Source organism: Lynx rufus, unplaced genomic scaffold (assembly GCF_022079265.1).
Source record: "Lynx rufus isolate CCGP_SWC_20201006 ecotype Redwood Valley unplaced genomic scaffold, mLynRuf1.p SCAF_11, whole genome shotgun sequence".
NCBI classification, from domain to species: Eukaryota; Metazoa; Chordata; class Mammalia; order Carnivora; family Felidae; genus Lynx; species Lynx rufus.
In genome coordinates, this window is record NW_025814825.1 from 28833369 (window position 1) to 29063943 (window position 230575).

General features: G+C 38.4%; 4 protein-coding genes and 1 non-coding gene across 12 annotated transcripts; 2 read left to right on the forward strand and 3 right to left on the reverse strand.

Annotated features, from left to right (window-relative positions):
* Positions 1-32782: 32782 nt before the first annotated feature.
* On the reverse strand, positions 32783-164012 carry PARG (poly(ADP-ribose) glycohydrolase). Of its 2 annotated transcripts, XM_047073101.1 has the most exons (18): positions 163546-164012; positions 157184-157250; positions 155584-156567; positions 154112-154295; positions 147997-148119; positions 147797-147880; positions 142277-142351; positions 108835-108927; positions 105176-105333; positions 95781-95860; positions 91094-91154; positions 86981-87056; positions 80811-80958; positions 66014-66092; positions 62989-63097; positions 52867-52972; positions 37165-37293; positions 32783-36485 (listed from the first exon to the last, which is right to left on the reverse strand). In XM_047073101.1, exons 1-18 carry the CDS (start codon positions 163763-163765, stop codon positions 36331-36333), a joined length of 2931 nt encoding a protein of 976 aa, XP_046929057.1. In that variant the 5' UTR covers positions 163766-164012; the 3' UTR covers positions 32783-36330. The 2 variants fall into 2 exon arrangements, with proteins under 2 accessions (XP_046929057.1, XP_046929058.1); XM_047073102.1 differs by lacking the exon at positions 157184-157250 and having other exon boundaries at positions 163546-163620.
* Positions 164013-164113: 101 nt separating this feature from the next.
* LOC124506960 (mitochondrial import inner membrane translocase subunit Tim23) lies at positions 164114-191229 on the forward strand. Of its 2 annotated transcripts, none has more exons than XM_047073103.1 (7): positions 164114-164348; positions 166611-166669; positions 174218-174311; positions 175105-175189; positions 178027-178085; positions 179852-179962; positions 190761-191229. In XM_047073103.1, the coding sequence occupies exons 1-7, from the start codon at positions 164243-164245 to the stop codon at positions 190874-190876; spliced, it is 630 nt and encodes a 209-aa protein (XP_046929059.1). In that variant the 5' UTR covers positions 164114-164242; the 3' UTR covers positions 190877-191229. The 2 variants fall into 2 exon arrangements, with proteins under 2 accessions (XP_046929059.1, XP_046929060.1); XM_047073104.1 differs by lacking the exon at positions 164114-164348 and adding an exon at positions 165171-165189.
* On the forward strand, positions 177114-177317 carry LOC124507360 (small nucleolar RNA SNORA74). The gene has a single exon (XR_006961009.1). It is a non-coding gene; the product is annotated as a small nucleolar RNA SNORA74 (small nucleolar RNA).
* Positions 191230-192244: 1015 nt separating the features above from the next.
* NCOA4 (nuclear receptor coactivator 4) lies at positions 192245-217611 on the reverse strand. Of its 6 annotated transcripts, none has more exons than XM_047073110.1 (10): positions 217521-217611; positions 201913-202067; positions 200514-200654; positions 200251-200339; positions 199673-199781; positions 197814-197906; positions 197149-197295; positions 194758-195753; positions 194172-194312; positions 192245-193822 (listed from the first exon to the last, which is right to left on the reverse strand). In XM_047073110.1, the coding sequence occupies exons 2-10, from the start codon at positions 202051-202053 to the stop codon at positions 193817-193819; spliced, it is 1863 nt and encodes a 620-aa protein (XP_046929066.1). In that variant the 5' UTR covers positions 202054-202067; positions 217521-217611; the 3' UTR covers positions 192245-193816. The 6 variants fall into 6 exon arrangements, with proteins under 6 accessions (XP_046929066.1, XP_046929063.1, XP_046929062.1 ...); XM_047073107.1 differs by lacking the exon at positions 217521-217611 and adding an exon at positions 214209-214326; XM_047073106.1 differs by lacking the exon at positions 217521-217611 and adding an exon at positions 209198-209268.
* A 2326-nt stretch (positions 217612-219937) lies between these two features.
* On the reverse strand, positions 219938-225193 carry MSMB (microseminoprotein beta; the record flags this gene model as incomplete). Its single annotated transcript, XM_047072119.1, has 2 exons — positions 219938-220122; positions 225094-225193. Coding segments are annotated over 2 exons (285 nt in total), but the record flags the coding sequence as incomplete, so codon positions are not given.
* Positions 225194-230575: the final 5382 nt, after the last annotated feature.

Genomic DNA, 230575 nt, shown 5'->3' on the forward strand with positions numbered 1-230575 from the left:
CCCCAGTACCTCAGGATATAATCTTATTTGGAGATAAGGTCATTAAAGAGGTAATCAAGTTAAATTGAGGTCTTTAGGGTGGGCTCTAATCCAATACGACTGGTGTCCGTATAAGAAGAGAGCATTTGGACACAGACATCTTCACACACAGTTAACATCATGTGAAACAGAGGAATAAGGCAGCCAGCCATCTGCAAGACAAGGAGAGAGGCCTCAGAAGAAACCAACCCTGGTGACAACTTGATCTTGAATTTCTGGCTTCCAGAACTGTTAGAAAATAAATAAATTTATTTTCTTTATTTTAATGTTTATTTATATTTGAGGGAGAGAAAGAGACACAGGGCGCAAGCAGGGGAGGGGCAGAGAGAGAGACAGAATGTGAAGCAGGCTCCAGGCTCTGAGCTGTTAGCACAGAGCCCAAAGCAGGGTTCCAACTCACAAACCATGAGATCATGACCTGAGCCAAAGTCAGACGCTTAACAGACTGAGCCACCCAGGTGCCCCTAAATAAATGTATTTTAAATAAATCGTTTAAACCCTCAGTCTGCGGTACTTTGTTATGATGCCTGAGAAAAATAAATACAGTGCTGTTGTTGGAGGCCCCCACTCCTTGATTTAAGAACCACTCAGAACTCCAGGGTTTTCCCTCAATTCCAGCTTCTCCTGGGGCAGGGCTCCTCCTATATCCTCAGGCAGGATACGGATGGCTCATTTTATCCTCTCTGTTAGCTCCCTACTAAAGTCTGCCTACAGTTTATGTGTACATTTAGTTTGTTCTTTTCCTCTCCCATCTCTCTATATTATTATTTTGAAGAGACATATCAAAAGGACAGGTCATCAGCAAGAGGCCAGTGTTCCTGGGCAGATTTTATCCTCACTTTTAAAAATGTGTCTTTTACACAAAACAATTGACATAATACTTCACTTACTTAGGATAACTTTAGCATTTCCCATGTTATTAATTACTTATAAACGCAATCTTAATGGCTTTAAGTATATAATAATATACTTTTTAATATTTTATTTTAATAAAATACAGTACAATTTTCTTTTAATTTCAACATGAGCCGTTCTCTGTGGCCTCTGGCCAGACCTCACACTGTTTGCTTTGTTACCACTGTGATTACTGCTCCCACCAGAGTTGGATTAGATGTCATCTCAATTAATCTTTACATCGAAGAGATGAGGAAACTGCCATACACAGAGGTCCCTTGTAAACAACCCCATAGGTGGAGGCAGAGTGATGCTCTGTGTATCGATGAAGACATATCAGAGTAGAACTCTGAGACTTCCACTTCTAGTCCCAACACCCATTTAACGGACCTGGCAGCTGAGAACCCACTGAGGTTCTGATATTTGCACAGGATCACAGAACATAGCCAGGTGCAGACACCTGGCCTCCTGCTTCTTCATCCTGGCTCTTTTCACGAGCCAGTCTGCCTTTTCACAAGCTCCACACTCTCCCCTAAAGAGGGCACAACCCAGGAGGCACCAGGCTATCAAGGACTTCCCTGGACAAGCCTCGGCCCCAAAGGAGTCCAACCTCCCCCTTCAACAAACTCTCTCCTTTTAGTGCTTGGGGGTGGTGACCTATGCATGAAAGAAAGCTTCGATAACTCAGGTCCCAATAGCTCAGAAACAGTCGATCGGCCTTCAATTTCAAGATATGTTCAAATTAAGCTTAATTATGCATATGATTGTCTTAAAGCAAATTTATTAAAATCAGAGATATGGGTAGGGGACATTTTAAAACCTAAACTTCTTTTTTTGAGATACTTTTAGTTGTAAGGAATAATAATACAGAGATTCTGTGTACTCTTTACCCAGTTTCCCCCAGTGGTAACATCTTGCAAACTTATAATACGATATCACAACCAGGATACCGACGTTGATACAGTCCAGATACAATACATTTCCATAACAGGAGAATCCCTCCTATTGCCCTTAACTACGTCTGATGAGGTCACTATTTTTTTTTAATTTTATCCTTTCCAATGGGTATATAATGAGATTATGGTTTTATTCTGCATTTCCTCGATGGCTAATGAACATCTCTTCAGTGCTTTGTTTACCATCTGTATATCTTCTTCAGTGAAACATCTCCTGGTGTCTTTCTATCCCTTTTTCTAACTGGATGCTTTTTTTTCTAATTTGATCCTTTACTGTTGAGTTTTGAGCTCTTTATATGGTCTAGATACTAGTCATTGGTCAGCTCTGTGATTTGCAAATATTTCCCCCCAGTCTACAGCTCGTCTTTCTGTCCTCTTACCAGGGTCTTACCCTGAACAAAAGTTTTTCAATTCCGGTGGAATCCAATTTTTTAATTTTTAATTTTATGGTTCATATTTTTGTTTTCCAGTCTAATTTTTTTTTGCCTAGCCCTAGATCCTGAAGATTCTCTCCTTTTTTTTTCCAAAATTTTTCTATTTTTACATTTATATTTAAGCTCATTATGTATTTTGACTTAATTTTTGTATAAGGTGTGAGACTTAGGCTGAGACTCTTTTTTGTTTGTTTGTTGTTTGTTTGTTTGCTTATGGATGGGCGATTGCTCCAGCACAATTTGTTGAAAAGGCTATCCTTCTGATATAGGCTGGTCAGGTCTGAGAACCCAGAGAAGTTCCCACAGGACCAACCAAGAGGATCCTTGGCTTTGCACAAGGTAGAAATCAAGCACAAGCCAAGAGAAAGTGAGAGCAGAATTTACTGAATAGCATAAGTGAAAGAGTATAGCAGACCAAGTGTCTGGGGAGACTCAGAAAGGAAAGGAGAGAGAGTCTCATCTTTGCCTGGGTTCTGGGGGTTTTATTGAGGATGGTGTTTTGCTATATGTGACCTCTCAGGCATCCAGGAACTGCCAAAACATGGACAAGGACAAGTGCTCAGGTGTCCTCCACAAGTCATTTATGGGGTCTTGGCATCATGGTGTCTAGAGTCAGTGTTTTGGACATAACAACCTTGCCTGGCCACTCCTTTGATGTTATCTACTGTGCTAGAGGAACTGTGAAGAAATCATTAAGTCTTTGACGTTTACAAGGAGGACATACATTATGTGTACTATACGGCAGGTGTAAGGCAAGGGTTCAGGGCCTAGCAAAAAGAGAGGCAGGAAAAAGAGCATTCCTTCACAAGCTCCCTTCAAGTTTCCCTGTCTCACTTCCTCTGTTGAATTACTTCTAGACCTTTCTCAAAACTCAACTGGCCATATTTGTGTGGCTTTATCTCTGGGTCGAGTTTGACTGAGATATAATCCATATACCATACAACTCACCAATTTAAAATGGCGTTTAGTATATTCCCAGAGTTGTTTCACCACTCCAAAAAGAAACTTTTAACCACCTTAAGAAAAACAAGTTGTTCCAAAACATAAAGCATATTAAAAATTATCTGTGTGTGCTCCAAAGTGGAGAGCAGACCTTCTCTGATAAAGCTGTGATGTAACATTAGTCTGAGCACAAGACTGGAGTGGTCAGCTCCACAGAAAGACCCCAGAAGCATTTTGACTAGTTCCCCACAGTCATAGCTGCCTCCCACAGGTTTCAACTGCCCTCAGCATGGAGCCTTGGACTCTAACCTCCAGAGGACAGACCAGAGTCTCCATCCCGGAAAATGGAACCCCTGCTGCCAAGTGTCCGAATCAAGTCTCTGTCTCCAGCTGGTGCTTTATACTCTGCCCCACGACCGGGGTGGGGGAGGGGGCAGGCATGGAACTTCGATGACACTGGGCTCTCTGTTTGGAGCAGCAGGGTACTGAGGCAAGTTCAGTCTCCAACCCTCCACAGCAACTGAGGCCTCCCACCTTCCAGAGCAAGACCCCAGGAGAGGTCACATCCAGGCACTGGAATGAAGGAAACAACAATCCAGGCATTGCCCTGGCTCCAGGCTCTTGCACCTACCGCAGTGCCGTCACAGGCGGCTGCACCTCAGGCCCTTCTGCCCCAGCCCTCGGGGTCCGGTGGGCTTCTGCTCCTCCGTGTAGTCAGTTTTCAGCGAGCAAGGTGTCCCTCTGAGGAGGCCTGTTGCAGTGCCTTCCTTGGGAGTCCCGAGGCGGGGGGCCGGCAGCTGGGCTCCCAGCCAAATAGCTCGCCACCACCACCACCGGTGTCTTCCTTTCTTGCCACTCCGGGTGTCGACTCCGAATGGCAGGCATCCCGCTGGTGAACCACTGTTGTCCTGGACAAGCTCATGGACGCCGCCTGCGTGCAGGCCTCCGGTGGGCTAGGCGATATCAGTCCCCGGAGAGCTCAGGCAAGCTCTCATAGGTAGGGTCAGCAGGGGTAGTAAGAGGGCCTTTGGGCTGGAGCCCTGAACCAGGAGTAAGTCTGTGTACTGGGCGAACGCGGGCAGAAGCATAAGGGAGGAAAGCCCCAGGGAGGCTACCTTGTCTGGCTGTTTAAGGGATGAAGGGCCATTTCCTAGAGCGCAGGTTTTGGAGGAGGTAGAGAAAGGAAGAGACGCTGCAAGGGCGGGTTGGGGCCAGACATCCTTCCCCACTTGTGAGTTTAGGGACGCGATCCAGGGACACAGCCGCACGCGAGCTGAGCCGCGGGAACCTGGGTGGGAACCCCGCGCGGCCGCCAGCGCCCTCTCTGGGGCGGGTCTCGGGACGCCCCGGGCGATGACGCCCGGCAGTGCGCTCGGGTCTTGCACCCCCGCGGTGACCCAACTTCTAGACTGAAAGCACCTTTCCCCGCAGACGCGCGTCGCTCCACCGCAGCCAAGCGCGCCAGGCCGAGAACGCCGCCCCAGTAAGTCTCCGAGCCTGCGAAACGCAGTTACTGCGAGCGCTCCGCTCATCAGCCTGTGGTCGCGCCTGCCTGAGCCGGGCTGCCCGCCCCGCACTCGCCCTGAGGTGGAACAGGCAGCCCTGTGTAGAGGTGCGGGGCAGGAAGGCGCCAACCATTTGCTGAAATGGGCTCCTGGAAGGCAGCCCGGCCCACCTGTCGTGGACCTCCTCAGGGAGTCTCCCGGAAGATACAGTCCAGGCCCCGGGAAGACGCGGCCTGTGCTATAAGAAAGCCACAACTCTCTTAAGAGGGGCCCGAATTTCCTGCAAAATGGAGACAGACAGCTTGAAATCCCACACACCATATGAGCCCTTGGGTATGAGGTCCCTCCCAGGCAGGGTCAGACAGCCGGACCCCTACGCTTGCCCTCCTGGGGACTGGGGAAGAGGACAGATGTATCGGAGAAGGCTTCCGGGACTGGAAGGAAAGAATGTTGGAGTGAAAGGGAGGAGGAGTGTTGTAGGCAAAGGCGTGGAGGGCCAGCAAGGGTCGGGCAAGTCTGGGGAGGGGTGAGAGCAGGAGCGGCGGGGGGCTCTCTGTGGCAGAGCATCCAGTGCCCCAGGGCAGGACTTGCAGTTTGGATCGGAGGCATCACCCAGGCCCAACGAGGGGCCTCAGATGTTCTACCTGACATCTGAGTCAAAAGTATAGCATAGGGGATATCGTCAATAATATTCTAACAACGTGTAGTGACAGATGGTAGCTACACTTACCATGGTGAGCATGGAGTCATGTATAGAATTGTCCATTCACTGTGTTGTAGTCCTGCAACTAATATAACATGGTATGTTAACCACACTTCAGTAAAAGGAAAACAAAACACCAAACTCTGTGGAACCACTTCGGAGTTTAGGTAAGGGACGTGGTCAGATTTTATCTTAGAAATATCATTCTGCTGGGTGGTGGAGGACTGGTAGGAGACCAGGCAGAGGCAAAGAGGGAGGCCCCCAATGGAGGCCTGTGTGAACTGCCTGTGTACCATCAGGGCCTGAAGGGAGGGCCCCTAACACAGTAACACGGAGGTAGGACAGCCTGGTAGTGGTTCTGACGGAGAAAGAGCCACAGGTGCAGTCCAGGCCCCTGGGGGTGTGCCCAAGGCCCCATATGCCTCTCAGGGAGAGGATCGCCATGGTTTAGGAAGCCACGGTTCTTGCAGGGCTGGGCCTTACTATTATTATTTGACACCAACAGAATTGTGTTTCCTCACTACCTTGGAGAGCGAATAGGAGCTCAAGAGGAGAGGAGTCCCTGCATTCATGGTGGTTCTGGGGTGGTTTCAGGATATAGGTCATTCTCAGCAGGTTCAGTAAGAGCCCTCAGCTCTGGATATTCAAAGAAGCAGGACACAGATGTAAAGAAGAAAACAAAAGAAAAAACATCAAGGTGATTAACAAAGCAGACAGAAGGCAGACACTCTTAACCGAGTTGCTTTTTAGAGTCAAGATGTTTTAAAAATTGCGATGCTCATTATAGAAATGTTTAAAAGCAAAAAAAAATTATGAGAAAAAATATTCATATCCTCTCACTCAAACTCAAGCACGTAGTTGAGTTTCTCACTTAGTGTTTTCCTTCCTTTCTTACTTAGTTTTCAAACTTTTAACACAGCTGTTGTTACATTGTCTTCTCAACTCACAGAGTCCCTTTTCACTTAAGAATATCTCAAAAGCATTTCTCATTATGTAACAAACTTTCCTGGATCATCTTAAACATTGCCACATTGAACAAATCACCCTAATCCTGGCCTGCCAGGTTCAGCCTAATCCCTGACCCCCAAACTCCAACGAATCCACAAATTATGAATGCAAATGCCATTTTGCTTTACTTGCCTTTTACATTTCCGAAAGACAGAGAGACCAAGTGTGAGCGTGGGAAGGTCAGAGAGAGGGAGACACAGGATCTGAAGCAGGCTGCAGGCTCCAGGCTCCAGGCTCTGAGCTGTCAGCACAGAGCCTGGCACGGGTCTTGAACTCATGGACTGGACCATGAGATCATGACCTGAGCCAAAGTCGGACACTTAACCAACTGGGCCACCCATGCTCCCCATAAGATTTTTTTTTTTTAAGTAATATCTACACTTAACGTGGGGCTTAAGCCACAACCCAGTGATCAACAATTGAATGCTCCACCTGCTGAGCCAGCCAGGGGCCCCTGGCTTCCTCAGTCTTATTAACTCCCTTTCCCCCCCTGAAAAATATTTAGGTAACTCTAAGCACAGTGACAGTGACTTATAGCAGTATAATTAACTTCCTGTGGAAGCTAGGAGGAAGTGTAGGCCGAGGTTAGTTAATCAGATTGGGATAGTCTCCTATCTTGTATGAAGCATGTGAGCTACAGTGACAGCCTTAGGAAATAATCAATGCCATTTTAGGTTGGGTTCAGATTGAGGAAGAACTGGGCTATTGAAACATAGAGACCTTGCCTCATTATTTAAACTCCACCACCCAAAAAAGAGTTTGCAACATATCCTCAGTGGTTGACCCAGGAGAGAGAAGGAGATATTTGCCATTATTCACACTGTGAATTACAGCTAGAAAGAGGGTCTCTGCTGACCTTGAAGGAAACCGTAGGCCTTATGTTCCGAGCTCAGAGACCAAGGAACATGAGTGCTCAACATCTTCCAGGAATTGGGCTCCATTGTGGTCATGCCCTTGCTCTTCAGGTGAGGTTCTACAAGTCAGAGGCATGGGCAGCAATGGGAGCTTGTTAGCAGGCCCTGCCCCAGACCTACTGAATCAGGATCTGTATTTAAACGGCATCCCCAAGTGATATGCCCTTTAAATTTGGGAAGCACTACTCTCTGTAACAACAAGAACCCTTCAGTCTTTTTCTTTCAGAAAAGGTATGACTATATGTTCAGGAATTCCAATCTTTGGGAATATCTTTTCTTTTTCCTCTTTCCAGGAGGCAATTATTTTTCTCCCAAGTGTCACTGGGGAGCATTTTCCACTATGACTTTTATGGAAGATCCCACAGGAATATGAAATATAAGGGCCTTGCCTGTGTGTGACTCACAGATAGACTATATCTTCTCAGGAAGACATTGCATTGTATTTTTAGTGTATACATGTTTAAAGTTTTTGCTATTGTTAAGTAATTATAACCAGCTCTATTTCTTCTCTTTACCATTTTTCCATGGTCGTATCATGAACCAGGCTCCAACTCAGAGAAAGGGGCCAGGTTGTGGCTAGAGGTGCACAATCCTCTTGCTGAGGGCATGGCTGAAGAAACAAATCTCTGGGAGACTGATGAACTGTACTCTTAATTCCTTGGTGGTTAAGGAGATGCTGAACTCATCACCTCCAAACTGTTAGAAGCCCACTCCTTCACTACAATTAATTGCTTTATCATAGGAGAAAAACCCTGATACAAGGGATAACTGAGGACTTTTGGCACCAAATCATCTGGTCAAGTCACAATGTCTAGAGTGTACATTGTGTGATGAAATAACCCAGTGTGACGTATTGGGTGGGCCTAGGAGTAGGATAAAGGTGTGCAACAGTCTGTTAAGATACTACTTTTAGTCATTAAGATCTGAACACTCATGTTGCAAATGGGCAGCAGATGTACAATGGCTTTTGCTTCAATGAATTACAGTTTTGTTTTGTTTTGTTTTTGCTGTTCCTAAGAATATTGTAGCTTAGTTGCTTCTGAACACGAACACCAATTTATAAGATAACATAAGTCATGATGAAAGAGACCTGAAAAGGGAAAACAGGGTTTAATAAACTAGTCTCTGGGTCAGAGCATAATAACATCCTTCTTCAAAGAGCTGAGCTAAGCCTGCAGCCAGGCATTAGTCAGTGACTATCAAAGAGGTCTGCATGCAAAATGTGAATGCCAACTGAATGCAGGAAGGCTCTCCTTTTCCTGACAAGTAAGTTGTCACTTTCCTGAGACTGTACTGTGTGCCAGATCCTGTGCTGGGGACAGTGAACATAATATGCTCAAGAGGCTTACAGTCAGTGCAGTAGAAGCAGATAAATGAACAGGAAATTATGACCCGGCATAAGTCATGTCTGATGGCAAGTGCAGGGCCCGGAGCCAGAGATGAGAAAAGTTAACACTGGAGTTAAAGCTGGCATAATATCAGTCAAGAGAAAAAACAGCAGAAATCTTGAGTAAATAGTGATGCATCTGGAACCTGGAAAAGAAAAACAAAAAGAGCTTGTAGAGGCCAAAAGGGGCCCCAGAGTCCCCCAGACACAGGATGTGTATTGCAGGGAGCTGGCCTTTCCTGTCAGGTTCAGGAGCAAGGGCTTCCACATGCAAGAGAGGACTTATCGGGGGTCCTCATTTCTGGTCCTGGCTTGCATGCTCTTTCTGCCTGGTTTTCCTGGGCCTGATTTTTCTGGTCTATCTGAAGATGGGGTTAGACCAGATGATCTCTGCAAGTTTCTTTCAGGTGGGACATCCTATAGCTGCTACTATTTTAAAGTTATACAGAACTGCATCATCTCAAATGCTCACTGAGAGTCATCTCAATGTATATATTGTATTGCTTTATGACATAATTTAGTTTTGCTTGTTACAACTCATTGTATCTGTCAGACTACAAAGTGTACATGTTAAAAAAAAAAAAAGGGGCAAGCCAGAGACAAAAGGGAAAAGAGAATGGCTTGGGGATGTGAACTGGGTGGAAAAATGAGACCCTTTTCATTCCTGAGTGCTTAGCTTACAAAGGGAACCCCAGCCTGTCTTGGGATGGGATGGATGAGGGCCACTCATCCATCACAAACTTTATCCTTCTTCCACCATCCTCAGAGTACATGTAAAATGAGAATACTCGTTAGTTAACTGGAATCTAATGAGGATGAAATCCAAGCCCACCTTCATTGAATCTGAGCCACACTCACAAAACACATGAAGCATACAGAGTGAGACTGAGTGCTGGAATCCTGAAAACACTCAGCAAGAGAAGCTTCCAGGCCCTTTATCTTAATAAAAGCTGCAGGACCAGGTGGTTTGTATCTTTTCTTTAATTATCTGTTTCCTGAGTTAAAAAGTAATCAATAGCCTATGTCTGCCTTAAAAATAAAAATATCAAAAATAAAACACCTGAAATAAAGAAGAAAAAAAGACAGTAGCATTAAAGTCTATGAAATGGTTATAAGATGGAGAAGGGGAAGCTGATGTGAGCAAGTATGACAGAGGAGGAGTCATCATCACTCAACAAATACTTGGGGTTTTGCTGTTGGCTCTGTGATCAGTCAGTGCTGGGTACTCAGAAATGAAACAGTCAGTCACTGTTCTGCTAAAGCAGAAAGAGGAGGCAGAACAAAACCCAGTGCTAAGACTTGTATATGCTTACCACTCAAAGTGTTTCCATGGATCAGCAGCATCAGTGTCACCTGGGACAGTGTTAGAAACGCACAGTCCTAGCTTCGAGAAGAACGCTGGTGCAATTTTGATTGGGATTGCATTGAATGGGTAGATTGCTTTGGGAAGTATTGACATTTTAACAATATTTATTTTTCCAATCCATGAGCACGGAATGTTTTTCCATTTCTTTGTATCTTCTTCAATTTCCTTCATAAGTTTTCTATAGTTTTAAGCATACAGATCTTTTACATCTTTGGTTAAGTTTATTCCTAGGTGTTTTATGACTCTTGGTGCAGTTGTGAATGGGATCAGTTTCTTTACTTGTCTTTCTGCTGCTTCATTATTAGTGTATAAGAATGCAACCAATTTCTGTACATTAATTTTGTATCCTGCAACTTTGCTGAATTCATGTATCAGTTCTAGCAGACTTTTGGTAGAGTCTGTCGGGTTTTCCATGTACTTGACTTCATCTTTGCCAATTTTGATGCCTTTGATTTCCTTTTGTTGTCTGGTTGCTGATGCTAGGACTTCCAACACTATATTAAACAACAGTGGTGAGAGTGGACATCCTTGTCATGTTCCTGATCTCATGGGGAAAGCTTGAAAGAATGAAATATGGCCTTTTGTAGCAACGTGGGTGGAACTGGAGAGTGTTATGCTAAGTGAAATAAGTCATACAGAGAAACACAGATACCATATGTCTTCACTCTTATGTGGATCTTGAGAAACTTAACAGAAGTCCATGGGGGAGGGGAAAAAAAAAGAAGTTAGAGAGGGAGAGAGCCAAAGCATAAGAGACTCTTAAAAACTGAGAATAAACTGAGGGTTGCTGGGGAGTGGGAGGGAGGGAAGGGTGGATGATGGGCATTGAGGAGGGCACCTATTGGGAGGAACACTGGGTGTTGTATGGAAACCAATTTGATAATAAATTTCATATTAAAAAAAATAAATGCACAGTCTTGGGGCACCTGGGTGACTTGGTTCGTTAAGCACTGACTTTGGCTCAGGTCATGATCTCACAGTTTGTGGGCTCCAGCCCCATGTCGGGCTCTGTGATGACAGTTCAGAGCCTGCAGCCTGCTTAGGATTCTGTGTATCCCTCTCTCTCTGCTCCTCCCCTGCTCGTGCTCTGTTTCTGTCTCTCAAAAATAAATAAACATCAAAACAAACAAACAAACAAACAGGGCGCCTGGGTGGCTCAATTGGTTAGGCGTCCGACTTGGGCTCAGGTCATGATCTCACAGTTTGTGGGTTCGAGCTCCACATCGGTCTCTGTGCTGGCAGCTCAGAGCCTGGAGCCTGCTTTGGGTTCTGTGTCTCCCTCTCTCTCTCTCTGCCCCTCCCCGCTCTCACTCTGTCTCTCTCTCAAAAATAAATATTAAAAAACAATTTTTTTAATCAAAAAAAAAAAAAAGAAATGCATAGTCTTTGGCTCCAGAATCAGAATCTGCATTTTAATAGGAACACCAAAGTTTTAGAAGCAGTGCTCTATATCGTAAGGGGCTGTGGGTAACATGCAGTCAGGAGGAGAAGGGCTGACTCTGCCTGAGAGAGTCTAGAGAAGGCTTCCCCAAGAAAGTCAGTTTGGGGCTGGATCTGCAAAGATGAATAGGAACTTACTGGTTTGAAAAGAGAGGAAGGAAATTCCATTGAAAAAAAGGGGTACGATGAAAAGGTAGCTTACTAAGAGAGATGAAGCCAAATTGGAAACATAGGCTGGAATCTTATTTTAAATATATTTATCCACCATTTAAAGGAACTTATGGGTTCTTTTTTGTTTCCTAAGGATGGAAGTCACACACAGAGGGAGAACATTCTCTGGGCACTGTACTGATGTTTAATCAGTGGCAGGGTGTTCGATGCACATTAGAGGTACTGATGGCCTTGTTCACAGTGGAAATATATTTTCAGGGAGAAAAATCAGGACAGACTAGTGCCCTCCAGGTTTGCTGAGAGAGAATGGGTGTCCATGAATTTGAAGAGAAACAGAAAAGAAAATTTCCACCTAAGGGCTTTTCTTTCTGAAGGCAATAAAGGCAAGGAAACTATCAATTCCCCTAAATGGCATTAAACTGAAACACAGCGCCAAGGGACTGGAAATTAATTATTCTTAGAGGCAAAGTAGCAGCTGTTTAATCTTTTAAACAATCTCATGAAAACCCAAAGCAGATAGAGAATACTTGCCTCACTTTAGCTGAAACTTCATGCTAGCTCAGGACTCAAACTCCAGTGTTCTGATAAGGATGGTCAATCAATGGCCAGATCAATTGGATGTTGAATTGTTGCCCAGGATTCTAGCTCTAGATGTGATTACCATCCCTATGCAGGCCCAGGCTCTCTTCATCTTCCAACTGCCTGGATCCTTTCAGTGATGAGCCAGAGAAAGCCATTTGGCTTTTAAAAGTGGCAGAAGACATTTGTCCTACCATTATAATGATTATTGACTTCTTAACTGTCCTACGTGTGTGGAATGAGATAGTATATCAAATCTAGCATGGATAATTCAGACAGCTCCCACTTTTATTTTCTATATATATTTAGAGAGAGAGAGAGAGAGAGAGAGACAGCACAAGTAGAGGAGGGGCAGAGAAGCCAGACAGAGAGAGAGAGAGAGAGAGAGAGAGAGAGAGAGAGAGAGAATCCCAAGCAGCACAGAGCCAGCCATGTGGGGCACGAACCCATGAACTGTGAGATCATGACCTGAGCTAAAACCAACAGTTGGATGCTCAACTGACTGAGCCACCCAGGTGTCCCAGACAGCTCGCACTCTTAGAGGTAAACTTGTCCTGGCATTTGAAAGTGACTTATTGTAGCAAAAGTCCTTGGGTCATTGGGAATGTTAACTGGAGGCTAAAGTGTATGAAAAGTAAAAAGCAGAGCATTAGCAGGTAGCATTAGATCATGCTGCAATGTGTACAGGTGGCAAAAAAAAAAACAAAAAAAAAAAACAAAAAAAAAACACTGTGGGTCGGCGGGAGGCTTCTAGTATTAGCATCTATTAAATGCTGGCCGTAGAGGCATGCTTTACAGTGTTCACCTCTAATTCATTCCATAGCCCTGTAAGAGAGCTGTCATTAGCCCCCATTTGAAATGAGGAAGCTGCAGCTCAGTGGAGATGGTTATTAGGGCCCCATAGCCAGGATGTGCAGAGATGGGATTCATATCTAGGTCAGACTTATTGTTGACCATAGCTCACTACCACTGTGCGAACACTGCTCTGTCACTCAGAAGTCTCTAAGAGCCTGCATGTTTGCTGCAAGTTTGTCTCGCCTCCAGAAAATTCACCAGAACAGCAGAACAATAGACAAGAACCGCATGGGTAAAAGAGGTTATTGAACAGTGATTGTTAAATTATATAAAATTTCTAAAGTATAACAATGATTATTTTACTTTAAAAGCTTCACTTTACAAAAGGCTTCAGCATAGATTTTACATATCCAGCTTCTAAATGCACTTAGGATGATCTGTTTATAGATACTGAATTTGTAGTCTTTTCAGGACACAGTTGTCTTGTCTCTATTTTACAGACAAATGAATATTTCACATAAATGCAAATTTACTGATCCACTTGGTTCCTTCAGATACTAGTAATAGTAAATCAATAAGCATTTATCTATCACTTATTCAGCCAAAGATGCTGTACTAAATCCTGGAAGAGAAATAATCAGCCACCCAGTCCTGCACTAAAGAGGTCTCTGTCCAGCAGGGGAGATGAATCAAACAAATGCAGAATTAAGTCTAGGAGGTGTTTGTTTGTTTGTTTGTTTGTTTGTTTGTTTGTTTTGTGTTAGTGACAATAGGGGGGAAAATTAAAGAGAGAAAGGTTTCACCAGACTGAAAAGTATTCATGTGATACTCATTAGAGAGACTCAGAAATGAGTATTGGGATCAGGTTCCGGAGGCTTAGGGAAAACTGTGCAGAGCCAATTCTTGTCCCTGGGTTTAGAAGGGAGATAAGAGATAAGAGACTCTTAAATATAGAGAACAAATTGAGGGTTGCTGGAGGGGTTGTGGGTAGGGTGAAGGGCTAAATGGGCAAGGGGCATTAAAGAGGACATTGTTGGGATGAGCACAGGGCATTATATGTAGGGGATGAATCACTGATTCTACTCCTGAAATCATTATTGTACTATATGCTAACTAACTTGGATGTAAATTTAAAAAAAATAAAAAGCTAAAAAAAAAAAAGCCAGCAAACCAAGAGAAAAGAGCAAGAGTAGAAAGGAACAGAGAAGAACTGTAAAAACAACCATAAAACAAGTAATAAAATGGCTATAAGTACATACCTATAATAATTACTTTGAATATAAATAGACTAAATGCTCCAGTCAAAAGACATAGGGTGATGGAATGGATAAAAAAGCAAGACTCACCCAAATGCTGCCTACAAGAGACTCATTTCAGATCTAAAGACACATGGAAATTAAAAGTGAAGGAATGGAAAGGCATTTATCATGTAAATGGCAATGAAAAGAAAGCCAGGATAGCAATACTTATATTAGACAAAACAGACTTTAAAACAAAGCCTGTAACAAGAGACAAAGAAGGGCACTCCACAATCATAAAGGGAACAATCCAACAAAAATATATAACAATTGTAAATATTTGTGCATCCAACACAGAAGCACCCAAATACATAAAGCAGCTCATAATAAACATGAAGGAAGTAATCAGTAGTAATACAATAATAGTAAGGGACTTTAACACTCCACTTACACGAATGAATAGATCATCCAAACAGAAAATCAGAAAGGAAATGTGGGGGTGCCTAAGTGGTTTAGTCGGTTAAGCATCTGACTCTTGATTTCAGCTCAAGTCATGATCCCAGGGTTGTGGGATCGAGCCCTGTATTAGGCTCTGCCACTGACTGTGGAGCCTGCTTGGGATTCTCTCTCTCTCCCTGTCTCTCTCTCTGTCTCTCTCTCTTTCTCCCTCTCCCCTACTTGACATATGCTCTCTCTCTCTAAAATAAATGAATAAATGAATGAATGAATGAATGAATAAATAAATAAACATTGAAAAAAATTCCCTTCCTCTTCTGTCAATGTAGTTAAGTGCATTTTTCTTTCTTTTTTTTATTTTTTAAAAAATGTTTTATTTTGTTTTGAGAGAGCACAAGCGGGGGAAAGACAGAGAGGGAGACAGAGGATCCCAAATGGGCTCTGTGCTGACAGCAGCGAGCCTGATGTGGGGCTCAAACTCATGAACCACAAGATCATGACCTGAGCTGAAGTTGGACGCTCAACAGACTGAGCCACCCAGGGCCCCCAGTGTATTTTTCTTTTTCTTTTTTTTTTTTTAATGTTTATTTATTTTTGAGACGATGCGAGAGACAGAGTGAAGCGGCAGAGGGGCAGACACAGGGAGAACAAAATCTGAAGCAGGCTCCAGGCTCTGAGCTGTCAGCGCAGAGCCCGTCGCAGGGCTCGAACTCACGAATCGTGAGATCATGACCTGAGCCCAAGTCGAGCACTTAACTGACTGAGCCACCCAGGTGCCCCTGCATTTTTCTTAACAGATGGCTTGGGGAAAGACATATGTGTGAGGGGGAATTTCATACAAACTTTGACTTTTTGGCTCTTTTGTCTTCTAAGATCCTACATTTCCCTATCTTGTTTATTTTTTCTTTTCACCATCCAGGCTTCAAAAGTCATTCTTCCCCCTTTTTCTGGCATTTTTGTAAGGATGTTAGGACACACAGAAAAGTTTAAATAATTTTCCAGATAACACTCATATATTTATCACTTAGATTCTACAATTAACATATTATAATTTTTGCTTATTACATATTGGTGAAATTACCTATCCATCCATTAATCCATTTTATTTTTGATGAATTTCAAAGCAAATTGCCCACATGACTACATTTCCCCTTAAGTACTTTATTTACCTTGAGTATCATTAAATAGAGGTCAATATTTCTTTACAATTTTTAAACTTTTTTTTTTTTTTGACAGAAAGAGAGCACAAGCAGGGGAGGGGCAGAAGAAGAAGGAGAGAATCCCAAGCAGGCTCCATGACCAGCATGGAACCCAACCTAGGGCTCAAGCCCACGACCGTGAGATCATGACCTGAGCAGAAATCAAGAGTCAGGAGCTTAAGCTACTAGTAGAGCCAACCAGGCACCCCTCTTTACAATTTTTAATGTAAAATACACATTAAATGAAAAGCACAAGTATTTACTATACATTTGCTAAATTTTAATAATTGCATACATCTGTGTAACCTAAACTGCTATTGAGATATAGAACATCGCCATCACCCTAGACAGCTTTCTTATGCTCCTTCGCAGTAAATCCTCTACCCCTTACTCAACATTATTCTGATTTTTCCACCATGGACTAGTTTTGCCTGTTTTAGAATTTCCTATAGTGAAACTATATGGTATATCCTCTTTTGTGTGGGTTTGTTTTACTCAGCATAATGCTTTTGAGATTCATCCCTGTTCTTTTTATCAGTAATTCATTCCTTTTTATTTCTGGGTAGTGTTCTATTGTATGAATATGGCAGAGATTGTGTATTCTTCTGCTCATGAGCTTTTGGATTGTTTCCAATTTGAGGCTATTAGGTAAAAGCTGCTATGAATACTCTTGTGCAGGTATTTTTACATACATGTGCTTATTTCTATTGGGTAAATGTGAGGAGTGGAATTGATGAATCATAGGGTGAGGTCTCTTGAGTTTTATAAGAAACTGGAACATCTTTATCCAAAGTAGTTGTATAATTTTACACTCCCACCAATGGTGAAGGATTCTACTGATCTGAAGGCTTGCCAATATTTAATGTTGTCAGTCTTTTAAATTTTAACCATTTGCACACCTTCTTTGGTGAAATTCAAAACTTTGCCCAATTTTATTGTTATTCCTTTCTGTTGAGTTGTCAGAAATCACATATTTTGATACCATTCCTTTGTCAGATATAAGTCTGCAAATATTCATTCCTAGTCTGTGGCTTACGTATTCATTTTTTATGTGTCTTTTGAAGAGCATAAACTTTCAATTTTGGTAGTCTAATTAATCAACTTTATCTCTTATGCTTAATATTTCCTTGACTGACCTAGGAAATTTTTGCCTACATGCATATCATGAGGATATTCTAAGTTTCCCCCTTTTAAAAAAATGTTTAATTATTTTTGAGAGAGAGAGAGAGGCAGAATGAGAGTGGGGAAGGGCAGAGAGGGAGACAGAATCCAAAGCAGGCTCCAGGCTCTGAGCTGTCAGCACGGAGCCCCATGTGGGGCTAAGGCTCATGAACCGTGAGATCATGATTTGAGCTAAGTCAGACATTCAACTGACTGAACCACCCAAGCGCCCTGTAAGTTTCCCTTCAAAAAAGCTTCATGGTTTGGGGACCCCTGACTGGCTCAGTCAGTAAAGCATGCGATTCTTGATCTCTGGGTTGTGAGTTCAAGCCTCATGTTTTATGTAGAGATTACTTAAAAATAAAATCTTTAAAATCTATATATAAATAAATAAAAATAAAAGCTTCATAGTTTTAACTTCTATGTTTAGGTCTATGATCCATCTCAAATTAAATACTATATATGCTGTGAGATAGGGGTTAATGTTTATTTTTTTTCCATGTGAGTATCCAGTTATTCCAGTGATGTTTGTTGAAAATTTTCCTTTTCCCGTTGGAATTTTCAGGCAACTTTCTTGAATCTCAAATTATAATATAAACTAAGGGTATATTTCTGGCTCTCTATTCTGTTCCAATCATCTATTTCATTATCTTTATTATAGTGTCAAACTCTCTTGATCCCTGTAATGTTATAATAACTTTTGAGATTGAGTAGTTAATTCCTCCAACTTTATTTTTCTTCAATTTTGCTTTGTATATTCTATGTTTTTTTTCATTTCCATATACAATTTAGAATCAGTTTGTTTGTTAATTTCTATAATATGTCTGGGGGATTTTCTTTTTTTCTTTTATTAGGGGAGTCTGGGGGATTTTCATTAGGATTATATGAGGAGAGAGAGACAGAGGGAGAAAGAATATGTGTAAATCAATTTGAGGAGACTAGATATCAACATCAACAATATTGAACCTTCCAACCCAGGAGTATTGTGTATCTCTCTGCTTATTTAGATCTCCTTTAATTTCTCTCAGTAAAGATTTGTGGTTTTTAGTGTATAGGTCTTGCACATCTTTAGTTAATTTATTTCCAAGTAGCTTGTGTTTTTGTTGCTGTTGTTGTAATTTTAAAAATTTCATTGCCAATTATTAGCTGTTGGTATATAAAAACACAATTTATTTTTAAAAATATTAACCTTACATACTATGACAGCAAAATTCATTTATTTGTTTTGTTAGTTTTTCTGTAGATTCCTTAAGATTTTCTCCGTAGGGACGCCTGGGTGGCTCAGTCAGTTAAACATCGGCTACAGCTCAGGTCATGATCTCTAGGTTCAAGGGTTAGAGCCCTGCATCGGGCTCTGTGCTGATAGCTCAGAGCCTGGAGCCTGCTTCAGATTCTGTGTCTCCCTCTCTCTCTGCCCCTCCCTGCTCATGCTCTTTCTCAAAAATAAATAAACATTAAAAAAAAAAGATTTTCTCTGTAAATGATCATGCCATTTGAAAACTGAGTTTTACTTTCTCCTTTCTGATCTTTATATCTTTCATTTCATTGTTTTGCCTTATTAGAATGGCTAGGACTTCCAATACAATGTCAAATAGAAGTAGTAGAAGTGAGCATCTTTGCCTTGTTCCTGATCTTAGGGGGAAATATTAAATATTTCATCATTAATATTAGTTGTCAATTATTCAGAGATGCCCTTGATCACTCTTATTTCCTCTATTTCTAATTTGCTGAGAGTTTTTGTCAGGGCAGAGTATTGCATTTCCTTTCTAAAACATAACCCTCCTCTCCTAGAAGCAACGCTTTTCAAAGCTGCCACCTAGAGTCCCATAAACTATAATGTCCTTTCCTTTTACAGTGCTCTGATCTGCTAGGACAGTTCTTCAGCATTTAACATTTTTAAATGGCCTCAATGACATGTAATTCACATACCATACAATTCACCCATTTAAACTGTACAATTCAGTGGTTGTTAGTGTATTCACAGATAAATGATCACCATAATTTTAGAACATTTTCATCACCTTAAGAAGAAACCCAGTATTCTTTACCTATCATTCTGTTTTTCTTCCATTCCCTGTCCTCAGCCCTAAGCAACAACTAATTGACTTTCTGTCTCTATAGATATTCCTATTCTGTATTTTCTCATGAATGGAATAGAATGTGGTCTTTTGTGACTTCTTTCATTTGGCATAATGCTTCCATATATCAGTATATAGCATATATCATTACTTCATTTTTTATGGCCAATATTTAACTGTATGGAATATACTACATTGTGTTAATCCATTCATTCACTGATGGATGATAGGTTGTTTGCACCTTTTGACTATTGTGAATAATGCTTCTATAAACATTCACATACAAGTTTGTGTGAACATGTGTTTTTACTTCTCTTAATCTATTCCCTTCTGTTTAATTGTTTGAGGCTGGACTATTTTTACATTCCCAGCAACAGAGTTTCAGGGTTCCAATTTCTCCACAACCTCATCAAACATTGTTATCTGACTTTTCAATTCTAGCCATCCCACTGGGTGCGAAGTGGTATCTCATTGTGGTTTTGATTTGCATTTTCTTGATGACTAATGATGTTGAGCATTGTCTCATGTGCTTGTTTGCCATTTTTGTACCTTCTTTGGAGAACTGTCTACTCAGATCCTTTGCCCATTTTTTAACTGGGTCATTTTTCTTGTTATTATTGTGTCATAAGTGTTATTTGTATAGTCTAGATAAAATTCCCATATCAGATGTGATTTGCAAACATTTTCTTGCATTCTCTAAGTTGTCTTTTCACTTTCTTGATAGTGTCTTTTGGAACTCAAAAGTTTTAAATTTTGATGAAGTCCAACCTACCTATTTTTTTCTTTTACTGTTTGTACTTTTGGTGTCATAGTTAAGAATGCCTTATCAAATCTGAGGTCATGAAGAACTTTTTAATTTTACTTTTTTATTGTGGTAAAATATACATAAATTTAGCATTTCAACCTTTTTTTAAGTGCACATTTCAGTGGCATTAAGTACCTTCACATTGTTGTGCAACCATCACCACTATCCATCCATAAAACTTTTTCATCATCCCAAACTGAAACTTAGTCTCCTTCTAAGTCCCTGGTAAACACTGCCTTCTGTCTCTATGCATTTGACTACTCTAGGTACCTCATGTAAGTAGAATCATACAATCTTTGTCTTTTTTTTTTTAATCTGGTTTATTTAACTTAGCATAACATCTTCAAGGACTATGTGATGTATACTGTAGCATACATCACAATTTCCTTATTTATTAAAGCTGGATAATATTCCATTGTATGCATACACATTTTGTTGATAAACTCATTTATTGGACATTTGGGTTATTTCCATCTTTTGGCTATTTTGAATAATGCTACAATGAACACTCTTGTACGAATATCTGTCAAGCACCTGCTTTCAACCCTTTTGTGTCTAAACACAGAAGTAGAATTGCTGGATCAAATGGCAAATCAATGCTTACTTTTTTGAGGAACTGCATGATCATTAGGATTTACTCCTATATTTTCTTCTGAGTTTTATAGTTTTTACTTCTATATTTGTCTTTGATCCACGTTGAGTGAATTTATATTCATGGTGTGAGGTAAGGTTCCAACTTTATTCTTTTGTATGTGACTATGCAGTTGTCCCATCCCCATTGTTTAAAAGCCTATCCGCCCACCCCCAACCCCAGAATGGTGTTGGCACCCTGGCAAAGAATCAGTTGACCATAGATGTGTGAGATTATGTCTGGATTCCCAATCCATTACACTGATGTATGTATCTGTCCTGGTGCTAATAAGTTTTAAAATTGGGCAGTGTCAGTCCTCCTACTTTATTCAGGATTTTTCAGAATTGTTTTGGCTATTATGATTCCTTCGAAATTCCATGTGAATTAGAATCATCTCATCAATTTCTATAAAGAAGTCAGCTGGGAGGGATTCTGTTAGTGATCACACTGAATCTGTAGGTCAGTTTGGGGAGGACTGCTATCTTAACAATATTAAGTCTTTTGATCCATTTATTTAGACCTTTAATTTCCTTCAACAATGCATTGTATTTTTTAAGTATAAGCTTTGCACTTCTTTTATTAAATTTATCCCTAATACTTTATTCTTTTTGATACTATTGTAAAAGGAAGTGATTTCTTAATTTCACTTTCAATTGATCCTTGCAAGTATATAAAAATATAATCCATTCTTGTATATTGATCTTTATCCTGCAAACTTGCTGAACTAATTTCTTTTTTTTTAAATGAAATTTATTGTCGAATTTGTTTCCATACAACACCCAGTGCTCATCCCAATAGGTGCCCTCCTCAATGCCCATCACCCACTTTCCCCTTCCCCCAACCCCCCGTCAACCCTCAGTTTGTTCTCAGTATTTAAGAGTCTCTTATGTTTGCCTCCTTCCCTCTCTGTAACTTTTCCCCCCATCCCCTCCCCCCTGCTCTTCTGTTGGAATTTCTCAGAACCCACATATGAGTGAAAACATATGATATCTGTGTTTCTCTGCCTGACTTATTTTACTTAGCATAACACTCTCCAGTTCCATCCACGTTGCTACAAATAGCCAGATTTCATTCTTTCTCATTGCCAAGTAGTATTCCATTGTATATATAAACCACACCTTCTTTATCCATTTATCAGTTGATGTACATTTAGGCTCTTTCCATAAATTGGCCATTGTTGAAAGTGCTGCTATAAACATTGGGGTATAAGTGCCCCTATGCATCAGCACTCCTATATCCCTTGGGTAAATTCCCAGCAGTGCTATTGCTGGGTCATAGGGTAGATCTATTTTTAATTTTTTGAGGAACCTCCACACTGTTTTCCAGAGCAGCTGCACCAGTTTGCATTCCCACCAGCAGTGCAAGAGGGTTCCTGTTTCTCCACATCCTCTCCAGCATCTATAGTCTCCTTATTTGTTCATTTTAGCCACTCTGACCGGCTGAGGTGGAATCTCAGCGTGGTTTTGATTTGTATTTCCCTGATGAGCAACGACGTTGAGCATCATGTGCCTGTTGGCCATCTGGATGTCTTCTTTAGAAAAGTGTCTCTTCATGTCTTCTGCACATTTCTTCACTGGATTATTTGTTTTTTGGGTGTGGAGTTTGGTGAGTTCTTTATAGATTTTGGATACTAGCCCTAGATCCGATGTCATTTGCAAATATCTTTTCCCATTCCATCAGGTGCCTTTTAGTTTTGTTGATTGTTTCCTTTGCAGTGCAGAAGCTTTTTATCTTGATGAGGTCCCAATAGTTCATTTTTGCTTTTAATTCTCTTGCCTTTGGAGATGTGTCAAGTAAGAAATTGCTACGGCTGAGGTCAGAGAGGTTTTTTCCTGCTTTCTCCTAATTTATTAGTTCTAAAAGGCCTTCAGTGGCTTCTTTAGGATTTTCAAAATACTACATCAAGTTATCTATGAATAGAAATAGTTTTATTTCTTTCTTTCCAATCTGAATGCCTATTATTTCTTATTTCAGTTGTTTAATTGCCTTGGACAGAACTTCCTGTACAATATTGAATAGAAGTGGTGACAGCATACATCCTTGTCTCATTCCTGATCTTAGGAGAAACTACCCAGTGTTTCAACATTAAGTATGCTGCTACTTGTGGGGGTTTTGTAGATGTTCTTTATTAAGTTGAAGAAATTCCCTTCTATGCTAGTTGAGTATTTTTAATCATAAAGGTGTTTGGATTTTGTCAAATGCCTTTTTCTGCATCTATTAAGATTATCATGTGATTTTTGTTTTTATTCTATTGAATGATGTATTACATTAGTTGATTTTCAATTTTAAGCCAACCCTGCATTACTGGGATAAACGCCATTGGCCAGGGTATACTTCATTTTATATGTTTGTTGGATTTGGTTTGCTGGTATGTTCTTGAGGATTTTTGACTCCATATTTATAAGAGATAATGGGCTGAAGGATTCTTGTCCTGTCTTTGTCTGATTTTAGCATTGGAGTAATACTTGCCTCAGAAGGATTTGGGAAGCACCAGTGCCTCTTCTAGTTTTGGAAGAGTTTGTGAAGAACTGGTATTGATTCTTTGAATGTTTGGTAGAACTCAACAATGAAGCAATCTAAGCCTTGGCTTATCTCTGTGGTTACTTTTATAAAATTATTTAATCTTTATTTGTTATAGATCTATTAAGATGGTCTATTTCTAGCTTGAGTCAGTTTCAGTAGTTTGTGTGCCAGCACACTCCAAAATACATTCCCCTTTCCATTATTTGTTGGCAAACAATTGCACATAGCATTCCTTTAAAGTCCTTTTTATATCTGTAAGATTGGTAGTAATGTCCCACTTTCATTTCTGATTCTAGTAATTTGAGTCTTATTTTTTTCCTTTGTCACACTAGTTAAAAGTTCACCAGTTATATTGATCTTTACAAAGGGCCAGATTTTTGTTTCAGATCTTTATTTTCTATTCTCTATTTTTTTCTGCTCTGATCTTTATTATTTCCTCCCTTCTACTTAACAGATTTAGTTTGTTCTGCGTTTTCCAGTGTTTTAAGGTTGAAGTTTAGATTATTGATTTCAGATATTCCCCCCTCCCCTCCTGGTAATGTAGGCACTTATAAATACAAATTTGTCTCTAAGCACTGTTTTAGCTGTATCTCATAAATTTTGGTATATTGTGCCTTGATTTTTACTCATTGCTAAGTATATTCTGATTTTCCATTTGATTTCTTCTTTGACCTATTGGGTATTTAGGACCACTAAATCATTTAGAATATATATATTTTTATGTTTCCATTGCTATTTCCATTCTTTGGATGATTACTTATGAAATTTTTAACATGCATATTAAACATTCATGTGTAACAATGTCTCACACCATCACTTCAAAAATATAAAAATGTCAGAACATTATTCCTGATCATTTTCCTCCAAAACTCTATGCTATTGCTATCCAATATTTTACTTTAGTCCTTTTTTAAAATGTGTATTTATTTATTTATTTATTTATTTACTTACTTACTTACATATTGAGAGAAAGAGAGAGAGAGAGAATCCCAAGCAGGCTCCACACTGTCAGTACAGAGCCCAACTTGGGGCTTGATCTCATTAGTTGTGAGACCATGACCCAAGCCAGAATCAAGAGTTGGGCGCTTAACCAACTGAGCCACCAGGGCCCCACTTTAGTCCTTGTTTTTAACATCACAAATTAGGCATTAATGTTGTTCTTGTTATACCAACCATTTTTTAAACTATACTTACATATACATTACTATTTTGTTCATTACTCTTCCTAAAGTATATCCTTTTAGAATTTGGTTTAGTAAGAGAATGATAAAAGTAAACTCTTAATTTTTGTTTTATCTCTAAATGTCTTTATTTTCATTCTTGAAAGATGGTCAGCTGGGTTAACAGTTACTCTTCTAGAATTTGTAGATATTATTTCATGAATTTTTATTCACTTAATATATTTTACTCATTATTATATAATTATAACTTGCAATGAATAAAAATCAATATACCAATAATTTTTGTAATTATTATATAATTAGGTTATATTGTAATAATATTCTTATTTCATTAGTTTTATTTCTTTGCAGAGTATCACTTCTTTCTGTCTTTCTGCTTTTAAGATCTGCTTTTAGTCTCTTTTATTATACAATTGCACTCTGATGTGTTTAGGTATTTCATCAGTCCTAGAAAATTCTTGTCGAATATTACCTTTGTTTCATTTTCCCTAATCTTTTCTGGGACTCTAATTACACTTGTTTGAGATCTCATTCTGTCCTCTACTTCTAATTGTTTTAAATTTAAAATGTTTTTCCACATAAAAAAATCTTCATTGTTTCCACCTGGTCCACAGTTTAGAACTGGGAAGTATATAAGCAACTGTTCTGGTGACAGGTGGAATCCCCAAGGCCAGGGACTGAGCAGTGCCCTTCGAAGGCCACTGAATTCAGGAGGTCTCTAATTATGCTTGAGAGTGAGTCTTTCAAAGAGGTACTACCCAAGCCTGTCCTATGGAGATTGTTCAGGCGGAAGCCCATCTTCTTGACAAGTTTCATGTCCTGATTTAGAAAGTGGTTCTTCAGGAAGTAACAGATAAGAGGGACTGTACTGGCAGAGCACAGAAGATGCAGATCTAGCAGTCCAGCTTTAGTTTCTTCTCTAGAACCATGCAGGCCTCCAAGGCATACAACGTGTACCTGGACTCATATTGAGATGACTCCTGCTATTCTCAAAGAAGGCATGTCACCACACTGGTTTTGCAAGGAGGCATTTGGTGGTTTTGTGTTTACACCTTTCCAACTCACAGATGACACACATTGTTTAAAGTCACACTGTTTTGATTAACATAATGGCCCAGAGAGAGTTAGGTGTTAGAGGTTTGCAAATGCAAGTCAGCCAGGTAGTGGATAGTGGTCCTGACCTCATTTCAATAATTCTGAAGTATCTGGTGCCTTTTTTGGATATAGGCACTAACCACAAAATACAGTGTTATCAGTGCTGTTAGCCACTTCTTTTGCCAGTACCACCCTGTTTTGATTACTGTATTTTATAGAAAGACTTGAAATCAGGTAATGTCAGTCTGCTGATATTGCTCTTCTTGTTCAATATTATGTTAGTTATTCTTGGTCTTTTGCCTTTCCATATAAACTTTAGTATCAGTTTGTCTGTATCCAAAAATAACTTGGCTTGGATTTTGATTGGGATTGTGTTTACTCTATAGATCAAGTTGTGCCTTCTTAAATATAGAGCCTTCCTTTCCATGAACATGGAATATCCCACCATTCATTTAGATTGTCTTTGACTTGTTTAACAGTTTTATAGTTTTCCTCAGATAGACTGTGTATATATTTTGTGAGACTTATACCTAAGTATTTTATTTTGGGGGTGCCAATGTAAATGGTATTGTTTTAATTTCACATTCCAATTGTTTATTCATGGTATACAGCAAAGCAATTGATGTTTGTATATTAACTTTCTATCCTGCAACCTTATAACAGTTTATTAGTTCCAGAAGGTTTTCTGTGTTTCTTTTTGTGGGGTCATTTGTTTTGTCATTTCTTTGGGATTTTCTACAGTCATGTCATTGGGGAAAATGTTTTATTTCTTCCTATGTCAGGGAAAAATAATATATCTATATATCTATACATCTAGATATATAGATATACACACATATACCTTTCACTGTCACATTGCATTAGCTAAAACTTCCAGTCTGATGTGGAATACAAATGGTGACAGGAGAGATCCTTGCCATGTTCCTGATCTTAGCAAGAAAGTTCCTCATTATTAAGTATGATATTTACTGTAGATTTTTGTTGTTGTTGTTGTATTTGAGTAAGTTTCCCTGTATTCTTGGTTTGCTGCGAATGTTCATCTGGAATGTGTCTTGGATTTTGTCAAATGCTTTTTCTGCATCTATTGCTATGAGCATATGACTTTTCTTCTTTAGCCTGTTGATGTGATAGATTTCATTAACTCAACCAGCCTTGCAAACTTGGGATAAATCCCACCTGGCCATAGTCTACTTGTATATGGTCTTTATTGCTGAATTGTATTTGCTAAAACTTTGAGGATTTTTGCGTCTATATTCATGAAGAATATTGGTCTGTAATTGTGTTTTTACTCTCTTTGTCTGGTTTTGGTATCACGGTAATAAATTGGGGGGTTTCCCTCCTCTTCTATTTTCAGGAAGATATCGTATAGGCATGGTGTTAATTCTTTCTTAAACAGTTGGTAGAATTCTCCAATGAAACCATTTGGATCTTAAGATTACTTTGTTAGATTTATAAAATTATAAATTCAATTCTCTTAATAGTTATATGGTCAAATAATATATTTTATATTGGATGAGTTCTAGTAGTTTCTATCTTTTGAGGAACTGCTTCATTTAAGCTAAGTTGCCAAATATATGTGTCAGTTATTTGCAGTATTCTATTATCCTTTTAATGTCTGCTGAGTCTGCAGTGATATCCCTTATTTCATTCTTCATATTAATAGTTTATTTCCCTATTTTTTCTTTCAGTTTTGTGAAAGGTTTGTCAATCTTTTGGATCATTTCAAAGAACCAGCTTTCTGTTTCATTTGAGTTTCTCTATTGATTTTTGATCTCTTACTTCATTCAATTCTACTCTTCATTAATTTTTGCATTCTGCTTGAGTTTATATTGTCTTCCCTTAATTTCTTGGAACTTAGATTGATTTGAGATCTTTCCCTTTTTCTAATGTATACATTCAGTCACTTGAATTTTCCTTTCTTAGTTGTGTCCCACAAATTTCTATACATTTTTATTTTCATTCAGTTCAACATATTTTTCTTTTTTAATTTCCCTTGAGAACTAAATCCATGGGCTATTTAGAAGTGTGTTACTTTCTAAGTGTTTGGAATTTTTTCTTTACGTTATTGATTTCTAGTTGATTCCATTGCATCAGGGGACGCATTTTATATGATTTCAATTCTTTTAAATCCCTTGAGGTTTGATTTTGGTCTAGGAATGTTCTTAGTATATATTCTATAGGTACTTGAAAAGATTGTGTATCTATAAGTGTCATTTAGATTTTGTTGACTAATGGGATAATGTAGTTGAGTTCTGTATCTTCGCTGATTTTCTACCAAATTGTTCTATAATTGTTGAGAAAGGAGTTTTGAAGTCATTAACTGTAATTGTAGTTTTGTCTATTTCCCTTCGTTTCTGTCACTTTTTTTCACATATTTTGTGCATAAATATTTAGTATTGCTGTCTTATGGGTGGATTGACACTTTTATCATTATGTAATATCCCTCTATGTCCCTAATACTCTTTCCTCTAAAGTCAACTTTGATATTAATATAGCTATGTCTGCTTTCTTTTGTTTGCAAGGTGTGTCTTGTATGCCATCCTTTAACTTTCAACCTACTTATTATATGTGAAGTGAGTTTCTTATAGAAACATCGTTCGTTTTTGGGGTCATATGGCTTTTTATCCACCCTGCCAATCTCATTTACATTTAATATCTTTATAGTTAATGTAACTATGATGTGTTAGTTTAAGTGTGCCATTATTTTTTATTTTCTGGCAGTTCTCTGTTTAACATTTTTGTTTTCTTTTCCTGCTTATTTGTAGGTTAATTGAGCATTTTTTAGAAGATTCCATTTTGATATATCTATAGTGTTTTTGAGTGTACTTCTTTCTATAGTCTTTTGAGTAGTTGCTGTGGTATTACATTATAAATATATATCTTATCCAAGTCTATTGATGTCAACATTTTACCAGATTGAGTGAACTATAAAAACCTTATCTCTATACTCCTTTATCTTCCCATTTATAATTGTCTTAATTATTCCCTGTACCTACATAAAAAACCACAATAGGTAGGTTTTATGTTTTACTTTAACAAATCTAACTTAGAAAACTGAAGTGTGTTGTATTTACCCATATTTTTATTCTCTATGTTCTCCCTGATGTTCCAAAATTCCTTCTTTTATTATTCCCTTTTTGTTTTAAAATTTCCTTTAGTCATTCTTTGAAGGCAGATCTGCTGGAAACAAATTCTTAGTTACTTTCATCTGAGAACATCTTGGTTTCTTCTTCGTTCCTAAAAGATATTTTTCCTGGATATACAATTCTGCATTGACAGTTTTCTTTCAGCACTTGATAAGTATTGTGCTACTTCCTTCTGGCCTTTGTTGTGCCTAATGAGAAATTTGTCATTTGGTTTGTGTATGTCTTACAGGCTATGTATGTGTCATTTTTTGCTGCTTTTGAGACATTTTCTTTTTCTTTGATTTTCAGACGTTTCATTATGATGTGTTTTGGTGGGGATTTTGGGGTTTTATCCTGTTTGGAGTTCACTGAGCTTCTTGGCTACCTTGCAAAATCTGGGATATTTTTAGAAATTATTTCTTCAAAAATTTTTTTATCACCCCCACCCTCTTCCTCTTCTCCTGATTTGGTTATGTGCTATATATGTCCCTTGGGCTCTATTTATTTTTTCAGCCTATTTTCTCTCTCTTGTTCAGACTGGCTAATTTCTATTGCTATATCATCAAATTCTCTGACTCTTTCCTCTATTTTCTCTATTCCGCTGTTGAACTCATCCATGGAGTGTTTTTTAAATTATTATTTTAATTTCAGTTATTTTATCTTTTGGTTCTAAAATTTCCACTTGGGGGGGGTGCCTGGGTGGCTCAGTCAGTTAAGCGGCTGACTAAAGCTCAGATCATGATCTCACTGTTTGTGAGTTTGAGCCCGGCGTTGGGATCTGTGCTGACAGCTCAGAGCCTGGAGCCTGCTTCAGATTCTGTCTCCCTCTCTCTCTCTGCCCCTCCCCTGCTCATGCTCTCTCAAAACTGAATAAATGTTAAGAATAAAAAAATAAAATCTCCACTTGATTTTTCTTGTATCTTCTCTTTGTTGTAACTTTTTCATTTATATCAAGAGTGTTTGTAATTGTTTGTTAGAGCATTTTTATGACAAGCTGAGATCTTTCTGGACCTTGGAATAATAAGTGATATTTCATTGAAAGTTGAGCACTTTGGATATTATGTTATGAGATTCTGGATCTCATTAAATCTTGTGTTTTAGCCCTTCCCCCCGATACCACTCCAGTTGGGAAGCAAGGCACTGCCTCAATACAGCCAGCTGAAGATGGAAGTTTGTGTTTTCCTCTCTATTTTGAGTGACATACAGAGAGAAGGGAGGCTCCTTGGCACTCCTGGGAAGAAGTTGGAGTTCAGGCTCCACCATAGGCTATGGTGACATAATTCTGGCTTGGAAAGGGAGCACCTTGTATCCTCACTTCCCCATGTATCCCCCACTGAATGCAGGAGGGTGGCTGGAAGTGTGTGAGTGGCCTCACAGTTCTGAGAAGTGATGAAAAGTCCTGACTCTGTTAGGCTTATTTGATCACTTAATGTGAAGGGGGAGGGCACCTAACAGCAAAGGGGAGTGGAGCCTCATTATTTCTAGGTGGAGGCAAAAGTCCAGTATCCTCATGTGTTCTCCACTCACACTGCACTGGGGAAAGAATCTCTTACAACCCACATGATTGAGGCACATTGTTAGAATCTGGAAAGGGTGGAAGTCTAGGCTCTACACATTACCATCGCTGGTACTGGCTCAGTTTTTTCTGTGGTGTTTGGCTAGAGTAGAGCAGTTATTACATAAAAGTTTTTTGTCTTGTTAGGTTGCCCCTTTCCTGGTCCTTTGGCTACAGAGAGCAGGCTTTTCTTGGGCCTTTCTTTACTTGCACTAAGAATTTCCAGGGAACTCACTACTGTATCGTTCCTTGGTTCCAAGGACTCCCTTAGCCAGTCTTGTCTTCTCTTCCACCTTTCAGTGTCCTCTTATGTTTGTTTTATGTATCACATTCAGGGTTTACAGCTGTACTTAGCAGAAAGAAAAGGGAAAAGTCTGTCTACTCCATATTTTGGAATAAGAAGTCCTTTCTCTATTATTAGTGTCAGGATACTGTGGTAATTAATGTCTTTTAGAAACATTGATTTACAGATGAAACAATGTCTGGGATTAACTTAAAAATAATTTGGGGGTGGGTAATGGGTAGAGAGATAAAGTAAATGAGATTAGCTATGAATTGGTAATTGTTGAAGATGGATGATGTATGTATGGAGATTCATTACTCTATTTTATTTTTGTATATGTCTGAAATTCTCCTTAAAAAGAAAACCATTTCCTGACCACCCAGTCTAAGTCATATTATAGGCTCTTATCTATGCTCTCCAATACAGTATAAATGTGATAAGAAGGACCAGTCTATCTTGGTCATAATTACAGCTCCAAAGCTTAAAAGTGGCATAGAGATGACATTCAAATTACCATGTTTCCTCAAATATAAGATGCCACAGATGATAAAATACCTTTATTTTATGTATTATTAAAAAAAACCACAAGTTAAATTATGACATAGCATCAATTTTTAAAAGTATTTGAATTTCAGATGCTACAGTGTGGGGGAAAAATGCTCATTTTCTAATTAACAAAATATGGCATTTGTAGAATAAAGACTCAGTGAGGTCAAGATAATGATGAAAATGCTTTGCAAGTATTCAAGATGAGGGTATATTTCTGAAGGTTTAATCAATTTTGTAGTGAATATATTTCTTCCCAAATATTGAAAATTTATGTCCTAGTTTATAGGTTATGGTTACAAACTTGAACAGAAAATCCAACATTCTGACATGATGGTCTCCACCCTTTCACCACCAAGGATCCCTTTTATTATTTTATCCCCAAGGTCACCATGTTTTGAAATATTTTGATATCAAGTAAAACTCATTTGCTAAGCTAATTTTCTTCATTTTTCATAGATTAAATGTGTAGTATTCAAACGGAGGTGATATAATCTCAGCTAAAATAAAAGAAACTTGACCTTTTACCTACCCTACATGGACTCACTACAGGGAAAAGTACATTTCCATTAGGAAATCTACCTTTTAGTTTCCAGTGCTACTTTCTCAGAATCCAAGAACTGGTGGAACTGAGATGGCAGGTGCTGGATGGCAGCTCCTATATTAAGTCAAGAGAGGATACTAAGGTAGCCAGCCCATCTTAATGTTACACTATAAGTTAGCCCATTTGTTTACACATTTCTCCGACACAGGAAACTGTGTAAAGGAGTTCAATGCTACAGTGCAGGGTCTATTCAAGTTTCTAAATTGACAGCACAAAAATTCAATTGTTTTTTCTAGGATGAACTGGAACAGAGTAGTGAGAAGAAAATACAATTTGTGGAGTTTTAGATCACTTCCCCTTTGTGTGTCAGCTTAGATCTGAGTGCAGAGGGCAAGTCATTCTCTTTGCACCCTGAGCAGAAACTTCAGTGGATACTCACAGAAGACACCTGTGTCTATGAATATGTGAATGGATGGAAGGACAGTGGTCCTCAGAACCTTGAAGACATCTTCCCAGACCCTGATTTGAGCTCTCTTAGAAGATGGGAATTAGGAAAAGGGAATGTACACCAGGAAACATTACCTTAGGAACCTGGAAGGGATGAAAAACTAACGCAGCCAGAATTCTCTTTACCTTTGGAAAGTTCCTCATGCCAGTGACTAACTCTACATTCTTAACACCTAATGTGGAATAACAAATCTATACGTAAAAATTTTCACCAAATGCCTAAGACACACTCTACAATTTTAAGAGACTCTTCTTTTTTTTAGTGTTTATTTTGGGGAAGACAGCCACAGAGTGAGTGAGTACAAGCGGGGGAGGGGCAGAAAGAGAGGGGAACAGAGGATCTAAAGCAAGCTCCACGCTGACAGTAGAGAGACAAATGTGGGACTCGAACTCACAAACTGTGAGATCATGACCTGAGCCAAGGTCATATACTCAACTGACTGAGCCACCCAGGTGCCCCCAATTTTAAGAGATTCTTAATAATAGAGAACAAACTGAGGGTTGATGGAGTGAGGTGGGAGGGGATGGGCTAGGTGGGTATTAAAGAGGGTATTTGTGATGAGCACTGGGTGTTGTATGGAAGTGATGAATCACTGAATTCTACTCCTAAAACCAATATTGCACTGTATGCGAAATAAAATTTAAATAAAAAAATAAAATAAGAGCATGCACATGAACATCTTAAATGTAGCATAATTATTTGAGAAAAAAGAGGTAGTAACAAGGGGGTCAGAATTTCTTTATTCTCATCCTACAAAAATCATGTAAACAATAGCACAGAGCTCTCCTTATTCCCAAGTTCAAAATCATCATTACATGGTAACCCTATATTTAAAATAAACAGTCAGGAAAAATAAAACCAGTTATCAGGCAAACACAGCAGTTTTGGATGTCTTGTATGGGAAACTTTCTCCTTTGGAGGTTCAGTAGATCTGTGTGGGAATCTGATGATGGGGGACAAAGGACACTCTGTCACAGGCACAGAGAACAGTGGTGGCTCAGTGGATTTTAGTAGTTTGTTCCAAAAAGTATTCATTCGGACCCCCTTCCAGCCCCCAAACAAGAACAGGATTATATATTTGAACTCAAGTGCCAGCAATGGCTGGTCTTTCCCTTACCTCCAAAAACAACGGATTGGAGCAGATCCACAAGCCTGAAAGAAGAAAGTACAGGACTTCTAAACCTTACTTATCATTAAAGCAGACATACTAGGATTCAGGTTTTCCTTACATCAGAAAAAAGCCATAAACATGCAGCCACACAGATTGGAAAAGACCAAAAAAACAAAACAAAACAAAAAAACAAAACAAAGAACAACCAAAAAAAAAAAAAAAACAGGCGAGAATCTATACAACCGCTTCTCTTCCTGTTGAAGTTTTTAAGAACGTAACCCAGCTAATTTTTGCTCCATCATATTCTTGCAGTGGGGCAGCTTAATCAGTATTTGGTTTCCAAAGCAATAAATATTGGTTAAACACCTGGCAAGGCAATCATGAAGCCTGGTTAGATCTCCTTTCAATCTCCCCTTTGAGTACCAATTTGGGTCTGCCTGCCCTTAATGTCACTTCAAACAGCAAGAAAAGAAATAATTCTCTCAGAGATATTTTAATGCACCCCACTGATAACGTCATTCATTATGAAGAATAACTTATAGTAGGAACTTGGTAGAGAACAACAGTGTCAGAGCCTTTGCTCGGTCAGGTCTCTGCCAGGGATGATAGAGTAAGTTTCCTTTCACAAAGAACTTCTGGAGGTTGAGATGATGGTATTCCCTAACCTCTGGGTATCTGTTAGTCCATTGGAAAAATGGGCTAAAATATGCAAAGCAACTAGCACAGTATGTTATTACATACAGTAATACATACAGGAGGTGGTCCATAAATGTTTCCTGGTCAACTATAAAGACTGAAATTTATTGAGTACCAACTATGTGCCAGACCCCACGAACACTTCTTTATATACACTATTCCCTAATAAGTGCTAATAGCCCATTTTCTAGATGAGTTAAATAAGGCTCAAATATTGTTTATTTAGAGAATTAGCAAGATACATGGCTAACACTGGAACCTAGTTTGTCTGATTTAAAATCTCAAATTTTTTCCATGACTCCGCATTGCTTCCTTAAACCGTTACTTCATTTCAGTGAGCTAGACAGAAAGCATAAAGCAAGTGAGCTATATTAACAACATAAGAATTCTAAACTAAAAATACCATTTCATGCCTCAATAGATGAAAGGGAAGGTAAACAACATGAAGGAAACAATAAGCCCCTAATGAAAGAGAATAAAAAGGTGCAGTTAAATGTCTTAGAACAGACACACGTTAATTAGAAGTCTGATTTTTTTCCCTCTTTTTATAGAGGGCATTCCTCCTGCCTCAAAAAATGGACATTAGTTCTCTTTACGTTCCCTTTGATTAAACTGTCCCAATCCCCGAATGTACTGAGACAGAGTGGGCAGGTCTTCTTCTTTGAAGGCCCTCAAAAGAGTGAGGCACAGGTAGATGGCCAAGTCACTAAGCCCGTTCATCAATAAGAGTTGAGTCTTAGAGTCTATGTTCTGGAATATTAGGCTGGGTGGTCTTACCTGGATTTAATGATTTCTCTACCACATGAACCATCCTATACTGCTCCTGTATTGTTTTAAAGAACTGTTCACTTAGTCTTGGAGCTGGGTAAGAGGAAAATGATATGGAGACAGAAAAAAGAAATGAAATATAACTATGAATGCTTAAACAAAGCTCAGAATGGGTTGGGAAGGAAAGAGAAGACTTTAGCATCAGTAGAAATAAAGCCAGACACCTTGGATTTGGGGAGATGTTTAAAAATCTTAGTACTATGGTAAAGAACTTCATTAATGACAAGTGGCTGCTGTCAGGTGCCAAATTCCGAATAAAAAGAGTTGCAGACATTGGCCACAGCCCCATATTTTCCTGCCAATACTGACACCAGGAGTTTGGACCATCCGCCAAAATTCCTTACTACTAGGATTGGACCTCCAATAGCGTTTTCTGACAGTTGACTATAAACTAGAACTTCAACAGTAATAGGTTAGAACTATTTTAGAAATATGAGTAAGTGCTTTGTGATTAAACTCTACTCTCAAAACAGAATCGACTTTTATTGAAACCTCTGAAAGACATTATTATTTGTTTGCCACCAGCTTTAAATGGATACAACTGTAAATAAATGATTTTAAACAGAGCCCCTGATAAAGCCTAAACCTAATCATTTCCTATAATTCCAGTTTTATTTGGGTGTTATGTGCTTGCAAACAGACACACTTAAAGAACATATATTTATATACATATAAAATATAGATGATATGGGAGTTTCTGACAAATGATTTGTTAATGAAAATTTATTAACTATGTAATCATTGAATACCAGAGAAACTTTAATATATACAAATCATGTGAGTTCTCAGTTCCTAAACTTTGGTTATATGAATATGCCTCAAGCACCAGAGAACAAACAATAATTCTAATTTGAAAAGAAAAAAAATCCCAAGAAACAAAAAAAGCCTTCAACTCCCTTTGTTCTTTTCTTTTTAAAACGCCATTTGGGGAAACTCTTTTATTCTACATTTCCTTCCATCTTGGTCAGTTTCCAAAAAACAGTATTAATAAAAATTGAACAGGGAAAAAAGTATAGACAAACCATTTTAGATAAAGGTGATGTCTTAAAAGAACTATATCTGGAAATTATTCTGTCTTAAATACAAAATCGTTTTGACCTAGGAGATTTACATTATGTAACATGTATAAAAAAATCCTCAACTCTTAATTTTCAAAATTCAAAAACTCAGGCAACACAATCTTAACAAGAGTTGGGGGTGAAAGGCTTACAGGGAGATCTTTAGCAAACCCAGTTAAAAAAGTTCTTGATTTTCAACTTCTTCCCTGGCATCTGCTAGCTGCAGAGGCAATGTGCATAATATATAGGCATCAAAAGAGACCTGATGGACTGAGCACAACCCTTCATGGGATTTCACAGGAAATCTGATGGGCAAAAGAAAGAAAAGCTGAAGAATGAAGACTGAAATAGAAAAAAATGGAAACAAAATATATCTAAGCATACGTAAGTTAGGATGGAGGGGGCTTACATGTACAAACTGACAACTGCATATGTGTGGAAGGGACTGCATCCTTGCCCACAAACTGGATTATATACACATTTATATTAAATTAAGTCAGTTCGTATATTACACCTGACAATTCAAACAGGATGTTTCTGGTGAGAGGTGGAAGGAGGTTCTATTTACTCAGTTCCTCAGGCCCCAGTCCTCTGTCCTGGCTGGCTGGTGGTCTCTGTACAGGACTCCACAGCATGGTATATGAATGGATAAAGCTTGATGTCTGGTCCGGGGGTCGAACAGTTTCTGCATTCTTCGTTGTAATACCGTAGCAAGAGCTTATACACTTCTCCTGGAAAGTAAAGGCCAGACCAAAACCCCCATTAAGGTACAAAGATGGATAAAACTACTAAAGAGCACTCTAGTTTTCTCTTAATCTAAAAAACATATGCTCATTTTTGGCTTTTGAAAATAGAGTATGAATTTCATATGCCTGGAAGGCTTTCCTGACATAAAAAGAACAACAACACATTAAGTACCTTAAAGAAACTACTTATTAGTTCATGATTACAACAGGCTACACATGGTATAGGTATATGTGGTATTCGGCCACTTATCATTTTGGGAGTTTGTGGCAACTTTACTTCTACACTCAGCTCCCAGGGTAGCAAGGCCTTTCAGGTCCAGCTGAAATACAGAAATGAGCATGCTGTTATGTCTGATAAATATGACTCAGAGTGAGACCTCTTAGACCTAGACTTACCTTCTTACAGTATCCCTCTTTTAGTTTTCTATATGCATAAAAGTAAAAATGGATACTAAGCACCAGTTTCTTGGCCTTATTTTAATAAGCTGACATACTCATTCAAGATTGCAGATGAAACTTTGCCAGAAAAGGATTCTGCAGACGTTGCCCATCTAAGACTTTGTCTGCCTTTCTCAAAGTCATACTTTTATTTTTTCTTATCCACTTATCCTGGATGGTGGACAATCTATCTAGACACCAAGTGTCAAGACTATCTCCTACTTACCAACGGTTAGTTTCCTTTCAGTAAGGAAAGTGTGCATGTTGTAAATGTCTCTCATCAATTCTGAGTCCCCAAAGGTGAAATAAACCACATCTCGCTCAGCTACAGCAGCTGCCATTATCTGTATTAAGGCTGTAGCAAAGAGAAAAAAACACAGCTATGTTATGACACTTTCCACCAAGACACATTTAGTTCTTTCAACCAGGTAAATTATAGCTAGTGTCCCATAGCTTTATCCTGAATTAAAGATTTATAAACCTAATATAATATACACATTATTAGAAATGGCAAATACAGATGGGTATAAATCATCTATCATGTGACTTTTCAGATATGCTGCTGAGAATATCATGAAGCCACAGGATTCCCACACAAGCACCTTTGTGGGGAAATAAATAAGGGAAGGTGCATCTAAGGCAGCACAATCAAGGCACTAAGTTGGTTGTATTTTTTTTTTCTTCTTATGTTAATCTGGAACTAAACTTTTTGTTTGCTGGCTTGATTTATTTTGTCTTATTACATAGTCACCAGTCTTTTGTATCAGATGAGTCTCTGTGAATTTTCCTGACCAATGCACTTGGGAGGTTCTAATGCTCTCATTAACCCTATAGCAAGCATTCTCAAAATGGGTGAGAGAGCACACCCTCATCCCTCCTGCACTCCCAATTACTACAGCAGAGAGGGAATGTTCCTGAAAACATTGAACAGTAACTCTAGTTACTGCTGGAATGGGACATTCATTGAGAACCACTGTCCCCAGGAATCAGAGTTATAAATCACTGAGCCTGAAATATATTCCTAAAAATTAATTTCCTTTATTACCTTAATCTCAATAGACAAAATTTATTTTATTTTTCATTTAAAAAATTTTGAAGACTTTACTAATTTTAATTCCAGTATATTTAACAGATAGCATACAATATAGTGATTCATCAGTTCCATATATTACTCACTGTTCATCAAGATAAGTGTACTCTTGGGGTACCTGGGTGACTCAGTTAAGCGTCCAACTCTCTTTTTAAAAATTTTTTTTAATGTTTATTTTAGAGAGAGAGAGAGAGAGAGAGAGCGAGCAGAGAGGAGAGGGAGACACAGAATCTGAAACAGGCTCCAGGCTCTGAGCTGTCAGCACAGCTGAGCCACCCAGGCACCCCTAATCATCCAACTCTTGATATTAACTCAGGTTGTAATCTTGTGGTTATGAAATCAAGCCCCGCACTGGGATCCACTCTGAACTTGGGAGTCTGCTCAGGACTCTCTCTCTCCCATTCCCTCTACCTGTCCCTGACTCGCACTTTCTCTCAAAAATAAATAAACTTTTGAAAAAAAAGAGGGGAGCCTAGGTGGCTCAGTCAGTTAAGTGTCCACCTCTTGATTTCGGCTCAGGTCATGATCTCGCGGTTTGTGAGACTGAGCCCCACATCAGGCTCTGCGCTGACAGCGGCATAGCCTGCTTGGGATTCTCTCTCTCTTAAAATAAATAAACTTAAAAAAAGAAAGATAACTGTACTCTTAATCCCCTTCACCTATTTCACCCAACCTCCTCCCATTACCCCTCTGATAACAATCAGTTTATCCTCTATAATTAAGAGTCTGTGTTTTGGTTTGTCCCTTTTTTCCTCTTTGTTTTATTTCTTAAATTCCACATAAGGGTGAAATTATATGATATCTGTCTTTCTTGACTGGCTTATTTTGCTTAGCATTATACTCTATAGATCCAACCATGTTGCTGCAAATGGCAACATTTCATTCTTTTTATTTAATGGCTGAATAATATTATAAATATATACATACATACATATACATATACATCTTCTTTACCTAGGATACTTGGGCTGTTTCCATAGTTTGGCTATTATAAATAATGCTGCAAAAAACATAGGGATGCATATATACCTTTGAATTAGTGCTTCTGTATTTTTTGGGTAAATAACCAGTACTGTAATCACTGGATCGTAAGGTAGTTCTATTTTTAATTTTTTGGGAACCTCCATACTGTCTTCCACAGTGCCCATACTAGTTTGCGTTCTCACCAACAGTGCATGAGGGTTCCTTTTCCTCCACATTTTCACCAACACTTGTTTGTTTTTTATTTTAGCTGTTCAGACAGATGTGAGGTGATATCTCACTGTGGTTTTTATTTGTGTTTCCCTGATGATGGGTAATGTTGAGCATCTTTTTATGTGTCTTTTGGCCATCTGAAGGTCTTTGGAGAAACGTCAATAGACAAAATGTATTTTAAATAACAGTAAAACTGAATATAGGTATAATAAATGCTTTTCACAAGTTACATATTTTTTCCTTCATAAAAGGGGAGATGGGAATCAAACTAAGACATTTTGGAAAACAACTTCTGTAGTTTTGATTTTTGAGAGTATGTTAAAATTCTTATATTCAAAAAAAAATTAAAACAATAGGAATGGGAATGGAAAGGAGCCTATAACTGTAAACAAACAAAAACAAATTAGCCTAATTTTATTTCAAAAGAATAACATAACTTCACTGAAGGGAAAAGAAAAAGGAAAGGATGGAAAAAAGAAATAACTAATCCAAGTAACTTATGAACATAATACATGACTAATATACTGTCAGTCTTGGGCAAGGAGAAAAGAATTACAAACAAATCCCAATTCTTTTTACTAGGTTTGCTTACCATAGTAGTTCAAGCAAAACAATTTTGAAACTAGTTTTGAATATATTACAGGATTGAGCAAATGAGTAAATGTGTTGATAGTGTTGGGAGCTGGGGTCCTTACCATGACAGAGGGGACACACAGACATGGAATATGGGAAGACAAAAGTAACTGTGGAGATGGATTGAAACAGAAGGCACTACTATGTACTCACAGACTTGTAAAATACATACATTTGTGTGTGTGTGTGTGTGTGTGTGTGTGCATTCTTAGCCTTGTCTGCTAAAATGCTTTAAAAGAAGACACCCCAGCAGCAATGAGCACATCTAGTGCCCAGATATTGATCTCTAATACCATTCCCCTTTAATTTTTTTAATATCTATTTTTGAGAGAGAGAGAGAGAGAGAGAGAGCGAGCACGCATGACTTGGGGGGGTGGATCAGAGACAGAGAGGAAGACACAGAATCTGACACAGACTCCACGTTCTGAGCTGTCAGCACAGAGCCCGATGCAGTGCTTGAAATTATGAACCACAAGATCATGACCTAAGCTGAAGTTGGATGCTTAACAGACTGAGCCAGCCAGGCACCCCTTTAAAAGAAGACAGCCCAGCAGCATTGAGCACATCTAGTGCCCAGATCTTTGTCTCCAATACCATTCCCCCTTTAAAGGAGCTGGATTCCTCAGGGAAATGCCTGATTCCATGGTTAGGACAGGATAGGTACAAGATAAGCCCAGGATATTTTGTTGTATCAGAAAGTAAAGAAAGTGATCAGGATACAGGAGTCAGTTTGAAGGAGTTCCCACCAGCCAAATCCGGACAAGCTAGGCACCAAAATATTAAGTATAGTAAATAAATTGCAAACCACTGAAAAAGTAGGAATTCTTGAGTCCACATATAATAAATAGATAATATATAATAAATAAATGGAGAAAAAGAATGAGGGGCTCTTGCTCACTGGAGAACGTCAAAGATTAAATGGTAAGCATGGAGGAAGTGATAGCACAGGATAATCCTCCTTTGCAACCATCATGGTAAAGATTGAATCAGGCAAAAATCAGTAAAGAATACCAAATCTAATGGAAATTTTGTCTTAAAGCGTCTTCCCACAAATTGCTTATTAGCTACAAGGGAGAGGAAAAAACTCAGTATCTGTACAGTGGAGAAATCAGACAACACCTTGACTGGGTAATCAAAAATAGCATCACCAATGGGGTCAGATGACCATCAGGTGCCTCTATCACCTATGCAGTGCTCTGACTGAGAATGTATAACCTCAACCTAATTATGAGGAAACAGCAAACTCTTTATTTTTTATTCTTAATTCTTTTATTCTTTAAATATGTCAATGTCATAAAAGACAAAGAAAGGCTGTAGAAATACTCCGAATTCAAAAAGAGGCTAAAAGACATGACAACTGAAGGCAATACCTGACCCTGGACCCTGTATTGGAGGGCAAGAAGGATATAAAGGGTTTTTACGAGGGCACCTGACAGAATTGGAACATAGATGACAGAGTAGATAAAAATATTCTATCAATGTTCATTTATGAGTTTAATAACTGTAATGTGTTTATATAAGAAAATATTTTATTCTTAGGAAACACACACTGAAGAATTTAGGAAAAGGAGCATAAAGTACATAAATAAGCGCAAATGGTTAAGAAAAATTATGCATGTGTTCATATATATAAACGTCCTTATATGTACACACACACACACACACACACACACACACAGGGGTATTTATTTTTCCTTTCGTAACTTTGTAAATATGAAACTATGTTCAAATAAAAAGTTTTAAGAATTATGTAAGAAGGAAAAATATATTTAAGTTGAACTAGTAAACTTGACATAGTTGAGTATTCCCAAATTTGGGAAAGAATCTAAGACTTTATAATACACGTGAGATTCTAAAACACCAAAGTATTTCCTAATTTCCAAACTAATATTTATTGAGTATCCACAACGTGAGGTACCATTACTAGGCCTCATTAATCTTGGAGTATTGAAAGTAATTAATCTCAAATAGAGATAAGTTTTAATTAAAACTACTCAACCAATTTATGCATATGTTAAAGCTTCGGTACACTCAATTTTAAAAGGTTCCTAATTAACCTAAACTACATATAAAAATGGAAAAATGAATTGTCATTTTCCTCTACCATGAAGTACCATGTCTTACCTTCTAGTTTGAATGAAAATTTGGCTTTAAGTATTTCCTATTTAAAAAAAGAGAGAGAGATCCAAAGAAAAACACTTCTAGTCTTATTTTCTCCTTATATACAGAAATACTAGATCACTGGTCATTTGACCCTTAAGAAAATGAAATATGAATAAAAAAACTTTCACAATTTATCTCCCTATAGAATTTATTTTAAAAATGCTGGAGCTAAGCTTGACAGAGCTACAAAAAAAAAGGCCAGATCATGGGGCGCCTGGGTGGCTCAGTCGGTTGAGCGTCCGACTTCGGCTCAGGTCATGGATCTCACAGCTCGTGAGTTTGAGCCCCGTGTCGGGCTCTATGCTGTCAGCTCAGAGCATGGAGCCTGCTTCAGATTCTGTGCCTCCCTCTCTCTCTGCCCCTAACCTACTCACATTCTGTCTCTGTCTCTCTCAAAAATAAATAAACATTAAAAAAAATTAAAAAAAAAAAAAGGCCAGATCTTAATAAGAGAAACCAATTCTCACCACATTTTTGGTTTCACATCCATTTCTATTTGGGTACACACTGCAATCTGAGCATGTGCCAGACAGTTTGGGACTACAGACTGGAGACCTGAGTTCAGTCCTTACCCATCTGCTAGCTATCTAGGATCTATGACTTTGGTCAACTCACTTAACTCCCTTGCCTGCATTTTTCCCAGCTATGCTATGAAGCAGTTAGATCAGACGATCCCTAAAGACTCTTTCAGAGTGTAGAATTCCATAATCCCTGCTATAATTTTTCTCCTTGCACTGGATATTAGACTATAAATACACAAGTGAAATTTTCAGAAATATAATCTTGACTCTATATATCAGTAATCACTAACAAAAGATAATTTTAAACAGAACTGTTTTCAGACCTTATTATGTACAACATCCTCAGGAACTTTGCAAATCTAAATAATTAAGTCTCATGATTTAGGTGAATTCTCTTGCATCACAAGTTAGATGAGAATAAATCACAAATCTAATAGGGTATGTGGACTGATTCCAAGTATGATATAAAAGCATCAAATTCTAACTTCAAGCACAACTAGGTGCCAAAATAATCACTTAAATTAACCTGCAGGGAGCTGGGTTTTAATTTTCTTTTTGGCATCAATGTTAAGCTATGAAGAAAATTCAAATAAATATAAATGACATCAAAAAGCAATTCATAAGGTCCTCTTGCAACAAATGAACCAAACCAAAAATGAGTAAAATGATGGATATGCATACCACAGGTGTGGTTTGAGGCCATCAGCATGTAATATTAGTAACAACTGCTACCACCAAGTTCTTAAACATGCTGAATGGTTCTAGAAGCTTTAAAAAGCACAAACTCAAGACTTACAAGAATTAACTCAGTTAATCCTTACAAAAACTGAATAAGGTAAATGTAAGTATTATGTCCATTTTGAAAATAAGGCAATATAGGTATCAAAAGGTTTAAGCAGTTTGTCTAGGGTCACAGACCAAAAAGCAGTGGATCTGAGGGTTGAACCCTGGCAGTCTTGACTCAGACGCACTCCCTCAACCACTACTCTGCAAACCTGTCATGCCAAGTCATTCTGCTCTACTCCAAGCAACATACCATGTGCCAGTCCGAAGAATTTCCTCATTTTGTTTACATTATTTAAATGCATGCTGGCAAATAAACCAAATAGTATAGATTTGAAAGTGTTGCTGATGCTTTTCTAATGAAACCCAAGGTGTTTTTTGTGCTCTCACACCCAGTTACGCTGAAAGCTCACGGCTTTTTGCTCACTCTTCTCAGCCAACTCTTATTCTGTAGTTGGGGTCTTGTTCTCTGGCTACTGTTTTTAATCAACATCACCGGCAACTTCCACCTCTCCCCCCAACCTGAATATTACTAAAGGCCCCATCGTTGATCCTTCCACCTGCTTTAAATGCACTCTCTCAGGGTGCCTGGGTGGCTCAGTCGGTTAAGCGTCCGACTTCAGCTCAGGTCACGATCTCGCGGTCCATGAGTTCGAGCCCTGCATCGGGCTCTGGGCTGATGGCTCAGAGCCTGGAGCCTGCTTCCGATTCTGTGTCTCCCTCTCTTTCTGCCCCTCCCCTGTTCATGCTCTGTCTCTCTCTGTCTCAAAAATAAATAAAAACATTAAAAAAAAAAATTAAAAAAAAATAAATGCACTCTCTCTTCAAGAATTCAACCATCTCTAGAATGGCAAATCCCAAATCCAGAACCAGATTCAGAATTTGTGGCCAATGAAGATTAAACAGCAAGAGTGCAGACACTGGGCTCTAGGGCATCAACCCTGGTTTGTATCCTAACATTGCTGCATGCTATCCTTGTGACATTGGGCTACTTACCTCTCTCTGCCTTGACTATTTCACCTATAAAGATAAAAATAGGGGCGCCTGGGTGGCGCAGTCGGTTAAGCGTCCGACTTCAGCCAGGTCACGATCTCACAGTCCGTGAGTTCGAGCCCCGCATCGGGCTCTGGGCTGATGGCTCAGAGCCTGGAGCCTGTTTCTGATTCTGTGTCTCCCTCTCTCTCTGCCCCTCGCCCGTTCATGCTCTGTCTCTCTCTGTCCCAAAAATAAATAAACATTGAAAAAAAAAAGTTTAAAAAAAAAAAAAAAGATAAAAATAAAGCTTACCTAATACATTGTTATGAGCTAATATATGTAAGGAAAGCACTTAGTATAACAATTTCTGGAACATAGAATGTTTGTAGACATTCTCAACTAACAACAACAACGATACAACAACAACAACATACTGGTTTTTGCGAAAGGCCAAATGTGAATTTTGATTCTGACTCCTACTAGGTCTCTCTTTGGGCTTTTTTACTAGCCTCTTTTTGAACCTTGGTTTCCTTATCTTAAAAATGTGGCTACAAATTGAAGGGTAACCATGCAAACTAAAGGAGAGAATGTAGTCTTTCTTAAACATGGCTGATCATCAGTATCTCCCAGACAGTTAAAATTTCCCAAAGCCATTTCCCAGATCCACTAACTAAGTGGCATCTCTGAGGTGCTGATGACAACCATTCCACTCACTCTAGACACCTTGAATGCATTATCATGTACAAGACCCCATTCTAGACACTGGGCCCACAGAAGAGGACAATGTAGAAGTGTTAAGAAAGGAATATTCTTATTCAAGTGTGTAAGAGCAAAAGGCTGAGAAAGAAATGGAGTGTGGTGTGTTCTGACAGAAGGAAGCAAGGTGATAAGAAGCCTGTGGTAAGAAAAACTGAACTGAACTGGCCCATATTTCTATTCTAACCTTCCATTTTTAAAAAAATTTTTTTTTTCAACGTTTATTTATTTTTGGGACAGAGAGATACAGAGCATGAACGGGGGAGGGGCAGAGAGAGAGGGAGACACAGAATCGGAAACAGGCTCCAGGCTCCGAGCCATCAGCCCAGAGCCTGACGCGGGGCTCGAACTCCAGGACCGCGAGATCGTGACCTGGCTGAAGTCGGACGCTTAACCGACTGCGCCACCCAGGCGCCCCAACCTTCCATTTTTTATTGATAGTCACCTCTTCCCCAGTTCTACAAACAGACCTCCCACAAACCCCAACCAGAGGGATAGGCTGGGTCAACGATAGCATGGTAGAAAATGATTTCTCAGAACTGTCCAGGTTCCTATCTTTTCTAGATCAATGATTTTTCTAGAGTTTAGCTATCTTGATTCCAAAATAGCAAAACAACCAGTAAACACATTATTTAAGTTTGGTGTCAATGGGATATAAGGTATGAAGGAAAATAAATTTACAAAAAGTTTCTATAATTTCAGAGAAATTTTCATTTAATATAAATATGCAATAAAAATCAACTGAGGGGCACCTGGGTGGCTTAGTCGGTTAGGCGTCTGACTTCGGCTCAGGTAATGATCTCACGGCTTATGGGTTTGAGCCCTGCATCAGGCTCTGTGCTGATAGCTCGGAGCCTGGAGCCTGCTTTGGATTCTGTGTCTCCCTCTCTCTCTCTGCCTCTCCCCGGCTTGTGTTCTCTCTCTCTCTCAATAATAAATAAACTTAAAAAAAAAAAATCAACTGAAAAACTTCTGAATCTCACTGGGCATGTGTCCAGTGTTTACTGACTTGCTGACTACAAGGATTTGGTTCAAGAGATAGGAAAGTGATCTAAGTTGGCCCAATTTTTAAATGGAGGAGTTCTCCTTTCCACTAGGGTCACTCAGTTGCAGTACTGTAAACCTGGAACTGTTTGGTCTCCAGCTCCTGCCATGGAGAGATAACCAATGGAAATAGAAGAGAATGAAGCTATCATCTTCAGAGAAGCAGGCATTGGAGAAACCAACACACAAGAGGAAGTGTCTGATCCTAGGATCCAGTAATCCCTGAGGCCAAATCTACCCAGTCTTTCTCTGCCATATCAGTAGACAGTGGCCATTCAGGCTTAAGTGATTAGGTAGATTAGCATATCTTAAAACTAAAGAATCCTAATACAGAACTTGGTTGCAGTGTTGGCAGTTGGGTATAGGTAGGACAGGAAGGAGGATCTTTGTGGAATAGTTAACACTAGAGTGCTGTCTTTTTTTTTTTTTTTAATGTTTATTTATTTTTGAGAGAGACGGAGACAGAATGCGAGTAGGGAAGGGGCAGAGAGAGAGGGAGACAGAGAATCCGAAGCAGGCTCCAGGCTCTGAGCTGTCAGCACACGGGGCTCAAACCCACAAGCTGTGAGATCATGACCTGAGCCGAAGTCAGACGCTCACCCAACTGAGCTACCCAGGTGCCCCAGTCTTTTTTTTTTTTTTTTCATTTTAAATATTTATTCATTTTTGTGAGATGCAGAGAGACAGCGCTACCAGGGGAGGGGCAGAGAGAGGGAGACACAGAATCTGAAGCAGGCTCCAGGCTCCAAGCTGTCAGCCCAGACCCTGATGCAGGGTTTGAACCCACGAACCTCGAGATCATGACCTGAGCCGAAGTCGGACACTTAACCGACTGAGCCACTCAAGCACCCCTAGAGTGCAGTCTTAAAGGAATACAGGGAATTAGGCAGATGCTAATAGGCAATTTCAGAAGAATGTGCAAAACCCTAGATTAAAGAAAGGCAAACAGGGTTGTTGAATAAATTTGTTAAAGAGAAATTCCTTGAGCATATTTTATTTGCAAATCACTTTTAGGTAGCTAAGGTAGGGAATAGGTATAGAAAAGAAAATACACAGGAGTACAACATCAAGATACCTTTAATTACAGTAAACTAGCAAAGGCATAATTTTCTCAAGTCAGGTAACACAGTATGGAGAGATATAAAAAATAAACATTGAAGGAAATGGAAGGAGGAATTGACAAAAATATAATAGAACTTTAGAGTACCACTCAATACCTTCACAAAGCAAGCAGACAAAATTAGAGGGATACAGGGTCTGAGCTAATAAGTATAGAATCTCATAGACATAGAATAAGTTCTACATCATTCAGAGACATCTTTTCATGTACCAATACAGCATCTACAACAACTGTTATGCCACCAAGAGTAGCTCCAAAAAAAAATTTTTTTTTTAATAATAGGTAAAAGAGGGGAGCCTGGGTGGCTCAGTTAGTTAAGCATCCAACTTCAGCTCAGGTTATGATCTCACAGTTCATGGGTTCGAGCCCCACGTCAGGCTCTGTGCTGACAGCTAGGGGCCGGGAGCCTGCTTTGGATTCTGTGTCTCCCTCTCTCTCTGCCCCTCCCCCAACTCATGCTCCGTCTCTCTCTCTCTCAAAAATAAATTTTTTTTAAAAAAAGAGGTAAAGAAACCATCTTATTTTTAAACCAACCATTTCAAAATGGTTTTAAATTATCTCCTAAAAATCTCATGGATATCTGGTGGTACCCTTAGAGCAGAAGCCCACTTCAGTCTCTAACTGAGATGGGATGAATAAAGCCACAAAAAGAAGCTACTTCTACCAATGAAAAAATGCCAAGTAACCTACAGAATCTTACACTCTTCCTGAGTCTACTAGAGAGCTGTGTTGTTGCAAGGCAATCGAAGTATGACAACCCCCTCCAAGAAGATACAAACTATGATCCTTGAAAGAGCACAGGAGACAGAGGTAAGCACCATACAAATGGGTAAGAATAAAACAGCTAAAACTTTAACATAAAATTTAAAAGCCAAGTGTAGACTGGGGGGTTACTTTGGAATAATCAGGAGCCCAAGAAATAGAGAGTTCACACTCACTCAAAAGCTCTTTTTCATAGGCTTCCACAGGGTGCTCAGAAAGATGAAGGGCCAGGAGGAGGACAGAGAGAGCCCACATGGTAGCACAGGCACACAGGAGATGAATGGCTGCTGGTGGGCGACAGGCACCAAACCCCTCCCTCTTCCCCATGTCCCTTCTTTTCTACCCTCTAGTTCTAGGGACATGGGCTGCTTTGGGGCAGAAAGTTGTTAGTAAATGTCTGTTGAATGAATGAATATATGAAAAATATTATCTTAACAGTTGTCAGCAGAATGTATAATGAAAACAGTTCAAAATCAAATTGTTGTAAATTGCAATCCTCCTGTATAGTTAGGCAGAAAGCATATTAACAAATATTTAGTCTTATTGCTAATAAAAGAAATAGAAGTTTAAGGATCTGCATATGCCCATGTTTGCTCTCCATGGTTTTTTTTAAAAACTATCCTTCCTTCCTTCTTTCTCTATTAAGGTAGGGATAAGCATCTGATGGTTCAAAGAGTCTTCCTGAAAGGTTTGGTAAGACCTAGGGACAGATAAAGATGGCCAGTCAAGAAAAAGTTAATATTGGCTGTGTCTTTATCTGCTCTCAAAGGGTTTTAGCTTTCCAACTTTTCCAACCTTGTATCATCTCTCAATACTCTCAAGTAGACCATAGCTTCTTGATTCCTTTCTATGCACCTGCTCTACCTCCCTAATACCAGGTCATTAGCAAACATCTCTTTATTGGTCCTCTCTTCTTTTGGAGATTCATCTAGGATTTAAATGCCCGCTTTGCCCATGTCTACTATGTGACTGATGACAAAGTGAGCTTATAAAAGAGAAGTTTATAATGTCTTGATGGCTGTTTTTCTTAACTGAGATATAACTGCCATATAAAATTATGTTTTTCAAATATACACTATGATGATTTGGTATTTGTACATATTAAGAAATGATTATCACAATAAGTATAGTTAACACCCATCACCACACAGTTACAAGATTATTTTTACTTGTGATGAGAACTTTCAACATCTACTCTTTAAGCAATTTTCCAATATGCAATACAGTTATTACTAATTATAGTCACAATGTTATACATTATATGCCCATGATTTATTCATTTTATAACTGGATGTTTGTACATTCTAATCCCTTTCACCCATTTCACCCACCCCCATACCCCACCTCTGGAAACCACCAATCTGTTCTCTGTATCTATGAGCTAGGTGTTTTGTTTTTGTTTTTAATATTCCACATAAAAGTGAGATATACACTATTTGCCTTTTTCTCTCTCACTTATTTCACTTAACATAAAAATGCCTTCAAGGTCTATCCATGTCGTCAGAAAATTTTTTACTAAGACTTTTTGTTACAGAAACAATATAAGCTTAAAACAGAAAGGTACAAATTAAAAAAAAATCTGTATCACTCACCTAGAGACAACCATAGCTAATCTTTGCACATAAACAGATGAACACAGAGAATCTCAAATTTGTGATATTTTATATTTATCATTTGATTTTCAGAATTGTTTATAATACATATACTATGTATTTCCCCCATTCGGCAGTATTCTAAAAACATACTTCCATGTCGGCAGTTGTATTTCTGCAATAGTTCTAATGTCTACATAATATTTCGTTACATAGATGTATCACAGTATCTTTCTTTTCAAAATCAGTTTCAGTAAACAATTCCCCACTAAAGGATAAATAACTACTTCTAATTTTTATGATTATTCAAGTGAATGAAGGAGAGGGAATTGTCAAAAGGTCACTGTTAAGTTTAAATCTCAATAATGGGGAAAATGAACTATATAATGAAACTCTTTGAATACTATGCTTGGTACTCACCAAGGGGAAACAAAACTGTAATCGGAGAAAAATATTTTTATGCCACAAAGAAAAGAAAGGAAAGGAAGACATTTATAAAGCTTCTCAAATTGTCCATCACAAATGACCAAAGCTTATGGCAGACCTGGTTTTTTGGATTGATGATACGAATCTACTCATTCATTTTACTTCACAGAAAAACAGCAAAATCATCTGCCATAAGATCAATAAGCCCAGAATGAAAAACAGGTTTCCTCAAATTGAGGATGATAAATAATTTCATAAAACCTAAAAATTCTTTCTTCTATAGATTTTCAAAACACTGAAAATAATAACATGCAGGTTTTGTTTCTGATTATGAAAAAAATGTGGGTGAAAGCCTTTAGAATGAAGGAAAAGATTTCTCTAAGCATGCCACAAATATGTAAACACATAAAAATTAAGTCCACGTGACAACAACCCAACAGGCTGAAATAAATGAAAAAATACCTGCAACATAATATAACAATTAATGATATTTCTTTTTTTTTAATTTTATTTTTAAGTAATCTCTACACCCAACATGGGGCTCGAACTCATGACCCCAAGGATCAAGAGTCCCATGCTCTTCTGACTGAACCAGCCAGATGCCCCATTATTTCCTAATATACAAAGAGTTATTACTATCCATTGAAAAGTCAAAACTATTTCCAAAGAGCTAAATGGGCAGAAGAGTGAAAAAAACAATTCACAAAGCAAATAAAAATGGCCAATAAACATATAAAAACTGTTGAACCTCAGAGAAATTTTAAAAATTGACAAAAATCCCTTGTTAGTGAGGATTCTTATGCAGGGAAGACAATAGAAATTGATATAAACTTTCAGAAGGATAACTTGCAACAAGTATCAAAATATAAAGTATATATGCCTTTGGGTTATTAATCTCACTTCTAGGAATTAATCCTAAGAAAATAATCATATATAACATATGTAATTATATACTGCAGTATTGCTTATAAGATTAAGAAAATAAACCAACTGTCTATAAAGGGAGAACCAGTGAAATAAATTATGGTAAGTAGAAATACATACAACAGAATACTATATAGCTATTAAAAATGTTGACAGTACATTTACATTTGTATGGTTTTCAAAAAGAAGAGGTCAGAGCATAGACTGGTGTTATGTTATTAATGTCAAATGGTTACACAGATTGTTAATAGGAATATCTGAAAAGATGATCGCCAAAAACGTTAACAATGAACTCTGATGATTTTTACACACTTCATAATATTTTTCTGGATTAAAAAAATAATAAATGTGACATTTTTACAAAAATAACATACTCATAAATAATGACAGACTCAACTATTTTATTCCCAGCGAGGTAGATTTTTATCTATATCTAGTTTGGCTATCAAGGCCAGTTGGCTGTTTTCTGTTTTATTTTATTACTTTATTAACTGTAGTATAACAAAGAATTTCAAAAACCTCGGAATTTCCTGAATGTCTTTGTTATGCTAAGGAGGACTCTGGGTGAGCCCCTACATAGCTACAGGATTGGGATTTTCAGCCACTGACTTCCAGCAAATGGAAGGAGAGTTGAAACTGAGTTCAATAATGGGGCCAATGATTTAATCAACAATACCTATATAATGAGGCCCCAATAAAAACTTTGGACATCGGGATGCCAGGGTCATGAGTTCAAGCCCCATGCTGAGGTGTGCAGCCTACTTAAAAAACAAACAAGCAAAAACACTTTGGACATCAAAGGTCAGTGGAGCTTCTCGTTGGCGAACACACTGATGTATGAGGAGAGAGATGTGCCCTGACACCACAGCGAGAAGGCATGGAAGCTCTGTATTCCCTCACAGATCTCACCCTATGTGTATCCTTTATAATAAAATGTAGTAGCACCTTCCTGAGCTCTATGAGTCATTCTAGTAAATTATCAAATCTGAAGGAGCTTGTGGGAACCTCCTAGATTGGTAGCCAGTTGGTCAGAGATGTAGGTGGCCTGGGGACACCCTGCCCCCAGACTTGCAGCTAGAGTCTGAAGTAGAGGTGGTCTTATGGAGGACTTTGCCCTTAACCTGTGGAATTTGCACTAACTCCAGGTAGTTCATGCCAGGATTGTATTGCAGCACACCTAGTTGACGACAGACCAGTTGGGTTGACACAGAACAGTATCCTTCTTAAGTAATGATACAATACGATTTTCTACGACTGATACTTTTGAGAGTAAAGTAAATGTCATAATTTGGTAAATGGCCAGTAGCTTTGATCAGATTTTGTGATTTTTCTACCATAAACAATAAAATGTAAGAAATGTTTATCCTTCTTGCGTACCCAAGTGGCTCCTTATCTATGTTCTTCATGCAGCTCTCCCAAGCTGTACTCCCACATATGTGCACCTCTACTAAAGCATTCACTACTATATTGCATTTTCTATGCTTCTCTCTCATATGCCAAATTGTGAATTCCAAAGCAGGGACTACATTTTATTCACCTTTGCATTCTCAGAGTCTACCACAGTGCCTACAACATAGCAGATGCCTCACAAGTTTGGTGAATGAGTGAGTCAACGAAATTGCTCTATCAAAATCACTTCTGTGAAGCAAAGTGCTTAACGGGTACTTTGGTTTGAAACTTCATAGTCATTCTGGACTCTTCCATCCCTCTATTCAACTAAATACTGGTCTGGTAGACTAAAGAGATCTTTACAGGGAAATAGCAAATAAAAATAAGTATTCCTCTAAATACAATAAGGAAAAAGAGGATGGTGTCAAATACTGTTTTTCTCTTCAATCTTTGTGGTCTCTTATTGTATAAAACAGAACATTAGAAATCCAAGTTTGAAGGACTTTTTCTCTGTAGTCAAAATGCTTATCATTCTTACAACAACTTATTTACTTACCTTTTAATCTAGCATCACCGCCAAAGGCACCACAGCCCCAGTTTCCTGTGGCTACTGCAGAAAGATTCTCTGAAGAAACTCCAGGACGGAGAAATCCACAGTAAGCCTGCAGGATGAAAGAAACATTACAATGTGTGAGTGACTAGACACTAACAGTATTTCTGACTGATGTACTAAGATCAGTGGCTGTTACCAAGCTTATGTTCTATTTTTTCTTTTTCTTTTCTTTTTTTTTTTTTTAGGGGCCAAACTAGAGGGAAAACAAGAAAATCCTGGGATTATAGAAGAGAGTAAGAAATGATCAATTCTAGTATTTATTTGTTTTCATGCTGGGCCAAAGCCCTTAAACCAATACAGACAAGTCTCAGTTTCTTTGTCTGATTCAAACAAATATAAATGAAAATATCAAAGGTATTTCAAGAACTGATGGGATCCCAATTACAAACTACCAGGAACTGAAGGGAGGAAAGACACTTAACATATAGCTTTATTTGAAGGCTTCTGAACACCATTTTTTCCATTAAGGTAAAGAGTTATCACCACTGTGCTTCCTTAACACTTGCTCTCTCAATTACTGGGACTTAAAGACTAGTGACTGTGTATGGGATTCCTATACCTGGTTATAAAATAATCTTTAAGGTCCCCTCTAGCTCCAAGATTCTCTGGTTTCACAGCTCTGCTTTAAGCTAGAATATTTTAACATTCGCTAGTCACTTTGAGAAAAGTATGATCTATCCTGAGGACACTGGCTAAGTCTTACTTAGAGGAACATTTAATTTTGTACATGAGAAGACTGCAGTTTAAGCCCCAAAGTTGTAGATTTCCATTTCTTTGCTGCCAGCCTAGTTGGTCTTTCTCAGTTTTCTGAAACTATCAGACTATATTAAGAGGTTTAATGTAATAGCAAAGCAAATCTCCCCTGGGTTCTCTCAAGTAGCAAACAAAGCCTAAAATATAGCTTATGTATAATAGTAAATAAAATAAAAAGAATGATCTGTGACAAATGTTCCTAGAGAAAAACCAAGGATAAAGAAAGATGCTTCCATGAAACCCACACATAGAAATATAGTAAATTGCTCTCTGAAGTTTCCACAAAGGTATAAAAATTTATTTTACACACTGTCTGGATAGATTAACAAGGCTATTCCTTCCACCCCCTCCTGGGCTGTAAATCCTGACAGATATTAATTATAAGTTGGTACCAGACCATTATTCAATGCTGTGGTACAGAGCTTACACTAGAACTCACAAATTACCTGTATAATCAGATGCATGGAGTTTCTGAAAATCTCTTTCAGATCAAAAATATCAAGAGCTCAGGTTTGTTTGGGTTTTTTTGCAGGTTCTTAAAAGACACAGAGTCTCTGCCTTTATGCCAAAGGGGGAGAAAAGACTCTGTCAGAATACACATAACTTTGCCGCTTGCTTCCCTCTCAAATGCTCCTCAACAGGCCTACATGAAGATGATGATTTCTTAGCCTCCTGTTAGTGCCGCCTCTCTTTTACACTGTCAGAATGGCTTTAGTCTCTTCCTATTGCCATCTCTACATATCTGGGCTGACTCCTCTTTAATGAGCAAACATACCTTGGTGAAACCAGAGCCTAACAACAGAGAATTTGAAATATTTATATTATTAGAAGAAAAGTCTAATGTAAAGTGCTAACCAATTGTGCTAAAAAAAAAACCCCAAAACTCCACAACTATCTTGAAAAATGGCCATACCAAAAACAAACTATAAAACTGAAATTAACCGGCATTTCGTGTTTTAAGCAAAACAAATCAAATAATACTTTAAAAAAGTTAATCAGAAATTAGAAGATATAAAACAATTCAGAGTAATTAGGTACAAAGAGTAACTATTTGAGGTGCGTGGGTGGCTCAACTAGTTGGTTGAGTGTCCGACTTTAGCTCAGGTCATGATCTTGTGGTTCATGGGTTCAAGCCCTGTGTAGGGCTCTACGCTGACACCGCAGAGTCTGGAGCCTGCTTTGGATTCTGTGTCTCCCTCTCTCTCTGCATCTCCCCTGTTCATGCTCTGTCTCTGTCTCTCAAAAATAAACATTAGGGCGCTTGGGTGGCTCAGTCGGTTAAGTGTTTGACTTCAGCTCAGGTCCTGATCTCACCTTTTGTGAGTTGGAGCCCAGCATCAGGCTCTGCACTGACAGTTCAGAGCCTGGAGCCTGCTTAAGATTCTGTGTCTCCCTCTCTCTCTGCCCCACCCCTGCTCACACACACACACACACACACACACACACACTCTCTCTCTCTCTCTCTCTCTCTCTCTCAAAAATAAACATTAAGAAAAACTTTTAAAAATAAACATTAAAAACTTAAAAAAAGAATAACTATTTATAGTGATTAAATGCAAAATTCTTTTATTCTGTTTAAACCAAGTATTTCCAAGGTCAGACATAAGAGAGAAGCAGCAAGCTCTTCTAAGTCTCCTTTAGAGGAACAACCCATACTTCTCCCTTCTGCAGTAAGGGGAAATATCCCTCAAATGCTAGAGACCAGAGCAGGGTCACTAATCACGGAATCATTTCCTTTTACAGCAGTAATGAGCCCCTACAGTAACAAATAAAGATCAGATAAGGATAGAGACCTCAAAAGAGTGGAGTTGCCAAGTTCTTACTTCAGAGGGAAAGGTACTAGGAGTTCTCAAGAGCTCCATGCTGGCAACAAATACATCCCTCCCCCCCACACTCACCGCCAGAGAACTTGAGGCAATTTATCAGAGCAGTAAGAATAAAAAGAAAGCCAGCTCAAACTCTATAGTCACATCCTGACCATAATCACTAATGACAGCTATTTATTTTTTATTAATAAACAACTTTAAAGAGAAAAAGAGGAAGCATTCATACCTTAGGACAATAAGTAGAGAATACCAAAGAACACTCATCTCAGAATGAGTTTTGATGGGAAGGGAAGAAGAGAAGGAAGACAAAGGTAATTCTAGTATCCTGAAGGATACAATGGGGAGCTTTGAGAAAAGCAAGAGGCAGGAAGAAAATACTGGTACCTAGAGGTAAAAACTAGAGCCCAGCCAGAAAGTGATGAGATAAATACAGAGATATAGGATGGAAGCAAAGAAAGTGAAAAATAAAACCAAGAAAACAGTTGTAAAAACCTACAGGCCCAGAACTGGACCTGGGAAATAGATGGTACTCAAGGGAATAGTCACAAAAATCCATGCACACACATGCATGAGCACACACACTCTTAAGTAAGAGCTCAGGCTTCAACATCAAGTTTAGCAGGCTCAAGTAGATAAAATTAAACTATGTCTTTCATTATAATGGAAATAGATTATACTGTTAGCTAGAGTAATAATTTACAATTATTATTCCCAAAGAGTCACTTATTTGGAGACAATCTACCACTAGTCTAACTTAAATTAATACACAGTTGGTACCACTGCTGATTTTCTGAGGTCTTATAATACTGTGATCTCTTAAAAACAAACATAATATAAAAAGATCCTTAAGAATCTTGTGGAAGAAAATAAAATATTATTAATCAAGAGACTTAAAATTGTCCTTAGAGGGGTGTCTGGCTGGCTCAGTCAGTACAGCATGAGACTCTTGATCTCAGGGTTGTGAGTTCAAACACCACGTTGGGCATGGAGCCTATTTAAAAAAAAAAATTATCCTTAGATTAAGTAATAATGATTTTGCAAAATTTTCATCTTTTGTAAATTTCTTTTGTTATTTGATTAAATAACAAAGAGGTTTATTACTACATTACGTGTAATGAGAAAAACTTGGGACTACCAAGTTATTCAAAAATAGTAGTTCAATAGTAGTACACCAATCCAACCAGTTTTATGGCCATTAAACAAATTATTATGATGATATTAGAAAATGCAAAAAATATTTACAATATAGAGTTGAATAGGTAAAATACAAAGTTATAGGCAACTTTTGAATACATTTTTATGAAACTATTCATGTAGAAGGACGTACAAAAATGAAAACAACTATTTGAAAGGTAGGATCACGAATGATTTTTTTCTCCACAAAATAATTGGGGGAACCTGGGTAGCTTGATCCTGGCTCAGGTCAACAGATAGAGTCCCCTGTGTTGGGCTCTGCACTGACAGCACAGAGCCTGCCTGGTATTTTCTCTCTCTCTTTCTCTCTCTCTCTGTCCCTCCCCAACTTGTGCACAAGCATGCATTCTCTCTCTCAAAATAAATAAATAAATGTTAATTGTAACATTACTAGATAGACTAAATAAAATGAAAGAATTATGCAGACCTTAGTTTCCTTATGTGTGAAATCAAAGATTGGATTAGGTTATCTATGATTACTCTGATTCTTTATATTAAGAGATTTAAGAAAAAACTCACTAAAAATGACACATTTGGGGCTAATATTTCTGAAAAGTAAAGTGACACATACAACTGACCCTTGGACAAGGTGGGTTTGAATTGCATGGTCCACTTCCATGCAGATTTTTTTGATAAGTACCCTAAAGTATTGCAAATGTATTTTTCTCTTCCTTATGATTTTCTAAATAACATTTTCTTTTCTCTAGCTTATTTTAAGAATACAGTATATAATACATAAAACATACAATCTACGTGTTAATTAACTCCTTATGCTGTCAGTAAGGCTTCCAGTCAATAGTAGGCTATTAATAGTTAAGTTTTGGGGGAGTCAAAAGTTATATGTAGATTTTCAGCTATACAGAGGATTGGCACCCCCAATTTCTGAGTTGTTCAAGAGTCAACTGTACTTAAGAAAATATTATTAATGATCAGATGTTGAACTCCTCCTCCAGTTTAACACTCTCTTAACTGGGCTATCTAGGCTACCCCAGATGTTGAACTTAGAAATACCAGCATCTAGGGGCACCTAGGTGGCTCAGTGAGTTGTGACCAACTTCAGCTCAGGTTATGATCTCAGGGCTCATGGATTCAAGCCTCATGTCTGGTTTTGCGCTGACAGCGTGGAGCCTTCAACGGATTCTCTGTTTCCCTCTCTCTCCCTGCCCCTCTCCCACTTGCTTCTCTCTTTCGCTCTCAAAAATAAATACACATTAAAAAAAAAAAAAAAAAGAAATACCAGCAGCCAGTATTGAATGGTTTTGTTAATTAAGCTCTGGTTTAATAACAACCTCTTTCCAAATTTGTTGATGGGTAATAACAAAAAAATCCATAAATGGTGGTGATTTCCTGTTGGGGTGGTCTGTTTGCTTCGTTCAATTTCTGATCCAGAAACCTCTACGAAATGTATTCATTACTTAATATTACTTGAATGAGTCTAACATGGCTAAATACAACTTTTCACAGATGATTTCTTTCTTCCCTTGCTGAGCTATATGCCACTTTTGCAAGCTAGAGTCATAAATCCTTCCAACTACAAAGATAATTTTCCTCTACAGTGTCACCCAGCTGATCCCTCACAGAATTAAACACTGCTTCACAGTATCAGTTAAATAAAAGACAACAGACTCTTCCTTTTAAAAACCAACTCTGCTTGCAGGTCACGATGTAGGTCCAATAGGACAGGTGGAGCCTAGACGGAGCAAACTGTTTCCAAAGGGAATAAAGCACTTTGTGGGATTGCCCTTTCAGTTCGACCTGATGACTAATGCCTAAAAGTAGCAAAAGAGCCCACAGAATTCAGAGATCCACATTGAATTCTGATGGTGAAAACTGGTCTTACGCTCTGTTGCTTCCTAGATAAAATGAGTTTTCTGTTCCTGCCCACTTTCTCTCTGGCATGAAAAAAAGTTGAACTGTACAAGTCACCTTTAGAGTAATTTAATACAGACTCTTCTGCTTTAAACCCAAGTTTATCAAACACAGCAAGGCGTAAATCACTTAATATTCTCTCCAAGTTGTGTTGTCAGTTTATGTAAAACTTTGCCGCCATACTAAAATTCATAACTCTATTTTTTTTTTTAATTTTTTTTTTCAACGTTTATTTATTTTTGGGACAGAGAGAGACAGAGCATGAACGGGGGAGGGGCAGAGAGAGAGGGAGACACAGAATCGGAAACAGGCTCCAGGCTCTGAGCCATCAGCCCAGAGCCCGACGCGGGGCTCGAACTCACGGACCGCGAGATCGTGACCTGGCTGAAGTCGGACGCTTAACCGACTGCGCCACCCAGGCGCCCCTCATAACTCTATTTTAATAGGTAAATGTAACCAATAAATGATGGAATGCTTTTATTTAGAAGACCCAAAGCTATTTGAATTAGTTCTCTAATTAACTTGCCAATGACATTTAACAAAATCATTTACTGCTTTCTTTTTTTCCAATGAAAGAATTAGAAAACTAATTCTCAGGGGCACCTGGGTGGCTCAGTCAGTTAAGTGTCTGACTCTCGATTTTGGCTTCGGTCATGATCTCACAGTTTTGTGAATTCGAGCCCAACTTTGGGCTCTGCACTGACAGTGTGGAGCCTGCCTGGGATTCTCCCTCTCTCTCTCTGCCCCTCCCCCACTGTGTGCGCACAGATCTCTTTCTCTCAAAATAAATAAACTTAAAAAAAAAAGAAAGAAAACTCAATCTTGGCTAAAAGAGAAAATGTTTTGGAATACAGCAGTGAATGAAAGAACACAGATTTATCAAGTGCCTTCCTGTGTGCCAGGCCCTCAACTAGGTGCTTGTTCAATGTTAGCCCATGTGCTAATGAGCTTACTCTACACCTGTGCTATTTTCTTGTCTTAGAGAATTTAATAAATAGGCTGGTGGGGGGAAAGCCTTCAAAGTTCCTTTAAAAAGTATATCAAACAATAAAGGATACGGAGAAAAGCAATCAACTAGAAGCTTGCTCGCTGTTTAGGATTGTGATTTTAAGAGAAGAAAGAGGTAACCAAGGACATATATGCTTGCAGGAGATTGTTAACGAAATGCAGAGAATATTCTCAGTGATTTAAGATGGAAATAGGTAAAAAGTCTGGAAAGAGACCTAGTTATAGTAATATCTATGTGAAAGGAGTTACATTTTTAAAAAGTGGTTTGAAGTCAGGGGAACCTGGATTCAAGTCCTAACTTCATCACTGCCCAGCTGTGTGACGTGAGGCAAGTTATTCAACTTCTTGAGGCTCCGTTTATGATCTCTAAACTGGAGACAAGAAGAGTATCTACGGGGCGCCTGGGTGGCTCAGTCGGTTAAGCGGCCAACTTCGGCTCAGGTCACGATCTCGCGATCCGTGAGTTCGAGCCCCGCGTAGGGCTCTGTGCTGACAGCTCAGAGCCTGGAGCCTGTTTCAGATTCTGTGTCTCCCTCTCTCTCTGACCCTCCCCTGTTCATGCTCTGTCTCTCTCTGTCTCAAAAATAAATAAACGTTAAAAAAAAAAAATTAAAAAAAAAAAAAAAAAGAAGAAGAGTATCTACACTTCCCTGGGTGGTTAGGATTAAATCAGACATCAAATTTAAAGTGCTAAGTAGAGTGCCTAGCATGTCATATGCAATCATTTAATGTTAGCTATTATTTTCACTATTGCTATTTGTATAATTAAAAATTTTTTCCACCACTATTTGACCGCAAAGAACCTTTTATGAACTATAAATTAGACTTACTTGCATACTGATATGAACAATGGCAGGTTGAAACAGAACTACATACTATCAATCCATCTACTTCATATGGTTTCATCTATTCCATACTTGAATGGAAAGTAGACTTAGAGGCTTTATCTGGCACATGAAGAATATTTAGGAAATATCTATAAATTTGTAACATTTTCAGTGATTTAAGATAATGTAATTATATCTAAAAAGTTTATCTTAAAAAACTGTGTTAGTAATTTCTAAGAAGTTCAATGACTCACCAACTAATGCATTTAACAAATATTTTTGAGAAGTTCTCATAAGCAAGGCAGTGCGCTTGGGACTGACTGATTTGAGTCAAATAAAACGTCTTCTGTTGCCAGGTTAAAGGCTCATTCTTTTTGTATGAAGTGAGTTTCCTAAGGACTCTACATTCTACAAATACTTATATCTAACTTAACCTATTCACATACACCAAGGTTTCATATCTTTAACTTTCTGCTGTCTTTGAGGAGAGGCAAAAAGGTTAGTGCTATATAAATAAGTAAATGTAGAGAATACCAATTGGCCATGGGTAATTAAAAAAGATTTATTTATGCCCAGGATTATTTTTTAAAACTATATTTGCAGATAATTTCTAAATGTGAACAATCTAGCTCCAACAGAAAAGTATTTGTGAGAACATAAATTTTTATCCATAAGAATATAAATTTTTATCCTTTAAATTTTTGTTAATGTATGATTATGGTTAAACACATTCCCTTTACACATATTTCTTTTCCAAACTACCTACTGCTTACATAAATGTCTTCTATTATCAGTGACCATGACCATCTGACAAATTCATATGTGTTTAATAAGGAAGGAATATCTGATGAAAATCTAAAGATAAATCTCATTCTACTTGACATGCTATATAATAAAAATATCATGTATTTGGAAACAGGAATTTGGAATAGTGAAAGGCTTACATTTAAAATGTGCTGAACATAATAAAAGATATTTTGTTCTAGAATCTCTGACTTTCAGAATCAGGTAAAGGAGAGAAATTATACCTGTTGATATACCAAACAACAGTCTTTCTGCATAGGTTTTCTGAGAAATTACTTTAAAAAAAAAAAAAGAAAAAATATATACACGTGATTATCAGTTACCTAAGTTTAACTTTGGAAGATAGTGCATTTACTTACTCTTCAAAAAAATTTTTTAAACATTTTTTTAAGTTTATTTATTTGAGAGAGAGAGAGAGAGAGAGAGAGCGAGAGAGCACATGCGCAAACGGGAGCAAGAAGGGGAGGACAAAGAGAGAGGGAGAGAGAGAAAATCCCAAGCAGGCCCTGCACTGCTAGTGCAGAGCCAGACTTGAGGGCTCGGTCCCACAAACCATGAGATCATGACCTGAGTGAAACCAAGAATTTGGCACTTAATGAACTGGGCCACCCAGTCACCCCTACTCTTCAAAATTTTTAAGAGATCCCTTTGAGAACTGTAAACATTAAAATAACCTAATAGATTATGTATGAGAAAACACTCAACAATTAGATTCTCAAGTAGATCAGAACACAAGATAATAAATGTCTTTACACTCAAAATATATACCAATTTTTAAGAGTAGTAAAAGCCGCTATGGATTATTTGGTTGTTTACTTTACTAACTATAAGAAGGGCAAGGTGTTTGAGCTAGGATAAGCAGAGTACCACAGAGAGGCCATTTCTGTGGTAAGACCAGGCAGAAACTGTGACGAGGACATACTTAATGCCAGAAGTGCCAGTCCCAGGGCACTCCCAATCCCCTTGCAATGGTACACTCAGTCTGCTGTCATAATCAAAAGTCTATGTAGGGACTGGCAATGCGTAGCCATGCAAAACCACAGATCTCATTATCTTAACAAACAATCTCATAACAATGTGAGTTAAACAATGGTTTTCAGAATTGGGTCAGTTTCCTTGGCTGTTAATTTGAGGATCTAAAATTATCAATTATTTTGGTAAAGCCCTAAATCTAGAGAACAGAATCAGTACTCTACTGTATAAGAGTTTATTTATATGGTTAACAGAAGTGAAAATCTGACTAATAGGTATGGCTCATTTTCATATTTCTGTAATACAATTAGACAAATGATTGTAGTAGACAGCACTGAACATCACAGAAAATCACAGATTCTATCATAAATATGCCAAATTATCTAATCAATAAACAGTTTACAAGTGAATCTTACCTATAATAAAACTTAACTTTTATGGCTTATCTGCATCAATCCTAACAGCATACCTTTGCAGAGACATCATTGAAAGGTGTGAAAAAAATTTTTAGCACTCATTCACTTCTATATGGTTTTAAAATAATAATGTTCCAAAGCAAGTAAAAGTACTTGATGAGCTAAATGCATGTGTGGGGCTCAATATCAAGCAACAGTCTATCTGGCATCAGTAATCAAGCAATTACGAAATGGAAAGTACATCTTGTACAAGCTGACAGACCCATTAAATCAGGAGAGCTGTGGGCAGACATACTGACACTGCAAGAATTACCAGAAAGCATTAATTTCAGCATTAATAAAATGGCAGTAAATAGATGACAGTTGCCAGATGAACTAAGAAATGAGGTTACTGGCCTTGTTAAGCTCGCGTCTGATTTTCTCAGGCACAAACTGGTCGAGGTAGCGTCTGAAGTGAAGGGCATCAATGGCGACGATTTCGGTGCCACGCCGCTGCCAGGCGTCCCTGGGGCAGGATGAAAGGGGCAAGATGACTAAGGAAAGACACTCACAAGATATAACCCTTGTGAGGCCGGGTTTCTGAGAATTTGGCAGGGTTAAAATATTAAAAATAAACCAACAAACCAGTAGCCATAGGTCTCAGCAAAACAGGAGGGCAGAAAACACCATTTTATTCTTAGATTTCAAGACATTCACATTATAGACTGTTAGGCATTAAACGGTAACATGAAAAATTATCAAGAGATGACAAACATGACCTATTGTAAACAGGTACATCATTTACAGTGAGTCTCAGAAGTTAAAGGATTTAGGGGCCACACAAAAGGAACTTAGCTCTTGGTTTTCCTCTAAGACTAACGAGACGTCATTTATATCTTGACTAACGCCAAAAAAAGAAAAAAAAAAAGGTCAAAAAGCTCATTCCTCCTTGGCTTTCAAAGACCTGCTCTTTGGGGCTTGGGTTTATAACATTGCCATGTATCACTATCATCCAAAACATAACCCCAAGAAATCAAGTGTTACAAAAAATGTGTACTGTGCACAACTGCAGACAGTGCAAAACTATTTTTAAAAAGACAAACACAGTAAAGCAGACAGTAACACATTGCCTGTGGAAATAAGGACTGGGTGAGATGATTTTGGAAACGTGAAATTCCAAATATTCCAATATTCTCTTTACAGACTTACATAAATTGACATGCCAAGCAACTTTTTCATGCTGAAGAATGGCAACAGAAACCTTCATGTTAGTCTGTAAGTAATTATCAGCAATTAAACATCCACATAATTGTTGCAACCAAATATTTTAATCAAAACAACGAGAGAGAGACCAGGGGTTGGATTTGAGATATCACGAAGAATAAGTTTGCAAGGGTAGGTGAGCAACTGCTGATTCTGAAACAATGGCTCTTTTTCATACATACACTCCCCCCCCACACACACACACTTACTTTCAGGCACCATTTCTTTCTTTTTTCTTCCTTTCTCCAAATTTTTATTTAAATTCCAGTTAGTTAATATACAATATAATACTAGTTTCAGGTGATTCATTAGTTACAAACATCACCCAGTGCTCATCAAAACAGCCCTCCTTAATCCCCATCACATATTTAACCCATCCCCCCACGCATTTCCCCTCCAGTAACCCTCAGTTTGTACTCTATAGTTAAGAGTCTGTTTCTTGGCTTGCCTCTCCCATCCCTCCCACCATGTTCATTTGTTTTGTTTCTTAAATTCCACATATGGGGGCGCCTGGGTGGCGCAGTTGGTTAAGCGTCCAACTTCAGCCAGGTCACGATCTCGCGGTCCGTGAGTTCGAGCCCCGTGTCAGGCTCTGGGCTGATGGCTCAGAGCCTGGAGCCTGTTTCCGATTCTGTGTCTCCCTCTCTCTCTGCCCCTCCCTCGTTCATGCTCTGTCTCTCTCTGTCCCAAAAATAAATAAACGTTGAAAAAAAAAATTTAAAAAAAAAAAAATAAATTCCACATATGAATAAAATCACATGGTATTTGTCTTTCTCTGATTGACTTATTTCACTTAGGATTACACATTCTAGTTCATTCGCGTTGTTGCAAATGGCAAGATTTCATTCTTTTTGATGGCTGAGTAATATTCCATTGTGTGTATATATGTATGCATGTATGAATGATGTATGTAGGTATGAATGTGTGTGTATATGTCAAATCTTCTTTATCCTATGATCCAGCAATTGCACTATTGAGTATTTACCCAAAGGATATAAAAATACTGATTCAAAGGGATAGATGCACCCCAATGTTTACAGCAGCATTATCAACAATAGCTAAATTATGGAAAGAGCCCAAATATCCATCAACTGATGAATGGATAAAGAAGGTGTGGTATATATATACACAATGGAATATTATCTAGGCACTATTTCTATAAAAGTTCACCCCTGGTAAACCAATTTTGTGAGGAAGCAAAAATGGCAAAGTATAAAAATATTTTTCAGTCAGAAATAAGGAGACAGGAACAGCAAAGTTTACTGCTGTTAACTGTTCTGTGGCATTAGGTAAGCTTTCTCAACATGTTTCCCCACCTACTTAATCTCACAGAAAAATTCAGGATAACTAAATAAGCCAGTTAAAGGCTTTAAGCTCTGGGGCGCCTGGGTGGCGCAGTCGGTTAAGCATCCGACTTCAGCCAGGTCACGATCTCGCGGTCTGTGAGTTCGAGCCCCGCGTCAGGCTCTGGGCTAATGGCTCAGAGCCTGGAGCCTGTTTCCGATTCTGTGTCTCCCTCTCTCTCTGCCCCTCCCCCGTTCATGCTCTGTCTCTCTCTGTCCCAAAAATAAATAAACGTTGAAAAAAAAAAAAAAATTAAAAAAAAAAATAAAGGCTTTAAGCTCTAATAAGAACTTATTCTAAATAAGTTTGGCCTTGGAAGTGAACCTCCACTGACTGCTTACAACCTGGAAGCTGAGAGGTAAAGAACAAGAGTCCTGGGGTGCCTGGGTGTCTCAGTCTGTTAAGCATAGGACTTCGGCTCAGGTCATGATCTCACGGTTTGTGGGTTCAAGCCCCGTATCAGGCTTTGCACTGACAGCTCATAGTCTGCAGCTTGCTTTGGATTCTGTATCTCCCTCTCTCTCTGGTCCCTCCCCTGCTTGTGAGCTCTCTCTCAAAAATAAAATAAACATCAAAATTAAAAAAAAAAAAAAAAAAGAACAAGAGTTCTGCCCTTCTTGTTCTTGGCTTAGACTTTTGGCTTTTATTTCTCTGTTCTTCCCTTTTGTATATGGAAATGGTAATACTATTTTAACTATTAATTAACCTGTAATACCGAACATAAAAAGGCAGTTACATTTCTGAAATAAGAGTAGATGGGAGACAGAATGTACTAGGTCAAGCCCACAATCCTTAGCTTTTGGTCAAGTGATACTAAAGTCAGAAATGAACTCACCTTTCACTCCCATCTTCGTGACTTCGGGCCCAACGATACGTTTCAGCATAGCCTGTGTATTCACTGTACTGCTCGGTACCTGAACCAAATAATCTGCCATTATTTTTTGGAAAGATTTTTCTTAAAAGCTGCATGTTCTAAAGGGTCTTGTTAGTAAACTTATTTCTCCTTTCTAGAAATACCTTATTGGCAAATGTCAACTGAAACAAAACCCAAAAAACCCCATTGGTCTTAATGACTTGCTATTATTTTCTGTAAGGAAGAAAATGACACCTATAAAAGCCACTGCAATGTTTATTGTACACAGATAAATGTCTCGATCAACAGAGAAAACAAAATATGCTCTGTCATATTAATCTCTTTCATGAGGGATGCCTGGGTGGCTCACTCGGTAAAGCATCTGGCTCTTGACGTCAGCTCAGGTTACGGTATCACAGTTTTAAGTTCAAGCCCCACATCGTGCTCTGTGCTGACAGCACAGAGTCTGCTTGGGATTCTCTATCCCTCTCTCTCTGCTCTTCCCCCACTTGTGTGCTCTGTTTCTCTCTCTCACAAAATAAACTTAAAAAAAATTTTACATAAAAAAATTTCTTTCGTGAGGAGTGCAGTGACTTTTATAAAAGTCCAATGTCTTCAATATTAGTAATCTGATGGTAATATTTAGTTTGTACTATTGAGAAAGCAATTTTACATAATGACATTCCCTGCTAAGAAAAGAGTCATTAAAATTAAATCTAGGACTTGCCTGTCAACATGCAAGTGACTTCAAAGGGCATTTTAAAACCAGTATATTGTGATATGAGAAAGGGAGGGGAAAAAAGCATAATTAAAATTCACCTGATGAGAATGTGCACCAAGGCTGCCACTTAACAGAGATTTCTACTTTTATTTTTAAAAGTTTTTATTTATTTAAGCATAATCTCTATATCCAATGTGGAACTCGAACTCATGACCCTGAGATCAAGTTACATTAAGCTCCTCCGACTGAGCCAGCCAGGCACTCCCAGAGATTTCTACTTCATCAGACCTGAATGTCAGGAGGTATGGTGCCAAAGTGTCCTATTATTTAACTAAATAAAATCATTCCAATTCCTACGATCAGCTCAGTAATCACTTAATTTTCAAGAATCAACAAAACAGTAAAACGAAAAGCTGAAAACCCTGAGCAAGACAATACTTTTCATAAAGAAAAAAGAAATTAACAAAAAATAAACAAGACAACACTGACAACTAATATTAGTGACATTTTTTTAGTCCAAGTGCCTTAATTTTGCCAGTAAATAAAATGCAAGCAGACTGACTTTTTCAATTTTTTTAAAATGCTTTTTATTTATTTTTGAGAAAGAGGGAGGGAGGGAGAGAGAGAGAGAGAGATCACCAGAGAGGCATAGGGAAGGAGAGGATACAGAATCTAAGGCCAGCTCTAGGCTCCAAGCTATCATCACAGAGCCCGATGTGGGGCTCAAACCCGTGAACAGCGAAATCATGACCTGAGCTGAAGTCAGACGCTCAACTGACTGAGTCACCCAGGTGCCCCCTGACTTTTACAGACAGCTAGAACACTATTTATTAACAAATGACTACTCATACAATAAAGGCCCAATACTGAAGATATCTGTGACAGACTTAATATTCAGGGAAAAAATATTATTAGAATATACAGTATTTCAGAAAAAAATATAGTTTATAAAAATAGAAAAGAAGGAGGGGGCATCTGGGTGGCTCAGATGGTTGAGCATATGATTCTTGATTTTGGCTCAGGTCATGATCTCACTGTTCATGAGACTGAACTCCGTGTCAGCTCTGTACTGATAGCGAGGAGCCGGCTTAGTATTCTCTTTCTATGCCCCTCCCCCACTCTCTCTGTTTCTCTCCCTCTAATAAAGATTTACAAAAAAAAAAAAAAAAAAAAGGAAATGGGGTGCCTGCCTGGCTCAATTGGAAGAGCACGTGACTATTGATCTTGGGGTTGTGAGTTCAAGCCCGACACCGGGTGCAGAAATTACTTAAATAAATAAATAAACTTAGCGGCGCCAGGGTGGCTCAGGCAGTTAAGTGTCCGACTCTTGATTTCAGCTGGTGTTACGGTCTCATGGTTCATGGGATCGAGCCCCGTGTTAGACTCTGCACTGAGAGTGCAGAGCCTGCTTTCGAGTCTGTGACTCCCTCTCTCTCTGCCCCTACCCTGCTCTCTCTCTGAAAATAAATAAACTTATAATAATAAAATAAACAAACTTAAAAAAATAGAAAACATGTTTAATAAAAATAAAAATAACTTAAAATCAAGTCAGGACATGCTAATTATGAACTGTCAATTCTTCATCCAAAAGAAAATTAATTTCATTTTGGGGGTCAGGTTAACTTCTAACAGGTTACTTAAACAACCTGAAGCTTTTATACACAAAGAGTAGTAAATGTTGCCATTAACACTGCAAATGGCCTCTACATTTAACTATTAATTTACAGACAGAGAACAGAGAAACATGTTAAATACCACCATGAAAATGTAATCAGCAACATTTAGACCATGGGAAACTCTATAGGACCAATAGTCTGGGCTGCTTACAAAACATTCATAAGGAAAGTAAAAGAGAGAGGAACCCATGAATTAAAAGAAGTAAATATGACAACACCAATCATAAGAAAGTGAGAGTAGTTATATTAATATTGGATAAATCAGACTTTATGTGAAGGAGTATTATGAAAGATAAAGAGGAATACTTCATAATGATAAAAGGGTCAATTCACCAGAAAGACATAACAATTATGCTTTTATTTTCAATTCACATTTGAAAAATTAATGGAATTCATCACATTAACAGATTAAAGAACCCCACATAATCATATCAAAAGTTGGAGAAAAAATAAAATTCAACACCCATCATGATTAATATTTTCAGCAAAACTAAGAATAAAAAAAAAAAAGGACTCCCTCAATCTGATTAAGGATCATTACATAAAAACTTACAACTACCTTCATACTCAGTGATAAAAACATTCCACCTAATTCAACACTGTAGTGAAGTCCTAGCGGCTACAATAAGGGAAATAAATAAATAAATAAATAAAATAAAAATAGAAAGAAAAGTCACAAAGAGAATAAAAAAAATAAGACTATCCCTATTTGCAAATGTTATGACTGTTCATGTAGCAAATCCTAAGGTATCACTAGGAAAAGAAAGAAAGAAAAGTTACGGAAAAGGAAGAAAAGCTCGTAAATAAATGCAGTAAGATCAAAGATAAGTCTATATACTAGCAACAAACAATGGGGAAATAAAACTTAAAAATTCATTAATCATAGCATCAAAAACCATAAAATACTTAGGAGTAAATGTAACAAAAGATGTAGAAAACACCACTGAGAAAAAGTAGAGAAGATTTAAATAAATGGTGACCATGTTCAGGGGCTTGAAGACTCAATATTGTATTTCTCAATACTGTAATTGCAAATTTTCCTCAATCCTGTTAATATCCTTAGCAGGCTTTTTTTTTTTTTTTAATAGTAATTGAGATGGTGATTCTAAAAGTTGAATGGAAATGCAAAGAACCTAAAATAATGAAAATACTTGTGAAAAAAGAACAGAATTGGAGGATTCAGCTACCTGAGTTTAAGATTTACTTAGTTGTGACCTAAGGAAAGACCAAGAGATAGATCAATGGAAGTAAATAGAATTCATAGATAAATCCACACTTGTATGGTCAGCTGACTTACAACAAAGGTGCTAAAACAATCCATTGGGAAAAGGATCATCCTTCTGACATGCTATTGCAATAATTAGATATTCATACAGAAAAATATCATAAACTTTAACTGCTACCTCACACTATGAACAAAAATCATTTTGAGATAAAATAACAGGCATCAACATAAAACCTAAAGTTATAAGACCTCTAGAAGAAAACACAGGAGAATGGCTTTAAGACGTTGGAGGTACATAAAAATTTCTTAAATAGGACAAAGAAAGCAGTAACCTTAATAAAAATTTTAAAAGACTAGATTAGGTCAATATTAAAACACTTTTAGGAAAATGCTTAGGCAAGACTGGAGGAAAAATATTTGGAAAACAACTATCTGACAAAAGACTTGTGTTCAGAATACTGAAGAACTCCTAGAAGTCAATAATAAAAATATACAAACAACCCAATCTAGAAAAATAAGCAAAAGACTTAAACATCACAGAAGAAGATACAAAATTGGCCAATGACTACATGAAATACTGGTGAACATCACTAGTCCTAAGGGGAATGCAAATCAAAACCCCAGTGAAATACCACTATGTACCTGACAGAACAGCTAAATCAAAAAGAATGACAAAACTAAATGTGGACAAGGATGTCAGCTTAACTCCACTTAACAGGTTTGCTTTTTGCAGTGGCAAGGCTTAGAAGTTATGAAATCACATTCTGTGTATTCTAGGTTTATGCAAATGAGAAAAGAGGAAGGCTAGAATTTACGCCATGATGTTGGATGACAATGAGAGGTACCCATAGGAATTCATGGTTGTTTGTTGGTATGTATATGCGTGTGTGTGGTTAAACCATATACCTCCTGGCTCTGATGATGAAGGCATGGAAGCAATGACTCTCTTCGTAGCAATAAGCAATAACCAATTCAACTCCTGATTTCTAAAAATTACTCTATATCCAGGACTCCTTGGAGAAATGGGCTGAATCTAGGGGCAGGGAATATACAAGATTGAGTTTAGAACATCTTTTTATGCCAAAAAAGAAGAAAGTGCATTAAAGAATGATTGGCGCATTGTCAAAAGAACACAATAGCCAACTGAAGGGGCTCTCACTGACCAAATCTGGAATAATTTAGCATCAAAACAGATGACAATAATGGATTATAACACATTGAATAAAGTAAGAATCCATGCATCTATAGAAATATTAATATACATAAATAAGAGAGAATGGAAAATCTCCCTACAGTAGAGCGCCAACTACTAAATGCAGAAGGAATGATGGAGTTAAGAAAATGGGTGCTAAAATTAGTGGCCAAATGTTTGATGAGGACAGGATATTTACACTTTCAAAGTATGTAAAATATATAACTACAAATTAATTAGAAAGGGAAAATACTAACTTGACAGTGGAGAACCTGGTACATCCTACCTCAACCAAGTCCTGACACTTAATATCACAGACACTGAAACAAAGTGGTATTACTATTCTCAAAAGATACATTAGAGCAGGACATATCATTTCAGTGGGATTCCAACTAAAATGAATAAACTGAATCTAGTTACAAAGAAACATTGCGCAAACCCAAAATAAGAGACAATCTACCAAGTAATTGGTTTATATACTTTAAAAATATCAAGGTGAACAAATACCAGGAAAGGCTGAGAAACTATCCTGGTTGAAAGGAGTCAAGATGTGATCCACTACCGGCGTAGACTGGGGGGAAAAAAAGCTACAAAGAATATAATTAGGTTAACTGACAAAATGAAAATGAAAATATTGAGTAGGAATTAACTCATAGTTCTTTATTAATGTTAAATTTCCCAATTTTTATAACTTTGCTGTGCTGATTTAACAGAATTTCCTAGTTATTAAGAAATATGCAACAAAGTATTTGGGGTAAAAGGGCACAAAGTTGGGGCACCTGGGTGCCTCAGTCAGTTAAGTGTCCGACTTTGGTTCAGGTCATGATCTCATGGTTCGTGAGTTCAAGCCCTGCGTTGGGCTCTGTGCTGATAGCTCAGAGCCTGCAGCCTGCTTCAGATTCTGTGTCTCCCTCTCTCTCTGTCCCCAACATCCCTGGTCACACTCGGTCTCTCTTTCAAAAATAAACATTTAAAAAAAATGGGGGGGGGGTCATAATGTCTCCAACATACTCTTGGACAGAGATGAGGAAAAGAAAATAGAGAAAGAATGATAAAGCAGATGGGGAGAGATGTAAACTGGTGAATCTGGGTGAACAATATATGCAAGTTCCTTATATTATTCTTGTAACTTCCCTGAGTCTGAAGTTTCTCATACACATATAAATATAAAAATATCTATACAATATAAATATCTAAAAAGCTATGAAAAATACTCCGTTTTCACAAATGATTAAAATTTCCCATAACAAAAACTTAAAAGATTTAAACTCAATACTAGAGTTTCTAGTCTATTACTTAGCATACTGCTTCTTAAAAATAATTTTTCAAAAATTTAAAATAATGTATACTTAATTCTTATAAATTCATCTAGAATTTTGGATAAGATACTCAGCTACAAATTAAGAAAATAAACTACAGAATTCATGTTTTTTGCTAAGCCTTCCTGGACACCATAAGTAGAGTTGGTGGTCCCTTATCTGTGCTCCACAGTACTCTGCACAGAACATCAGTAAGGAACTTAACATATTAAATTGCAATCTGAAAGTCAGTTTTATTTCTACACAGTAGCAATGAACAATCAGAAACTGACATTTTAAATATACATTTATACAGCAATAAAAAATATGAAATACTAAGGAATAAACCTGAGAAAATGTAAAAGTATACAGTGAAAAGTATACTACTCAGAGAAAGTAAAGATGACCCCAATAAACAGAGATATCTCATTCATGTGTCAAAGACTAAATATTGTTAAGATGTCAATTCTCCCCAAACTGATCTACAGATTCAAAGCAGTCTTGACTAAAAGTCCAGCAAGCTTTTTTGTAGATATTGATAAACTGATTCTAAAATTCACCAAAACAACTCTGAAGAAGAACAAACTTGGAGGGCTCACACTACCTGATTTCAAGAATTATTATAAAGCTACAGCAATCAAGACAGTATGAAAACAAAAAGAATAAATCAGTAAACTGAATTTCAAAATTAGAAACTTCCATTCCTTAAACATCATTATTAAGGTCATGAAAAGACACACCACATATATCTAACAAAAGACTTGTATCTGGGGGACCTGAATGGTTCAGTCGGTTAAGTGTCTGACTTCGGCTCAGGTCATGATCTGACAATTTGTGAGTTCCAGCCCCGCGTCGGGCTCTGTGCTGACAGCTCAGAGCCTGAAGCCTGCTTTGGAGTCTGTGTCTCCCTCTCTCTGCCCCTCCCCCACTCACACTCTGTCTCTCTGTCTCTCAAAAATAAACAAACATTAAAAAGAATTAAAAAATAAATTAAAAAATAAAAAGAGAAAGACTTGTATCCAAAACATATAAAGCATTTTCAAAAGTCAATATAAGAAAACAAACCCAATTAAAACATGGTGCAACAGTTTCATATATGTAGCCATATGTCAAAACTTCCCTAACTGTAAACTTTAAATATATAGTTTACTGTATGCCAATTATACCTCAATAAAGCTGTTGAAAATGTAATCTAACTCCCTCACTAGATTACCAGTTTCTCAAGGGCAGGATTATAAGTCATTAACATTTGTGTCTATATTAGCATTTTGTAACGCAAGTATATAAGATGCAGGGGTTGGCCCAGTTGGTGGAACATGCGACTCTTGATCTCAGGGTCGTGAGTTCAAGCCTCACATTGGATATGGGGCTTACTTAAAAAAAAGAAAGAAAGAAAGAAAGAAAGAAAGAAAGAAAGAGAAAGAAAGAAGAATATAGAAGCAATTAAGTACTTGCATAAACATAATAATTAACAAACAAAACCGGAAGAACATTATATTAACTGAGGTTAAAATAATAAGTCCAGAAAGACTTAATCAGAAAGTACTATGCAATTGACACATATAAAAATTTCACATTTACAAAGACAGGGTGGCATGGTAAAAGGAGCACCACACTGAGATTAGGAAACACGAGGGACCCAAAGTGAATCCTTAAGTAACCAAATTTCTCAGGGGACTTCCATTTCAGCATATGAATATCAAGCTTGTTAATAATTTTTGTTTTGTTTATGTCATAGAATTGCTTGGAAAGCCATAGGAGTTTAAAAGTCTTCAAAACCATAAAACAGTTAGTATTGGTGTCATCAAACTTAACTTTATAAAGAGGTAGAGAAACCAAAGACATGTGATTTCATTTATGTGAAGTTTAAAAGCAACCTGGTCTCCTGACCTGACTGGAAATAAAGACAGCTATGAATAGTTCTGTTCCTTTCTAATTTTTGTCCAGCAGTGGACAAGCTCCATTTCCTTATTTATAAAAAACAAAACAAAACTGCCTGCTCTGATCTCTTAACTACGAAAACAAACACCTGTTCTGTCTTTTCAAAAGAAAGTGGTTGAAAAATATAAAATACCAATTATTATATTTCTATTTTAGGTTAAGATGATTTTAGTCTTCCTTCCTAAAAGAAACAAAATTAGATTTATTTCCTTCAGGTATGGGAAATCAAAGATGCATATACAGATGCTTTTGCTCTAAGAAAATTAAATCCTGGTTTTTCTGAGTAGACATCCTTCAAAATTATATCAACTGTCTGTTCTGAAAAACAGATACCCTTGTTTTAAATTCAAATTTATTGATAAACTATGATGAAACACAAAGGTAAAAAGCGATAATAGCAAACAAGAGAAGACAACTGAATGACCTTTGTGGTAGCTCTCTGTGGGTATAGCCTATAAGACTTCGTGCTCACAGACAAATCTTCACTTAAGGAAAAACGAGAAGGAATCCATTAAAATATGCGCAAGAGTTCATGACAGACTAATGAGTTTTTAGATTTGGTAATACATGTTCTTATCTTCTCTTACAAATAATGAAAAATTTATGAAGAACTAAGGAAAAAATATTTGGAGACTGAAAAAATTCTATGTATCTATGGGTTGTGCTCTTGGAAAGAAGGTTTATATGAAAGCAAAGCCATCTATCCTGCTTTTCTTAGGAGCACTCATACAGTGGTGATTATGCAGGAGATAGAACATTCTTGACTTTCATTCCCATGATCAATAAAAATGAAGAGAAGCTAAACTCAAACTGAGTTTGGATCCTTCCCAGTGAGCTGGTATCATTTAGTTAGCAATGGGCTGTTTTTGTAGTGATGGGCCTTCAGTGTTGTTGTTCTATAAGAAGCATCAATACCATAAGCAGTGGTATCCACTTTTCTACTTTCTAGCAGATCTGCTGACATTCACAAAAGATGTTAAGAATCTGTGATATGTGGGGCAATTCTCTTCACTAGAGGGCAGGTTTTATTTTAAAGGTACTAACATTCTGTTCAGTAAGTTTTATGTATAGGCACCCACTTTAAGTGCTCACCATACAGAAACAACAAAACAAACTCCCAGAACCATGATAACACCCTTTGGTAGTAAAGTTATTTTGCTAGATGATGTAGAAGAACATGAAAAAGGGTAAAAAAGGAAAAGGTTGGGGCGGGGGGGAGACTGCAGTTTCTCTCCTTCTATCTATATTTACTGAAAAGTTTTACCCATGGCTGCCTCCAGGGAGGATCACAGCAAATAGAGGGATAACACTATCTGGATAAACACTATTTGCCTGTTTGCATGACCTGTTTCATATTCATTTCAAAGTCTGATACCAACCAGATACCCCACAATGATGATAAATTTAATTTATTTCTAATTTCTCAAACTCTTCTACAGATTCAGGCAGCATGGTCACAGCCATTAGCTCATTGAGCCTGGATGAATCATAGAAGCAATGGAATTGATCAGGCAGATAGATTGCAGTGCATGGTTAAGAGTCTCCTAAGAAGGAAGATGGCAGAAATCCAACATCAAATAGATGATGAAATGGCCATTTCCATTAAGAGAACATCACATCACAGATATTAATTAGAAGGCACTATAATAGAATTAAGTGGATGTGAGGGAAAATGCTGAGTTAAAAGTCACCCCGGATGTCCCTAGCCTGAAGTAATTATAGATGCGAAGGTGAGTCATGGATCTGCAATTTTCCATTCATTTTACAATAGCTGTAGGTAAGGTAGAGAACAGACATAACTCCATAGTGATGATCCTTTTTTAGACAGAGGACAAACTATCTTTAAAAAAAAAAAAAACAATTCTAGTATTTTCCTTTTACTATTCTCAGGAAAATTACATCTTTTATTTACAGCAACATTAATGATAGATAAGAGACTTACTACTTCCCAAGTAAAAAAGAAATGAAGCAAATGAAACAAATTAGCTTTGAGTTTAAATGCCCAGCATTCTACCAACTTTTTTATTTTAAGGATGGAAATTCATCTTTAAAACTAAGGAGAGATTCTGTTCTGAATCTTTGGTTCAAATACTCATTTAGCTGCTAAAAATTAAAAATCTTTTAAAGTATTATTTGACACACCCAAATGCTGGAGGCAGTCACATTCCAGACATTAAGAGCTCTCTAAAACATAATGAAACTAATATTTAAAGTATCTATTGGCTTTGGGGCGCCTGGCTGGCTCAGACAGTTAAGTGTCTGACTCTTAATTTTGGCTCAGGTCATGATCTCATGGTTCGTGAGATGAAGCCTTCCATCGGCCTCTGTGCTGATGATAAGGAGTCTGCTTGGGATTCTCTCTCCCTTTCTCTCTGCCTCTCCTCCACTTGCTCTCCTTCTCTCTCAAAATAAATATAACAACAACAACAAAATATCTATTGGCCCAACAATGGATTTAGACAGTTTAATTTTTTTGTTCTGCAATTCCTGTACTTTCTTTTCCCCTAATACATTTCAACTGCATCCTTCCTATCTGCACACATGATAAACAATAAATGCAGACAGAGGACCAATAAGTGAGTTGAGACAACACTGAATATAAAAGGTTTTTATCTTTACATTTCAGTATAATCTGGATCACAACCTCAGAATTCCAGATGAAATACTTCAGGTTATTAACTTCAAATAGTTGAGTTTTTATCCAAGAGGAAGTTTCTTTGCTGAGGCTCCATTCTTAATTTCCCATATAAACTTAAAAAATTAACAATTTACCTTACCTCACCAAAAAGCAGAATCACAAGGATATTATAAAAATAATAAGATATCCAAATACTGCACAATAACTTGTTAAAAGCCTTTTTCTTTTAACCAACAAAAACTTACAAAATATAAGGACACATCAGCAAAACTGATTAAGTAAAAACCTCTGAAAAATTCCTCCTCCATAAAAGCAATGAGAACACTGGCAAAAATTGTGAGAATCAACTTTTTATGAACTGTGGGAATAACCAAAGGCTTGTAGCAGTCTGAGGAGGGTTTATTAAAGAAAATTGGCTGAATCTTGGAAAAAACAATGAGTTTTATGATGTTTTAACTTTCCTTATTCTTATTCAACTCTTGCAAGCTCTAGAGTAGCCTTAAAATCCAACAGTCTGCTATAAACATTGGGGTACAAGTGCCCCTATGCATCAGCACTCCTGTATCCCTTGGGTAAATTCCCAGCAGTGTTATTGCTGGGTCATAGGGCAGATCTATTTTTAATTTTTTGAGGAACCTCCACACTGTTTTCCAGAGTGGCTGCACCAGTTTGCATTCCCACCAACAGTGCAAGAGGGTTCCTGTTTCTCCACATCCTCTCCAGCATCTATAGTCTCCTGATTTGTTCATTTTAGCCACTCTGACCAGCATGAAGTGGTATCTCAGTATGATTTTGATTTGTATTTCCCTGATGAGGAGTGACGCTGAGCATCTTTTCATGTATCTGTTGGTGTCGCACTCTCAACAATAGCCAAATTATGGAAACAGTCTAAATGTCCATCAACTGATGAATGGATAAAGAAATTGTGGTTTATATACACAATGGAGTACTACATGGCAATGAGAAAGAATGAAATATGGCCCTTTGTAGCAACGTGGATGGAACTGGAGAGCGTGATGCTAAGTGAAATAAGCCATACAGAGAAAGACAGCTACCATATGTTTTCACTCTTATGTGGATCCTGAGAAACTTAACAGGAACCCAGGGGGAGGGGAAGGAAAAAAAACAAAAAGAGAGGTTAGAGTGGGAGAGAGCCAAAGCATAAGAGACTCTTAAAAACCGAGAACAAACTGAGGGCTGATGGGGGGTGGGAGGGAGGGGAGGGTGAGTGATGGGTATTGAAGAGGGCATCTTTTGGGATAAGCACTGGGTGTGGTATGGAAACCAATTTGACAATAAATTTCATATTAAAAAAAAACCAAAACACCAACAGTCTATAATCACAGTGAAAACCACCTAAGGGTTCAGAAAAAGGTTGAAGCTCCTTCAAAGCCCCATTCTCAGAGAACTGTCATCATCTAACCTATCTGGTGGTTCCCTGGAAGACCTCATTCACAAAGCTGCCTTTATTTGACCTGACTTGGAATTTACCCAGTACAAAAAACCTAATCCCCACGGTTGTTAGTTGAAAACAATTACATGGAATTGTTTAGCAGTATGGCTGCCTGAGGCAGTAGGTATCAGTTAGGGCAAGTAATAGTCTTATCAAAAAGTTTCAAAAGAAAAGCTGAGGAATGAGATATCTGTAAGGGGCTTTAAAAAGTTCTCAGTATTCCCAGGAATCTAGAAGTCTATGTGTATGACCATGTCTGTGCACATGCTCAAGAAAGACCTGAGAAAGTCCTAAGCTCACTCCTCAGACCTTGAGGCTCTGTGCAAGCAGGAAGTGAAGTGTGAAGTACAAGCAGGAAGGAAGTGTCATTGGCCTGGTTGAGTGTTGAAGGTGAGCCCCAATGTCCACGTAGAGCCCTTCACTAAAGACTGAAAGACTTATTGGCTCTAAACATTTAAGCAATCTTTGTCCAATCATTAGCTAACCACTAACCTAACCCAGCAGAGACTAATGGTCACATATAAAAAAGAATACAGACTTTACAGAATTAGTTTAGAAAGGTTACGAAACAACAAGAGCAAACAGCAACAAAAACAAACTCTAGGCAAAGGGGAAAATCTGATTTTGAGAGTTGCTACATTATTCAAATGTGTGGTTTTCAACAAAAAATTGAGATATGCAAAGAAAAAGGAAAGTAGGCCCATACTCAGGGAAAAAAAGGGAGTAAACTATAACTGTACCCAAGGAGCCCAGATGTTAGACTTACTGAACAAAGACATTAGCTATTTTAAATATATTCAAAAAACTAAGGGAAATTATGTCTAAAGAACTAAATTAAAGTTTGCAAATAATGCCTCACAAATAGAGAATCTCAAAGAGAGAGAGAAAGAAATTATTAAAAAGAAAAAAAAAAAAGAACCAAATAGAAATTCTGGAGTTGAAAAGTATAGTAATCAGAATAAAAATTTCAGGGGCACCTGGGTGGCTCAGTTGGTTGAGCATCCTTGACTCTTGATTCGGCTCAGGTTATGATCCTATGGTTTGTGAGATCAAGCCCCATGTCTGGCTCTGTGCTGTCATCACAGATTGGGATGCTATCTCTCCCTCTCTCTCTGCCCCTTCCCCCCAACCTCAAAATAAATAAATAACCATAAGAAAAAAAAAAGTTATAAACATTTTTCACTGGAGGGACTCAAAGGCAGTGAAAGGAAGCACAAAAAAAGAATCTGTAAACTTGAATATAGGTCAATTGAGATTATCCTGTCTGAGGAACAAAGAATAGAGAATGAAGAAAAACGAACAGAGCTTCAGAGACCAATAAGACATCATCATGTATACCAACATATGCATAATGGGATTCTCAGAAGGAGAAGAAAAAAAGGGACAGAAAGAATATTTAAAGAAGTACTGGTCAAAAATTTACCAAATTTAAACATTCAAGCAGCTCAATGAACCCCAAATAGGATAAAATCAAAGAGATTCTAAACACGTCATAATCAAACTGTTCAAAGACAAAGAGAAAATCATGAAAGTAAAACATAAGGAACAAAATGTTGATACTCTCTTGAAGGTTGTCTACAAATATATCTGAGACAAAGAGAGTGGCTTCAAGAGTAGATCTCAGAGTCTTAGTTCAGACACGTATGTCTTTGGAGGTAAATTAGTTGAGTATAAATTTTATGTAACTCCTATGGAATAAACGGTTTTTCTCTCACTGTAATTTTTCAGAATAACAATCAACCAAATTCTCCAACCCAGTTAAATATTTAGTTTCCCACACTAATCTCAAAGCGGCAACAGATTCAAAAAGGATAAGAAATCTTCTTTTGCAGAAAGATAGAGGCATCAGCAGCTGATGACTGATTATGGCTTTTATGTGGGAATGTTCTTTTAGGTACCTGAATAAAAGACTTAATTTATGTATAGTGGCTGATTAAGAATTTGAGAGGTGGGAGTTAATCACTAATTTTTTGGTAGCTGATTCACAAGAAAGTACAGTGACATAGTTGTATCTCAAGCTAAAAAAACTTAAGAAAAAAATTTTAATTTCAATAATAGACCAAAAGTATAAATTTTACTATATTTCCCTCTCTCCTCCTTCCATATTAACTTAAATCAAGAAGAGGCATTTAGATCATCACACTTTTTCTCTCAGGATTAGAAATTAGGGTAAACATGAGGTTCCTGATTTATTACTATTCAATGAAAGCTCTCTGTTGTACTCTCTTTGAATACTGTAAGTATGCTTTTTAAATGTATATACATCTTCATATTGAAGTATAACAAAGCACTTTGGAAACATAATGGAAGAATAATAACAGAATACATGGTCAAAGACACCTCACTATCCTCTTTTTAAGGGCATAACATAAAATTTCAAACTGGAGGGTAGCTTTTACCCTTGTTCCTCAGATAAAGATGTCAAGAATGAAAAGGTGGGTATCAAGTGTCTTACTCAAGACTAGGAAAATAGAACTGTAACGATTTCCAAAAACCAAGAATAAATTAATCAATAAAAACATTGGGACTAAGGTCAATGCTAGAGAAAAGCTGTATCTGGGTGGCCTCTAGTCTTCATGATAGATACTCATAGGTGGGGAAAGCTACTTTATTGTACAGACTTCCCAAAACTAACCTGTAATGATAAGACATTCATTGTGATCCAGCACCTCAGTGAAGAGCCGTGAAACAATTAACTCGGGGTTAATTAAAAAGCGGATTTCTTCTTGCACAAGTCCTGCACCGGTTACACCACCTCCAACAAAACGGTTTGCAAAATCCACCTATTTGGAAAAATGTGGCATGTTAAATGATTATCTAAAATACCTACATATATGATAAAGAAGCACTTTCTCTCTTCCTTTCGTTTCCCATATAAATCAATCCCCAAATTAGTAATCTTCCAACGGAGAACAGACTGTGGTTGACTGCACTCTTTCCATCTCACTCCAGGTAACATCTTTGCATACTTCTTTAGATTCCAAAACCTTAGAAGGAACCTGGAAAATGGAGCTTTTAGACAAAAGCCTCAGTGTAATCATATAGACTCTTATTTACAAACCTTATATGTACTACAAGGGCCACAAATCAAAGGAAACTTTATCTGGAAAGGTTTCAAGATCATTTCCCTACCATTCACTACTCAATTTCCATTTATGGATTTCATATGACTCTAATATAATTATATCTTTCTTATATACTATGGCAATCAAACATTTGTCCTTAAAGAACTGAAAAATTTAGTAATTGCCCTTTTTTTTTTTTAAGTAATTGCCCTTTTTTGGATAACCTTTTTCTTCTGTGAAAGAATAAAGAGATAAAATTTCACCCTAAATTCAGTTGCAAAGCCCAAACTACATGAACATTACAAACTGTTTATTTTTACTATACCTAAGGAGAAAAAAAAAGAAAACAGGAAACCTAGTTTAACAACAAAGACTCATAAAATTGGCTATTGTTGATAATGCTGCTATAAACATTGGGGTGCACGTTTATGGAAAGAGCCCAAATGTCCATTGACTGATGGATAAAGAAGATGTTTCATGTATATATATACATACACACATACACACAAACACACACACACACACACACACACACACACACACACACACACACAATAGAATATTACTCAGCCATAAAATAGTATGAAATCTTGCCTTTTGCAATGATGAGAATGGAGTCAGAGAGTATTATGCTAAGTGAAATAAGTCAGTCAGAGAAAGACACATACCATATGATTTCACTCATATTTGGAGTTTAAGATACAAAATAAACAATCACAGGGGAGGGAGAAACAGAGGCAAACCAAGAAACAGACTCTTAACTATAGAGGGCAAACAGAGGGTTACCAGAGGGTAGATAGGCGGGGCGGGGGGGGGGGGGTGTTAAATAGGTGATGGGAATTAAGGAGTGCATCGTGGTGATGAGCACGGGTTGCTGTACCTAAGTGTTGAATCAAAAATTGTATAGCTGAAACTAATATCACTGTATGCTAACTAACTGGAATTAAAAAAAAAAGTTAAAAGAAAAACCCAAAGAGGGCACCTGGGTGGCTCAGCCGATTGAGCATCAGACTTCAGCTCAGGTCATGATCTCATGGTTCATGAGTTCGAGCCCTGTGTCAGGCTCTGTGCTGACAGCTTGGAGCCTGGAGTCTGCTTCGGATTCTGTCTGTCTGTCTGTCTCTCTCTCTCTCTCTGACCCTCCCCTGCTCACACTCTGACCCCTCTCTCAAAAATAAACATTAAAACAAAAAAAAAAAGATTCAACTAAATTAATATTTCCAATTTAGTTTAAAATTACTCATAAGCTTTCTGTGGAGTACTATAATGGGATCCCCAAGCTCCTATTAATAAAGATGAGTTACACAATGCTCTAGACAAAGCAAATTCTACCTGTCAGTATGATTTGTCTTAAACTTACTAAGCACTCCAGCATGTCCAACATTATGCAAAACTCTATGGGGCAGTATGTAAGAAATGGTTTCCAACTTTTAGATTACTCTATTTGAGGATTTAGATTACACACATACATAACACCTTGTGTACATACATAGCCACCCACACCCACAAAGATTTTAGTAAGGTAAGAGAGGCTTAAATACTGTACAGAGAAAACATACTCTCTTTCCTCTACTCCTACAGTACTACCACACTCACAACACTTCTGATGTCAGATGTATGGATTTCCACACATAGAGCAATTCTGAAACACCAGCTGGGTGTCCTACAATTCAATTCAGTTCTGACACCATCTACCAGGAGTTAGCATCAGATCCAACAGGCTAGTAACAATTCAGTCCCACAAGACTGCCCCACTTCAGACACCAACTGCAACTAGAAGTACAGTTGATCGGCTATAAATTGGGGTTCTCATAATCTGCTCTTGTGGTTTGATAAACTCACAGAACTCACGGTAACACTTACTTATGTTTACTCATTTATTAAAAAGGATATAATAATGGATAGAGATGAATAGACATATGAAGTGATAGGGCGTGGTATATGGTAAGAGGCATAGAGCTACCTCTCCCTCTCCCCATGTTCACCAACTTCCACATGTTCACCAACCTGGAAGCTCTTTGAATCCCATACTTTTGGGTAGTTTGGTGGAAGCTTCATCACTTAGGCATGATCAATCATTAGCACAGTCTCCAGTCCCTCTCCTTTTCCCAGAAGATGGGGAGTAGAGTAGAAAGTTTCAAGCTTCTAATCATGGCTTAGTCTTTTTGGTAACCAGCCCCCACCCTAAAGCTCTCCAGGAGCTCACCAAAAGTCACCTCATCAGAACAAAAGACACTCCCATCACCTAGGAAATTACAAGGGTTATAGGAGCTCTGTGCAAAGAATCAGGGGCAGACACCAATATAGATTTTTTTTCTATGATTTTACATATACTTTCAGACTACTGTCAAATGTAAGATTTCTTAAAACCTGTTTGTATTCTCAGGGCACCTGGGTGGCTCAGTCGGTTAAGCATCCGACTTTGGCTCAGGTCATGATCTGACAGTTTGTGAGTTCGGGCCCGGCACTGGGCTCTGTGCTGATAGCTCACAGCCTGGAGCCTGCTTCGGTTTCTGTGTGTCCCTTTCTCTCTGTCCCTCCTCCTCTCCTCTCTAAAATGAATAAACATTAAAAAAAATTTTTTTTAAGTTGCTTATGTCTCTAAAGCAATTGTAATATTAAACAATACTTTGAAGCCTATTCTACAAAAGAGTAAAACAAGAATATCAATTTTTTTATATATAAAAATATATGTGGAAAGACAGAAACTAATAGAAGGTAAAGCAGTCTTCTTTCGTTAGAAAAGAACTTAGAAAATACTGAAAAATATGACTGGACAAGATCTTGAAATGAGTTATCACAGAATCATATATAAGTTTATATTCAGACATACTAAATCAACACTAAAAAAAGAGTAACTCTGTAGCTTATATAGAAAAATAATTTTGATTCAACAAGTCCATTGATTAGAATTATTTACAATATATAAAGTCATTATGCATTGGGTGATTTATGACTTAAAATATTCAACAAATATTAACTGAATATTGTGCTGGGGACCATGAGATACAAAAATAAGTAAGACGTGGGCCCTGGCTTCACAGCATTTGTAATCTAGATGAGATCCCAGCACATAAGCAGAATGAAAAAATGTTTATTAAAGAACCTACTAGAATATATTTGATCCTTTCCAAATAATACAATTAACTAAAACTGGAGCATGGGAAGGAGAATAGGGGAGTTTACAAGAGGAGGTGATATTCAATTTAGATTTTGCTGACATTCAGGCAGAGGGAATAACTGCACAAACACATAGGAAAAACACAGAGCTGTAAGCAGCTCTATGAAGAGTGATAAGCATGTTCCTCACGCCTATCTGCGATGTAGAGTATGTGAAGGATTATGGTTGGTGATAAGGTATTCTTGGAATGATTATAAAAAGAAAAGTTACAACTGGACCTTACACAGGGTCCAGTTGTAACTTTAAACTGAGTCTAGAGTTTAAAGAATGAATTGGAAAGGTGTAAAATTAAAAGCAGAGAAGCTGGTTAGGTGACTACTAAATAGGTTTGACAAGAATTACTTAGGCCTCAAATAAGTCAGTGGGAAAGAAACTGAAGAAAAGAGAGGTCCAGCAAAAAATTAAAACAGACAGCACTTGAAAACCAAGAGACTAGCTAAGTAAGTATAATGGTATCGTGAATACAAATGAGAAACAAAGTTTGAGATCAGCTAAACTTAATTTTTACTGGAACAAGGTACATAACTAAAATAAAAAGGAAGTTCTATATAATTTATGTATAACTTGGTAATGATAAATGAAATACATTCAATGTGCATACTATTATTCATTCTTTGAATAAAAGGCTAACATTTATTACTTGAAAGGTATGCATAGAAATAAATACGTTATACTAAACTCAATATGCCCCTGAAGGCAGGGGTCTTTTAAAAAAATCAAACTTTCCACTACTTAAAAAAGTTCTTAATAGGCTTTCTATTACAGGTGAGAAACCTGTTCCAGAACATGAATACAAGCATATGAGTGCTTATTTTTAGCCATTTTCCAACTCACTTCACTTTAAAGCTATTTGTTCAGATTATTCAGTTTCTGAATTATAACTTGATGAAAAGAGAGAAATGATAACAATCCTTAGAGAGGTCTTGTTGCCATTCAGCATAATGTAACTTATATGCTACACAAGGAACTTTTTAAATTGCAATACAGTATTTCTCCGATCTCCTGGGGATACATAGCATGGGTAGGGAGAATAATTAATAGAAGTCTTTATGGTATTCTTTTAATCCACTGAGGTTTCACATTTCACCTATAATATATTCTAGAAAAGTGGGAAGAATCTCAACCTTGAATGTTGTTAAATAATTCCTTGTTGAATTGTATTGTGATGAAAGGTCAGCATTCCCACAGCGCTAACTAGCAGTAGCTTTGTTTATTTCATGTGTATTAAGACTCTCTCAGTCAATCTATTACTTTAATGTAGAAAAGAACATCATCAAAATGTAAATGTGGGGGAAAAGTAACATTCATTTGAAGTAAATTTTAAGCCTATTTCAAAATTATTATTTAACAAAAAAAGTAATGATTAAATACAAATTAAAAAAAATTTTTTTAAGTACCAGACAAATATTACTCCAGCTATCCTAAGTATTTCTATTTATAATCTCAAAAAAATCACTGGGAGATGGTGATTTAAAACAAAACATGGTTTGCCCCTTTGAAGATTTTAATTATAAATGTATCTCTTAAAAGGCCATTCTAAAAAGAATCTCAGTTTCATTAAGCACTTAGAGTATAAATATATAATAACTAGGCAAATGCAAATCAGTCTAGTAATTTTACAGTATACATTAAGTTATTCAAACAAGTTAGTCCACTCTCTAGAACCTGATTTAGATTCTGACCCAATATAAGCACCAAATAAGGATCTAAGAAGAAAAATCGGCAATTCCCAGTAGAAGTGAAATGATGTATAAGCATCTTTCAAAGAAAACTGACATTGTGATGCTCTTATAAATGGGATAAGAACACAAATCACCAACATTTTGCCTCAGATTAGTGATTTTTGAAAAAAGATCACTATCACTACAAAGCAAAAGGAAAACATGTGTTAAGTGTTACAACAATTTAAAGCTAGATACACATGGTGTTTTCTTTGTTAACTCCTTTTTCCAAAAATATATGTTTTTAAAGTGAAGGCAATGACACAGATAAATAACAAAGACTGAGAGATGGACAAAATAACCTGCTCTGAAATGGGGAAGAGATAGCAGGCATAGCTGGCTCACGTACCTAAAACTGTTACATATGGGAGAGACGACTTTCTTATCAATCAATTTTAGATGTCTGTGTCCTAAGACCTAAGCAAGGTTGGTGGCAGAAAAACATTTCAAGCTGGTCATCATTTGGGGGCAGAGCAACAGCCTTTAAAGAAAAAGAACAAAACTGCCTAGTGATGGCTTGTCAAGACCATACCCTGGGAACTTCCTCCACTGTCAATCTACAATCAATGTCTGAACTAAGAGGCCTGATGTTGTCCAGATCTTAAGATTTTCTGTCAAAGGCTTTTTAAAGAGGCACACGTAAGAAACAATACACTGGCAAATAACAGCTTTACCAAGGCTGTCAAGATGATCTGTTTGGTGTTTTTCTCCATTCTGCTATCATGCTTCTTTGCATTAATAAATCAGTTTAGGAGATGAACAAATAGGTTTTCAAATTTTCTTTGCTGTCACTCGATAAGAGAGAGTCCCAAACACACACACATTGTGATTCACCTACCTGTAGCATGCCTTGACCATTTCCTTCTATGGTACCTTCATAAGTGACATGCAATCGAGTCAGGAGTTTGTCACATCTATAATTTAAAAAGATAATCCTTTACTTTTAATGACAAATACTTCACTACAGAAAAATGTGGAAATATACATGAATATAAAAGACAAATTGAAACTGTTTTGAATCTTAAAAGCCAGAAACAGATGCCTGGTTAACATTTTTGATATAGACACTCCCAAACTTGTTCTTATTCAAATATTAAATACACATATTTAAATTAAAATGGGATAATATGCTGTTCTGAAACCCATTATTTCTCCTATAAAATATCAGTTTCTTTTCTTTAAGAGTTGAAAAACTTCTCAAAATATAAAAAAAAATTTAAGATCTATGAAATGTTATTATGCTACAGTTGGCAACCCAAAGAAAAATACAGAAAAATTTAGCAATAAATCATATGATGCTAAGATAGGGTCTATTTTCACTAGTTTGATAAACATGAGTGTGTGTGGCAGGGGTATCTTGATGAAAATACATGCCACAGAAATTCTGATCTATTGTATTTTTACATTAATAAAATTGATGGATGAACCTAGTACCTCTAAGTCACAATTATTTTCTTTCCCTTTTATAAGCCATGGTCACTGAGGTCATGCCACCCTAAAACGTGACACCATGGCCTAACAAATATTTTAAATTTGAGAAAATGGCAGAAACAGGAGGGTCACTCTGACCTCCCCTCCTCACAGTTCTTCCCTGTAATAAACCCCTCATGTGCAAGGTGCCCACCCTCTATCTGGAGGAAAGCAGCATCCTCATCTCCAAAGAAGAAGGGGTATCAAGAATCTAGCAAACAAGCCTTGCTAAGTTTCCCCCAGTTTACTACAATTACCTCATATTTCTTAATCTGTCATATTCCTTAGAGACGTTATCAAACCTAGTATAAAGTATGTGGGTCTGTTTCTTTGGGCTTTCATTTCCTTAAGAAGGCTCCTGCGACATGTACAATTTATATTAAATAAATTTGTGTGCTTTTCTCCTGTTAATCTGTCTTTGTCTGTTTAATTTTCAGACCCAGTCTGGGATCCTAACTGGGTTAAGAAGAAACTTTTTCCTCCCTTACTGTGTTTACCTGTCTTACATTATATTAAACAATCAATTCCATTTTATTAATAGTATTTGACGATGACATTTTTTGCTAATAGATTTTCCCCATTACTTACTTAATAAAGAATATAAGTTATAAAAGAATATAACAGATGAAATCCAAATCTCTAACTTACATAAGGGTGGCATTCATGCGGGGGGAATTACATATTTTTAAAAATAATTACACATTTTTAAAAACAATTTAACTGGGGGAGTGCTATTTACTTTCTGGGATTTACATTCTTCCTGATTTCAAGGAGTCCAAACACATTTCTGGGGAAGCTCCAGTCCAGAAGACTGAGAGCCTTAAACTCAGCAGGCAATTCAGTACAGATTCTAAGAGCTGCATTCGCATTAACTCATTTAATCCTGATAGCAACCCCATTACCATCTCCTTTTACAGATGGGAAAACAAGACACAGAAAACATTTAAGTAACCTGCCTAAGTCTCGTAAATGAAGCAAAACAAAGATTTGAACCCAGGTAACCTAACAGTGGTCCAAACTCTTAACCGGTATGCTACACCTTTAGAAAAATTACTTTCCAAATCTCTTGTAGAAAGTAGTGACACAAGTCTGATTTTTTTTTTTTAACTTCCTTCGTTTGTTTTTTGATCCTATTTTCCTAGACATTTTATGCTAAGGGAGACATCCATAAGGATACTACTGAAAATACAAAGAAGCACGATCCAGAAATCTCTAGTTTGTCAGCCAGGACTTCAAAACAAATCTCATCTGACATCAACTATTCTCCATGATGGAAGCTGTCAACATATAGTACAGCTCTCAATAAAATTATGAAATTGCTAGCCACTTTTTAAAAAAGCATCCTCCAACTTCCTGACAGGTGTCCCCTTTTGGCCCAAGCAAATCTTTCATACCACCGCACTAGGAATCAAAGACAGATGACTGTGACTCTCTGTGATTAAGTAAGCCCAGCTAAGGTAGTCACTGGTGACTGCTGGGTTAACTGTAACATGGCAGAAGCTTGGAAATTAGAAAAACCTCCAACTTCCTGGCTCTCATTTAGCCCCTTGCTGTTGGGAACACCAACAATCCTCATCTCTTCTTTATCCTCCCTCTTAAAGTGAATGCATGTTTCTGGTTCTGTGGAATCTGGGAGATTGATTAGTTACATTCTCCAACTCACTTACGAAGCAGCTAAAACAAAAAGAGATCAATGAAACAAAAACGTTAGAAAAGTTATCAAGTCAAATTGTGCCTATCAAAGTTAAGGGGAGTATCTTGATCTTACTCAGGGGCAAATTTATCTCACTGACACAGCAGCCTTGCCAATTGTGGTTGGCATTTTGACTTATCCCTTCTCTCCCAGATGGTAATGTACAAATGGGTGTCCTTTCCCCTTAGTGCCAAATGAATGTCAGATGAAGAGCTGAGATCTACAGCTGAATTAAAAACAAGCCCTCTGCATGATCTATAAAATCTACACCAAAGTGACATGAACAAAACGTCTGTATTCCTGTCAGATACTAACACAAAAGCTAAGAAAAGCAATGTGTACCCTGGCCTGGGCAGATAGCAGCAAATTGTTACTTTTAGTTGTAGACACCATATTTTAAGAGAGACCAATGGCCTGGAGTAGATCAAGAACAAATATAAAGGGTTTAGAATCCATATTATATGTGAAACAGAGAAAAGAGTAAGTTTAGTGTGTTACCTATGTGCACTGTTAGAGATGCGGGTGGGTCAAGAAAGCATTATGATGTTGAACATCAACAATGGGACACACTGAGGTGAAAGAGTGAATTTCCCAACACTGAAGCTGTCTGTCATCTGTCACAGGTAGAGCTGACTGATACTTTTAGTAGACAGCTAGACCAGATGATTTCTTGGGGGTCCCTTTCATCTCTAATATGCCAAGACTCCAAAATGCTGTACATGTTCTCTTCCTTTCTGGCTCAATTTTGTTTTTGTTTTTTGTCTTCAGGTTGTTTAAACTTTTACCCACTTCCCTCTATTAATAATCATCTCAGCCATGCAGTCAGCTCCTAATGTAAGTTTGTTTTTTTTCACCTCACAAATAAACATCTTTGATGGATAAAAAAACATCACAGGAAAGCCACTTAAGCAGATATGTTTTATCAAGTTAACTTCCTTAAAAGTAAGTCCCTTTCGTCACTAATTCCAAAGGAAATAATTAAAAGCTATGATAAAAATTATGGGAAAATGAAAATGAGAGGCACTGGTCAACACGAATGCATATGCAAAATATGCATTTAGTATGTTTGATCATGTTCTCATGTGCAATGGAAAAGGTGATCTATTCCTCTTTAGGTGATATAGGGACCTGCTCTAGACTAGGGAAAGTATTGACTAGTTCAGGGCCCCAAGGAACTTACAAATCTGAATGAACTCAGATTGATTATTATTCTTCTCAGTTATCTGTAGGTAAATAATAAGAAAAAAAGCCCCAGTAAATTAGCAACTTCCACAAAATCTGCATGTGAATAGCCAAACTTCAAAATTCTTGTCACTGAGACAAATTCTAAGTAATTACTATTTACATTTTAGTTTAATGAAAAAATTTTCCAACATCTTGTCCTCCAGAATGAAAAGCCATAAAATACATATATACTAACCAAAAGAGAAGGTAAGACTGAACATTATATATTGGTTGTTCTAGTTAATATTAGTGTCTTCACACACAAACTCCTTAATTCTAAATAAGATTTTGCTTCAGAAAACAAAAATAAAAACAAAAACAAAAACAAAAAAATCCACTAAGGCAAACAGTAGAAGTCAAAGGCTTGCAGGCCTTGATTCAGAAAGCATGGCCTTTCTACCAATGAGAGCTATCAATGGATCATTTATGATACGAAACTCCCCTAGCACTAGGGCAACTAAGAGGTTGGGAAACCATTTTTCCTGAGGTTGTGAAATAGAATCCTTGCATGGTAAAAGAGTCCTTCTAATTCTAGGATTCCCAGATTATTTTTATTACTATTACCTTTCCCACTCTGGAAAATCTTCAAGACTCTGTCTTGTAAATGTCACCAAGCCAGTAGGTTCTACAAAAGCAATAAAAGAAAAACACACCCAAAAGAAGTTTTGATTTTGAAAAGATTATATACATTCAGTAAAAGAATGGATCTAACAATGGTTGTAAAACTAATCGGAAAATACCAAGCTTAGTGTTAGAATACAACAGAAGATCGATTTAAAATATTATCCTTATAGTAGGAACTCTTGCTTATAAAATCCTTACTGAAAAACAAAACTACACAAACAACAGCACAACAGTTGATACTTACTGGTAAAGTTTTCTAAACTGAATATACTTGTGAAAAATCATTGGGAAAAAAAGGTGCATTAATGGGTGTAGCTTATACAATAAAGACAAAACTGAATTTTAATCTGTAGACTCCTTTTCAAAGAAAGGTCTTGATCCTACACCTGAAGATTGATGAATGTATACACATTTATGCATTTTATAATAAAATAAAATGCCTGTGATTAAAAAACAAATTGTTGGCATGCCCTTTGGAGTTGACATGGTTAAATCCAGGGTTTAGATGATATGCAATCGCTTTACTTACAAGGCACCTTAACTAGAAGGAGGAATTGCTATGTTCTAAGAGGTTAGAGAAAAGAAAGGCAACATAGTTGTCAAGGAGGGATAGATAGGAGGGGGATCAAAATGCAGTACATGTAAAGGAGTATGATCCTTTTCTGTTAAGTTTACTTTTTTTTTTTTTTAAACTAGTGGCAAAAACAACAAATAAATCAGCAGGCCAAAAGTAATTTGATTCAAATCGAAGAACAAACTAAAAAGGCCAGGCCACTTCTGTTTTCTTCTGTTAAAAAAAAAAGAAAGAAAGAAAGAAAGAAAAAAGCTCTTAAGCAAAGAGATATGTCAGGAACTATTAGTGATAATGGTGGTAGAGGCCCAATGAAAGTTTGACGATCATTTCATTCCTCTGTATGATTCCACATTTCTCTGCTCTCAGTCACAAGCAGTAACAACTCAAAAATCATATGGAGTAGTTACTGTAGAAAACAGAATTTTGTTAATATGGGTTATAAAATATTCTTAAGATTTCCTTAAGTAATTTCTCTAAGGCAAATGGATAGCATATTTAAAACTCATAAGTATGAGATCAAACAATTCAAACACCAGAGAAGCAATTCTATTTATAAGAAACTAATGTCAGTATTATCATTCAGCAAATTAGCAGATAAATAAGAATATTAAATGTCCTTCACATATTAAAATCCTTCATATATTAAATGTCCTTCAGATATATTAGGAGATCCCAAGAGAAATTCATAAATGAATATTGCTGGGAAAGCCAGAAAAAAGGTAGAACATGGTTCCTTGGATATAATTAATATCAGAAATACCTTGAGAGCATTCTTTTTACCTTTCTTCCATAAAAAGGTAACTTTTATGCTAGGTTACTTTGATTAATAAAATATTTCCCTTAATAAAATCACAATATATGCTGCATGTGAATCCTCAATTTTTAAATACTCCATCTATAAGATACTTTATCCAAAACTATATTGAAATTATTTCAGAAAGCCCTTGAAAATCTTGAAACCTCAAGATCTCCATTAAAATATAAAATATAGTGGCACCTGAGTGGCTCAGTCGGTTGAGCATCCGACTCTTGAGACCAGCTCAAGTTGTGACCTCGGAGTGGTGAGATCGAGCCCACATCAGGCTCTGTGCTGACTGTGGAACCTGCTTGGGATTCTGTCTTCTCTCCTTCTGCCCCTCCTGCACACACACACCCTCTCTCTCTCTCTCAAAATAAATAAATAAATAAACAAATAAATAAATAAATAAATAAATAAATAAATAAATAAAATATAGACATCTGACAACATTGAAAAGTTGGTCCTGATGGAATTACATTTTATCAATTCTAAAAGGCGCATGTTTTTCATGTACTAAACTTCTGAAACTGGGATACAGCTTTCATAATGGAACGTATCTAGCCTTTGCCACTGGTCTAGATTACAGTTGAATTTTTCCAGAGAAAATGTGCATCTGCTTCTTAGTCATCTGGGAGCAACACCAACCTGATCTAGATCTGAATTAAGTCCTCTGTTGCAGGCTTTTGTGGATCACACTGATAATATGACTTCAGACCCCAAACTTGAGACTTGTGGTTCAAATTCTCAGGGGAGATTTTTTTGTCCTTTCTCTAGCCAGTGCCAAGGTTGGCACTTGCAGTTCCTTTGTTGTCTCCTTTTTGCACAGCCAGGTACATTTCTCAACTATCTTTACACTGAAGGTACAGACCTTTGGTGTATCAGCTTTGTAAGAGAGGTCTCCTATGACTGCCCATCCTGAGTGTTTTTTCCTTCTTAGTGGTACATAACATGACACTTTTTACCATCTACGATATCCTAGATATGATGAAATACAGTACTTTAAATAGGTTTTTATAGTTTCTATTCGGTAGACTTCAGAACTTCTTTATAAGGTAATCATTAACTTGTAAACCTCTTTTATACCACTACTTCCTCCTTAAGCCTGTAGCTTTCCATCCTAAAAACTTGTAAGATGTTTCATTACATTTCTACAAAAGACTAAATTACCATGTACAATGAAAAAGCCAGAAAATAAAATGCCTAATTATAATTTATTTTTTCAGCCTAATTCCTAATATTTATGATGGTTTATAAATTTCTAGTTGAAAAAACAGAATTTTAGCTTTTTCCATCAAATAAATAAAATCCTAAAACTTAGGCAAGTTAGTGTCTAGAGAAGATATACATAATTTGACTCCAAGGACAGAAAAGTAAACTCTGAATTACTTAGGTATAATAATGGAATTCATTCTGTTTAGCACAGTAAATTTATAATAGCAAAAATATACTCATCTTTCCAAAAAATTATTACAAATTCTAATTTGGCTTTATGTCTCACAAACACAAATGAGCCCTTCATTTCCTTAATTATTTTATTCAGTATAATGAACAAAACTAAAAATAAGAAATAGATAACTCTCCAAAGAAGCATGATTTTTTTCCTTAAAAACCAAAATCCTGATAACTGATTTATTTCCAAAAATCTGAACAATGTTCAACAGCAATACCTTCAAAAAGAAAAAAATGCCGAGTATACTATAATGTGAGATTACATACTAAAGGAAGAATATGAGAATATTGACCTTAAAATGATTCAATGATGTGCTTTAAGGCAAACCAACAACTGAATGGCCGGAACTGAAAAGAACTCATTTCACTTGACCAGAGTTGACTTTCTCTACATAACAAAAGCAAACTTTGGGATGCTCTGGTTTCTCTTATAATCAACTTTTAGAAAAGGCCACCCACTGATAATAGCTAGCATTTATTATTAAGCATATAACTTCTCATTTAATATTTACAACTACCTTATGAGGTAATTATCATTATTCTTTGATTTTAGAGGTCAGGAAACTAAGGCTTAGAGGTGTTAAGAAATTTGTCTGGGTCACCCAGCTCCTAGGGTAAGAGTGCCAATACCAATCTATTATTAGCTGGTCGCTACCAGCACTGGTTATACATTTACCACTACTGCTTCAGGTGTCACAATTAGTATCTGGGAAAACAAGATTGTCAGGGTCCAACAGAAAAAGACAAACATGTAAACACTAAGTACAATATAAGAATTTTATAAGAATTCTACAGTGTGTAAAGGGGCCACAAAAGAGAGGGATGAGTAAGCAGGCAACAAATTGGCTGTCCTCTGCAAATAAACTAATTGTTAATAGTCAATGCTTCTTTAAATTTTTTTTTTTTCAACGTTTATTTATTTTTGGGACAGAGAGAGACAGAGCATGAACGGGGGAGGGGCAGAGAGAGAGGGAGACACAGAATCGGAAACAGGCTCCAGGCTCCGAGCCATCAGCCCAGAGCCTGACGCGGGGCTCGAACTCACGGACCGCGAGATCGTGACCTGGCTGAAGTCGGACGCTTAACCGACTGCGCCACCCAGGCGCCCCAGTCAATGCTTCTTTAAATAAAGAACACCTGGGGTGCCTGGGTGACTCAGTTGGTTGAGCATCTGGCTCTTGATTTCGGATCAGGTCATGATCTCATGGCCCTGGGATTGAGCCCCTCATCATTAGGCTCTGCAATGACAGCGCAGAGTCTGCTTGGGATTCTCTCTCTTCCTCTTTCTGCCCTTTCCCCACTTGGGCGTGCAAGCATACACTCACTCGCTCTCTCTCTCAAAATAAATAAACTTGGAAGGAAGGAAGGAAGGAAGGAAGGAAGGAAGGAAGGAAGGAAGGAAGGAGGAAGGAAGGAGAGAGGGAAGGAGGGAAGGAAGGAAAGAGGGAGGGAGGGAGGGAGGGAAGGAAGGAAGGAAGGAAGGAAGGAAGGACGGACGGACACTCGAAATATATTTTTTGGTCAATATATTTTCTTTTCAAAGTACTAATTTACTGTTTTTAATTCATGAAAACTTATTAAAGTATGTTCCACTGTTCTAATTTCAGAGTATATAAAAGTCACACATATTCATAGCACACATTTAATGTACATACATAGCATACACATAAAATCTGAATTATAATATTGAATTATTTGGTCTGGGCAGGAAGGTGTACTTTGAACACAAATGTTTCTGACCTGTCACTCAATCTGAACTGTCCCCATCAGTGATAAAAATTATATTAAGAATGAAAGAAATTTACTTTTCTCTGTGACTCTTCTAAAATAGCAGAAGAGTGTCTTAAGTTTCTCTGGTTTCCTTGATGAACGTCCTTCAAACAACCTGAAAGAGATCAAAAATAAAGAAAATAAAAAAGGGTGGTTTAAAATGCCTTAATGAAAATATAAATATAAATAAATAAATAAATACCTTAATGACCCACAAAACTACATCTACATTGCTACTAAGTAAAGGAAGGCAATTCTGTAATGACAGAAAACTGGAAAACTGGATTAGAACAGCATCTGGAAAAGACAAAAATCAACTAGAACTAGGCTTCTTAAAAGTTGTTTAAGTCAGATGGCACTCTCTAACAACCACATTTCTCCAATCTGTCCTTCTCCAGGGAGAAGGCACCATCTGGTCCCCCAAAGTCAATTAGGCCAGTGAGTAAATGCTTATTTTCCCAATGGCAAACACTAATAACTCACAATATTGCTAGGTAGTTAAATGACTGAACAAAAATGGTACCTGAAAAAAAATCCAAAGGATTGTATTCAGGGAGGGAGGGCAGTGGGTGGTGACAGTAATGACAAGCAGGCATGACAAAGTATTTGGCCTGACAATCTTTGGTAATTAAACAGATATACCCTTTGCATAGTGACCAAAACAGTGCCTACTCATCTAGTTTCCAGTAACCTGGACTTGCACTACTTAATTCAGTTTCCTTTGAAATGATGTGGCATTGTTAATGGTAACACATAATGCAATTTATCCTGAGGAAAGAAAAGCAGGGCTTTGGAAGCATATGACCTGAATAAGTAGTTCACTAAAGGATTTCAAACACAAAAGCATGCTTTTGGGCATAAGATCAAGCTTTCCAAAGGCATTTAAAAATTATAAAGCAATTCTGAGCTATAAATGATGAGTTATTATTTATCTGCCTCTAGTCATATACTCTGGCTTTACAACCAGAAACGCTTCAAGTAAAAGTTCACTTTAATAAGTGCCGAAACGGGTGAAATTTTTCATGATTAGGAAAGCAGGCTTATGTAACTATGCAGAGAGGGAAAAGTTAATTCCATGAGAAAATCCTATTGAGCAACTGAAATAAATTAGGAAAAGGGAAGGAAATGTAGATTTCAAATGATCCTGTTTTCAATGACCTGAAATTCTGTATTCAGGGTCAAATTTCTGAGAAAACAATTTATGTGAATATTTATTTCCTGCAAAGAATACTAACATCAGAAAAGTATTTTAACTAAATTTAAAAGTGAACTCAAAAAATAAAGTACAATAAAATTGAGCTGATTTTTAAAAATAGTTTAAGAGAGCCTATATGATCATTTTTACTCATTTGAAAGAACTTACTTTTCTAAAATGTTTATTACAAATACTCTTAAAATCCAGTTGCCTGCTGAAAGAAAGGATCTTTGAGAGAGCAGATTTCAGCTTGGTTTCTTATGCAATGTTGTCAACCAGGATAGAGTTTATTTAAATCAAAATGATAGTCAAAATGAAGAAGCCACTTGGCAGTTTAATTAAACATCCAGTATCAAATAAATGTGATTTACTAAATGAATATCTTGGGAACCATTGCAAAATCCCTTTCTAGGTTTACTACTTGGTAGAGGGAAACAGTATGAATACAAAGGCAGCCACCATCTATTCTTAGAGATGAACTGATGCACTATGTGATTCAATTAAAGTAAAAAAGTTCCAATTCCACAGAACTATTGTGTAGTAAGGAGAAAATAGCTGTTGTCCTTAAGAAATAATTCCCCCAAACATAAAAAAGGGTCCCTTGCTTCTATTTGTGGTCAGTTGTTTATAAAATTGCATAGAAGTTCACATATTTCATAACCACAATGACAAATTAATAACTCTAAGAGACTCTTGGGACTATAGATTTACTACCCTAGCAATACTGACTTTCCTGGAAGATTGTATGGCAGTCATTATCACCTACTACAAATGAGCACCACTGTTTATATTTTTTTTAATGTTTATTTATTTTTGAGAGAGAGACAGAGTATGAGCGGGGGAGGAGCAGAGAGGGAGGGAGACACAGAATCGGAAGCAGGGTCCAGGCTCCGAGCTGTCAGCACAGAGCCCGACGCGGGGCTCGAACTCACAAACCGTGAGATCATGACCTGAGCCGAAGTCGGATGCTTAACCGACTGAGCCACCCAGGCGCCCCTGCTTATTATTTTTTTTAATGTTTATTTATTTTGAGAGAGAGAGAGAGAGAGGGAGAGAGGGAGAGGGAGAGGGAGAGGGAGAGGGAGAGGGAGAGAGAGAGACATGGCACGAGCAGGGGAGAGACAGAGACACAGAATCTGCAGGAGGCTCCAGGCTTTGAACTAAGAGAGAGAAAGAGACAGGGCACAAGCAGGGGAGAGACAGAGACACAGAATCCAAAGAAGGCTCCAGGCTTTAAGCTGTCAGCACAGAGCCTGGCATGGGGCTTAAACTCACAAACGTGAGATCATGACCTGAGCCGAAGTCGGACACTTAACCAACTAAGTCACCCAGGCGCCCCAAGCACTATTGTTTATTTTGCAGGTCCTGACCTTAAAGGTACAAAATCAAAGAGAATCTCAATGTATTCTGTTTATTTGTTGTTCCAAGCCTAATTTCAAATCACTCTGTAACCAAATATCTGGATGGAACATGAAGTGCCATGTGACATGGAAGGAATGAGAGACAAGAAGGAGGTAGGAAGTCAGGAAAGATGAAATAAGTTTAAAACCCTTGCATGAAGTCTAAAATTCCACAACAGGGAAGTCTGAAAGAACTATGCATAGACACCCAAATAAAATGAATTATCCTGGTATGAAAGCAAGTGAAAATAACATAAAAACAATGACAAACAACATAAGCAAAAGTCACAAGAATGAGAGACAGAAATGCACCAGAGAGAAAAGGCACCAGAGAGAAAAGGCACCCACAGAGAGAGAGAGACTCAGAGAGAATGAAGACCTTCTTATAATAATCAAGCACTTTTAGATTTTTTTAACTTCTCAACACCAATTTCTTTTTTTAGGTTTCCAAGTCCTGGGTGTGTATATTTGAAGGCCTATTTTGAGCCAGGAGGCATGCATATGAACATGCACATAAACTAGACCACAATAACCCCTCTACATGTAAGGAGGACATTTTGACATTTAACTGAGTGGTAATTAGAGAGTATTTAAAAAAGCAAGCAGGGGAGCCTGGGTGGCTCAGTGGTTAAGTGTCTGACTCTTGATCTCAGCTCAGGTCTTGATCTCAGGGTTGTGAGTTCAAGCCCCATGTTGGGCTCCATGCTGGGCATGAAGACTACTTAAAAAAAATTAAAATAAAATAAAATAAGCATACAGAAAAAGCCAGTCAGGCAACCTCACTTTTTGTTATAAACAAAACTTTTTATTTTCAAGGAAATAAGTCAATCGAGGGTCAGATACTTATTAACTATTGTTTTTCTTTCCATACATATAAGGAAAATCATAGTTCAATAAAATCTTTCTCTGAATAGAATATTGATAACATTACTGGAATTGGATTCTAGACACACACACGCACACACCCATGTGATTTCGAGTTAAGGATTAATCCCATTAGCACACAGTAAATCAAACCCAAAGCACTATAACTTCCACTTTAAAATGGATGCAAATAATAACCTGGAACCCAGCCACAAAGTCATTCTTGGCTTTTCTGTGAAGCACTCTGCCATATGGCCCCAGAAGCACTTTCAATCCAGGGAAGAGGAAGATGTAAAAGCCTCCTGGGCTGATCACTGCTGCAACCCACAATTAATCTCTGACCATCAGTTTCTAAGCAATCTCAGAAGCATCAATGCTAATCACATTGGAAGCCTTTATATGAATGTTTAGGCCCTGAAAGGCAAGCAGGGGAAAAGGTCAGGGGTATTTAACATAACTAAGCAGGGCTGGAAGAACACAACAATAAATAAAAACAGGAAGACTTATTCAATTTATTGACATCAGCCTCCTACCACATACTCTTAACCATTTTTCTTATTCAATCAACTAGCTAGCCATAGCTCTTTTGAGGCTAAATACACTCACACACACACAACTCCCAACTGCCAGAAACTATAATCATAAATAGCAACTAGGCCAAAAAGAAAACACCACCACAACAAAATGCTCCATAATCAGCTTACCAAATGGCTCATCAAATTAGGTACTTGATCTTTCATAAGTCACATGAAAAAGGGGAACTTTTGGTTGTTTTCCATCTCTGGAGCACACTCAGAGCATTTTGCTCGAGAAGAAGCGAGACATAACGAAAAGAGCACGGAGTCTGAGGGAAGACAGCGTCCTGCTTGTTCTGCTGACAAGTCACTTACTTTCACTGAACCTATTAGTATAGAAGGTTCCCTACCTAGAAACTTCCACAGATAGAATCAAAGTAAGCTGTCAACAGACAGCATCAATGATCATGTATAGTCATCATTCCTGCTTTTTGCTAGTTTAGGCTTATTAAACACATACCATCTCAGTGAGAGCCAGGTGCTGCCAGGACTCCTTAAAACAATTGTGGTTAAGCCATACAGAGAAAGACAGATATCATATGTTTTCACTTTTATGTGAATCCTGAGAAACTTAACAGAAACCCATGGGGGAGGGGAAGGGGAAAAAAAAAAAGAGGTTAGAGTGGGAGAGAGCCAAAGCATAAGAGACTCTTAAAAAATGAGAATAAACTGAGGGTTGATGGGGGGTGGGAGGGAGGGGAGGGTGGGTGATGGGTATTGAGGAGGGCACCTTTTGGGATGAGCACTGGGTGTTGTATGGAAACCAATTTGACAATAAATTTCATATACTGAAAAAACAAATTAAATAAATAAATAATAAAAAAATAAAGACTTATAAAACAATTGTGGAAACTACCACAGGCTTTACCTGCCCAACATTCTGGTGATCAAAAGAACATCTATCAGCCAGAAGACAAGAATATGCCTGGTTTCAAATCTCCAATGGATTAAATTCTCATTTTCTGAAAATACTATTGGGATACCATAAGTTTAAATCCCTCATGATCTCACTCTGGACTGATGAATAGTTTTGGTTCATTTTACAGACCAAGGATTATTTCTAAGGGTAGTTCTAGTTTCTGATTAGCTATGAGTTAAGAAGTATTAATCTGGTTCATTCAAAGGGAGGCTGGATAGCACAAAAGGTTATGAGACAGCTTCTCGAAGCCAACTTTATCTTGAGTTTGAATCCCAATTGTACCAGTTAACTTGATGAAATAATCCTACCCTCTCTCTAAGCCTCCATCTCCTCATGGGAAAAATGAGAAAACAATACCTAATTTATAAAACGGATGCAAATAACAGCAAGGTGATTAACACATAGCAAGTACTTAATAAATATCAGGTATTGTTATTAAGAAATTGGGGCTCAGTTAAGCATCCAATTCAGCTCAGGTCTTGATCTCACAGTTCAGGGGTTCGAGCCCCGGATCGGGCTCTGTGCTGACAGCATGGAGCCTGCTTCAGATTCTGTGTCTCCCTCTCTCTCTGCCCCTCCCCACTCGCACTTGCGTGTGTGAACAATAAAAAAAGAATTATTCTCATGCAAAAAAAAAAAAAAAAAAAAATCCAGATAGTGCTGAGTAAGCAGAGATACTTGAGATGAAATAGGACATTATGTAATGCCCAGCAAAAAAAAAATCCACTCATTTACATAAAATGCTTATATTGTTCAAATCTATATTCCCTTCATTAAGAAAAACTCCTCAGCCTCTTTTTCCATCAAGCCTAACAAGCTGACACTCAGAGCCAACCAGCTCAGCCTTCAGGAAAAATGCCCATGCACAATGAAAAAGATAAACACGCCTTTGCCAAGACGTTCCAGCATCCTCCTGTCAGAAGTTTAGCTGAAAAGCAATGATGCTTTAAAATTAAAACGTGTATTAAAATTGATATAAATTCTGGTAATAGCGGCAGGAAATGGGATGTCACAAAAGCCAAAGCTTCCCAAGACTTCTTGACTTCTATCTGTCAGTCGTTCCAAACCTGAGGTCCACATTACTGTTGAGAAAAGAAGGCTGCTAGTGTAGCAGGTGCCCAGCCCTCAGAGGGCCCTGTGGACTTGTGCTTCTTTCACACGCTGACCGTACAGTGAGGGTGAAGGGGGGTTATGATACCCTATCTATGGGGTTATAGAAGGGAAGGAAGAAGCTACCCACATTAGCTGTTTGGGAAAGGCTCAAAAAATCTGTGGGCTTCCAACCTCAAAATCAAAGTACAAAAATCACCCATTCTTTTCATTAACTTTGTCTGATGATTGACTTGTAACTATTTTTCTTCTGATTATAAAAGTAATATATTCTTGTTAAAAACAATTTTTAAAATATAGTAAAGGATGAAGTAAAAGCATTAAATGTGTTTCTCTCACTACCCAACGGGAATCATACTTTAATTCATTTTCTTGTCAGTCTACTTTCCATGCTTATACATGTACTGATGTGAACACAGAGGTATGTTAACAGATACAGGTATTTTAACATAATTGAGATCATATTCTATACGTAACTTTTCATTCCTTGTGAAAGCCTACAATTGCTAATTGAAATCATGCTTAATCTTCTGCTCTCTTTCTGTGCTTTTTCTTGTTTTACCTGATGAGGAATGTGTATTTGTAGTCATCCACAGAGAGCTTAAAGCTCTTAAAGAGGAAAGGGCTATAAACATTTAACCATGATACAGGACTAACATTATCTGTGAATAGTTTAAATACTAACTTTTTTTTTTTTTTTTTTTTTTTTTAAGTAAACTCTATGCCCAACATGGGGCTCAAACTCATGACCATGAGATCAAGAGTTGCATGCTCTACCAATTAAACCAGCCAGGTGCCCCTAAATACTGAATTCTTTATGGGTGAAACTTAACATCTGAAATTTGGTTATACACACACACACACACACACACACACACACACACACACACACATATATATAAAGTGGGGTTGGAGTGGTGAAAACGGAGCAAAATAAAAAATTCTGGTTAGTACCAAACTTGGGTAAGTAAACATGGGGTCATGATACTGTTCTCTTTATTTTTTAGCATGTTTGAAAATATCTGTAACAGATCTTCAAAATAACTTTTTTGGAGAAGAGTCTCTCTGAAAGAACCTTAACTTAGGAAGAGAATGCATAGCTCTTATCTAAAAAATAAATTTAAAAGGTATATAATTAGGTCAAAGAATCAATCTGAGAAAGCTTATAACTAAGATATCAAAGGTTTATCTGAGGGACAATCAAGAAACATGTACTAGCTGACTACTCATCCTGTGGAAACAAACTATAAGTGGCTATGGAAACACTAACTCTAAAGCATTATTAACTAGACCTACTTCTTACCAAAATCAAAAATCAGAGAAACACAAAACCACTGGATCGGCCTTCAGAATTTTGGATAGAAATTTGAATAATTTACAGCATCCCTGGTGATCCTGGAGCTAATCAAACATTTATTCCAAATAAACAGAGAGACTACTTACTGTATGGAGATTTATAAATATAACTAATACTCTTCATGGAAACAGATAATTACATTTCTACAGAATTAAATTTCCATTGTTTACTTACATACCAAATTTGTCCATTTCCTTTTCTGTATTAAAAAGGAAAATCTGCAAGAGATGCATAGCCCTTAACTACAAGTGAGTAGAAAAAATTCTTTAACAATTTCTCAAATAAGCAAAAAAAAATTATATTTAATAAACAGGTTCTTTACACAATTGCAATTGCAGATACCAATGCTGTGTTTTCTCTCAATTCTATCCCAAATGCTAAAGAAATCAAAGGCAAAAACTTGAACTATATATGGCTTAAAAATAAAATATCTCCTAATTGCTAAAGATGAAGTTTGAAACGTAAAAGACAATAGATTAAGAATGAAGGATCTAGTTTTAATCCTAACACTCTTCCACTAACCAGTCAATTTCTCAAACATTTCATCTATAAATTTTATTTTCATTCACTCAATGTGGATTTACTGAAGGCCTACAATGCATGAAATTTAATGAAAGATTCAGATCCCACTGAAAGGATTAAACAAGCAATTATAAAGAAGTAGGGTAGGTGGTACAGCACGAAAAGTAGAGAACACAAAAGGCACATGCCCAGTTGTACAAACCCAGAAGAACCCTGGATGCCTCTCTTCACCCACTCACAGTTTGTCACCATCACACTGACTTGTTCTTCAAATGTCATCACACCTCTACCCCCACTGCTACACTATCCCAGCTATCAACCTCTCCTTCCTAGTGCATCGCAATAGCCTCTCCAGCTGGGTAAACTCACTGTACTTCGGCCCCTCTCCACTCAGTACCCACATTGTAATCAGAACAAACTTTTGAAAACGTAAATCTGATCAGGTGCATCAGCCTCCCCCTCCTCCCATACCAAATCCTTTAATGACTTTTTATTACCTTAGGAGGGCCTTGCAGGCACAGTAGGATGGCCTACTGGCCCCTATCCCCTGCAGCCTGTCCTCTCTCTGTGCTGCAGCCGCACTGGTCTTCTCTCAGGCTCTGGGCATGTCATGTCCTTCTCATCACAGTGCCCCTTTGAACATGCTGTACCCCTCACCCAGAATGTAATCATCTCTCCTTTCCTCCTTGGTAAAAACCCCTACTCACCCTTTGTACTTAGTTCAAAAGTTATTTCCTCAAGAAAAAATTTTACTAAACTATATTAAACTATTATTAAAGTATATTAACCTTTGTCAAACGATATCCTTCTATAATAGAGTATTATAATGCTATGTACCTCTTTTTTATAGAACGGGGGTACATATAGACCATCATACGAACCCAGGGGAATAGCAAACCTATCCTGGCAAGATCAGAGCTATCAGAAACAGTGATACTTGAACTGATGCTCGAAGAAGGAATAAAAGCCTCGTGGAAAGACACAGAAGTCAGAAACTGGTTTGTCCTTTCTCTTGTAAGGCACTTAACACACTAAGAAGAATACTGAAATTGCTTACTGTATATTTGAACTAAATGACTAAATACTATTCTCTTAAAACAAACTTAGCTAACGTACTGACTCAAAACTAGGTTAACAACATGTCCCTCACAATTGGCATTTACACAAAGAGAATATGGTATAAAATGGGTATCTCTTATTGGAATTTTAAATAAGTTTTCTTATACAAATGACATTGTTTTTCATTGTTTCCCCATTCCTTTCTAGTGTTGATAATGGAGAGTAACTACATAATAACAAAGATTTTCATTGAACTTTAATGATCTTGCCTACAAAATGGCAAAAATACCACTTAACTCACTGCATTATAAAGATTAAATTAGATAATTGGACATAAAATGTTTGGTCTATGGCAAATCACTGGACAAATATTAGTTCTTTCTACCCTTCTCTATTTCACTGTTTAAGAGGTGTTCTCTGAAAACATACCGATTGAAGTTAATGTCTGGGTAGCTAGAATACTCGGATTTCATCTTAGCATTTCGCCGTGGAAATGTGCAGAAGAAAGCATTAGCTAAAAGACTGGCAATCTGTTCCTGTGACATTGTGATGGAATGATTCATCTTCTGTTTCAGGAGCGGTATTGGCTGATAGAGGAAACAAAATATACAGACAAGAAGAGCCATAATTAGTTTAGCAATTTCAAAAGCAGAGGCACCAAATTGCATTTGCTAAATTAAGGCAGGAATAATTTCAGGCCACTCTTGAGTTCTTAAATCAGCAACACTGTTGAAGTCAAGGGCAGTTCATCAAGGATGATTGGAAAAGTGTACTTGTTTGACAAACTGCAGATTTCTAATCAATAATGATGATAGTGAAGAGAACACAAAACATTACTTATTAGTGGAAAACAAGATTGTTTTAGCAAGTAAGAAATAAATACACATTATCCATGTAATGAAAAATTAAAACAAAAGATGAAATGGGAAATTGCAACACCGAATGGAGCTATTATAGCATATGCTAAATTTTATTCTCACTCATATTAAACATTGCTGGACAGAGCAATTTTTCTATTGTAGTCCTAAATAAAATGATGCTAAGGAAAATAATTCAATAAATAAGTCTTTTCCTTCCAATTCTGAATCACACTTCACTTTGACAATTTCTTTGAGACCTAAATCTAATTTTATTAAAGCAATTAATAGGACATGTGTATACACACATATGTATAATGTGTAAGAAGATAGGTATTTCCTTTATAATCATTTTAAGTCAAGGAAGATACAGGACATTTTTCCTTCAAATTTTTTATGACTGAAACGTCTTCTAGTTGTCCCAAACCCAAATTCACTAATCTTTTCTTTTCAGTAAATTCACAGGACCTAAGTATTGTGTTCAGTGGGTTTTATTCTACTTTAAATGTTTAAAATGTATGTTTTTAAAGATATGATAGTAAAGCCAAAGACCAACTGCCAGTATACATATCAGTTTTTAAGTTTTAAAATGCTCCAGCATAATATTTAAGGATGCTTTTCTTTCTACCTTTCAGTAAGACTCAGAACTAAAAATCCTGGATATGTGCATTCATGTCAAACCAGTATACTACACATAGACAACTGTCCTGATCATATTTCAGCAAACACCAAAGTGAAACACAGGAAAGGCAGGCAAGACAAATCAAAAGTACAATGATGTAACAACTTTTTTCTAACAGAAAATATACATCAATGCTAGACTAAAACTTTCCTAGAAAAAGAAAAGGTTAAATTTGCAGTTCAACTATTTCCCTTGTGAAAATACAAAGGTAAACAAACAAGGGAAACCTAAAGAATCATTATAGTTTCCAAAAATCTCTCCTTTTAGGCCTTAGCAATTACCATTTCTAAGAAAGAAGAAACAGAGACCTCATATTGATTTCCATTTCCCACCCTATGCATTTATTTACAACTCAGAAATGCTTTTAGAAAAGGTGACAATGTATCAGTGATTTAAAGCAAACTGTTACTTAGTTTTAGCTAAAAATGAGCTTTTAGGGGAGCAAGGGTGGCTCAGTTGGTTAAGAGTCCAACTCTTGATTTTGGCTCAGGTCATGATCTCACAGTTTGTGGGACTGAGCCTCATGTCTAGCTCTGCGCTGACAACACACAGCCTGCTTAAGATTCTCTGTCTCCCTTTCTCTCAGCCCTTCCTCCCAGTGCATGTGTGAGCACTCTCTAAATAAATAAACATTATTTTTTTAAAAAAAAGAGCTTTTAACTACTATTTATGAAGTTATCCATAAAAATGAGTTTAAAAATTAATGGTGATATTTTAGGCTTAATGAATGATAAATGCAAACATTCTTAACCCCCAAAATAATCAACAGTATGATTTTAAATAGAATAACTGGGGCACCTGGGTAGCTCAGTCGGTTGAGCGACTGACTTCAGCTCAGGTCATGATCTCATGGTTTGTGAGTTCAAGCCCCACATTGGGCTCTGTGCTGACAGCTCAGAGTCTGGAGCCTGGTTCAGATTCTATCTCCCTCTCTCTTTGCCCCTCCCCCACTCATGCTCTGTCTCTCTCTGCCTCAGAAATAAACATTAAAGGGGCGCCTGGGTGGCGCAGTCGGTTAAGCGTCCGACTTCAGCCAGGTCACGATCTCCCGGTCCGGGAGTTCGAGCCCCGCGTCAGGCTCTGGGCTGATGGCTCAGAGCCTGGAGCCTGTTTCCGATTCTGTGTCTCCCTCTCTCTCTGCCCCTCCCCCGTTCATGCTCTGTCTCTCTCTGTCCCAAAAATAAATAAACGTTGAAAAAAAAAAAAAAAAAGAAATAAACATTAAAAAAAATTTTTTTTAATAAATAAATAAATAGATAGAATAACTGATTTCTGTTTTCTTAGAGGAGAAATCCTAAAAAGTCATACTTGGGGAAAACTGAAGGATGTAACTCTTTTTTTTTTTTTTTTTTTTTTTTTTTAAGTAGGCTCCATGCCCAGTGTGGAGCCCAATAACCGGGCTTGAACTCACCACCCTGATATTAATGCCTGAGCTGAGATCAAGAGTTGGGTGCTTAACCAACTGAGCCACCAAGGCACCCTAGAAGATGTAAATCTGATTATCAAATGCTTAGCTAGATAAAAATAAGAGTGGTTTAATATGAACCAAGATTTTTCAAAAAGTTCATGTCCAAAATGTGTTTCCTTTAATTTCCTTTTTATAAATCTAAAATTTACCTTTGAGATTCGGTCTAGAGAATGTTGATGTGATAAGTCATTAAATAACAACATATGCAGCTCAATTTGCCAAAGATATACTTTGATATCAAACTGAAATGTTAATTTTCACAGCAGAGATTTTTCTTTTTTTTAAGATATTTTTTAATGTTTATGTATTTTTGAGAGAAAGAAAGCAGAGCACGAGTGGGGAGGGGCAGAAAGAGAGGGAGACACAGACTCCAAACCAGGCTCCAGGCTCTGAGCTGTCAGCAGAGCCCGATGCAGGGCTCGAACCAATGAACCACAGGGTCATAACCTGAGTCGAAGTCAGACACTTAACCAACTCTGCCACCCAGCTGCCCAGATCATGGTGCTTTCTAACTTTTAAAAATGAAAGAAAGAATCTGGTATTAATCAAGAGTCAGTTAAGTGTCCGACTCTTGATTTTGGCTCAAGTCATGATCTCACAGTTTGTGATTGGAGCCCTGTGTTGGATTCTGTGTTGGACCCTGCACTCACAGCACAGAACCTGTGTGGGATTCTGTGTCTCCCCCTTTCTCTGCCCCTCCCCTGCTTGCCAGCTCTCTGTCTTTCTCTCAAAATAAATAAATAAACTTGAATTGTTCTAAATCCATTAGTATGTTTTGGGATAATGACTTCTTTTTAAGTTAGAGACTGTTTAAACAAAAAGAAAATAGGAAGTCTAAGTAAGCAAATATCAACAGAGTAAACTGAAGCTCAGAAATTGAATGCTGCATTTTTAATGTCCTTTTGCAGCATTCCCTCTAGCCTCTAACCCGTTCTTCAGTATAGCAAACTCCTCATACTCTTTGACACAAACTGTTTCCTATCTCTCTCTTCTCTCTCTTTGACCCTGACCATTACAGTTTAAAAGAAATTCAGTTGTGAGTCTCAAGAAAGCTACTGGGGAAAAAGTTATTTCTACTAACCTGGGTGCAAATATTTGGCAAACAGAGTGCAATTTTCACCATATCAGGCAAAATCGACTGATATAAATGTTGAGCTTCTGCTTCTTCAAGTACCTGAAAACCAATAAAATATTTTAGTGAATAATAACCAATGAACAGATGTTTATTATGAAATTAAATTACATACCTGCTTTTCACAGGATCCCATAACGTACATTATCAGTATCATCAAACTCATGTAAAAGTATACCAATATGGGCACTAAGGTGAACTCAGGTAAACTTACAAATTCATTTTCAAATATATGTAATTTACCTCAATAACCTCTGAAAACTAATTAAGTATCCCAAATATCACATCTCTCTCATATCAACATTTATAATTAAATAAAACACTTGCAAATAAAAAACAGTACATCCTGCCCTTGCTTACAATTAAAAACTGCTAGACCAGTAAGGGTTCTCTCAGAAACCTCAAGAATCCATCTAGCTTCAATAGTCTATAACTTAAAAGAAATCACCATAAAAGCTATAAAAATTATTTCAGAGCACAGTATAATTTTCAAATCTAACATACTGGGTAGTAAACAATGAAGTTTCTGATGACCTTAGAGTTTTCCTTTTCTAGGCACCCTTGGGAAGTTAAAACCACAATTCCCATATCATAATGTGATGCACAACAAAGATAACATTCACAGCCCATTTTACTTTTATAATTTCCCATCTCTACAGGCTTTAGAAATTAGGTCTTTTAATCCAATTTCTCTCTAAAAAGTCAGGGCATTTCTTTAAAAGTACTAAAAATGATAATACTGTTAATTTGGAAATTAACCAATTTGGAATTAACTAACTAACCATTTGGAAATTAATTTGTTAACAGTCAAGATTAAAGTAAAACATTTCTCTACTTAAAATTACATTTGAACTAAAGAAAGTCTCACTTATTATCTAGTCTGATTCTGTCATTATTACTGAGAAAAGAAAACTGAGGCCAAGGAGGTTACCTGACTATCCTAGATTGAGACTGTCAATTAGTAATTAAATCAAAACTAGAACCCAAGTATTCTCACCTCTACTCCACTGCTCTCCCCACCTCTCTATGTGACCATGGGATTACTGAGAATACAGACCTTCACAAACCTACAGATTTTCTTTGCTGTAAACTAGAATAAAGGAATATTCATTTGCCTATCTGCAGCTGCACAAGGTATGTGTGTAAACAGAAAAAGTAACAAGTTATTTTACTCTAGTTTTAGAGGGAATTTCTAACACTAAGAATTTTCTTTATCCAGCGCTCTAAAAATCAAACTATACTTACCTCCCTCTTTAAATTGGGACAGTAGAAAAACTAATATTCAGAATGAACAGAAAGATATTTACAATTCAGGGAATTTGGGATTCAATTAATCACAGATACCTAGAAAACTAAGTGAATAACACAAGACAATTATTAATTCTGGGAAAAACAAAAAGTTGTGCTAGAAAAGCAATCATATCTTAAATATGAACAGTGTTTTTACCACCCTGGTTTAAAAAACAGAATATTGATCTTAATTGAAATGAATATGATAACTATAGTGGGAAATGGGAAGTAGAAATAACGCTTATGTTAACGGCGAAGGGGGAAGTGAACGATAGCTAAATCCTAATCCTCTATAAGGGGAAGTTAACACATCTAAAAAAAAAAAAGAGTTTGAAGTGGTTAAATGGTTGCCTCTTCATTATAAGCCTCTTTACTATAATAAAAATAAAAACTAAATTGAAAAAATATACAGTCATAGAAGTCATTCTACTATTTTAGAGGTACACATTAAAGATACTTGCTTTCCTTTGCCTGAAAATGCAGAAAACATTAACACATTTGTTTAAAAATTCACTTTTCGTACTTATAATTCATCCTTTTGCTTCTTAAAACATATTTTGAAATAATTATGGATTCATAGGAAGTTGCAAAAATAGTATAGAGACGTCCAGTTTACCCTTGACCCAGTTTTCTTTAATGGTTACATTTTACATAATATCAAAAAACAAATTAATACTGGTACAGTGTGTATCATTCTATGCTATTTTTTATCACATGTACATTTGTGTAACCAACAGCAAAATCAAGATACAAACCTTGTTCTCTATAATCTTTCTCTCCTGCTACCCATTTAGTCACCCCCCTCCTTCCTCCAACCATTCCTAAGCCCTACCAACCACTAACCTGTTTTCCATCTCTACAATTTTGTCATGTTATATAAATGGAATCAAACAGTATATGTCGTTTTAAGACTTGAATTTTTGGGGGTGCCTGCGTGGCTCAGTTGGTTAAGCGTCCGACTTCAGCTCAGGTCATGATCTCACGGTTTGTGAGTTCGAGCCCCACGTTGGGCTCTGTGCTGACAGCTCAGAGCCTGGAGCCTGCTTTGGATTCTGTGTCTCACTCTCTCTCTGCCTCTCCCCTGCCCATGCTCTGTCTCTGTCCCAAAAATCAATAAAACAGTAAAACAAATTTTTAAAAAAAGACTGAATTTTTCATCCAGCATAATGCCCTTAAAATCAACTGAAGTTGATACAAGTATCAATGGTTAATCCCTCCTTATTGCTAAGTAGTATTCCATGGTATGAATATACTACAATTTGTTTAACCATTACTCACTGAGGGACATTTTGTTTGTTTACACTTTTGGGCGGTCACAAGTAAAGCTGCCTTTTACTTTCAACTTGCCTATATCATTATGTCTGAAATGATTTCTTATAAACAACATACAGTGCATCTTTTTTATTCACTTGGTAAATCTCTTTTTTTGTTTAACGTTTATTTATTCTGAGAGAGAGAGAGTATAAGCAGGAGAGGGACAGAGAGAGAGGAACATAGAGAATCTCAAGCAGGCTCTGCCCTGTCAGCAGAGCCTGCCATGGGGCTGAATCCCATGAACCACGAGATTATGACCTAAGCCAAAATCAAGAGTTGGATGTTTAACCAAATGCTCCCACTTTGTAAATCTCTTTGAATTGGTAGATTTAGACCACTTAATTTACATTTAATTTAGGGAATATTCATTTCATTTTTTATTTTCTATTTATCTGTTCTTTTTTCTTCCTTCCTATGGGCTACTTAAACATGTTTTAGAATTCCATTTTTATTTATCTAAAATGTTTCTGAGTACATCTGTTTGAATAGATTTTTTCTTTATTGGCTGTTCTAGGTATTACATTATATATAACTTATGACAGTTTACTGGTGTCAACATCTTACCAATTCCAGTATAGAAATTTTACCTTAGTTCAAGTCCCTTTATCCTGCCCCATTTATAATTTTCAAATTTCCCTACATAGAAAGAACCACATTAGACCATACTATTTTTGAAAAACAGTTAAAGACAAAATGTCAAACACAATTTAAAATAGTCAAGAAAAGTCTATTATACTGACTACATGTTTACTCTTTCTGTTGTTCTTCTGTCCTGATGTTCCAAAATTCCATCTTGTATCATTTCCTTTCTGTTTCAAGAAATTCCTTTAGACATTCTTTTAGGATAGGTCTACTAATGACAAAGTCTCTCCTTTTCCTTCATCTAAACATCATGGTTTCCCCCTTTATTCCTGAAGAATATTTTCATTGGATATAGAATTGTGGGTTGACAATTCTTTCCTTTTAGTCCTTTGAAAATATTTTATCATTTCCTTCTAGTCTCCATGTTTCCTGATGAGAAATCCACTATCATTCAAATTGTTTTTCTCCTATAGGCAATGTGTCATTTCTCTCCTAAAGCTTTCAAAATGTTTTCTTTGCCTTTTCAGAAGTCTGACTTTTAGGAAGTCTTGGCATGGAACCCTTGTTTGGGGTTCACTTGTCTTCTTCACACTGCAGGTTTATGTCTTTTGTAAAATTTGAGAAATTTTCAGCTATTATTTCTAGTTTTAAGCTACTAATTCTTCTATTTTTTCAGCCTTGTCCTCTTTCTCCTCTCCTTCTGGTACTAAAACGACATGAACATCAGATCTTTTGTTATAGTCCCAAAGGTCCTTAAACTGTTCGTTTTTTTTTTTTAAACATGAAATTTAATGTCAAATTGGTTTCCATACAACACCAGTGCTCATCCCAACAGGTGCCCTCCTCAATACCCATCACCCACCCTCCCCTCCCTCCCACCCCCAATCAACCTTCAGTTTGTTCTCAGTTTTTAAGAGTCTCTTATGTTCTGGCTCCCTCCCTCTCTAACCTTTTTCTTTTTTTCCCCTTCCCCTCCCCCATGGTCTTCTGTTAAGTTTCTCAGGACCCACATAAAGTGAAAACATATGGTATCTGTCTTTCTCTGTATGACTTATTTCACTTAGCATAACACTCTCCAGTCCCATCCACATTGCTACAAAAGGCCATATTTCATTCTTTCTCATTGCCAAGTAGTATTCCATTGTATATATAAACCACAACTTCTTTATACATTCATCAGTTGATGGACATTTAGGCTCTTTCCATAATTTGGCTATTGTTGAAAGCACTGCTATAAACATTGGGGTACAAGTGCCCCTATGCATCAGCACTCCTGTATCCCTTGGGTAAATTCCCAGCAGTGCTATTGCTGGGTCATAGGGTAGTTCTATTTTTAATTTTCTGAGGAACCTCCACACTGTTTTTCAGACTGCACCAGTTTGCATTCCCACCAACAGTGCAAGAGGGTTCCCGTTTCTCCATATCCTCTCTAGCATCTATAGTCTCCTGATTTGTTCATTTTAGCCACTCTGACTGGCGTGAGGTAGTATCTCAGTGTGGTTTTGATTTGTAGTTCCCTGATGAGGAGCGACGTTAAGCATCTTTTCCTGTGCCTGTTGGCCATCTGGATGTCTTCCTTAAAGAAGTGTCTATTCATGTCTTCTGCCCATTTCTTCACTGGATTATTTGTTTTTTGGGTGTGGAGTTTGGTGAGTTCTTTATAGATTTTGGATACTAGCTCACCAAAGGTCCTAAAACTGTTTTTTATCCAGTCTATTCCCTTTCTGTTGTTCCAAATGAATAATTCTGTTGTTCTTTTTCAAGTTCACCATTTGTTTCTTCTGTCATCCCATTTCTTCATTGAGCTCATCCACTGCATTTTTTAAATTTCCGTTATTCTATTTTTCAGTTCTAAAATTTCCATTTGGTTTTTCTTTATAGCTACTATTTCTTTGCTAGAACTATTTTTTCATTGTTTCAAGCAGGTCTATAATTGCCCATTGAAGCGCCTTTTGTGATGGCTGCTTTAAAAACTTGTCAGATAATCCTAGAAGCGCCTGGGTAGCCCAGTCAGTTAAGTGTCCAATTAAGGCTCAGGTCATAATCTTGTAGTTCATGGGTTCGAGCCCTGCATTGAACTCTGTGCTGACAGCCCTGAGCCTGAGCCAACTTCGGATTCTCTCTCTCTCTGCCCCTCCCCCACTCATTTTCTGTCTCTCTCAAAAATAAACATTTATAAATAAATAAATACATAAATAAAATCTCATCAGATAGTTCCAATATCTCTTTTATATTAAGGTAGGTATCTACTGATTGTCTTTTCTCATTTCAACTCAGATTTTCCTCATTCTTGGTAAGGAGTCATTTTGGTTGAAATCTGGATACTGTGGGTATTATGTTATGAGATTCTAGATCTTATTTAAATCTTATTTTAGCAGGTCTTCTGTAACAGGGGAAGGCAAGAGCTGCCTTATTACTGCCAGTTCAGAGTAGAAAGTCAGGTTTTTTACTTGGTGAAGAGTGGGGGAGGCATCCTGTACTACTCAGTTGGGGTAAGAGTTAGACCTCCCCACCAGGCCTCTACTGTATCTTTTCTAGGGCCCCACAGACCCTTGTTGGTCAGTCTTCTCTCCACCTTTCAGAGTCTTTCTCATATTTATAAAAAAAAATTTTTAATGTTTTTATTTTTGATTGAGGGAGAGAGAGAGAGAGAGAGAAAGAGAGAATGAGGGAGAGCGAGCACAAGCAAGGGAGGGGCAGAGAGACAGGGGGAGACAGAATCCAAAGCAGGTTCCAGTCTCTGAGTTGTCAGCACAGAGCCTGACGTGGGGCTCGAACTCCTGAACCACAAGATCATGACCTGAGCCCAAGTCAGACGCCCAACTGACTGAGCCACCCAGGCACCCTGGAGTCTTCTTATGTTTATATAGTGTCCAGGGTTTCTAGCTATATTAAGCAGGAGAGATGGGGAGAAATGTCTACCCAAACATTTTTAACCTCAAGACATTTAACCTTATGTGTCTAAATGGGCTGACAGCTGCTTCTCCTTTGGGCACCTGTCCTTGTCTTTTAAAATTGACATATGAGTAGTTGCTGCCCTGCTTTGCTGACTGTCACAAGCTTTAAAATATCACTTATTTATCTGATAAAGCATTTTTGTACTGGACTTCTTCACAACTGTCAACACTTCAGAGCTATGTCTAAAGCCGCTTTGGAAACAAAAACAAGAACATAAAAAACGTCATTTGAGAACATAACCAACCCAACTACTGCTTGAGACAGAATGCATAATTTAAAAAGCTACCTTGATCTCAAGCCCTCTCACATATTATTTTTATGTGAATGTTACCGTTTACAAATTATTATTTATTATTAATCTGTACACTGCAAACCAAGATACAAGCGGTAAAAGGTTTTTAAAATGTAAATAATTTCGGGGCAACTGGGTGGCTCAGTCGATTAAGCATCTGACTTCGGCTCAGGTCATGATCTCACAGTTTGTGGGTTCGAGCCCTGTGTCAGGCTCTGTGCTGACAGCTCAGAGCCTGGAGCCTGCTTTGGATTCTGGGTCTCCCTCTCTCTCTGTCCTCCTCCCCTCCTTGCGTTCTCTCTCTCAAAAATAAATGGACGTTAAAAAAAATTTTTAATTAAAAAATTAAAATGCAGGGGCGCCTGGGTGGCTCAGTCGGTTAAGCGTCCGACTTCGGCTCAGGTCATGATCTCACGGTCTGTGAGTTCGAGCCCCACGTCAGGCTCTGTGCTGACAGCTCAGAGCCTGGAGCCTGTTTCAGATTCTGTGTCTCCCTCTCTCTCTGCCCCTCCCCTGTTCACGCTCTGTCTCTCTCTGTCTCAAAAATAAATAAACGTTAAAAAAACAAATTAAAAAAAAATTAAAATGCAAATAACTTCTTCACTTGCAGAGTAACAAGAACCTTAAACAATAAATAACAGTTATAATACATCATATATTATGTTTATTTATAATAATGGTGATGATGATTATAAGGAAAAATAAACATTAAATAGTAAAAAGGAGAGCTTCATTAAATTTTCCCAAAAGTAAAGCCCTGCCCTCTACTAGAAAGTCTGCATAGATAATTATATGTAGCAAGTGTTTCTGCATATGAATGTGTGTGCGTGTATTGTGTTTTTTCTAGTCCCACAAATCCATTATGCATGTCTCAATTCAAAATTGACACAATGAGTTCCAAAATTATAATACTATTTAGTTCATTGCTTCTTTTTAAACTTTAAACCTGCTTGTTAATTCAACTGGCCAATAAACAAAAATCTTGAGTATTTATTATGTGCCACTGTGCTAGGAATGAAGACAAAGCTCTATGCTCTCTCTGTGACCCCCTCAATAGGTCAGCCTTAACCCTGAAGGGCAGTCATCATAGTGACTGTGGAAAGGCTAGTCCTTTAGCAGATAGAAACATGGACAAACTACTAAAATAAAGTAACTGATTTGCCAAATGCCAGAACATTATGAATGATTTAAATATCTAGAAGAATGCAAATAAGAGATGTTTACTTATTTCTTCTTTCATAGAATACTTGACCAACTAAAACCAAATCTGTGAAATGTGCTCTAACACTACAGACATATTCATATGTGCCTAAGTACAGTATCTAGCACACAGAAAGTATTAAATAAATAATGACTACTGAACTTTGAGAGAATAAGTGAAATCTGTAGCTGATAAAATCAGGAAACTACAATCATTTTACTAAAGGAGGAAGTTTCCATAGATATACTTCTTCAAACAGTTCATAGCAAACAACTTTTAAAAAGTGTCCAGTCACAAATCAGTGAACATAATAAACACCTTAAGCCATTCCATTTTATCTACTGGTCTAAACCTAGTTAGATCCCAGTAAAATTCTGAAATCACTAATAATCTACTTTAATGAAAACGTTCAAAAAACTTTATATGTAAGGTCTAAACTACATATAAATAATTTTATTTAATTATTAAATTAAATTTTAAATTTTATTAAATAATTTTTCAAAATAAAAAGTATATCACACCCCAAAATCTGAAGAGGAAAAAACTCATAATCCTATGACCCTGAAATTAAAATAACTGTCAACTTTGTTAGTTTTTAACTAAATGGTATACTATATTTTTCTGTGGCTTGTTTTTTTGCCATTAGAGAAAGCCACAGAAGTCCTTCCATGTAATAGAATGATAAATGCTACACAGTATTCCATAGTATAGATGTATAATTCTCTATCGATAGTAACTATTTTTCCCAACATTAAATGAAAATTTTAAAAATACAGCAAAGGGGCGCTTGGGTGGCTCAGTTGGTTGAGAGCCCAACTCTTGGTTTCAGCTTAGGTCATGATCCCAGGGTCATGAGATCGAGCCCCGTGTCCAGCTTGGCACTGAGCATGGAGCCTGCTTTAGATCTGTATTCTCTCTCCATCTTCCCCTCTCCCCTCTCCCCCCTGCTCCCACTTACTCTCTCTAAAAAACAAAAACCAAACAGCAAAGTTAAAATAACTATACACTGAATACTCATACACTCAGTAGTTTCTATGATTACATTTTTCTATATTTACTTTTGTCATATATCTACCCATCCATCAATCCATCTTTAAATGCATTTTGAAGTAACTGGGGACATCAGTACTTTCATCACTTCAGCCTGCATGTCAGTAAGCAGTATAGTTTAAAATTTGATATTTAGTTTAATATTTATTTACAGTTTTTTTTCCTTTGAGGTAAAATTTACATACAGTGAAATAAGCTAACCTTAAGCAGTATACTTAAGTGGCGTGTTACCATTCAACAAATTTTTACAAGGGTATACACCTGCATAACCCAGACCCCTACCAAGATATAGGACATTATCAAAACCCTAAAAGTTCTCTCATGCCCCTTCCCAGGAAACTCCTATCCCCACACCTGAGGGACTACCATTGTTCTAAATTTGTTCTATTATAGATTAGTTCTGCCTCTTGTAAAACTTCATATGTTGGAAACAAAGGACCTGTTCTGTTTTATGGAAGGCTTTTTCCCGCTCAACACAATATTTTATCAGTGATTTTGTTCCCTTTTATTATTTTATTCCACTGTATGAATACACCACAATTTGTTTATCCATTCGCTTGCTGATAGACAACTGAGCTGTTTCCTGGTTTTGGCCAATAGGGAAAGATGCTATAACTTTCTTGTATAAACACAAGACTTTTTGTGTACATACTTTCATTTCTCTTGGGTATAGAAAGCAGCAGAATTAATGGGTCATAGGGTAGGTAAATGTTTAGTTTTCTTTGTTAAGATTTTTTAAATGCTTTTTATTTATTTTGAGAGCGCAAGCACACATGAGCGTGTGCAAGTGGGGGAGGGGCAGAGAGAGGGAGGAGAGAGAATCCCAAGCAGGCTCCGAGCCTTGTCTCAATCCCACAAACCCTGAGATCATGACCCCAGCTGAAATCAAGAACTGCTTGTATAACTGACTGAACCACGAATGAGCCACCCAGGGGCCTCTAAAGGTTTGTTGTTTGTTTTCTAAAGAACTGCTATATCTTTCCCACAATATTAGATAGTAGTATCATTGTACACTCCCAACAACAAAGTATGCGAATTCCACTTGCTCCACATCTCTACTTACAGTTGGGTCATTTTAGTTTCAGCCTTTCTAGTGCTTATGTATTAGTATTCAGAATACATAAATACAATTCATTTATTTGTTAGGTAAACTTGTTGCAGATATTTTGCCCTGTTTTTAGTTTGTCTGTTCATTTTCTTAATGCCTTTAGGTGACAAATATTCATTAATTTTTTTTTTTAATTTTTTTTTCAACGTTTTTATTTTATTTTTGGGACAGAAAGAGACAGAGCATGAACGGGGGAGGGGCAGAGAGAGAGGGAGACACAGAATCGGAAACAGGCTCCAGGCTCTGAGCCATCAGCCCAGAGCCCGACGCGGGGCTCGAACTCCCGGACCGGGAGATCGTGACCTGGCTGAAGTCGGACGCTTAACCGACTGCGCCACCCAGGCGCCCCTATTCATTAATTTTTTTTATGGCTAATGCTGAGTCCTATGAAATCTCTGCCTAAGTGACAAAGATGCTTTCTTCTAGAAGCTTTATGGTTTTAGCTTTTGTATTTAGAATTATTTTCCATACATGCTGTGTAGGGGAAAGTATATGTATATCCCCCATGCATATATCCAGTTTTTCCTGCACCATTTGTTAAAAAGAGGTTTCTTTTCTCCCATTCGATTGCTTTGGCACCTCTGTTGAAAATCAAATGATTATATGACCATGGGTTTTCTTGGCTGTCCACTGAGCCATTTGCTTCTTTGTTACATTTTGTTTTTATTGAAGTTTAATTAACATACGATGTTATATTAGTTTCAGGTATATAATATAACGATTCAACAATTCTATATTACTCAGTGCTTATCACAATTTGATTCTCATGCCACTGTCACACTGTATTAGTTTTCTTAGGCTGCTAAAGCTAAGTGTACAAACTGTGTGGCTTAAAACAACAAAAATTTATTCTTTCACAGTTTTGGAGGCTAGAAGTCTGAAATCAAGGTGCTGGCAGGGTCATTCGCCCTCTGAAAGCTCTAGGGAAGAATCCTTCCTTGCCTCTTCCTAGTTTTGGTAGCTACCAGCAATCCTTGGGGTTCCCTGACTTTTAGAAGCTTTCAAGAAATCGTAGCTACGATTATGATGATACATATTTTACCCTCTTACTTGTTTAACATTCTACTACACTTAAATGACTAAATATGCAACAAGACTTGGTTCATGTTTCCCTGTGAAGCCTTCCCTGATTTTCCTAATTGCTCCTTCTTCTGTGACTCTATAGTCACACACACATACCTGTATTATAGCACTTATTATAGCTTATTATAATTATTTACATGGTTTTTCCCTCTCATCTGTGAAACACTGCAAAGGCAGGGAATGTATTTCATACAGCTTGTATTCCAGTACCAGGCACAGTATTTAGTACTCATTGTTTGCTGAATAAAGAGTTAATGAAAAGAAAAACATCACATTTTATGTTGAAAGTATCGCTGAAAAATAGAAAGCACAAAAACTCTAAAGAAACTATAGCTCAAAGAAGGTAAAGCGATTTCCCACACTCACACTTAGTGGCATAAATCGGACTAGATGCCAGGGCTTTGTCTGCCAGGTTTTAGAGTACAGAGCACTGGCCAAGAAACTGGTAGACTATAGAGGTGCAGATCTGTACTTACTCTCTGTGTTAACAAAACATTTCTCAATTCTTTATTTCCTCATCCATAATAAGGATCATTCTAACTCTGTTTAACTTACAGAGTTATGAAGGCTCACATGTAACAGTGTTTTATGAATTCTAAAGCCCCACACACAAATGCAAAGTAACAGTAATAATCATAATCTAATGGGCCAGTAAATCACTACCTTACTGGAGCCTCCCTCTTTCTTCATCACCCCCACATCAATTAACTGCCAAGTCGTACTGACTGATCCAGCAGGAACTTACATATTCATTACCTCTTCTTAATCGCTACTACTAAGCTACCCTGACTCAGCCCCTCATCCAATCTCCCCAAGAGTGCTATAACAATCTAACTGCTGCCCTACTGCTGGCCCACCTTCAGTTTCTGCCCAAGTACACCCAGGTGTGTCCCTGCTCCACTTGAAAGCTTTCAATGCTTTTCAATGCCTTTACAATACAGTGCAAACTCTTTGAACTAATAACCAACTATTTGGCCCTAGAATGTTCATCTAGTCTTGTTTAGCACATGCACACACCACCTTCTGGGCATTTTACATACCAGGCAGCTCAGCAATTTACTCACCACTAGCACCTACCTGTGCTGCCACAGATACAATTTGTGCTACACCTGTATCTTTCTTACTCAAAAAATTTTTTAAATGTTTGCTTATTTTTGAGAGAAAGAGTAGGAGCAGGGGAGAGGCAGAGAGAGGGAGACACAGAATCCGAAGCAGGCTCCAGGCTCTGAGCGGTCAACCACAGAACCTGACCAAACTCCCAGACCGCAAGATTATGACCTGAGCCAAAGTCAGGCATTTAACCGACTGAGCCACGCAGGTGCCCCTTTCCTACTCAACTTTAAAACTTACCTAACCTTTTGATGTCCTGCTTAAACAACATGTTGCTTCAAAGTCTATCCAAATTTATTCACCAGGTAGAAGGTAACTCTCCCTCTTACAATTTATCTGTACTTTTTTTTCACAAGACACTTAAGACTTTCTGCTTTATATTGTAGTTATTTATGGATATGCCTACTCGTGCTTACTAGAAGTTCCTTTAAGACACGATTTATGTTGATTCACTATGCCTAGAACAGTGATATTCATATGTAACATTATGTAACATTCTCAATAAAAATATTTGTTAAATTAACTGACATTTTGTATCATAGTTAGGTATTTTACAAATTTTCCTCTTCCTCCTCTCTACTGTCTATGAGAATCTCCACTGCTTAGGGCAAATACTAGAGTTTCTTTCTTTCTTTCCTTCTCTTTTCTTTTCTCTTTTCTTTCCTTCCAAAGAAAAATAAATTGGAGCACCTAGGTGGCTCAGTCGTTAAGCATCTGACTTCGGCTCAGGTCACGATCTCACGGTTTGTGAGCTCCAGCCCGTCTTCCAGTAAAAACACAAGCTCCACTTTGAGTGAGCCCTGCTTCTCTTTCCTTCTCTCTCTCTCTCTCCCTCTTCTTCTCTCTCTTTGCCACTCCTCTCTTTCTGCCCCTCACTCACTTGTGGCCTCTCTCTCTCTCTCTCTCTCCCAAAAAAAGAAATTAAACTGCATATGGATTGAGCTTTCTATAATATACCTAAAACTTTTTATCTGTAATACACTTAAAATCTACTGGAGCTACCTCTAGAGCATCCCAAATCTGAGAGACAGGTTCATATTTCAGAAATTAAAAAGAAATCACTTAAGTCAGAATTATCAAGATCTTTGAGATCCACCTATTCTTCAGGGACGTTTTTAGACTATAAATTTAAATGTTAGAGAGAAAAAAAACAATTATAGCACTAAATTATGTAAGAGTAAAAAATCAACTGGAGAAGGTGAATGTTTCCTACATTTATTTGTGCGTGACTCAGGCTGACACTTTGAAGAGAAGAATGTGACAGCTTACAAGAAAACAAACTCACTCACTCCCCTTAATTTCTGAAGGCTCATGCAAGTCTGACAGGCCAACCACAGGGTGATCTCTCATGTGTATCATCCATGACAATTATGGCTTCAATAAAAATGTTCTCCAAATTTTAATAAAGCCCAATTGGTTTTCAGGAAATAGCTAGCCTAATCTCTTCATATTTAAGAAAGCGTATTTCAGAAATTAGTGAACTAATTTGTGCACCTAATTAAGGCTGTCTAAAAATTTTATCTTAAAAGCATGAAAAGAGGTATGAAATGAATGCAGTGGAAGAGGACACGGTGATATGAAAGGCTGAGCGCTAACAGGGGTCAGTGTTGGTGGCACAGGGTAAAGAGCTATGCTGAGAGGCCATCCTGCCTCTCTATTACCTTTGTTGATTTTCCTCTTCAAACAGCAATTAAGAGTTTCCCTGTGAATTTTCAAAGTGCTGTGACTAAATGTGGGAAGCACATTTAAAAAAAATCACAGCTCATTATAAGCATTTGAAATGATTTAAGGATAATACAAAAGAGGTCTTAGAGTATTTATCTTGCAACATACACTGGAAATAATCTGTACCTGTCATTATATTAATTTGATAGTTGTTTAATATGGGGAAAATCAGGCTGCTATAGACACTTCCTATTCTTCCCCATCATTGGTTATCGGGAGCAGAAGGGGGAAAAAAAAAAAAAGGAAAAAGATTGCTAATCAGCGGACTCTCATCTTATTCTGAATCTCCAAGCCCAAAGCGGAGCTCTAATTAGCCAGTACAGGGAAGAGGAAGGAGGAATGAAGTGAGAAAGAACTTTCCTGGGGATCCTCACAACTCCATTTCCAGTCTCTCCCAATCACTGTTCTATTGCTCAGGACAGAACTCTGCACTAGTTTCTTACACCATTCAGAAAACAAGCCACCAATGTCTTAAAATTCATGCATTTTTGTAGATGGGTGTGGAAATTTCGCCATTATATACTCCTAAATCGAAATAATTAACAACTAGTCTGGGAACACAACCAATTTGGGAGGAATATCTTCATCTAATTCTTAAAACAAAATATGCCTCTAATCAAAAACAGCCACATCATTTCCTACACAAATTTCATTAGATTATACATGAATAGGATTGTGTAGGTTTATGAAACATAAAGGAAGCTCTTCTCTAAACAGTATTTACTGACAATGACAATCTTTTTTCGTGCTAATAATAAAATGCACAGAGTATTCTTACCTTAGAAAGGACAAAATATAATAACACAACCTCATTATCCTTTGTCTCCAAAGAAGAATTTACTTCTCAGTACTGTTATGGTAAATGATTACTCTTTAGGGAACAATCCCACACTAGCACAAGATACTCTGATAGGTCTTTCTCATCTCTCACTCCTATTACCGTATGACTGCATGGCCATATCCATCAATCATGTTAGCAAACACAACCAAACCACAATGCTATTACGGGAGAAGCTAACACATATTTTCAATACCATATAGTCACACTATTATCCATCTTTTATAGCCAGGCAATCTGAACATGACAAGATTTCAGACAAATAGCTAATGGTAATATAAGTTTTCTTCTAGTCCTGGAAGCAAGATGAACTTAATTTGTTCAACAAATATAAGTTCAATCTTTTACTATGGTTTATATTTTTAAATTTAACAAGAATATTTTTGAACTATAAGAAATACTTTAAAATTACTTATTTTTATTTAAAAAATTTTTTTAATGTTTTTATTTTTGAGGGAAAGACTGCAAGTGAGCGAGCACAAGTAGGAGAGGGGCAGAGAGACGTGAACAGAGGATCTGAAGCAGGCTCTGCGCTGACAGCACAGAGCCCTACACAGGGCTCGAATTCACAAACCATGAGATCATGACCTGAGCCAAAGTTACACACTTAACTGACTGAGCCACCCAGGTGCCCCTTACTTATTTTTACTTTTAAGTAACTTTTAAGGTAGTTCAATGATAGCTTCTCACACATGACTGGAAAAATAATTTGCCATAATGTGCATACATAAAGTGCATACATATATATCACAGTGTTTAATTCTTAATTTAATTCTTAAATTGTACAGTATGAGTCAACAATCAATATTATAGTACAAACTTCACTCTTACTAACAAAAGGCTGAAACGCATGATTTTCCCACAAGGTGTGAGGGTGCCCCCTGGTGGCAGATTCCTTGCAGAAAACAAAGAAATGTATTAACAGAAAATAAACACTATTGCAATGAAAATATCCTTTAAAAAATTTGACCAAGTTCTACTCAACAACTCATTTATTTCAGGCAATACCCAATGTAGAAAAAATCCAAAATGTGATCAAAGAATGTTGAGAAATCTCTGAAGTTCACTGTGAAAAGATCTGACCAGCAGCGATTTCCAAGTAGCAAGACCAACAAGATATCTAACACAGAAGGAATCTGAGAGATGACTTCAGCCAGCACAGAACAAAACTTTCTAAGCTGTCCAGGATGGTAGCCATCAGCCACATGAAATGACTTAGCATTTGAAATGTGGCCAAGTGTGACTGAGCAACTGAATTTCATATTTTATTTCACTTTAAATTTTTAAAAAATGTTTATTTATTGAGAGAGAGAGAGGAGGAAGGGGCCGAGAGAGAGAGAGAGAGAGAGAGAGAGAGCATCCCAAGCAGGCTCTGCACCTGTGCTTGGGCACAGAGCCCAATGCAGGGCTCAATCTCACAAACCACGAGATCATGGCCTGAGCCAAAGTCAAGAGTTGGATGCTTAACCAACTGATCCATCCAGGCACTCCTATTTCACTTTAAATAGCCATCTAAGGCTTTGGCTACTGTTTGGACAACACAGATTTAGTCCTACTTGCTACTGCTACTCCATTGCAGAGAAAGTCACCAGAGCAATCCAAGGAAGAGTCAAAGTTTCCAGACATATGTAGAAAAGGATGGTACAAACACATATGACTAAACCTTTACCTTTTGTTTGGGGATATTTATTTATTTATTTGAGAGAGAGAGAGAGAGAGAGCGCGCGCGCACAATCAGGGGAGGGGCAGAGAGAGAGAGGGAGACACAGAACCCAAAGCAGGCTCCAGGCTCTGAGCGGTCAGCTCAGAGCCTGACGTGGGGCTCAAACCCAGGAACCACAAGATCATGACCTGAGCCAAAGTCGGTTGCTTAATCAACTAAGCCACCCAGGCACCCTTGTTTGGGCATTTTTAAGTACAACTAATTTAATTCAATTGCACTGAGCTACTTTTGGTAACTGCAATTCCTCTTAGAATACAGAGGAGTCTAAAAATGGTCCAGTATTCCTTTTGAAATAATTCTGGCTTTATAGCCTATATAAAACTGAAGATACATGATGACTTGTATAGCATTTAGCTACAAGAGTTTAAACTCAATTATCACCTGGGGTATCCATTCTTTTCTTACATGTAGAGAATAAAAAGGCAAATGGGTCCCTGAACTGTGGATTAGCTGAGTTCAGGAATCCAAAAAGAGAACAGCCCAGGTGGCCCCACATCTACTTAAGTACTCTAGTAGTATGTTGCTGTTTAGTTCAAGCACCTATTGAGTATTCACTTTGTCTGGGACATCACATTGAGCACTGTGAGGGAAAAACACAAAGGCAGACAACGCAAGGTGTCTGCCCTCCAGAAATTAACTACTTTTTAGGGTAAAAATGGCACACAAACAACCATAAGGGTTTTATGTGTGCTGGCCTTACCTTTTCTTGATACCAACTGCCAATCCCAAGTGATCAGCTATCACTTTATATAAATAATTCCTAAATCTTCCATTAACAAGCTGTCGCTTAAGACCCATATCCCACATTTTTTAAAAGTTTATTTATTTACTTTTGAGAGACAGCACGCGAGTATGCATGCGAGTGGAGGAGGGGCAGAGAAAGGACAGACAGAAAGCCAGGCAGGTTCCATACTACCAGTGCAGAGCCCATCCTGGGGCTCAAACCCACGAACCGTGAGATCATGACCTAAGCCGAAATCAGGAGTCGGATACTTAACTGACTGAACTACCCAGATGCTCTGACCCACATTTCTGTGTGATCTACTCTCCTTGACTATCTTGAAATTAGTTTAGGAAACATTTACCAAGCACCAGCCATAAGCTAGAAAACACTAAGATGCCCTGGAGAAGTTCAGCCTCAGGAAGGACGCAGACATTTAATAGATCATGCGTTATGTGGCAAACGCATGGAGGTGCATGCAGGACTACTGAAAGCACAGAGAGAAGTTTTTAGTAGATACTAGCAAGAGAGGAAAAGAGTTCTTGGAGGAGATAAAGACTGCTGGGTCTGAATAGGTGGATTAAGAGCAAGCAAACGGCATGCCAGGGAATCACAAACAACAGTCATTAGAATATCAGGTTTGGAGCAGGAAAGTGGCAAGAAATGATGCTGGAGTAGTGGCAGAGGCAAGGCCACGGAATACCATAAATATAAGAGTTGAAAATAGATGAGGTGCCACATAAGGTTTGAAGATATATGCCTCAGATAGTTCACTGTGTGTGAGCAGCATGAAGGATCGATTTGAAGGGAGCAACACTGAGCATGGGGCTCAGCTGGATGACTGTTGCAATATACCATCTGAGTCACGACAACGGCGTGGATTAAACAAGTATGGTAGAAATAGAGGTGAGGCTCAAGAAGTGTTCAGGAAGTAAAATTATGGTGTCTTAATATAAGAAGACGACAGAGAAAAAGAGCTAAAGATTTGAGTGTACCCAGCATTAAGTGGTATTTAAAGCTCTTGACACTAGGTTAAGAGATAGGGACTTAACAAAGAACAAATCAAATCACAGGAAGGTAAAGGGACATGAACAAGGACAAAGTCCATGATAGAAGTGACAGCTACACTAGCACTAAAGGATAAACAAGGTTAATCAGGCCTTTGGGAGAACGGTGATGCCAGAAAACATACAGTGACATAAGTATCCTAAGGTATAATTCCATTTTGGACTTGCTGCATTTAAGGAATGGAATAAAACTAGTGTTTCCTTTGAGATAACAAGAAAGAGACGAATAAGGAATATCCTGTTCATTGGAGGATGCTGAGTGGTATCCACAGCCTCTATCCATCAGAGGCCTGTAGCACCTCCCTTCCTGTTGTGAGAACCGAAAATGTCTCCAGGTACTGCCAAATGTCCCCTGGGAAGCAGAATCACTCCTGAATGAGAACTACCACAACCAACTATAGCAGTGAAGAGCTAAAACTGGAGTGAGAAGCACCTGGGTTGAAATCCTAGCTTTATCACTTGAGCAAGTTACTTAATCCTCTAAGCCTTGATTTTCAGTTATTTGTAAAATGGAAATGTTAGTGTTTACCTAATGGGGTAGTTGTGATAACTAAATGAGATAAAACATACCACTCACACTGTACTTAGTACATAGTAAAGCTCCCAGTTATAAGGGCCTCCACTGTCTCCACCACATAATCAAACAGGATGTTGTAGCAAACATCAAGGAGATCATCTACAGGAGGAGAGGAGGGGCGGAGGAGAAGGGGTTAAGTTTGGGAGGAAATAGGGCTAACCCTGGATGGGTAGGAGTTTGCAAGTGAATTGAAGCTCAAATGGTCTCCAATTTAGGATGTCCAGGCTCAAAGAAGGAAAGGATTATAAAGGAAGATGGAAGTCAACTACAGGGAAAGAAGTTGAGTATTTGGCTGCTCAACCAGTGAGCTGTGATAGTAATTAACTTTCCACTCCCAATGGAAGATGCCTTTGTGCTACAGATTGAATGCTTTTGTCCTCTCAGAATTCATATGTTGAAACCTATTCCTCCAATGCAATGGTATTTGAATGTGGGAACTTAGGGAGGTTAATTAAGTCATGAAGGTGCAGATGTCATGAATGGGATTAGTGCCTTTATAAAATATAAAAGAGACCTTAGAGAGCTCCCTTGCTCCTGCCTTGTAAGACAGCCATCTATGAAACAGCAAGCATGGTCTCACCAAACACCAAATCTGCCAACACCTTCATCTTAGCCTTGACATCCTCCAGAACTGTAAGAAATAAATTTCTGTTGCTTATACACCACCCAGTTTATTGTATTCTGATATTAGCAGCCTGAATGAACTAAAACACCTTGTTCATATCTGAGCTGGGCTTCCCAGGGTGGAAGTGGATCAGACCAATAGCATTACTTGGGCCTTCATTTGAAAATATTCCATATTTCACTATGCTGGAAATGGTTCTTATTGCAGAAAATGTCTTTTCATAGTGCTTTTCAAGTAATCAAAGAGCATCTGAGGCAACAAGGTACTATGCCACTAAGCTTACTAAAAACTTCTTTAACACTATAAAGAATTATTGCTCAGACAGCTTAAACCCTGACTGCCTTGTGCCGTGAATCTTTACCTGTCATTTACCATAGTAATAAGTCACAGGTACATACTTTTTACGACTAGTACCAACAGTAAAATATGGAGAAGATTATTAGCTCAGTCCTCATTAGATGCAGCTACAATACTCTGCTGCTACTAAAGAAGTACTCCCTGAATCAAGAGGACAATGGACCTATTTAGCCCTTATTACCTAGTTTACCACACTGTGTATATAGATTACACATTGAAACAGTATATAAATTTGAAAAGCAGGTTGACATTCTGTTTTTATTTCCTTTTATCTTCAGATATTGCATACCACAAAAATCCTTCCAGTTGTTAAATATGACCTTACATGCAAATAAAAGTGTTAGCAGCTTACTTAAAAGAAATATAGGGGCGCCTGGGTGGCTCAGTCGATTGTGCATCTGACTTCGGCTCAGGTCATGATCTCGCAGTTTGTGAGGTCGAGCCCCATGTTGGGCTCTGTGCCGACAGCTCAGAGCCTGGAGCCTGCTTCAGATTCTGTGTCTCCCTCTCTCTCTGCCCCTCCCCTGCTTGTGCTCTGTCTCTCTCTGTCTCTCAAAAACGAATAAATGTAAAAAAAAAAAAAAAATTTTTTTTAAAAAGAAAGAATTTATTTTTAATGAGTAGGAGAATAAGAAGAGTAAATGTAAATTAATTTAGTAGGAATTATAAATCGAGGCATTACGGCCAATTGAATAAAAACAAAACAAAACACACTTCAAGCTAGTTGAGAGAAATATAAATCATGAAACAGATTAAAACAGAATTATTATCACCCCTCTACCAGGTAATAAAATCAATGCCACAGCAACATTGAAAAGTAATGGTTTCCATAGTTATTTGAACCAAATGATTAAGGCTGGAGTTACAGGACATTAATGTACTAGCTTTATTTCATTATTAGAATACAGGAGAAATTCTACTGAATGGATTCTTACTTTTAGGTATCTATAATTTTCATCCTCCTTGTCCTCTACACACACAAATACAATACAGTGTTTCACAAACACAAAATAACAACACTAATTTCATCAATGACCCAGTGCATGGAAGGTTCAACCAAAACTGATTATTCATAATAACTCAAAAAGTTTATAAAGCAAGGTGCCTCATTCCAACTGGAACAATTAGTCCTATGGAATACGCACTATTTAAAATAAATCATGAATTTTATACCCTCAATGTATGCTCCAATCCAAAAGCATACCTTAACCACACCAGGGGGGAAGTCTACATATTTCACATGAGTCTAAAATTTAATATTTCAGTGACTACGATTAGCTCTCTTTTGGCTCTTCCAGTTCTCATGAATTAAATTAAGTCAAGCTGTAAAGCAATGCAGACCGTATTGATTCTAGAGACTGTGAGTCACCAGGGGAAGAAGCCCAAAAAGGCTAAATTTCCACTGAACTCCAAATCAGAGGTTTGAAAGTTAGAGAGATAAAGACATTAGCTGTAGTCTTATGAAACATTCAAGGCTGCTTTCATTTGATTAGGAATTTGCTACAGGCTTTTTATGACAAATATAACAAGGACACTTTAAATCTTTTAAGCTTTGAAGAAAGATCCAGAAAACAGATTAGCTATGAAGAACTGCATTTAATTGGAAACCAATGAGGAATGTGTTCATATACATTCATGAATTACTTCTGCATTACAAAAAAAAAAAAAAAAGGCTATCGTTGCCACAATCTTTATTGGTTATAGGTTAAAGAAATTTGCTCTGATCTGAAATGGTAATTACGACAACCTGTTGCCTTACGTCACTATTTCCCAAACTATTCTAGAAAACACTAACATTCCATGAAATGTTTATAGAGCGGGGGGGGGGGGGGGGGGGGGTAGGGAGCACTGTCAAGAGAAAAAAGAAAAAAATCCTCTAATATTTTTATTCTAAAATTTTTAACAGAGAAAAAATACTAAGCATATCCAACATAATTATTAAATAAGCTGTCCTTAACAGTATGTCATGCCCCAGAAAGCCAGGAAGCCCACAAGATACCATTTATATACAAATGTACTGATGCTCAAATGATACGTAAAATGCTACTATTGCGTTTTATGCTATGCAATGACAAGTGACTTATGCTATGATTTTTGCCTAATAACTTCAACATATCTTAACTTTCTATCACATAAAAAATCTATGAATCAAAACTTAACAATTTCTTCCAGTCATGACATCATATATGTAAGATAAACTTTTTCTGTAATCCTATTTTTTTTAATGTTTATTTATTTGTATTTTTGAGACAGAAAGGAGAACACGAGCAGGGGAGGGGCAGAGAAAGAGGGAGACAGAGAATCCCAAGCAGGCTTGCACTCTCAGTGCAGACCCCAATGCAAGGCTTGAACCCACAAACCATGAGATCATGACCTGAGTCAAAATCAAGAGTCAGACATTCAACCAACTGAGCCAGCCAGGCGCCCCCAATTTTTTTTTTTTTTAATTTGAGAGAGAGAGAGAGAGAGCACGTGCATGCGTGCAACCCAGGAAGAGGGGCAGAGAGAGAGAGACAGAGAGACAGGGAGAGAAGGAGGGAGAGGGAGAGAAGAGAGAGAATCCCATGCAGGCTCCATGCTTAGCACAGAGCCCGACATAGGGCTTGATCCCACCACCCTGGGATCATGACCAGAGTGGAAATCAAGAGTCAATGTTCAACTGACTAAGCCACCCAGATGCCCCTATAATCTAGTTTAATACAAGCTCATCTTTGTTTTTTGAGTTTCTATAATTTTTTAAACTATCAATAATTATAATTTTTAACGTATTGTTCACACACGTTCAAAATATTTTAAATACAGATATAACAGTATATCCCTCAATCTTGGAAATAATGAATTCTAATGTACTTGTCTTTAAAATTTTAAATTACAGAGCACCTGGGTGGCTCAGTTGGTTAAGTGTCTGATTCTTGATTTTGGCTCAGGTCATGATCTCATGGTTTGTGAGTTCAAGCCCCACACTGGGCTCCATGTTGTCAGTGTGGAGACTGCTTGGGATTCTCTCTCTCCTTCTTTCTCTGCTCCTCCCCACCCCTCATGTGTGTATACACCCTCTCTAAATAAATAAGTTAAGGGGCGCCTGGGTGGCTCAGTTGGTTAAGTGTCTGACTTTGGCTCAGGTCATGATCTCACAGTTCGTGAGTTTGAGCCCCGCGTAGAGCTCTGTGCTGACGGCTCAGAGCCTGGAACCTGCTTCAGATTCTATGTCTCCCTCTCTCTCTGCCCCTCCCCAGCTTGTACTCTGTCTCTCTCTTTCAAAAATAAATAAACGTTAGAAAATTTTTTTAAATAAATAAATAAATTTTAAAAAACTTTAAAACAAAACAAAACTGGTTTTCAAAGAGGAATATATTACTAGCCTAATCACAGCAACAAAACCTTTCTACTTTAAAGTGTAAGTTTTTCCATCTTTTATTTGTAAATGTCTACTCATTCCTGTACTCCTACCTCTCACTCTCTACTTTAGCAGTCACAGATGTAATAATAATAATCATAATCATAATAATAATCCCCTCATCTTGTTATTTATGGCAGCCTTTATGGATAAACCAACAGAAGTGAGGAAATAAGAGGCCTATTCATTCCTATATTTTCTATCCAGACATAAAATGGAACATGGATATGAAAATAAAATAATCACTAAAAACTTCAGGTTTCCTTTCAACAACTAATCCATTTGCTGAAAAAGTTTGCTGCTTAAGTCAGTTTTAGAATTTAAAGTTCTTTATATTGAATAAATTAACATTTACATTTATTGTGAAGTGTATTTTCAAGAAATACATAGAATATATATACACACATATATATACATACATATATATGGTCTAATGAATATTCATAAAGCAAACATCCATTTTTTAACTACCACCCAAGTCCAAACACAGAAGCCAGGATCACAGAAACAGAAGTAGTCTCTCTTAAACATACCCCCTCACACATAACCCTCTGGAATTACTGGAGCTTTAATGTGTCATGTAAATTACACAAGTTAACTCACTGAGAATGAAAAGAAATAGTGTCACAGATGTTATAATATGGAACTATTTAAGACATCTCTAAAATGCATTAATGGAGAACCTTTTCTAATATATAGGACATTTTGTTAAACTTTCCTGTGAAAAAAATGCTAGTAATGACAATTTATTTAGAATATAAATTATAGAAATGCTTGGATTTAATTTCGTGGAACACCACACAGGAGGACCATGAAACACAGATTATTTGTTCCTAGCACTTTCAACAGCTGGCAATGAGGAAGACCAATATTAGCACTCAAGATGCAAAAAAAAAAACACTAACTAATGGCCATTTCAACTCACTAGCATCTAAATATCTAACTGTAAATTACAAAATAACACATAGATCTCTGTGATCTTTGCTAGATTCTGACAGAAGTAAAAACTCACTCTCATCCCAAATAAGGATGCTCACATAGAAGGATTAGCAGGATTCTAGGTCTTTTACTTCTTGCATTAAATACTAGTGTAAATATTAGGTAAAACTGGACCATGGAATGACACTAAATGACTGTGGATATTAACACCTCCTTTTATAAAGGTTTAGTTGCAAAATCAAATATGCACAGAATTAGCCAAAGCAAGGTTTTATTAACAGCTCCAAAATAAACTTAACTTTTGCAGTTAAAATATTAAAATTAGTATGATGTTAAATTTCAACTTTATTTTTTTCCTTACAAAGGCACTCAGAGTTCAATGTGACATTTAAGTAAACAATTTCCAAAAGACTGCTAATAAACAACATTTAAGAAGCACTCCTACTCTAAAATGTGGACACAGATAATACCAAGCAAATATAATTCATTTATAATTTAAAACCTAGCCAACAATTGTTTCCCTCGCATTGAAGACCTCATTTTCCTCCTCCAATCCCATTAGCACATATGTCTAACATTTCTTCTAACCACTGCGGGCCTGGGCAATGTTATCTCTGTGGGCTGTGACATGGTAAAGATCTAGGTTATTAATATCTTTGGAGATCTGATGGACAGAAAAACACACAACTGTATTAAACATCCAAGGTCTTCCATTAAGTACACTGATGACAAGAGAATAATAGTCACAACAAGGAAGAACACCCTTGAATCTCGAGATATGCTTTACACTAACAGATGTCCTTAAATCCCTAACACTGGAATGGCTGAGCAAATGATCTATCAATTTAATGGAGTATTATACAACAATTAAGACTAAAGATGAGGAGGAGCACCTGGGTGGCTCAGTCGGTTAAGCATCCGACTCTTGGTTTCAGCTCAGGTCACAATCTCACGGTTCATGAATTCAAGACCCGCATTGGGCTCTGTGCTGACAGTGCAGAGCCTGCTCGGCATTGTGTCTCCTTCTCTCCCTTTACCCCTCCCCCACTCACACTGTCTCTCTTCTCAAAACTAAACTTAAAAAAAAAAAAAAAGACGAAAGATGACAGGCACCTGGGTGGCTCAATCAATGGAATGTCTGATTCTTGGTTTTGGCTCAGGTCATGAGTTTGAGGTTCATGGGATGAGCCCCACATCAGGCTCTGCACCGAAAGTGTGGAGCCTGCTTGGGATTCTCTCTTTCCTCTCTTTCTGCTCCCCCCCAAAGTAAATAAACATTAAAAAAAAAAAAAAGACTAAAGATCAGTTGAGCGTCTGACTTTCTTTCGCTCAGGTCACGATCTCATGGTTTGTGGGTTCGAGCCCCGCATCGGGCTCTGTGCTGACAGCTCAGAACTTGAAGCCTGGTTCGGATTCTGTGTCTCCCTCTCTCTCTGTCCCTTCCCTGTTCACACTCTGTGTCTGTCTCTCCCTCTCTCTCAAAAATAAAAATTAAAAAAAGTTTTTTAAAGACTAAAGATGATAAAAAACTCTGTAACATAATTTTATAACATATCCTAAAATATCTTAAATATATTCTTATATCTAAATATAACTACAAAATATTAAATATATATACAAAGACTTGAAAAAAATAAATGAATATTTGGTAAAGTTATAGGGACTCCTCCAACCATCTGCACATTTACAAAGTGAAAAAAAGCAGAAGGTCAAAAATGCAATACCTCCTCTCTCTAAAGAACTGTAAAACTATCATCAGCACCTTGGTAATCACCTCATATTTATGGTCTACACTAAACACACCAAAACTTGCTATATATTACCCTTACAGGAATGCTTCTGGGCAAGGTCACCTGATAAAGGGGAAACAAGGTCCTGTCTGAGTACTTTGATTAAGAAGAGAGATAAAAAAAAAATGACTACTTTACCTCATAGCAAGGTGACAGGTATTTTAATCAATGGCATGTTTTACTGCCATCATAAAATGTCAGATTTAACATTACTTTTTACCAAAATTAACAACTGTATCCAATTTAAACCCAGAAAATTACAAAATACAAATAAATCATGTATATATGACAATTGAAGTGATAAAGATGATATCAGTTTGGTCAACTTTGCATCAAAAATGAGATCTCTGTAAGAGTAAGAGATACATAGATTCAAGGATATTCTGATACCAGCATAAGTCTTCTGTTACTTAATTTATGCCTGCCGCTTAACTGACTGAGCCACCCAGGCGCCCCATATGCCTGCCATTTAGTATCACACAGGTCAAAAACTTGATAAGGTAACCCTCCCTGTATTACTGGTCCTACCTCAAAATGCAAAATTGGTTTGGATCCTATTAATATCATAAAAATTGGCCTTCACAGCTAACTCCTTGCAGAAATTAACAAGCTGACCCTAAAATTCATGTGGAAATGCAAAAGATTGAAAATGGCCAAAACAAACTAGAAAAGGAACAAAGTTGGAAGACTCACACTTCCCAGTTTAAAACTTACTTCAAAGTTTAGTAATCAAAACTGTGTGATAGGGGCATAAAGACAGACATATAGATCAATGGAACAGAACTGAGAGCCCACATAAATGTTTATGGTCAATTGGTTTTTGAAAGAATGCCAAGAAAAATCAATAGGGATAAGAATAGTCTTTTCAACAAATGGTTCTGGGACAACCAGATATCCACATACAAAATAACGAAATTAGATCTCTACAATATATGAAAAATAACACAAAATGGATACCCATCTGCAAAACAATAAAAGTGGGCTCCTAATTCATACCATATACATATTAACTCAAAATGGGTCTTGGACCTAAGCGTAAGAGCTAAAACCATAACATTTGTGGATGTAGGGGCACACGGGTGGCTCACTTGGTGAAGCACCTGACTTTGGCTCAGGTTATGATCTCAGAGTTCATGGGTTCAAGCCCCGTGTCAGGCTCTGTGCTGCTCAGAGCCTGGAGGTTGCTTCAGATTCTGTGTCTCCATCTCTCTCCGCCCTTCTCCCACTCACACTCTGTCTTGCTCTCAAAAATGAATAAACATTTAAAAAAAAAATCATGGAAGAAAACAAAGGAGTAAATCTTTGTGACTTTGGATTAGCTTTTTAGATATGACAACAAAAACAGAGACAAAAAAAAATCAGACTTTGTCAAATTTTTAAAAAATTTATGCTTCGAAGGATACAAGAAAATGAAAAGACAACCTATAAAATAGAAAATATCTGCAAATCATATTCTGATAAGGAACTTAAAACTTAAAGGACACTTACAACTCACTAATAAAAAAACAGGGTGCCTGGGTGGCTCAGTCGGTTGGGCATCCAACTACGGGTCAGGAGCCTGCTTCAGATTCTGTGTCTCCCTCTCTGCCCCTCCCCAGCTCACACTGTCTCTCTCTCTCTCTCTCTCTCTCTCTCTCTCTCTCTCTCTCTCAAGAATAAACATAAATAACATAACATAAAATATAAAATAAAATAAAATAAAATAAAATATAAAATAAAATAAAATAAAAAACAAATAATTAGGGTGCCTGGATGACTCAGTTGGTTAAGCATCCCACTTCGGCTCAAGTCATGATCTAACGGTTTGTGAGGGTTTGAGTTCGAGCCCCGTAAGGGGCTCTGCATTGGTGATGTGGAGCCTGCTTGGGATTCTTTGTCTCCCTCTCTCTCTCTCAAAATAAATAAATAAACTTAAAAGCAACAACAAATAACCCAATTTTTTCAAAAGCACAAAAGATTTGAATGGATATTTCTCAAAAGAAGCTATACAAATGGCCAATAAGCACATGAAAAGATGTTTAACATCAGTCATTAGAGAAATGCAAACCATTTCTGGTGTGAGATACTTCTTCACACCAACCAGAATGGCTAAAATCAAAAGGACACACATTAACAAGCAAGAAATCCTTGTGCATTGTTGGCATGATTATGTAACAATGTAGCCACTTTAATCAACAGTCTGACAGCTCTTTAAAATATGAAACAAGTTACCACACAATCCAACAATTTCTAGGTATACATTCAAGAGAAGTGAAGAAATATGCCCACACAAAAACCTACACATAAATGTTCACAGCAACACTAATGATAATAGCCAAAAAGTCAAAACAACCCAAACATCTATCAACTTATCAATGGATAAACAACATGCGGTATACTCACACAATGGAATATTATTCAGCAATAAAAAGGTATCAAGTATTTGATACATGTTACAACATAGGTAAACTTGTAAACATCGTGCTAAGTGAAAGAAGTCAAGGGATTTCACAGACTATTTGTGTAATATATTTCCTTTAACTATCTCTCCTCTATACATTTTACACTCTACCACTCAAATACCATGTCCTCTATAATATCTGTCCCGTGACCCAAATAAAACTCTCTTCCCCTTCCATGACCCACTAGACTCTATTATAGTCATCTACGGACATGCTTTCTGACGATTAAGACTGTCAATCAATTCCCCATCTTTAATAATACAATGCCTTCTATATAAGAGTGTTCAGTGTTCTTTAAGGGACAAACACCATCACAATACAAAAAACACAGGCCTTAAAGTCTAAGAGTCCTTCATATATTCAATGAATGGTTACTGGTCAGCTATTTTGGCTGGAACTGAACTGAGCTCAAATCTAGATTCCCCAAGGGGCACCTGGGTGGCTCAGTCGGTTAAGCGATCAACTTCAGCTCAGGTCATGATTTCATGGTTTGTGAGTTCGAGCCCCGTGTTGAGCTCTGTGCTGTCAGCTCAGAGCCTAGAACCCTGCTTCAGATTCAGTATCTCCCTCAATCTCTGCCCTTCCCCCACTCAAACTGTCTCTCTGTCTCAATAAGTTTTTAAAAATTAAAAAAAAAATCTAGGGGCACCTGGGTGGCTCGGTTAAACATCCGACTTCGGCTCAGGTCACGATCCGACAGTTCAGGAGTTTGAGCCCCGCATCAGGCTCTGTGCTGACAAGCTCAGAGCCTGGAGCCTGCTTTGGATTCTGTGTCTCCCTCTCTCTCTCTACCCCTGCCCCACTCACACTCTGTCTCTGTCTCTCAAAAAGTGAATAAACGTTTAAAAAAAATTTTTGTTTAAATCTAGATTCCTCAATACTTCATTGGTGAATTCATTCAATATTTGTATAATGTTGACCAAATTACTTAAGCTCTCTAAATCTACTTTCCTCTCTAAATTGAATGTACTATCTATATTTTACAAAAATGTTTGAGGATTAAATAATATATTCCTTTTAGTAATATGTCTTCAATGAATACTGTTTCCTTTTTTCCTCCTTTCCTCAAAAGTAGCTGAACACATTTCTTCTGGTCTATGAAAAAAATGTAATATTTAGAGGATATACCCAGGAAAAAAATGATCTCAAACTTTAAAAGCAAGTAATTTCAAATTTATAATATGTATTATAAACCTCATGTTTTATTAGTAAAATTACCTGCTTAGAGTCTGAGAAGTAATGTCATTTCAACTACAGAGTTCTCATTCCCATAATACCACTAGGTTCCTAGAAAATTACTTTATCCTAACCAAGAGTTACTCTTCTAAGAGGCTTGAATTATCTTATAGGAACACTTTCCTAGGCAACAAATTTAGCAAACATAGTAAGACTCTGCAGAAGATACTATACAGGGTGCTTTATGTGTTATCACACTTTGGAAGTCTAAATATATAGAGGGGGGCACTGCACTACAGGACTCACACATTGAGAGGAGAACTGAAAACCAACACAACCTTCTAGAAAGGTGAATTGTTAGTATGTATTGAAGGCCTAAAAAACCAACATACCTTTTGATCCAATGATTATATTTCTATATCCTGAGGAAATAATCACTGATACAAAAGATTCAGGCACCGGGATGTACACTGTAAAATAATATTTTTAAAAATCCATATTTAGGGGCGCCTGGGTGGCTCAGTTAAGCATCCAACTTCAGCTCAGGTCATGACCTCACAGGTTTGGTTTGTGAGTCTGTGCCCCGCATCTACTTGAGATTTTCTCTCTCTCTCCCTCTCTACCCCTTCCCCACTCATGCTTTTTCTCTATTCAAATAAACAAACTTAAAAAAAAAATCCACATTTAATATGCACAGGTGGATAAAATTACATTTTTTTTTAAATGTTAAGAGTATTGTTTCTGGGAAGCAAAATCATGGACAATTTTTATTGTTTTGTTTATTTCTACAATTCAGATAGTGTTAATGATTAAAAAAAAAACCCTTTTTTTAAAAGCAGTAAAACAAACTTTTCACAGGTAAAAAAGTAATAACATATTTGATTATTGCTCCAGAATTTTAAGTGATTTCAGATACATTAGTCAGCTAGATCCTTAAAACATGACATTAAGGTAGAGTAAGTGGTTATTTTGTTAACAAATAAGGACACTAAGGCTGAAGTCACGTGGCCTGCCCAAGTTTATACAGAGTTGAGACTAAGAACCCATGATTCTCTCTTTTTTTTTTAAGAGCCATTTTTTAAAATATTTATTTTTGAGAAAGCACAAGTGGGGGAGGGACAGAGAGAGAAGGACAGGAGATCTGAAGCAGGCTGAGCAGATGTGCCCAATGTGGGGCTTGAACTCACAAACTGGGAGATCATGACCCGAGCCAAGCCAAGGTCAGAACCTCAACTGACTGAGCCACCTAGGTGCCCCCCTATGATTCTCATTTCCAATTCTATGATCTTTTCTGCACCAGTGGTTCTCAAAGTAAGGTTCCCAAACCAGCAGCAACAATATCACCTATGAACCTGTTAGAAATGCAAAATGTCTCAGGTCCTACCCCAGACCTAGTTAATCAGATTCTCAGAGAGGATGGTGGGCTACAATCTGCATTCTAACAAGCCCTCCAGGATTCAGATACATAATAAATCTAAGAGCCACTGCTGTATATCATGCTGTCTCATTCTTTATGAGATAATAAAAATATTTCTGGGAAAAAAAGGATGGTGGTATTATTTATACCACTGTCAATTGCATTATATTTTTAGGCTCTTCCAAATTAACAGGAAGTAGTGACTACACAGATTGACAATAGTCTTAATGTGTAATTACTGACAATGTAATTAACCACTTTCTTTTAAATTACCAGCAACAGTCCAAAAGGACAGACAGATCTTCCATATAATAACATCACAAGAAATGAACTGATAAGAACATTGGAACATCACTAGCTAAAAATGCTCAGAAAAGAGTCTGTTATATTTAGGTACGTTGTATGCATTACAGGATATAGGAGCAGGAATCAGAAAAACAACAATTTTTATTAACTTGAACCATTACTTTTTAATAGTCTCCTGACTTTGGTATCCCTGAAAACCAGTATGACTACTTGATCTGTTGAAATCCAGTCTATAATACTTAAGGAGCACTCACTATATGTAAGGCATTATGTATGTGCTACAGGAAACACAAAACTAAGAAATGACACAGTCTCTGTTCCACAAAACTTTTAATGTCGTAGAGGATGTCAACATCTCATCAAGAATAAAGCAAGGCAAAGAGAGAGTGCCACAAGATAAATTTAAAAATCCACATGGAAATTCAAAGAAAGGTGACATCTCATTTTGGAGGGATCAGAAAGGAAAATGTGAGTCTGGGGAGACAGAATTTCAACAGAGGTAAGTGGCATATCAGTCTTTTATTACAGAAAAAATGAGGCAGCAAGTAGGAGGGAAGGATGTGTGCCGAGGGATATCATATTCTGATTGCAGACAATAGTGGAAAGAACACTGCTCTAGTTACAGTATCCTGTCATGAACAAACTATGTCACTTTGGCCAAGAAAGCCCATCTCTAAATCGCAACCACTCGTTTATGATAGGAATAACGATAATTATGTTATTTGCCTCAGAGTCATTTATCTGAAAAAAAGGCCAAAGAGGGAAAGGTCTCAATATAAAATACATAGGACAAGTTCAAAGTTCAATATTTATTCTCTATTAGGTAAGACAGAATTGTGTAAAATTGAAAATATTTCATTCAAAATGTTCCCGCTCCAAAATCAGTACTAATTATTAGTAAATGGAGCATAAGTAATATGGATAACTAAAAATAATGTGAGCAAAAGAATCAAATTGTACAAACATAAGAAAATGGACTCTATATACAAGTTATCTTTCTTTGGGGGGCTTACTTACCTAGCAAAAGTAATTAGCAGTTTCTTCTAAAACTAAAAATACATTTATCAAACAATTCAAAATCACACTCTTGGGCATTTATCCCAGAGAAATGTTTGTGCACTATGTTCTTACAAAAACCTGCACGTGAAAGTTCTAAGTAGTTTTAGTTGAAACAGCAAAAAACTGGAAACAACCCAAATGTCCTGAAATCATCTATAGTTAAAGTGTGATACATCCATATCATGGAATGTTATTTAGCAATAAAAAGGAACAAACTATTGGTGGATTCAAAGGAATTATATTGAGTGAGAAAAGGCAATTTGAAAAGGTTACACACTGTAACCTTTCTGAAATAACAAAATTATAAAGATGGAGAACAGACAGTGGTTGCTGGAAGTTAGGTGGGAATTTGTGTGGCAATAACAGGCAGCACCAGTGAGCACTGTGGTGATGGAATAGCTCTGTACCTTGACTGTGGTGTGGTTACACAAAGCTATGGTTATATAACTACACTCACAAATGAGTACAGGTATAACTGATAAAATCTAAATAATCCTTTATGTCAACTTCCTGGGTTTGGTAATGTATTGTATTTATTTAAGCAACTGACATCAGGGAAGGTGGGATGAAGTGTGCACAGGACCTCCCTGCACATTTCTTTGCAATTTCACATGAATCTATCATTATTTCAAAATAAAATGTTAAAAAAAAAGGTATACTCTTATTTTTTCAAATAGCAGTGGATGACACCTATTCTTCCAACACTACTATGAAAGTGGTATTCTTACCCATTGAAGATGGTATACAAAATTACTACAATTTCCTGTGGAAAATAATTTTACAACATAAACCCAGAGCCATAAAAAGTTTTTTTGTGTCCTTTGACCTAGCCATCTACTTACTGGGAATCACCTAAACAAACAATATCAAATCTGGGAAAACATATATATATATGTATGTGTGTCTATGTGTACACACACACACACACACACACACACACGTAAAGATGTTACTACACTGTAATTGAGAACAGAGTAAAACTGAATGCAACCTTGATGTTTCTAATCATGACGTATCAAGTAGCCATTAATAATGATGATTGTATAACAATATAACAGTATTCTCTTCATGAGAGAAAAAAGAAAAATTCAAAATTAGCAGCTAAAATATACATATAACAGGAAATATTTTTCACAAAAATAAAGGATAGTAATTATGTTAGTGTGAAAGATTTATGGGTATTTTTCTCAAAATTTTTACAGACTTACATCATTTTCATAGTTAAAGAAATAAGCATACTTTTACCTTATCCCAGAAATCAACCAAAGCTGTGAAGTCCCATTTCTTAGAATATGCCACATTATATTTCAAAATAGCATCCTATGGAAAAAGCATAAACAAAACCTCATGACACAGTCAAGTAATTTATTTATGAATAACCTTTCTCCTTTATGAACTACTTCCAGTAAATTTCTTAACCAGCATTAATCTTCCTCTTACCATTAGCTACTCCACATCAGTAGCTATGAACAAACAGAATACACACTAATTTATTATTCACTTAAGAAAAATGAGATTAGAGGGGCGCCTGGGTGGCTCAGTTGGTTGAGCGTCCGACTTCGGCTCGGGTCATGATCTCAGAGTTCGTGAGTTCGAGCCCCACATCAGGCTCTGTGCTGACAGCTCAGAGCCTGGAGCCTTCTTCGGATTCTGTGTCTCATTCTCTTTGCCTCTCCACAATTTGTGCTCTGTCTCTGTCTCTCAAAAATAAATAAATGTTAAAAAAAAAAAATTTAAAAGAAATGACAGCAAAGGTTCTTTAAAAAAAAATGCGATTAGAAACGTCAAGTAATAGGAAAAAAAAAAATCCAAACTCTTAACGTTTACATTATAAAACAGAAATGATACACTCTCAGTGGAAAAAAATTGGATCTTGGAGATAAAAAAATTTAAATATTATAATGATTGTTGGCTATCAATAGGGTTACACTATACATGCAAATATATAATGTACTGGTAGTATTAAAATTTCATGGGAAGAGTACTTTCTGGGAGAGATGGCAATAATGAAATAAAGATTGAGAAACACTGCCCTAAGGCATAAAATTGGTTTTTTGCCTTTATTATCAGCTATTTTTTATAAGCTACATATAAATGGTTATCTTCCCCCAGCAGTTCATATAAATTACTTATTTATGTAGTGAAAAGTCAAAATAGCACGCCATCTACTGGTGTAACATTTAACTGAATAGGCAGTACTTTTTTGTTACCAGCAATAAAAACAAAACAGGTCCCAAAAGGAGTCGCTTATGCCACCAACCAGAGACAAAACTTAATTAGTTTCAGCCTCTCCCACAAATGGAATCTTAAACCAGTCAATGAGAAATCAGATGGTCAGAACTAGTTAATCAGCCTGACAGAACTCTGCCATCCCCTACAGGAAGGTGACCACCACAACTACTATTTTTTCCTAATATAACTTCCTTGCTCCCACTCACTTCTGCCTATAGAAGTCTTTCATTTCCTACAGCTTCTTAGAGTGTCTTTCCATCTGCTATATAAGATACTGCTTAATTCATAAATCATTGAATAAAAGCCAGTAAGATCTTTAAAATTTACTCCAATGAATTTTATTTAACACCAGAGTGGGGTATGCATAAGACAATCCAGTAGTCATGCAGAAAGAACTATTATAGTGGATGCAGGAACAGCACAAGGATTGAAAATCTGCATGTAACTTCTGACTCCCTCAAAAATTTACCTACACTAATAGCCTGTTGTTGATCCGAGCCTTAGTGATAACATAGTTAACATGTTTTGCATGTTATATGTATTATATACTATATTCTGACAATCAAGTAAGTTAGAGAAAAAAACATTATTAAGAAAATTATAAGGAAAAGAAAATACATTTACAGTACTGTATTATCGAAACAATCTACACGGGAGACTGGTACAGTTCAAACCTGTGTTGTTTGAGGGTCAACTGTATTTACAATTATATTTTATCTCATCCTTTTAAATTTCTACTTTGGTTATATTTTATAATGTACATATTATATTAACAAAATAATAAACATGTAGAATTTATAAACAACTATTTGTATTTATAGTACACACCCCCAATTTTGTTTTACTGAAGGTGTATGTAAGTTTGAAAAAGTTACATTATTATAAATCTTCTAAATTTCCTCAGAAGTTACTGTTTTTCTTAGTTTTTTTTTCTTAACATTTATTTATTATTGAGAGACAGAGAGAGACAGAGCATGAGCATGGGAAGGGCAGAGAGAGGAGACACAGACTCTCCAGGCTCCAGGCTCTGAGCTGTCAGCACAGAGCCCGACGTGGGGCTCAAACTCACAAACTGCAAGATCATGACCTGAGCCAAAGTTGGACGCTCAACCAGCTGAGCCACCCAGGCGCCCCCATAAGTAACTGTTTTTAAAAATTAATACTCTGCCAAAGAGTTTCCTGAAAAATATTTCATGCCATATAAACAATCACCAAGCATCCAGATTAAAAAGTGAGTCAACAATGCATATTATTACTTGGATTCAGGGGATATTCAAGTTCCTTCAAAAAGGAAAAGCGTCAATCATAAAATAGTATGGTAAGAAAAAGCTTTTATTTTTCTCACAGCCACGATATAAAATTTTCCATTAAGAAAGAAAATTTTAAGGATTTTTTCTAATCACTGGTATCTGACTTCAGAACCTCATACAAGGTATTAAATAGCAAAGTCTATTATTAATAGAGATTAAAAGGACAAACAACACATGTACTGCAACAAACTGTTGACATACTCAACAACATGGATGAATCTTGAAAGTTTTCATTCTGAGTGAAAGAAGCCAGAAATACTAGCATATGTACTATGTGATTCCATTATGTAAAATATAAACTAATCTCCAGTAAAAAAAGAAAAAAGAAAAAGGCAGATCAATACTGCCTGAGGACAGTTCAGAAAGAGGAAATCAACTGTAAAGGGATTAGAGGAATCTTCGGAGGTGACAGAAATGTTCTGTATCTTGATTAGGGTGGGGGCTTGATGAGTATGTGCGGATGTCAAATGTCATCAAATTACATACTTTAAAAGCATGCATTTTCTTTTATGTAAATGATTCCTCAAAGTTAGTAAGAAAAAACATTTTACACTCTAAAATTCATACTCTAATTCTTTTATGGGATTTATAATTAGCAATAACTCTTGACTAATATTTACTTTTACTTTAGTCTTCAAGTCTCAAAAGTAGTCTACCACAAGGTCTCCTATTAAAAACTGGATGCTATTCTGTATTCTCAGCTATCACCTATTGAGGTTTCTTTTAATTTATAATTCATAATAAGCATAATTAAAGCACGGACAGGTCCATTCTTTGTAAATCATCAGACACATCATTTATAGAAATATTACTGTGTAAACTAATTTTTAAGGAGACAATTCTTTTAAAAATTGTTAACATTTCTAACCTCACTTAACTCAATATCAAATAAAAGTGGCAAAAAGATTATTATACTCAGTAAGAGAGACTTAATGTTCCCCCCTCCATAGTGTTCTTTCAGCAAAGAAAACAATTACCATGAGCAGATAGAAGAAAATCTCAATGGATTACTCTGTTCTGGTGAATCTACCATAAACTAAACAAGAAAAGGAAATTCAGAGTAAAGCAGTTACCCCTTCCTAAAGTAATCATTGGCACACTAAGGAATTGCTAAAGAGGTGAGCAGACAAGGTAATTTAGAACACTATGATTATTCTGTGTTCATGCTTAAAAGAAAAAATATGAAATTTTAAATAATGCTGTTTCTAAGGCCATAAGGACCTAACACAGTGTTTCTTAAATGGAGTATAGATAGTACTCTAGGGTGGTCTGCTTCTGTTTTTGTGAGTTTATAATTGTGGTTTTAGAATACAAAGGACAAAAGACACGGTAGAAACGATGGCTGGTGCTTTAAACAGATAAAAATGGTGAAAATTTTGCGCCATCCTAAGATAAACTGTAGTTCAGGACTGTCAAATTAGAAAGAACCTGGACTACAATGCTCACTATCATATTTATTTGCAAGCTGATGTTCTCCATACAGATCCCATCTTTGTATCTACCAACATCCACCAATTGTTTGTGATTAGTAAGTAGTAAAAACAAAATGAAGAATTTTTTCTTTCACAGTATTTTTAATTTTTTTTTTACATTTATTTATTTTTGAGAGACAAAGACAGAGCACAAGTTGGGGAGGGGCAGAGAGAGGAGACACAGAATCCAGAGCAGGCTCCAGGCTCCGAGCTGTCAGCACAGAACCCGACGCAGGGTTTGAATTCACAAACTGTGAGATCGTGACCTGAGCCAAAGTCAGACACTTAACTGACTGAGCCACCCAGGCGCCCCTCTTTATATGGTATTTTTAAAAGTCTCTCAGCATACTATTTTGAGGTTCACATCAGCGGTTAAAAACTTTTGTGCAAAAAGGGAATACTGAATACAAACTGTTTTCATTATGACAACAAACATAACTCAAGTGATGGTTCATGATGCTTAAAATGGAAAAAAATCAACTAATGTAGCTCTAACTGTAAGTATAGTTTATATTTAGTTTCATGTTTGTACATATGCAGTTAACATTATTCTAAAAATAAATCAACAGATCCTGGCACTCCCTGATAATTTCTTCCATTTAAAAGAAGTACATTACAAGATTGAGAAACACTATCCGTAACGAATGAAATTTTCAAAATACATTATGGTACAACATACCAATGTTTTTCAATATAGAGAAAAAATAGGAGCTATAGAGACATATGGAACGTTTAAGAACAACTTGTTAAGTATAAATGGAAAAACAGTATAAAACTTAAGAATCTTGTGGAGCCTGGGTGGCTCAGTTAAGCATCCGACTTCAGCTCAGGTCATGTTCTCACAGCTCGTGAGTTCGAGCCCCGCATCGGACTCTGTGCTGACAGCTCAGAGCCTGGAGCCTGCTTCAGATTCTGTGTCTCCCTCTCTCTTTGACCCTCCCCTGCTCACACTCTGTCTCTGTCTCTGTCTCAAAAATAAACACCTATTAAAAAAAAAAAAAAAAACTTAAAAAAAACACTGAGAAACTGTGCACAACAAACTAAGTCTCTCAAAGAAAATGAAACCCATTTTCACACAAGTATAGAAAAATCTGTTACGGTTTATAGTTATAAAAACTTTAAAAGTTTACATGGCTATAGTGCCAAAAAACATATACTCACTCATATTTTAGATATTAGAAAAATAATCTAATAGTTGCCCTTATAGTCTTAAGTGAAATATTGAAAAAAAAATAAAAAATGAATAATTGCCAAAATGTAAGATTAATAAATAATCAGACTGCTAGAAGCTATATTAACAGCAATACAAAACAGAATGTTTAATGTATACTTTAATCATTAGGAAACTCAGTTCCCCTTGGGCAAATATAGCTGAAGTCATAATTCTTCCCTGATTTACTTTTAAAGACATTTCAGAAACATGATAATTCTTTCTAAAAAATAAAAGAGAAGCTTGGTCGGAAGGAAATTGGATGGGGAATCAAGAAACAAAGGTCTTATTCCTGGTTCTCCAAATTATTCTGTGTGGCTCCAGGCAAGTCATTTACAACTCTCAATTCTTCTACTCATTTCCTAGTGATGGAATGGAAACCAAGAATGTCTCTTAAGAAAGTTCCTCAGGAAACAAGCATTTTGCATACCAATAATGCTGTTACCTGAGTCTATTAAAGATCAGAAAATGTCTTGGAGGGAGATACAGGGCCCATCTCAAAGAATGACAAACATGAAGCAAGAAGAGCAAAAACAACTACCTTCAGGTTTTGGGGCCGTGTGAATTTGTTGAGAAGTGCAGTCTGAATGAGCTCCCACCGGCTCCCTGCAGTTCGCTCACCATTCTTTAAGGAAAAGGAAAAACAGATTAAATTATCTGTTGGACCACAGAATCAGCACTCAAATAAGCACACACTAAACTGATTTTCAAAGACTAAAAGAACATCTGTTCTGTACTTACCTCATCTTCCACAGGGTACAAGTTTTGTTCTGAACAAGGCATCTTAACATGCTTATTGTCCCACAAATCTTTAAAATGTGTTGGAAAAGGTTTAGGAACTTCTCCTGCTCGCAAAAGGTCTACCTGAAAGAGAGGGAAACAAGAAAACTCTAAGTGCATAAAAACTAGGTGTATATTGCACAAAACAACCCAAAGAAAGCAGCCAAAGCAAATGCTATGAAATACAGACCAGCTCCCAGGCAAGAAATCTCAGAAGCCTTCTTCAGCTGTTCCTACTCCTTATCTTCATTTGATCAGCTTCCAAATCATCATGTTTGGTCATTCTAGCTCTACCCCTTCTAGGTCCCTGGTCCTCATTATTGCTTACCTTCTAGGCCCCCATAACTCCAGCTGCTCCCAGACACATTCATCCCCCATTAAGCCCTCATCCCCACTTGGGAACATTATCTTTCTAAAGTATTCCCAGGCTTCTAATCCTACAATGGCTCCCCTCTATGATTCCAAATGAAGTCCCCAGTTTTTAACATCCCCTCTTACCCATACACTATCTGGTTAAACATCTATCATGACCTTCAACGCTCAGCTCAATTTTCATTTTCTTTAAGAAGTTTTCAAAACTTTTTAAGGACAGTTTACTCCCTCTTGTTTTATTAGATCATTACCATACCAGATCACACCTGTTTTTCCTTCTCCCACTAGACTATAAACTTCTTGAGAATAATAACCATATTAACTGTGGATTCAGAATATTTATGATAGAACCTGACTTATGTGTTTCTGTAAGTATACGTATAGAAATATATACATATGTAAATATATACGTATGTGTACACATACACATATGCTGCTTATAATAAGCATTAAGTAAACGTTTGAGAAATGCGATATTTGAAACATGAAAAATTATACATTTTACCTATTCTGGACACTTCATATAAATGGAATTATACAACATATGGCCTTTTGTGTCTGGCCTCTTTGGCTTGATGTAATGTGTTCAAGGTTCATCCATGTTGTAGCATGAATGAGTACTTCACTGCAAATAATCAAACCATCACAGTAATATAAAATTTGGACTGTAATATGTTATGAGTGAAAAGTTCGTGGTGTATGAGAATCTATTTCAGACAATTCCAACTTACCGGTGAGCTTAGAGAAGGTTTCTTTGGGGTGCCTAGGTGGTTCAGTCAGTTAAGCATCTGACTCTTGGTGTTGGCTCAAGTCATGACCTCACAGTTTGTGAGTTCAAGGCCTATGTCAAGCCCTTTGCACTGACAGTGCGAAGCCAGCTTGGCATTCTCTCTCTACCTCTCTTCTGTGCCCTCAACTCATGCTGTATCTGTCTCTCTCAAAATAAATAAACTTGAAAAAAAAATACTAATAAACTCATCAAAAAAAAAAAAAAAAAGACTTCCTTGAGGAAATGGCAATTGAGCTGAACTTCAAAGGATAAAAAGAACTAGGAAAAAGAAGAAAGGAAGACTGTTCCTCAAAAAGGGAACAGCTTATAGAAAGGAAGACTATCCAATAAGCACTCAAGAGAAATAAAGTTGTAGGAGAAGACCACCCAGAGAGAGAGAAGAAAACAGGACCTATGGAAAAGCCTTGAGGAGCTCTAACACATATGCCAGAAAAGCTAAAGGAATATAATAAATAGCTAAGGAGACAGAAAGAAAACTAGGATTATATGTTATCATAGAAGCCAAAGAACGAGAATAGTCAGAGGAAAGAATTGTCAAGAGTCAATAATTATGCTAAAAGTATTTTCAACTCCAGATGAAGTCCCCAAAGGTGACTTTGTAAAGATATCCCATGTAATGAGAGGTGACAAAACAGGTACCAGTCCAGCTCCACAGACAGGGGAACATATCATATATATGAAAGTATGCTTTGTGTGTGGGCATCTGTATGTGCATATGTGTGTGTATATGTGTTTGTGTGCCTGCATGTGTGTTTATCATGTCTTTAAAGATAATCAAGCACCAAACGACATGCCCCTGCAATTTCAGACTGCCTTTTTTTTTAAATTTTTTTTAACGTTTATTATTGAGAGACAGAGAGACACAGAGCATGAGCAGGGGAGGGGTAGAGGGAGAGGGAGACACAGAATCCGAAGCAGGCTTCAGGCTCTTGAGCTATCAGCAAAGCCCCTGACGTGGGGCTCGAACTCACAAATCTCAAGATCATGACCTGAGCTGAAGTCGGATGCCCAACCGACTGAGCCACCCAGGCGCCCCCCCCTTTTTTTTAATGTTTATTTATTTTGAGAGAGAGAGCACGCATTCAAACGTGCTAGAGCGGGAAAGGGGCATAGAGAGAAGGAGAGAGAGAATCCCAAACAGTCTCAGAGCTGAGGCTAGATTTCACAAACCACAAGATCATAACCTGAACCGAAATCAAGAGTTGGATGCTTGGCTGCCTGAGCCAACCAGGCGCTTCCAGACTGCCTTACATTTCTAATGGTAAATATCAGCTTTACTTTACTACTTTAAATTTCATAACTATTAATATCTGGCATCTTGGAAATGTAACTTGGGCTGTTTATTTAATAACTATTAATTACATATATATCATATTACCATATTCAGAAAAAAGAATCTAGAAGTTAATCCACCAAAACTCTGAAACAGGACCGAGACTTGGATTTTGAGTTATATACTATCACATGAGACCTGCATCTTTTTTTTTACAATGACCTTGTACTACTTTTATAATAAAAATAAAGATTTTAAAGATTCTAAAAATTCAAACGTTATTGGATATCTAAAAATAAACAGTAATTACAGAGATCAAAAAATGACGGTACAGGATAATTTGGGTTTTCTTTATGGGCAGTGGTATAAAGAAAGGCAGTAAAGTCAAAATATCACTTACCTCCCCAATCTCTTCTCCAAATTTTCTACCAGTAACATCTTGTCAGTCACTCGGCCTTTTCTTAATTTTACCTGCATTTTCCCTCTTCACCCATATTTAAGAATTCACCATATCCTATCAATTTTACCTCAAAACAAAGCAAACAACTATTTTCTTTTTTATTTCCACATTACCCTATCTCAATGATTTTCAAACTTTCTTAAATAGCAGAACTCTTTTCCCCCTAAGAAATCTGACATTAATTCATTATATTTAAATCAAATAAAACTATTATAATTTTTATAATAACTTTTACTTATGCTAGCATCAATACATGAAATTGACACTAAGAAATACAAAATTCGAAATTGAAAGCTAGGGAACACAGCTAAAGCTTGTATCAACCTACTACTCAATTTACACTTAAATCTCTCTCAGTATTGGGAATGCAAGCTGGTACAGCCGCTCTGGAAAACAGTATGGAGGTTCCTCAAAAAACTAAAAATAGGACTACCCGACAACCCAGCAATTGCACTACTAGGCATTTATCCACGGGATACAGGTGTGCTGTTTCGAAGGGACACGTGCACCCCCATGTTTATAGCAGCACTATCCACAATAGCCAAAGTATGGAAAGAGCCCAAATGTCCACCGATGGATGAATGGATAAAGAAGATGTGGTATATATATAGAATGGAGTATTACTTGGCAATCAAAAAGAATGAAATCTTGCCATTTGCAACTACGTGGATGGAACTGGAGGGTATTGTGCTAAGTGAAATTAGTCAGAGAAAGACACATATCATATGACTTCACTCATATGAGGACTTTAAGAGACAAAACAGATGAACATAAGGGAAGGGAAACAAAAATAATATATAAACAGGGAGGGGTACAAAACATAAGAGAATCATAAATATGGAGAACATACTGAGGGTTACTGGAGGGGTTGTAGGAGGGGGGATGGGCTAAATGGGTAAGAGACACTAAGGAATCTACTCCTGAAATCAGTGTTGCACTATATGCTAATTTGGATGTAAATTTTAAAAAATAAAAAATAAAATTAAAAAGAAAGAAAGAAAGAAAATCTCTTTCACAGTATTAAGAAAATTCTATTCACTAACCTAAATAGTTTCAAATGGTAATTTTTTGTGTTAAAATATTGTTGTTTTTTGTTAAAATATATTAAGCATTTTCAAGTTTGAGTGTGTTTGTTTGTTCTTTTATTACAGGTTTTTCAGTTAAAAATATAATTTAGAAAACACATGTTGTGTCAAATTTCCTAAGAACCCCTGAGCCACTTTAACGCAGCACAATTTGATAATTACAGTCCCCTTCCTTTTCGTTTCTTACCTGCTAGCTAACTTTCTGTAGCTTCTTTTTTGAAGAAACAACTTCACTGAGGTAGATAAAGTTTACCGATTTTAAGAGCTCTTAACATCCCTTATCTGTTTCCAATGGATCCTCACTTCCACTTTCCTTACACACAGCTGTGTGATTAATCCTGCTACAGTAATAACTATTGTGTGCACAGACCTTTTATCAATTTCCAATACCTACAGACTCAAGTCCAATTCCTGGCACTTGAACCCCTCTATGATATGGACCCAATCCACTTTTCAAGTCTTATCTTCCACCATTCCCCATCCAAACTCTAAGCTCTAACAAAACAATTATTTTCAATGTCTAAAACAAATAGTTTTTCAACCACACAGAGCTGTTTGTTTTTTTTTAATTTTTATTTTTGAGAGAGAGAGAAAGAGAGGAGGGGCAGAGAGAGAGGGAGACACAGAACATGAAGCAGGCTCCAGGCTCTGAGCTGTCAGCACAGAGCCTGATGCTAGGCTCGAACTCACAAAATGCAAGATCATAACCTGAAGTGAAGGTGGGTCCTTAACTAACTGAGCCACCCAGGATCCCCACTACATAGCCCTTTTTTATAAAGGTTATGTATCTGTCTTGGAATTCTCTTGACTTACTAACTCCCCCTCAGAAATGTCTGGTCATCTTTTAGAGCTCAGTTCAAACTCCACAACCTGTTCAATGTTACTTCCACCTATAACCATGAAAAAGAATTCTATACTTCAAAATATCTAATCACATCTAGACTAAGTTGTATAATAGCAGAGATTTTTTAGGTAGTTCCTGTGAAATCTAATACAGAGACTAAAAAGTGAGATGACTATTTAAAACGACCCAATGAGTGACAGAAATATAAAATTGGATTATAATGATGGTTGCCTAACTCAGTAAATTACCTAAGTATCACTGAAATGAGTGAGCACTTAAAATGGGTAAATTGTATCTACCTCAATAAAGTTGTTTCTTCAAAAAAGAAGCTACAGAAAGTAAAAAGAGGATACCAGGGACTAGTGAGAAATGGAAAGTTATTGTTTAGCAGGTACAGTTTCTGTGTGGGATAATAAAAAATTTCTGGAAATGAATACTGGTAATAATTGTACAACATTGTGAATGTACCTAATGCCATGAAATGGACACTAAAAATGGCTAAAAGGGTAAACTGTATATTATGTATATTTAACCACAATTTTAATTTTTTTTTTACTTTTGAGAGTGAGACAGGACGTGAGTGGGGGAGGGGCAGAGAAAGAGGGAGACACAGAATCTGAAACAGGCTCCAGGCTCTGAGCTGTCAGCACAGTCAGACGTAGGGCTCAAACCCACAAACCGAGAGATGACGACCTGAGCCGAAGTCGGGAGCTTAACCGACTGAGCCACCCAGGCGCCCCTAACGACAATTCTTAAAAATGAGGTTGGTTTTAGACATGTTGAGTTCGAGACACCTCTGGAATAGTGATGGTGATGCCTAGAATAATCTAGAGCTCAGAAAAGAGGGCAAAACTAGAAAATGATTTGAGGATACTGAACCATACACAATTTTGAACTTTAGGGACTAACCCATTACAGATTAACCCACTACCTAACAAATAGTGGGTGCTCAACAAATACTGTCAATTGAATTTAAAACAAAAAGAAAGAAAAGAATCCAGTGACTTTTTAAAAAAAAAATACTGAAAAAGTCAATTGCCTTATGACCTGACAACAATTCATCTTATGGATGTATTAAGTACTGCATTAAGAAAGCTATTGTTATATTTCTCCAATCTATAGACTTATTGGTACTTTGTGCAGAAAAAAGAAACAGTTTCTGTGCCTTGGGCCTGTTTTTCACATTAATAAGTACTGCAATAAATGAAGACTAAAGAGTCTTCTCTCCTTATAGGTAAGATAAAATACCTACCCGAATAGTTACTGTATGATTAGCAGATGGTCTCAAGAGAGGCAGCCGGTTCCCACACCGGGGCATTCTTTTCATATCCTCAATAGGAGTTCCAAGCCATTTCTTATCTGGAGAAAGGTGAGGTGGAATGTATTTAGGTATCTTCCTTTCTGTCCTTTGATGCTTCATTTCACATTGTTCTTTTCTAAGGTCAAAACAAATGTATTCAGTCACAAATCTGCCTGTTTAAATTTCCTTAGGTACACAAGTATAAAACTTACCCAGAATGTTATTGTTTAAAACTTCCCAGACTTGCTATCTCTCCTTGGTATTTACAATCAAAAGAAAAACTAATAAAACATGGTAAAACTGAAGAGCTTATTTTCAAGTCTATGGAAGCAATTTATTTTTAAATTTTTTTTTCAATGTTTATTTTTTTGAGAGAGAGAGACAGAGCACAAGCAGGGGAGGGGCAGAGAGAGAGGGAGACACAGAATCTGAAGCAGGCTCCAGGCTTTGAGCTGTCAGCACAGAGCCCAACGCAGGGCTGAAACTCATGAACCATGAGATCATGCCCTGAGTCAAAGTCGGCTGTTTAATTGACTGAGCCACCCAGGCACCCCACGAATTTCTGAACACATAAAATCACCTTCCAAAAAAAACCAGACCATGTAAGAATATGAGCACTGCCAAATGAGGCATGGTTCACAGTGTCAGCTACTTCTCAGGTCTCTAGACAACAATTTTCAACAAAGTGAGCTTATTGTGGCACATGTGATAGAAAATATCACAAATTATGGAGATTAAGATTCCAAATGGAATAACTGCAAAAATGTAAGCTTTGTAATCAGACAGACTCAGCTTTAAATCTCAGCATTACTACCCACAAGTTATAATTTCAGTGAATTCTCTAATTCAAATCTCAGTCTTCTCATTTATGAAGTACAACATCACCTGCCTGCACATCAGAGCATTAGAGGAGAAAATGCAGTATTAATGGCCTAGAAAAATGGCTAAACAGAAGCTACTATCAACCTCATATTTTTAAATTCTGATTATCCCCACAAATTTCAGAAGGAAGATCATGAAACTAAAAAAGTCCAATTAACAATACTTGTTTTCTGTCCCTGATCTTTTTGAATCTAGGTTTAAATTTAGCATTAACACGGGGTATCTGGGAGGCTCAGATGGTTAAGCACCCAACTTTGCCTCAGGTTTTTGAATTTGAGCCCCACATTAGGCTCTGTGCTGACAGCTCAGAGCCTGGAGCCTGCTTCAGATTCTGTGTCTCCCTTTCTCTCTGCCTCTCCCCTGTTCCCAACTCTGTCTATCTCTCCAAAATAAACATTTTTAAAAAATTACACATTTATGGTAAAGTTAAAAAGAAACCAACTATTTCTTTGCTTCAATCTAAACCATAACTCTGTTAAACCCCATTACAAAATTATAAAATGTATTACACTATTGGAGACACTCTTGTGGAAAAAAATTACCTTTTGTCATCTACTTTAGGCAGTCTCATGAAATGATCTGTGATTTTAGTATCCTTTTTTCCATGTTGCTTGGAATTCCTGCATTCTACATTTAGGCTAGAAATACTTCCAGATGGCTTGGCATTTAAATCATTCATTCCACTGCGAGTCTCTCCTCCTTCAAATTGAAAATGTAATTGAATTTCACCTCCTTTAGAAGAGGACCGTTTCCTCAATTCAGTGTCGGCTTCTCTTGCTTGGAACCTTGAAGGTTTACCAGCTGTTTGGGAGGAATTGCTATCTTCTTGCTCATCAAAACCTGGACTTGTCTCTTCATCTGCCTCTGAGTCCTGACAACTATTTTTGGAATTATCTACATCCATTGGTGACTCGGGTTCACTTTCTTTCTCAAATGGAGGAGAATTTCCTAAGCTACTCTCCTGTCTACTCAAGTTGTTGGCATTTTTCAGTCCACTACCAGCATCTTCAGAGCCGATGTCTGACAAGGGACTCTCTGGCACCACATCTATCTCTTCCGGCTGACAACCTGCACAGTCTTCTACAGGATGGCAAGACTTGCTGCACTTCTGGTGGCTTCTGGCTTCTCTGGCCTGTTCATCTTCTGTGGTCTGCTTTGCATTTGCAAACTTTACAGGTGTCAAAAATTGCTGATTATCTCTACTCTCCTCACTATCTGTGTCACTGTGATCATCGTTTCGGGGTGACTGATCGTTAGCATTACTGAACTGCTCTGGTATCAGAGTTACTGTCGAAGGTTCACTTTCCAAAAGCCGCTCTGTATGTTTCCCTTCATTTTGCCACTTACACATAGCTGCAGTCTGATGCTGGTTCAAATATTGTGTACTTTTTTCAACAGGTGATTTATCAAGACTTAGTTGAGAAACATTTTCTAATTTTTCCACATTATGTTGATAAAAGTTATCTTTTTGTACAGAACTCATCATGGATTCCAGTCTTGTATTATTGTTTTCTTTACTGTGCAAACTACAACAGAATAGAAAGAACTAATGAGGCAATAGAACTTGTGATACAATAGAAAGAACTTATAAAAAAAATCACTTATCCAACCACACAACCACACTACCACTACCATAGTAATAATCAGACTACTTGTGATTACCTAAACACAGAACATGCTCTTTCATGACTCCATCACTTGGTACATATGCCTGTAAAGCCCTTTTCCCAACTCATGCCTGGGAAACACCTGCTCTTCCTTTAAATGTTAAACTGGACTCACCTCCTGGCAGGCCTTCCTGCAAAGGTGAAGCTGATTGTCCTATATACTAACTACCACTGTTCTGTTTATATAAGACAGTCAAGTCTTATTTATCACACTATGTAATGATCGTGTGTTTTTGAGTATGCCACCACCACTATACTCTATCTTAGAAACAGAGACTATTCCTCTTTCATCTTTGTATTTCAAGTATATAGGACAGTCCCTGATACATTAGACTCTAAAACACTATTATTTGTAATCTGAAAGAATGAATAAATGTAAAGAAAAGTGGGATCAAGCGAGGAGAAAAAGCATGAAGCAAGATAAAACATTCATGTATCATGTTATTCATTTCTCTGTATAGGCATGTTTCTATACCTTTCTGCTTCAGCTGTCTTGATTCCTTTAGTGTCCATCCAACTGGTAATAGTCTTTTGTTTGAAAACTGTAAAAAAAAAAAAAAAAAGACACACACACAGACACACACACACACACCAAAACAATTATGTATATGCATACATGCCCTCAAAGAGAAAATACCTATAGCAGCATTTATACACATAAGCCATTGTGCTAGGTTCTGTGGGTTAAACAGAGATTAATCATTCCTGCCACACTCAAGTAATGGGAGATAAGACAGAAATATTATATAAATGCATCTGGCATAGAGTAGTAAGCAACATGCCCCTAAAAGAGCTGGTATGGACTAATGGGTGAGAATTCAGGCTCTGTAATCGACCGACTTGGATTCAAATCCTAGTGCTCCCATTGTATTCCTAAGCAACTTTGTAAGGAATCATTTTTCTGTGTCTCAGATTCCTTATTTGTAAACATGCAAATTAACAGTACCTCTCCTGGGGTTATTATGAGGTTTAAATGAAATAGCATGCAAGATGTTTAAGGCACAAACTGGTATACGATCAATAAATAGTTCTTAACTAACTTAAGTTAGTTCTTAACTACCTTAGTATTAAATGAGATTAAAAGGAATTAAAGTATTTCTGAGAAAAGACTTTAGGGAACTAGAATAGGTAGAACAGTCTGATAAATAGGGGTTGAATTGTGCCTTGAAGAATAAACGTAGTCACAAAGGGAAATCATAAGCAAAGGCATCAATGGCAAGGAAAAATAAAGAACTTAAAAAGAAATCAACACAAAATATGATTGAAAAGTCAGCTACCACAAAGAGGTATGAAAAAGTGTTAAGTTACACTCAGAGCTGTAATTCCAGAATTCAAATCTAAGAGGCTCTCAGTCATGCATGATAGATAGCCTGGAGCGCAAATCTGAAGGGGCAAGAAGGAAGACCCTATTGATAGAAACCAGCAAGGAAGCTATTGGTGTTAAGTCAGAGGTTCCCAAACCATCTGAATCATTAACGGGCTGATAATTAATGGATCCCAGGGCTAGACCCCAGGGCTACTGAATCAATCTATATATGTGAGGATGGAGTCAACAAAGGAAGCTAGAATCTGTATTTTTTTCAAAAAGTGACTCAGATGATCAGCAACTAGGTTGGAGAACTAATGGTCAAAGGCCAAAACTAGTCCTTGTGAGAATAGAGAATAAAAGTTGAGAAATGAGAGTCATTACAGACTTCATAATGATAGAAGTTAAAGGTGACACTGAGCCTTAAGTTTGAGAGACTTAAAAGATAGTTACAGCATTAAGTAAAAATGTAGGAAATATAAGACAACTGGATTTAGGGGAAAATATGATTTGGTCAAATGTGAACATACTAAATTTGAGATGGTGAAGAGCTGACTAGATAGAAATGACCAGCAGACAATAGCAAAGGTAGAAGTGATAACTCAGTTGAAGAAATGCAACACAAATAAATGTAAACCACAGTTTACATAAGCATTAGAAATAAGCATGCTTTCAAAATTAAACTATGGATTAAATGTATGCAATATTTTAGTATAATAAGATATAAAATCTTAAACATTCTCAACTATTCCCCAAACTGCAATGTAAGAATCTAGGCACCTTAAGTCATAGACTCATTTTTATTTGCTTAGGTCTTCTCAAATACCATAATGTGAGCAAAACAGATGTTGTCCTAAATATATGAAAATATACAGCTTTATCACTATATTTGAGTCCCATATAATTCATTCCTTACATAAAATACTAACATTCCAACTAAAATTCTTCGATTAGCATTTTAAAAAGTTTCTATCACAAAAAGTATTATATTTGATATTCCTTATTAAATACCACTATTTTAGTGCTTTTATTAAGTTAGCACTTCTACAGAAAATCAGGCTTCAGACAAAAAATTGGTTTCAATCAGAAGAGGATGAACAACTTGATTCCGAGACTTCTTCTGTAGTTCCATCTTTCTCTATTTAATTTCATTATATCAAACACAAGTATAGAAAATCCTCAAATTACAAACCAGCAGGGAGCCAAAACTTCACTTTTTGAGTCAGTGTAGAATTTAAAACACCTTTTGGGGCACCTGGGTGACTCAGTCAATTAAGCATCTAACTCTTGATTTTGGCTCAGGTCATGATCTCATGGTTTGTGAGACCAAGCCCCGTGTAGGGCTCTGCGCTGACAGAACACAGCCTGCTTGGGGTTCTCTCCTTCTCTCACGTGCTCTCTTTCTCTCTCAAAATAAATAAATATTTAAAAAATAAAACATCTTTCTCCATAAATATAAGGATTAAATGGTATGCAATAGCTAGGTTCCTATAATAGACATAAACACAAAGCATAGCACTATAAAGGCAAGTCTAGAGAACCAAAAGACTGCATACATCATTTCATAAGAAACTATGAAGTGTTCTCCTACAGCTCTGACATGAGAATGTATTCTCTCTCCAGTTTTAAGTTTCCTAGTATAAACAAACTGAGGGTTGATGGGGGGTGGGAGGGAGGGGAGGGTGGGTGATGGGTATTGAGGAGGGCACCTTTTGGGATGAGCATTGGGTGTTGTATGGAAACCAATGTGACAATAAATTTCATATATTGAAAAAATAAAAAATAAAAAAATAGTTTCCTAGTATAATTCCTGAAGCCTGAGAACAGGATAAAAGAGGAGCAAGAGGTGAGGAACCACTATTTCCTGATAATAAAACATTCCTTAGTCCTTCTGAGAGCCCTACTTCTCTTTCCAATACCACTACTCTAGCTTCCAAAGGTTTCTTTTGCAAAATTTCACAGGACTGCTTCAGAGTTTTACCCATTATTACCAAAATGAGCATAAAATTATGCTTCCCACATTACCTGGGAACTTCTTTCTTTTTACTAGAAATAATCACAGCAAGCAAAAAGGAGGGTAAAAGAGGTGATGAAAAAGATAAAAGATCTGGAGTCAAGATCTTGGACTGAGATCTTTGCTCAGTCACTTAACTGGTACTTTACTTCTTTGGGCTTCACTTCTATTTCCTCACCTATAAAATAGGATTAACAATAAATATGTACTTCAAGGCTTATGTAAATCAATGAGAGAAAATATGAAGTGTCCAGTCCCACAAAGTAGAAACTCAACAATTCACCCAATCTCGTTTTCACTGATATCAGCAGTCCTCCAACTTTATTCTGACTTCACACCATTTACACTTAATCTCAGAACATCACTCAGTAACCACTGTATTAGTGTCAATTAGCATATCAAATAGGTGCTATAGACACAGGCAAAAGACACAAAATGCTTTGAAATTCACCTGCATTTCAAAGGAACACCTCAAAAGTCTCTTTATCAGCAGCAAGATAAGGTATGGGAAGGAAGGGTGCGGAGAGACCAAAAAGTGATGGACAGGGGGAGTTCTGAGATGAGGAAAGAGGTCTGATGATGCTTTTGACAGCACTGAGGCTGAAGGAATGATTCAAGGGAAGGGAGACAAACCAGCTCCAGTCCCCCCACAACCACCACCACCCATCACTGACCTACACTTGGACCGTGCCTGGAGCAGGGAGAGAAGCTCTAGGTAGCTATAAAAGGCAGAAAAGGGGAGCTGCCATCAGAATGTGAACAGCACCCTGAGTTCTATGCAGGGTTTGCAGTTTTCAACCAATAGAATATGCCCAGGAAGGTAAATAACACAAAATTTAAAGATGTTGAATGAACATCCATTTCCTTTTCTCATCTACTTCTCCTAGGATGACTATATATTAAAATTTTAAATACCAAGTTCCTAAAGAATTCCAAATTTGAAACAATAGTTTTTGTTTAGTCTGTGAACATTTGTTAACTGGTGTCCTGTGCCCAGTATACAGAAATAGTAACACATAATAAAGTACAGCCCAAGTTTTAATTTGGTTCCTCTTCTGCAGAAATCTGCAGGAAATAAGATTCAACCAAGAGGACTGACTGCCTCCCTCCACTTGCAACTAACTCTTCCACCTTTATATGGAAATCAGCCTCTCAGATAGGTTCAGATACAGTACTTGGAGGTCACCCTCAGTTGCCCCTCCCCTCCACTCTCCATCACCAAGTTCCCTGAAATCTTCCTAAATCTTAAATCCATTCCTTCCTCTCCATCTTCAAAATAGCACCAATATCAAAAGAACAGGTACATCACTTTGGACAAGTGCATTTGTTTCCTATAACTGGTCTCCTGGTCTAGTCTTGACTTTCTCTAACCCAGTGTTACACAAACTACAATGGACTTTTTTTTAACAAAATACATACAACATAAGAATGCATCATATATAATAGGTATTATTTCATGAAACATGTTTGTAATAAATATGGCATATTTACTCGGTTCATAGATTTCCTACTGTTTGTACCAGGTGAAATTTATACAGCAGACTGCAGTCCGAGAAGTCCAAAGGCCACTAAGGCCATCTTTTCTAAAATACTAACCAAATGTTATCTCCCTTCTTAAAAGCTTTTTAGTGGCCCTCCATTAACCACAGAATAAAGTCTAAACTTCTTGAAATAGCACTAAAGTTTGTCCGTAACAAGCTCTGACCCTCTTCTTGGACTCATCTCCTGTCACTCCTGTCATCCTGTGCTCCTGTCCTACCACTTTTGCACATGCCATTCCCTCTGCCTATTTAATTCTTTCTCTCCTTGATCTACACAGTAAATCCTGCTTACCCTTCAATATTTAGTTCAGGTGTACTCCCCACTGCCTCTAAGTCCTGAGAAAACTAAGTTTATATCATTCACCTGAAGACTGCCTGATCTCTGTCCAGTTGACCAATGCATCACTGTTGACCAATGCATCCTTTTTGAAATGCTCTCTTCCCTGCAGGACACAACAAAAGCCAAGATTTTCTCCTACTTTTCTGGCTACTTCTCTTCGGTCTACTCTTAAATGATGGTGTTCCTAAAGTTTCTGTCCTAGGTCGCCTTTATTTTCTCTACATGCTGTATATGATTTGATCTACTTCCATAGCAGCGATCACATTTATACCAAGAATCCCCAAATTTGTATTTCCAGCAAGATATATTTCTTATGAGATACAAAATACATATCCCATTCTCTCCGAATCCATCCACTTCCCTTTCCTACTGCCCACAACCAAGTATAAACCATCATCTCCCACCTACACTAACTCCTTTAGTCTTGCGCCTGCGCTTCTGCTCCCTTTCAATACATGCTTCATTTTCTACACATCAGCCAGAGACCTTTAAAAAAGAAAGAAAGAAGGTGTGTGTGTGTGTGTGTGTGTGTGTGTGTGTGTGTGTGTGTAAACATGCATGCGCACGCATGTGTGTAAAGTCACTCCCCTACTAAAAACCCATTAAAAGCTTCGGGTTGCCCTCAGAGATAAAACCCTTAGCATTCAAAACCCTTAGCATTACCTGTATGTCCCAGTATGATCTGATCTTTGCCTACCTCTCTGCAGCCCTATCTCTCACTACTCTCCCCTGTTGACAGTATGCATCAGCTATACTTCAGGAACCCTCCCTTACTTCCTCTTTTTAAGCTAACTCTTCAACATTCTTCACTCCTCAAAATAAGCATTTCATCTTCTGGGAGATTATCTTTGATCCCACAGACTGGATTAAGTACTTCTGACTCTTGGGGTGCCTGGGTGGCTCAGTTGGTTAAGCATCTGACTTCCGCTCAGGTCATGATCTCGTGGTTCATGGGTTCGAGCCCTGTACCCGGCTCTGTGCTGACAGCTCAGAGCCTGGAACCTGCCTTGGGTTCTGTCTCTCCCTCTCTCTCTCTGGCCCTCCCTCGAGCTCTCTCTCTCTCAAAAATAAACATTTTTTTAAAAGTACTTTTGATTCCTAACCCTATGTCCCTCACCTATCAGCACAACCATTACTCTTGTTACCTGGACTTCTTACAGAATTGTCTATCTCTACTGATGGATTTTAGGATCTGAAGACAGGCCAAGTACAACAATGTATGCCAGAGACAAGTACAATGACAGGTAATACTAACTGCCCTGAACCCCGGGGTGAATCAAGAGAAACTGTGACCTTCTTTGCAGCTTTCTTTCCATCTAGAGGTTGAAGCTTCACATACACAATTAGACCTCCTTAACAAGGCAATTTCTCAGTCAAACCCGAGGAAAGCAAACAGGTGGAGTCTACTACCATTTTCGGCCTTGAGTGACTGCTCATCAGGGTTTCTCACCCCACCAATGCAACTGGGAAAATGTGGCCGCAGTCCCCCACTAAGCGGCCTTAGTGACTCGGCAAGAGGGCCTCAAAGTAGTGCACACAAGACCAGAAAGGGGACGACTGGAGTTCCTGGGTCCTCAGAGACCAAGAAAAGGTTTGGGCCAAAGGGAAGGACAAAGATCTTTATTTCCCCACGTACCAAGCGAGGTGGCGCTGCCTCTGTGCGGTCCCGCCCGCCCCGGGACGCAGCCTGACGAGGACGGTGGGACCCTGAACTGCACGGGAGCGTCCTTGGGATCGAGAACGCGCCTCTGCCTGCCGGGGAAACTCCGGGCGTCCGAGGCGGCCGGCGGAGAAGTTGCAGCGGTGCCCCAGCGGGGTCGCTTGGTGCAGGGCTCACAGCCGGGGCCCGCACTCATGCTTGGGACCCGCAGCGCACAGTCCCCGGGCCGGCCCGGGCGGAGAGCCTCATTCACTAACCCTGAGAGGGACGGACTGCGCCTCCTCCTCGGCGCCTCCCGGCACCATTCCCTCTCTGCCGCTGCCTGCTTCTGCAGTTGCTGCTCCGCTGGCCTCCCGAGCCAAGCCCTAGCCAGTCGCCTGCCTTCCCTTTCCACAGGCACCCCCACCTGCCACAGGACGCGCCGCTTTGATTCTGGCTTGGTTCACTTTCCCACCACCGGAAGGCGGCCGTCAGGCGCTTCCGACTTCCGGGACGTACAGTTGTCGCAAAGCGGAAGTGCAAGGATTAACGCGTACCGGCTCCCGGAAGGTCACCGTGTGAAGGAGGCAGTGGTAACGCGGGTCTCCCCACTGTGACTGGGGAGCAACGGCCCAGCAGAAGAACCCAGCCTCAGGTGGCGGGGAAGAGCAGACGGGCGGTTTGCTGCAACATCATGGAGAGCGGCGGGGGAAGCGGGAACAAAACTACAGGGGGGTTGGCCGGCTTTTTCGGAGCCGGTGGGGCAGGTTACTCGCACGCGGATCTGGCCGGCGTCCCGCGTGAGTATCGGGCCTAGGTTGTGAACGTTTCTCAGCGGTTCTTGCGACTCCGCCAGATGTGTAGCGTGTACTGTTCCTTTTTGGGGGCTGACGTTCACAATCTTAGTACCAGTGGTGGGGTTAGTGTGTTTGCGCTGCCTCTTTCAAGATTGAACCAGTTTTTGGAGCCACGGATCCCCGAGAAGTTCCGTTTGGGTGACCTGGACTCAGGAGATGTTGCATGTTCTTTTTATATCCAAGCACGGTGCCTCATTTTTCCTCCCGCACATTCCTTGTACGTTGATCTGTGTGCTTGGCTCTAGATTAAGAGGAGAGCCCAGCTCTGCAAGTAAATGCATTCCAAACAACGAGTCTGTAAATAACTTTTCAAACACAAAGTTCTGTGTTTCGAAACCACACAGTAGCCGTGAGGGCAAAACATTTAATAGTGCGAATAGCCAAGAAAGAAACGGGAGTCGAGCCTGCGGGAGGAGCTCAGAAGCGAGCTGCGCTTTAAAAGTCACTTACGGACTTGAAGAAAAAAAGTTAAGAATTTTAGGAAAGGAAATATGCAAGATCGAAAGTGCAGAAGCATGAATGTCCTACCTGTGCCCTTTCAATCCTGTGAATATGTGTTCCAGATGTCTGTGACTTTGTGGGTGTTCAAATGGATGAACAGAACTTGTTCTGATTCTCCAGGTACTTTATGCTCAACAACAAAAGAGCCCAGTGTCACCTCTGCCAAAACTGAATCTGGAACGCATTTTACACATACGTCTTCGGAGGTCTGAGTTTTGGAGCACAGAGGGCATTACCTTAATGTGACCAAGCATTGTTACGTTAATTTGATTAAGATTTGAAGGTAAATTGAGAAATGGAGGGATGAACACCATTCACTGAGCACCTGGGATCAACCAACCAACTTTTCTGGATAGAGGACTACCAACAGTTAGATGACTGCTGCGTTCAGTGAACTGAGCCAAGTAACACAAATAAACACATTTCAGTTATATGTATAAGTGTACATAAAGCCATCAAAACCGGGTCATGAGATGGTGATGGGAGCAGGATGCTGTTTGAGAGTGGGTCAGAGAATGCAACTAGAGGGTGTTGACATTTGAGCTGTGACCTGAATATAGTATAGATCGGAGGTGAGGCAGGTGTACAAGGGAAAATAGTCCAAATGCCCTGAGAAAAAACAAAGTTGGCATGTTTAAGGAACAAATGATGGGCCATTGTGTCTATAGAGTTGCAAGGGAGTTGGAGTAGTAGGAGATAATGAGGTGAGGAGGGCAAGGAATGACCACTAATGCAGTGTTGTGTAAACCATGGTAGGAAGTTTGGATTTGATTACAAGTGTGAATGGAAGCCATTAAGGCTGATTTCCTTTTCTTAAAAAAATCACTTTAGTTGCTATATAGGAAGTAAATTGAAGGGATTAGAGCAAGTGAGGAGCCCATTTAAGTAGGAGATTGTTACAGTAGTCTAGGTGAGCTTTAATGGTTGGACTAAGATGGTAGCAATAAGGATGGTGGTAACGAAGTTCAAGATATTGAATATAGAATTCATATTGATGAGAAGACGAGTATTTCATAGATTGTGAGCAGTCAACTGAGGTGCACAGGATTCAAGGATTAAATTTAAAATATGAGAAAGCTGATTGACATTTTTCTGTCATCAAAGTTAGTGGGATTCAAGTGTGGCTGTCTGTAAGTTTCCATTTTCTTTTGTTATGACCCCCATGCCTATGGTGATAACCCGAGAACCCTCTACACTGCCACAGCAAATCTACTGTGTCCGCAGCTGTCAATACTGCTGAAGGAACTGCCTTAAGATCTGAAGGAACTGCCTTAAAATATTTATATACAACACATAACCCAAGCACTGTTTTTCTCATGGAATTGATTGGTCTCTTGTCAGTCTTATTTTGCAATTTGTATAGATGTCAAGCATCCTTGTAGCAAAGTAGAGAGAAATTAGCTTTATAATTGACCTTGGCTATGCTTCCTGCTACTTTGATTATTTAATCCACATTATTGCCAATATCTTCTGGGTATGACAGCCTGAACTCATACCATTTTCCTAGTGTAAGGCATGGTTTGGTATTCAGGACCTCAGGAGGAAGCAGCCTCAAAACTGCCAGACAGGATGAGCATAGAAAAGGAGAAATTTTCATATTCAAGTGAGCCTATAAATCAAAATTGGAAAACAAAACAGTGTAATTAACACTAAATGAAATAACTTTTTAGAATTTCATTGCAATATGCTTTGTTTTCTCTCTAGTGACTGGTATGAACCCTCTGTCTCCTTATTTAAATGTGGATCCACGTTATCTCGTGCAGGTAAGATTAAGACTAGTCCTTTTATGAATTTACTAGTTTGGTGTGTTATCTTACTGTTTAAAAAAAAAGTTTCTTACGCTAACTAGATCTACGATACATACTTCTGGAGGCACCAACTCTGGTCTCCATCCACCTTTTTTCTTTGTTCTGAAACTCTGGGGATTTGGCTTGCATCTCCCTGATACTATCCCTTTAAAGGGTTTTTGAGGTTCAAGGTGTGTTTTTTCTCCCTATTTAAACATTTGTAAAGTATACTAACATAAAATTTACCATCTGACCCATTTTTAAGTATACTGTTCAATGTTACCAAATGCATTTATAAGATTAGGCAACAATTACCACCTACCATATACATAACCCGTTTCATCATGTAAAACAAACTATGCCTGTTAAAAAAATAACTTCATTCCACCCTCCCTCCCACCCATCCCATGGAAACTACCCATCTGCTTTCTGTTTTTGATACTCTAAGTACCCCAAATAAGTGGAATCGTACTGTATTTGTCTTTTGTGATTGGATGATTTCATTTAACATAATGTTCTCAAGTTTCATCTATATTATACCTTATGTCAGAATTTCTCCTTTTTTAGGCTGGATAATATTTAATTGAATAATATTCCATTTTGCTTATCCATTCATCTGTTCCTGGACACTTGGATGGCTCCTGTATTTTAGCTACTGTTGATGTGAACATTACACTAATGTGTACAAATGTCTTTTCCCAACTCTCCTTTTAATTCTTTTAGTTACATATCCAGATGTAAAATCGCTGGATCTTAGGGAAATTTTATTATTTTCTGAGGAATTGCAGCTATACCATTTTACATTTCACTGGATCTCATAAATTTTGACATGTCGTTTTCTTTTTTATTCATCTCTTAAGTAAAGGGTGTGTTATTTAATTTCCATGAATTTGTAAATTTTTCAGTTTTCTTTCTGTTACTGATTTCTAACTCCTACTGTTGTGGCCAGAGAGGATACTCTCTATGATATCTTTTAAAATCTTTTGAAACTTAATTTGTGTCCTTACATGATCTATCTTGGAAGATGTCCCACATGCACTTGAGACATATATCTGTGCTATTATTGTTCGGCAGAGTGTTTTGTATATGTCTGTTAGATCTGTTTGCTGTTTGATTTATTGTGTTAAGTCCTTATTTTCTTACTACCTTCTGTCTGGTTATAATGTTTGCTATCCATTATTGAAACTAGATTATTGAAGTTTCCAGTTCTTAGTGTAGAAATTTCTATTTCTACCTTTAATTCCATCATTTTTTTTTTAATTTTTTTTTTCAACGTTTCTATTTATTTTTGGGACAGAGAGAGACAGAGCATGAACGGGGGAGGGGCAGAGAGAGAGGGAGACACAGAATCGGAAACAGGCTCCAGGCTCTGAGCCATCAGCCCAGAGCCCGACGCGGGGCTCGAACTCCCGGACCGCGAGATCGTGACCTGGCTGAAGTCGGACGCTTAACCGACTGCGCCACCCAGGCGCCCCTTAATTCCATCATTTTATATTTAATGTATTTTAATGGTCTCTTACTAGATAGGTTTATAATTTAATCTTTTTACTGCATTGAAACTTCTTAATATTTTTATGACCTTTTATTATTATGTAAAATCTATATTTTCTGATACTCCTATGTTCACCCTGTTCTCTTTTGGTTATTATTTGCCTGGAATAATCTTTTTCTGTCATTTCACTTTGAACCTCTTTGTTTTTGGGACTAAAGTAAACCTCAGTGTAGTTGGATCATGGTATTTTTATCCATTGTGCTGATCTTATGACCTTTGTTTACAGAGTTTGATCCATTTATATTTAAAGCAATTACTGGAGCCACCTGGGTGACTCAGTCTGTTGAGCATCCAACTCTTGATATCAGCTCAGGTCATGATCTCAGGGTAATTGGATCAAGCCCCATGTCGGCCTCCTCGCTGAACGCAGAGCCTGCTTGGTATTCTCTCTCTCTCTCTCTCTCTCTCTCTCTCTCCCTCCCCCCCCTCACATGCAACGCTCTTTCTCAAAATAAATAAATAAAAACTTCTAAAAGATAAATTAGGCATTGATTTCTTAGACATGACACCAAAAGAATAAGTTACTAAAAACAACTGATAAATTGGTTTTAATAAAAATTTAAAACTTTTCTACTCCAGACTACACACTTAAGAATAAGGAAAAGACAGTTCACAAACTGAAAGAACATAACTGTAAATCGTTTAATATTTGATAAGGACTTAAATCAAGAATATGTAATTTTTTAGAAAACTCTTAAAACTCATTTATAAGAAGTTTAAAAGTGGGTAAAAGATCTGAACAGACATTTCTCCAAGAAGATACACAAATGTTCAATAATCACATGAAGCATCTTCCATATCACTTACTAGAGAAATGCAAATCACAAAAACAAAGTGAGATACCACTTCACACCTGCTATAGCTATAGTTAGAAACACAGGCAATAACTGATGTTAGTAAGGATGTGGAGAAATTGGACCTTCATGCACTACTGGTGGAAGTGTAAATTGAACTAGCTGCTTTGGAAATAGTCTCACAGTTTCTCAAAATATTAAAAGTAGGGTTACTGTATGACCCAGTAATTCCACTCATAGATATATACCCAAGAGAACTGAAAACATATGTCCACACAACAAATTATACATGAATGCTCATATCAGCTTTATTCTAAATAGTCAAGAAGTAGACACAATCCAAATATCCAAGTTAAGAATGGATAAACAAAATGTGGCATCTCCATGCAAGGAGATATTTTGTAGCAATAAAAAAAGAATGCAGTAATGATGCTTGCTACAACATGGGTGAACCTTGTAAACTTACTAAATAAAAGAAGCCAGTCATAAAAGACCACGTATTGTATGATTCTATTTATATGAAATGTCCACTACTGATAAATATAAAGAGACAGAAAGCAAATTGAGTAGTGGCTGCCCAGGGTAGGGGATAGATGGAGAATGACTGCTAACAGGTATGGGGTTCTTTTTGGGGTAATGAAAATGCTCTGAAACTGATTATAGTCTTTGTTGTACAATTGTGAATATACTAAAAACTCAAAACCACTGAATTATACACTTTAAATAGGTGAATTATATGGTATATGAATTATATATCCATAAATTGTGTGGGTTTTAAGAGTAATGGTTAGGACTTTTTGTTTCGAGATGAAACACTAAATATTTGACCTTTGAATTTCTTGTTGAGTGTGTTTGTTTATTTTTGAGAGACAGAATGCGAACAGGGGAGGGGCAGAGAGAGAGGGAGACACAGAATCTGAAGCAGACTCCAGGCTCTGAACTGACAGCACAGAGCCCAACATGGGGCTTGAACTCACCGCAAGATCATGACCTGAGCGGAAGTCAGAAGCTTAGCTGAGCCACTCAGGCATCTCTTGTTGAGTGTGTTTTGAACAGAAGCAAGTTGATTAGGGCTTGTTTAAAATTTGTTTGTTTTTGCTGGAAGTGTTTGTCAAATATTATCTACACTGTAGGTTTATTGCTTTTATTTCAAAAGTACCTCTCTGTCAGCATTTTACTCAAAATTTCAAAACTAATCAAATGTAGTTTGCTTAAATGTTGGATTTAAGCTTAAAGGTTATACTGTAGCTCCATTTAAAAATACAGTAACATTGGGACCCTGCATTGCTAGGCAGGGCCAAAAAGGTTAAACATCAAAGAAAATTCTGTATTTTAAAGAAATTGTGATTCTTGCTTAATCACTCACATTTGTAGTGACATCTCCCATTCAAATGTTAGAGGGACTTCAGAATTGAAAAAGTTTTCTCGTTTCATTGTCTGTTTTTATAAAAACCATGGAAAGCCTAAATTTAAAAACTGTACCTTAAGTAAGTTGCATTTTGTGGAACGTTTTTCCATACTTTTGAAAGACAGACATGTTAAGTACTACTTGTGAACTCACCATATACTGATTTTTGGCAACAGCTCTTATTTGAGGCACCATTTGTGGTTTCTCTTACTATTGATTTGTGTTGTCACCACTTTTGCATCCTCGCCAATACGTTAAATATTATATTAAGTAAATAGTCTTCCTCTTTGTTAGGCCAGATGAACATCCAGTATAAACAAGGAGAATTTGGGGCGCCTGGGTGGCTCAGTCGGTTAAGCGGCCGACTTCAGCTCAGGTCATGATCTCGCGGTCCGTGAGGGCTGTGAGTTCGAGCCCCACCTCGGGCTCTGTGCTGACAGCTCAGAGCCTGGAGCCTGTTTCAGATTCTGTGTCTCCCTCTCTCTGACCCTCCCCTGTTCATGCTCTGTCTCTCTCTGTCTCAAAAATAAATAAATGTTAAAAAAAAAAAAAAAGAATTTGGGGATGCCTGCGTGGCTCAGTTAAGCGTCCAACTTTGGCTCAGATCATGGTCTCACAGTTCATGGGTTCGCGCCCTGTGTCTGGCTCTGTGCTAACAGCTCAGAGCCTGGAGCCTGCTTTGGATTCAGTGTCTCCCTCTCTTTCCCTCTCCCCTGTTTGCGCTCGCTCGCTGTCTCTCTCTCTCTCTCAAAAATAAATAGTAAATGATATTTTTTCAAAAAACAAGAATTTGAATATTTCTAACATGCAGTTGAAATATAAATACTTCACATAATCTCAGCCACCTGACTATTTTATCAGGTACACTGGTGCCCATCCTTGGATTTGTTTCTTTTCTGTGGTAGTAAACAATGGTATCGGTGATCTTTTAGTGGTGCTAGTGTCCTACCCTGTCAGCAGCACAAGTTGAACTTGAACTTTTCAGTGTATCTTCCCTACATACATTGTATAAAGATACTTTGAGATCAGCCTTGGTAAGTGGTTATTTTTTGCAGTTTAAATTTGGCTTGCAGAAGTCTTTTTTCTATAACATCATAAACTGTTAATCCTATTTTTATAGAAACCAAAAGCCTTAATTTTATGGAGATTAATATAATTTGGCCAGTGACCCCTCCCTCAAAATATCTTTGGAAATTTTTGTTATATGACACAGTTGAGATTAATAAGCCCCGGTGACAATTAAGCATCAGATTGTTTCCAGGTGGGTCTGGGTGTGAATTGATGTATATTTGCCTTCATCCTCATAGTACTTTTATCCCAGTTGACCCTAGCAAAGAGTGAATTGGAGATGACATGCACTTGTGCTTATTAATGTCCATCCTGACCGTTTTCTTAGTTTCCTGTTTGTAATACATGATCCATTTCTGGATTGAAGAAATATGTATCTCATTAAATCACATGGCATTTCTAAAAACCTCAAGCCAGAAGCACAACTTATTTTTATTTTTATTTTTTAAGTTTAATTACTTAGAGAGAGAGAGAGAGAGCCTGAGCCGGGGAGGGTCAGAGAGAGAAGGAGAGAGAGAGAATCCCAAGTAGGCTCTGCACTGACAACGAAGAGCCCGACATGGGGCTCAAACTAATGAACCATGAGATCATGATCTGAGCCAAAACCAAGAGTCAGGCGCTTAACCGACAGAGCCACCCAGGCACCCCTCCAGAAACACAATTTAAAACTAAGTCATTAATAAGGTCAAGAAGCACCCAAAATTCACAAAACTGTGTAATAACCTAGGATCTCTTCAGAGTTTGTTTGTTGTTGCCCACCAGACCATTTGTGTGATGAGAGTAGCTGTGCTTGCTTATTTGTGCATTTTTTGCTGAGAATGTATGCACAAGCCAGAAATAAAAAGCCAGTGCAGAGCTGTAGCTCACTGAAGTTCCATATTTGGTAAAGGGATGTTTCCTTGTTAGCAAGTTGCCAGCAGTGTTTTAACCATTTTTGTATAGAAAGTTTGGCAATTATGTATTGAATGTGTTTTTATAAGAGTATATTATAGAATCATGGGGCGCCTGGGTGGCTCAGTTGGTTAAGCATCTGACTTCATTTCAGGTCATATTCTCACAGCTCGGGAGTTCAAGCTCCACGTCAGGCTCTGCTGACAGCTGAAAGCCTGGAGCCTGCTTCAGATTCTGTGTCTCCCTCTCTGCCCCTTCCCCACTTGAATTCCGTGTCTCTCTCTCTCTCTCTCTCTCTCTCTCTCTCTCTCCCTCCCTCTCCCTCCCTCCCTCCCTCCCTCTCCCTCTCTCTCTCCCTCCCTCCCTCCTTCTCTCAAAATAAACCTTAAAAAAAATTTTAAGAGTATATTATAGAATCGATCATATACTCTTACAGTAGCATTTTCAACTTAGGATTTTTGGGTGACTCAGCATTTGTATCAAGTTTGTGTATGCATTTACTGGAAAGAGAGATGATGGCTTTCAAAGATTATCAAAAGAATATATGCTCCCCCAAAGAGTTAAAAATTATTTATTAAGGGGCACCTGGGTGTCTCCATCAGTTAAGTGTCCCACTGTTGGTTTCAGCTCAGGTCATGATCTCACAGTTTGTGGGATTGAGCCCTGCTTCACGCTCTATGCTGACAGTGCAGAGCCCGCTTGGAATTCTCTCTCTCCCACTCATACTCATTCTCTACCCCCCCCCCCACTCCGCTTGTACACGTGCATCTCTCTTTCTTTCAAAATATGTAAAAAAGAAAACTTAAAAACAAAGGAGAATTAAGGGTGCCCGGGTGTCTCAGTTGGTTAAACATGACATCAGCTCAGTTCATGATCTCATGGTTCGTGGGTTTGAGCCCCACATCGGGTTCTCTGCCCCTCCCTTGCTTTATTATTTCAAAAATAAACAAACATTTAATGTATAAATATAATTTTTTTTTCAACGTTTATTTATTTTTGGGACAGAGAGAGACAGAGCATGAACGGGCGAGGGGCAGAGAGAGAGGGAGACACAGAATCGGAAACAGGCTCCAGGCTCTGAGCCATCAGCCCAGAGCCCGACGCGGGGCTCGAACTCCCGGACCGCGAGATCGTGACCTGGCTGAAGTCGGACGCTTAACCGACTGCGCCACCCAGGCGCCCCTTAATGTATAAATATAAATAAAATTTTAAAAAAGAATTATTTATTAGGAAGGTAATTTTGCCCTTGCATAACTGATCCAAACTTTTGTGCTTTTATAGTTTCTGCCCTTTCTCTTATTTCATTTGGTTTTACACATGGTAAATTGTGCTTGATAATAAATAGTAGCTACAGAATGAGAGTTGCTCTCTTTTTCCACACTGGTTTATTTCAATCCAGTAACCTGTGACTTGTCATACCTTTCAGTTTCCCTTTCTCTAGAGCTGTGCTTCCTAAACTCTCTAGCACTGTTACTTCATATTCATCATTAAGTAAGGTAAATTAAATTGATTACAATCTGTCAGACTTACATTGAGAAACTAAGTTCCTAAGAACTTAGAAACTTAGTTCCTAAGAACTAAGCCTCCTAAGAACTAATGAGTATAATTGTATATGTTGTATATTTCATTCCACTTTGATATAGGGGTTGCTATTGCACAAAGTTTTATTTTGGTTTGACTAAGTATAGTTGGGTTTTAGTTAATTTAAGGGTTTACTTTTTGTGAAAAACTACTTTGACAAATGAGGAAACATTTTGCAAGTACTGGGTCTTGAGGGGAGCTCAACTCAGTTTTCATTATTACCTTTTTAGGATACAGATGAGTTTATTTTACCGACTGGAGCTAATAAAACCCGGGGTAGATTTGAACTGGCATTCTTTACCATTGGAGGATGTTGCATGACAGGTGGGTATGATAATTTTTTTTTTTTCAGTGTCCTCAATCCACATAGTCAAAAATGCTTAAAATCCGGGGCGACTGGGTGGCTGAGTCAGTTGAGCATCTGACTCTTGATTTGGGCTCAGGTCATGATCCCAGGATCATGAGATTGAGCCCTGCATTGGACTCTGTGCTGAGCCTGGAATCTGCTTAAGATTCTGTCTCTCCCTCTGCCCCTCTCCCCTAATCGCACACTTGCTGTCTCTCTCATCTTTTTAAAAGTGCTTAAAGGGGCGCCTGGGTGGCGCAGTCGGTTAAGCGTCCGACTTCAGCCAGGTCACGATCTCGCGGTCCGTGAGTTCGAGCCCCGCGTCGGGCTCTGGGCTGATGGCTCAGAGCCTGGAGCCTGTTTCCGATTCTGTGTCTCCCTCTCTCTCTGCCCCTCCCCCGTTCATGCTCTGTCTCTCTCTGTCCCAAAAATAAATAAACGTTGAAAAAAAAAAATTAAAAAAAAAAAAAAAAGTGCTTAAAATCCAAAGCAGTTCAAATATTGGTTTCAGGGTTTTAAAGAATCATTATTTAGGGCCACCTGGCTGGTTCAGTCAGTAGAGCATGTGACTCTGGATCTTGAGGTTGTAAGTTCGAGCCCCACATTGGGTGTAGAGATTACTTAAAAATAAGATCTTTAAAAATAATAACAATAAATAATCATTATTTTTGTTTATCTTTGCCTATTAAAAAGTAAAAAAGAATCAGAAGTGCAGTTGTTTTTTAATACAAAGCTGCATTATTTGGATGAATTGTTACTGTGATTTACTAGGGGCTGCATTTGGAGCAATGAACGGTCTACGGCTAGGATTGAAGGAAACCCAGAATATGCCCTGGTCCAAACCAAGAAACGTACAGTAAGTCTTATGTAATCATCTAATGTAGTGATATTTGAATATTAAACTACTTTGTTGGCTTCATGAACACAGCCTTGAGATGACACATGTTGATTATTGACATATGTTTTGATCAATTTTTTTATTTTCTTACTGAAAATAAAAGAAACTAAGGAATCAAGTTACTGAGACTAAGGTTTTTAAAGGAGTGACTTTTGAGTCAGTGTCCCTCAATTAGCTGGTGCTACCCTATCCTAACTTCTACACCTTTTTCATTCTGCCGTTCTATATAACATGCTTTTCAGGTTGTTGAATTGCTAGTACATTATTTGGATAGTTCGAGGGCCTGCAGAACCATAGGACATGATAGTAAATAAGCACGTAAGAGTGATTGCTGGATCTGCTCTCATTCCAGTTGAACTTTTTATTGATTTTACTCTCAATTTCTGAAATGGAGGGCTAACGCAAAGTTATCATGAAATTCTTAAAACTTAGTGGTAGTTTCTGAATCTTCTCAGGAAATTGAAGTTTGTGGAAAATGGAAAGTAGTACATCTTCACCCTGCCTAAAAAATAAACATGACCAGTCCATGTAGATAATCCCTAAATAATATATGAGTGGAGTCACACAGTATGTATTCGATGGCTCATGGTCTTGGTTCAGGACACATTAAGCTTTATCTTCTTTATATGTTGTTTAGCCAGCAGATGGCAGCAGGTGTGCTAGAATTAGACCTTGGGAATCCTGAAGGCTTGTCAAGTTTTTCATATTCCTGTTACTGTGGATCTTGCTTTACTAGGCCAGATCCTTGTATATTTTTACATTTATATTAATATTTGTCCCTTACTCCAATATTTTTTTTTTTTACTTTTTTGTGTTATGGAGAATTTTGAAAATGTACAGAAATAAACAGTAGTACAGTGAAGACCCATGAACCATAACCTCTCCTCAACAGTCAACCAACCAGGATTGGGACCAGTTATGCACCATCTCATTCTCCCCTCACATATTACTTTGAAGCAAATCCCTAACATACCATGAAATACCAATTTGAAGATGCGGCACCTGGGTGGCTTAGTCGGTTAGGTGTCCGACTTTGGCTCTGGTCATGATCTCACAGTTTGCGGGTTCGAGCCCTGCATCAGGCTCTGTGCTGACCGCTTGCTCAGAGCCTGGAGCCTGCTTCAGATTCTATGTCTCCCCCTCTCTCTGCCCCTCCCATGCTCGTGTCTGTCTCTGTCTCTGCCTCTCAATAATGAACAAATGTTAAAAAAAGTTTTTTAAATACCAATTTGAAGGTGAAGTTCTCCTAGAAAAGATAACCTTTGTCTCTTAAAACAGTGACAGTATTGTTTGGGCAGGGGGTGCAGGGAGAGAGTCACATTTGCAATTTTTAGATCAGATTTTTTAAATCTTCTGTATTACTTTTTATATAACCATTCTGATATTCCTGGGTAGGAAGCATTTAAAATAGGAGACAGCCTCAGGGTTAAACCTCCGACCTTGATTCAGGTCAGGATCTCATGGTTCCTGAGTTCAGGCCCTGCCTCAGGTTCTCTGCCCCTCCCTTGTGCACTCTTGCTCTCAAAAATAAACAAACATTTAAAATAGGAGACAGCCTGTAAAAATTGAAAGGACAGGGTTTGGGTCCAGACAGATCTATATAGCTTCAAAGTCTAGTTCCATTATATACTATTTTTTGGTCTTAGGTAAATTTTTTTCTACCTTCTGCCTTTAAGGGTTATTAAGAGGTGATTAAAGTTGGTAAGGGCCCAGTAAGTGGAGATATATTGCCCAAATTGCATACCAAAGAATTTCACCAATTTGCAGTGTTAAACAGGCTTTAGAGATAATACAAATTTTTGTTTTTGGGCATTAATTTAAATGAGTTCTCTAACTCCATTAAATGAGTTTTTTCATTCTTTGTTATTACAATTTCATAATTTCCAGCAGTAGTCAGCTGTCCGGATAGAACCATTCCTGTGATGGTGTTACACTGCTGGGAGAGGAAAGTCCTGTCTTTTTCCTCCAGTTGCCTCTGTCACTGTTCTGGTGGCGCCTGGCACTGGTGTGAGGCAGAACTGTGCTTCCTTGAGAGTGTGCTAAGCGTTCACTTGGGCCGCTTAGTTCTAGTCTGGGAGCAGACACAGCATGTGCTTTCTCCACATATTCTAATTAGATGGTTTTTTCCTTCTCTTTGAATACTTCCCTGTAATTCTGCTGTATTCTGTAACAGTCCACGCTTTGATTCTATTTAATATCTTGAGTATATTCTTCCTCCAAAAAAATTTAATTGTAAGCTAGATTATCCATTAGAATGGTCTTTTTCTTTTTTTAATGTGGATCAATTACTGTAAACTTCTCTATAAAATACATTCTAGGCTATCATTCAAAGCTTTTCTATATTTGATTTATATTTATTTTTAATAATAATAATTTTCCTTACTCATTGCCCAAAAATGTTGGAAGTGTAACCTTCATTTATATTTGTATAAAGTAAAAGCCAGCCTTACTAAATTCTAAGGAAGTATTAAGGTATCTTTTAAAATTAAGAAAACCCTGGGGACACCTGGGTGGCTCAGTTGGTTAAGCATCCAACTCTTGATTTCCTTTTCAGGTCACGATCTCATGGTTCATGAGATTGAGGCCCTTCGCTCTCTCCCTCTCTGCCCCTCCTCCACTCGCACGGATGTACTTCTCTCCCTCTCTCAAAATAAATAAACATTTTTAAAAAAAATAGAATTAAGAATACCTGAGTGTTGGGTTTATACGTTGTAAATAGCTACAATTATGGTTTTTCAAAGTGCTGGAGAAATAATGATTCTAAGTACAGATTCTTTCTCTTTCTGCCCTGGTAGGATTTTGAACATGGTGACTAGGCAAGGGGCACTTTGGGCTAATACTCTAGGTTCTCTGGGTAAGTAGAGATCTCACTTAATAATAAATCATTAATGCAAAGGATATATATGTATCATGAACAATTTGACCTGCCAAAATTCTGGCCCTAGGATATTAAAAATTGTATTTGAATCTACTCTGATGAGTAATGTAGGTAATACTTAGGAAAAGACCATGAACAACATAACAATAATTCCAGATGCTAATACCATTTTTCAGTGTTTTAAGTCTTTTTAGATATTACATACTCTCCTGTCCAAGCAAGATACCAACCCATGTTTTAGGTAGATATGGACTCCACATAATTCAGGTCCAAGTCAAATGCCTTTGTATGTTAAGAAAGGTTCAAGGCCCTGTAGTAAGATACAGATTAATGCAACCCTTTTGCTATGTTTTCCTAATAGCCTATTCAGCATTCTGTTTACCTAAGTAGGTTTCCCAGACTGAATTTTCAGAGCTGTTATAGGGCCTTTGTAGATAATGAAAACATTTGCAGTTCTGAGCAAGGGGTAATTTAGTAGGATTTAGGACCAAATGCTTTCATATTATACTATGTATGAATATTTGACTCTCTTGATTATTCATAGCATATAATAAATGTACCTGTGGTACTTATGCTCTAAGAACCAAAAATTTCTTTGTAATTTGGTTGAAAGTCTGAAAATCTTTTAATTGTGGCAGATTAAGTAAGGGAAGTTTTAGGTATCTCATTGAAAAATAGAAAAAGCATCTGTTGTGAAAGAATAATAGCCTAGCTTTGTTGTGGGATTTGGAAGCAGTACATTTTCACACTGTAAGGTCAGATTGACATTTGAGATCCTAGTAAATTATTGCCTCCATATGCTACTCATGTCCTCTTTGCCCCCACCCCATACACAGTCACCCTCCTTTGTTCCTGTTTGGTTGCTTATATATCTCCAGAGTGAAAAGCCATCCTGCTCTGCCCAAGGACTTTCTTAGTTTTAGCATTGCAGGCAAGTCTCAGTCCTAGGAAAACTGGGATGGCCAGTTGCTTTGTATGTTTCTGATGTAATAGAAGTTCAGTTTCAATTAAATAAGTTGAAAGGGTAAGAAGAGCCTTTATAGAAATATAAGAATATCACAACAGAAGGGTTGTAAGGCTGAGTTTGGTGTAACATTGAAGGATCAAATAAAGCATAGTTTCGAGAAAGGTAAGGAAAAGGATTAGTAGGAATCTTTACAGGTACAAGAGATAGATAGTTTTGGGGAGCATCTTGTTAAAACTAAATAAAGCTAGTGTTACAGTTTTTGCCTGTGCCAGAACCAAACCTCAATTTTTTTTTTAAGTTAACATTTCTCTTAGAATAGAAATGCATGTGTTTTTGTTTCTAAATTCAAAGTATAGCTATTAAGAATAAAATATAAGTGAAAATTTTAAATATTTTTCCTGAGATTCCAAGAAAAATGGAACTTTTTGTAATTAACTACTATTGGTGTTTCTTCTGAAGCTCTTCAAAAATTTTCTTTGTATATCCTGAGTTGTACACACATGTGCCCGCTTTACAGGCTAATGAATATAGTTTTTCCTACTTTTTGTTCGGAGTATGTATTATTCCATTATATGGAAAGTCCCTTTCTGGGTCTATCCGCTTTGATGGGCATTTTATTTACAAGCTTTTGCTGTTACAAATACTGTTCTAGTGATCATTCTTTTATATCTTTGAATGCTTATAGAATGTCTGTAAGATAGATTTATTTAAATATAATTGCTTTACTGACTTCCAATAACTTTTTTTATTAGTAATCAGTCCATTTCCCCTGTAGCTTTGCTCTATAGTGCATTTGGTGTCATCATTGAGAAAACACGAGGTGCAGAAGATGACCTTAACACAGTAGCAGCTGGAACCATGACAGGCATGTTGTATAAATGTACAGGTAGGTACTGTTGAATGAAGAGCTATCTCTGAATACACTTTGAAGTATGCTTTGAAAATGAAGTGTCCACAGATTTCAGAGTACACTTAACACATTTTTTGCAGTGTAATGGAGTGTTCTCTAAAACCTCATGGGTGTTTGGGGTTTTGTTTTTGTTTATTTTGATAAAGTACACGAAACATAAAATTGGCCATCTGAACCATCTTTAAGTGTAAGTTTAGTAATGTTAAGTATATTTATGTTGTTGTGGAGCATTACCTTCATCTAACTCCAGAACTTTTCTTCATCTTGCAAAACTGAAACTCTATCCAACATCATTTTCCCCATCCTTTAGCCCTTGGCAACTACTATTCTGCTTTCTAACTATGAATTTCAACTCTGAGTATTTTACGTATTTCATGTAAGGAATAATAATACTGCATTTGTCTTCTTGTGACTGGCTTATTTCTTTTGGCATAATATCATCAAGGTTCATCCATGTTATAACATGTTTCAGAATTTCCTTCTTTTTCAAAGATGAATAATACTCTGTTTTACATATACACCACATTTTCTTTATCCATTCATCAGTCAGTGGATACTTGGATTGCCTCCATCTTTGACTACTATGAATAATGCTCCTATGAACATAGGTGAACCATTCGATTTTGAAAAAACAGAACCCTAAGAGTTGAATCAAAATGACCTGAGTGAAGATCAAATATCAAATCCTTCTCTAGGATGGAAAAGAAATTAGCATTCACTGTGTTATACCCCCAGTTATAAGCACTTAATATAACTTATTAAGAAGTGCCCCGGTGACTCGGTTGAGCCTCCAGCTTTGGTTTAGGTCATGATCTCACGGTCAGTGAGTTTGAGCCTCACATCAGACTCACTGCTGTCAGCACAGAGCCTGCTTCAGATCCTTGCCGCCCCCAACGCTCCCGCCGCCCCCCCCCCCCCCACTGCTCACACATGCAGTCTCTCTCAAAAAAAGTAAAAGTTGAGATATATATATAGGACTTATTTTATTTAAAACTGAACTGATAATCATCACACCCCAGTTTTATAGATAAGCACAGTATTAAGAGGACCTCTTTCAAAAGGTCCTAACTAGTGATGGGCCCAAATTTTTTTTTATCACATTTCTGCTTTAAATGGCTTAATTAAGCTACTTATACTCATGCCTCTGAAAATTACTTTTGTTTGATTTTTTAGACATTAGACACTTGATTAACTGAGCTAATTCTTTTTAGAAATTCCTCCATCAAAATTTCAGGTAGCCATTTTTGCTAGAAAGAGAAGTCTCAACAGGGTTATGAAATCCAAGATTTCCTGATATATCTGAGAGTAAGAGGTTTTTTTCTGTATTGAAAACGGATCACATTTGGGGCACCTGGGTGGCTCAGTCGGTTGGGCGACCGACTTCGGCTCAGGTCATGATCTCGCAGTCCGTGAGTTCGAGCCCCGCGTCGGGCTCTGTGCTGACAGCTCAGAGCCTGGAGCCTGTTTCAGATTCTGTGTCTCCTTCTCTCTCTGACCCTCCCCCGTTCATGCTCTCTCTGTCTCAAAAATAAACGTTAAAAAAAAAAAAAAAAGAAAATGGATCACATTTGGAATTTTATCCCTAAGAGCTCACAGTACTTCTTACTTGTGTGTATGTACTCATGTAAACAGAGCTCCCAGGTGGATTAAGACATTACATACCTTTTATGTCCATGAAGATGTTACCTTGACATAGAAAAATTGTGTTAAAAATACTGGGGCATCTGGGTGGCTCAGTCAGTTGAGTGTCCGACTCTTGATTTTGGCTCAGGTCATGATCTCACAGTTCATGGATTCAAGACCCACGTCAGGCTTCATGCTGGTAGTGCAGAGCTTGCTAGGGATTCATCCTCCCTCTCTCTCTGTCCCCCACTCATGTGCATGTGCTTGCTTGCTCTCTCTCAAAATAAATAAACTTTAAAATATTTAGATATTAGAGTAATTTAAAAAAATACTTCACATTGAAAATCTTTAGGGTCAGACAAAAGAATTTGAAACTTTAACTGCAGCACAAGGGTTCACTCAGCAAGAGTTTACTTGGCCCAAACTATGCTTACAAAAGATCAAATTAATATTTGAGAAACCGATTTCACATAAAAATATGGAATTCCAGCTTCTTTTGAATAAATGGAAGATACCAAGCTTACATTATTTGTGTTGGCAAATGGCTGGGATTGAGTGGGAGCTGCTGTTACACCAGTTGATGGGCACTGAAGTTCTACCTCAGTACCACTAGTCCCTGACTTCTTACTCAGGGTAAGCCGCTGTGGCATTTCCTCTGCTGAGGGCATCCCTGAATATAAGAATGTACTGAATTACCATCTTAAGACATATTACGCATATTTAAAAGATAGAAAAGGCTGAATTCTTGATATCAAAAGACATGGGAGCCTAGCTATCTGTGTCCGGGACTTCCTTGCAGTCATAGCATTTATAACACAGGGTGGGACACCTTCAGCTTAAATTATGAAAGAGAAAGTTCTTGGCTCAGAAGAAAAAAAGCAAAAACAAATTGATTCTAGGTCAGGTGACATATAGATTTCATTTTCCATTGCAATTGTGAAACATAGATGAAGTATCTGACCCAGAATTCCAACGTTAGCTCATAGTTTCCTGGCCGAACAATTTAAATTTAGCTCAGCACATCAGAATCAGTATACAAAAGCAGAGCAGTATCTTTCATTGATTTCTGGTTTAAAATAAACCTAAGACAGAGCACAGAATTAGGAATTTTGTGTGGTAGGAATACAAATACAACTTCAGCTTCTAGATTCAGGGATTTAGAAAAGGGGTGAGACACTCTTTTGGTCTAGAGCCAGCCCAAACTGTTAAAGACACAAGTTTACATTTAGGGAATGGCTAATTCCTGCTGACCAAAAATATTTCCAACTCTTCAACAATGGAAATTAAAAAAGAGGAAGTTTGAAATTAAAGTAGTATAACTCAACTTAGATTTGGAGCTACTTTCGTGGAAAGAAAAATCATGGGGAAAAATACATGAGAAAATGGGTAGTTGTCAGAACAAAAGGAGGCTAATTTAAAGGAATATTTCTGATGGGATGATTTTAGTTTAAATCCAATGTTTAATGAGTTTAAATATTTTTCAGAGGGTATTCAGACGGTCATTAGATTTTCTGTGGCATGTGAAAATCTGTTCAGTAATAAACAGTATTCTATCAGAACAAGAACAGCTGTAGTTTTGTTCTTGTTCATAAGCTTAGGACTAATGTTTAAAAGGCCTGGTCACTAATCTTCAGAAACAAGGCATCAGCAACCAAAAGATATGGGTCCCCCCTTTCCCCTCACAAAAAGCCCCTGACCTTTTCATTCTATGCCTTCCATAAGAAAGTCATCTTAGAAAAGCAAACTAAATAAAAGTTAAAAAGACCTACAAATCCATTTCATCATAATAAGTAAATGTAGGGCTTATTATTGTTAAAAGGTACTATTTATCAATAGGTTCCAGGCCTTCAGAATTAAACTGTATATACTAACCATACTTTTTTGATGATTTCTTTATTTCTGTTACTGGCAGCAGTATTCTTCCAGTAAATTAAGACAGATGTAACATATATTATAGGCATAGGGCTGTAATATATAAAACATTTCGACAGATCACTTAAACCAACAATCCAATTAAAAAATGGAGTAAGGAGTGACAGAACACTTCAGGGAAAAATACAAATCACCACTAAACAATAGAAGTCACTAAATCTTACAGGCAACCAGGGTAAAGCAAAATAAACCATTAAGATAATATTTTTCACCAAGTATCTTTTAAAAAGTGATGATAGGTAACTGATGTTTACCAGAGGGGAAGTGACACCTAATATTGACAGAGGTAAGCAAAGCAGTCAACATTAGTTATTAATATTTTAAATTTGTAGATCTTTGCTCAGCAATTTATCCTACAGCATACTAAGGCATACACACAAAAAAGGGGTCTGGACCACCATAACCACCACAGGAAAGCAACCAAAAAGATGAAGAATCTGGTGGGAAAAATCGTCCTAAGAGGACAGTAATATGGGGAGGCAAAAACAGCAGAGATAATTGAATGCTTGCATGGAAGAACCTGGGTTGCTAGGAAGGGACCAGTGGGGTGGAGGTGGTCCTGAGGAAAGCCCGAATGTCAGCTGCTGTGCTGTGACAGTTACACGTACTGCTTCCACTCTAACAAAGCAAAGAAAAAAAATAGGGAGGCAGGAAACGTCTGTTCTAGCGTTCCGAGTCACCTTTGGTTTCTGCCCTTCTCTTCTGTGTCCCTTCACTTCATCATTTGTGAAGTTCACTACCTAGCACCTGAGTTGCCTTTTCTCACAAGGCTGAACTTCTGCAACAGTATTTTTCATTAGCCATTTTGACTTTGGGCTTCTACCTTCAGTCTGTCTTATCCACTATTTCTGGTTTATCTTCCAGTATGGTTCTAATTCTAGTAATCACTTTTCAAAAACCTTTGATGATGACACACTGTGTTTCAGCCTGAATTTAAATTTCTCATCCTAGCCTTCCTTGCTCTAATCCTCTCCCATTTTCAGACTTTTCTCCCACACTGTTTTTGTGTATGTTATATGACCAAATATGTAAATTTGAAATCAATCCATCCATAAGGCCCAGTTCAGTTGTTAATACCTCTTTCAATAGATTTCCTTTTTTGGGGGGGAGGGGGGCAGTGATTGAACTTTATTTAGTTTTGGGTTTTTTTTTTTTAATTTGTATTTATTTTTTTAATTTGCATCCAAGTTAGTTAGCATATAGTACAACAGTGATTTCAGGAGTAGACTTTTTTAATGCCCCTTACCCATTAGGCCATCCTCCCCTCCACAACCCCTCCAATAACCCTCTGTTTCTTCTCCATATTTAAGAGTCTCTTATGTTTTTGTCCCCCTCCCTGTTTTTTATTATTTTTGCTTCCCTTCCCTTGTGTTCATCTTGTTTTGTATCTTAAAGTCCTCATATGAGTGAAGTCATATGATATTTGTCTTTCTCTAATTTCACTTAGCATAATACCCTCTAGATCCATTCATGTAGTTGCAATTGGCACGATTTCATTCTTTTTCATTGCTGAGTAATACTTCATTATATATATATATATATATATATGTATGTATATATATATATATGTATGTATGTATATATATACACCACATTTTCTTTATCTGTTCATCAATGAACATTTGGGCTCTCTCCATACTTTGGCTATTGTTGATAGTGCTGCTATAAACATTGGGGTGCATGTGCCTCTTCGAAACAGCATCCCTGTATCGCTTGGATAAATACCTAGTAGTGCAATTGCTGGGTCATAGGGTAGTTCTATTTTTAAGTTTTTGAGGAACCTCCATACTGTTTTCCAGAGCAGCTGCACCAGTATGCATTCCCACCAGCAGTGCAAAAGAGATCCTCTTTCTCCACATCCTCACCAACATCTGCTGTTGCCTGAGTTGTTCATGTTAGCCATTCTGACGGGTGTGAGGTGATATCTCTTTGTGGTTTTGATTTGTATTTCCCCGATGATGAATAACGTTGAGCATTTTTTCATGTGTCGGTTGGCCATCTGGATGTCTTCATTGGAGAAGTGTCTATTCATGTCTTTTGCCCATCTCTTCACTGGATTATTTGCTTTTTGGATGTTGAGTTTGATAAGTTCTTTATAGATTTTGGATACTAACCCTTTATCTTCTTTGCAAAAATCTCCCATTCCATCGGTTGCCTTATAGTTTTCCTGATTGTTTCCTTCACTGTGCAGAAAATTTTTATTTTGATGAGGTCCCAATAGTTTTTCCTTTTGTTTCCCTCGCCGCCAGAGAACATGTTGAGTAAGAAGTTGCTGCAGCTGAGGTCAAAGAGGTTTTTGCCTGCTTTCTCCTGGAGGATTTTGATGGCTTCCTGTCTTACATTTAGGTCTTTCATCCATTTTGAGTTTATTTTTGTGTCTGGTGTAAGACAGTGGTCCAGGTTCATTCTTCTGCATGTCGCTGTCCAGTTTTCCCAGCACCACTTGCTGAAGAGACTCTTTATTCCAGTGGATATTCTTTCCTGCTTTGTCAAAGATTAGTTGGCAATACGTTTGTGGGTCCATTTCTGGGTTCTGTATTCTGTTCCATTGATCTGAGTATCTGTTCTTGTGCCAGTACCATACTGTCTTGATGATTACAGCTTTGTAATACAGCTTGAAGTCCAGATTTCTTTTTTTTTTTTTTCTTTTCAATCTATCTTGGAGGCGATTCAGTATGGTGAAAAAGACAATGGGCTTTGGTGTCAAATGGGTTTGACTTGACCAGCACTAGGTCACTAAACAGCTACACCAAGAGAGTAACTTGTCTGAATTTGTCTATAATACGAGAGCAACCAGTATTCCCTTCATAGACTCGTAAATGAAATCACCTATAGAAAGTAAGTGACTTACCTCCTACCATAAGCACATTTTATACCATTCTTAGAAGGCTTAACACAGTTTTCCTGGTATGAAGTCAATAGGCAAAAAGTAAGATTGAAAAATCAAGAACTAGCAAGATAGTTATGTTTTTTAGAAACAAGATAAAGAGCAGAGAATGAAAGTAGTTGCCTTTGGAAATAGAAATTAGGGTGAGGATGGTGAGTGTGCCACATTGTTGTGTATCACTAAAATCTTTTAGCACTTTTTAAATTGTTTATATGGACTATTTTAATAAAAAGTGAAGGGGCGCCTGGGTGGCGCAGTCGGTTGGGCGTCCGACTTCAGCCAGGTCACGATCTCGCGGTCCGTGAGTTCGAGCCCCGCGTCAGGCTCTGGGCTGATGGCTCAGAGCCTGGAGCCTGTTTCCGATTCTGTGTCTCCCTCTCTCTCTGCCCCTCCCCCGTTCATGCTCTGTCTCTCTCTGTCCCCAAAATAAATAAACATTGAAAAAAAAATTAAAAAAAAAGTGAAAGTGAGCAAAGACCTTTATCAACATAATAAAAATGAGGTATTTGGGGCGCCTGGGTCGCTCAGTTGGTTAAGCATCTGACTTTGGCTCAGGTCATGATCTCATGGTTGATGAGTGCGAGTCCTATGTCCAGCTCTGTGCTGACAGGTCAGAGCCTGGAGCCTGGTTCAAATTCTGTGTCTCCCTCTCTCTCTCTGCCCCTCCCCTACTCATGCTCTGTCCTCCTTAAAAATAAATAAACACTTAAAAAAATTTTTTTGAATAATAAATAAAAATTAGGCATTAGATTACAAGGGTGGAGTGGGGAGACACTGTTCAATGGGTACAGAGTTTCAGTTTTGCAACATGGAAACAGTTCTTTGGAGATGGATGGGGTGATGATAGCACAACAATCCCAGAAAACCTAGTGCTACTGAACTATACTATTAAAATGGTAACTTTTATATATGCTTTATCTCAATTTTTAAAATAAATTCAATAAAATTTTGGAAAGTATTTAATAGCCATGACAGTGTGTAAATAAGGCAGTTCCTCTAAAGCAGGGGCCAAGAACACCTGCTGGCCAAATCCCTATCTGTTCACTGTCTTGAGGCTAAGAATATGTTTTATGTTTTTAAATATGGTTGACCTTTGAACTCCGTGAGGTTGAACTGTACAAAGTTTTCTTTGATCAGCACAGTACTATAAATGTGTTTTGTCTTGAGATTTTCTTAGTAACATTCTTTTCTCTAGCTTGCTTTATTGTAAGATTGTAATACATAATTCACATAACATATAAAATACTTACTGATCAACTGTTTACGTTCTCAGTAAGGCTTCCAGTCAACAGCAGGCATTAGTAGTTAAGTTTTGGGAGGACTCAGAAATTGTACTTGGATTTTTGACTGTGCAGGGCGGGGGGGGTCACATCCTTAACCCCACGCGTTGTTAAGAGTTGACTGTAGTTACATTTTAAGTGGTTATGTAAGTATCTACATAATAGCCTTTGGGCCCTGAAAGCCTAAAATATGTACTTTCTGGCCACCGTAAGAAAAATATTCTGATCCCTGCTCTAAAGTAATTGTCAGTTCAGTATGTTAGCTCTACACTATCCAGCTCTATACCCCACAAACAAGGTACTTAAGTATCTGGGCCTTATTTTCCTGTGTTTAAAAGAGATAGTATTTGTCCTTTCTGGAAGAGTTGTGTAAGGACCAAAAAAATAGAAGGTAAAACTGAAACACCTGGCTCACATTTGTTTTGCTTTATAGACATTGACCGTTGGCCTTCTTGCTCAAAGCAAGAATATTTGCTAATCAACTTCCTGTGCTTAGTTGGGCAAAAGTTGGTTACAGAAAGCCTAAAGGCAAGGCCCTCAAATGTTTAACACAACCAGTTGGAAAACACTGGAATTAATAGAAAGTTAAAACTAAAACATGGCTTGGTGTGTGGTAAGAGGCTATCCTTCAATCAGAATTAGCTGTGCTTAGTAAGTCAAACACTGCCTATGTTTAGCATCTACTTGGTGGAAATAACTTTTTTCTAGCCTTCAAAGAAGTGACATTTTGGGGCGCCTGGGTGGCTCAGTCGATTCAGTGTTGGACTTTGGCTCAAGTCATGATCTCATAGTTCATGAGTTTGAGCCCCGCATCAGGCTCTGTGCTGACAGCTCAGAGGCTGGAGCCTGCTTCAGATTCCGTGTCTCCCTCTCTGCCTCTCCCCAACTCGTGCTGTCTCTCAAAAATGAATAAACATTTAAAAAAAATTTTTTAAAGTGACTTGTTTGAACTAAGTTTCATTTTGGTCAGAAAGTAGAAAGCTTTCCGGGGGATCATAAGAGACACTTAATGTGCCACTGATGTCCCTAAGGTCTTAGTCTTGTAGTTCAGTTTCATTATGTTACCCCTAGTGCCTCTGCCCAGGGAGGCTCTTTATTTGATAGCTAAGAACTAATGTGAAAATCCTTCCAAAAGTAGAAATTAGGACACTCAAAGCAAAGGACCAACCATAAGGAACAGTTTACAGCTATTTCCAAACCAGTGGGCAGAGTTCAGAGCCCAGTGGATCTGTAATCAACTAAAGATCTAGGGGAGTTTTCAGTGTTTAGTCCCAGGAAAACATCTGCAAAATCATCGTGCTTTCAGTTATCTGCTCTGCATCATTTTTCTGCTAATAAACAGCAGTGAGACCACCTTTCTTTTGTGTCGACTCAGAATGGAGTACTATATAACCTGCTTGAAAGAATCCTCATTACACACAAAGTTTAGATTTAATAACAGCCATACTGATGCTGTTGCAAATATCATTTATTCTCCTGTGCTTCATAGTTTATTTTCCTCATTTTAGTCATTTGACCTAATTATAGTTTACTTTCAGCCCCTAGAACTTTTTGTTGACTTACTAGTCAAAGACATGAAGTAGATTTTTATTAAACTGGGTAGATTGTTTTTGAGTTAGCAGGTTGAGTGTATATTACATTTATAATTTTCCAGCTGCATTGAATACAGGGGCAAAATCCAACTGCCATACTTAGTCTAAACATAGCAAGAGATGATGTGGGATTCAAGGAGAGAGCTCCCACTTAATTTTTTTTTAATTGTTTCTGACCTCTCCTCCCCATCCCCCCCACCCCCCCACCCCACCCCCCCTCCACCGTATTTGACAGCTGTTTGTAGATGATGCCTGCAGCTTCTGTCTAAGAGAGATAATTAGGGCACTTCATGTTGGAAGCCTACACAGGTCAGCTATCAGACATCTTCAGACTAGAGAGGATCCTGAAGGGAGTGGCCCTTTAATCTATCAGCTGAAGCCATCTGGCAGGACATTCATTGCAGGAATGCTTGGTCTGAAGTGTTCTAACTCAGCAACATCACTGAATTTCACAGAATTTACTGGTTTGTACCCAGAGGGCCTCTAGGAAGGTAATCACAGGACCACAGCTCCGTTCCACCTTTGCCTTCCTAACACAGGACTTAAAATGAATACTCCATTGGTACAATGTGGGCTTCCTGACATTTATGGTATCAACTTGTTTGTAAAACCATAGAACATCAAGTTATTTCTTAAAAGCTTATTTCGGTGCCCCTAGTCCTCTTACTAGACTTGGGGACTGTTTTCAGGTAACTGATGAAAACGTTTTTGTTTTTGCATTTCAAGTGTAATCCATATTGCTAATCTTTTTTCACATGAAAAAAATTGTTTTGTTAAGCAAAAACAGTTCAAAGTCTAATCCTTGGGTTGTTTTTCAGTAAGTATAATGCTGCTCGGTGCCTTATTGCTCATTAATTGTAGATTGTCTGATATGTCAGTGTAGGAATGGAGGAGGGGGGTGGGGGTGTCAGTACCTAACTCAAAGCTTGATTATAGCCATCTTATCACCACTTCTTGAGTCTTCAAAGTTAACAGAGGACCTGTCCAGAGTCCAAAGATAATGTTAATACTGTTTCCAAAGAGGGTGTCACCTTGTTTATATTATAGCTGTAAATCAATTGGTGGGGCTTGTGGGTTCTAAACAATATGACTAACGGGAAATTATTGCTTTGTTTGGGACTTCAATAATATGCATGAGATCTTGTCTGAAGTGTGGGAACAAGTGAGATTGAGAAAAATCAAATTATTAATGCTCATGATCTTAGCTACAAATTGTAAAATTAAAAGAAAAAATGGTTGTGAATGAGAATACAGTGTATGTATTAAACTGGTGATTTAGGGATGTTTCTCTTGAACCTGTCTTGGTTTCTTGTATTAACTTTAGGACTTCTGTTTGAGATGAAATATTTACATATAAACAAATCGTGTGCCTCAATTTCATGATAACATTATTTAATCCTTTGCTGCTAGGACACTGTGTAATACAAGGCTGTTTTGTTTGTTTTGTTTTCCTTTCCCAGGTGGTTTTCGAGGGGCAGCACGAGGTGGGCTAGCAGGACTGACGCTTACCAGCCTCTACGCACTCTATAATAACTGGGAGCACATGAAAGGCTCCTTGCTCCAACAGTCACTCTGAAGATTTGCCAACTTGTGAATGGAGGACACTTTAGTAGCAATCCAGATCAATTTATAGGTCAGTCTGGAGTTACTCTTTCTTCCTACAATTAGTTTGAAAAATTGGAGATACCAGTTTCCTGTGGCGAAGATCATGGTTGGTTGACCGGGACTGGCACTCTTTCCAGCCCAAGCTGAAGCCAAAACCCTCTGGTGGCTGAGTAATGTGGTTCTCCCTTTCCCTCAAACTGGAAAACTACTTACTCACAGAATTCACGTCGTGATGGTTGTCGATAGTATATCACCGCATTTGTTTATTTAATGATCTGAAACTGTAATGTTCCCTTGTATTCCCAATAAAAGGTGAAAACAGAACTAAAGTCATAACTCCAGTGTAAACACAGTGGGTGTCTCCATTTAAAACATTTTTCTGGGGGGACCTGGGTGGCTCAGTCGGTTAAGCATCCAACTCTTGGTTCCAGCTCAGGTAATAACTTTATGGGATTGAGCCCCATGACAGGCTCTGTGCTGACACTGCAGAGCCTGCTTGGGATTCTCTCCCTTTCTCTCTGGAAATAAACATTTTTAATAATAAAAACATTTTTCTGGGCATAAAGTGAAAAGTGACTCTTAAAAGCATTTCTGTCTGCCCCCACTAGGCCCAACAAATTTTCATGGTTGTGTTGAAATGAAGGGCTACTTGGCACCATTAACAGCTAGGTTACAGTTATTCTGCCATACAGCTGACACTCAACCTCAAGATACTTGAGATCTAATGAGTAGAATAGTCTGTCCAACATTTCATGCTTAATTCTTTACTCATTAACTCCTCTCCTTAGGTAATTAGAAACAGATAATTAGAGGAAATAGACAAGAGCTACAAGGGTTTAAGGAAGCCTTGGGAAAGCTAAAGGAGGTAAGGGCAAGTCACTTAATTTTCTGAGTTTTGTCATCTATGAAATGAACTTAAATAAAACTGTACTGTATGTTACACATATACACAATAAATACAGAGCAACTAGTGGTTATTATGATGGGAAAGAAAAGAGTAAAGGTGGGGCCTTTTGCATGCACCTAGTAAGGAATTTGACAGGAAAGCACTGAACCTTGGCTGAAGGCCTCTGGTTTTTAAGAAAAGTGAGTTTAATATATTTCATACAGAACAGATTAAAAATTAAAAAGAGTAGATCTGAAGTCTTCAGGAAAAGCCTAAAAATGAAGTTAGTAATATACCTATCTTTTGCTAATTTGTTTCATAAAAATACACTAATATTTAAGTGAATACAAAAAGCAATTTATGTTCAAATTTTTTAGCTGTACTCCTAACCAAAGCTTAATGTGGTAGAATATTTTGTGACACGGTAGTTTTTACAAATACACACAACACCTCTGGCTGTTATGCTTTTAATGGAGGGAGGTACAAAATGCATCAATGCAAAAGAATGTTTTACATACTCATTAACATAGTGATGAATGTAAAATCAGGAATACATTGTTAAACCTCAAAAACTACAAAGTTTCCTGCAACCTAAGATAATGGAAAAGGCTCCTTAAGTTTTTACCTGCCACTTTTATTAAAGTTCTAAGTGGTATTGGGGGGGGGGGACCAAAAAATAGGTTCTTTTCAGCTGTGGTTCAAGCCTAACAAAGCTGTATGGCCAGGACTATGGGACTGTGAAGTTTCCCTAAAAGGACTTTCTAGATGACCACATCACAAACTTTAAAAGTTAACGATAACACAGGCAAGCTGAGTGGCCTAACAGTTTAAAAGCCTGGAAAGCAACTAAGTTAACTCACTTTAAAGAATTTAAAAACATTATAAATCGCACTTCCTACAGAGAAACTTCATAAAGCATGTATGTGACTTTTAAGGATACCGAGAAAACATTAAGTTTTCATAAAGCTTCATAAACACCCCAAGGCACAAGTGTTCAAAACAGCCTGTTCACTAAAAGGGCACTGCATTCTACTCTTGGAGGTATAGAGATGCTATGCTTGCAGTGAGAGGACACTTAATCTATCCCTAGTTAAAAGCACCAGGTGTCAAGCTCAGCTTCCATTTACACAGGACGCACCAATAACCCTTAGGATAGCAAATAGCTCAAATACTGCATTTCTAACAGGTCTTGCCTTTTGCTCTTTTACTAGTCAGCACTGGGGTTCTTTTGCCTGGAGTTGAGAGTATTTTGAAAGTGGCTAGGACTACCCTGAATACAGTCTTGAAGCAATGTGGAGCTCTTCTAAAAGCTCGGGAGATAAGTTAGTAACTTAGAAAAGGGAAAAAGAAAATTTGCAGTAGCTGAGTCTCTCAAAAGGAGAAAAGTAATGTAGAATCTGACATGTAGGCTAGTTTTATAATGTCAAAAAACGCCCAGATTGTTAATACACATTTTGGTAAGAAAACAATCATTATATTGGCAAAGTTAACTATTTGTGTGAAATATACTATATTAATTAAACAGAAAAATCATTACTTCCACCACCAACGGAAGAAAACCCACAGCAAGGGAAGCATCTAAAGGAGGGCAATCAAAAGGTTAGGGAAGTTTACTAGTAGCTTCTGAATACATCGACACACCTTGATTATAGAACTATTTCATTTTTAAAACTACAGTGTTTTAATGTACTTCTAGTAACAACCCAATCTAAGGAGCTGTAGAGGCTTATGAAAAAGACCTATCCACCAAGATGCTGTGTTTCTAGTGGAGGGGTGAATTTAAGTTAATACTTCTGTAAGAAGGAACTGAATCACCTCAGCATCAACAAACAGCCTTTTTCTTTTACACAGTAACTCATAATTTGATGACTTATTTCTCTTCACTAGTTCAAAGTTAGGCAGGAAAGGAATGAAGCTGACTGGACAGACCCAGAAACACAAGGATTTGGCAAGCCGCACAGTCACTCGGCTCATGGAGGTGTGATAATCTGCAGAAAAGTTGTTTGACTCCAGTGTTCCATCCTTTCACATCTGTAAAGAAGGCCCACAGATTAAAAAATCAACTATAGGATAAAAGCAAATCTCTTTCCACCTTAAAGCGCTAGTTTCTCAATAAGCTATTAGAAATTCCCCTGACAGCTGTATCCTCCTGAAAGGTCACTTTCAAGTGTGTCCTAGTTACTTCATAAAGCAAGTTCAAGTGAAATATATGAAACTGCTATGATCCGCCCCCTGACCCTCATCTGCCTAATACACATACCATTCATAGGAAAGGGGTTCAGTGGGCAAAGTATGAATTCATACAGAAGACAAAACATTTACAAGCAGCTAAAATCTGTAATTTTTTTTTTTTTTTAACACCAGGGACATGTACACCCACCTGTAGAGGAGTTCGATACAACCACTTTTCTTTGTCAACTTTAAGCTGCATACAGGCAAAGAGATCACAAACTGCTGGGAGGCCATAACGGTCTTGGGGAAAGTTATGTTCCTCCTGCAGGGGTGAATTAAGTAATACTTCCTGCAAGAAGACAAAAAGGGCGGGTTGTTACATGACAATTGGGAGGCAAGAGACCAACTTAACTCATTTTCCAAAGAGTGTAGCATCTATAAGGAATATTGTAATAACATAAATGTTGGCCATTCTCTCTAATAAGCAAAAGCAAAGGTACAAATGTTTAATCTCTTCCATAGACAGCCAATAAAAAGGCTGGTGGGTTGTTTGTTTTTGTTTTTTTTTTCTTTCCTGCAGGATGGGGACTGGGGACCTGGAAAATATGTAAAAATCTGTCTGAATAATTATCACAAATCTTCCATTCTGTTCTAACATGGCATCAAAGTTAATACTGAGGCCAAATAACACTACCATATTTAAGGATCTGGCCCGTTTGCAAGGTCTGGGATTAATTAAAGTATAAATCTATGAAATACATTTAAAATGGTGTTATTCTGATGCCTGTGCTCACCTTGGCCTTCTTTCGAAGTAGCCACTTGTCTTCCCCTGAGGATAACTGGCTGAGGTTTCCCATCTTGTTTCCTGGCAAAACCCAGTCAGCTGTGGCCACGGGGTTCACAAGCTTTTGTTTGCCAGCTCTGTCCTCAGTAATAGGCACTTCCTTGGGACATCCTTCTTTGCAGGAGGGTGTGATGAGCCACTCTGACAGGGGACTGCTCCTTATGACTTGGAAGGAATTAGCAATACTAGAAGGAGCCACTGCCTTTGATGTCTTAGCTTGTTCTGTTGCCTCTTTTCTGGAAGGACAGAGCCACACACTCAGGGAATCTATACACTTGTCAGGCTCAGGATTTGGTTCCACAGGCACACCATTTTTATCTTTCCCTTCTTTCTTCAGAAGCCACTTACACAGAGCTTCCTTCTCACAGTTTTCATCACACACACACTCCGCAAAGCTCGTACAGGGCTCATTGGCTCTGCACACCTCCTCTACTTTATATGGCTCCTGATGGTTCTGGACAAGCCAATCCTCAGTAATCACGCTGGGAGTGGACAAGGGTTTCTTAGCCTCTAAGTGGTCATTCAGGCACTTCAGATTGCCCAGGTTTTCAATCTCCACACCTTTGGGCTGGTTGCCCCGACAATTGGTGCAGGAATCGGGCTTGAGAAGCCAATCACTCACACTATAGGGCTCCTGGAACACCTGAAACAGGAGCTTAAACTTCTCGCTGGCTTCACAGCTGCCTTTGCCAGGCTTCTCCAGCTTCTGGGATTCCTGAGGAGTCACCAGCCAGTCAGAAAGATCCATCTCATCTTGATCAAGAAGCTCCAGATCTCCAACCTTTTCAATTTCAGTGGAGTAAGAACTGGTGGTAGAACGGCTATTACACTTTTGGTAAGTTGGTTTTTCAGGGACCTCTTGTTGCTGACTCTTGTGGAGCCAGTTTTCTAAGCCCTTCAGGTTGCCCCAGACATTACTGAAGAAATTGCAGGCTCTGGCAGAAGTCTACATAAAAAGTCCACAGTATTAGTTCACCAGTACATTATGACTGCATATGAGAGTTCTATACGCAAATTTATTGCACTGCCCAGTGTTTCCAAATTTAAGTATGTAAGGTCAAGACACAAAGGATTTCTCTGTTGGGATATTGAAATATTGAAGAACATAAATTTATTTTTCTATAGCTTTTAAAAAACTGAAAAATACTAAATACCAACTATGAGAAAGCATCTACAGCATATTTGATAGAAGAGAGGCTAGCAGTTCTACATAATACGCTTTTATGAAGAAGACAAAAATGAACAAACGATGATTAGGTAGGTCATCAAAGGCCAAGAAACGTGAATAATAACCTCCATAATCAAAGAAACTTCAAAACAAAAGTAAAATGTTACTTTGTATCAAATTCAAAAAAAACAAAGAAGCTTATAAATGATTACCACTATTAGAGAAGTTTTAGGGAAGGAAGCACCCTCAATATATTCCAAATATTCTTCTGAATATAAATTGCTTATCAACTTCCTGGAAAGCCAAACTGGCAATACTTATCAAAAGTCTTGAAGGGTATGCAGAATTATAATCTAGAAATGCAATTTCTAAATTTCTAGGATTTTACTGCTAAGGAATTAATCAAGAATGAGCATAAATTAACTCCTGGCTGTTCAGAGGAACTTTATACCCAGAAAAATTGGGAGTTTAAGTTACAGCCAATCAATGAGATATACTATTAAGGATTTTATGGAAGAAATTAAATGAAAGAGAAATATATTCATGCTCTAATAGTGAAAAAAAAAATCTGCTAGCCAAAACAGGATTTACAGATTTAAGTATATGTACACATAAAAAAAAAAAAAAATGGAAGTATACAAATGAAAATGTTAGAACAGTTATCTCTGCATGTTGGGGTTATGGGTTTGTATTTCTTTACAGTTCTGTTTTCTAACCTTTCTATCCATAGTGAAGAGGTATCACTGTTGTACTATAAAGTCATAAAAGTATTTCAAGACTAAAAACTAAAAGATGTACACTAAGGGGCGCCTGGGTGGCGCAGTCGGTTAAGCGTCCGACTTCAGCCAGGTCACGATCTCGCGGTCCGTGAGTTCGAGCCCCGCGTCAGGCTCTGGGCTGATGGCTCGGAGCCTGGAGCCTGTTTCCGATTCTGTGTCTCCCTCTCTCTCTGCCCCTCCCCCGTTCATGCTCTGTCTCTCTCTGTCCCAAAAATAAATAAACGTTGAAAAAAAAAAATTATAAAAAATAAAAAAAATAAAAAAAAAAGAAAAAAAAAGAACTAAAAAAAAAAAAAATAAAAAAATAAAAAAAATAAAAGATGTACACTAAGAGTTAAAAACTAAACCCATCTACTACTGCATCTACTCAGAAACAATAAAAGCAGCAACACACCTGACTATTCTCCAAGGTCTGCTTCTGGGTAAGCCAGTCCTGGAGGTTGGTGCTGGGTATGTAAGGAGCCTGCCGACCAGTGGCGGGTTTGTTTCCAAGGAGCCATTCGCTGAGAGGGACAGCCATGGTGCTGGATGCTGACTTCTGCTAATCACATGATACTTCACTGCTTAACAAGGCCATGCCAAATGCCATCAAAAGTTCACCAGGAAAGGAGACCCAAGCTTTCTAATTTTGGCTTCCAACTGACGGCACAAGTGACACGACTTCCCTAAGGCTCCATCTTACAAGAAGTATATCTCATCTCCAGGGTTCTTCTCCACTCAAAACATCTAGCAGCCTATATTCACACTGCCTTAAGAAGTAAATCATCTCTATGAATTATGAAGAGAAGGTTCCCCAAGAGAGAACCACCCCAGACAGCTAATGATAATTTCTTATGGATTGCTAACAATGACTTTCTCTCTTAACATCTATAAAACCTCTAAATTTCTATCTCTCATTCAGTCTCAAAAGGAGCATTTAATTGCATAAACTAACTCAATACCACTTGTGCCTTTTTACAAATAAATGGTAGCAAAAAAAAGAAAGTGATTTAATCAAAACCCAAAAGAAATATAAGCCAAGTAATAACTTCGTTACCAGAAAAAAAAATGACATTTTACCTGTTCTGGCAATGGGATATAGCCTCTTTTCTCCAGGAAGGACCCAATATTTGATGATGAACTAGCATGAGCCATCAGGTGCTCAGGAATTTGCTATAAAATAAAAGCAAATTAATCTTTGAAATGCAAATTATGCTTTCATCCGAAAAAAGTGAAACTGTAATTCCTAAATGTCAAACACAGGAAGCCAAGCATTACCATTTCACTAAAATAAATATTCTTTATACTAAACTCGATGACCTACAAATAGTTATGAAATCTGAGAATTCTCTATCACATAACTATCATCATACAAGAGAATTCACCAGAATTGGTAGTATTACTGCTTTTAATAAAACCCAAGTGAGAACATGTTTGGTTCCTCAGACTAAAGACCATTCAAGGTGCACCTGGGTGGCTCAGTCGGTTAAGTATCCGACTTGTGAGTTCAAGTCCAGCATAGGGCTCCTCACTGACAGCACAGAGACAGCTTGGGATTCTGTTTCTCCCTCTCTCTGCCCCTCACCTGCTCTCTCAAAATAAAAAACTAAACTTAACTGGGGCACCTGGGTGGCTCAGTCAGTTGAGCGTCCGACTTCAGCGCAGGTCATGATCTCGCAGTCCGCGAGTTCGAGCCCCACATCGGGCACTGTGCTGACAGCTCAGAGCCTGGAGCCTGCTTCAGATTCTGTGTCTCCCTCTCTCTCTGCCCCTTCCCGCTCATACTCTGTCTCTCTCTGTCTCTCAAAAATGAATAAACATTAAAAAAAAAAAAAAAATTTTTTTTAAAAACTAAACTTAAAAAAGACCAAGAAATAATTCTGTAAGAAATATGTCAAAGTATTTTAAAAACGGGTGGCTGGCTGGCTCGGTAAAGCATGCAACTCCTGATCTCAGAGTTGTGAGTTCAAGCCCCACGCTGGGTGTAGATTACTTAAAAAAAAAAAAACTTAAAAAAAAAATATATATATATATGTCCAAGTTACTTAAGGACATACAAGACTGGGGCGCCTGGGTGGCTCAGTCAGTTAAGCATCCAACTCTTGGTTTCGGCTCAGGTCATGATCTCTTGGTTCAGGACATCAATCCCCATGTCAGGCTCTGCGTTGCCAGTGCAGAACCTGCTTGGGATTCTCTCTCTCCCTCTCTCTCTGCCCCTTCCCCGCTCACTCAACTCTCTAAGATAAATAAACTTAAAAAATAAAGAGGGGGGCACCTGGGTAGCTCAGTTAGTTAAGCGTCCGACCTCGGCTCAGGTCATGATCTCATGGTCAGTGAGTTCAAGCCCTGCATCAGGCTCTATGCTGACAGCTCGGAGCCTGGAGCCTGCTTCGGATTCTGTGTCTCCCTCTCTCTCTCCCCCTCCCCAGCTTGTGCTCGCTCACGCTCCCTCTCTCTCTATCTCTCAAAAACAAAATAAAAAGCAGCACCTGGGTGGCTCAGTCGGTTGGGCATCCAACTTTAGCTCAGGGCATTATCTCATGGTTTGTGATTTTGAGCCCGGCATCAGGCTCTGTGCTGACAGCCCAGAGTCTGGAGCCTGCTTCAGATTCTGTCTCCCTCTCTCTCTTCCCCTTCCTTGTTCGCACTGTCTGTCTCTCTCTCTCTCAAAAATAAGTGAACATTAAAATATTTTTTAAAATTTTAATAAAAAAAGAAATACAAGATGAATTCTGGCGATTATCCATGAATCAATACACATTCCAAGAACTACCACAGCCTAATGCTCAATCAACTTATTCAGAACATGAAACTTCTGAAGTTTATCAAATTCTCAAGAAAGCCACTATTCATAGGAAAAATGTGATGTTTTTAAGACCATCTGTGATCCACAAATCTGAGAAGTGCACTATGAATTATCTGAGATCAACACCACTCACAATGGTCTTGAGGGATCCAAATGTGGTGATGGCCTGGCGCAGAGCAGTTGTGTCCGCTTCAAAAAGTAGGACAGTCGAATCTTCAGGTTTGAGGGTCAGATTGCCCAGTCTGGAGAAAAAATAAAACCTGGCTTTTTTAAGGAGTAACTATTTAATCCAAAACAAAGCCAAACTGTGAGTAATCTGAAATGACTATACTTTTCTAAGAAACTCATCACAGGTAGATGACTTAACTACACACCACCCAGTATAATATTAAATATATAAAGTAGGATGACCTTATCACAGAAAAAAAGAAGTTAAATCCAAGACATACAATGAGTTACAAAACTGACTTTTTTAGCGGCGCCTGGGTGGCTCTGTCAGTTGAGTGTCCAACTTCATCTCTCAGGTCATATCTCACAGTCCGCAGGTTCTAGTCCCACACTGGGCTTTGCGCTGACAGCGCAGAGCCTGCTTTAGGATGCTCTGTGTCCCTCTCTCTCTGCCCCTCCCCTGCTCTCAATCAATTTTGACTTTTTAAAAAATGTATCAAAGTCAAAGAGTCAAAAGTCAAAACAAGCAAAAAACATCTTTACCTCTCTAGGCACACAGAGACTTGATTGGCTAGATCTTTGTTTTGGGTGCACTCCAGTTGATGAATAAGACAATTGAACTGGCCCAGTAACTGTAAGAAAAATTGAAACCGTCTAGCCACACTGAGTATATCCAAGTTAACAAACAGCACTTGAGATTAAACTTTTACCTGATCTATATTAATGCTACATTATAGGAAAGGCATTCTCTGGAAACCAAAAGCCACAGTCAAAACCAATTACAGCCTTGCAACCAACCACCTTACCCAGTAGAGCTGTTGGGCCTGCTGCTGAAGTGTCTCTTCTTTAAGCTGATAGATGAGATCCACCTGTTCATACAGCCACACCTCACGGCTTCGAAGGCATTCCAGGTGACGGCTTATGCAGCTGTGAATCTGGGCTTTGACCTAGGAAATGCATACCTGTTAGCTTCACTCCTGTTATAAGCCCGAAGAATGGTGTTACCCATAGAATGGTGAGGTACTTAAACTTTGGGGGGGGGGGGTCACACATCCTTTTGGTTATCCAATGACCTCTATGGAGCATCTCCCCAGAAAAACACATACTATATACTCAAAATTTTGCCTCTAATTTCAGGGTTTAGGGTCCCGAAGCCCACCCATGAAACCACCAAAACCCCATGGACCCAGTTTAAGAATTCCAGACATAAAGACATTCATAGGCTCAAAAATCCTCATTCAATACACCCTCCCTCTGAAGAGGAACCGGTTTATTTGGGTGGCCTAAAGTAATCAAGAAAAAATAAATGATATGCCATGTAACACTAATCCCCCTCAGTTTTCCATATAATTTGAAAACCTATAGTCTGACAAATTCATCAGTGGAGTAAGATAGGAGTATTAACTTAATAGCCCTTATCTGTTTTCTCACTCTACAAATGAGCAATCCATTTACAGTAAGCCAATTCAGTAAAGAGATGTGCCACTACATGTCAATAGCTACAAGACCATTAGGGCAGACAGTTTAAGCAAAACTATAAACTAAATGTTTCTGGAAGCACAAACAGCGATTCAGAAAAGGACAAATGTAAAAATCCTAAGGAAAGAAATCAAAACAGCCATAAATTATCTGAGAATTCACATAAGAAACGATTTTTAAATAAGTTTTTCTATATAATAAAGTTTTATTTCAAAGTCATGTAATACTTGGTCTTCCAAGTATTGGAAGTATTCCAAGTATTGGTCTTCACCAACACAGTACTAGTAGGCCAATGGAACAAAAAGATTTCCTTCTGGCTTGCTCTAACAGATAAAGTTATTTACAGAACCATGCCACCAACAAAACCATGCCACCACCAAGTTAAAGGATGGTAGGGGACATGATGAAGTGCCACCCTTTATGCAACAAGGACACAGCTGAGCAGTAGCGCTCATTCATTTTGCTATGTTTTATTGATGGCAGTGCTTGGCACAGGGACCACACACAATGCAAGCGGAACTCTTTACGGTGGTACAAGGTTTTCCAGACTCTTCTACCATCTGTTTAATTTCCCTTGGGGATCAAAAGCATTAACATTTCAGGCATACCGTGCAAGGCATGGGGTGAAACTTTCTGGATGGCACTGAGAAGTCAAGCCCTTGGCCATGCTCTAACCAGCCCTGTGCTAAGAGCCCAGACAAGGGAAGAAAAAAGCGCACATCACACCTCTCGCAAGTTATCTTTAATTTGCTGTTCAGCCCGGAGAACTCCACCAATAGCAAGCTCCAAGTCCCTCCGTGCATCACAACACCTCAAAAGGGGTTCTCTATTACTGGAGCAGCCACTCTGGTCCTGTGAGGTACTCATTCTGCTCACTGTTCCTTTGAAAGAAAGAAAGAAAAAATCTAAATTGCACTGTAATTGCAACCAAAAACCACCTTTCAATCATCCCCCAACTGATCATTCCAACCAGTTCCCAATAACTAGCATAATTAGATTACTTCCAACACATGACCCAGCACACAGTATACTCAAAAAATACTGCTTCTTCCTTCCTGCTCAACACTACTGCATTCCTGACATATAATTCTAGGCATCTAGGTTAGTGACACTTTACATGTGAACAAACTGTTCCTAAAAAACACCAATTTTCCTGAACTGATAGGGCAATTATATAGCCTCCAAAAAGTTAAAAGAACACTGGAATGTAAATTTCTATTTATAACACATATAAAATCATAGGAGGCATGTGTTCTTACTTTACAGTTTTAGAGATGAAGACTAAAAGGTCTAGAAAGATCCATAATTATTTTGAAAAGTAGCGACAAACCAGTAATTGGTAAACAGAATTTACAACATAGTTTAGATCTGGCATTTGCCTATATTTATTGAGAAAGAGGAAATTTTAATGTATTTCCTCTTTTCTCTTTTAGATGGGACTTTTTTTTTAATTTAGGAAGAACTAACTTAGGGATAGTTTCATAGCTAAGAAGTTTTCAAGAATTTAATCTAACAAAATACTTTCATAGGATTCTGATAAGGGAAATGCTTACAGGCATTGGTGTGGGCTGCTACAGGAATTTTCTACAATCCTAGGTTTACAAGAGATAAGAAACAGAAGTGGAAAGAACAGCACATAACCAATGACATGAGACTGAGACAGAAGCACTGGAAAACAATGAAGCAAAAGCTTAACAAAAAACGCTGGAAGAAGTTTGTGTCTATCTGGGAAAGATCTAGAATCAGAGATCATTTGTAAACACTTAGAAAAAAGCAGTAATCGGTGTAGCCCAGCATGTGTTCACTAAGTCACTAAGCCCTGTGATACCAAAGTTTCTTCCTTCTTGAATAGTTTTAGTAAACTGGCCACTCAACGTAATCCTGCAGCCACAATCTATCTGGATGCTCGACAGTGCGGCCTGTGACAAGGTTACATACTGTCTTCGAGGACAAAGTGAATATGAGCTAAACAGAACTATAACTAAATGGATTATTTTTTACAAACAACTGAAAGGATAACAGACTGAAGCCAGTGTGTGAAGTTTTTAGAGGTATGTTTTCCCCTATTACTCAACTGTTTTCCTTAAGTACCTGGATAAAAACAGAAGACAGACATTAAAGTTGGGGTTAACACAGGACTTTGACAAAAACAGATTCCAAAACAATCTCGACATAGCTGTTAAATCTTATAAAACAGAATGTAAATTTTTAAAACTTGAATGGGGGAAGATAAAGTAAAAGAGAATAAAATGTTTTTAAAAGGATTTTTAATTGAAAGTATAGCTCTACGTGAGTTAGCACTGTGTAGGGTCTAAGAAAAATAACGAACTATTTGCATTTACCAACAGTGTAGCATTTGTCACAGGACTAATCTGTTCCATATTTATTACATTAAATTTGAAATTTTTTTCTGAATAACACACTTTAGAAAATGCATTTAAAAAAGGGAAAGGGACTCTAAAAATATGAAAAATTTCTCTAGGAAGGGAAGCTGTTCACCCTAGATAAGTTTCTGGGAGGACATGATTACTACACTCAAATACTTGGCGACCTGTCAAAAAAGACTTAGATTTGTTCAGAATCACCCACAGGGAGTAGAGGAGGATTAACATGAGACATCTGAGACCATATATGAAAGAACTATCGGTTCTGAAGGCAAGGACCTTCTGAGAGATGGCTGCTCTTGGCTCAACAGCAGTCTACCCAGTGCAGAGTCCTCCAGATGACTGACACCTCATCTGAGACAAAGCGAACTTTGGCCTAGACTGCATCTCCATGCCTAAGTTTAGGACCAGATAGCTAGAAACTAGAAAGGGACAAAAGCAGTGTGATCCCCACCCTCAGAAATAAAATGATGGGGGGGGCACCTGAATGGCTCAGTCAGTTGAGCGTCTGACTTTGACTCAGGTCATGATCTCACGGTTGACAAGTTGGGAGCCCTGCGTTGGGCTGTGTGCTGACAGCTCAGAGCCTGGAGCCTGCTTCGGATTCTGTGTCTCTCTCTCTGCCCCTCCCCCATTCATGCTCTGTCTCAAAAATAAAATAAACATTAAAAAAAATAATAATAATAAATAAAATAAAATGATGGGAGGAAGAAGCCTAACAGGCTTTCTTTTTACCACCTCAGGAAAAGATCCAAGTGAGGAACTAGAGATCCTATAAGAAACTGAAGGCAATTCAGGAAATTTCCAATTGTTTTGTTACCTTAGTCTGTTTCCCCATAATGACTTTTTTTTTTTTTTTTTAATTTTTGAGAGAGAGAGTGCGTGGGGGTGGGGGGCAGGGAGAGAAGGGCAGAGGAAGAGAATCTTTTTTTATTTTGAGAGAGAGGGGGCGCAAGTGAGTGAGGGGCAGAGACGGGGAGATAGAGAAGTGGGGCTCACCGGATATGGGGTTTGTGAGAGAGAGAGAGACAGAGAGACAGAGAGAGACAGAGAGACCTAAGCAGGCTCCACACTCAGCACGGAGCTCAATCCCATGACCCTGGGATCATGACCTGAGCTGAAGAAATCAAGAATCAGATGCTCAACTGACTGAGCCACCCAGGCGCCCCTCCCCATAACGACTTCTAAAAAGGAAGGGCTTCCTTAACTAAATTTGAGAGGAATCGCTGTGGAAAACTTTTCCAACCCTCAAAACACCAACACCAGCTGTAAATACTTTGCTAACTTTTTTTTTAATTCAATGTTTACTTATTTTTGAGAGAGAGAGAGAGAGAGAGAGAGAGAGAGAGAGAGACGGTGAGCTGGGGAGAGGCAGACACAGAATCCAAAGTGGGCTCCAGGCTCCGAGCTCTCAGCATAGAGCCTGATGCGGGGCTGGAACTCAGACCACGAGATCATAACCTGAGCCAAAGTCAGACACTTAACTGACTGGACCACCCAGGCACCCCACTACTTTTCTAACTTCTTTTTCACACTGGAAGCTGCCATGTGTTAAGCATAGGAATTAGTGTACACTTGGTGCACACTGTAGGGACTCTGAAAAATACAAGTGAACACAACACAAGTGCAACACAAGTGAAACGCTGGCTCATACTTGGAGAGCTGGAGTCACCTCATTACCACAAGTTGCTGCACTCTGCACTTAAGAGTTCTATGCAAGGCATGTTTAGTTGTCTTTCCAATTATTGACCAAATTTCACCTGTGCCAAATTTCCCATTCTTAGGTCCTCACCATTTGTGTGGAATGCCACAATGCCTGGCACAGTATAAAATTTAATCAATAAAATTAAACTAGAATGCACTTCACAATGTCAAAACCCGAGCTCTACATCATATGGGTGGCACATTCAAATGCATTTAAGTGCTGACTGTTATTACTAGATCCCTATAGATGTTTTCAATTCAATCACAAGTACCATACAACTGTCTAATGAGAACAAAACATGGCAAATTGGTTTTTCTCCTTATCAGCTATGGACAGAAGGCAGGATGAGATTTAAGTTACAAAACTGATTTTTCCCACATATTTATCACATGTTTTCAAATTAAAATGAGTGTTATCCTTCAAAACAGTCATCTTGTTAAGAATAAGGATCTTTAGAGCCCATTTGTCAGTCGCTAAGAAAACCTGTTTCATTTCCTTATGATCAGTCCCAGGATGCTTGTCTCTCTGCTGCCTTTGGCGGTCTCCCCCACCTCCCTGTGCAGCAGTGGAGGGGACAGTCAGCTTCTATAGCCTAGATCCCAAGAAAGTAGTTATGCAAAGGCTTCCCTTTTTGTACTGCGGTGAGGAGGAAGCCCTCAGAATGGAAATCAAGAACACCACTACACAGGTGAACTCAAATCACAATGAGGTGAAGACTGACCTAGCTTAATGAAAGCTTTATGAAAGGTCACATCCAAAGAGACATGTATGAAATTACTAGTGCATATGGTCATTTTCAACAATCCACCATTTGTTTCAGGTTTGAGAGCCTATTTTGCCTATTTTCTTACCTGTAAAAAGACTGGACCAAATCAGCTCTCAATCTAAAATTCCAATCAATTAAAGACTATTAAAAATGTTCTTTTGGGGCGCCTGGGTGGCGCAGTCGGTTAAGCGTCCGACTTCAGCCAGGTCACGATCTCGCGGTCCGTGAGTTCGAGCCCCGCGTCGGGCTCTGGGCTGATGGCTCAGAGCCTGGAGCCTGTTTCCGATTCTGTGTCTCCCTCTCTCTCTGCCCCTCCCCTGTTCATGCTCTGTCTCTCTCTGTCCCAAAAAAATAAATAAACGTTGAAAAAAAAAAATTAAAAAAAAAAATGTTCTTTTTTGGGGCACCTGGGTGGCTCAGTCAGTTAGGCGTCTGACTTTGGCTCAGGTCATGATCTGACAGTTTGTGAGTTCAAGCCCCACATCAGGCTCTGTGCTGACAGCTCAGAGCCTGGAACCTGCTTCAGATTCTGTGTCTCCCTCTCTCTCTGCCCCTCCCCTGGGCTCATGCTCTGTGTCTCTCTCTCTCTCTCTCTCAAAAATAAATATTTTTTTTTAAATCTTTTTTTTATTCATCTTTATAATCCAAAATACTGCCCTACCACCTTCAAAAGAAGACTGCCTTAAATGTATATTTTTTGAGACAAAATCTAAAATTTAAGTGCTTCTAAAACTTCCCCGCCTCTAGGATTCCTGTCCTAGGTTTGAGGGTAGGGGGAAGCAGGAGGGAGAGACACACGTACCCCTAAAATAAAGCTCCAGGAGAACCCAGAACTCTCCCAAAACAAGAATTCTACAAACTATATATGCCATCTTTGCACAGTGGTTGGCACAAATCTAATTATGAAACCCAAAGACCTTGAAACCAGAATTGAGCAACTAACCACAAATGAAACTAAGTCGTTATCATATGGTTTAACCATAAAATTTCCAAAAAGCAACAGCCCTCTTGTGACCAACACAAACCACAATTTCATGTTGAAAAACCCGGGGGCTCCTGGGTGGCTCAGTCAGTTAGGTGGCCGACTTCAGCTCAGGTCATAATCTCGCGGTCCGTGAGTTCGAGCCCCGCGTCGGGCTCTGGGCTGATGGCTCAGAGCCTGGAGCCTGTTTCCGATTCTGTGTCTCCCTCTCTCTCTGCCCCTCCCCCTTTCATGCTCTGTCTCTCTCTGTCTCAAAAATAAATAAACGTGGGCGCCTGGGTGGCGCAGTCAGTTAAGCGTCTGACTTCAGCCAGGTCACGATCTCACGGTCCGTGAGTTCGAGCCCCGCGTCGGGCTCTGGGCTGATGGCTCAGAGCCTGGAGCCTGTTTCCGATTCTGTGTCTCCCTCTCTCTCTGCCCCTTCCCCGTTCATGCTCTGTCTCTCTCTGTCCCAAAAATAAATAAACGTTGAAAAAAAAATTTTAAAAAAAAAATAAATAAATAAATAAACGTTAAAAAAAAAAAAGTTGAAAAACCTGGAGCACCTGGATGGCTCAGTCGGTTGAGTGTCCAACTTCGGTTCAGGTCATGATCTTGCGGTCCATGGGTTCGAGCCCCATGTCGGGCTCTGTGCTGACAGCTCAGAGCCCAGAGCCTGCTTTGAATTCTGTCTTCCTCTCTCTCTGACCCTCCCCCATTCATGCTCTCTCTGTCTCAAAAATAAACATTAAAAAAATTTTTTTTTAAGTTGAAAAACTCTTTGACATCTCTTTAGTAGACTATTCTCATTGTACAGATGAAACCACAAAAGGCCCAGTTTAAATGATCCATCTAAAGGACCACAGCCATAACAGGTTTGGGTTTAGAACTGAGGTTCTTAAGGTCTAGTCCGGGATGCTCTGTGACCAACTTGTTCTTCTTTTAGTGTATTATCACTCACAAATTATTTTTATTTACCAATTCTAGAGTCTGAAATTAACATCCCAAAAACAACAAAAAGAAATTAACATTCCAATAGAATACTATTGTACTACTGAAATAACTTACATTAAGATTCTGTCCATTTTCATAGTCCTCAATAAATTAAGACAGTTTTTCAGAACTTTCTTCCTTAAATAATGCTAACAAAATAAATAATGCTCGTGCACATCATGACAGGTTCAGAATAATCAAAACACTGCCAAGTACCAGTCCCAAGCAAGGAGGACAGGAGCAGCAGCCCTGGATCTGATCCCACATCTGTATCACAATCACTCAAGAGTTCCATCCGTCTGTCTGAACAAAGGCTTAAACCAGGTCATCTCTAACCGCACCTTGCAGTTCTCAGTGTTTGTCACCCTTCCCACCTAACCTCCTCTCCAAGAAAAGAGGTCCACTTTTTAGTTATTTTCCTGGCATCCAAATTATTGCTAGAAACCCACACACCAATCCACAGCATACATCTATGTTTTATTGACTACTAAATTTGAAATACTGCCAATTTAGTTATCTTTGATGAGACAATATATAATAGACCGTTGGTACAAATTTTCAGGAAAAAAAAATGAAATAATAGTCCACATTCCATTTTACCTTGAGACATTTCTTCACATGTTCTTTCTTCTTGTTAAAAAAAATTTTTAAGGTTTTTTACTTCACAATTCATTACCTCAAAGGCTATATATATCTTACCCTAGCCCCAGCCCACTTTTAATTCTTTATCAAGAAAGTATTTTTGAAATTCAGGATCTGATTCTCCGTAATTTTTTTATACCTGGCAAATAAGGTTAATGCCTGAAGAGAATTACACAAAATAAGATAACAATGAAATCTCCATAGCATATTTTAAGATTACAACTTCAGAGCTTACTGCCCTAGGATCTGTCTACCTTCATACACGGAATTACAAGCAGTCAACCCCAGCACATCAAATTTCCGAAGCAGTAACTGAAAACTGACCACAAAATTCCCCACCTAAACCCAAGACTTTTCTAGTTCAAAAGCAACAATGACTCATGCAACTTTCCAGGTTCCCCCACACTTTCTAAGAGCACAGTAGCCGGTATGAGCCGCAGCCCGCAGGGTCGCCTCTCAGCACGCATGCGCGCAGCCAGGGCCACAGAGCCCCTTCCTCTGCCCAGCGCGCCGAGTCGACTCAGAGCGCTCCCGCTGCGGCCCTGGGCTGCCCGACGTACCCCGCAGGCCCAGTCTCCGCCGCACCACCTGCCTGGCGAGCCGGAGGCCCCTTTATCCTGGACTCAAGGGCCGAAGGTCCCCGCGGCCACGGGCCGCGCCCCGCCCCGCCCGCTAGTGGCAGCAGATCACGGCGGCCGGGAACGCGCACGTCGGCGCCGGGGGCGGGCCTGGAGGACCCGCCCGCTCGGACGCCCCCATCCTGCCCCTCCAGCCGGAGGCCCCCGCAGCCTCTCGCAAAGCTCCACCCCCTCCCCGCCGCTTCCGGAAACCAGGGGCCCACAGACGCCAGGGGGCTCCTCTCCGGCGTCCCCTCCGCCCTGCTGCTCCAACTCTTAGCCTGTGTCCACCTCGCTCTGTGCCCCAAATCGTCGAGACTTTGAGAACTTAAGGGTTATGCTGCTAATCGTTACAGACAAATAACAAACGTGGGTCAGTCAGAAGGCTTACGGAGTTATTCTTGGAATGTCCCTTCCCAGTAGCTTACGCTTCCAGAGATCACCCGTCAGCCCAGCTGGGGTTCGGCCCTCGTATTTTGTTCCAGGCCCTCTCAGACATCCCCTCATATCTGTGACACACCTCTACCTGTACCCTAGTGTCTGTCTCTCACAACAATCACATGCTCGCACAGAAGCCACACACAGTCCAGTGCCGCTGTTAAGTCATGAATGCTCTTCATTCAAAAAAAGCTTGCTTAGAGCACCTACCAGATGCCAAGCACTATTCTAGGTGCTGAGAATATGAAAGTTAAAATGAGAGCCCTACCTAGAGAGGCAGTAATACAAAAGAGAATGGACTCTGGAGCTAGACCATTTGAGTACAAAACTTTGCTTCCCACTTAGGTGCTGTGTGACTACAGGCAAGTCACTTAACCAATCTGTGCCTCAGTTTCCTGGTCTGTAAAATGGGGACAATAATAATGGACCCAACTCAATGAGAATTACATGAATTGATACATGGAAAATATTTAGGACGCTACCTGACACAGTATTCCTGTATGATTATCAAGCTAATGGTACTTCTAGTCTGGTGCCTTTTTCTGCAAAAACAATACTTACAGTCTGCATATCCAATCAGGCCAGAAGACAAAATCTAGACAGCACAGTCATTCCCTTCCAATCAATTATATTAATGCAAAATACTTGCTCTTGTCTATGTATATGAAATGATTTTTGTAAATAAGAGTAAAGAAAAACCACATGACAAAAAGCAAACACAAAAGATCATCACCTTCAATTACGCATCCCTCAGATTTCAGATGAACAGAGTTTGTGGAGGCGCCTGTTTTATCTATCATGCACAAAGTTTCTGGGATCAAATTTCAGACGTTACCAAAAATAATGAGAAAACAATTTCTTAAAGTTTTTTTTATTCATTATTATTTATTTTGGGCAGGGGTGGGGAGGGAGAGAGGGAAAGAGAGGATCCCAAGCAGGACCCACACGCTGTCAGTGCAGAGCCTGACATGGGGCTCAATGCCATGAACCATGACACCATGACCTGAGCCAAAATCAAGAGTCAGATGATTAACAGACTGAGCTACCCAGACACCCCATGACCCTTTGTACTTTAAGTCAAATGGGTAGAAAGGAGGAATTCTCAGTCTATCAAAACATAATGATGTCAAAACTTTTTATCTTTTAGGTGTCCCTATAAAATACAATGTAAATACAATAGAAACTATGTTGACCATCACCTACATAACTGATAATCCCTACACTCGCTGTTAAAAGATCCTGACCAACGCCTCTACACCCTAAATGCTCCAGCTCTCCCTCACTTGAATTCCCAAGTTACAGTTACTAAAAGTCAGTGTTTTGTCAGCTTATGCCAACTTTAGTTGTTACTACAATGATGTGATTTATTAAGTATTACATTAACATAAGAAGACTGGGGAGGAAAAAAATCATAAAAATCTAGAAGAATTCTGCATTCAAACCATTTTGCAGGCTCCTCTTTACTCCCTTAAGCTTAATTATTTGCCCTTACATCTTTATACAATGTTTACGTTCTAAAGGGTATTTTACTGTCTTCTGCTTCAAGATTTCTATGTTTGCTATCTCAGAACAAGTGAACCATCCACTCCCAGTAGATCATCTCATCTAAAGAGAACATAAACTGTAACTTTCCAATGACTCCCCACTTACCTACAAGATACAGTCCAAATTTTGTATAAAGGCAATAAAGTTCTCTATTTTCTTGTTCCAACACGGCTCTCTTGCTGTTTCCCCAAAGGACCCCCCACACCGTGATCTGCTACACAGCTGTTCCATGAAAAGTCCAGGCTGGTTCACCTTGTCCAGCTTGGCTCTCCCAACTCTCTCTGCCAGCAATACCAGTTCCCTTCTCCCCACCTGTCCACTTTCTAACTATGCCCAAGTCGCCACTACTGTGAAGCCTCTCCTGACCAAGCACCCCTGTCCTCAATAGTTTTAGCCAACAGGGTTAGCTGCTGCCTCCTCTGGACTCACTACATTCTGAACAGGTTTCCAGTATGACACCTGTAACATGCCACGTTATTACACATTACATGCCTGCCTCCTTAGCTTGAAGATTCCCAAGAGAAGGTATCATATCTTACTTGGCTTTGTTCACTCTAATGCTTAACAGATAAGCCTGGTAAGGGTGTCTTGGCATTAACCCCTTCCACTCTACATGCTCTACTGAATTGACTTAAAGAGAATGGTGTTCCTGGAGTTGCACAGTACTGTGACCCTAAACTCAACAGAGGCTTAATATATGTTTGATAAGTGGATGGATGAATGAGTGATAAACAAATGTTCAAGACTTATATAATAAGTACAGTACAGTTCTTCTTTAAACACAGATAATCACCTTGATGTGACACTGAGGCCTGCATTAATTCAGAAAGCTTTTTCAGAGGTGGAAATGTTTCTAGCAGAAGGCTTAATTTTAGTTTTCTTTCAAACAAGACAAAACCGGCAAGGGTATTGCTACCGAAACCATGATCCCAGGATATGCACAGAGAAAAAGTATCTTTCCTGACACCAGATCTATCAAAGCTCAGCTATACAGATCCACAAACATCAGCAAATTTGTAAGTTAAAGGGGAAATATTACTATATTTACAGCCAACTCTGGATATTTTTTTCCCCTCAAGATTTTGCAGTACCACAGAAATTCTAGCTGACACCACAGAAGTTTGGTAGGCTTTCAGAACTGAGGCCCTGCCCTATTTTCAACTTGAACTTTCTGGCCATAATACAGTCAAGGATAGGAAAACATGTTATTTATCCACTATCGCAGTAATACCATTTTATCCCCGATTTTATGATAAGTATCTTGTGGTTTTTCCCACAGAAGTGAACATGTGATATAATATTTTCCCTTCTCTAAAGCTTGTGGGACTAGCAATAATGCCAAAGTCAAATTCAAAATATACCTAAGGTTATGTTCTTATGAAATCAGTAATTGTCCAAGTATTAAAAGACTTAACTTCTTGGGGTGCCCGGGTGACTCAGTTGGTTAAGCCTCCGACTTCAGCTCAGGTCTGATCTCGCCGTTCGTGAGTTCGAGCCCCCACATCAGGCTCTGTGCTGACAGCTCGGAGCCTGGAACCTGCTTCCGATTCTGTGTCTCCCCCTCTCTCTGACCCTCTCCCTCTCACACTCTGTGTGTGTATATCTCTCTCAAAAATAAACATTTAATTTTTTTTTTTTAAAAGACTTAACTTTTCTATGACCTTACTATCAAAAACCTTTTAACCTATTTTGTCAGCTATTTACTCCTTCAATGAACCAAATTATCACATTTGTAGAGGACTCTAAGTAATGCTGGATAAGAGGACTGGAAGCCTCAAAAGTGCCCCCAAACATACTTCTAGCCCCAGAGAAGAATATCTTGATTCCACTGAATAATCAAGTCAGGCAAAATCAGGGATGATGGCTTGGGATAAGAATGGCTAAGAGAATTAGAATGAATCATTCATATCAGAAGAAAAAAGAGTGCTCTCAAAATAACAATTTTATTCACTTGCCAGTGAATCTACTGAATTCAAAGAGAATACATACCATGTCAGGCTCCGAGGTACTGTAGGCTAGATGGGATGTTATGACTGAATGTTATAATTTAACAAGCAAAGACAAGCTGAGAAGGACTATATGGCAGCGCCTTTAACTGACAAGCACAGAAACACTATTTAAAGGGACTCAGTAGAGTAAAAGTGCTCAACTTGGCCCCCAGATCAGCCTAGGCCACTGGCATTGTTTCTGTGCTCTATGTTGAAACAAAGTATTCAGACATACTCATAACTGAAACAAAGCCCAAATGAAAATGTGGACAAAAGCTTTATGAAAGCTAAAAAGTAGCAAGAAGAGTAACAAAAATGCCATGGACATCTATAATGCCTTCCTGAAAACTGTGCTTAAGCCAATACATACACACTGGTTCGTGCCTTATGGTCACTTTAGACTTGCAACCTAACTGGTATATAAACAGAGACAATAATTCCACTAATTTCAGCAATGCCTCAGAAAGTACAGTCTGAACCAGGAACACATTCTATTGTGCTCATCATGCATAGTGACAAGTCTTAATTCTCTGAGGCTCAGTATACTTCTTTCAAATAACTCAAAGATTAATATATTTTAATTTATTTTTTAAATTCCAGTGTAGTTAACATATAGTTGTATTAGTTCCCAGTGTACAATAAAGTGATTTAACAATTTCATATATTAACTCGGTGCTCATCAAGGTAAGTGTACTCGTAATCCCCCAAAGATTGATATATGTAAAGCACTTAGAATAATGCCTAACACATAGTAAGAGCTATATAGGCATTAAAGTTTCCCCCATTATCCAAAAGCAGGGCATTCTGTGCAACCTTTCGTAGATTGAAATGGCATAAAGAAGCAATTACCATTAATTTATATGGAAAATTTTTTGAGCATTTCCAGGCCCCAAAAATAACCTCTCTGAGGATTTTCTGATGCCTTACAACATATCTTTCTAATGGATGCACAAAATAAATTGACATAAAGCACTAATGCTCACAGACACAGTTCAAAGCTGTGGTGGCTTGCTGCTGAGATGCTGAGTGTAGTTCCCAGGGAAGGAGCTTGGTGGCGCCACTCTAGCTGCTGGGGAGGCACGCCGCCTCTACATCGGCTCACTGCAAAATAAATGCTGAACGCTATATTCCCTTTTTTGTAAAAGCAAAACTCCTCTTTGGATTTCTTTGGTTAGCAAAAAAAAAAAGATAACGAGTGCAGGTCTTTTGTAAAAGCAAAGTGGTATAACACATGCTTTAAAAAATCAAGGGATATCTGCAGCTACTTTTATCACTCTTGGTCAGAGAATGGGGTATGATAATAAAGAAGACATTATGTAGCTCGTATATTCAATAAGTCACCATCATCTCTCTCCAGTATTCCTGCAGAAACCTCATGACTGTTGCCCACCCCACCCCCACCCCCACCTACTCTTCTCTTTGCTGGCTCAGTCCAGCCACCATTGCTTCCTTGCTGCTCCCCCAGCATACCAAGCATGCTTCCACCTCCGGGGCCCTTGCACTTTCTTCCAGAGAGCCTCATGTCCACTCTTTCACTTCCTTAGGGGATCTGATCACTTCCTTAGGCTGTCTTCCCAGTGAGGCCATTGCTCACTATCCTATACAGACTAAATCTTCCTTCCACAGTCACACTTAATATATTTTCTTTTTCTCCATAGTACTTACCACAATCTGACATGAAGAAACCATTTATTTTCTGACCCCACTTCAGAAAACACACTGAAAGGTAAGTTCCACACAGGAAGAAACTTTGTCTTTTTGTCCACCATTATACAGTAGGTGTTCAATAAATATTCGTTGAATAAATTCAGTAAACATTTAATATATCTTTGTGCCAAGGCTTTCTTTTACACATTATCTCATTTAGTCCTCACAAATATTTAAGATACATATTAATGCAATTTTAAAAATAAAGAACCTAAGGCTTAAAAAACAACAACAAAAAAAAAGAAACTAAGGATTGAGGAGGTTAAATATATTACCTACAATCACAAGCTTCCAAGTGGAGGAACCAAGATTTAATCTTTAATCCCAGGTCTGAGTCATAACTCCTTAGCCACACAATGTATGTTAAAGGGGTCATTTAGGCATTGAGATTTTATGTATTCATTCAACAAATATTTACTGTGTGCTTAAGCTGACTATACTTATGATAGTCCCTGAAGCCACAACGGTGAACTTGCTATCTAGAGGAGAATTGTGCCACTGAGTCACCAAAAACTCAGCAGAAAATACTAATTATTTGAAATAAGAGACAGAGTTAAAAATCCATCAGCAGCGGCAATGACTGGCTCTGAATGTTCTCCAGTATGGTAACGCTTCCCTTACTCTAGGAGGGGAATTATTATAAAACATTAGCCAAGAGGCTTTTGAATGGGCTTTTAGGGATGTGTCAGAATATCCTGCACGGTTTTCTGAAGCCCCTACACAAGTTCCTGAGATTCTGGTACAACTAAGCCATTTAATAAAATGGGGTGGAGTGGGAAGTCCTACCTAATTCTAAAATAAGATTGCTCCGCCCCCCCACCCCCCCCCCCCCCGGAGAATCACATTTTCCTTCCCTTACATAGCTCACCATGCTTTTCCACTTTTGAAATACCTGTTTGACCAACCGTGATAATGTAATAACAGAGGTTTATTTAAACACAAGATACCAGGAGCGCCTGGGTGGCTCAGTCGGCTGAGCGTTGGACTTAGGCTCCGGTCATGATCTCATGGCTCAGGGGTTCCGGCCCTGCGCCGGGCTCTGTGCTGACAGCCCAGAGTCTGGAACCTTCTTCAGATTCTGTGTCTCCCTCTCTCTCTCTGCCCCTCTCCCACTCGTGCCACGTCTCTGTCTCTCGAAAATAAACATTAAAAATCTTTTAAACACAAAATACCATAGGGCTGCTCCGATGGCTCAGGCGGTTAAGCCTCCGACTTGGGCTCAGGTCATGATCTCATGGTTTGTGGGTTGGTGCCCCACATGGGGTTCTGTGCTGACAGCTCAGAGCCTGGAGCCTGCTTCGCATTCTGTGTCCCCCTCTCTCTCTGCCCCTCCCCCACTCACGCTCTGTCTCTCAAAAATAAACAAACATTAAAAACGCAAAAATACCGTAAAACTTTAGACCCCTATGATTTTCCCTAGGGACTCAAAGACAAAAGTCTCATAAAAAGGGGGAAGGGAGAAATAAAATGTGAGGGATATTACGGGGCTAGACCTTACATATATTATCTCATTTATTTATCTTAACAACTGGACAAGCTAGCAAACATCCCAAAGAGCAAACCAAGTAACTTCCCTAAGCCACAAGATACACGCACCACCTCCCACTTCCACTGTACCATCTGGTAAGTCTTCCTCAAAGAGTCTGATAGTCTTTAAAGTTCAGAAATGGCATGCTAGGACCCCAGTGCAGAAATGAGCCAACTATGATCACCCGTCTCACCCTCACTCCAGGAAGTTATTCAAGAGACCTTACAACCACATTTCCAAATTACCAGATAGGTGGTGGAAAGCTAAATCTGTCCAAAGACAGTTACGCTACGGTGAACCTTACCCTGATTAGAAAATACCGAAAAATGCTGCTGTGAAAAAAGCTCTGCTTTTGTGACCTGACACACTCTGACTGCTGTCATTCTTGATCGCATTATCCCTTGTTGTATCACATGGCACGTAACGCTGTTTTATATCATTGTTGCCCCGCCACAGGAATTTAGTTTCACGAAAATAAGCGCTGTGCCCCTTTGTTTTCATTGCTATAGCCTTAACCCCCTGAACACCTAGGCAATGAATAAATGATTGCTGGTGGAGTGAATCAAGGAATGAGCAAAACTTGCTCTTCTCATCTGTAAAAAGGAGAGGATCAAGCTGCCTCTCGGGCTGTGAGTATTACATGAGATGTGCTGGCACTCAGAGGGCTGAAAAAAACATGATCTTCCTCGCGTTTCCACCCAGCAGTGTAGGAATGGATATGCCTCCGGGCCCATTCTGGAGAAACGGGAGTCTCTCTGCCCCCATGAGACCCTGGCGAGAGCAAGCAAAACCTTGCAGCTGTCACTCCCGGGGCCAAGAGAAGGCGGGCAGAAAGAAGGTGGTGGCCCCCGGGCAGAGTGTTGAGGCCCGGGGAGAGCGCAGCCTCCGGCCGGCCGACAGTCAAGAAAAGGTGACCCCCGGACAGGACGGGTCGAGGGAAAGGCTGGCCGGGAAAGGCAGGCCCAGGCCCGGTGGGCAAGCGGTCATGGCGCCCTGGAACAGCCCGCAGTGTGAGGGCTGGAGAAGTCGCGCCGGCCCGAAGGGCCACTGTGGTTCTTACCAGCTCCAAGCGCAGCGCCCGGCGACCGGAGTGGAGCTTCCTCGGAGAGAAACCGGCCCGAACAAGTAAAGGGCCGAAAGGAAGAGTTCTCGCGAGAGCACAACCTTCCTCCCACGCCTCACGCCACACGTCTGACAGTCTCGCGAGATCTCTCCTCGGGTCAGCCCAAAGCCCTTGTCCGCCCTCTAGAGAGCACAGAGCGCAGGCGCACACTCGCCCCCGGCGCTGGAGGTCCGTGTGTCCTTTCACCGTTCCTGAGTAAATCAGAGTAAGTGAAGCAAACGTGTTGAGGGCAAACTCTGTGCCAAGGACGATCCTAAGTTAATGTCTCGTATCAAATGTCCTCACAGATAGATTTTAGTTTTAATAAACAGATGCAAAAATAAAACACAAAAGGACAAATCTTGTATGATTCCACCCAACATAAGATACGTTGAACAGTAAACTTACAGAGACAGAAAACGAAATGGTGGTTGCCACAGGCTGGGGGAGAGGACTTAGTGTTTAATGAGTGCAGACTTTCAGTTTGGGGTGATGGAAAGTTCTGGAGAATGAATGCTAGCGATGGCTGCACAACAATGTGTATGTAATTCCACTCGACTGTAAACTTAAAAATGGTTAAAATGGTAACTTCTATGTTCTGTATATTTTGCTTCATTTTTTTAATTTTAGTAAATAAATAAATGTCAGAGTCAGATTTCAAACTGTATCATCTGAGTCCAAAGTGTATGTTTCTTTGCACCACATCACACCACTGTGCGCATCCCACGACCCTGTACCGCTTCTCAAAATTTGCCCAGTGTGGCATTACCCACATTAGAGCTTTTTTGTTAATTTGTGACCAGATATGAATACAGGAATCTTTCTGTGGTCAGTTTTGACAGAGGCCCCCAATACTTAGCTCTCTGCTCCCCATGTTTGCCAGCAAGGTGAAGGACCATCAAAGTAGGTCCCACCCAAGAGTGACAAGGGGCAAGGCAATCTAAGCAGAAAGCAATGGGAAATGTGGGTTCAGATGCAGAAGCTAAAAGGCAGTCAGAGCCTGTATTGGAGCTTTGGAGAAGGAGGAGTAAGGCATGTTGGAGCAGCCCACAAAAGCCCCAATAAGGAAGAAAATCACCCTAAACACTGCCACAGACAGAAGGAGCCAAGACTGTCCCTGACCCTTAACTCTCCTGTCCCCCTCCTCAATTCAGATGCAGACTCTGGATTTATACTTTTTTGTAACTACAAGTGACCAAAGCACTTTTTGATTACCTTAGGACCAAAATTCTCTTCAGGGCCCTGCCTAGATTGCTCAACTAGTCCACATAGCATATTTAAACAGGTAGGGTTAAGGGGCAGAGGAAAAATAAAGCTCTTTACCGACTGCCCACAAATTGTTCAACAGAGGACTGTTTGCTTGTTTGTGATCTGTCACGTACACACAGGCACAGGACTCTAAGCCCCAGGGCAGCGGGGACCTTGTCTCTCTTGTTCATTGCTGTAGCCCCAAGCCCAGAGCATTACCTGGCCCAGGCACTCTAAGTAAAGACCTGTTGAGTAAACAAATGTTCTCTAACACAGAAACAGCAAGAGATGATCAACAGTATCACTGTTTTAAGTTCCTAAATTTTGGGGTGGTCAGTATGCAGCAAAAGATACTACAGCTCTGTACTCAAGCCGTTTCCATCTACAGAGCAGAGTGCCTGGCCTTTTAATACCCCATCAGGATGTGTGTGGTCCTGGAGGCACTTCTCCCAGGCTGCCCTGCGCCAAACTGCCATAACCTCGCGGTGCCTAGCTGGCTCAGTTAGTAAAGTATGGGACTCTTGATCTTGGGGTCATGAGTTCAAGCCCCATATTGGGCCTAGAGCTTACTTAAAAAGACAAAAACAAAAACGCAAAAAACTGTCCTAATCTCAAGCAAGCACAGAGGTATATAAGGGCCTCGGTATCGAGCATGCTCTCTGAAGAAGAAGGAAGGATAAACATGAAAAATGTTTCTCCAAGAAAATGTGGGATCCGATTTCATCTTGAAGACACATGTATTTTTTGGATTGTTCACCAGATAGCTGGATACCAGGGCAGCACATTGCAGACACATTAGAAGTGACAGTCGCAGCAGCGGTGCCTCGAGCAGGGGACATACGGTGATCTATTGCAGTATACGTTATAAAAACATAACTTCTATTCATATTTTCCATCTCCTTGCAATGTTTGCATGCTTTATAATACATGTAATTTATAAACTAATGCATACATAATTTATGAACTAAAAGCATACACAGATTCAAGTGTTTTCTCAAAACCTTTTTTACGGGTAGATAAGGTTACACAATCATAGACTGTTAGAGGCCAAAAAGAACAAGGCCTGGCCTGGGAGAATGTGGGCCCTCTCAGGCTGGAACCCCTAGGCCCACTGGAAGCACATTACATTACAGGACAATACAGGTCCTCTCTGGATCATTCTGTTCCACCACCTTATAGCTGCAGATCTCCTTGTTGAAGATTTTCTGGCACTTGGTTTTTGTCATAATGCACGGTTGTAACAGGGCTGTCATTGAGACAAGAGCAAGGCCTGCTAGAAAGGATAGGATGCCCAGCCTCCCCAGGACCAACTCTGTGACGGAAACACCCACACTCCAACTGTCTGGGATACCCCTCAGTAACCTAAGGTCACTCTAAAGTGCCGCCTTTAGAAACCTAGACCCAAACACATAGAACCTGGACTAGCAACACATAGACCATCCCTGGCATCATTCCTAAATTCCATCCTGCTTGCACAGAAGGACAACAGTAATTTCTGATAGGTCCAGAAGCAGATCTGGGCCCCTGTGGGGCCCCGCAACTTGTGCCAGCCTGACTCTGCTTGCCCTCCCTACTCAGGAAGTGCCTGAAGTACTGGTGTTTGAGTATGGGAAGGGAATGGTTGTCCCATCCCTGGCATGGAGGCCATTTAGGTAGGAGCTGGTTCAGCCAACAGGAACAAAGACTCACTCCAGGCAGGGATCATGGAGCTCAGAAAGAATCTAATGAAACCTGGATGTCACCAGACAGAAAACCAGTTCTGAATTCAAGCTTGGAGGCTTGCTGCTCTGAAATCAATACTCAAAAGACAAGTGACGGTGGGAAAGGAAAAGTTGCTTTATTTAGAAAGCTGGCAGGGTGCCTGGGTGGCTCATTAGGTTAAACGTCCGACTTTGGGTCAGGTTATGATCTTGCGGTTTGTGGGTTGAAGCCCCCTGTCGGGCTCTGTGCTGACAGCTCAGAGCCTGGAGCCTGCTTCGGATTCTGTGCCTGCCTCTCTCTCTGCCCCTCCTCTGCTCACGCTCTGTCTCTCTCTCTCTCAAAGGTAAATAAACAGGGGCGCCTGGGTGGCGCAGTCAGTTAAGCGTCCGACTTCAGCCAGGTCACGATCTCGCGGTCCGTGAGTTCGAGCCCCGCGTCGGGCTCTGGGCTGATGGCTCGGAGCCTGGAGCCTGTTTCCGATTCTGTGTCTCCCTTTCTCTCTGCCTCTCCCCCGTTCATGCTCTGTCTCTTTCTGTCCCAAAAATAAATAAAAAACGTTGAAAAAAAAAAGTAAATAAACAACAAAAAAAAAATTTAAAAACAGAAAAAAAGCTGGCAACCTAGGAAGATGGTGGACTAACATCCCAAACACCATCTTCCTTGTCCATGTGAAGCCAGAGAGGATTTTTTTTTAATGTTTATTTATTTATTTATTTGGCTAGAATTCACAAACTGTGAGATCATGACCTGAGCTGAAACCAAGAATCGGACACCTAACCGACTGAGCCACCCAGGTGCCCCGAAGCCAGAGAGTTTTAAAGGGGATAGTGCAGGACATGAGGGGGGACACCGTGTGCAGGAGAAGCTGGTGCTCAGGTGGGTCATCGTACGCTGACATGATGCTGAACAGACATGCTACCATCAGTGCCAGCTGTTTTCAAGTGCAGTCAGGACTTACCTCCGGGGAAAGACTGATCCTTCATTCCTCAAGGCCAGCCAATTGTCTGCAAAATCTCAAGGAAAATAGTTTGGTTCTGCTACAAATCAAGGGGCTTAGGTCAGCAAGCAAGCAGTGCATAAGCTTGAAGCAAGTTAACTTTTTTTTTTAATTTTTTAAATGTTTATTTATTTTTGAGAGAAAGAAACAGAGTGTGAGCTGGGGAGGGGCAGAGAGAGAGGGAGCCACAGAAACTTCAGCAGGCTTCAGGCTCTGAGCTGTCAGCACAGAGCCCGACGCAGGACTCAAACCCACGAACCAGGAGATCATGACCTGAGCCGAAGTCAGACACTTAACCGACTGCGCCACCCAGGTGCCCCTTGAAGCAAGTTAACTCTTAAGACTGATTGGTGGGCTATTACATGGGGACCATCTCCCTGGGAAAATCCACCACACATTCAAAGGTGCAAACAATTTTAGGTTTCACTGACCTCTGGAAATACACCCACAAACCTCAGATTTAAATTGCCCCTCCCCAAAGTGTACACAGAAGAAGCCCCCATGGCTCTTTGTGATGTTTCCATCCAAAAAGTGACCCTTGACTTATTTTAACAAAAGAGAACTTTTCAATACTCTCTCCCAAAGAGTAGAAACCAAAGTGAGAACTGAAAAAAGATTTTCCCAGGGCACCTGGGTGGGGGTCCTGGGCAGTGGGGGGGAGACCAGGGCAGTCTGGGCCTGGGCCTCCAACCTCAGGCTGGATCGCTGCTGGGCAGCTTGAGATCTGGACAGCGTTCCCCTAGAAAATACAATAGGTCAAAAAATTCTCCCAGATAAAATGTAATCACACCCTCTATTTTGCTATAGCAAAAAAACAAAAACAAAAACAAAAACAAAAACAAAAACAAAAACTTCATGAGAAAAACTCAGTAGGCTGTGAGAAAATTACAGGGAAAAGAAGTTGACTCTGAACAGTAGGGAGAAATGTAGAACAATGTGCCCAATGGGATAGGCAATGTGGCAGGAAAGAGGGGAGGCTCACCTTGAGCCCAGACTAAATAAATGTCAGCTACTGACCCAGGGTCAGGGAACACAGAACTAGCATAGAGAAGGCATTAAAATATTGAGTTAATTAATGTATATGCAAAAGCTATTTAATATTTATACTCACCTGATTATCCCTATTTTACAGTAAGTAAACTTTTACAGACTCAAAGAGATTAAGAAACTTATCAGGGTCACACAGCTGCTTTACAAGAAAATGGAGATTCAGACTCAGTTCCTCTGGCATCAAGGCTCTTCTCACTTCACTCTTTTCTACACTAGATAGGTGGGAACCTGGGAAGAGGGTCGTATTGGCATAGCTGTGATGATGGAGCGCTGGAGGCAGGAGAGAGTGCCAAATCTGGGGGACATGGATGCATTGGCCACTTTGGAGATGTACTCTTATGTCAGAGAGTCATTAGCCCTTAACCTAGTCCAAAACAATCACACTCCAGAGTCACACTAACACTTGATACAAAGACAATGTCAAATTTCTGGAAACACAAAACCAAGGATTAGCTGTAATATGCAGTGACCCAACCAAGGCAATACCTGGGAACCTGCTTCAGCTAGCCAGCCAGTCAGTCTCCAAATCCAATATCCCTCTTATTCCATTAAGCACTTAGCATAGGGCACACTTAATAAATGTGTTTGGAACTATCCAGACACTTAACTTCTGTAGCACACTCAAGTATTTGATTTAAAGTGCTTATTTCTCTACTCACTGGTGGTGTCATAAGACTCCCTGAGGCACTTGTGTTTTGTGGGTTTTTTTTTTTAATTTTAAATTTTATTTTAGAGAGAGAGCGCATGTGAGTGAGGGAGATGGCGGGGGAGAGTGAGAGAGAGAGAGAGAGGGAGAGAGGCTTTTAAGCAGGCTTCACACTGAGTGTGACCTGAGCCAAAATCAAAAGTCAAAAGACAAGAATCAAAAAAATCAAAAAACACTAAACTGACCCAGCCACCCAGGCACCCCAGGCGCTTGCTAAATTTCAGATTCCTTATCTCCTACAGATTCTGATTCAGTAGGTTCTGGGATGGGCCCCAGGAATTTGTATTTCATCAAGCTTCTCAGCTGAGTCTGTGATCAGGCAAGTTTGGGAAAATGCTATTTATGCCAATGCTTCTGTCATCAGAGCTGCTCCTGTTCTTGCGAAACACTATAGGCCAAGGTTGGCGTGAAGACATCAGGTGGATTGCAGGGGAGGGGTGTGGAGAGTGGCTCTTATGGATATAGCTGCTGAGGAAACAGGAAAATTAGGGCCACAGTGTGGGTACTCTCTATCACCCCAAGTACCCTACCTACCAGTAGAAAAGGTTTTGAGCAAACACTTGAATCTGTGTATGCTTTCAGTTTATAAGTTATATGTATTATAAAGCATGCAAACATTGCAAGGAGATGGAAAATAAATGTGAATATAAGTTATGTTTTTAAACGTATACTGCAATAGATCACCGTTATGTCAAACGTGTGTCTTCAAGATGAAATCAGATCCCACATTTTCTTGGAGAAACATTTTTCATGTTTATCCTTCCTTCCTCTTTCAGAATAGACCCTTCAGGAAAAAAGAAGGCCCTCCTCTTTAATCAGACAGCTATTGTGAGCCTGGGGCCAAGTTTTTTGTTTTGTTCTATTTCTGTTGGATTATCTCTGCATAAATGCCTCATTTCTCCACTTTGCTTTGGTTCTGATCCCCAAATGCACATGTGAAACATCGTGAGTATTTTAAAATTTATGCCTGGGCCCCACCCCAGAACAAAGAGATCAGAATCTCTGAGCATGGGGTCCAGTCTGCCAAAGTTTTAGAAAACTCCCCGAGTGATTCAAATGTTCGACCAAGGGTGAGAGCCACTGCTTTAGATCCTTGGCGATCCCAGTGTGCTTGAGGAGTGGCATCAGCACCCCCTGAGGCAGTATTACACATGCCAACCCTCACTCCCACTCCAGGCCCACAGAAACAGAACCTGTATTGTAACGAGATTCCCAGTGAGGCTGCATGCACATTACAGTTGGAGAAGCACTGCTTTGGAATAGTTGATGGTTTTCAACCCTGGGTGCATGGAGGAGTTGATGAAGAATCTTTTAAATGCGCAGCTCTGGGGCGCCTCGGGGACTCAGTGAGTCAGGTGTCCAACTCTTGATTTCGGTTCGGGTTATGATCTCACCGTTTGTGAGTTCCACCCCCATGTTGGGGTTTGTGCTGGTATCGCTGAGCCGGCTTAGGATTCTCTCTCCCTCTCTCTCTGCCCCTCCACTGCTCATGCTTTCTCTCTCTCTCTCTCTCTCTTTCTCTCTCAAAATAAATAAACATTGAAAAAAAATTTTTTTAATGTGTAGCTCCTACCCCAGAGATTTTGATTTACCTGGGATGGGGCCTGAGCACTGGTAAGTTTCAAAAACCCTCCAGGAAATTCTCAAACAGCTAGGGTTGAGAACTGCTGTCTTATATAAATGGCATATTGCAATCCCTCATTTTATTTTATTTTTTCTCTAACTGCCCTAACCCTCCTTCTCATGTAGACTCAAAGGCCTTCATCTGCCAACAGGTTACACCTACCGGGCTGCAATACTATAATAAACATTGAGAAGCCAGGACTTACCATTAGATAAACCGCCTGGAGTGTTCTTATTAGGTATGACACAGCACTGAGCATTGCATAAAGTCACAAAGTTGGCCAAAACCCTGAGGCTGCCCAGAAGAATGTTATGTAATGTAAAGCAGAGGTGGGAAGGAGAACCAATGAATTCAGATGGTAATCACTGAGTAAAGTGTCCTGTACCAGGATCCCAGCTGGACTGTGGCAGGTGGTTTAAAGGTGGAGCTCAGGCAATCTGGCAAAGGAATAATACTCAGGATTACCCTCAGGTAGTCTAGCAGAGGAATAAGACCTAAACATATTACTTAAAATAAATTGGAGAAAGAGCTAAAATGTGAGCCCCAAGTCATAGAAAAATGAGAGTGTGCTATTTTATTACAGAGAAGGTTCAAGAAACCCTTGTGGATTAGTGATTTTTAGCTGCTTTTTTCAGAGTATGTATAATTGAAAGTATAGAAATGAGGCAGTAAAGGGACTTTCAAGAAGATGATAAAACACTGACAAAGATACAGAGACAAAGAAAACGCAGTAGGAGACCTGATGGCGCTAACTGAGTTAGCCAAAGTTCTCAGACCATGAGGCTAAGAACCTCATTTCCAGAAAAAAAAATTTTTTAATTTTTATTTATTTTTGAGAGCAAGAGACAGAGTGTGAGTGGGGGAGGGGCAGAGAGAGAGGGAGACACAGAATCCAAAGCAGGGTCCAGGTTCCTAGCTGTCAGCACAGAGCCTGACATGGGGCTCAAACGCATGAACCATGAGATCATGACCTGAGCTGAAGTCAGATGCTTAACTGACTGAGCCACCTAGGCGGCCCTCATTTCCAGAAAATTAAGGCATCTTGAGGGCTGCAGGAATGTATCAGTCCATCTAGGCTGATACTCTATCTGTGGGACAAAGAAAAGTATCAAGTTGCTTTTCTCAACATTTTGAGATGGGTAAGCTAGAGAAATGAATTTTAACATGAGAATTTCAGGAACCTTTTTAAAAGTAAGATGGGCCTGAGGGTCTTTGTTCTGTAAAATGTATAAAATTAATTATGAACTGATGCTTCTTAAAGTAGTGCTACTGATACAAGAATAGAAAGACATAGGGAACAAAAATAGAAAACCCAGAAAATGTATTTATAAATATATGTTAAAGTTTAACTAAAATAAGCTTAGCCTTTGAAATCTGTACAGAATGATTATTCAATAAATGGTATTTGATAGAAGAAGTGGTAGACTATTTGGGAAGAAACAAAACTAATTTCCTACTTTATTTCCCACAATGAAATATATTCTAAAAGGATTCAAAGGCTAAATTTTCACAATAAGATCATGAATGAACCCAGGAAATACAGATATTTATCTTATTCTAAGGAGAAAAGAAAAATAAATAGGTTTGAATATGTAAAAGTTGTGAGTCCATAAACAAAATTGGAAAGCAATGAACGACCAAATTTGGAGAACAATTTTGTTATATGAAGACTTTCTGTGTATCAGTGGGAAAAAAGAAAAACATCCTAGCAGAAAGATGGCAAAGGAAATAAAGCGGCAATTCACACACACACGGACCCAAACAGAAATGATGACCAAAAACATGAAAAAGTTCAACTTACAGATAACACAAGAAATGTAAACACATTGATAAAATTGAACCATATGGGGTGTCTGTCCAATTGGATGGGGCCCCCAAATGTGGGTCCATGATGGATCGGGTGAAACTGGTGAAAGAATTCGTCTGAGGCAGAACAAAGGAGATAGGAATTTATTGAATACACCACAAGGGAGCTGCAGGCAGGACAGCCGAGGAGAGGCTGCCTGCAAGGAGGCAGTGGGAGGGGGCAGCTTTTAAAGAGGGAAGATGAAGGGTACTTGGGTGGCTCACTTGGTTAAGTGCCTGACTTTGACTCAGGTCATGATCTCGTGGTTCGTGGGGCTCTGTGCTGACAAGTCAGAGCCTGGAGCCTGCTTCAGATTCTGTGCTTCCACCTCTCTCTGCCTCTACCCCCCTCCCCCTCTCAAAAGTAAATAAACATTAACAAATTTTTTTAAAGAGGGAAAATTTTTAAAGAGGGAAGATGAGGAGGTATGGCATTCTTCCATTCTCCCTTTTTTGGAATTCTCCCTTTTTTGGTAACTAAGCCTGGTAGTAAGCAACCCATTGGTCAGTTAGAGTTTATGGACATTTTGAGGTGGGTCACCTGATGGGCTTGTCTGTATTCAGCCTGGTGGCGATCGCTGTGGGCCCTTTCTACATTCCATCCCTCAAGCCTGCTTGCCTAAAAGTAACCTCTACACATAACAGAATAGCAAGAATAATTATTTAATTTCTAATACCCAGGGGAAATAGAGGTATCTATGGGAAGTGAAATGCACAAGGATGGTTTCTGTAAGAGCAAATTTCCCAATGACTGGCACAGTGCCTGGCACGGAGCAGCCTCGCAGGATAGGATGACACCAGGGTTAATACAGGTATTCCAGAGCAGGAGAAAGATCCTGACATTGTCACTCAGTGCCATAGTTAGAAAGAGCTCATCTGCCACTGATAAGGTGCTGGCAGGAAGGTTATTCTTCTCCCCACCCCCTCATACCCCCCACCACCACCCCACCCTCCCCCCCCCCCCAACCCCAGGAGCCTGAGTGATGGGAAAAGGATGTTGTGACCAGGGGTGAGGAGGAAAGAAAACAAAATGAGCAGTTCTCCTCAGATGTCTTGTAGCCAGCTCTGTCAGATTGATTTTCAACGTTTGCTCCTATTTCAACTTTCATCTTTATAGACTGAATGTGCCTTAGTTTTCCCTTTATTTTAAAATTTATTTCAGATGCACACATGCACACATATACACACACACAATTCACACATGTGATAGAAACAAAGAGAACGTGGTGATGAGCAAAAGAAAAAGTTTTGCGGTTGTACTGTCCAAAGAGAGCTACTGTTAGCATTTTGGAGGAGTTCCTTTAAGAGCTTTCTAGATATATTTCCATGTAGCAAAGGCAAGAATCACATGCACGTATCCCCAAGTTGGGACATCATACATATTGTTATACATAGGCTATCACATATTGTTATACACTCTGCTTTCCTCATTTAGCAATGCTATGGCTGTGTTTGCATGTCAATAAATACAGGTCTGATCACTGTTTCAGTGAGGACATTTTATTCCATGGAATGGCTGAGCCCACATTTATTTGGTCAAGCTCTTGTTGAACACTCAGTTTGTTTCTTACCTTTTTTTTTTTTTAATTTGGAACATGAAATTAGGAATTTTCTCCCTTAGATTTTATCCTTTAAATAAAATTTTCTCCACACTTATGCTAATTTTCTTAGGATACATTCATAGGGGTAGAATTTCTGGGTTAAAGGTATTATTATTTCATTATTTTCTAATGTGGTAGATGGAAAATGTTATTTAGTTTTAATTTACTTTTCCTTGATGATTGGCAAGACTAGACATTTTTTGGTATACTTATTGGCCAACTGTATTTCTTCTTTTTTGAGTAGCCCATTCATGTGTGTACTTTACCTACTTTTCTGTTTTGGGGTGCTTATTTTTTTCTGGCTTTACTAGTCTCTTAATATTTTAAGGATATTTAATTTTCAACTGTTACAAATGTTACCAATAATGTCCTCAACTTTTCATTGACAGAACACCGATTCTGGAGTTAGACCTAAGGGATGAGAAATTTTCCTTGTTTTTGATTTTTACCTTGAAAATTATATGTTTTGACATACAGAGATTTTAAACATTTATTTAGATTTGTAAAGTATCTATTATGTGGTTCCTGCCTTTATTTATGTATAGTTCATGGTTAGAGAGGTCTTGAGGCCTCTTTTGGGGGTTTATCACATTTTGAAACATTTTAATTCTGAAAAACTAATGTATGCATAAGATAAACACATTTTTCAAAATGCCTTTCTTACACCTGTCTCCCGGTCTTTCAGTTTCTCTAGATGGGTCTCATGGCTGTTGCTGATTCTACCTTTCTGGAGATGGTCTGCACATATATGTGCGTGTGCATGCTTTGTGGAGGATAATTCATAGGGCATTATGCACACAGTTCTGCATCTTGCTTACTCCTCTTAGTGCTCTATTCTTTTTGTGTTCACATGCCTTTAAGCCTTACTCTCACTTTTTAAAAAACTTTTTATCTTGAAATAATACTCACAAGCAATTGCAAAAACAGTACAGGGGGTTCCAGTGCACCATCACCCAGCTTCCCCTAGTGATAATATCTTAATCATAGCACATTTTCAAACCCAAAAACTTGACATTGGTACAGTTGTGAAATAGTATAACTAAACTGTAGACTTTATTCTGATTTCATCAGTTTTTTTTCTGGTGTGTCCAGCTCCCATTGAACACTTTTCACTTGGATGTCTAGGCCTTCTCCACCATGTTACTTTTTTTTCCCCCAATATTTATTTGTTTTTGAGAGAGAGAGAGAGCACAAGCGGTGGAGAGGCAGAGAGAGACGGAGACACAGAATCGGAAGCTGTGTCTGATTCTGTGTCTGATTCAGCACAGAGTCCAATGCGGGGTTCAAACTCATGAACCATGAGATCATGACCTGAGCCGAAGTCAGATGCTCAACTGACTGAACCATCCAGGCACCCCACCACCATGTTACTTTTGAAACAGGGTGAGGTCATTGGAGGGACATGTGACATATCACATTGGCTCTGTCACTTGCCCAAAGTAACATCAGACATTTCCTAACGTCTTCACAATTAACAACCTCCACTGGATGGCTTTTATAAAAGTCCTTGATACATTTTCGTTTTATGTCTTTGTGTGTGTGTGATAAATCTGGTGTAGTAGGAAAAGTCTAGGATTCATACACTTTTAAGATCTTTTACGTATTTGTTCCATACCTTTTCCCATAAAGGTGGAAATAAGGAAATATAAACAGATGTAAGAGATCAGTGCAAGGAAAAAAATGATTTAAAATTGGCCAGCTACTCCATGGCTTCCTGGGTGTGTGATCCTGGGAATGCAGGTGAAAGGAGTGGCAGGAATTTCCTCAGTGTCACCTGGGGAGTACTTAGCATGGCAGGCTTTGCAGGCAGACAGACCTGGACTAGAATCCTGGTTCCAAAATGTTTGCTATACGATCTTGGGCAAATTACTTAACCTCTCTGTGCCTAATTAATAATCTAAAATGGGGATTATAATAGCACCTATTCTGGAGTTGCTCTGAAAATAAATGAGATAAAACATGCTAAAAGTAAAAAGTCAGATCAGCTCTCTACTCCACCAGTTTTTCATTTCGCTCAGAGTCCAAGCTAGAGTCCTTCCATGGCCTGTCAGCCCCTCCAAGATCCTTCCTTGCCCCCTCACCCCTCTGGCCTTGTCTCGTACATTCCATCCCAGCTGCCCTCGCCCTCCTTGCTGGCTGCAGACACCCCGACCTTTACTCAAACGTCACCCTCTCCATAGGCCCCCTCCTGAGCAACCACACAACATCACACCCACATGCCAGCCCTCACACTACCTTCTT

Bases quoted from the DNA above. Each gene is read 5' to 3' on its own strand.
- PARG (XM_047073101.1), bottom strand. From the start codon at position 163,765: ATGAGTGCGGGCCCCGGCTGTGAGCCCTGCACCAAGCGACCCCGCTGG. The intron at 142,352-147,796 runs GTAGTTGTTTTT...CTTTTTCCATAG, and splicing joins CACGGCCCCAAAACCTGAAG to GATGCTATTTTGAAATATAA. The intron at 52,973-62,988 runs GCCAGTAACCTC...TTCATCCTGCAG, and splicing joins TCAGACGCGAGCTTAACAAG to GCTTACTGTGGATTTCTCCG.
- LOC124506960 (XM_047073103.1), top strand. From the start codon at position 164,243: ATGGAGAGCGGCGGGGGAAGCGGGAACAAAACTACAGGGGGGTTGGCC. The intron at 166,670-174,217 runs GTAAGATTAAGA...TTACCTTTTTAG, and splicing joins ATCCACGTTATCTCGTGCAG to GATACAGATGAGTTTATTTT. The intron at 178,086-179,851 runs GTAAGTAGAGAT...TTTCCCCTGTAG, and splicing joins TAATACTCTAGGTTCTCTGG to CTTTGCTCTATAGTGCATTT.
- NCOA4 (XM_047073110.1), bottom strand. From the start codon at position 202,053: ATGAGTACCTCACAGGACCAGAGTGGCTGCTCCAGTAATAGAGAACCC. The intron at 200,655-201,912 runs GTGTGATGTGCG...TGCATTTCCTAG, and splicing joins TTAAAGATAACTTGCGAGAG to GTCAAAGCCCAGATTCACAG. The intron at 199,782-200,250 runs GTAAAGATGTTT...TTTTTTCTCCAG, and splicing joins GTCTCTGTGTGCCTAGAGAG to ACTGGGCAATCTGACCCTCA.